At 35.4% G+C, this 288,358-nt stretch overlaps 1 protein-coding gene across 2 annotated transcripts; it reads right to left on the reverse strand.

The window, feature by feature from the left end:
* Positions 1-4,207: 4,207 nt before the first annotated feature.
* TAP46 (2A phosphatase associated protein of 46 kD) lies at positions 4,208-168,724 on the reverse strand. 2 transcript variants are annotated; one of them, XM_089828600.1, is made up of 9 exons: positions 168,323-168,724; positions 137,100-137,222; positions 94,332-94,418; positions 93,963-94,067; positions 93,616-93,777; positions 84,000-84,035; positions 78,164-78,235; positions 45,311-45,591; positions 4,208-4,756 (listed from the first exon to the last, which is right to left on the reverse strand). In XM_089828600.1, exons 1-9 carry the CDS (start codon positions 168,416-168,418, stop codon positions 4,522-4,524), a joined length of 1,197 nt encoding a protein of 398 aa, XP_089684726.1. In that variant the 5' UTR covers positions 168,419-168,724; the 3' UTR covers positions 4,208-4,521. The 2 variants fall into 2 exon arrangements, with proteins under 2 accessions (XP_089684726.1, XP_089684732.1); XM_089828606.1 differs by lacking the exon at positions 137,100-137,222.
* Positions 168,725-288,358: the final 119,634 nt, after the last annotated feature.

The following is a 288,358-nucleotide window of genomic DNA, read 5'->3' on the forward strand; positions in this document are numbered from 1 at the left end:
CTAACATAGAAATTTTATTTCTCCTCCAAAACTCACAAATAACCTATCACAATTAGTTGCCCAATCAAGGTAAACAACTTGCCAAGCTACCAAAAACAAACTAAATCTATGTCCAAGAGATTAAAACATAAATATGATTCCCTATATCTCTAAAAATGGTATGACCAAAACTTAAAAATTGCTAAAAACACTCTAAACTCGAAGAACACTCATAAAAAAGCTAGATACGCCAAGAACTAAAAATTCACATCAAAATACTTCATAACTCTCCATTTTTAACAAACACGAGGGTGAATGTTACACCACTAAAACTAGAGTAATTGTAGAAAGGTTTCTTCCACAACAATCTTCATAAGAACTCCATAAGTTCATTCTAGCAACATTTCATTATGTGTTCAAAACTAAACTAGATAAGTGAAAACTTAATTCTAATTTATAGAATTAGAGGGAAAGTTAGGGTATCACAAATTTGAAATATTAAGTTTCCTCGAATGCTCAAAATATGACTTTTTAAAATCTCCTAAGTCTTCCCACTTTGCCTAGGTATCCACTTTTTGAGACTACTTTATAAAAACATCCAACACTATAGTTATTAATTAAAAGTTAATTTTAGGTCATTGAATGAAAAATTTAGAATATTATTCCCATTATCTTAAGAAAACTTGCAAGACACACTAATATTAGAAATACTTCACTCTAAAGCAAACGAGGGAACTGAAACAAAGACCAAGTGTTCAAGATAGCACTTACAAAAGTAGCCAATGCCAAAAATAGAATGTCACCAAACACATTAAATTCATCTCTGATGGGTCTGTGTGCGATTCAAGTGTCTTGGTTCAGATGGTTAGACATGGCCACTCAGTCCCTTCCCTTCCTGCGGTGACAAGTGTTGGGAAGGGCTTCATGTCTAATGCTCTCATTGTTTCTAGGTGTGATTTTTTTTAGGCAAGAGGAATTTAGAAAGGGTCTTCGCTCTCTTATTCTACATCAGATGAAGTGATCTTGCAGGAGGTTGTGGCGTAGAAGGAGGTGGTTGTTGGGGTTTGGAAGGCACGAAGGGGTTCACCCATTTTGTGTGTAATTGTGGGGGTTTGGGGGTTGTCACTAAGCTCACAGTTTCTAAACCCTTTCCTACCCATACCCTTATTTCACTCAAATTGGATCAAGATATTCGAAAATTGAGCAACAAACTGTGGCCCTTGAGGTGGATGTGGTTATTTGTCAATTCAAGGGCTTTTGGCCCTCTCTCAAGGAGCTCTACACTTGGATATCTAAGCGTTGCGATCCATATCTTACTAATTTTGTCCAAATTTTTCCTCTGCTAAGTGGTTTTCTATTGTCAGATTTGATCATGTAGATGATAGGAGAATCATTTTATATGATCATTTCTTCACATGGGAAAATTGTTTCCCTTTAATGATGAAATCTTGGCATAAGGACTTTAATCCTATCACTAGATCTTTTTGCAAAATGCCTAACTGGTTACATCTTCCTAACCTTCCTCTCTAGCATGATTTCGTTCTTGATGAAGTTGGTGAGGCTTTAGGTGATTTATTAATCGTGGATTTAGATTCCTCTGATATATTGTGTTCTACCTATGCACAAATTCTTGTTGATATAGAGGCTTCCAAAGGCCTTTCGACAAAGATTAAACTATGTAATCCTATTGGTTCTTGGATCTTGTTTTTAGATTATGGTCTTTCATAGAGACACATAAAATGCTTTAATACTAGGCATGTTGCGACAAAGTGTGAGGCTGAAAAAATTAAATCTAAGAAACCCTCCTTATGTTGGAAAGATGCTTTGTTGCAACATTATGTGGTCGTCAAATAGCCTACATCTGATGGGGAAGTTCCCTAAGATGATGATATTGTTACTCAATGACAGGAAGATGTGATTGTCCCTTCTTCTGATCATGTCGATCCTAGTCAAATGACTGGTGTTGTTGTTGTCCCTCTTGTGGTTGACTCTATTCGTGGAGCCTCTGGAGGTTCTTTTGTTGTTGTTATGGCTGGAGAAAGATTAAAATTGTTGGCTCAATCCATCATGGTGTTGTTGAGTTTGTAATGGCCTCCGTGGGAAAGATTAATGATATTGACCCTATCCAAAATGACTCTATGGAGGGTAGAGCTAGTGTTGATGGTCTTGCTATTGTTGGCCTTGCCATTAATGGTGTTGGTTTTGAAAATTTTGTTGATTAGTTGGTCAGACACTGTGGCAACCAAGATTGAAGAGGGATAAATTATGGTTAAAGGAAAGCATTCAAAGAAATTTCCCTCTCATTCTTCTGCCAACTCCCACAAGTTGGGGGTTAAGGGGAAATCTTAAATTTGTTGGCCTTGCCATTAGTGGTGTTGGTTTTGAAAATTTTGCTGATTAGATGGTCGAACATTGTTGCAGCCAAGATTGAAGACAAATAGATTATGGTTAAAGGAAAGCATTCAAAGAAATTTCCCTCATTCTTCTCCCAACTCCCACAAGTTCGGGGTTTAGGGGAAATCTTAAATTTGTTGTCTTTTTCTTTTTGTAGACTGATCAAATTATTAAGAGTCTATCTTTTCCTTGATCACCAGTTTGTGTAGGTGGGGGCTGCAAGATGTTTGTCACCCCTTTCTCTATCTATGTTATGTTGTGTTTCTGCCCTATTTCTCTTTGAAGAATGTATTGTATATCTTTTAGTTCAATTTGCAGGTTGTTAAGCTTTGCACTTGCTTTGTATTTGTGTTTCAAGGCCCCTTCAAAACCTATTTTGCTTATAAAAACACAAGATACAAAAGATATTTCTCTATATCCTTCAACAGAAAGAAAGATACATAGAAGATGAGACAACCTTAACACACCTTTAATGTATTGTCTATGCCATAAATGATATGATATATGAGCAACGAAAAAGAGGTCTCTATATGTTGATAGAGGTAATGAAGAGATTTTAGGCTGTAATAAAGGATATTTATGCCTCAGGTGGGGATGCTTCAATTGAGGAGTCAATGTAATAATAAAACGAGTGGTGATAGAAACATGGAGGGTAATTACAACCATTTGCAATAAGATCAGTTTGAGAATTCTACATATGGTGAGAGAAATTGGAGTGGTTATGGTTTTATTTATTCATTAAACAATAACCGATTAAGCTCAAAGAAAGGAGAGAACCTAATCACTCACTTTGTCGTCTCTCTTATGTACACCTAGATCCAGACAGGTTCTTTTGAAGTTGCAGTCATGCTGAATTATGTGGATAAATCAAATGGACATAGTGGTGTACCCCTAGATCTACTATCAACATTTGGAACCCAAGTTTGAGAGTGATGAGTATTTGGAAAGCATGGATGATCATGACGTAGAGGTGTAAACAAGGGATTTTTGTTTTTTGGTTATCAGCCTATCAAACTATCAACGTTTTAAATTTCAATATGTAATCCAATATCAAATATGTAGTCTGAAATCTTTGACACAATGGTATTTGCTCATTTGTTATGTTGAACATTACTGCCGTTCCTGTTTTGAAAGTTTATTGTCATGACATTTTCTATAAATCATTAGATTATATTACAAATGGCATCACCAATTATCTTGTCTCTTATTTTTCAAATATATACTGGTCTCCTAGCAACCTTGAATTTTAATTAGGGTAATGCCCAATGGATAAGAAACTATTAAATTATTAAATTAAATAATGATTGAAACAAAGAGTAACTTTCCTTAGTCCTAATTTATAAAAAATCTTGAATACAGAGTAATATCATAGGATCAATATTCATATACACATAAAGCTTTATGGTAATTGGTAGATGCATGCCATTAATTACTTTTTCTGTACCAACAATATTTTTGTTTATTTAACTCCATGAAAAATATGTTGCTCGCAGTCCCTCATCACAAATAGTAAGAATCAAGAGTAATGATTCCTTTTTGTGGTTCAGGATGATAACATATCATGGATCTCTAACACTTAAAGCATGTAGTCAGCTAACTTCCTTTCAGACAAAGAAATAGTTTTAAAGAGCTGAAATTTGACTTCATATTTGAACCTTGTATCTGCAGAAAAAAGCCATGTATTGACAAATGAGGCAAGTATGCAACTCAGACAGTAACAACCCTTGGTTGAAAAACATCGAATCCTTGGCTTTCTGAATCAATAGGCAAAAAATAACAATAGAGAAGCCACTCGCATGGATTCTGATCTAGTCCTAATAAACATCAAATCAGATGGGTAGGAATGCTAATAAATTATTGAATTAAATCATGACAAAAGTGGTGTCTTTTCAAGAGCAAAAATATGGCTCTCAACTTACAAGTATTTCAAAATAATAGAAAAGATCAATCAACTACAAGTACACATAGTAAACCAATAACCTATTTTTCCTACCACTCCTGCAAGAGGAGAAATAAAGTAGCCTACAGGTTTGAAAAAGCAAATACTGAGATGATGTTAGAAAACTCCTGCACAATGTTTAAGTTCATATTCGCAAAAGCTCTTCTTGATCTTCTATATGTATAAACACAACTTAATACCCTGCAGACTTAGCCACATGGAGTAAGCTTCTTGTTTCCAGCTCCTCGAGGGTTATCATCTTTCCAGTCATCCCAAGCCCTGGCCTTTTCTTCCTCGGCTTCATCACCATCTGTCACTTCCTTTTGACCATCTTTAAACCAAGAGGAATTAGCCTCTTCCAGATATTTTGCATTTTTCTCTTGCCACTTATTCATCATCTCCATTTCTCGCATTCCAGCCTCCTCAATACTCATAGTAGGCAGCCTGGAGGCATTACAGAGGCAGCAAAGACCAATATTCAGAAGAACTTTTCAATTAAATTGTGAGGATACAAAATGCTATTTTCCACATCTAAATCATTCTTACACATATTTTTTAGAAGTGCATGGTTTATTTCAACTGCTATTTACAATTACCATCTATGCTATTTCCAACATAACCAATGCTTTATAAGGTGAGGAAAAGCATGACTAGAACTTTGAATAAATTATAGAATGTTGAATTGAGCTAATCAAATTCTGCAGCAGAGCTTGAAAAAAAATTAATACCATCTTTAGCTCTTGCAGTAACAATAGAACAAGGGAGAGAAAATGCAGGATATGATTTGTTAGCAAGAAGTTTCTACCCGAACTAAAATGCAAACAAGAATGGCTAAAATAATATCATTTCAATTATCAGTCCTGCTGGTAAACTCCTAGGTTTCATTCAATTACAAATCTTAAAATCCAAGTTGTGGGGAGATGGGGGAATGTCCCCCCATTGTCCCAACATTACCGCTCAAGACCCTGTAAGTTCATCTCATAATTTTTAAGTACTGATATGGGACACAAGCATGCCCGATGGACAAGCCACTGAATCCACAAAAAAGTTTGAAAGAAAAAACAGAGACAAAAGTTTTGAGAGAGCCTGTTGAGCCAAGGCTTTTCCTCCTGATCTACAGTCTCAATCCCCATTTACCTAGTCATAGATCAGTTTCTATTGCCCATTTTTAAATTTTATGGCTGTCTCAAGTCAAACCCTAAGATGTCACATGTTGCAGTTTTCCAAGAGCATGTAATTGGTGAACCTACAATAACTTTATCAAATCAATTTGTTTTTCTTTTCCACACACCCTACCTGCATCTCTTTCCATTTTGTTTTGTGGTGCTTTGCAGCCAACAAACATGGCTAGATTAGAGATAGAAAAATGGCAAAGCACTCTTCTCCAAGTAACCTTAATTCCGCATGCATCATGGATGATCTGATCACAATGACCTGAGAATCTACAATAACAACCAAATTCATGGGTCCTTTTTCATCATAACAATTCTGGCCACTTTATCAGGAACATTATTCATAACCTAAACCTCCAAGGCTTGAACCTCAAATAGCAAATGCTTCGCGCTAATCTCTATGATCCATGTGTGGAGCACTAGCCAAGAAGTACAAAAGATGTCCACATCAGGTCTTGTCTATGGGGCATCTAAAACCCCATTTGTAGTGGTGGTTTTGTTGCTTTTTAATATCTTACAGTCGAAGCTGTTTTGATATTGTTTGAACAATTATTTTATATGAGAATAACCAAACTATTGTTTATACTAGAGTAATGTGACTCGCCGCGAGTCGGGCGAGTCACGCGAGCCAGCGAGTCACCACCTGGCAGCTGAGTCATAATGACCCGTGACTTGTGAGCGGCAAGTCAAGTGAAGTGACTCGCCTGACTCGCGAGTCACAACATGACTCGTGGGTCATGAGTAGGCTGACCCGGCCGCGGCAGCAAGAAATCGCGTGGCCAAAAAAAAAAAACTCGTAATTTTTTAATGTTTTCTTTTTCTTCTTTCTTATTCTTATAACCCTAAAAGGGCTTTCATAACACTCTTGTGAGAAGAAGAAAGAGAGAGAGAGATAGAAGAGAAATAGAGTGTCCTTGTTTTGCAACCAGCTAAAAGGAAGAGGAGAAAAGCTTGCATTTGTGACATTGGAGCTTGCATTTAGATCATCAAGGAGTTTATAGGAGCTCTTCTCAACATTTCCCAAAGCATTTGAAAGAGGTAAGAGTTGATTTTGATGATTTTGATAATTTTTTTCTCTATGCTTATGGGATTTTTGGATGAATTTTTTTTGTTTGTTTATGGGTTTTATTTTATTTTAGATCTTCATACAATACAATGCTTAAATGGTAATATTTGGTCTAAAATGTCTTATTGCAGCAACCTTTACATTTTTCCTTACTCATAATGTCTCCTGGAGGTAAAAAACCCAAGCTCTCTAAAGGCAATAAAAAAGATGAGTGTTGGAAGTACACCATAGACTTTCCGAGTAGAACTAAAACTCAAACAAAATGCCTATTTTGTAAAACCATTAATAGCGGGGGGATAAATAGATTGAAATACCATATTGCTGGCATATGCGGTCATGATACTGAGCCTTGTAGAGCTACAACTGTTGAGGCTCAACGTTTTTATTCTGTTGCCTTAGAAAAATATAAACAAGAAAAGGAATTTAAAAAAAAACAATTAGCAGAGTTAGCTCAGATTGGTTCTAATTCCCTTCAACGCTCATCTAGAAATGTTTCTGAGTTAGTAAGTTGTGTTGGAGAAGGTTCTTCCCTTCCCCCCTATCATTCTAGTGCTTCTGCTAGTCGTACTTCTTCTACATCTATTCCTTGCATTGCTAGTGGTGCTGCGGCTGCTGCCCCTTCTAGTCGTACTGGCTTTACCTTTCGTCCTAGAGTCAAAAAATCTAAGTTGGACAATTTTTTCGTACCGTATTCCACTCCTGGTGCACAACTCTCACTTGAGAGCTTGGGCTGGAATAGGGAGATACATGAAGCTAGAATAAGAGCAATTTGCAAGTTTTGGTTTTTCTACAACATTCCATTTATAGCAGCCGGGTACTTCAACTTCATTTATATTTGATTGTTTTACATTTTAAACTTTTAAGTTTTAAAATTTAAATTCAATTTTATACTTTTAACTTGATGTTGAAAATTTGAAATATGGTAATTAAAATGTTTTTATAAATGTAACAGGACTCCTTATTGGTAGGGGACGATTGATGCAGTTTCCATCTGTGGTGCGGAGTTTAAAGCCCCCACTGAAGATGAGTTGAGTGGCCCCCTCTTACTAGATATGGTTGAGGAGATGAAACTTGAGTTGGAGGACCATAGAAAGACTTGGAGCCAAAAGGGGTGTACCATTATGACGGATGGATGGACAGATGGGAGGAATAGGACCCTCCTAAATTTTCTTGTTTCTAGCGGAGGTAATTCATCATCCTCTACTTCTTGAAGTCTAAAATTTAATGTATTATTGAATAACAAAAATTTTGTTTTATTGACTATTGATTCTTGAATGATAATTATTGTTTAATTTTCACTTTCAGAATCCACCATGTTTTTGAGGTCTATAGATGCTTCCTCACATGTGAAAAATGCAAAATTCTAATGTGAGGCTATTAAGAAGGTCATACGGGAGGTGGGGGAAAAGAATGTTGTCCAAGTGGTGACTGATAATGCACCTAATTATGTTACTGCAAGTAAAATTTTAACTTCTAACTTTCTAAGTTCTTAAAAAATTGTTTTAGTTTTTCATTAAATTTTGAAAATTAAAAGTTTATTAATACATCAAAAATTTTCATTGTTTACTAACTAATTTAAAATTGCTGCAGGAAAACTTTTGATGAAGAGACACCCAAAAATCTTTTGGACTCTGTGCGACCCATTGCATCGACCTCATGTTAGAGGATATTGGCAAACTTGTATGGGTGAAATCATGTGTTGCTAAGGCCAAAAATCTTTGTAAGTTCATCTATAATCATGCCTTGGTCCTCAGCACTATGAGGCAATACACGAAGGGAAAGGAGTTGGCTAGTCCTGGTATCACAAGATTTGCCTCTAATTATATCACACTAAAATCCTTGCTAAGTTCAAGGTTAGCTTTGAGGTGCATGTTTGTTGGTCTAGAATGAAGTTCCTCCTCCTTTGCCACCAGCTCTACAGGGATAGATGCAACAAAATGCATTTATAATGATAAAGGTTTTTGGGAGCCATGTTCAAAGATTTTGAAGGTAATTTAAATTTTAAAGCTTAAATCTTAAAATTTTATAAATTAATTTATCTCATACGTATTTTTGTTTTATTTTCATTGTGCAACTTTGCAAACTTTCATCATTCACTAAATTGTTTTGTAGATCATTGAGCCCCTTGTAGCCCTCCTATGAGTTGCTGATGGCGAGAAGCCCTCTATGGGCTACATATATGAGGGCATGGATAGGGTCAAGGAGGCTATTAAGGCCAAATATGTAGGAGTTGAGGAAAACTATGGCCCTATTTGGGATATAATTGATAGGAGATGGCAAAATCAGCTTCATAAGCCCATCCACGTAGCAGCCTATTACCTCAATCCGGCATACCGTTTCCGTGAAGATTTCAAAGCAGATGAGGAGGTTCTTAGTGGCCAATACACTGTGATATCGAAGATAGCCACTAATGCCACAGATATATTGCTCGAGATGGATGCCTATAATAATGCATCAGGGCCCATTTTTTCAAGCCAAATTTGCAAAGGTTGTACAAAATTGCAGCCAGGTAAAAATTGCAGCTTAAGCCTTATACAATCTAATTTCTAAACTTCTAGCTTTAAATTTTAAAGTTCAAATTTTGAAATGAGATTAATATTTTTATCTTTTCCTTTTTTTCAAAATTCAGATAGATGGTGGCAAATGTTTGGGCCTTCAACCAAAAACCTTCAGCAAATCGCCATCCGCATCATGAGCCAGCCAAGTAGCGCTTCTGGATGTGAGCACAACTGGAGCATGTTCAAGCACATCCACTCGAAGAGGCCTAACAAGTTGTCTGTGGAGAAAATGAATAGGCTCGTCTTTGTACATTACAACCTACACATTAGGACCAGGGAGATTTTGGATAATGACACCTCTCTGATTACTCTAGAGGAGGTTGATCCAGAGTCTGAGTGGATCACTAAGGCTACTAATCCTGTCTTTGATGATGAGGACCTACAGTGGGTTGACCAAGCAGATAGAGAGGGCCAGGCTGAGGTTGTGGCTATGGCAGTAGAGGACCAGAGAGCTCCAATTGTTCCTAGTGGCATCTCATAGGCATTGGCAGGGCCAGAGACTACAGTTGATCCTAGTGGCACCTCACAGGCATTGGCAGAGCCAGACACTATAGTTGATCCTAGAGGCACCTCACAAGCTGATGCTATAGCTAATCAGTCATCCAAGACCTACCTTAGACACCTTACTAAGAGGCATTTTATAGATTCTATTGAGCCTAAGGTTAAGGTTGAGGTTGAGGTTGGGGATGAGGATGAGGATGACAATGAGGATGAGGATGATGATGAGGACTCCGACTAGGAGCCATAGCTATAGTCTTGTTTTAACTTTTTGTTTAACTTAATATATTATCAGAATTTGGAACATTTGATGATGACTACTGAATCTTGATATGTTGGATTTCATAATACATATACATTTTGATGGGTTGCATGGATTTATCATTTTATATATGATTCTATGTTTTACTTTTATAATATTTCCTTCAACTACTGTTTAAACTTTAATTACTAGTAATATAGTATTTAGCAATTTACCTTTGTAGTATTGTACTTCTGTAATCGATGTATGTTTGAATTTTAAGTTTTAAGTATGTGCATTATGATCAAATCATCTTCTATTTAATGATGTTATTGTGTCTTTAAGCTTTATTCAATAATGGGTGCATGGAATGTTCTTTAAATCCTAAAATATCTCAAAATTTTGAGGTTTTTTCACTTTGCCAATTCACCACCGAGTCATGTCCAAGTCCAAGCCAAGTCACGAGTCAAGTTACCCTTGCCGAGTCCGAGCTGAGTCCGAGTCACATTACTTTGGTTTATACTATTACCTTTCCTACCACTGTCTATGGAGATCTAATATATACAAAAGGAAAAAAAACTATCAAGGGTGTTATCATGATACATACAAGGGTATTTTGTGGATCTCTTTGTGGCTATAATTGTTAAGTGGGTATGCCAGTGATCTCTCCTAAAGGAAAATCTTCTATTTTTCCTTTTGATTGGACTTTTATTCCACTAACAGTGTAGTAAGTATTAGGCTCTTTCACTAGAACTCATGATTGCAAAGTAAATGGCTCTGCATAATCTTAGCGTTTTTTGAGTGTTCACAGTTCGTTCATGTTGTAAATCAAGTTTCCAAGACAAGCAAAACAAGTGAGAGCATTTAAGATCTCTAAGGATGTTGTCTGTTAGTTTTTTGGGAACGTTATAAATGTACTAAGCACTGCCTATTTGGTATGTATTTTCCAATTGCAGCAACCTCTTATATTTATAAGAGAAAGAGAGAATATGGGACATGTATATTCATCAACATAATTAAAATCTCTTAGTTACATATTATATATTATAAATATATAATATCTCTTAATATAAATATTATATATGTATACATAAGTTTATATATATCAACACATCAACACTCCCTCTTAGCTAAGGAGGATAAACACATAACCATATATTAACTCAATGTAATATACGAATATCTTTGATTAGAAGATATTCAACAAATTAATATCACATTTGATATCAAGAGTATATATCAACACATGATATTCACCAAATACTCAATTAAGGTTTGATGTCACATCTGATATCCTGAGTCTTGGTCTCCTAGAATATTGACATTTGATATCCACCAAGTACACAAAATGTTTTGATATCACATCTGATATCATAAGTACTGGTCTCCCAGAATGCATGATATTCATGAATTACTCAAAAATGTTTGATATCACATATGATATCATGGGTATTGGCCTCCCAAAATATCAATGATATTCACCAAATACTCTAAGTAATGGCCTTCCAGAACACCAAGTCGCATGATATTCACCAAGTACTCTATTAGTAATGGCCTTTCAGAACATCAAGACGCATGATATTCACCAAGTACTCTGTGTAATGGCCTTCCAAAATATCAATATGCATAACATTCACCATGTACTCAAAAAAATGTTTATAAGGTATGTGCATATGCATTCTCATAATGTTGATCATATAAGCATCCACTATGCAAAGAATAATCTATCATGATCTGCATAGACATCGTAAGATATCCATCATAATAAAAAATTAAGTTATTGTAAGATCATCACCTTTCAATAACTTTTGCGAATACAAGTGACATCATTTCAAAATCTTCATTTCCTCATGATGTACACAGGGGGTCGGCCCATTCAAATCACAGTCATGAGGTATATTCATGAATCGTGGTCCTCTTTAACTGCTACAATTTATTGATCAATGGCGAATCCATCTCAACATGATTTACCCCCTCTAAATCAATATGACCAAGATCATCAAAGGTTGACTAAATCATACCCTCTATTTGCTCCCTCTCTTTCAAGGTTGCCTCTTGTGAAATGTTAAGCTCCCTATAATTCTCACCCTCCCTCTTCCTGCAATAACATTCTCGAAGGAAAAGATTAAGACACATAGCTCGTATAGAAATAAATAAGAATGTTAACATTAATTAGAATTTTAGTAATTTAACTCGTGCTTATTACTAACAATAGCATAAATGATTGTAACATAACTCATTATTTTATATTTTCAATAATGTTAGTATGATAACAAAATACTTAATCTTTTACTTGTCATACTCCCATAATGGATCTCACAAACATTATATCATATTATTAAATATCATTTTGAAATAAAATGTCATCATTTCCTTGCAATAACAAATTTTTACCATAATATGTTAATAATGCAAAAAAAAAAATTTAAAATTTCATAACATCAAAGGAAACAAAATTTCATTTATGCACTTCCATACTTACCTGACGGGTTCAAGCACCTAATGTTAATAACAAATCCCCTTGTGTTGTAGACTTCCTCAATTACATTTATTGGGATAAATGGGTGGGATTAATGAATGGGGTCACCATATCCATCTCGTGGTTTGGAAGCCCTATGCAGTTTTAATGAGTTTTCAGTCCATTTGATGCTTATATCATCCACATGGACATCAATACAAAGAACACTTAAATTATATTCCACCTTATAAACACGTATGTATTTATTACCATTAATTTTCCCTTATTAACTCATCGTAGTTTCATTTGTATGACAAGTTATACCAGAGCATTTCCACCTTTATGTCAAGTGATAATAGATAGGGAGCCATCCTTTTTCCCTTCACGTGTGGTTCATTGCCACCTTTATGCATGGTGGGCCATGGTGGAATGCTTTCTACCCAACCAAATAAATGAATCATGAGTGTTTTCTACTTGTTTTTCGCAAACTCCTACTCATTAGCACTATTATATATACTTGCTTTTAGAAAAGTTTTATACCCTTGTAGCATCCATGTCACCCTCATTGGCAATTTAGAGCGTAAGTACAATGGGTTCGCATAATTCTTGCATTCACATGGTAGTAGAGATGTAGATCTCCGTTAAATCCAAACTCAAAAACAATTTGGACACATTGTTGTACAAGTAATTATACTATATTCCTGTTCTTGGATCAGTTCTCAAAACCCTATATTTTAATGATCATGTACCTTAGCTCTATCACCTACAATATATACTTTATCTTCCTTAGAATATTGTTCCCCTTTCGAATGTTTTTCTAACTTTACGAATGCATGGAGCCCACTATACTCTTTACCTTTAATGGAATTTTTTTTAATATATATGCGGCACGAAGTCTCATCCCCTACTTGACATTGTGTGTATGCACTGGAAGTGCTAGTCTGCTTCTTTGTACTTCCCTTGAATTTACATGGTACCTTTACATAGGGTCCACGTTGTACTTCATTCAAGCAATGTATGCCAAGGTTTATGGTTTAGAGTGAGTCTCATCTCTTGGTTTGGTCTCCTATTCCACGTAACCTGTTATTGTTGGTCGTTGCCTTTATTTCTTTGTTTGTAACACTATGTCCTTTCCCATCGATCAAATCCCATGTAGTAGGCATTTGCATGACACACACCTTGTTTAATAACTATTGTCTTATCTCCATCCTTATTCCATGTCACGTCTTCTAACACATTTGCAAGAACAATTATGAAAGGAGTGATTCTAAATCCATTTTATCCGTTGATATGTTTTCTTGTCTTACATTTTATTAACTTGGGAAACAAGGTTATGTTTAATGTTCAATCTCTATGCAATAAAACGTGTAAATGGCTTGCCTAAAATGTCAACCTAGAATGTCAATCGTCCTGTAGCTTGCAAACTCTTTTCTAAGGTACTCGTAGACTATGGTCTAAAATGTCATGCAAAATTCACAAGCCTTTTATTCTCTTATGTTTGCAGCCTGCTCTAATAACATGTTATTTTTTGGGATCGCTGCAAATGTACTAAGCACTGCCTATTTGGTATGTATTTTCCAAGTGCAGCCACCTCTTATATTTATAAGAGAGTGAGAGAATGGACATGTCCCTTCATGGGACATAATTAAAATCTTGTAGTTGTTTATTATATATTATAAATATATAATATCTCGTAATATGATATTATATATGTATATATAAATATGATATTATATATGTATATATAAATATGATATTTTATATATATATATATATATATATATCTTGATGTAATTTATTCAAGTGAAGCTACAAAAAATCAACATTGTCTTCGACTTGATCCGTTGATTCAATTTAATTTTCTTCAAGCTACTCTTCTCCAGTCACATTGCAAAACCCTGATTGGTGTTGCAACACAAAAGGAACCACTAGTAGAGGGTGATGATCTTCCCAAAACTCTCTATTTCATTGAATATAAATTCAAGCCCCATACATGAGAGTGTTTAGGGATTCATAGTTAATTGCACATCAATTTTCTATGGCATATTAGAACAACTGAGAGCAGTCATAGCCCTCTACAGATGGCATCTTGAATTTGTTCTACTAGTTCAATTTTGTTTTCATCAGAGCTATCCCTCCCATTTACATTGAAAAATCTTAAGTTTGTAGTGGTAATACATAACAAACCTCCAATGATGGGTGTTCATCCTGTTGGTTCCCAAAACCGCAGATTGGAAATCCAAGAGCCTACCACTTCTTCGATAGGATTCGGCAATCAGCTCTAGCCAACGAACGGGAATACTGCTCAATTCCCCTACACTTCAGGCTCTGCTACACCTGGGCGGGTAAACCTTCTCCTCTAACATGATCACTTGGCTTAGAGCTTTTCTAAAGTGGATTTAAGCTTTGGAGTTCTCCGGCTAGCAAGGTCCTTGAACTCGATGAAACTGAAACTGAATGTTGAGTACTTGAAATAATTGAATGTTTTGTATAACTTTTGTTTATAATGAATTTGATGCTTGTAGGAAGGAAGATATAGATTTTCTGACTTCAATAATAGAAAAACCAGTGCCTTTGCTCATCCAAGCAATAGAGTCAACTTTAGTGAATTTTCACATACAACTTCATAAAGTTCTTATGCACTTATACTGCCAACAATTAAATAATCAAGATGTGACAGACTAAATATTATGCAATCTTAATCTAGTCCAGATTGAATTTTAACTACTTTGGTAGGGAGACAAACTATACATAGATATGGAAACAATTAAATATTTCACAATATCTGTGATGATCAAATTTAAAATTCTAAATGACCATGTCCACTTAACCGACATTTAAATTGTATACAGAATAGTTAGAAAGGACGATTCATCTGCAGTTTAAATCTCCACGCCTTCTAACAATAAACAAAAAAAAAATTATTTTATTATAAAAATAAAATAATAGAATTTATATTAAAAATTGAGCCCTTCTTCCTCCATACAAGTATATATAAAATGCTCTTTTTTTTTAATGTGAATCTCGAATGTGTCTTATTTTCTTGTCTATTTTCTAACCTTATTTATATCTTCTCCAATGACCATGCCCTTTCAATTCAAAGGTCATATCTTTTCTAAAACACAATTTGTTCCTTCCTTCTATATAATCGCACCTCTTTAGTAAATCACTTTCCCATAGTAAACTTGCAACCTTTCAAAATTAATTGGAAATTATAGGCACATTATAAGTTGTTAAACTTTAATGTGATCCCTTGTTTTAAAACGTAATTGCTCCTGTCGAAATAAAAAAGTATTACCGCCTTCATAGGTGGATAAATAATTATTTTATTTGCCTCTTTCGCTGATGACCATTTCTTATGCCGTACATACTTTCTTCGGGTATATTTTCGAAAGTCATCCCCTTAGGTCCTGTTCATGGATAAATACACATATGCTTGAACCAGGGCCAACGTCTTCCATACTATAATTTCATTAATCATGTGCAGGAATTAGGACAGGCATGAGACCCTATTCATTCACTCATTCGCTCTATTCGGTTTCAAAGTTTTCTCCATTGGATATTGTTATTCTTTTAAGGCTTTCAGCATCATCTTCTATGGTTTTATTCTTCCTCAAAGCTAACGTCCTTGTATGGACTGAGTTGACTGTATTAATTATCTGCACAAAGCCTCTTTTTGTGTAGAAACTTTGTTCTTCATGGCATAATTGACTTTATGTATTCAAGCTACCATTATTGGTGATTGTATCCTTCCACAATGATTAGCGTATACATGACATGATTTATTTTTTGCAAGAGTTTCCTGATGACGTATCTGTTATCCTTTTATCGCTCTGTAGAGAAATATACACATTTTTGATTGTGAATAATTCTTGTAGAGAAACAGAGTATGGTTTCGGGCAAAGGTAATAGCTCCTTCTTACTTCTCCAATTATGATACGGAAACAATAAGATGCCTGATAAGAATATAGGCCTTCATATCCTATGTGCGTTGACTGGGCATCGTTTCTATGCTTGAGAACCATGTACCATGCATTCTGAATCACATATGGACCTTCCAAATGCATCGCTGAATCACATCCTCTATATGTTTGTTGGTTGCTGGGTATCATTATCGTATATTACTTCAATGGTTAAATAGCATCCCAATAATCTTAACACCAAGAACTGCTTGAGTAATGATTCAACAGGTTCGACTGCCATATCAGCATGGGAAAATTTGATTGAATATAGAACCAGACTCCTCTTGATAAGCTCCTCTCTCTCTCATTGTCTTTAATTAATATGTCTTGGTCTGCTGTTTCTGATATTCCAACTATTGCTACTGTTCAATAAGAGACTATTACTACCTTTATTACTGTTGTAGATTACAATGCTTTTCTGTATTTCTGATCTGCATTTAATAATCTCTCTATGGATGGACTGTAGGATCAATATCTTTGTTTTAAGTTCAATAATAAAGTTGTGATATAGCTGAATAAGTGTATCACCACCTTGCATAACCTAGTCAATCTTTAGAAAAATAATTGGAAATAACACTTGAATGGAAGCTCCAATTTTGCCAAAATTTAGAGTTCCATCACATCCTCCAAAATTCCTCTACCACATTGGAGATTAATTTGGACCATCCACCCCACTCTGCCTTGGTTAGGTTTTGTGGTAACAATCGAAGTTAAGCTTGTACCAATATGGGGGACTTGACATGACCACAATAGGATTTTTCCTTCAGTATTGATTCTTCCCTAACAATGCATAGGTTCCATTTTGGGGTTAGCATTAGTATATTTTTAGTATCCCAGGTTCTTGCTATTTTTAGCTTGTTACTCTAGAACCTTAATTAATGGTCATTTAGGCTTTTATTTTTAGTTATCTTCATCAGGTATAGTTTTTTGACAACTTTGCTTTCTAGTTAACACTCTTTATAGCATTTCTAAACTTTATTTGTTATTTGTTAATACAATCATTTTGTCTTTTGATGTTTCATGGTATCAAAGTAGGAGGCAGTCTGGGTATGACTCCCTTATGGGAAGGTTTTTAATATTTTTTCTCTAAATTTATCTATTAAGTTTTAATATTTTTTCTTCAAAAATTATCTGTATTGTATTCTCTGATCCGGCTTGCTTTGATTTTGATAGATTTTTTTCCTCAAAAGTCATGTTTGGTTTGATCAAATTTTCACCCCAAAAATCATTTATGATTTCTGTGACTCACATAGATCATGTGGGATTTTATGTTAGGAGTCCAAATTTTAGGATTCTACCCTTTTTCCCAAAAAAGAATGCCTTCTAAACTTCAAATCTTGGTATCTTGCAGTCTATTTTGGGAAGTCCTACTCATTTGCAAAAGTTTGGAGGGTTTCCTAATTTTTCCTAAAATATTGTAGTCATTGTTCTTGGTGTGTGTCTCTGGCTTCAAGGAAGTGCATCTCAGTTATCAAGCATCTAGTTGGATGTTTTGTGAATGATTTCTACTGAGCTTTTGCAGATCCTGGGAGGCTCAGCTATCCAACGTCTAGTTGGAAGTTTTGTGAATGATTTACAGTTAGAGTTTTGCAGACTCTAGGGGGGTTTTAGAGGCAGACATTCATTTGATAAACCTTAAAGTCCTTATGAGTTGCGTAAGCCAAAAACAACCTAACTGCTTCAAGTCTACCCACATCAGAAAATGTTTCATCACAACCAACACCTTCCTGTTGTGAATAACCTTTACAAACTAATTTTGCCTTATTTCTTACAACTTCACCTTGCTCATTCATCTTATTCCTAAAAAGCCATTTAGTTTCTATACCATTCTTGTTCTAAGGCCTAGGAACCAATTCCCAAGTGTTATTCTTCTCAATCTGATACAATTATTCCTGCATTGCCTTGATCCAAGATTCATCTTTACAAGCTTCATCAATAGTTTTAGGTTCTACCTGTGAATCCAAACATGAATCATTTATCATCTTAACTCTTGTCAACACACCTTTGCTTGCGTTGCTAATAATCTATTCTTTAGAATGAGTCAATGATACATACCTTGGAATTTTAAGATTTTCCCTTCGCTCTTCAACACTTACCTGATTTCCATTATCAATCTCAAAGAATTGTTCTAGTTCTTGTTCCGATTCTGATTCTGACTTTCACTTGTACATCCCTCATTTACTTCATTATTTGAATCATAATCATATAATCTCTTGTATCTGAAATCTCTCGTCACTCTTCACATTAGCACTTTCAATAATCTTCCTTAATCTGAGATTATAACATCTATATGCCTTGCTCTTAGTAGACTATCCAAGAAGCATCCTTTCATCACCTCGAGGATAAAATTACCTATCTCATACTCTCCTGATAACCAAATATTCAGAAATAATTAACAGAACGTACATGACCAAACCATAATTCACATGAAGTCTTCCCAGTACCATGCTTGATCTGAACTCTATTCAAAGCATAGACCACAGTAATGATTGATTCTCTCCAATGTACCTGTGGAACTTTTTTTCTAGCATCAATGTCCTTACAGAATCAAAAATAGTTTTGTTTGTCCTCTCTACTACTGCATTCTGTTGCAGAGTCCTAGGTGCAGAAGCCTGCCTGTAAATTCTATGCTATTCACAAATGCATTAAATCTATCTAATGTAAATTCACCTCCTCTATCTGATCTCAAACATTTTATCTTCAAAGCTGATTCATTACCAACGTTTGCTTTGTAAAGCTTGAACTTATCAAATGTCTTAAAATTTCTCTTTAAGAAATGCAACCCACATCATCCTAGAATAATCATCAACAAAAGTATAAAGTATTTCTCGACATGGTATGACCTTGTCTTTGTAGGGCCACAAAGATTTGTATGAACCAGATCCAGCCTTTAGTTTTGCTCTTAAAATATTATGTCTACTTTCCCATAACACATTCCTTATACATCATGTTACTAGGCTTCAATATCTTAGGTAAATGTCTGACACCATTAGAATTACAAATCTTCACTATGCTATCAAAATTCACATGACAAAACATCTTATGCCAAAGCCAACTGTCACCTATCTCAACAACAAAACAACTCAATTCAGAAGGATTCAACGTAACTACATTGCCTCTCGTCTTTGTGCCTGATGCAAAAATGTTTCCTAATTGATCTATGGTTGTGCATTTGACATCCCTAAATTCCAAGTGATATCCTTTGTCAACAAGCTGCCCAACACTCAACAAGTTATGCTTTAGTCTAACAACAAACAAAACATCATCAACATTAGTTTTACCATCAAGTTCTATAGACCCTCTTCCTTTGATCAAACAAGGTGTATTATCTCCAAAGCTAACACTACTATCATACTTATTAAGATGTACAAACTTATCTTTGTCACCTATCATATGATGAGAACATCCACTGTCTATGATCCATTCAGATTTCATTTCTACATGAGAAACTAAAGCTCTTTCTTCATTAACAGGATTTTCATCTTTAATATCAACAAAATTGATTTCTTCTTCACTCTTCTCGTATTCATCATCAGAACCATCCTCACTAGCATAATAACAATCCCTAGGGTATTTTGACTTGTATGGCGTAACCTTATACTTAGGAACTGTAGTCGGACATCTAGAAGCAAAATGACCTATCTTATTACACAAAAAAACATATCAAAGATAACTTGCCTTCATATTTACTTCTACCTTTGTGCTCTCTCTTAGCGACCAATGCTTTAAGTTTATCCATTTTTTTCTCTTCTTCCTCTATCTTTGCCCAATCATCAAGATAATCCCCAAATTGTCTATGACTTCTATTTGTACTAGTGCCCACACTCTTTGTTAGTGCCCTTTTATCCTTATGTACAATAGCCTTAAATACATATTCAACTTTAGGTAGAGCATCTTATAATCAGGAAGTTTCAAAGGCAGATAACTTACCAATTAAACTCCCTCGTGGATTTCTTTGTGAGCGGTAGGATCTCTTCAATTGCCAAGACTTTTTTCTCATAAGCTGGTGTCAAGGATCTTATGATCTCTGCATTGATCTCATCTTTTATGATAACTCCTAAATTCATGATTCCAATACTAACCTCCGTTCTCCTCTAAACATATGGTTTGATTGTCTCATCCTCTTGCATCTTCATGTTTTCCAACTTTGCAACCTAGCTTGCGTAGTATATTTGTCTCCTTCCTAAAGAGATTCTATCTTCTCCTAGATCTCATGTGCAAAATCAAGCTCCTTTACCTTTGTAAATTCTACCTCAGACAAAAGCATTGATTAAAGCTTCTCTAGCCACCATATTGTGTTGATGTCTTCTTGGTTCTTTGTAATCAACCAATATTCAATCCCTAAACAGATCAAATTATTCCTCATCTTGTTCTTCCAATTATCATAGTTCACATCATCAAATTTAGGAATATCCTTCTTGCAACTTCCCATATTGGATCTCCTCAAGTAGTTACGATTTCTTATCAAAGAGGACCGCAAGCTTTGATACCAATTGTTAGAAATAACAATCCTTACAGCACAACCGGGGGGAGGAGGTAAATCAGTTGTGTGCTATATTCATAAGCTGTAAGCTTCTCAACCAAATGACCAATGAAAGATATAGCAATGCAAAACAGTAAGAACAAGATATAAGACAACACCATAAGACAGAAGATTTTTGTTCTCAAGGAAAACTCTGTTCAGGGAAAAAAACTGATGGGGATGATAACCTCAAGATCATGCACTAATATGAAAATGTCCCCGTTAAGAGACCTGCCCTTACTAGGAGTCTATGCAAAGCATTTAGTACATCAATCCCTGTCAAAGGACAAGTCCTTGTTGAAGGACAGAACCACTGTTAAAAGGTTCACAACCTTGTTAGGATTTGATGGAGAACAAAAGGCTCACCAACTGCTTGAAAGGTGAAGACTAAAGAAACCTTTAGAAGGACACACTATCCGAAGAATGAACAGTTAAATACACCTTTGATAAACTGACTTAATGACAACTCAATTGCCTTTATAGTTCCAATGAAGTACACACCTTTGATGAACTGACTTAATGACAACTCAATTGCCTTTATAGTTCCAATGAAATACACAAGGAATGATTACATATTCCACTCATACCTATATCAAAGCATCTCACCAAACTTCAGCTCTGCTCTGATATACAACATCAAGGCTCGCATATACATTCACTTTCCCATGCCCATACATTACAACAAGAAATTACTTTCCTTTATACAAGATACAAACAAGTGATTAGTTCGGCCTATTAGAACTTCCCCAACAACAAATAATTATACTAACCAATGCTAAGGTACACAGATTACCTATTATAAGTATATTACAACTACAAATAATGAAACACACACCAAGATCCTCAACACACATTACACCTTCCAGTCGGCTCCTAGAAGCAATTATCCAATTGCCACATTCAAGCAACCAACACAGCATGAACCAAATGAGCCACAAATCCCAAAGCATGCACTAGACCAAGTCTACTACCATGCCTTATGATCGCATACAATGATTCCTACTCACCAACAACTTAACCACAGTAACCAGTTCTAGCATTATTCCTTGTCACGAAATTGCAACCATTCTTCACCAAAACATTCACAACTCTCTTGGATCAACACATAAAGCTTTGCAACCATAGACATAATGTCTATACTCACTTTGCAACATAAATCCAGGCTCGCATACTTAGGAATGTCGTACAATGCCTATGTTGTCCTGCTCAACTACTTGTAGTACACAAAATCATAGTCTCTCTAACTCATTACTAAAACATCTGAACATATGTTGGCATCAATGACAAAACCTGTATGTCAAAACCCATATAACAACAATTCCAACTCAACAATCTCCCCGCTACTCAACAGATGATAAGGGTCAAAGGTTTTGCGATAAAGCTCCCTATAGTCAAACCTTGTATGAGTGAACTTACAAAACGTAGAGACGGATTCAAAATAAAAAACTTCAGCACCTCTAGCATGTCAAAGGAAGTGCATCCTTGTCATAACCACTAATTGTTGAAAAGGTATGCTCTAAAACAACTGAGCCATGACCCAAGTGTTGAAATATCCCCAATAGATATTTACCCTTTTCTTTCTCAAAAATAATATTTAGAACTCAAACATATGAAAATGTGTTACAAACATACAATATAAAACCAATAAATTCTCATAAAGTACCTTAAAATACGTTACTGTATTATACCTTAGCAATACAATAACTAGCATTCAAAATCCAATCTTAAACACAGTTTTACAGTTAGATTGGAATCCTAAGGAAAGAACCTATAAGCACACAAGAGATACTCGATGTGACGTCTCCACGGTCAATTGGTTTGCATCCACTGTCTACCGACACGAGGGGCTACGTCCTCATGCTGGATGAAAGCTAAAGCTTTCTGAATGACTCGCACAAAAGAGAAACTGAAATCTAAATCATAAACCAAGCATATCTGAATGAATGAGCTTCTCTTCTTTTTAATCCCCAAAGTTGTGACTCTTCAACTCCCTCCTATCTTTTTGTCTTATCCCTCGTCACCTTTAGCCCACCTTATAATATTAAATTGACCCTTTTTTAATTTTAATTCACATTAATATTATATGAATATGTCTTTATATCTTCTAATGTCCCAAAAAGGGGACATTACAAATCTTCCCTCCTCGAGATTGCTTGTCCTCAAGCAATTAGTACAAGGATCCCATATGAATTTGCAGGGAGCTCTGTAGCCCAATCTGAAAACAAATCCTGCCTTACTACAAAGCAAGGTGTCAAATTGTACCCCATCCATCAACCAGATCCCTCGGTCCCATGTTAATCTATGAAGTATCGTTGCCTCTGTAGGCTATACAATTTTGATCCTAATTGCATCCAGTCTCAAAGTGTATAGAACGACAACAAAATTGTCAAAATGCCATAGATAAATACAATCAACACCTGGATCCAAACCCATGTCATGACCAACTGATATGATGAGGTAGAAATGTATCAAGGAGTTATGTATACCCCAGTAGATGGTCACAACCCGACCTAGATAGTTGATGTAAGAAACGAGCTGCCCAAAAGATGAGACCAAGGGCACATCAAATATCATATTGTCGTCATCAATCTAGAGAACCCCCAAGAACATAGGTGCTATGAGTAAGAATGAAGCTGAAAAACCATTCCCTCTGTTGAAACATAACTCTCATCAATACTGCACCAAGATCTATTCAATGGCTGATGTATGAAATACATCCAACTCCAATATGGGTTGAAGTCGGGGACCAAATTTGGGTTGATTAAAGGACGAGCGATCATAGTCAAGTCACCACACCAATCCTATGACCAAGATTCACTGCTAGGAATTGTATCTGGATCCAATATTCTTAGGGCAAGATCATCCTCTTCATGACAATCAAAAAGGGTTCCCTCATTTATCTCAAAAAGGGGATTATCGGAAGTCCAATCAGCATCCACTTCAAACATGGGGTTGTCTACAAGCTAAATGTGATCTGAAATTTTGGTACTTGATCTTTTGGGGCAACTACCGAAGTCATAAGTCTATTGAATGCTATCGAGTTCATCAATTACTTCTTGGAAAAATGCCTGCCTCTCTTTACCCTCATGTTCCCAAAAATGATTCGTGATCCTAACCTCATTTTCTGCTTCCTGAAAAAAAATCTGAGTATCATCCAATGCCTCGTGAGCATACTTAAGCTCCCTGATGAGCTCCATAATCTCATTCCTTTCTTTATTCAACTGATCAACATATATTCCAACAACCATAAGAAGATAATCCCTACCGGAAAGCAAACATAAATAATCTAATTTCATAGATTCAAGGGTTGTTTTGACTACCTGCAAATCAACAACAAGCCAATCTCTTTCCAGTCCCTTTTGAGCCTTCCTATGGAGATCCTCCACCATCCTGTGAGTGTTGTCATAACGTACGAAAGATGCCACAACCATGTCTTCACTAACCTTCAACTGGTTCTTTAACGCATGCATCTCATTATTATCATGTTGATACAACTAATCGTCTTGTAGTGTCATCTTGGACTACTTATTTTAGTTAATATCATGCGTATACAAAGCATATGATTCATCATACAAAGACTCCAACATGTTACTTCGAGTACAATCAGCCTCATTAGCATGTTTGTCAAGGCTAACCTCCAAGTCACAAACATAGAAACTTGTATGTTCCTTATCAATAGCTGGAATCATCTTATCTACATTTTTCCCTGTGCTGGTCTGAATTTCTTTATCATTGCCGTTCCCAAAAACTGGATCGGGTGTGTCAGTGGTCTCACTAGTCAAGCAAATTTGTTCCTCCCTCATAGGGGTTTCTTTAATTTGTAAACCCTTCAAGTTCTTCACTATCAACTACAAAACTTTCTTCAAAACCACATCATTTGTAATATCCCTTTCTAGATATTAACTAAAAAACCCTTGTTATAAAACTTGCAGATTTAAAAACCGAACAGTAATCCATTGTTTAATATAAATTCCAGAACTTAATCGATTTATAACTAGCAGATATGCATACGAGAAAACCTAGAAAAGTGTGTTTATTTCCTCCAATATTCAGAAGTACATATTTGAAACCAACAATTAACACAAATAGTTTCCAAATAACGTTACTGTATTATACATCAACAATACAATGACACAACAATCTAAAAAATCCAATCTTATAAACAAAAATAATAGTCAGATTGGCAATATAGATAAAACCTATAAGAAGGCTAGGTTTGCGTCCAACCTCCAAAAGCTTCTTCAAGGATTTGTGTCCTCAAAGAGATAACCAATAATTGTTTCCAGCTCCCAAATTAATATTTGTTTTAAATATTATAATCTTCATAACTTCCCATGTGGAGCATTTTGTACCTTTATCACTTTTCTCAATGTGATGCACGCTCTTTAAAGCAATGTAGGACAAAACACCTTTTTTGTCCTTTAGTCACTTAAGTGAACATAATACCTTTTTAAAAATAAAGTGACAAGTTAAATGAACTTTAATAGTCACTTAGTGAACCATATAATCATCAGGCATTAAATAACTGATCAAACGAACTCAGATAAGCATGTGCAATAGCTCGTTGGAAAGCTCTCAACGAGACGTTTCCAAACCAACACTAGGATATCAAAAATACTCAGCTCTATTTACTTACTAAAAATAGTAAGTATCCGAACAACCTGCCAAAACTGCTTTGATGGGTCTGAAACTAGAAATGTCTAAGCCAAACCTCAAACTAAACCCCGTAAAGAACCTTTTCGCCCCCGAAACCTACGTGAAGTGAGCCGGCAAAACAGAATTATAATGTCCCAGAAAAAGGGGACATTACAAAGCCTCCCTTCTCATAGATTGCTTGCCCTCAAGCAATCCACTCATAACTGCAGAAACCAAATGCCAGGATCCCAAACTCGCCTTGAGAACGAGATTCTACTCCTCAGCCGATGTAACCCGGCATGCATCTTCCCAAATCCGGAATGGTAAAACAGTACAATAGGAATCGATATGCCAAATAATTGAATGCCAAGACTCCCAAGGCTCACCATTAAGGGACACCAACTGCCATGTGCTACTGCCCAGTGTACCAATAACCTTAATCAGAATGAATGTCTCACTCCATGAGTGACCCTGCGAGTCTCTACTGTCAAGTGATGATGGGAACTCGGGAATATACCAATATCCACCCCAAGATGATAACGACCAAACTCTCCTCCTAGCTCCCCGATAAAAAGCAATACATAGGGATGCTCCCCCTAGATCCCAAGTGAGAACTCGTGCGTTGTTTGAGATACCACTAACCAACTCCTGTAATATCTGTACCACTGTACCACTCCTACAATAACTGTACCGATGACAATAACAGATCCAACCAATCTGACTCCACCACTACATCACCTCGGTGAAAACAAAGAAATCTTAATCTCTGGAACCCTAATGTGTCAGAAGGCTGAAACACACAAGTCATAATCCTATGACTATGTAACAATACAGCATAATCCACCAAATGTAAAATACTATTAACACCTGGATTCTCGGTCACCCAATCAACATGATCATGGATAAAGGAAGGAGTGGTTGGTGAATCACCAACATCATGAATGCTCACACTGTCTTCAATATGCTGCTAGATAGAAAATGAAGACACCTCATGTTGAACCTAGGGTAGTGTATGTTCTCCCCACTCATCTGCAAATAACTCATTGACCCCTGAAGAACAAATAGAATCGGCGAATATACTATTAACATCCACAGGCAAGTCACTGATAGTTGCAATATACCAACAAGAAAAATCACCAATCAACAAGTAGGCCATGGCCATCTCATAAGAACTGGGTGATAAATCTCTAGGTAAGCTGAAGAATCCCTCAGAGCATGCTAAGGATAAATCTGAACTTCCTACTCCACCATAAATACCCTTGCTTATGTCAAAGTCTTTGTAAAAGGAAGGTTCACCATTAATTGAAATTTCTGAAATATCCTCACTTGTTGTATCACTAACCATGTGCTCATGTGAAGATGTTCAGTTGCTGTCATAAAAATCAGAATTTCCAGACTCCAACTTTCTAATCCATAGAATTTTTCTCATCATAGAAAGTCTCAGATGAGGAACACGTGATTGAATTACATTGTTTGCCTTCACATCTACCCGCATTATGAATTTCCTCAATGATTTGCGTGATTTCTTGTGCTCTTGAACCACTGTTATCTTCTTCATAAGTGGCTGCCCCACTCGGTTAATTTTCAGCTTTGTGGATGGAGTAATGTGTTAAACTCAATTGAAGGTATAGTTCATCTACCTCACTCTCCTTGTCCTTCCCAAATTTTATTGCTAGATCTCTATCCATTAATAGTTGCAAGTACTCATATTTTATCATTTTCAAAGTTTCAAAAATAGTATGTAAAAGAGGACTTGTGACACCACATACATTCCCATGCCTTTCTTCTATCACAATCTTCCGCATGAGATCCTCAATCAAATTAGAAGAATCATCCATCCTCGTCAACACTCAGACAATCTTGCCCTCTTTGACCAGAAGCATATCTAATAAGTCAAGGAGTGATAATGGTTTTTAACCATCGCCTTCAAACACAAGTGGGCTGTTCTCCATAGAATTTTCTGATTTTTCATCACCTAGGGGAACAACATTTTTAGTTATATCCTCTAGCTCAACGCGTACTATATCATCTATCCTGCCAACATAGCGGTCCATTTGCTCCTCAAAATTTGATATAATTTCCAGCATAGTATCATCATAAAATTTATCCAACTTAATTTCCATGTCACCAAATAAGATGTTGGTGTTTTCCATGTCTGGACAAGCTGGGGAGTTGCCAATGTTGGCGGTTTGGTCAACTCTTCTACCTGGGCCATCAATATGCTCATCAGAAGGACTAGTGTAAATAACTCCATAAGATACTTCTGTCTCCCAATTACATGTTAGTATACTTGTGCCATTATTAGTACTACTATTAAGTTGATTGATATCTTCCCTATGCAAATTTCTATAATTGTCCTCTGCAAGGAGATCTCGAGCCAATTCATATTATTTTTTTCTTATCATATCCATCTTGTTTTGCAGCTCTAGTTGAAAGTCCACATAATTAATGAAAGAAAATTCCTTTTGAAGCTTTGTCGAGAATTTGTTATAATCATCGTACAGTCTCCTTATTTCAATTTTACATTCATAAGAATCTTCAATTTTCTCTTTGCTCTTCACTTCTTTCATCATTACAAATATATATTTCCAGCATGCCAAGCAGTTTGACTCACTCAACAAGGAAATCTTTAAATGAACTAATCGATGATGGCTGTGCCCAGAAGCTCCTTATGTGTAGACAGATTCAAAGATATAAGAATATTATCAAACTGATCAGCCTCTTCTTAAAGCAATATCAAACTGAATCCAATATGAGTTATCAAATTGGATTTCATCTGATTATCTTCCTTTCTTGTAAGTATATCACAATCCCAAATCTTGTTCACAATGAATCCAATCCAAAATCAGTTTTCAAAACTAAGTTCAGGTAGGCAAACAAGTGAAAATTGTTAGGGAACAATTTTCAATCTAAATACGATACAATCCCTCTGTTCACTGTAACACCCTGTATTTCCTTTGAGAAGTGTCTAAGAACATAAGGTATATTGAAGAAAATAACAAATCTAGAAATCATATACTTCTTTCAATCTTTAAGGTGAATACATACAGCCTCTGTAGAAGGAAGTTATTAGTTCATCTCCATCTCATTTCTTCACAAAAAATTCTATATTTCATGTCTAATACAATTTTAACTCTACCTTCACATCATTTTGTTCGATATACTCACACTGTGCAAACCCTATTTGTTTTAATTGATAGTTGACTAGACCAAATCTGTAATAAAACTTCACCAGTTCTGCCTAATATTTTATGAACTAGACTAGGGCATTCCGTCAAACATTTGTCATGAAAACTCAAAGCTTCAATATATATATATATATATATGCAAACTATGAAAATACATCAATACTAAATGGAGTAATTGTTATGAAGCAAATAAAACAATCAGTGACCTTCCAGATTTCCTCCAAATATAATCAGTCAACCTGTAAGCTCAGCATTCATGGCAAAAACGTCTAATACTGTAAGGAGATATTATCTCAGAATACACCTGATAATTAAACAGCAGAGATTATTTTCAATAATGTGGGAAGAGGTAGGCACAGACCCATATTATGGTGAGCAACCCTACAAGTTCAAGAGTGTTTACCGTCAATTCACCTTAAATCGAACACCCACTCCTTGCAACGTCTTCCAATGACTGTGTCGGCTGGATGAATGGCAGTCTGGTTCCATGAAGAAGACCCGACCACTGCTACGTCTACTGTCCAAACCGTGGGGAAATTGTAATCTGTTCCTACCTTAACAACCAAATGTTACTGTGATAATTCTCAGTCCCGTAGCCCTTTATTCCGACCTCCCATTGTATGTCGTATTCCACACTGGACTAGGTGACTTCCACGTTATTGTCCAAAGCACCAACTCCTTGCATCCAGAATGCTAGACTACCTTAATCATGTGCCAAGGAAGCCGTTGATGTTGCAGAGAACCCATATGCTTCTAACTCTTGACGCCTTGCTAGATGGATGACTATCCTTCTTACAACTGTTACTCCTTAGACCCTGGAGGATGTTGACTACTCATGGAAGATGACTTCCAAGATGATTTCCGACTAATGGTAGAAACGTTACTCGGCAATCTCCAATCCCGTGAATGCTCTGTCAACCGCAGAACTATGTTGGCTCCCATGCTCTATACTGAAGGATACTGCCTTACACAGCATAGAATGAGACTTAGTATCTCCTCCTACCAAACTGTCAACTGTAACCTTCAGACCATACTTTCATTACATGAGTTCACCTGCGGTTTCTTGTGATGTTAAAACTTGCAGTTTTCTTGTAATGTAAAGACCGTCCCTCCTCTGAATCAGACTCTCCATACGCAACTGCCCAGATGATAATCAACAAAAAACAACCGCATGAGTTTCAACAAAATACAGAGGTTAAAGAAAATCTGTAAGCCATACCAACTTGAGTATACTTGAACTGAACTGGGCAAGCTTAAAGACCTTCCAATAAACTTGACCTTTCCCAAAAAGAACTTCCAATGAACCGAATATTGACTTCAATCTATAGGACTAGGGCTACGTCTAGCTCCTAACTCTCGAGGGTTTTCGTCCTCGAGATAACTTAGTCACATTTAAGCAACCAATATACTGGATATCAAGTTTATGAATTCTTGTGTTGAGAAATATTTCCAGCTAAATACGAGTTCCAGCTCTTAATCAAAATATGTCTGCAATACTTTGTCTCTAATAGATTCTCTACTAATAAATTCCTGATTAAAATCCCCAGGCTGGCAACTCTAATTAAAGTTTTGAATAAGCTTCACAGGCTAGCAGGAAAACTAGCGTTGATACCACTGTAATATCCCTTTCCAGATATTAATTAAAAAACCCTTGTTATAAAACTTGCAGATTTAAAAACCGAACAGTAAACCATTGTTTGATATAAATTCCAAAATTTAATTGATTTATAACCAGCAAATATGCATACGAGAAAACCCAAAAAAGTGTGTTTATTTCTCCAATATTTGGAAGTACATATTTGAAACCAACAATTAACGCAAATAGTTGTCAAATAACGTTACTGTATTATACATCAGCAATACAATAACATGCAACAATCCAGAAAATCCAATCTTATAAATAGAAATAACAGTCAAATTGGCAATATAGATAAAACATGTAAGGAGGCTAGGTTTGCATCTGACCTCCAAAAGCTTCTTCAAGAGTTTGTGTCCTCAAAGAGATAACCAGTAACTGTTTCCAGCTCCAAGATTAATATTTGTTTTAAATATTATAATCTTCATAACTTCCCATGTGGAGCTTGTTGTACCTTTATCACTTTTCCCAATGTGATGCACGCTCTTTTAAGCAATGTGGGATAAAGCACCTTTTTTGTCCTTTAGTCACTAAAGTGAACATAGTACTTTTTTAAAAATAAAGTGACAAGTTAAATGAACTTTAATAGTCACTTTGTCAGTAAACCATATAATCATCGCGCATTAAAATAACTGATCAAACGAACTTGGATAAGCATGTACAATAGCTCGTTGGAAAGCTCTCGACGAGAGACTTCCAAACCAACATTGGGATATCAAGAATACTAAGCTCTATTTACTTACTAAAAATAGTAAGTATATGAACAACCTACCAAAACTGCTCTGATGGGTTTGAAACTCGAAATGTCTAGGCCAAACCTCGAACTGAACCCTGTAAAGAACCTTTTCACCCCTGAAACCTAGGCGAAGTCAACCGGCAACACATAATTATAATGTCCCAGAAAAAGGGGACATTACATCATTGTACGTTGTTGTAGGAGATGTTATCGAATAATCTCATTGAGACAAGAAGGAACCACAAGTTTAACCCGTTTATCTAGATGCTCCATAAACTTGGGTTGAACCAAGGTCACCATTGAGGGTTGTAAGGTCTAATTTAAGAGTCTACAATTTGCCTGCTCTACATTGGCCAAATAGGCTTCTATCTCTTCCAATTTGGAGAGAACATCATTTCAAGATTCCATTTGTTCTAACTGCAACCCAAGTACGTATAGTGGACTTGTCTTTCTTTCTGCAAGTTTCTTAGTTGTTCACCATTAAATGAGTCATTAAAACCCTTCGAAAATACCGTGTGTTTCAGATTTTCCATTGTTTAAACTGAACTAGGCCAAATCAGGCCCTCTCACAAGTGTAAAATGTTAATGTAATATGTTATGCCTGTTTATTCATCTGCACACTTTTCAGCTAACTTTCCAACTCAAAATGCCTACAAATTCTAACAAACAATTCATGAGAGTGTGGGGGCATTAAATTTCCATCTTACAATGTACACTTGATTGCAATGATGATAGTCATAAGATTTTGAATTGTTTACCAACTTTCTTTCAAACCCAATTAGTGACCAATGCAATTTACAGTAAAGAAGCACTTCTGAAAAATAACAGGATACCATAGAATTACGAACAATGAATTATGGCCTATTCAATTATTGAAGTATTCTTGCAACTGCAGTTAGGCCCTCGAAACTAATTCATTGCATGATATGAATATCAACTGGTAATGTGGTGCAGGAGCACCTCAAATATTCAAGCCAAAGTTGAAGATTATGAAGACCTCAAAGACCCTCAAAGAAAATCAGAGGGATGGAATACATAAACGGAGTTTTCAAATCAATTGCGAAGTATTGAAGCCTATAATGGCTTTTGATTATACAAATTTTAGAAATGGTTAAAAGTCCTAAATAGATAAAATTTTGCTTTGTATGGAGGACCAATAGGGTTCTTGGGTTAAACTGGAGTGTTTAGAGTCCAGTAAAGGCGTAGGAAAGCTTAATAATAACAACAAATCAAAATTAGTGAGTTTAGTAGTCTTTGGTTTAAAAGAATTCAATAAATTGTAAGTTGGAATTTTGAATTTTCAAAATCCAACAGTTAGTTAACAATGGAGGGAATTTGAGTTTTAATGTCTAAAACCTTAAACTAATCCATTTAACCAATAAAATAGGTTATGGAAGTTATACGGGAGTTATAAAATGTATGAGGAAGTCATGGTATAAAAATCCCTAGAGATGTACAGTGGATAACAAGGAAAAAGAAAGAGCAATAAAAATTCTTTATTCTCTGCAACAATATATGTTTGTACTTTGTTGTTGAAGGCTTTATTTTATTTTATTGAAAGGACCATATAATGCATTGAAAGTCTTGTTCCAACAAGTTGCAGATCGTTTTTGAATGAGTTTGTCTTTATACCGAATGACTATCACGTTAATTTTGAGTTTGTTGTTGCACTTTTTGGTTCTAAATTACTATACAGTAGGGCTTCAATAAAATGATGTGCATTCCATGAATATAAAGGCCTAATATTCATGGAATGTTGATATCTAACATTGTATTATATATATTTAACAAGTGATGTGCAGAAACAATAAGAAAGATTGATCATTGTTTGGAGAAAGGGTAAAAGTTCAGAAATAAAAGTTGCAGAAAATGCTGTCTGATGTTGGGGCAATATCTTTGGATTGAACTATTGGATTTTAATGTGCTTTGAACAGAATGAAGATAACCTAATAACCTAATTACGCCCAAAATCAACAAAGGGATTGAAGAAATTTGGCCTGGTTTAAAAGTTAATGCGACTGTCCACAGGTCTATCTAGAAAACAGCAAGGTGGTGTATTTTGGCTTATTTATTTTCTGGGATTGAATTAATGAATCAAAAGGATATGAAAGGTTGTAGGTTGATATGATTGGGTGTTCAAAAGGTTTTTCTTGATAAGTTGATTGGGATGACAAGTGTTCGTGGTTGTTCTAAGTAAAGAATAAGAGTTTCAGGAAAATTGCTCAAGATTGGAGTGTTGGGTGCTGTTGTAAACCTAATATCCATTTGAATCATTTGTAGTCCAGTGTTAATAGATATATTTTACCATTGTTTTCCTTTGGGAAGGGTGTATTCATGAATTGAGTCTCTTGAAGCATAGTTGAAGTGTAGAAACTTTGAAGTTGAATCATTCATTTACTGAAATCTTGTCCATCACCCTTACCTGCTGCATCATAATGCCTACTTTGAAATTAAAGAATAGCCTCATGATAAAGGAAATGCATAAGTCTTCAAGGCTATTTATGACAATACTTTGCAGATGATTCTTTCTCTTGTATTCTCATTCCAACATTAAGATAAATCACCCCTCTTTCATCTTGCTCCACGATAGCAGTCACAATCTTGTCGATTGCAAAGGTCAACCATGAAATGAGCTTATTTTGAGTGCACCTAGCTTATCGTTCAGTATTCTTGAGTTTGTGAGGGGTGTTGTCCTCAAATTGGTTGTCTCTAAGACCGAGCAAAGTTCCTATTTCCTCAGTTCTCCTTCGTATACTTGCAAGACTTTACTACATTTGCCACTGTCATGATTCTAATCAAAATCTGCTATAACTTCCTCTCTTATTATCCATAGTTGTTCTACCACTTCATGTTAACAAAAGATTCCAGAATCTGGTGACTTCCTTGTACTGTGTATTAGGGTAGTTAGCACAGCAAAGGCTAAGCCTTTGAATATCAATGAAGGTACCTGAATAGTTACCAACTGTTCTATGGGAACACTAGAAGATCCTGACAAGCGTTACTTCATCATAATCACCCTATGTGATATAGCTTGTGAGTAGGTAAGAACCATTCCAAACATTTGAATCCTCCATTCAAAATAAATCTTTAATCCTTCACACACATAACATTAGCCGAGTTTGATTTCTTTTCCTTTTATCTGTTCTTGGAATATTTTAATTATTCTTTATGGTCGTTACTACACCTATAAAAGAATTTCCCAAATATAGAAACGACAGAAACTCCATTTGTCTACTAGCTTCCATGATTTCCTATATTTAATAATGTCAAGAATCTGCTTAGGGTAACGCCTGGACGTTTGGCTTTCAAAAGATACTCGATTACCAAACGGATGCTTTCCTGCTACACAACACCTTGCTCATTTTGCATATATTAAATTCTCGCGACAACTATATAATCCTTGTTCAATAACTTTGAGCCCAAGAACTTAAGGAAAAATTAAGAATTTCACCATGATGGTCAAGGAAAATCAAAATTCGTTTATGCTAAGTGCTTTTTATATCCCCAGTTATACGTGACAATCTAGCACTCAGAAAAGACCCCTGAAAAGTTCTTGTAATGGTATAATCTACTTCTACTGGTGCTAGCAATTACATAGCATAAAAGGTTGAATAATGTTTACTTTTCACAGGCACCTCCACACAACTACAATTCTATTACAACTCCCGCACAAGAACTGATATTACTCTGAAAACATGTGATAGCCTCCAGAATCGACATTTCATCTTTACACTAAAACATTTGTTACCCGCCAATACTACTTTCTTTATCAAGATGGGCTAGAATTATTAGCGTTCAATACCAATAAGCAATTTCCTTCACCCCCAAAGGCAATATTGATTAGTTCATTCATCGGCTTCTCTGTGAGTCGACCGTCTCTCTGCCACCAGTTGCAATCTAAGATTACATTTAACTATCCCAGTTGTTCTCTGTTAACGGAGAGGCTGGCACTTAATCTTCCTTCGATTTGCATGTTCCCACAATGCCCAACTATCAAAACAGGTGTTATTGTTTTGTTGTGTATGCAGGTCCTACATAGCGATAATCTTTGTTTGTTGTCTTTGTTTTGAGTTCAGTCGATGATACGATCTTTGTCTATCTCCTCCCTCTACACAAAACTTCGAACTGTACAACATATGTTTGAACTACTGGACTATAGTTATATTAGAAGCAACCCAATAATTTATATCCACCGCTCAATATACACCTCTTTAATATAAGCTCCAAGCCTTGGCAAAACAAAACAATTTCTCATTCAATCCATTGAAACAATTGACGACATAATTTGTCAAAAACAATTCACCGCAATGAACTGAATATATCATTCCACTTTTCTCAGCCTTCCACTATTTCTTCAATCAAAGCCAACGTTTTGAAATCATTTCTTCAACTTGATTCTGCTGCTCTAACAATGGAAAGATATTTTCTTTGTAGTTTTGCTCGGCTTATGAATTGAGTCCTTTGAACATGCATAGAACTATTAAAATGCTCCCTCTAGAATCTTGTTCGATGAGAGAAATTTCATGTGAAATCCAACCTAACCACCAATATTATTATAACCAGCTTACAAAATTATGAATGAAATATATAAACGGATGCAACAATAATATTCATCAATTCTACTCAAACATTCTCGTCAAATGCTTTGAAGTCTTAGACAACCTTTTTGTAGAAATGTCCCTGATCAAATCACTATTATGCCACATAGGATGGCTGGTCTGAAGCTCTGATACCACAAAAATACCCCCAGTAGATATTTACCTGTTTCTTTCTCACAAATAATATTCAGAACTCAAACATGGATCTCAGCGTTTTTGAACTGCTTGGAGCCGTAATGGGCGAGAAACTGGAAGGGGAGAATCTTGCAAGGGGAACGGACCCAAGTGGGACAAGTGACCACTGTGCGGTTCCTCTAGTAAAGCTTGTTGGAGAGGACGACTTAGGGATTTGTGGGGTCAGAAAGTCCTCTTTGGGTCTTTCGCCTGGCCCTCACATGGTCTGTCAAGATCCTAGTCAAGTTGATTCTCGAGATAGTAAAGCAAATAATAAGCAAATTGGACCGGAAGATCAAAGGCCGTGGGTCTCGTTATTTGGTAGGAAACTTGGTGGAAAATCTTCTTTCTCTCCTGTGACCTCGAAATCTTGTTGGGAAAAAAGTGAGTTTCAAATCTTCATTCCTGATCAGATTGTTGATTTTTTTGTTATTGCAATGGAACATACTCTGGTAGGTAAGTTTTTGGGGGCTAGACCTGATATTGATTCCTTGAGAAATATGTTGAAACGAAAGTGGGTTATCCATGGCGAAGTTGATATTGCCCCAATGGCGAATGGATTCCTGTCATTTGTCTTTAACTATAAGGAGGACATGAATATGGTTTTATGTGGGGGACCCTAGATGTTTGGCAAAAGTACTCTCACAATTAAGAAATGGGAGCCAAATATGAATTTATCTGATGCATTTTTCTTAACAACTCCTATATGGGTGAGATTGTCGAGCCTCCCTCTTGAATATTGGTATGAAGACATTTTCAAAAGAATAGCGGGCTCCTTTGGGGAACTTATTGTTGTAGATCAGGCAACGGCTTCAAAATCAAAAATGAATAGTGCAAGGCTATATGTGAAAGTGGCAAACCTGAATAACCTTCTAGATAAGGTGGAACTGTTTTCCAAACTAGGGAAAAGAACCCCAAAAGTAACTTATGAGGATCTTCCAAATATGTGTTTTGCCTGTAAGAAACAGGGTCATTGGGTTAAAAATTGTCCAACAAAAAGTAAAAACCAAGCTAAGACTATTAAGGAGGAAAGGAAGGAGATAAAGATTCAGAAGAAAATTTGGAGACCAAAAACTAATGGTCAGAATGAAAAAGGTAATACCAGAAACCCTGGAGCTGAAACTAAGAATGATGAAAAGAATTTATTGAATTCTAATAAGCATGATGAAGGCATCGATTTACCTAGGAATGAAGTTCTTGTGCTCGATTCGATGAAACAAATTGTTATATATCAAAAGAATGATAGGGAATGGGAAGATCTTGCTAATCAGGAGGATATAGAGGAAGAGGAAATTTTGGAAGCACTATTTGAGGAAGACCAAGAAATGCAAAAGGAGGAAGATGCTATTGAGTTTCGGCAAAAAGAGGATGTTCAAATTTCTGAGAATCAAATATTTGAATCTAAGTCTCTTGAAATTCCATTTAGGGATCTTGAAGAGATAAGCTTGGATAAGCAGGTTCCAAAACAGAAATAGAATCAGAGGAAAAAAACTAAGAAGAATATTGACTCAATTTTAGAGAGGATTGAGACCCGAAGCAATAAGGTGGAGCAACAATCTAATATAAAACCAAATGTGGGGACACTGGAAAAACCGGGAAGAAGAACTTCAAGGAAGACGAGAGAAATTGAAAGCCTACAGAATATTGCGGACGGAAGACAGACAACTATTCTGGATTTTAACCCTAAAAAATAATCATGAAGATCATTACTTGGAACATTAGGGGGATGAATAGTATTCATAAAAAGAACATCGTTCGTAATTTTGTTAGGGACCAAAAACCGGATTTTTTTTGATTCAAGAAACGAAGATGGATAAGGATAGAGCTGAAAAAATTAAATCCTTCAAGGGTTATAGTTTAAAGGCTAGTAGTTCAGAAGGGGCTTCAGGGGGAACTCTTATTCCTTGGAAAAAGTCCCTTTTCTCTAGATTAGTACTAAATGAAAGTAAATACTTCATGGTGGTCAAAATGACTAATCTTTTCCAGAATTTTGAATGGTACATTGTTAATATGTATGCTCCTAATACTAAGAATTTAAGAAAAAAAGTTTGGACTACCTTATCTGATATAAAAAGTAAAGAGCAGAATGGTAGGTGGATCTTTATGGGTGACTTTAATGTTCCCCTCTATGACCAAGAGAAAAAAGGTGGCAATGCTAGCTAGCTTGATGGGAGGTTGGATTTATTGGATTTTATCAATAATGAGGGGCTTATGGATATGATCTCCATGGTTTAGAGTTTACTTGGACAAATAAAAGGGTAGGCAATGAATGTATTCAAGCTCGATTGGATAGGGCCCTAATATCTCCAGACTGGACTAATGAATTTGTTTGTAAATTGGAGGCTTCTCGAAAAGTTGGATCAAACCATTTTCCTTTGGTTTTCACTGCTGTTAAGGCAAGTTCTAAGAAAAATTTCTCGTTCAGATTTGAAAAAATGTGGATGCAACATCCACATTTTAAAAGCAAACTAGAAGAATGGTGGAACATTGAAGTTGATGGAACTGCTCTTTATAAAGTCGCTTTTAAACTTAGAAATGTAAAAAAGGAGGTAAGAATCTGGAACAAAAGATGTTTTGGGAACATTTCTGAGATCAAACCTAAAATTAAGGAAGAATTGACAATCATACAAGATAGGATACAGAAGGAAGGGTATACTCCTGATCTGGTAAGAGAAGAAAATGGTAAACTAGTCGAGTATCATGACATTGTCACTAAAGAGGAAATCTACTGGAGGCAGAGGTCTAGACTAGTTTGGTTTAAGGAAGGGGATAAAAATACTAGGTTTTTCCACCTTTCTACTATGAAGCACAGAGCTAAAACTCGAATTTCTAAATTATTAATTGATGGTAGGAATATTAGCGAGGAGAAGGATATTATGAAGGAAATGGTCTCTTTCTTTGCCTCCTTGATGACTGCTGATCCAAACATTGATCCTCTTAACCAAGATGAAATTCTCAGTGTGATTTCTTCTTTGTTTTCTAGAGATCAAAACAAGATGTTGGAATCTATCCCAAATGATAAGGAAATTTATCAGGCTGTTTGTTCTTTGGGAGGGGACAAATCTCCTAGTCCGAATGGATTTCCTATGTTCTTTTTTCAAACTATGTGGAATCTGATCGGGAAGGATGTGTGTGATGATGTTAAGGAGTTCTTTGGGCCAAAGAGAATGCTGAAAGAGATTAATTATACTTTTCTCTACCTTATCCCTAAAAAGGTGGGTGCTGACTCTCCGGACCAATTAAGGCCAATAAGTTTATGCAATTCATTTTATAAGATCATTTCTAAGGTCTTCACTTCTAGACTGCTATTGGTGCTTTTGGATATTATTGCTGATAAACAGAATGGCTTCGTTCCAGGAAGACAAATTCTAAACTCTGTAATTGTTGTGCATGAGAATATCCATTCTTTATCTTGCTCTAATAACCAAGGATTCATTATGAAAATTGACATTGCAAAAGCCTATGATAGAGTGGAGTGCACCTTCCTTGAAAAGGTGTTATTGGCTTTTGGTTTCAATTCAAATATTGTGAGGATGGTTCTTCAACTCATATCTACTTCCTCAATTGCTATTTTGGTTAATGGATGCTCCTCTGCTTTTTTTAATCCCTCTAGAGGTTTGAGGCAGGGAGACCCATTATCCCCTATTCTTTTCACTATTATGGCTGATTGCTTAGGAAGGTATATTGGGAAACTAGTTCGAGCAGGTGACATTAAGGGATTACAACCCTCTTCCCAGCCCCTTATCTACTCTCATGGTCAGTTTGTAGATGACACTATTTTCATGGGCAAAGCGGATGTAAGGGAAGACAAGAATTTGAAAAAAGCTCTTAACCTCTATTCCTCGGCCTCAGGATAGTTGATTAATTGGAATAAAAGCTCTTTGTTCTTTGTGAATACCCCAGTGTCTCGACAGACTAAAATTGCCAGAATTCTTGGTTGCTCAATTGGCTCCTTTCCTAGTTCTTACTTGGGCCTTCTTTTGGGACTTTCTGCCCCTGATTCCTTCTGGGAAGACATTATTAAAAAATTCTCTAAGAAATTTGCTGGGTGGAAGGGAAATCTGTTGAGTCAAGCTAGTAAAGTTACTCTTCTCAAAGCTTGCCTTCAAAGTATTCCTACTTATGCCTTGAGTCCTTTCAAAATTCCTACAAAATATGTTGATTCTCTTGACAAAATTTAAAGGAACTTTCTTTGATTTGGCTCTAAGGAGAAGAAGAGAATGGCTCTGATTGCTTGGGACTAGATTTCTAAGCCGATCCGAGATGGTGGATTGGGAATAAGGATTATTAGACGCATGAATAAAGCCCTTCTTGCGAAGCAAGGTTGGAGAGGGTATCATGATGACAAGCAATGGAGCTCCATATGGAAACATAAATATCTATATAATGCTCCTTCTCTTTCTGATTTCCTAATATACCCTAATGTTATGTCCCCTTCTACTATATGGTGGGCAGTGCAAGGTGCAAAGAAAATATTAAGTGAAGGGTGCCCATGGAAAGCTGAAAATGGACAAAAGATCAGGTTCTGGGAAGATTCTTGGATTCTAGATCATCCCCTAATTGATGATTTTGAGGACAAGAATTATATTGAACAATGTAAGCAATTATTTGGTAGTTATGTGAGAAATTATTGGGTCAATAATACTTGGGTCAGCCATACCAACATTAGCCAGGAATTCAATAACATCCAATTATTGCTGAATGCTTACTGTTTGTACCCTTATAAGGAGGACAGAATGATTTGGAGGAATGATGCTTATGGGAATTTCAAAGTTTCTTCTATTTTCAGATCTAAAGATAAAGGACCTGGTCCATTATGGTCTAAAGCGTGGATTAAAGGTCTAACTCCTAAGATTAATATCTTTTTTCAGATACTATTGCATAATAAACTTTTGACCGAGGACAATTTGCAAAAAAGAGGGATAAATGTGGTTAACCAATGCTGTCTTTGCAAAAAAGACTTGGAGGATAGGGATCACTTGTTTTTGAATTGTAATTATAGTCAAAATGTGTGGAACTATATCCTCATTTTTTGGAATATTGCTTGGGTCCATCATAATAAAATTGAGCAATGTTTCTAGAGTTGGATTTGCCCGAATAAAGACAGTAATGTGGAATTTCTATGGAAAATAACTCTCCCTCATTTGTGGTGGGGACTCTGGAAAGAAAGAAATAACAGAATTTTTAGAGAGAAAGAAATGCCTAACTGGGTCCTTGGCCAAAACATTATTGGTGCAATTAACGAAAACTTCAAACCTCAGATAAATGTTCCTAATGGTTTCTTGATTGATTGTCCTATCCAAAATATTGGTCCTAAGAACAAGGGGGAGGATAAAAGATCAAGTGTTAAATGGAAGGATTCTCTGGAGGGTTGGATAAAGGGGAACTTTGATGGCCCTGCTAAGGGCAACCCCGAAAAAGCTGGATGTGGAGGAATTATAAGGGATCATATAGGTAATGCTATTGATGCTATAGCTATTCCTATTGGTATTTCTACTAGCCACAGAGCAGAAGCCATTGCAACCCTCCATACAATGAGACTGGTTGTGAAAACTAGAAACAAGTATCATTGGATGGAAGGTGATTCTCTGAACATAATTAGTATGCTCAATGAAAAAACCACAAGTACTTGGACTATAGAAGATAGTATAATGGAAATCAAAGCCCTACTGGCTAATTTTGAAAAGGTCATTTTTTCACATTCTTATCGTGAGGGCAATGCCGTTGCTGATTGGATTGCCAGCAATGTTGTGCAAGGGAACACTACGTTGAGCTGGCACAATGACCTCAGATCTAACATGGATTTAAAGTCACTCATTAATTATGACAAGATATGCGACGGAGAGAAAGATCTTCCAAGATTAGTAATTTAATGATTATTAAAAGTGGGCCTATGGAGGAGTGTTTTATAATCCCTAGATTGTACTTTAATGCCATTATTATCTGGACGTAGCACGAAGGAAGAGTAATGAAACTCTAGTTAACTTTAGCGAGGTTTTTGGCTTCCTTCATTTTGTTGCTTTCATTGGGTATTGTTTCTCTGTCCATTTTAAGACTGTGTTTGAAAATGGGGGGAGAGCTGAAGAAACTAGAGCCCAAAAACTGCAAGTACTGGAAGGGAAAAGCTTCAACATGGAAACTTCTTGAGAAAGGTAAGGTGACTCCTTATCTGGAGCATTTGCATGGTTTTAAGCCACAAGTCACTGAGGCCTTCTTTAAGAACTGGTTCGAGGAAAGGGTTATCTTGCATGGAGTCACAGTTCAAATCACAGAGGATTTTATTGCTGAAGTGACTGGTCTTCCGAAGGAGGGTATGAAATTTAGCAAGGAAACGATCATCTCCAATGCTGCTTTCAAAAAGTTCCCGAAAATGGAGGAAGAGCAAAAGCTGGAGAAGGAGGGGGACTTCTACGAGCTCAAACAAATTAAGGTAATTTGGAGAGAGGTGTTGTCTTGTATTCGAGAATATTTCATTTTAGATGGAAGATCAAAAAGAGTCTGTAAGTTCTACTTTGTATTTCTAAATCATTTCCATTACAAAGATAAGATTTCTTTTCCTTTCTATTTGAAGTTTTCGTTATTACAAAGCCTATATGCACATAAGAAGAAAGATACCCGTCCTATCCTTCATGAAGGTCTTATTCTCTTAATTGAGAATTACTGCAAGAATATGTCGATTGTTGCTTCCCCAATTTCGGAGAGGAAAAGGGGGTCGGTGAGTGATTCTCAGACTAAAAAGGGCAAAAGGGATGCAGGACAAAGTGGGAAAAAGGAATTAATGATTAAGGATACCCCCCCAAAAAAAAGAAGAGGAAACTACGAAATCCTCTGATAAAAATGAGGATAAAAATGTGGAGACTGAGGAAGATACAGAGATGGGGGATATTAGTTCCAATTTGGGAGGTTATCCTACTAGCAAAGATTATACTGGGAAGAATGATGAGAATGAAAGTCTGGATAAAAATGAAGGGTCGGGCAATGTTGGCAATGAGGTTACTACCCAGGGTGCTGATGGACGAAAATGTGGAGGAGGAGGGGGGTAAGGAGAAAGATTTGGGAGAAGAAGTGAAGGGTAAGGAAAACCCTAAGGACAAGAAGATGGATGACACGATTATGGGGGCTACACTCACTTTCCTTGATACTGCCAAGATGAAAGTCGATTCCTCTCTTCGTGGTGACTCATGGATTTACAATGAGATCATGAAGTTAAAGAAAAATCTGGGTAAAGTGCAGAAGGACCTTGAGAATGACTGGACTAGACTTGTGCAGCTGGAAGCCCAGGTGGGAAATATACCTAGAAAATTGAAAGAATATGAACAAGACCTCCGGCACTTGATTAAGGAAAGTGGAAACAAAATGAAGCAAGTGACTTCTAGTCTATGTGCCACTACGGCAAGTTTGGGGAAGAAGACCAATGAGGTCATGTCTCCGGGTGGACCTAGTAAAAGGACCAGATTAAGCTCGCAAAAGAAGGCTACTAAGGAAAGGGTTGTCGAGGATAAGGCTGCTGGGGATGTTGCTGGAACAGGCCTTACCCCTACTGATACTATTCTTAGTGCAGCTGATGTGGTTAAGGAGGTTGCAAAGATAATTAAGGAACTACAGTAATTCTAGTTTCCTTGTTTTTCTATGCTCATTTTGAAAATTCTGTAACTTACAGGTTCTAGGTCCTTGTAAAACCTAGTCATACTTTCTGGTTATATTATGTGGTTTCAGGTCCCTGTAAAACCTGATTTTGTATTTTCTTTTTTGGTCCTTAGGAGTGTGTTCTCCTAGTATTCTTAGTTGAATATCTTTTTATGCTATTAAGGGTTTCGGGTCCCTTCAAAACCTGCTTTTATCTTAATCTAAAAAAAATATTCAGAACTCAAACATATGAAAATGAGTTACAAACCAACAATATAAAACCAGTAAATTCCCATAACATACCTTAAAATACGTTACTATATTATACCTCAGCAATTAAATAACTAGCATTCAAAATCCAATCTTAAACATAGTTTTACAGCCAAATTGGAAAATCCTAAGAACTTGTAAGCAAACACGAGATACCTGATATAACATCTCCACGGACAATGGGTTTGTGTCCACTGTCTACTAGCACGAGGGGCTACGTCCTTGCGTTGGATGAAAGCTGAAGCTTTCCGAATAACTCTTGCAAGAGAGAAACTAAAATCTGAATCATAAACCAAGCATATCCGAATGAATAAGCTTCTCTCCTTTTTAATCCCCAAAGTTGTGACTCTTCGACTCCCTTCCTATCTTTCTATCTTGTCCCTCCTTGTCACCTTTAGCCCACCTTATAATATTGAATTGACCCTTTTTTCCATTTTAATTCATGCTCTCGTAGTTAATTTTAATATTATATGAATGTCTTTAAATCTTCTAATGTCCCAAAAAAGGGGACATTACAAGTGTACATAGAGGAAAATGCATACAAACATATTCAAAACTGTTAAGCATGAAAGTAAATAAAATAATCATAAGTGCATAAATACAATATTCAAATGTGCTTCGACAAAGAAATCCACAAGCCAGGAAACACCATGCTAGAACTGTAACTGCAAAGTTGAGTACAGAGATCAAGAAGGTCAAATGTGTACCACATGATATTACTCTATTTCATGACAACTTGTAAAATGGCTATGATAAATTATTAAACAGGCGTAGAAAAGGGCCAATGAGGCAATCACAGGAAACACAACCACTCACATTCTGATGGTTCATTTTCCTGTACCGTGTTATTGTCTAGAATCTAGATACTCTACAGAACAGCTCACAAAACAAGGCTACTACTGTCAGAATTGTGAGACATGTAAAAAGAAGAATTAGAGCTAAGCAATAGTACCATGTGTTTTTGTGAAGGCCTTAAAGCTTGTGGTGACCTAAACAATGAAGCTCGGCAGCATCATTGTACCAGGAGTTGATGCTTCACGATCAATTACTTCAAATGGGGAAGTCTTAGAACAGAAAAAAATAAAGAATGAAATGTCCCATTACAGGTAAGTACATGCTATACATTCTGCATGATAAACAGAATGAGAATAAGCTAAAATTACTTTTTTTTATTCTTATAAACAAGAAAACAATGTGCTACAGATACAAGGGAAGCACGCAAATATTCATCATTCACATTCTGTATTTTTAGAGCTGAGATTAAATATTAAACACAAAATTGTTCACAATCAAACCTATGTAGTTTATGTCATCATGCTGGCTTCTATAACATAGAACATCTCAACAGTAAACCAGGTGAAATTGGTTAGCATAAATTCTAAAAAGTTCATTAAACATGGTTTAAAATACTTAATATTTTATAATAGCTTAATAACATTCGAGATGCCTAGCTCATCCATCTCTTTAAAATATTTTGGGATAGAACGAAACCAAGAAAAAGAATGGAAGGAAGCAAAGTATGAAATCATCATAATGTATGTAAAAGCATCTGATTCTAGAACAAAATTTCTGTTTGCCCACTGATTAGAATAAAGTAATCCTTTCAGCTGATTTCCTACTTTAAAGCCACAACTCTCAAGCATGATAAGCATACCAACCTGTGCCTTGGCTGAAATACTTGTGCAGCAATTTGCTCCCTTTCAGTGGCTAAGTTGCCACTTATTTGACTAACAGGTCCAAACAACATAGGTGTATGTTTGTGCTCATTTACATGCAATGGATTTGCCCTTCCTTCAAGAACATCTGTAGCAAAAGTAGCACACGTGATAGGCTGCATTGGCTTCTCAAATTGTGATCTCCTTGCTGCATTCTTGTGCCATGCCTCTGCTTTTTTTGATCGCTCTTCAAGCATTGTTCTCAACAATTCATTTTGGCCATCCTGTCATATTAACTTCAGTAAGCTTTACTTTAAACACAATTGCATGCTACTTTTCAGAAAGTAGCACTACTTTTATCAAGCAAGTTGAATCCGATCTAGCTTCAAGAAGATTGATATTAAGTACCATGGCATGACAACAATATATTGCTACAACTGATAGTTAATCATTTATGATTATCTGTAGCTAACTTATGATAAACAAATATATATGGTTATAAAGAATTCAAAAAAAGTTAATTGGATAACTTAATATTTTAATTGAAATTTAAAACAAAGAACCAAGGTGCCAACTACTTTACCACAACGGCCTTCCATTTTCCCATTCACTTCACTATTTTCTACACATCAACCATTGAAAGAATGCTTAGTTACCCTGGTTTGGCTATATGCCCTCTGGACCTGGCCAAGCTTTGAAATAGTACCTGGTCCAGGTACAGTTCAAAGAAAATTCGACCTAGGTTTGAAATTTTGCTTAACAATTCAAACTGATCCCAAACCAAATTGAACCTGGGCGAACTGGAATGCCACAGGTCGAACCACCAGAAAACCGCATGGAATTGGCTAGGTGAATGGCAGAAAAGTTTTTTTTTTTTACATATTTTATAATTTTTGGAGCTCCTTAACCCTAAAAAGTGAATGACAAAGGCCTATGTTGGCTTCTAACACTCATTTGTGGTGTGCAAGTAGGTTATTTTGTCTTGAGCAAGAGCAAATAGGTGGTTGAGCAAGAGTTTGTTTGTGCAAGGAGGAGTTGGAAGATTGGTTTGTGAGCTATCTTGAAGTGTGTATGCCTCATTCCTACACCTTTGCAAGCCTACAATAGCAGCAAGGAGTTGGCAAGTCCTTGTTCAATTTTCTTTTTGTTTTGTTTAAGTTTTTTATTTCTTTCATTTATCTTTCATTGCCAATAAGATCTAGCCATTGTTTTCCCTAAAATTTCATTCTCCACAGGTATACAATTTCTTGCCATAGGAAAAGGAACTTAAATGGGATCTTCCTCATCCTCAATAGGCAATGCCAATACCCAACAAAGAATAGAACCACATTTTGATAATCCTTTGTGGAAGTATGTGGACATTGTACGTCTTCTTTCATGAGGTGGTGCTTTTTGTTGGAAATGTCGGGGTTGTGAAGTAGAAAGAAATAATTCATATTTTCGTGTCGTGTCATTTGTGTGGATACACTGGAAAAAGAGTCAACAAATGTCCTGAAAAAAGAAATGCACATGTGCCAAATTCATTGGTATTAAAATATATTCAAGAGCATGAGGAAGTAGAAGAGAGAACTTTGGCAAAATACCATTGATGCAAGTAGCAACTAAACTAAAAATAAAGCAAAGGAAATGAAATCCACCATAGATGTAATAGAAGATCACCCCTTCTATACTACCTCAACTACCCCTGATTCTCAAAATGAAGCACCCCATACACACAAAAGAAAGGGACCACTAGAAACTCCATTTCAAAATTGGAGTAGGGAAATTGCTAACATTGATGCGGCAAGATGCTTGTATGCAAATGGGTTGTCTTTTAATCTTGTTTGGTCTCCATATTTCAAGAGGGTGTTGAGAAGTGCTAATGAAGCTACTACAAGGTATTCAAATCCTAGTTTTGAGAGAGTACGAACCACTTTGTTGGATCAAGAGGTCAAGTTGATTAATGGACAATTGAAGCCCATAAAGGATTCGTGGATTGAGATAGGGGTAACAATCGTTTCAAACAAGTCGAAAGATGCTAGAAATCATCCATTGATCAATGTTTCGGCCATGTCCCCTAAAGGAGAAATGTTTTTTGAAAAGCAGTGGATTGTGAGGGGCAAGTTAAAGATGGGCAATTCATTGCTAATATTCTCATCTTTGCTATTGAAGAAGTGGGTGCTAGAAACGTTGTCCAAGTTGTAATGGACAATGCAAAGAATTGTAGAGTTGTTGGTTTGTTGGTTGAAGAGATATACCATCATATTTTTGAACACCTTGTGCAGTTCATTCACTCAATCTTATGCTACAAAAGATTGGGAAGAGTATTGAGTTTATCAAGGAGGTGTATGAAGAAGCTAAGGACATCTAGATGTTCATCATAAACTAACACATGACTCAAGGGATATTCACAATGTTCTCACATTTGGAGTTGTTGAAGATAAATGCACTTGAACTCAAGTTAGTAATTTAATTTTAAAAATATAGTATCTTACAATTTCTGATTTTTTAATTGTGTAATGTGTTCTTTTTTGATGTATCTAATAGTTGTAATTTTTTTAACTCTACTTTATGATACAGGTTGCTGAGACATTTTGCATCAAATGTAGTCGTCTTGAGATGACTTAAGAAACTAAAAGAGGACTCTCCAATATGTCAATCAACAACAATTAGGCTATATGGAGGCAAAGAAACAGTGAGAGGGCATCCAAAATAAAGCTTACGATATTGGATGAATTATGGTGAGAACGTGTGGAATATCTCATTAAGCTCACCGAACCCATTATGATCATGTTTAGGTACACTGTCATGGATAGGCCTTGCCTTGGAGAGATCTATGGTGGCATAGACTCAATGCTTGAGAAGATCGAGCAAATTATAAATGAAGAAGAGCATGACCCTCAAGAGACCTTCAAACAAAAGCAATTGTTGTAGAACGATGGAACAAAATGACCACTTCTCTACATTTCTATGCATTGACACCCAAATACTATCACACCCAATATACTAATCTACCATTAAGGCTACATTTCTATGCATTGACGCCCAAATACGATAGTGCCCAATATACTAATCTACCAAGAAGGCTACCACCATATAGAGATTTAGAAGTGTCTAATGGATATAAGGCAGCATTTGAAAGACTCTTTCCTTATGATGATATGCAAGATTTGATTACGGATGAGCCATACAGTTAGTGGATGCAAAAAATTTAAGAAATGATGCTCTTTTTCATTGGTTTAGGAAGGATGCTCATAGTTGGTCATACCTTCAAGCCCAAAGACTTCAAACGTTACAGCACCTTGCAATCAAAGTGATACCACAAGTAAGTTTAATTTTTTAAAAATTACTATTAGATTACTTTGTCTTCATAAATTGCTAGAATTTCTAAGATTCAAGATACATAATTTAATTTGATTTTAATTGTTTACTTGGTCATGTCTTCAAAGGTTGATAGTTCATCTGCTTCGGAAAGAAATTGGAGCACATATCCTTTCATCCACTCAATGAAGTGCAATAGGTTGCAATCAAAAAGAGTGGGGAACTAGGTATTTTTGCATTACAACTTGCACTCCTCTTGCACAAGACTAAAGAATACAAAGAAGGGGAGACAAAGAGGTGGGATGTAAATGCAGAGTTGGCTAACTAGGATGCTTTTGCTTCTTGGCTTTCAATTAATCATTTTGATGCCCATACTATTATTGTTGCTACTGATCCCATTGGCCTTAGCTCTATTGTTGAGTCAACTAATGCTGAAGAACTAGGAGAAGGAGAAGAAGAAGAAGAAGAAGATGAATACTTATTCTTATGAATCATGATTTAATTTTAATGTTTTGAATATATGATGTTGAACTTGAAATATATGATGGTATGATCACGATTCATGATGTTATGATTACAAGTTTAACAATATGCTTTGCATCTACATCTAAGTCATACGACATGCATTGTAACTATATGCTCTGCACTAAGATTTGATTAGGGAGCATCACAATTCATTATGTTTTTAAATCTGAAACATGATAAGACTAATCATATTATGGTATCTTACTTCGCCTTTTCTTGTTAGCTATATTATGGCATCTCTTTCAGTGTTCAGATTCTTATTGAATGCACTATGGCATTATAAATTGCACCACAACAATTCATTTGAGTACAGACAAATTATATCCTGCGTACCCTGAGGATGCGTCCCTGCCCAAAAAGAGAGTTTCATAAGCAAGGACATCCTTAGGACATGGGGACAGGTATGGGACGTCCCCCAGCTGTCCCCAAAAATTCAAAAAATGGGTGAGACGTCCCCAAGGCACCGCCAGAAAAAGGAGGGGTGGGCGCTCATCCCTGGGATGGAAGGGGACATCACAGAGGTCCTGCAACCGTCCTAGGGAAAGTTTTTTGTCCTCCATGAAAAGCAACGACAAAAACAAAACAAAAAAAAAAGAGTTTTTAAGTTAAATTTGTTTGCATGTGTTTGGGCGTCTAGTGGGGCCCGCCTCTCCACTTGCCCTAACTTGCCCTAAAAGGTCAAAAATGACCACATATAGCCATGTACAACATTTTTATTTGTTTTGAGTTTATAGCAGCAGGCTGAGGTTTTCATTTTGCAAGAAGAGGAGTTGTTTTTTTTATTCCAAGAGCTTGTGCAGGGGTTTGAGCTTCCCCTATTGTGCACCAAGTATGAAAGTCTTTATGCTTCCATTTTTCATTTTTTAAATAGATTTGCATCTTGATAGTCTGATTTTTTTCTTTTTTTCATTGTTTCAATTCATATTTTCATTGCATATTTAAATCTCAAACAAAGCACAATGAGCAGCAACTTAAGTAGTAGTGGTAGTGGTGATGAATATGTGGTTGAGGGTGATATTGCTAGTAGTGGAACTGGTAAAGAAGCTGAGCCTAAACTGATTTATTTAAATGCCCTTCCACCATCATGAGCAAATATGCAAAGGGTTCTTTCAATGGAAAAAAAATATTTTCTCCAATATGTCACTCCTAGGCAACAAAGTAAAAGGAATGCAGGAGGGGCTAGGGTGTGGGATTGCTATGTTTGTCTAGATGATTTTAAGGGCAGCTATATAAGGGTGAAGTCACACTTTTTAGGTGTTGCATGCCACGGAGTCAAAGATTGCCCTCTGTTGACTGATGAGGAGAAATTAGAATGCTAGAGATTGCACTTGGAGGCTGAAATGGGGGAGCAAAATTTGACAATGATATTATTTGTTGTAAATGATTGTTCAACTTATATCAAACTGTGATTTTATAAATTTCTAGAACACTGATTTGATTATCTTATATGCAGGTGATAGCAATCACAATGTATGTGCACTAATTTGAATGTTTAGATTTGAGTTATGAATCCTAAAGATTATATCCCTGATTTTGTTCTCGAGTTTGTATTGTAGAGATAGACTTGTTTATGTATTTCAATGGTTCATATCTCTTGATTTACATATAAATATGCTTACCAATAGTCAATCAGGAGTGGATTTGTCTATTCGATCAGAAGAGACATTATGGTAAGTTTAGTTTATATTCTAATGATCCCAATCCTAATTGGGTGTTATAGAATAAACTAATAAAATACTACAAACATGGATCTTAATCTGGGTTTGTTAATTAATCAAACAACCATAGATGTTGATCTGAATATTGCTATGTTCCCCCAAATTTCCGGTACGGGGAAGGCTAGAGGGCTGCCATTAAGTAATGAGTATCAATGTATCATAATCATGTTCACATTCAACATTAAAAACATAACATAGAAAAATGAAGCAGACTATTGCTCCTATTCTGCCTCTACCACATTTGGAGGGGTGGGGCCCACCTCGGTGACGTAGTAAGGAGCCTTAAAATTATTTTTTAATATTCTCTTTTTAATTTTTTTGCATTAAAAATAAATAAAAAATGGCTGGCCGTACCCGGTATGGTTGGGGGACGTCTAGGCGTCGCCTTTCCGTATGGGGGACAGCTTGCCCAACCATCCCCAAGTTTCAAAGACGTCCCCCAATAATTTACCTTTTTTGGGGAAAGCTGGGGGACGTCCCATACCCGTCCCCCCATCCTCGAGATGTCCCTGTTTCTGAAACTCCTAGTTTTAGGCTGAGTACGCATCCCCGAGGAACATAGGAATATTGCATGGAGCATAATCAAGATTTTAATGCGTGGTCAATTTATGGAAAGTTACGAAGTATGATTCAAGAGACAAGGTTCAAACTTCAACTTAGTATGATATGGACACAAGTTAATTACAAGGATGATAATGTTGATGGCAATAATATTGGTTATGTCTGTGTGTATATCAGTTCCCCATATTTATCCTTGAACCTTGATTGACACTACCATATCTTAACACTCCCTCTTAGCTAGGGAAGGTAACTAAGTGTAAACCAATTTAGATATCACCTAACACGTGATATCAAGAAATATACAGAATATCAAGTCACATGACATTTGCATATCCTTGTTATGGTATGTGCACTGACATCACGTCACATGATGTCTACCATAACATGTCATGGCATGTCCACAAATATTACGTCGCATAATATCCACCATGATTATCTCAAGAAGACCATATTGATACACAACCAATATCAGGTCAGCATGATACCAATCAATAAGTCTAAGAGATAGTAACTATCAAGACATTTCCGTGAATATAAAGTTAGCATGATATTTGTCATGATAGTGAAAATTGTAAAGTCGTCACCTTTCAATGATAGATACATGTGTATATTATCTGAAAGATCGTCATCTTTCAATAATGTACACAGGGGACCCATAGAGTCATAGAGTCACATATATGACAATAAAAGATTTTACTTGGAGTCACCACAAATTCTCTCATGTGGTGTTGTCATGGTGACACACACGACATCCACCATGAATCATATCAGAGGGTGGATCCATTATGGCTCAATCCATAAGGTGACAACAATGGCTTTCACCTCGAACTTTTCTCTCAAAGGAAAGAATATGCAAGGATACAAATAGATCATTGATGCTGAAGTTCCATTTCAGCTAAGGCCTCATTCTCCAATGTATCAAGCTTGTCTTAGAAGTACACAACTTCTCACTAGTAAGAGGCTTGGCAAGAATGTCAACCTTTTGTTCTTCAATGAAAATGTACCTCAACTAAAAGTTAGAGATACCATCTCGACATGGTCTACTCCCTCTGAATCAATATCATTGGATGTCAATAGATGTATATGCTTAGTTTGCTCCCTCTCTCACGAAGGCATATCCTATTCATATACTCCAATCATGGAAAATATTTTGTTCTGAGGGACTCATCATTTGTTACATGATTTATTATTTTACTAAGAGCAATTTCCCAAAACACACGTGTACTTATCTGATTCCATAGTAACTTGAGTGAATGTAATAAACTATGGATTTATCCTCAGATTTGGCTGCATCAAGCATTCATGCTAATTTGGCTTCCTTCTAAAGCTCCAAGTACATTTGTCAACTTCTTGACCTCCTCGTCCAAGGTTGCTTCTAATGTAATCCTATTTTCCTCTTCTATGAAGATGTTTCAACCATCAACTTGGTCCCATGACTATAAGCATTAAAGTATTTGTCTATCCTAAAAGATCAATTAAATTAGATCCTTTAGTTGCCCCCTCTTGTTATAGAATGACAATTTGTTTTAATAGACTCACATCTTCTAGTATGATCAACATATGACTAAGATCCAAAACAACCTTGGAGCTACAACCCTACGATTGAGTCCTCTACGATGCCTCGGTAGCATACTTAATGCAACATTCTTCTTTTCCTATAACAACATCCTTGAAGACAAATGAAAAGATCAAGGCAAATAACTCGTTATAGTACATATAGAAATACAAAAGAGAGACTACAATGAGTAAATAGATATAATATTCAAGGATAATTAATTATTTTCTGCTTATCAATATCTTCGATACAAGTTGCTCCAATGAAGGTCCATATGCATCAAATCAGAAAATTGCCTCCAAACAAGCATTTGTTAAACAATAGCGGAATGTAACATTGGATATTATTCCCCCCACAATGTAAAATTCTCATTCTTATATCTTTGAACAATTTTGCATCATATCTGTAAGGTTTTTGCTAAGTTATATCAGACTTATAGAATGAATTTTGTTTTTCAGAATCTTACTGATTCAATATTGATATGTTGCAGATTTTAATCTTCAATGTCGATCAGTGTAATTTATGGCAGAACTTTTACATATGCATGTACAAGACTTCAGAAATGATGGAGTGCTTCTAATCGCTGAACTGTATTGATATTCAGATCTTGCTTGATATTAATTGATTTCTATATCAACAAGAATGAGTTCCTTTGAATATGTATAAGGTACGTTGGGGGTGAATGGGCATGTCTCTGATTAGAGACATGACCACTCACCATTGTATCTAATCATATGTTAGCTAACATATAACAAATGCTAACAGTGGTTGATATATATAATCACCAATTCAATACTGTGCATTGCCCGCACATGGAACTTTATAATGCTAATTCAGTATTGGTACTTACAAACATGCTGATAATCTTTCAAGGATCAGCATTAGCAATCATGCTGATAATGCCATCAAATATGTGAACTGTATCAACTGAAATATATATAAATGCATCGAACATATTCAGATTTTGATTTCAGATTATCATCGAGCATATATGAATAGACTGATATGTAAATCTACATATCAATATGCAAATCATATTGGTATGTGTGTATACATATACATTTATTCGAAGTATTTGTTTGAACGATATTATATGATTTAACAATCCCTCTTAGCTTGGGAAGACAAAAATATATATTTCAATAAGTTCAAAGTGATATCACCTATCTCGTGATATCAAAAGATATAATATGCTTTATAACATCAAGTCACATGATATTCTTCTTATATGTATATTTAAGTTATGCTATGTGCACTGATATCAAGTCCCATGATGTCTACCATAACATATCATGGTGTATCCATAGATATTACGTCTCATAATATCTACCATGACAAGAGAACATAATGATCTTCAGCTGATAAGTCTCATGGCATCTATCAATATGTCCAATTAATTATCATGACATGTCCATGAATATCAAGCCTCATGATATTCATCATAATAGTAATCTAATCATTATAAAGTCGTCAACTTATAATGTTAGATTCAACAATTCATTATTAAAAGATCGTCACCTTTCAATAATGTGCATAAGGTAGGCCCATAAGTCATAGATTCACACATATGACAAAAGAGTTTACACTTTAAAAAAAATTATTTATATTAATACAAATTTACAATTTTGAGACTCAATCTCAAAATCTTACATTTCAACCATACCAGTTTCTTTCTGAAGTGGTCAACTTTCACTCTGGGAAGAGGCTTGGTGAGAATGTCAGTTATTTGACCACTAGTATTAATATAGTCCAACTGAATTACTTTCCTTTCTACCATGTCTCTTACATAATGGTAAGGGATCTCTATATGTTTTGATCTCCTGTAAAATATCAGATTCATGGATAACTTGATGCAAACTTTGGTTATCATAGTGAATGATGGTAGGCTTCAAAGGCTCACCAAATAAACTCACAAGCAATTTTCAAAGCCGCATTGCTTCTCTTTCTCCCATTATTGTTGCAATGTATTCTGCCTCAGTTGAACTTTGACCAAGTGAAGATTACTTCTTGCAAATCCATGAGATCATAGTTGATCCTAAACTAAAACATCTTGATGTGCTTTTCAGGTCTGTCACACTTACAGCCCAATCAGAATCAATATGTCCATGCAATTCCAAATTGATATTCCCGTATTTAATTCCATACCCAATGGTACCCAAGAGGTACCTCAATATATGCTTACCAACAAGACGTACTTCTCAAGGTTCACACATTAACTAGCTCAATGCATTCGTGGCATAGCAGATATCTAGCCGAGTGTTCACAAGGTACATTGGAGATCCAATTATCTATCAATATATGATAGGATCTACTAGTCTGGATTCGGCAGTTTCTTCTTTTAGTTTGTGTAAATTTGTTTCCATAGATGTTGACATAGGTCAATAGTTCCACATTCCAAATCTTTTCAAAATATCAAGTGTACTTCTCTTGATTTAAAAAGATATTCCTTGACTTCTGTTGGACTTCCAATCCAAGGAAATAATGAAAAATCCCAAGTCCTTCATGTCAAATTCAGAAGCCAATTCTTTCTTACACTGATTAATGAGGTGGTCTTCTCCTGTAATCAGGAAGGTTGTCAAAATAAAGGATTAAAATCAACATATCACCATTAATCACTTTAAAATAAAGATTTGGATCAACATCATTCTTTAATCCAAGACTTTGTAGGTATTTGTCAATCCTTTCATACTAGGCTCGAGGAACCTGTCTGAGTCCATATAGAGCTCTCTTCAATTTACAAACATAAGTAGCTGCATCATGAATCACAAAGCCTTCAAGTTGCTCCAAATATACTTCTTCCTCAATAGTTCCATTTAAACAGGCAACTTTTACATCCTTTTGATGGATTTTCCAACCTTTGGCAACTACAATGGCTATAGCTACTCTAATTGAGGTATATCTAGTAACCGGTGCAAAAGTTGCTACAAAGTCTATTCCTTCCTTTTCAAAGAATCCTCTAGCTACAATATGTGTCATATGTTTTTCAATGTTGTCATCTACAACATACTTAACTTTGAAGAGCCATTTGGATAACAACAAATTTCACTTTAGGTCTAGGAACTATATCCCAAACATCATTCTTTAGTATTGACTAGTATTCTTCTACATAGCATCTTTCCAAACTTGATGCTCCATAGCTTCAAAGTTAGGAATCTCACACATTAATGCATTGTATGTTAATTTGCGAGGTCTTTTTTAATTTGCGAGGTCTTTTGCTCTCTCTGAATGTCCCTTTAGGTGTTGCAAATTGCTCCCCTTCCTTTATTATCTTTCTTTCCCAAAAAGGGCTCTTAGGATTATTGTCAAAATTCTCTTCTTGAATCTTTGGAAGGATCTCATTTTCATTTGAAGTCTCTTTAGGATACTCCCTCTGAATCTCAGGAGTAGGAACCTCTTCTATGGATTTGGGTGTATCATACATCTCTATTTCATTTGAACCTTTCGCTCTTTTAAAAGCAATGTATTCTTCAATATGACATCTCTACTGAGTTCTATTTGATTTTGTCTAGGTATGTATACTCTGTAACCCTTTGCAGATTCGCTATAACCAATAAGAACTCCTTTCCTTCTAATAGGTTCTAATTTTGTCCTTTTCTCTTAGGTACATGGATATAAACAGGACATCCAAATATCCTCAAATGACTAATCCTCGGTCTTATACCAGAAAAGGCTTCTTCAGGAGTTTTGTTGTCCAAGTGTGAGTGAGCACATATGTTTCAAATGTAGACTGTTGTATTAGAGGCTTCAACCCAAAATGACATACTTAAATTTTGATCATATATCATAGCCCTAGCAGCTTCTACAATAGTTCTATTTTTCCTTCCGGCAACCCCATTCTATTGAGGGTTCTAAGGAATTGTGAACTACCTCTTAATCCCAACATTTGAACAGAATTCTTTGAATATTTCAAAAGTGTATTATTTCCCATTATCTATTCTTAGAATTTTGATTTTCTTTCTAAAGAAGTTTTCAATGATAGCTTTGAATTCTCTAAACTTTCTAAGAATCTCTTCTGATTCCTTACATTCAATGAAGTATATCCATGTCTTCCTTGAGAAGTCATCAATAAATATCAAATAGTACAAGAATCCTCCCATGGATGTTGTCGACATGGGTCCACAGGTCAAAGTGTATTAATTCTAAACATCTTTAGTTTCACTCAAACTAATAGGAAATGATTTTTTTTATGGTTTTTCCCCTAGGCACAACCTTTACAAGTTTCCCTATGAAATTGACTTCATTTAGGTAGTCCAATTACTAACTTCCTCATGGAGTTTAGGGCACAAAAGTTTATACGACCTAACCTCTAATGCCCGATTTCATTGAAGTCTAAGGTATCATGAATAAGAGCATGGTTTGATTTAGTGCAAAGTTCATATAATAGTCCTTGTCTCATACATATGGTTTGAGCCTTCTTTATAGTTGAATTTTTTGCCCATGCTAGTACTTTACCTTCCATGAATGTAACTCTGTATCCATCATCTTCAAGGGCTGATATAGATATAACGTTTCTATTAATACCTAGTACATATAATTCTCCAAAGAGTTGAATAGTGTTTCCAGATTTAAGTTTGATAGGCAGGTCCCAATCCCTTTCACAGAATGTGCAAAATCATCTCCAATTGTAACTTCATCTATTTCTATTTTCATGCTTTCTAAATTGTCTTGATATCCTTTGATGTGTTGGATTTGTTTGACACTTGACTAGACAAAGTTGAGTAGAAGGCATACTTTCCAGGATCTTGATCTTCATTTGACTTATCAGTTTTAGCAAATGATGCTTGAAGTTTTGATCAATCAGGGCAATTTAGTGCATAATGTCCATATCAATCGCATTTGAAACATTGAATTTTGGACAAGGCTTTCCTTTGTTTTGAAAATCCCTTACCATGAAATTTTCCTTTTCTTTTAAGGTTTTTCTTCGTAACCTTCTTGTGAGAGTTGGTATTGAGAACACGAAAGTCTTCATCTATAGGTTTTTGTTTTCCTTTAGTCATCTGTCTCGAATCTTCTTGAAGACAATCGGATCTTAATCGATCTAACTTTGAAAGTTTAGATCTTGCACTTATACCCTGTACAAATGGTTCCCATGAATTTGGTAGTCCTAATGATATTAGAGATAACTCTTGATTGTCAATTTCGTATCCAACTGATGCCAATTGATCTCTTAATTCAATGGTTCTCATGAAAAAAGCATTTACTGATTCTCCTTTATTCATGCTTATATGATTCATTTGTCTCTTAAGGGTAAGTCTTCTGCCAGTATTATTAACTACAAATGCATTTTCAAGGACTTTGAACATGCAATATGTTGCTTCATATTTGCCACAATAGGTACTATATGATCCCGAACTGCATCCACTATAATTTTCATGGCTTTCTCATTGTTCTCAATCCATTGAGTTTTCTTTGGATCATCTTTTGGTTCTTCTTTTTCTTCTTTCACAAAAGATTCTAACTTGTTCTCTTTTACCAACATTATTATTCGAAGTTTCTAGGATGCAAAGTTGTCAACATTTGCAAGATGGTCTTCAAATCTTATCATGTTTGACATCTTTAGAAGAATTAATATGCGACTGTAATTCAAAGTATAAATCTGAATTCTTAAACTTAATCTGATCGTTGCTTAACCTGGCTCTGGTACCATGTCAAGTTTTTGCTAAGTTTATATCAGACTTATAAAATGAATTTTGTTCTTCAGAATCTTACTCATTCAATATTGATATGTTGCAGATTTTAATCTTCAATGTTGATCAATGCAATATATGGCAGAACTTTTACATATGCATGTCCAAGACTTCAGAAGTGATGGAATGCTTCTCATCACTGAACTGTATTGCTTGATATTAATTGATTTCTATATCAACAAGAATGAGTTCGTTTTAATATATATAACATATGATTAGGTACGCTCAGGGTGAATGGGCATGTCTCTAATTAGAGACATGACCATTCACCATTGTATCTAATCATTTGTTAGTTAACGTATAACAAATGCTAATGGTGGTTGGTGTATATAATCACCAATTCAATACTGTGCATTGCCAGCACATGGAACTTGATAATGCTAATTCAGTATGGGTACTTACAAACAGGCCGATAATCTTTCAAGGATTGGCATCAGCAATCATGCCGATAATGCCATCAAATATGTGAACTTGTATCAACTGAAATATATATAAATGCATCAGAAATATTCAGATTTTGATTTCAGATTATCATAGAGCATACATGAATGCACTGACATGTATATATACATATCACTATGTAAATCATGCTGGTGTGTGTGTGTGTGTGTGTGTATACACGGTTATTCAAACTATTTGTCTGAATGAAGTTATATGAAATAACAATATCAATTAATGTTCTTTTTCTTCTTTGCAAAGAATCATCCTTATTTCAAGATCCCCATCAACATCCTTCTTGATGCAATTTGCTTCTTTCTTCCTTCCCAAAAGTTTGTAATTGAAAGAACTACAACATCAGTAAAATTCACCAGCTACAATTCGATTCACAACAAACCTTGATGCAAGACAAATCACGCTGTTCAAGAGACCACCACAGATCGAGAGTCACCTTCCAACTCTTATAATATTTGTATTGTCAAAGATGTTGAGAGATTATCAGATCCAAGACAATAATCTTGACATTACACAATTGCAGCCCCAAACACAAAGAGTAGATACAAACACAAACTGCCTTCTTAAATTCAATGTTGATGGTGGTTTATTCATGCTAGCATTCTCCCATGCCTCTGTTACTCAAATGAATCTTAAATCCATATTATATTATCTTGCTATAAACAAAATCTTTATACAGTAAAACGTTAGACGGATATTGTCGAAAGAAAAAATAGTTTTCAAGATGATCTCTTAACCATCAAGTAGTCACACCAATATAGAGAGTCCATGATAGAAATTATGTAAGCGGTGTACACTAATGTTTGGATGACCCAATGCCTCGATTATTTCACATGTATGCATTTGAGTAATGTATCATCTAGAATTATTTTAAGGATCCATCTCCTTCATTGATGAAGAGTGTGAGCTCCCCAATGATAATGAAAATGCTTATGCAAGTTCAACATTTAATTTTAAAGCCTCCTCTGTATTATGGTGAACGAAAATTAAAGTCCCGCATTCCCTTAGTGTGATGTTCCACATCCAACCACATGGTTCAGACCTACAGCTTTGCAGATGCCCTTTCTAAACTTATTTAATAATGTGATGTCACCAAATCCCTTGCATGGTGGTTATAACTTTATTCAGCATGTATCCATCTTCCTACTCCTGTTTTGTTGTACCCACGCGGAATCTGTGCATTCAAATCATTCTCAATAACTAGAAGTAACGGAGCAACCAATCAACTGAATAGTTTGTGACTTCTCATAACAAGTAGCTGTGCTAGTGAAGGACCCAACTCTTATATGCTCAAGGACGATTGTATATATTTCCCTCAACAAACCAATACTCAGCTTGAATATTCACATTTCCAACTTCTCTACTTCAACAAAAAGTTCCATATTTGGGAATAATAATCAATGGTCATTGCACCCACGACATCATGGATGACACTATAGAATGGTCTCCAATCAATGACAGCACAATTTTATATATTTTCCTTCGACGGTTTCTATTGCAAGAGTCGATCCTTCATATTGCAGGAGTCGATCCTTCATTGTTATCCTTGTATTCAGGTCTTTAGAATCTTCCTTGAGCGATAAAGCTTTCTTCAAAGGAACTAGGCTCTAATACCATGTAAATGATAGCAATCACAATTTATATGCACTAATTTGAATGTTCAGATTTGAGTTATGAATCCTGAAGATTATATCACTGATTTTGTTTTGGAGTTCGTATTGTGGAGATAGAACTATTTATGTATTTCAATGGTCCATATCTCTTGATTTGATCACATATAAGTATGCTTACCAATAGTCAATTAGGAGCGGATCTATCTATTCGATCAGAAGAGACACTATGGTAAGTTTTGTTTATACTCTAATGATCCCAATCCTAATATGAAATATCCCAAATAGATATTGACCTGATTTCTTCCTCACGATAATATTCAGAAGATAAACATATGAAGTTGCATTATAAAAAACCAGTAATATAAACCATAGGAAATATCGGAATAGATATTTACCCGGTTGTTTCCTCAAAACTAATATTCAAAACTTAAACATAGGCAGATGTATTATGGAACAATAATATGGAAACCAATAGATTCTCATAAAATACCTTAAAACAGGTTATTGCATTATACAATAGCATGAGGGGCTACGTCCTCACACTGGGTAAACTAGGATCTGAATCATAAACCAAGCATGTTAAATGGATGAGTCTCTTTTCCTTTTATCCTCACAGTTGTGACTCTTTGACTCCCTTCCTAGCTTTTCATCTTATCTCTCCTCGTCATTTTTAGCCCACTTTATAATATTAAATTGACCTTCTATAATTTGAGTCACGCTCTCAAAGTCAATTTTAGTATTATATGAATGTCTTTAACTTTTCTAATGTCCCAAAAAGGAGGCATTACAAATCTTCCCTCCTCAATCCGTACTCGGATCCCATATGAATCTGCAGGTAGCCTTGTAGCCCAATCTGAAAAAAAATCAGGCCACGTTGTGAAGCGAGGTGTCATTTTGCAACTCATCCATCAACAAGATCCCTGGATCCCATTTAAATCTATGAAATATCGTTGCACCTATAGACTGTACAACTCTGATTATCATCGCATCCAGTCTTAAACTGAGTAGAACTACAACAAAATCCTTAATAAGCCATATCTACATACACACAACACCTAGATCCCAAACCCTGTTGTCATGACCAGCTAATATGATGAGGTAGAAATGTATCCAGGAGCTATGTATAACCCAATAGATGGTGACGACCCAACTTAAATAGATGATGTAAGAGACGAGTTGTTTGAAAGCTGAAAACAAAAGCAAGGGCATAACAAATATTATATTGTCGTCATCAATCTGGAGAATCCCCAAGTACACAGGTGCTATGAATAAGAATGAAGCTGAAAAAACACTCCCTGTGATTGAAACATAACTCTCAACAACACTCCACCAAGATCTATTCAACGGCTGATGTATGAAATCCATCCAACTCCTGTATGGGTTGAAATCGGGAACCATATTTGGGCTGATAAAAAGGCGAGCGAACGTAGTCGATTCACCACACCAATCTCGTGACCAAGATTCACTGCTGGGAATTGTATTTGGATCCAATATTCTTGGGCCAAGATCATCCTCTGCAAGACAATCAAAAGAAGTTCCCTCGACCAACTCAAAAAGGGGATTATCGGAAGTCCAATCAACATACACTTCGAACAAAGGGTTGACTTCAAGCTAAATGTGATCTAAAGTTTTGGTACTTGGTCATTTGGGGCAACTATCCAAGTCATACGTCTGTTGAATGCTTTCAAGTTCATCAATTACTTCTTGGCAAAACTCCTGCTTCTTTTGACCGTCATGTTCCCGAAAATGATTTGCAATCCTAATCTGATTTTCTACCTCCTGAAGAGAAAACTGAGTATCATCCAATGCCTCATGAACATACTCAAGCTCCCTGTTGAGCCTCATAATCTCATTCCTTCCTTTATTTGATTGATCAACATCTATTTCAGCAACCTTAAATATAATCCCTGTCGAAAAGCAAACATAAATAATCTGATTTCATAGTTTCAAGAGTTGTTTTGACTACTTGCAAATCAGTGACAAGCCAATCTCCTTCCACTTCCCATTAAACCTTCCTCTAAAGATCCTCAACCATCTTGTGAGTGTTGTCATAATGTACCAAAGATGCCACAACCGTGTCTTCACTACACTTCAATTGGTTCTTTAAGGTATGCATTTTATTGTTGTCATGTTGAAGCGGGTCATCGTCTTGCAGTGTCATCTTGGATTGTTCCTCTAAATTTATGTCATGGCCGTAAGAAACATATGGTTCATCACCCCTCTCAAAATCATATGCCTCTTGTCCCCTGTTCTTTTGATTTGTATGCAAAGGCAAAAGTGTTTCCATGTTATCATTTGTATATAAAGGTTGATCATTCAAAGACCCCAACCTCCTATTACCTCGTTTGCAACCTACCTCATCAACCCGCTTGTCAAAACTAACCTCCAAATCACCAAAGTAGAAACTTGCACCCTGTGTAGCATCTTCTACGTGATCACAAGAAGGCTGCAAATCAATGGTAGTTGACTTATCTTCTTTTTCAAGACCCTATATTAGATGATTTTGCTCTACTTTAAATTCTTCATACACATTTTTACACTGATCTTTTGCAAGGAGATCCTAAACGAATTCCAAATACTTCTTTTTTTCTATATCAGTCTTATTTTGCTGCTTTGGATGAAAATCCATATAATCACTAAACAATAAGTCATTCTGAACTCGGAAGTTTTTTATACTCTCCATACATATCCAGTATCTCTGCTCTTAAATCAGGTTCAAAATTCTGGGCTAATTGTTGTCGCTTCATAATATTTTTCATGATTTTATCCTAGCCCTGTATTTTTCCCATAGGTAGACTACCTGCTTGTGCAAGTGAATGTTCAAAAGTGCTCACTTGTGACACCAAATGTAATCACTAAAATTATACACTGCTTAGAAGATGTTTATTCCCTACACGAAAGCCTCTCCAAGATCTCTGCTAATCTTTACCAAGATCTTGTTGTTTCCCCTGGATGCATTTTGTCAAACATTTGTCGTGAAAGGGTTAATGTGGTTACAATTTCATACATTTGACCCCAAACACTCAGCATTAAACACCATCATACGCTTCTCTCTGGTTTGCAAATCAGACTTTAACATTGTTGGCACTGGACTTACATTCAAATCAATGTCACTGCTGCTCAAGCCAATTCCTGATGACTCCAACCGTCTCCTACCATAAATAGCTTGCTAGCCGTTCAAGGTAAGACATTCTTAAGTTCAAAAAGTTCAGATTTGGCATAGGAGATGATCTTCGTTACTACCTAATTAAAACTGAAGATTTTGAAAGATTTGCTGCCTATATTTCTCTATACAAATTACTGCCTGTGTCCTTTGTAATGCTTGAAAGATACTCATCGAGGAAATCTGCTTTACTTAATGCACACCTCCAAGGTTCCTTCTTGCACTCACAACTGTCTGCCTGCTCCCAAAGAGATATGATTATTGATTTGAATGAATAATATCAGACTGGTGCAATCTGGAATCAACTTTAGAAATATATTTATTCCTACTCAATAACTCTTGCCCAGATTCGTCCCCAACAATGGGCTGGTGGATTTTCAAACCAATGCCAACAGTTGCTAATCAACTTTGGAGTCACTATTAGTTGCTTCCTCAATTAGCAAATAAATTGTTTAAATATGTACACAATTCTGAGGATGACCTCCAAAATTTAACACGATGCAATCTCCAACTTCAAAATATTGAAATATATGCATGTTGTTTTCTACACAATTTCAATAAGCCATTTGCAAGTATATAATTTGGATTCCTGAGCTGCTTCAGATATGTCTGGACACCAATGTGTAGATTGTTAACATCCCAGTTTGCAGAAAAGAGATGCCTAGTGTGGTGCAGTGATCACAGCCTTCAAACAATAGACACTTGCAGTCATCCTGAACATGAATCCTAAATCCTCTTTTCACTCCACGCAGCCTTTCCAAACTCAAACACATGCCCTCAAAACTAGATCACAAGCCTTCTAAGTCTGGTTGCAAGCCCTCAACTTAGTCGCAGTCCACTTTCCACCACATCCACTACTTGATCTTTGCAGGAGGCAGCCTCTCAGCATGAAACACAGGTGTCTAATCTTATCAGCTTAATTTGATTCTGACTCATAAACAGAGCTTAGGCTTATCAACGCCAAACTCCATGACAAATAGCACATGATAAATCTTGTTCAATAGCTTCCTCTTCTGGAATCTGGAATGCTGATAGACTTTAATTTCCTCCAATTCTCATTTTTATATTAATTCGAACAATTAAGAAATTTATGCAAGTCGCAGTAATGACTCTCCGACTGCTCTAACAATGTCAGCAATGGTTGTTTTACACACAGCCTAACAGTTCAACATGAAAACGATAGCGTACAGAACTGGCCTGTTGCTAACCTCCATCCATCAAATGTAACGGTTCTTCCCTCTGGGAAATCAGCTGGGAATATTATACTTAACGTCTCTGCTACACCAAGAACAACAAGTTGTCAGTTCTAGGAATTAGTGTTACTCAACCCGACTCTTATATGAGGATTCAGATTGACAGAGCTCAAAATGGCCTCAAAATGGTCATTTCATCTTCTCACTAACCCTTTCGACATGCCAAATTCGACCAATCGTTACAAGGAATGTTTTGCACAATGATATGAAATGCTTCCATAGATATTAGAGGCGATTTTCAACCTTGATCAATCTGTGTGCATGACATTTATCTTCACCACTAACTCTTGTTATTCCGTGTCCATCAACATTACCTTTTACTGGCAATATTATGACCGATTGAATGGTCTCAAACTTTAATTACAACCACTATTTTGTCTACATGCCCATTTGGACTGTGTAACTAGTAATAGGATCCAATAAATTCATCAACCAGAATGTTGCACTTCAAATGTTTGACGGTCTCGTATTAATGTATGCATCCCACATATCCGGTTTCACCACAATAGAATGTCGTTGTAGATGTTCCGATCCACGGGCTGCGGTTACATGAGGTCCTATCTGTCACCTTGGAGTGGACTGTTTTTGTCGAACAATGCAATGCTAGTTTTAAACGAAACCACTGGCCTGGTTACTCTCCCATAGCGGTCTCTGTGATATGATACGAAGGCATCACTGTATGATGAGCAAGCATCATGGGGGTATGGAGACTCTGTCGTAAGTCTTGGGTGTAGGAATGTCCTCCGCTTGCTAACTCCTTCTCATGCCCTGTCAGATGAAACCGTGTATCCTTACTACTAGTCAGGCGGGCATGTTGGTCAATCCACCTTTGTTGCCAACTCTTACTTCCAACGAACACTTCTACACTACCCAGCTTCACTCACAACTTCAACCACCACACTCAATGCCGACTAGATACTATTCCATAGAAACTCCCATGCGGAATCCACTGTGTGCTTCATACAAATGGCGGTCTGCTGCTCCCAAGTCCCATTTTAACTCTACTATTCAATCCTAGGCTAGGAGGAACCACGGCTATGACTAAACCACTACTGATGCAACACTATATTCAACGCAAGGAATTACCTCTACAATCTCGGGCTAGAAACGTCTCTCTTCCCTCTCTGTTGACATAGGTTATGCATGCCTGTTGATAACTTGTATGTCATTAGTACCATGGGTTATCCGTTTGTTCCTGCTACCAAATGTTTGAAGCTCTCTCTTTCATATAGATTCCAATGTGTTACTTCTAACTTCAGTTCTAGGTATGAAAAGGTGAGATACTGGGTTTGCGTCCAACCTCACTATTCTCCTTAAGGGATTTCGTCCTTAAGAAAAAACCAGTCACATTTAAGCAACCTTTTAGGATTTGAAAAATAACATATTGCATGGTTTCTCCAAATTTGATAAAATCAATAACCTCACAGGATGGCAAGATGCATAGCTCTAATACCACTGAAATATCCCAAATAAATATTGACCTAATTTCTTCCTCATGATAATATTCAGAACATAAACATATGAAGTAGCATTATAAAAACCAGTAATATAAACCCTAGGAAATATCCCCAATAGATATTTACCTAGTTGTTTCCTCAAAACTGATATTCAGAACTTAAACATAGGCGGATGTATTATGGAACAATAATATGGAAACCAGTAGATTCTCATAAAATACCTTAAAACAGGTTATTGCATTATGCAACAGCAATACAATAACTATTATTCAAAGTCCAAAGATATCTAATTTATAATTAAGCGACTTATAGATCTGTTTGCAAGAAAAGTCACCAAGAGGCTTACCATTTGTCCAATAAACCTATTCCAAAAACTGATGAGAGTTAATGCTTTTACCAGGGAAGAACTTACCAACAACCTTATTGATTAGGGTGTAAGTCTTCTTCTTAGAATTAGGACTATTAAATGTAATCGTTAGTTCTTCCCAAGAACCCATCAGATTATCCACCACAATATCCTACAAAAGAGAAATGTCTTTTTTGTGCCATAGTTTAGCAAAGCAATATTAAGTTAAGGCTAGGGGCTTCTTATTAAGATACACAACCCCTCCAAATAGATATGCCATTGACAAAGTAGTAATATGGATTCTTACCTACACTATTCCTTGGACATATCAAGCGCTTGACCTAATCCCAAGCATTCTGAATAGAATGAAACACCTTGGAGCCTGCGACCCTAACTTCAAACTCCCCAAAAACTATATCAATAAGAGGAACATTCCCCCACTACTTTCCCTTCTAGATTGTTCCTAATCAAAACTTTCCAACATTCATTGCCAATAAGGGCCTTAAGGATCCATTTGGATGCCAAAGCAACTCCTTGTTTTTTGAAATCTCTCATACCAAGCCTCCTAGCTCTTTAGGATAACAACACCATTCCCATTTCACTGTCTTTTGCTATTGACCATGCCATCAGACCACAAAAAATTCTTTAGAATCTTTTCAATGTTGTTATTAAAGTATTGATTAAATAACCAAGCAGAGGCAATTCTATACAGTGTGAGATGAGAGCACCTTTTGAATAACCTATGCTCTCCCTACAATAGAAAGCATATGTGTCTTCCATTTCAAGTGCGTGTTCTCAATTTTGTCATAGATAAGGGAATTCCCAAATACCTCACAATGATGTGAGGGCTAATCCACTGCCGCTCTTGATCTTTAGCCCAAGTAGGAGAGTCTTCCCACCCAATGCTGGAAGATTTCATAGGAGAGACTTTGGCACAAGAGGCTTTGCAAAAGAACTGCAGTTTATTAATAGCATTGTCAAAGTTGGCCTCAGAGAGTTCTACAAAAAGAGTAGTATCATTTGCAAATTGTTCAAGGATTACCATATCACAATTAGGTAAGGAGATACCCTTGACTAAAGGATCCAATTCCTTGGCCTTAAGGATATAGTTCAATGCATCTACAGTAACAAAATTCCAATCAATTCTATCATATGCCTTCTCGAAATCAAGAAGCACCATGCCTGCATTTTGACAACTGTCCTTAGCCCACTACATAGCCTCCCAGCTGGTAATGAGATTCTCCAGAATATATCTCCCCTCAATGAAGCATGTCTAGGTGACAGACATAATGTTGTTGAGCATACCAGCAACTCTTCTTGCCAAAAGTTTGGCAATGACAAGTTCAAAAGAGTGATTGGTCTCCAATTTTTGACTTGAGACCTATCCCCACCTTTTGGCAACAGTTTAATGATACCCTTGTTAATATCTTCACCAAGGGATCAAGCCTAAAATGATTCCTCATACACTAGTAGCAGCTCTTCTGCCACCCACTCCTTATTCTTCTTATTAAACTCAACTGAGACTCCATCCAACCACGGAGATTTATCATTGGCCAAAGAATTGATAGTATCTTTAATCTTGTAATGTCCCCATTTTGGGACATTTGGAATTCTAAAGACAAATTCATAAAATATTAATTTTGGCTTAAAGAGCTCAATGCAAAATTATTGAGTCAAATTAATATTATAATGTGGGTTAAAGGTGACAAGAAGGAAAAAGACAAGAGGACAACAGAAGGAAACTGCCTTGGTCGCCCATTTTCAGCTTAAAAGAACGATGAGGAGTTCATTTTGAGCAGGCTTGGATTGAGACTTATTTTTTGGTTTCTCTTTGGAGAACTTTGGGAAGCTGCTAGTTTTCTCTTGTTGAGGATCTTGAGGATGGAAACCTTTGGTGGACGTAGCCCCGATTCATCTTTGTGGTGGATTCATATTAGAATTCACACCTGGGATTACAGGTGCATTTATTTGTTATTTCAAATCTGACTGCATTTTTTGTAATTAAGATTGGACTTGATATCTAGTTATTGTATTGCTTATGTATAATGCAATAACATGTTTTGAGGCATTTTAATGAGAATTTACTTGTTATATTGTTGGTTTACATTGCATCATTTATTTGTTTATGTTCTGAAAAATATTTTGAGAAAATTTGGAGATAATATCCTACTGGGATACGATAGTGGTATCAAAGCCTTCAATCCTGCCATCTTGTGGAGTTTGTTGAGAACAATTTTTAGAAGGGTATATAGAATTTTCACTATTTATTTGGTGGGAATTAAAAATGTTGGCAATGTATCTGAAGTGGAGGTTTTTATAAAGATCATTTGTATGGTTTTAAAACTACATTCTGAATATTCACAACAAGACCAATATTTCAAAGAGCTTATGAAGGTACGTTAACATTGCTGAGACAAGGAAAAATATTATGTGGGCAATTATAAGTAATATTGGCAGGCATCTTTTAATATTTTCCTAGCCGCATACACAATGTCGTGAGACCTGGTGAAATAAGTAGTAGCGGAAGACATTTAGTTGGGTTTCGGATTTAGTAATTGTGAAATAATCATAGTTACACCACCCTGCGGAACGGGGGAACAGCGGAACAAGGGGACAAGTTTCTGGGACGGGGGGACAGAGGTGCCTTTATTTGGGGACAGTGGGGGGACGACGGGGGGATGGTGGCAGGGGATAGGAAGGGGTGTGTATATATATACATATGGTACATTAAATTGCTAGTTATCAAAAGATGTATTGAAATATAAGATGTAAAGAGGTAAAAGAGTAAATACTTGAACATTGAATGGAATTGGAACATTGAACATAAATAGTCGAATTAACAAACAGTCAACATCGAGATGTCCCTCATCCTCGGTAGACGTAGTGGAATTTGATGGCGCCGCTAAGGACGGGGCAACGAAGTCTCCAAGTCCCCAGTGCGTCCAAGTCTCTGGGACATGGGGCAAAAAGGCGAGGATGTGTCTCTGTGTTACTATGAAAATAACCTTCATTGTCGTGACTTCTTCTAGGAAACCATTTTATTAAGACTTGCTAACTTTATCAGGGTTCATAGTGTATGTCGACATATTATACATTAATATGGTGAGTTTTATAAGCTTGTTGGAGGGAAGAGATATATTTGCCTGTTTATTGAACCACAAAATTGCCGCTAATAAATTGCTTTCCAGTGAATGTGTTGAATTTGTCATGGACAATTATTTCTAAAGGATCTTCTTGGCAAAACTTTAACAACAGTAATACCACTTGGTACAGGCTCCCAGTCACAGCTACCAACTGCCATTGAGAAGATGGGCACTCGTAGTGGAGTGATTTCAAAGACGATGTTATTGGGACCTCACAAGTAGCATTAAGGGAGACAGAGAAGTTTGAGTATTGCCACATCATCTACAAACTATCAAAAGAATTCCCTACTATCGTTAGTTACAATGAAATTGTTGCAAGAAATTATTGGCAACAAATCACAGGACTTTATTCGTATACGATATTTGTGCTCGGGATTTAGGTGACAATTTACTAGTGGCATAATCGGTTTATAGATTGCTTGTTTGTATAGTAGCTTTTGAGTATGGGAACGGGTATAGCCATCACAAGGGAGATGAATGTTATTCGGACGTTAATTGCAAGGGTTTTTAGTGTTCAAGCGAGTGGTAATGTGATGGTTCGAGTGTCCGTTACCTAGGAGAAATCATTTTTAAGAAGAGACGATTACATTGGTGTAACGCTTATGGCAGGCCCAGTTGATTTCTTGGCATAGTATTTCAGAGTAATTGTTTCACAAAAACTTGCTATATTCTAAGTATTTGAAGAATCATGGCTTCCAGAATTTTCCGGCAGATTTTTTAGTGTGCTTACCAACCATTGCAGGCATTGTCGGAGCATTGTTGGGTGTTTTGAATATAAATACCTATTTCTCTAAGCCATGGCTAACTATTGCAGGGTGAGCTTGGAGAAGTGTAGTGAAGCTTAAAATAGCCTGTTTATTGTTTCTGCAAACATCTTATACATCTGCATCGTCATTTGGCATTTCTCAATGGAGTTCAGGCCTGAGGATAAACTATACATCTCCAGGTGCTTCGAGAATTGACTGAATGAAGTGGCGGATTATATTTGGCAATAAATAGATTCATGTGAGAGCTGTGGTTAGTGGTAAATGTTATCGTTTCTGGAAAACTAGGATATTATTCTTGTGTGCCGATTGTTGTGGGATCATTGGTTATGCTGAAAAAGTATTCTCGTGTTTCTGAGTCAACAGTTGATGTCCAACATTGTATGCTTTCTATGTTTTGTTGTAGGCGCCCATTTTTTGCCATGTGTTGCCTAACTGGTGAGAGTGGTACTTCTTGGCCACCAAAAGTCAACAAAATTTTTGTGCATGTTATAAATCAATGTATTCTTAATGCATGAGGATAATTGTTTGCAGCAGAGTTGCAGATACAAACTCTTACGGTGATAGATTATGTTCTGAGGTGCAGTTTGTTCATGTCATAAACCTCATTGTATTGTGGTGGTTCCAGACAGTGGCAGGAATAAACCAAAGTCGTTACAACTCATGCTATTGCTGCTTCAACATTTGAAGGTGTGGAAGACTTCAGTGACAAGCTTTGTATTTGTTGTTGCTGACAATAAGTGTTGCAAATTAATCTTGAGGAGCGCATGGAGTTTAGCATGACTTTTTATTTGCCGTGAGCAGTTTCAGTATAGTCATCAAACTTGGACGTTAGCGTGGGAAATACAATCTGTATCACAGAGGCTAAATTCATACAGCCAATGTTTGGAATATGAAACAGTAAACTGTTGTGATTGAGAAATTGGCGTTATTTTGACAGAGTTCATACACGGGTGACACTAGTTTGGGTGGAAACTACAGCAACCAGGCACCACCTCTACAAAAACTCCTTGCTCGTGGCTGTTACTTGCCACGCTCTCTGTTAGACTGGTTATTTTATTAGGAAAAATTGGAAGGTATTGTTTCAATAAATGATGACAAATAAACTCTCTGTTAAAAGAAATCTAGTCTGTTAATATATCTCATTGGCTACTTAATGCTCCTGTTAAGTCCCAGCATTGCATTTCAAAGTTTTATAAGGACTGCCATTTAAGCAGACAGGATATACAAGGTAGAAAATATTCCAGGGATATTACCGTGTTGGCAATTCTACGCATTTGAAAGTGGGAAAGGTTATGGCAGTCATTTTATGTGAATAAGCATCTTTGATCTTCATTCTGAGGATAGTCTACCATAAACTACAAGTATCCCAGACAGTTTGCAAACTATTTTTATCTCTAATTTACTCCAATTTTTTTGACAGAAATTAATGCAATGGAAAACCAGAAAAGTAAGCATTTCTCAAAGGATTCCAATGATGAGCAGCTAAGAGACTTGCAAAAGGAAAATGTAATAGGGAACAGATTGTACATCAGTGGATGGCAGTTAGAGACCAATAATTCAGCAAGGGAACTTTTATCAAATATGGAAAGGCTGGATTCATGTTTATCTAAGGTGGATCAATCTGATTGGAGGATCTATAACTGGGTCCTACAACCGTCAATGGTTGCCTTGGTGCAGCACAGATGTTGAAGCATACGAGCAAATATGTGAGACTAATAGTTGCATCCTGCCTTAGTGAAATCATCAGAATAACAGCTTCCGTTGTACCTCATAATGATAGCATCCTGAAGGTGGTCATGCAGCTGATTATGGACAGCTTAGAAGGACCAAATGATGTTAAACATCCTACTTTTGGTAAGAGGGCAAAAATCTTGGACCTTGTGGCACAAACAAGATTTTATATTATCATGTTAGATCTTGGCTTTGAAAATATGTTTCTACAAATGATACAATGTTTCTTAAGGGAATACAGGAAACATCAACCAGACAATGTAAGAGCTTGCATTTAAAAAATCATGTCATTAATCCTTGATGAGAACGATACCATATGTCAGTAATTAAAATCAGATTTGCTGGCTATGTGGAGAAGGGGGTGCATAATCTCACCTATGGCTTACGAGCTTGTGGAGGAGCTGATTGAAGATAAGTTGGACATGTTCAAAGAGTTTATGATTGAACCTGAGTTAATTTCAGCAGGCATACAAGTTGAGGGATCTCCAAAAATGAGCAAGAATCTAATGAGGAGATAACAGATCTGTTTCGCATGTCACCATTCTTGGATACCTAAATACATTTGTGGTAATGGGTCACCAAAGAAATACAGACCAACAATCAGGATGATAAGAATTTTACCCTTTTACCCTTACAAAGCAACAGAACTAGTGGAGATGATATGAATTCAAGTATTGTCAAAGGTATGGAACATTCAAGACTCTACATTGGTGATCTAGAGATTGAAATTGACAAACATTTTATTACAGAAAATCAAACTCAAAGTGAGGGTATGTTGCATGATTCTAAAGAGGTTCATCAAACTTCATGTCATGAGGAATTGTTTAATGGCATAGTAGCACCCTTGCCTTTGCACACAAATCAATGAAACAGGGAGTTTGAGGCATATGATGAGTCATGTGTTTCTTGCATCAGCAACTCACATATGCATGACTGTGATTCAGAGGACCAAACAAAGATGGCAATCAAGGATGATGATATTTTGAATGACCAACTAGAAAATACATGCCAATGTGACAATGATTCTTTGAAAAAACAGCTGAAAGTTGGTGAAGAGATTATTGTTGCAGCCTTGGTGTGTTATGATGATACTCACATGATCGTTGAAGATATCTACAAGAAGGCAAAAATAGAAGAGAGGCACAAGGGAATGGGAAGCAATTCTATTGTTGCTGATTTACAAAGGGTTAAAGAAGCCTTAGAGTCTTTGAAATCAGATTATTTATGCCTACTTTCAGACAGGAATTACAATTACATCTTAAAATTATGCTGGTCAATTAAGGCTAATAGGCTCAACAGGGAGCTTAATGTTGCTCAAAGGGCATTCAACAATACACGAGTTGCACTTCATGAAGCAAAAAATCAGATTGTTGTCACCAAACAATATAAGGAACAAGAGGATAAAATAAGGCATGAGTTTTTCCAGGAAGTGATTAAGGAACTTGATAGCATTCAACAGACTTACGACTTGGATAACTGCCCCAAGAGATCAAATAATGAAACTTTGGATCATTTTCAGCTAGTAGATAATTCCTTGTTTCAGGTGGATGCCGATTGGACATTTGACAATCCACTTTTTGAGCTGAGTATAGAAGATCTCGATCTTTCTTATTTCCGTGATGATGATGATCTTGACTGGAGGATGTGGGACCCAGTTGCAGTTCCTAGTGGTGAGTTTGGTTCACAGAATTATTGAGCGACCCGATTTTCAGATTTGACACTATTTCTCATTCTCCGATCAGCTTACACATGGTTTCAATTTTTGACTCACATGAGTTGAATGGGAGTTATAATTTGATCGTGGGTGATGAATTTTTAGTCCTTTCTTTATCCAGGACAGTGATGTACCTCGGTATATTTCAGACAGATGACGAAATGTATGGCCTCTCAGCACCCTTGGTATTGATTTCAGCTATTGAGCAGTTTGATGCATTCATCAATCATTATAGATGGACAGTTACGGTGGAGACTAGTATGCATTTCCATGATAGATCACTCATCGATGGAGAGTTGTCCAGTGTTAATAGCTCATCCAGACATTTATATCTTCTCATATCTGATGGTCTTGATAGTATAATAGTGTGGGATTCTGGTATTGGTATAATTGATGCCTTACTTCAGCAGCATATTGATGAGTGGCTTCACAATTTTGGACACATTATTTATATCGGATTAGCACAGCAGGATGTTCGAGCATTTTTTCCGAGGCTGGTTTGGGATCCGGGAGTTGATAGGAGTGCCTTACCTCTTGAGGATTATGATGAGTTGCCATACAATCCTGGGATCAGAGCAGCATTAATCAGAATAGTGCAGGAGATGGGTGTAGCAGTAATTTCTCTGCAACCACAAAAAAAGATGAGTCTGAAACCACAACACTATACAAGGGTTTCTCGAAGGCAACATTCTTAGTACCCCCTTGTTCTTTTAAATCCACTTATCTCTTTTCCTGCTTCTCCTTGCCATCATTACACTCATCAACAACCATCAATTAACTAGGACTGGGGCCAAAATCAGCCACGAACTAGACTGCAATGATCAATAAAGTTAAGACACACACATGCAAGCCCTAACTTGGGCTGCCAGAAAGAAGGGGAAAAAAAGACCCACCAAACACAATAAAAACTCAGACGCCACGCACGCAGAAAACAGGACACACGGCAATCATAAAAACAACCAGCCAGCCAGAATACACAAGCAGCAGCCTGCAGATAGGGCACTCTTACAGGCAAGTACAGGTGACGACAGCCCACCCTACTTGCAGACCACCTTCAAGTCATTCTCAAATTTCACTGTATATTTTAAAATTTTACTTGCAGCCATTTTTGACTTAGTTTGGTTTCTTCATCGCCTTCGTGGGTTTGCTGATATGGTTGGAGACCGTGATCGTTACTCCTATTTAGCTTATTGCTCTTCGGTTTCCATGGCGGCTGCTGAGTCTGGTGCTCATGCGCGGTGTTGGTATGCACAAGTCTCTTCTTTGCTGAGTTCGATTGGGATTGATATTGATCGTCTCCCCCCCTTTCAGTTTTCTTTGGATGCCCCTGCTCATCTTCTCCCTTCTCGACAGGAGTTGAATGAGCATGTTCGTCTTGATATTTATAGATGTTACATTACTGCTACCTGGGTTAACCCTCCTGGTGGATTACGCCCACAGATGTCGTTTTATGCGACACACTTTTTGGAGATCTCAGATGGGATTATTGCCCGACCTAGCTATCTTTCACGGCGTTGGTCTCATGCCCTGCGGATCTCTTTAGGTTCTTTCAGAGTTGGTTCCCACCGTCTTCGGGCTCAGTTGGATCATCATATTGACAGGGAGGAGCGGACTTGTTTGTTCTGTTCTTTAGGGGAGGTGGAGGATGAGGCTCACTTTCTTTTTCGATGCCCTATTTATTACGAGATCAGAGGGAGGTTCTTTTGTTTGTTCAGAGAGTGCTTCTCTCTCTATGATTTCTTCAGCTATTATCATCAAAGATGCCTTGCACTGTATCTACATGAGGCCACTATGCTCCGGGATAACATGATTCAGACTCTACTTCCACACTAGCACTCATCTACTTAGCTCATTACTGCCTTTTTTACACCTTTATTGCGTGGTGTGAAAAGGCCCTCTAGCTCTATTCAGCCTAGTGATCTTTCTAGATGCGTCAAATCCCGTTCTGCTTATAGGCACCAGCAACACTCTTCTGGGACAGGTCAGAGACAGTGTAGTACCTCTACGCATCGACACGTGTATCATTCTATGACTGATTTCTTCTCACCCAAGAAAGACTCCTAGTGCTTTCTGTTGCTTGTATTTGTTTGTTGTTGTTGCTTTTCTTCGGACACCTTTGTGTGCTCCTGCTGGCTTCAGCCCTGCTTTGTTGTAATCTTTCAGTCCCATAGACCTCTTTTTGGTCTTTTGTTGGACATTAATATCATTATCTTATCTTATCTTATCTTATATATATAGCTATCCCTATTTGCCGTTTCATGCCCCCGACCCCCTCCTCCCCTGCCCCCTAGCCCCCAAAATCGACAAAAAAATTTGCCATCCAGGAAACTCAAGGAAACATAGATCAATACCCTTTGCATGTCATCACGTGAATGCTTCTTAAATTATGGCATTTATATCCATAAATCTATTATTTAAGCCAGGGTTTTTTGGATCATGTAAATTATTGCGTGAGTTGTACTTATTAAGGAAATAAGGGTTTTAATTAAGGAAATGAAACCTGTGAAAAAATCTGTTATAACACATTCTTAAAAATTAAAATAGCATGCATACGGTTCTAGTTTAGTCTGCCTATTGAGTCCTCTAGATCGTTTTGTATTCTCCCTCTAGTTCAGATCTGATTGCTCTATGAACCTGCAACTTGAGTTTAGGTTGAACCTTTGAAACTCTTACCCATATTGATCTAAGACAAGCCCTGGAACGGGTACAATATTGTCTTCCTAGAGAGTTATCAGCTAAGACGTTTATGCCACATTGTATGCGCTTGTACTTTGAAACCTTGGCCAAGGTGGTATGTTAGTCACTAGAACTGGTATTGCAACACGTCTAGCTAGGAAGGTTACCTATTAGGCAAGGATGTCTTTAGGTCGACTGGCTATGACAATTGTGGGTTCTACCCCAAATCTCGGATGGCAATAAAGTAAATACCGTGCTTGTGCAGACCTAGAAAGGCCTGGGCTCCTTCCTACAAAAATTGTGCAGATGACAGCTAGTCACAACCAAAGATCTACAGTTGGGTGGTAAAACCCCTCAGAATACTCTTTTGCCCATGGAGAATGAAACCCAAAAAATAACAACCAAAAAGCAACAGCATAATCAGGTTTAGTCAATGTTATTAATTTGATTAATTTTTCAGTTCTATTTATCCTTGAATGAATGACAGAAAGTTCATTAAAATTTCAATTGTATACAATAGAAAGTCAACTCTGATTATTTTCATGTTCTTAGCAAATTGAAAATTAGTTGTAATTCAGTGTTCTTGTTCGGTAATTAAAATTGTATATTATTTTATTATGTTAGTAGGGTTCGGTTGTTACAAACTGAGTGGTAGATGACAAACTAAATAAGATCAAGCAGCCAAGAACAACATACTCTAGTGCCACTGATCTGAGATCTGAGGAAGCTCAATGCTAGCAAAGCAACATTGAAATGATTCAAAATCAGAGAGCCCCAAATCCTGACTCTGATTGATATAGATTCATGTAAGCATAACTGCTACAGAGATGATGAGAATATGTGCATCAAGAATTATCCCACACGACAAACTTTTTATCAGTCCAAAGTGACCTGAGATCCTTTACAAGATAATATAATATTAATAATCTATTAATGCCCATTTGTTTATTAGAAATGTATTACAAAAAGAATTGTCATTGCCTAGATCTCGTCTCTATTTATATACAACTGTAAAGTAACACCTAATTTTGTACAGTTCCCACAATTTAAAAATTTTGTTCACTAAAATTAAAGCATCTCTACATTTCATATAGCTTGGGTAGAAAAGAGAATAGATAACAAGCAGCACATCTTCCTTATTGAATTCTGTCTTATGATTCAATAAGTCAAAATTACAGGTCTATTATCAATTACCGGCATATTATTTTCCATCATGCCAGAAACCAGTTCCTCCTCTTTCTTCAGCCCATCTAGAAGATCCAGGACCTGGAAAGAAAAATGAGTGAGTTAAAATCATGGTGAATCACCAAAAGACTGCATTCAAATATCAGTATGTTTTACAGCATTTCAGAGAAGAGACAGCACACATTCTGGAGAGGTTCTGAGGAGTCATTGTAAAAGGATGTCTGTGGGACAATAGTATAAATATAAGCTAGGATGCTGGTTCGGGTTCAACTATGAAGGACCAGTTCACCAGTACGGCAAAATTTTGAAAAGAGGTTTGGTTCGTAGTACAAAACATGTAAGAAGTTCAAGTGTGTGCGCGTGTGTGCGCACATGTGTGTGCGTGTGCGTGTGAAGCCTAGAAATATGAGTTAGATCACAATGTTGCATAGTATTATAAATATTTAAAATATTTAAAAAACAAAAACACCATAAACTTGTAATTTTAACATCATGAATAGTGATCATACCATCATAGCATGATATACTTCAAGTTCAACATCAAAGATTCAACATATTAAAATTAAATTATAAACATCAAGTTCAAGTATTACTGTTTCAAGTTTAACTAATGGATTAGAAGTCTTCTTCTTCTTACACTCATTGTAAGCTTGTAAAGGTGTAGGAATGAGGCGAAAACATTTGAAGAAGGTTCGCAAATCAATCTTCCAACTCCCTGCACAACCAAACTCTTGCTCAACCACCTATTTTCTCTTGTTCAAGACAAAATAACCCTTTGGGACACCACAAATGAGAATGAGAAGTCAACATAAGCCTTTGTATCCACATTTTGGGGTTGTGGATGTCATAATTTTATAAAATTCGCAAATAAAAATGACTTAAAACAAGTCTGCAGGACCCAGTTCAGGTTCACCCGAGTTTGATTGGTTGCCCTGCCGGTTCGAGCAGGGTATTCAAATTTTAAACCCTGCCCAGATCAAAAGTCGAACTATATCGAGACGAGGTACCATTTCGAACTTCTGCTGGTCCAGGAGGCATTTCCAGCAAACTGGACATCCTAGAAAATAATATATGTGTATGTCTGAATTCTAATTCTAAATATAAATTTTATATATATATATATATATACACTAATCAGTAGCCTTAATTTAAATATCCACCTGATAATGGCATTGAATGATCTTAAATCAAATGTCATAAACATTATGCCACTAGGCAACAGGGGGTGGCAGAGGAGTGTGAGAAAGCACTAAAAATGATCATATTACATTAGTGTCATAATGTTCCAATGGCAAAAGAATTTATGAAACTAGCTCACTACAGTTCAATCATTATTAAGGATTATAAGAGGCCGCCTACAAGGCAGATGGTATCATATACATGGCCATTTGATATAGGTTTTATATCATATTTAACTTTCTTCAATGTGTTTCAAGCTCTAAGAATTTGTGAAGAAAGTGCAATAGCATCTTGATCAGACGCTGGTGGCAGTAAGGTTGAAGGTAGCAACAGGATGTAGGATCATGGCAGCGAAAAAATTTACTGGCAAATAACAAAAACCAAAAGCATAAGATTTTTTTCCAGAATCTAGGAAAATAGTACTATTCAGAAATGTAAAAAGGTGCTAAAAAATGAGAGAAACCTACTATTTTTCTTATTTAAGGCATTTCAATAGCACAGAGATATATGAAGAATAAAAATGAGACCAACTATCTAGGATGGCAGTCCCTATCATGGTTCAGAGGCAATGCACCTAATGAGGGTCAAGGGGACAACTGCATTATGGGATTAATGGGTAGTGCTTGTCACGGGGTTATAGGGGATGTGGCCTTCATGAGGTCAAGAGGCAATGTCCTAATGGGTTCCAAGGGGGTAGGCTCCTTGTCGTTATACAGGGGGATCGGAGGGATCCCCACCACCAAGTGCAAATTAAAAACCTTTGAAACCACATAAACCTTCACAAGATGTAGCGCCTCTTGTAATTGCATTCTATTCCAATGTTTATTTTGACCGGAGCTATACTTTGATGGATTGTCATGCGTATTTGGCAATTTGCATATTAAGATGCTTCGATGACTATACACTATTTTGATTACCAGTATCATAGCTGCTAAATGTTAGATGTGTTACTATTTAGTTTGATCATATTTGCATGATGATGCTAGTGATGTGACATGATGCCTTATGATGATGTTTGGTTTATTTTGTATTCGAACATGGATTATGATTCATAAGTTATCAGATGGGTATTATTGGATTCATTGATGGTGTGTTTTATTCTATGAATATTTATCTTTTACCTTCAATAAATATATGCTCAATGATGAAAATGAATTATTTAAATGAATTAAATTAAAATGCTTTACTATATGATTATATGTTGTTATGTTGTACTGCACTACTATTATGTGTGGATTGCTCGGTGCCAGTACGAAGCGGGAACCAACCCATACTCACTTGCGAGATCTATACGGCGCCTTGTTCTCCTTCACGTGATTGGGTGTCTTTGTGTGCTTTGGCCATTATATATTAGCATCTACACTTGATGTTTCCTTGTTTACTAAACAAGTACCAGGTACATTCCCCCTAAGTTCAACATCTGAGTGTGTATTTATATCCCCAACAGTGGCACTAGAAGATAGTGACGTTGACAATTCATGTTGAGGCAATATCGTCCCTATATGGACGACGTATATGTCTAGTTGTTGTTATTAACCCTCTGGTAATTGGTAAATACGAATTCATGATGCATTATGTGATTAAACCCATGAGCATGTCTGTGCATTTAGGATTTCACAATTGTCCTGGAAAATGTCATTTAAAATGTCAATTCAATTGATTTACAGTAAATTTTATAATTTATTTTATTTATTTTATTTACCAGCTAATTTGTCGTAGTTGTATTCCAATTCTTGGAATTACCTTATTTTTTTCAAAAAGGGGACCAATTAGTTTAATGAGTTGTTTAATGACCAAATTTATAAGTCACTTCGTGTAAGCTTTTATTGGAAAAAGGCAATTTGAATTCTCACTTTTACACTTGCAATTGCATGTTTTGGAGAAAAAAATCCTCAAACCTTCTTTGGGTGTTTTTCGTGAATTGTTCGTTGGGAGAGTTTGGCTCCCAAAATCATAGTGTGGTTGGTCTCGCTAGCTTCATAGCGGAGATCTCTTTCTTTGATGAGTGTTTCATCATATTCAGTGGGTTTTTTATTCTGTGGCTGAAATCCTCAGATTTGGGTATTTTATGTGAGGTAAGGCTTTCTCATTTCTTTCATTTTGATCCGTTTTCACTCTACTTTTTTATTGATATTTGATTGGAGGTTGAGAACCAGTGTTCCCCTCCATTTTCTGTGTTAATTTGACCGGGTTGGATGGGAACAAATATTTGTTTATGTTATGTGTTTTAATTTGAAGTTTACATCGAGTTATGTTGCCAAAAATTGCATGTGATCTTTTAGCTCAATTTTTATTTGATTTTTGGGTGTTTGACCTCATTTTGGAGGGTTTTATATTTTGTCAAATTCTGGACTATTTGATTTTTGAGCATTTTTCTCAATGCCTCATTTTGTGTGCCACCTAGTTTTTGTGGGAATTTCATGGCATATGTTTTGTTCATGGATTTGGAATGCTTGTTATGTTTCCAATCTTTCCATGGTTTTAGCTTGTGGTCATTTGGATTCATGTCGAATCCATACTCCTGGCAAGATGCTTGGTTGAATAAGATATTTACACTTGGTTGTTTTATTGCATTTCTCATATTCAACCCTTGCATGGGTATGTATTGATTACTTTCGTGGAGTTAGTTATGCCAACACACAAGCGCATGCGCATGCATATGACAAGATCTTGCGAAACCCGAATTCCCGGATTTAGGTCGGTTGAGTGATTGTTCATTTGGGGTTGGGTTGGGAATTTGCAGTGTCCACTGGAGCTCGTCATGTGGAGAGCATAGGTATGTAGGGTAGAAGTGTGGAGTGGCTTCTCCGAGCAAATTCTGCAACTAATAATCTGATATAATACCTTCTATGTGCTGGAGATTGTCTTTATCAATTTCAGATTGACTATTGGTTCTTCTTTCAGAGATAATATTTCTGCAACAATATGTATATCCTGCTGTAATTCGTACGAGGTAATGTATGCTAAAGAAGCAAACTTAGATTGTGTTGTGTGCTCTTTATCCACAAACAACCTCTATAAATATGGCGCCCAAGGGGCATGTCCCTAGAAGGAACGTGTCCCTCTCTAGGTCGGCCAGAATTGCCCTCTCAAAATCAGCTCCCATTAGGAAATATAATAATTAGTAATTAAACTAACTTTTTTGTTCATAGTTAAACTAAACAAGATTACCCTAAGGGAGATGCCAAGTATGCTTGAGAACTGAACAATTATATTTATAGGCCTCTCAAAGGCATCATATGCATTATCAGATCTTGTACGATCTGTTTCATCAGACCAGTGTGATTACAAAGTTACAGAATTAACACCAACCTTACAAAGCAAAAAAAGAGCTATACTAAAATTCCTACAAAATTAAAAGTTATACCTCCTTGACAAAATAAAGGCAGTGATATAGGTAGAGCAGCAATAAAAAAATTGTGTGTGATAAATATATCATGACAGCAGTGCAGACACATATATAATTAAGACAGTGACAGCAATAAATTAAAAATTAAAAATTAAGATAAATATCAATGACACTAGTAAATAGTAGTAAATAAATCATAATTCAGATTCATGTCTTTGTTGATGTCACTGACAATCATGTAGCTAGGTTGGTTCTGATATAGGATTCTCAGAGGTCATCTCAAAATTCATGGCATTCAGATCGGTCCATTTGGGCCTTGCTCGACATGCCTAAGTCTTGTGCACAGGAATAGTTCACTCATCCCGTGGGTGATAGCTATAACAACATACAAAAGAATAAGTTTCTCAATAGCCAAATAGCCACAATTTGGCTTTCAATTGTTGCTATTTTATAATTCTGTAAGTGTTGGTCACAGAGAGCAATTAATTGGAGAAAACATATTTCTGTGAGTAGAAAATGGATTTTCCTCCTCCCCTGCAACAGAACCAAGGTGTGGTGAAATTCTTTAATTTTGGTGTACCTCTAAGTAAAGCCATATATCCACAGAAAATGATGGTGTCACAGGGCCAACAACAAACAAATTTTTAGAAATTGAAGTCACCAATTCAGCAGTATATGATAAATGTTGAGATTACTTTTTAGCAAATTCCCCCTTTTCCATCTGAGACACCTGGACATGTATCAAATGTCAGTGGCCTTCCCTAGGACAGCCAAATGTCTCGTAGATATTTCCAAAGAGTCTGTGCCATATTATGGACAATTCTAAATTTTGGGAAAACTTGAGTCAGCGAGGGGATGTTCCCTGCTATCCCACTGTCTCAGAAACACAATGTATGGCAGATACAGCATTCTAAGGACTGGGGACATGTCCAAGGGGAACATGGCAATGTATTACCATTTCAACAATTGTAAATTCAAGCAAAGTTCTGCCAAATGTCCAACAGACATTTCCAAACATTCTGTGTCGTTTTGTGGACATTTCAAAATTCAGGGGAAATTTGGGAATGGCAAGAGGATGTCTCCTGCTGTCTCGCAGTATCAGAAATACGATGTAAGGCAGGATGGTATCTTAAGGGCTGGGGACGTATCCCAAGGGAACATAAAGTGCCATCATTTCAAATATTGTAAATTCAAGCAAAGTTCTAAAGAAGAAAGTCTTACTGAATACCAATAAGCTACCTAGTTAAAGCAAATTCAAATAAATGTTTCTGTTATGTAACCTGAAATCAATGCATTTGGTAATAAGTTCCCACTGACCTTACATAGTGCCAATGAAATTGTAGTAAGCCAGGCCTGCAACAGGAAAAATTAAATCAGTTACCCATGGTGAAATAATCTTCTTCCATTAATTCAAGTACAAATGATTACTGACATCTTGTTGAGCAGAGTAGTCAACAGTGTGAAACTGGAGCAAACAACTTTAACATATCAGCAGTTCACAGAAATTAGAACATCAATGCCATGACTTAAAAACTCAAATAAATATCTCTACTGAGTTTGCCTGGTGGCTGCGGATGGCTGCTCTTTCTCAGAATTCTCAGAAAGATTAGTTGAGGACCTGTGTACATTAATCTTTTGAAAGGGAGGAGGCACCAGATATTTGCACTATTGACCAGATATTAACAAAAAAATACACAATTTTGGAGAATTTAAAACCACCCATTTGATGGTACTCTCCCAATAAAGAAGAAAAGGAATGAGTGATATATTAATTGAACCACCTATAAATTGAGAATTAACAATCAATGAATGATTAAGAGCATACCACTGAATTTAGTCTTTAAAGCATTATAATATTTCTATTTATGGCATAGAGAGATAATTAACTATTGATTAGGTGAATTCTATTTCTTATGTCGTCCTATCCATCCAAATTTATGATCTAGAAGGTAACACACATGGGCTCCCTTATCATGACATAATTTTATTTCTAGTTGCTTCAAAGTGAAAAACAGTTAGAAAAATCTAATCCAAAATGGGACAACATCCCTTTATAGTGAACCATTGATTTATCTAACAGAAAAGAAAGAAAAAGGAATTTGTTCTACTTTATATTAAAATAATAAGCAAATTCAGATCAAGAATAGACATAACCACGTGTTTTATCATTAACTGCTTCAACACATATGATCAACCATGGCCTTGAAGGCAACGAGATGAACTGTAACATATAAAGAAAAAAATGCTAAGACGAGATTTACATTGAAGCTCCAGCATGCTAGAAAATTACAGAGATCAAAGATCCTTAGAAGAGAGCAAAATCTCCCATATACATACAACTAAAAAAAGCAACAAAATTCAAATTAATCCAGGTCACACAACTAGGACATCAAGCACACATGTGAGTATAGGTTCCCAATGGCCAAATGATCTGTGAAAATGCTTGATTGATTCTAAAACCACTCAGAGTTAAAGTGATCAATATGAGAACTCCACGGGTTCTTCGTAAGAAAGTTATGTGAGTGCATACCAGGCATTAAAGAAATTTGGGCGTGCCAAAAAGAGTTTACATTCCCTTGATTTGTTTGTTTGTTTTGTAGGTTTCTCAATATGTGTTAGGTTAGAGTTTGTAATTTCATTTAAATCTGCTTATTTGTCCTTTGTTTCTGCTGTGTTATCTAAAAGTCATTACAACATGGCTTTGTTGCTACATGAAGGGCAAATGGTCAGGGACTGAAATTATGTTTTACTAACTGGTGGGAACCCTCACAGTACCAGCCTCAGTGAGTTTGCCACCAAAAAGACTACTGTTATTTACTTCAACTTAGCATTTGATGCCCACTCATTCGAGGGCAGCACAAAGCAAGTTCACTCACCTGTTTCTTATTCGCCTTTGAATGCTCACTTCCCCACATGAAAATTTGGGTAATTGAATGATTGTTCTTCCAGTTGAAAAGGATATCTCAATATGGAAGATATGGACATGTGGCTCAGATCTATCTGTCATCAGATATCTTTATAGTTCACGCCATGTTGACATGCATTAAGAGGTTAAAGGTCAAGAAGATCCATTGCACCTTGGATGATGACAGGCACAATCGAAGGGTTTGTGGATCCTGAATCTGCAGAATGCTTACATGGCAAAAATCAGAACAGAAATTAGGTGGCCATCACTTGTTGTGATCACAACTTTCAATGGTGAAAGACATATCACAATGATTCCATCCATAATTCATTATCTGCATTGAACAGATAAGGAGGCATTTAAAGTAAAACAGCACAATTGGAAGGTCATCCTGACCCACTGGGATTTGTAACAAATTTTGTCACAACCTTCCGCATTTGAGTATATTTAATAGCATGTGTTGTTTAATTTTTTGCCCCACACATTGCAAAGCTCTGTACATGTCCAACTTTGAAATGCCATCCATTCTGTAACAAAGCAGATCTTCCCATCCAATCTGTGGTTGCTTCTGCGTATATATGTTGGTTAAGTTTTAACCAATGCTTGATTCAAAAAATCTTGATTAGGTTCTCTGAACTTGGCACAACATAAGAAGGTTGACAGCATGAAATAGTAATTCAAAGCAGTAGTATGAAGCTTGTGAAAGATCCCTGATGGATCTCTTTTGCTGATCTACTGTAATTTTATATTTTTAAATTTATTTTGCCTGTTTATTAAAATTTTCTTGCAGAACTAGATAGAAGTTGCAGAAAGGTTTGATTGTTTTATATTTTTGATGATTTTTCAATAAGTAATAACAGAAGTAAAATAACATGAACCAGTTCTGAAAATGTATTCCAAATACATTTAAAGCAAAGTCGTTTCAAACAGATTTTTTGAATATACGCCTAATATGTAACCGAATGAAGACTTACAATAATATCCAAATGATTACAACCCAGAATAAAGCCAACCTGAAGGCGTGAAGGTGAAATATGAGCCCAGAAGGAAGCTAGGGCCAAAATCCAGCTCTCAAATGCTGCACATGGGAAAGAATATGGTTGCCAGGCATGGCTGTACAGCTGCAAAGTGCCCACACGTGAGTAAAATGCCCAAACCCCAGCTAAAACTCTGACTCAGTACTGCGTTCCCCAGGAGAGGCAATGCACAATCTCCAAGAGATGCTTATGACTGCAAGAATCCAAACCATTGTTTTGGGGGCTACGTCACAAACAGGCAAAGCAAGTGGGGTTGGCATCCCAAATGCTGAAAGCTCAATCAAAGCCCAAAATACAAATCCAAGATGTAATATGTCAATAATGCCTTCAAACTTTGTCGTTACCTCCTTATAACCCATCAAACTTAGCTCGAACCCTAAAAGCATCTCCATGTGGCGCTGGGTTATAAAATAATATATTTCTCATTTTTAAAGTGGTCAAGTATCTAAAAAATGACCTTTTCCCCAATAGAAAGAAATCCATTCACCAAAATGCTATGAGTCAAAAAGAGAAATATTTTGAAAAGTTCAAGACCTTTCCAACAAGCTATTACACCAAAGGATAAGAAAACCAAAGGAGGCCAAAAACCCCTTATTACTCCAAAATAGCTATATAAATTGTTTTATTATAAATTATTAAAATGCTAACTTAAGAGAATATTTATATATATTAAAATATTTTCCAATAGCGAACTGATAGCCAAAACACCTCTACAAGGTGAAACTGATCTCGTCACTTCCTATGACTAATGCAGGATAATTTGAAATAACTGATAGTCTCATCCCTCAAAAATAGGGATACTCCTAAAAAATAGGAATGTCTCTGAATCTCCTGACATTGAAACAATAGAATGATCTTGTAGAGACTCACGAATGTAACCCATGTCCACCTCCTAAAATGTAGGAAACTCCTCCTACAATTAAGGAACTACTCTCAACTGCTCTCCTACTATCTGAAACTCCAGATTTGAACACTGTGTACCCTGACTAAGTCTCTAAACACCACTACCAGCCTACGAGACTCTAATGATAGGCCAACTCTACCGTCTCTGATGTCCACTCTAGAAAGGGGACATGACAATCCTCCCTTCCTGGAGATTACTTGTCCACAAGCAATGAACAAATTCCTGTTGTGCCACTCTAATATACACTCTTGGGTGTGTGAAATGAAGCAACACATCAAGGATCGCCCAATCAAATGCACTGCATAAGATAATACCAGGATCCCACACTAGATGAGAGTGTTCCCACAACCAAGGTGGTAACATATTGGAATCCCTGTGAGACAAGGCGTCAAACAAAACAACACCTAGATTCCAACACCATCTGAACCAAAACCCATCCATCAAGTATAAACAGGGATAACTAGAAACCTCTATCATTCCATATCTCTCCGCAACCACTGTGATACCACCACAAAAGTAATAATCGTCCAAATCATCATGTCTACTAATACCCACATCATCCTGTAACCATGATCCCGGATGAAGTCTCTATGATATAGATGTGATAACCCATGTCAGAAACTGCTTGACATAATGCTGGATCATTTGCTAGTCCCACCAACAAATCCTCCCAAACTACTGAATCAGGTGCTTACAATCAATAACTCTATCTTCTAAAGATGGAAGCGCACTATCGCAACATGGATAGTATAAGTCTTGCTTTAATATCCCCATAGCCTTATGAAGAGCATGGAAATTTGCCATGGAAAATCCTCCACTATCCTACTCATCAGTCATAAGAGCACTCCAATTGAGTGTGATAACATCTATTGAGTCACATCAAAGTGCTCAACCACTATGTCTACCCTCCTGTCATCAACCCTAAGTTGTCTAATCAATGAGGACTCTAAAAATGATAGTTCTCAAGCATGTGTACTACCTCTGAATATGTCTATGGTAGAATACTGTGTCAGAGTCATGTACATCGTTGTAAGGAGTATCCAGTATGCATTCACTAATACCTGTATCCCCATTTATAGTACTACACCTTTGTACCTCTGCAACCACCTCCTTTGTCAATGATGAAACTGCTATCACCACACTATGCTCACTCTCATCAGCTCCCCATGTGTCTCCACATACAACTGAATCACAATCTTGGGATTCAGTGTCACTATGAGTACACACTACTCTGATTTCTAAGATATGGTCTAAGAAATCAAACTTATCATGACATGAAGTCTCATCACCCAATGCCTCCGAAATACCTATGTCCAGATTACTCTCTTGTGCAAACTCACCAAAATAATTTTGACCCTCTGTATTACTTGTTGTTCCATCCAAATCAATGCTGGCCTCTTCTTCCGTTGGAAGAAATAAAATTCTAATGGATGATTCTCGTTGTTTCCTTGCATCATCTATCTAATTATGGCATTCTTTGACTCTTTGGAGACGTCGTCTTGCTTGGGCAGCAAGTATCTTTGCTTGCATAGCTCTATCTAACCAATATTTATTCAACCTTTGACAATGTTTTATATCATCTACCCCAAAATACACAAAATCAGGCATATGATGACTTGTACCATTCCCATCATCACGTCCCATGCTTGCACCATGTGTACCCTCAAATATAGAATACAAATCATTGTTCTCTTCTTGACCAAAGGATGTCACATCTTGAGGTAACGAAGTTGTGTCGCTGCTGTTATGAACTTCAGAATTATTATGATGTGTTCTAGTTATATTTTTTACCCCTTTAAGTGTATTATCATAGAAAGCATCATGGCCACCACTTGCATACGGGCCTTCATGACTATTCCCAAGTGAAAGAGTTACCATATTACAAGGAGGGTGTAAGCTATCGCTGCCCCAAATCAGAGTTGTGGGAGCCTCCTCCATGCTTCTATTCCAATCGTCAAAAAACAACCCATCTTGATTCTTCACATGCTTAGATAGAAGAGGCTCAAAGAAGTCTTCAACTTGGCTTCTATGAGATTCAAAATCAGACTGTCTGGATACTAAACTTGTCATCCCATTCTTAAGTTGAATACCATCATCAACATCATTACCTCCATTTGAAATAAATGTTACCTCATGATTTGAACTGCTGTTGCAAATTTCAGAATAGGCCTCACACCTTGGTGTCACGTTTCCAACATCTCTAATGGTTTGTCCATTGATTGTAATCTCTTCCAATTTGTGACCAATGGCTTATTTATTATCATTTAATATTTATTTCTCTTTTTGCTGCTGAAAAGAGCTTGTAGATACCCAATTATCATCTGCTTCAAGTACACCCATAAATTCTATAAAGGAAAGGAGGTTGTGTATCTCCTTAGGAAGAGAACAATACTAATGGTAGCTGCTCATAACTGCAACATTGAATGTCTTGGCAAGAGGCATCTTACTTGTGCTTGTTAACGAAAATGAAACCTTATAGCACCCATTTTTATTTCTAGCCATGGTATTGGCCTGTAACTAAACTGATTTCTTTTCCAACAGGCTGGCAGGTTCTAGGCTCTGATACCACTGAAAAATCCTTAATGGATCTCGTATGTTGATCTGCTGTAATTTTATATTTTTAAATTTGTTTTCCCTGTTTATTAAAATTTTCTTGCAGAACTAGACAGAAGTTGCAGAAGGGTTTGATCGTTTTATATTTTTTATGATTTTTCAATAAATAATAATAGAAGTACAATAACATGAATCAGTTCTGAAAATGTATTCCAAATACATTTAAAGCAAAGTCGTTTCAAGCAGATTTTTTGAATATATGCTTAATATGTAACCGGATGAAGATTTACAATAATATCCAGATGATTACAACCAAGAATAAAGCCAACTTGAAGGCATGAAGGTGAAATATGAGCCCAGAAAGAAGCTACGGCCAAAATCCAGCTCTCAAATGCTGCATGTGGGAAAGAATATGGCTCCCAAGCACAGTCGTACAGCTGCAAAGTGCCCACACGTGGGTAAAATGCCCAAACCCCAACTAAAACTCTAACTCAATACTGCGTTCCCCAAAAGAGACAATGCACAATCTCCAAGATGCTTCTAACTGCAAGAATCCAAACCACTATTTTGGGGGCTATGTCCCAAACAAGCAAAGCAAGTGGGGTTGGCCTCCCAAATGCTGAAAGCTCAATTAGAGCCCAAAACACAAATCCAAGATGTAATATGTCAATAATGTCTTCGAACTTTGTCTTTACCTCCTTATAACCCATCAAACTTAGCTCGAACCCTAAAAGTGTCTCCATGTGGCATTGGGTTATAGAATAATATATTTCTCATTTTTAAAGTGGTCAAGTATCCAGAAAATGACCTCTTCCCCAATAGAAAGAAATCCGTTCACCGAAATGCTCTGAGTCAAAAGAGAAATATTTAGAAAAGTTCAAGACCTTTCCAACGAGCTATTACACCAAAGGATAAGAAAACCAGATGAGGCCAAAAACCCCTTATTACTCCAAAATAGCTATATAAATAGCTTTATTATAAATTATTAAAATGTTAACTTAGGAGAATATTTATATATATTAAAATAATTCCTAAATAGCGAATTGATAGCTAAAACACCTCTACAAGGTGAAACTGATCTCGTCACCTCCTGTGACTGATACCAAATAACTTGAAATAAATGACAGTCTCATCCCTCAAAAATAGGGATACTCCTAAAAAAAGGAATGTCTCTGAATCTCCCGACACTGAAACCATAGAATGATCTCATAGACACACGAATGTAACCCATCTCCACCTCCTAAAATGTAGGAAACTCCTCCTACAATTAAGGAATTGCTCTCAACTGCTCTCCTACTGTCTAAAACTCCAAATCCGAACACTGTGTACCCTGACTGAGTCCCTAAGCACCACTGCCAACCTACGAGACTCTAATGATAGGCCAACTCTATCGTCTCTGATATCCACTCTAAAAAGGGGACATGACAGATTGCTTGCACAATTTTGTATGAGGTGATGGTTGAGGTTGTAGCCATATCTAAGCAAAAGTATGAAAATTTAGCATGCAGCCTTCAGTACCAGACAGTCCTCTAATCTTTCATGAGCCACATTTACCCTTACTTATTCAAGCTAATTAGCCTATATATTCACAACATTCGTAACCAAGAAACATCTTCATCTTGAACATAATTCTCTTCTCCTAGAGAAGCAGCATATTTACAAACTTTCACAATGCAACCAATCTTACTTCTGGCAAGATTGATCAAAGTGATTGGATGTCATATATGAATGCTTCCAATTGAACAAAACATGCAATCCCTAAAACCAAAGATTCAATCAGCAAACAACAGAATTGCGTATACTTTGAAGTTGTAAAAAATTGAGGGTTCATTATTTTATATGTTATATTTGATTCCTATTGAATGTCACGTTTACTTCCATTGGTTGTCAAGATATATCTCAAGCTAGCTAAGTTTTAACGTGGGAAGGTGATCCATATCTAAAAATTCGGCAGACACTTTGATCTTGAAACATACTGATACCCTCTGATAATCAACATTATATGTTAAATGATAAATCCTTTCAATTGTTTACTATTTTGTGTTTATCTCTGTATAGTTGTTTGCATGAGATGAAGTGTTGCATATTTATAAATATGAAATACATCTTCAAAATGTGTTACAATAGCCATATTGGATCTCTTATTAGTTTCAAATAGACATTGTCTATGTAAAATAAAAATACTCAAGGAACTAAAAAATTATTTAGCTTGTTTGGACTTAAAATGGCAATGAGTTAAGCAAATGCACATTCAAGGTTCATGCCTAAAAACACTATTCGTCCAGGAAAGTTTGTACATGAAAAAGGAGCAACATTTATCATTACATTAGCTAAACATTAAATATACTACTTCAATTCGAATACTGGCATAATTGATAGCGGAGAACAGATTTAAAAGTTGTGTACTTAGTGGAGGTCAAGACAGAGACTCACTTTATTTTCCGTTGCCCTATCTTTTACGAAATCAGAGGGAGATTTTATTGTTTGTTCTGGGACTGTTTTTCTCTTTCAGCTTTCTTCAGTTGCATTGACCAACAGTGTCTCATGCTTTATCTTCAGGAGGCCACCCTGCTCTGCGATAGAACTTGACAGTCACTACTTCCTTACCAGCATACCTCTGATCAGCTCATTACTGCCTTTTTCTCACCATTATCTCCATTACGTGGTGTGAAAAGGCCATCCAGTTCTACATCATTCCAGGTCTATTAGACCCCACAGCAATTTCTTCTGTCAGCGACACTCCTCTAGGAGCTCACAGAGACGAATCAAGGCTCATGTCCACCCACAGTCTTATCCTTCTATAACTGATTTCTTTTTGCCAACGAAGGACTCCTAGTCTTTGCCTTGGCATTTCTCTACGCTTCTCTTTTCCTCTTCTTGTTTATTCTTGTTTGCTTTTCTCGGACACCGTTTGGTGCTCCTTTTGTCAGTTGTCTTGTTGTAAACTCTCAATCCCATAGACCTTTTGTGGTCTTTTGTTGGACATTAATATTATTATCTTATCTTATCTTATCTATGCATAGATGTTTGATGTTCCCACTCCTAAGGAAGCTATTGTTGTGGACAAGCAATAAGTATGTAAATTAACAATATTAGGGTACTTCATCAACCAAGACAACCAAGCCCTTGATGCATGTCTGTCATCCATTGTGAGTATCACATTTTAAATTTTGGAAACAAGCAATTTCAACCGTATTAAGCCTTAAGAATGTGACATTACTACCACTTCTAACTCTTTACCAGAAAACTTCACAACTAAAGTGAATTTTATTTGATAGACCACTTCTAACTCTTTACCAGCAAACTCCATAACTAAAGTGAATTTAACTTGATATCTGTATAAAAAATAAAACAGTACTTTTAATCTATTAACTGCAACTTCTTTAAGCACTTTATTACTTTCACAAGAGGAATAAGGATCACCTTAGAATACCACTTGTTCATATAAAATGCGCTACAAGTTTCAAAATATGACATTCAGGATTGAATAACACTAAGGAAAATTTGCAGTCCATATATTGTAGACAATCTCACCTCTCTTTCTTCCTCGCCATCATCATCTAACATGGTCTCCTCTCCATGCTCAATTGTAGTAGCAATAGCAGCTGCCTGCATGGACCGACCGCGACGCTCTTTCCTTTCTATTATATCCTGAAGTTTTGACTCTGCAGCTTTTTGCCTTTTGAACCGCGCTACCTATAAAAAAAATGAAAAAATTAAACAAAATACAACTGATTATAGAGGAAAGCATAGTAACATGTCTTATCACTCCACAAATAACAATAATTTTAATTACATTTTATGGCCCAACTCAAAATACAATCATGTCTTTATTCAATCCCAATATTATATGTGCCATATTATTCCAATCAATGAATCACCTTTTTCTGTCTCCTTGATTCAGGTGTATCCAAACCATCTTGAACAATAAGCTCTAGTTCTTCTTTGGGAACAAGTTGTAGCTTCTCGCATATTGAAACAAACTCCTGATTACCACAATAGAAAAACAAGATATGACATTTATTTTCAAATAAGAAATCATTTAATGTCTTATTTTCTGTCCTTAAGACGGAAGAAATTTGAAGGGAACTCACACATTTATAACTCGTTTTATCCCTTCACATATATATCTTAGTAAATAATGCTTGTAATGTAGTCCTATGAAACAAATGCATTTATTTGCAATTTTCAATCCAAATAGCTCTTGAAAGGCATTTGTAAATGCATTCACAAAAAGGAATCAACATTACCCTCAAATGTGATTGGGAAGTCTTGATAATCTGGAGTCGGTCAGAATTCTGAATTTTTTCTGTTAATTCTCCAAGATAATAAGGTACCTACATGAATGAAAAATCAATAAAATATAGGCATGTGGCCTAGGATATTTTAAATACATATTCACAAAAAGCCAAAAGGAAGAAAAAGCATCCAAAGAAATGCATTACATTCCCAGACCTTTTTATGTCTTTCTTAAATACATTAGGGCCCAAAGTATTTCCCAAACAAAGCTACAGAGGCAATGGAATAACATGCACAGAAAACATGATTAGGTGCAAGCATAATCAGCTACAAAAATATGGCTCTGTTCTCAATGTGTGATAATATTTCACTGAAAGCCATTAGTAAACTCACAACATTCAAATTATCTGCTTACCAGAAATTAAGCATTAAGTGTAGAAAAATTGTTATTTTTGTTTTACCTTGCTTGATTCTATATTTTCCATTCAAAATCATTCTTCTGCTTGAAAAATAAAATCTGAATACCATATTGACATTGTAGCTTATAGATGCCATGAAACATGAAAGTTCAATCCAATTGAAAAACTAGGGCCAGAAATTTTATAGACATCAGCAGGTGACAAGGCTGGAAACATTCTTGGTAGGGTGGACTATAATTATCAAATTATGTTGATATCTTCTGCATTGAATATAAAGGGAATCATACAGTAATTATAATATGGTTCCTTGTATCAAGTTGTACTTTTTAAGCTGTAATTATAGCTCTCGTCTTATTCATCATCTCTACAATTATAATTGGCAAAACTGTTCATTGTATGCCCAAACAGAGGATTCGAGTTGTGATTACGTCAAGCAAAAATGAATAGAAGACCATGGATGAGATAGGAGTATTGTGTTCATGACTTGTCTATTGTGTTAGTCCACCTTAGCATGTGATTACCCGATCAGTATTGATCTTGCCAACAGACTGGTGGTAACAACTTGTGTTGTATTGTGCGTCCCTATGTTACTATGCTCTGATCCCACATGTCCTGACAGCTTTAGGCTTTAGCTTCCCCTGACACTTCTGTATGCTATACATATCTAATAATTCGAAGTGCTTCTTGTCCAAAAATCTTCCACACCAAACCTTGACGTACACTGTATTGGACTCTCACAAAGACTATGATCAATGCCCTTAATGAATAGTTTTGGAAAGTAGAGAACTGACATCAACCATATGTAGAAGAGGACAGGCCATCCTGACCTGGCAAAGGCATGATAAAGCACAAACTTGACGCCTTCTAACCAATCTAGGCCATCACTGTAATGCAGAAAATTCGAAGTTCTCAGATTCAATTCCTTGACCCCCAACAATACAACACAAGTTGTTACCACCAGTCTGTTGGCAACAATAATACTGACCTAACCCCCCCTCTCATTTTGCCCCACGTCCCAGAGACGAAGACGCACTAGGGACTTGGGAACTTCGTTTCCCCGTCCCCAGCGGCACCACCAAATTCCAGCACCTCTGCTGAGGATGGGGGTACATCCCGATGTTGATTATTTGCCGATTCGACTATTTATGTTCAACGTTCAATGTTCCAATTCAATGCAATGTTCAAGTATTTACTATCTTACATATTATATATTATATTGCAATACATCTTTTCATAACTAGCATTTTAACTACCATGTGTATAGTATATATAACCCCTCATGTCCCTCTGTCGTCCCCAAATTAAGACCCATATGTCCCCCATCCCGGAAACTTGTCCCTTCATTCCACCATCCTCCGGTCCCCTAAGGCGGTATAACTATGGATCAGAGTCAAAGTCTTCGTAACTTTGAAATTATATCTTTTATTCTACTCTCTTTTGACACTGCAATTTTTAGTCAATTAGTTTAGCAAATACTGGGCTTTCCTCATATGGTTTTTCATTGCATGCATATTCTGTGGGATGTACTAAGAAATGGCAGATGGTTGGTCTATGAGGTTGAACCATCAAATGACTCTAAATAATATATGAAATATGTGGAGGCATCAATCTGTCGCAAGCCAACAAAGTTCCTTTCTATCAAGGCAAAAATTTGATCAGCCTATTTAAGTTTGAATAGCTTATAAGTTTGTAATGCATTGAGATTTATTTTCCTCACTCAATGAGTATTTGTGTAAGATTGTCGCATTATCATTGCTCAATGTCATGAGAAGACTCAAATTAAGTTACAACGGGAAGGCTCTCCATTTATAAATAATAAGGGACTATAACAAAGTAATTGGTAAATATTTGCTTGATACAAAAGAATGAGAGGATGTTTCCTTAGGAAACAATCATAAAGAATAGAATCTTTCTATTCTAGCTAATAGAAAACTAACAAATATCTACATCCTAACTAAATATTAGAAACTTTCTAGTATTTACAATAGATTACAAATAGGTAACCATTAGCTAATAATAGAAGCTATCTATTATTGTAATACCCTCCCTTAATGGTTAATCAATCCAAAACACCAAGTTGTCCTTGGAATTTGACAAACTTATCAAGACCAAGAGGCGTAGTGAGAATGTTTGGAATCTGATCCATTGTAGGAACATACTACAAGTCTATTGTCTCGTCTTCAACCAACTATTGTATCTAGCGACAGTGAACATCCTCATGCTTTGTTTGTTCATGGAAGACTAGGTTCTCTACTAATTTGATAACACCTTCGCTATCAACAAACAAAGTGTTTGGTCCTGCTGATGGCATCTACATATCCCCAAGCATCCAACAAAGCCAAACAGCTTCACAACTTGCCTTGGGTGTCCCTCTATATTCAACCTCTGTAGAGGAGAGAGACACTATATGTTACTTCTTATTGGTCCATGTGACGGCACCTGATCCCAAACTGAACACATATCTAGAAGTTGACTTTTTATCGTCAACAAAGCCTACCCAATTTGAATCTGTGAACCCACTGAGTCAAGGATTAGAACTCTGAGAGTAAACAAATCCATAATCTGTAGGGAGCTTCACAATATGAAACACACGCTATGCTACCATCCAATGATTAGCCTTGGGAGTTGTCATAAAGCGGGAGATGTAGCTAACTGAGAAGTTGATATCAGGCCTAGTAGCAGAGAGGTAGATGAGACAACCTACTAGTTGCATGTATGAAGTATCATCAACAAGAGGAGAATCAAACTTGGTTGATGACTTGAGACCTTTCTACATGGGTGTAGATGCAGGCTTGCAATCCTACATACGGAATTTGTCTAACAGGGCCCTGGCATATTTGGACTAAGAGATGAATATGCCAAAAGATTGTTGTTGAACCTCAACACATAGCCAATAATGCATGAGCCCAAGGTCAATCATATCAAAAGATTGGCATAAATTTTGTTTGATTCTCTAACTCAAAGATGTCAAACTGCTAGTGATGAACAAATCATCCATATAAATAATCGGAAAGATGATGTCACTGTCAGTAGTCTTGATGTACAAATTTGAGTCTAAAGAACTCCTCTGGAAGCCTTGATTACTGAGGTACTTATCAATTTTCATGTACCATGCTCGAGGGTCCTGCTTCAAGCCATAGAGCTTTCACTAATCTGAGAACCTGATGTTGTTTACCAACAACCTTGAAACCAGGAGGTTGCGTCATGTAGACCTCTTCGTGGAGATCACCAATTAGGAAAGCAACTTGACATCCATTTAATGAACCTCCCAGCCAAATCGTGTTGCCATGGCTAGGACTAATCTAATTGTGCTCTTCTTTGCAATAGGAGCAAAGGTCTCCTCATAATCAATGCCCTGACGCTGAAAAAAGCCCTTTGCAACTAAACAAGCTTTGTACTTATCCAAAGTACCATCAGATTTGTATATAATTTTGTAAACCCATTTGCAACCAATAGATTTTTTCCCTGATTGAAGATCGTAAAGGACCCAGGTGTTATTCTTCAATAGGCTCTGGGGTTCAGATGTCATGGCATGTTCCCACTCTAGAATTCTTTTAGCCTCAAAATATGTTTGAGGTTCAAACACACTATAAATGTTGGCCATAAAAGAAAAATTAACTGACTTTGTAGGTTTACTCTTTTTCCAAGCAGTTCTTCCATCAATGAGCTCATCATCACAAAGATCAGAAAGTGTCTTAGCCCAACACTTAGGCCAAAGAGGAGAATGACGAACATTAGTATCGAGATGCTCTATGATTAGGTTCCTCACCAAAAGAATCTGGATCAAACTCAGGTGAAGCATCTACAAATCAGGGTGATCTTGCAGGAGAAGTTGGAGGTATCTGTACAGGGATCACTGGTATAAGTGGAGTTGCAAAGGCTACTGGAGCCCTCCCATCAGGTTGACCTGATGGAAGTCTGCCTCCCAAATCACAAGCCTTCATAGGTTGATCTATTGGATCGGGAACAAAAGAAATAGGTATGAAAGGCCCTTGTTGCTCATCAAAGACTATTTCACGACTATACAAGAGAAGAGATGTCTCGGTGTCGATCAAGTGGTAGGCATTGTGAAGACTATTGTATCCAACAAGCAATAGTTTCTGACTATTGGCATCCAACTTGTTTTGTGACACATCAGGGATCCAAACAAAAGCAAGAGAGCCAAAAACCTTTAGGAGACTGATTCTGGGCTTGTGACCTAACCAAGCCTCTTTCAGAGTCTTACTATTGACTACCATTGTGTGTCACCTATTCAAAAGATAAGCTACAATGGTAATTGCTTCTGCCCAAAAAAAATTCGGAACATGTCTGTGTTCGAGCAAGGATCGAGCAATCTTGATGATTGTTTTGTTCCGACATTCAACAACATTGTTCTTTTGTAGTATGTGGGGTGTGGTTAACTAGCGTGTGATGCCATGAGTATCCAAGAAGCTAGAGAATTCATTAGAATGAAATTAACCCTCATTGTCTAACCAAAGAGTAATAATAGATTTCCGAGATTCTTTTTTAACTAAAGGTATAAACTTCTGAATTACAGCAAATGCATCTAATTCCTTTTTAAGAAAATATACCCACATTTTTCTACTTAAATCATCAACAAACAACGGAAAATACCTAGACACAAGAACAGGAGTGGCCATAAGGCCAAAGATATCAACATGAACAAGTTGAAGTACTTGAGAAGCTCGTCATTAATTGTCACTAGTGAAAGCTATGCAATGTTGCTTCCCAACCTAGCATGCATCACAAACTCCAAGATGTTGAGTTTGAATCTCTAGAAAACCGAGGACAAGCTCTTCCTGAGCAAGCTGAGAGAGATAATCCACATTTACACATGCCACTAATGCCAAAATGTGCTAACAGAAGACCGTCGAGCAACTATAGCTAAGTCCCAAGAACCACCAAAGTCAATAAGTCGGAAAAGACCATAATCCTCAAGACCCACTGCAACAATGGACTGAGTTGCCCGATCAATGATGGTACAATGATGTGAACTGAAGGTGACCTCCAACTGTGAAAAGTGTTGCAGCAACTAACTGACTGAGAGTGGATTTAGTTCCATCACTGGAACATAGTACACATCGAGGAAAATGAGATTCCTCCAAGCATACTAAATTTGAATGTTGCCTTTGCCGACAACAGTGTACTCTTTCTCCACCACCAAAAATAACAGAATCTGAATAATACTAGTAGTTAGTTAACCAACCTCTGCAGTGGGTGAAATGACAAGAGCCACCTGAATAATATACTAGGCAAACGACTTCACATGATTTGCAGGTCTTTTAACCATGAAGGCATAAAAGGCAGATTTTGTCTGCTTAGTGTGCCCTACACTATTTACTTTGGGTTGCGAACTTGATTGCTTAAATTAGGCAGCTAAGCGTTTCCGACATTCAACCTTCATGTGACCAAACTGGTGGCAATAGTTGCATTGAATGTTCAACTTCCAAGAGCGTCCGAACGCTGGAGCAGAGGACTTCTACTAAGAAGACTGTTGAAACTTGCCTTATCCTTCTGAAAAGATTTAGTAGCAAAGGCTTGCTCTGTGGAGGTAGAGCTGGAACTGCTACCAAATTGTTGTTTCCATTGATCTTGTTGAAGCAGAAGTGTGCAGAGATTTATGAACTTCATATCAAAACCAGAAGAAGTGATGTTGAGAGTCTCGATAAAACTATCGTAGCACTTGAGTAAACTCCTGAGAGTGATGACCACAATGTCCTCTTCCTTCATCTTGCAACCAATGGCAAGCAACTGATTGTGGATTTCCTAAATCCTATTCAGGTGAGCCTGGAGCAATGTTTGCTCATCCATGATAATAGAAAGTAGTGTTCTTCAAAAAGAAAGCTATTCTTTTGTCAGAAGTCTCATGAAGATTCTTGACATGCACCCATATCTCGGCTATTGTCTTGCTAGATGGAATGTCAAAGAGTTGATCATCAGCTACGGATAATTTGAGAAGCATCACCACCTCCTAATTATTCAAATCTCATGTATTCTGATCAATACCAAGGTCAGTCGGTCGTTGTGCAACACTCGGAACAATCTAACCAATATTCTAAAGGCACGTACTTTGAGGCAAAAAATGGAAGACCCAAAAAAATTGAAGGGATACCCAAAAGAGAACTCGGAAAAACCAAAAAGAATATGTTGTCAATTTCTAGATCCGCTAGTTGAAAATCAAGGTGTGAAAATCGAGGCACCCAGAAAAATCTGACAACCCAATTGAGCTCTCACAAAAACCCACCAAGAATCTATAATCAGAAAAAAAAATTAAGCACAAAAATTAGGTTTCGACCAAAAACGGCCTTGACTGCAAAAAAACCCAAAAAAATGGAAGTTTTGAAAAAAACAAAATTGTTGTTTTTGGTCATGAATCTGGTTCTAAGGGTTAAAGAAACCCTAGACGTCACCCACTGGGCATAACAAGCCACAAAAAAATATGGAAATTCTATCAAAAACCACAAGAATAATCTGGACATGGTAGCAACAGAAAACACATAATTTTGGGGTAAATATATTACAAATCGGGGCCAAAAAAATGGCAGCAGTATAGACACGATATGCAGTCACAAGGCACAAAAGAAATGCCATCAACCAACGATCTTGAAACCCTGCATTGGCCGAGAATGGTGATTTCAAAAAACACGATTTTCAAAAGAAAAAGAGGTCACGATTTTTCTAGAAAATAGGACGCAATTTTTAAAGGGTTTTAATGACAAAATGTTTGTAGACAATGGCCAAAAAGCCATGAAACCCTAGGTGAAACAAATGGAAGCAAATGATAATAATTTTGAAAACAATAGGCAAATAATTTCGTGCAAGAAATTATAAATATTGTCGAAAAAAATTGTAGTGTTGACTCTAATACCATATTACGAAGTAATTGGTAAATATTTGTTTGATATTAACAGAGACCGAGAGGTCAAGGTCAATATATACAAAAGAATGAGACAATGTTTCCTTAGGAAACAATCATAAAGAATAAAAACTTTCTATACTACCTAATAAAAAACTAACAATTATCTACAGCCTAACTAAATATTAGAAACATTCTAATATTTACAATAGATTACAAACAGATAACCATTAACTAAAAATAGAAGCTATCTATTATTGTAATAGGGACATGCAAATAGTTGTGTCTATTGAGTGATAGGGGCATTTAAAGAAAGACCAAGCAAAGAAGAAGAATGTCAATAGATAGAATACATGTTATATCTATTCCTCCCTCCTTGTAGAATATGAGCCAATATTTAACACCATGAGGACAAAACCCTTCTAAGATTGAAATTGAAGGACAGAATCCTTGATTTATCTTATCAGTTTAGTGGACAAAAACCCCAAAATTGGACAGAAATTAAAAACATTTCAAAAACTCTATACAAAAGGAGACAGTGTACACAAATGCGTGAATTTTTTTTGGGAGTTTTGGATGTGTTTGGGTACGTTTAGACACAAACAAAATGCAAGAAATATACAAAATTTAATCATTTGATAGTATGAAACTTCATCATTGATCATGACATAAAAAATAAAAAACTGAACATAGCACATGTTTTACGTAATTTAATTTTCAGTTGTTTTCTACAGTTCTTTTAGTTCCTTGACATCCAGATGCATCTGGATGCGCCCAGAAGCTTGAAGATGCTCACAGGGTGCATTACAGCTCACAGGGAGCATTACAGCTCCCTGTGGATGTGCTTCGATGGGCTGGATGCGCATCCACAGGGAGCTGTAACACTCCTTGTGATCATCCCCACGCACAAAAATTAGCTTCCGCATTGCACGCATCCAAATCCAGATCCTGGGCCTCAGCAAGAGCATCTGGTAACTTAGTTGTTTAGAGATACGTTATAAGCTTTATAGCTGAATTATATAAACAAAATATTTTTAGACTAACTTTATAATTATTATTAACTATGCAATCATTATTGTCAGTAGAATTATTTATTTAAGGAAAAATAAGGAATTGCAAAATGGTGCTTTACAAAATATACATAGAACTTATCTTAAAATTCTATAAAAATTGTCCACTAAAGACCAACATGTCCACCATGGGAATACCATTGCAACACATATACACGTGTTTAGATGTCACTTTGGGGATTTGAACCTAGGCCCCCAAGCCCCTTTGACTAGTTTCCAACTAATGCTTGCATTTCATTTTCCCTTGACTCAAATTCTTTATATTTGTTAAAAAGCATGCTCATTTCATGGGGCTTTGGAGGTAGATAGATGTTCCAATCTAAGGGTTCTATCCTTCCTAAATATCAAGAACAACACCAAAGTAGTGTCATCTCTTGCTATGTGAAATTTGTATGCTGCACGTCCTTTTGGAATCTCAGTGTGGTTCAAGTGGTCTAGAGGCCAAAAGGGAGGCTGGTTTGTTGGAGATGCCTAGAGGAAATGAATGTTATATATTGCCATGTTGTTAGTAAATTTGATCTGGTGTAGATCGTGTTACATCAATTTCCTATCATGGAGATGCATGGCATAGGCAGTCGTGTATAAGGAATGTGTTTGAGATGGATTTTTTCTACAATTTTAATGCTTGGTTGATGGGTGGTCTGGTCTGGCATCTTGATTGTTGGGCAACAATCTTTAGGTGGGTAGTAGTGTTTTGAGAATAGAGTTTTGGTTAGGTGTTAGGCCATGCATACTTGTGGGACATAGCCACAACCCTTAGAAACGTGGCCCAGTTTCAGATCATTATCCCTGTTAAAAAATCGATTGCCCTAACAACAATATGCGCTCAACCTAGTGAAACAGATTGATGGGAAGGTCTCCACATTAGTCTAATGTGCCCAATTCTCAAGTGTTGATTATAGCCAACTTTCATGTGAAGCTTGCTCAATCAATTTCATAGGTGCATACTTGGGCAGAGACGTTGCTTCTCGTTGCAGATAACAAGTCAATGGAAAAGTAGCAAAGGAAGAGGGGATTGAGTGGCATGGTGGGATGCCAGTGTCTTTGGAAAGAACTGTGTCTACAGTAAGAGAGGATATTTGTAATCTATCTCAAGATTTAGAGTCTTATCAGCATATTGCCAAGATCTGTGCATGGTGGTCCATAATCTGCGACTGTCGCATCATCAAGGGACCCTAGAGGTTACAAATGGAGATTCTCTTCCTTGTTGGAACTGTTCAAAGAAAAGAAGCAGGCAAAAATCATGCATGGTGCGCAGTTTGTAGGTTTGGATGACCCTACGTCTTGGGGTAATGTGAACATAAAGTCCATGGTTGTTGCAACCAATAGATGGACGAAGAATTCATTCAACGAGGTTATGGAAGCAAATGTTTTTGTGACTGGAGTTGGTGATTGAGCGGTCGCAAAGCTACCACAGTCTGGTTGTTGGTTGGTGTTTTACCTTTGGATTGTTTATTGCATGGCTTTCGACATGTCTTTTGGCTTCATCTTGGCCTGCACAACCTTGAGCAAGTGGTTTCTCCAGGTTTCTTAGCATGTATTCCTATTATATTTAACTTAATTGCTTTCTGGGATGGGGTCCTATAATAGAACCCCACAACACTGATTAAAAAGGAAAAAACAAATAAATAAATTTAAGTTTAAAAATTACAAAAAAATAGAACAGAAGGAAAATAAAATAGCTAAAAATTGAAATGTAAAACCAGCATAAGAACAAAAAATTATAAAAGCTTATCTAAACCTGAATGAAGTACAAATACCATAAGTTGGGAACTTGGAAATTCTTCCCTCCACAGTGATGGAAATTCATCCGTTTCTTGGGATTTGACCTCCAACATTTAGAAATTTTCCCAGGGAAATTCATGCTGGGATCAGATTTTGATCAAAATAAGTAGGGATTTTCACATTAAGACTGGATTTGATCAAAATAAGTAGGGACTTTCATGTCAAGTCCACATTTTGTTCATTTTTATTGAGAAAAATCAATTTTCCTTGGGATTTTAGCAATTTTAAATGTGGAAAATCAATCTTTACAAGGATTTTAAGGCACTTATGCATGGAATATGCCTTTATATGGAATTTTAGACTAATTAACTAGCCAAAATTTAAAGCCACTTACAATTTTACAGTCAAGTCTCAACCCACTATAACATGACCTCAACAGACTTCAATTTTAATATTAGTGGTATAAAATCACAACTTTGCCACTTGATCTTTTTGTCACCTATCAGTCTTTTAAAGCCTTAAATTGCCAAATGCAATGCCAAAATTTACCAAACCCAACAACTAAGAGCAAAAAGAGGTCCCCATTTGCAATGGGGTGATGGTGTGAAAATTCATAACAAAACCCTACCTGCTTCACCAAATTGTTCATGGAAAGAATTTTGGACCAAATGACTGCTTGGTCATGAGGCTTTCTTGTTGATTGTTTTTCCAAACATTGATTGTTTTTTCAAACAACAGCTTAAAATATTACATATCCAGCCACCATATTTTTTAACAAAAAAAGGTATTTAATATTTTAGTATTGGTATTTTCCATATACATAGTAGATGACAGGGGTGTCATATACCGCATGACAAAAAAAATGAAGGCATTTAGGGCATGGTCAATAATGTACTCAGGACATCCCATACCCATATTCATGCATACAAAACCAATATGAAAAGAGAGGACTTTAACCAGGTGTGTCCTACAACACATAAAAAGAAATTTCAAGATCTTACAACAACATATAGTAGAAAGTTGTAAGATCCCCTAAAGTATCTCACCCAAATATATAGTTTACATCAATGTTACTCAGAGACGTGTTTCTGACATAAATTGACATGTCTCGAAAATGGGGATGTCCTGAAAACTCAGAAACCTGTCCCATAAATGTCCAATAAAATTAATTTATATGATGTTTAAATGTTGATAATTTGTTTGACTTCCACTCTCATGTAAACTCACAATTTAAATTTATTTAACACAAACATTATATGTTAAGGTTCTATTATCTTTATAAGCATGTTATCCATATTTTCATCTGAATATTTTTTTTTTAAAATTAAAATTCTATAAATTTAATAATTTCCCTATATTTTATAATTTCATCCTACCGCTGTCCCTTGTCACCCCCTGCTCTGAGAAAAAATCCATCCCAGACACTTGTTTCTTTGTCCCCTCATTCCAAAGCCCAGGGTAACATAGGTTTACATTCACTTTCCAAGAGTTTAATTTTAGACACATTGTCAAACAGTTGGCATACTTTTGTATCTGTGCAAGTTTTTTCTTGCCAGCGATTTTATTCAATTTTGTAAGGGTTTCATACCATGTCAATAAGCATAACATTGAATGAAATACTTCACAATGTTGTATTTAGCTGATAACAGACTATCAAACATACAAGCTATTATTCTATCTCAAATTATAGTGACATTTAATTAGAATTTCTGTTTGTTGGTAAACATATTTATCACTGTGAATGCTTTCTTCAAAATGACAATGTTTGCTCAGTAAGCAGTGACAACCCTACCAACAATTGGATAGATTGCAAGTTGATTAGGACTAGAATGCAAAGACACTTTTATACATGATGTAAATCCAATAATCTCTTCGAAAAAATTTCCATAGCACCCCTTTACCCAAAAAGTCCCCCCTCTAAATTACATGTTTTATATTTATAGGCTCGCAAAGTAACTACCTTTTAACCACTTAGCATAACCACCTAATCATTTTTTGTGAGTACCTAGAATAACTACCTAAGTAACTACTTGTAACTACCTGAGTGATTACTTCTAATAACTACCCTTATAAGAAAAAGTTAGGATTTACCTAACTTTTACAACTATAGAACCCAAAAGCTAACATTAATTACAATAAGCGACATAAGTTACTTCTCCAAAACGAAAAATTAAAGCATGTAACTTTTGACGAAAAATTAAGCCATGAATTATGCTGAGGTACTTTCTATCCCCGTCTGTTTCATTTGCACATGTGATAATTTCACCATCAACTCTCTGTTTACACTACAAAGTGTAGCTATACACTAAAACATTTGTGCCTTTGGACATAATGCATTAATGAACTTATTCAGTTAGCTTATTACTAAACTTATGTATCTGGTCATGCCTCGATGTGGGTTCACCAAATCAATCTCCTAAATAGCCCTTGTGTATCACAGATTCCACTTACATAGTTGGTTTCTGAAAATTTTCAGCTTGTCTGCCTAGTCTATTCAATTATAAGTTGAAATAATGATACATTGGAATTTATATCATGGCATGATCCATTTGTGCGGATAATCTTTGACCACCATAAGTTTGTTAAGGAAAAGAATCTAGGTAGAGTTTAACTTCTGATTCAATGATCTGATTTACTGTGAATAATATTCTGATCTATTACTCTTGTGTTCAGACTAAGCAATGTATAATTCTGATATTGTTCTTTGTCCACTGCAGGTATATCATATGCAGATCACTAGTAATAATATGTGTATATTGATATGTTTCTAGCGATCCACAACACTCAATATATATACATGTCGAATGGGCAGTCTCATGTAGAGACATGACTCTACATTTCCCTTGGACACGTACAGCCATGTCTTTACATGAGGCATCCCTTTCCAAATCATATTTAACAAAGATGTTATCATAATCATGATCGCTGAAGGCATACAGAATGAGCCTGATTTCCATTGCCCACAATAGCAATATATTCACAAGGATATTTATTATTCACAGATCGTACACGATCTTTAGTCATGATTATGTGCAGATCGAATGTGACAGTTATACAATTTGATCACCTTCCATCTTGGGTCGAACACTATAAAGATCAGATTGAACCCTCTGAATCATCATCTGATATTGATATGCAAACATACATATGTATATGTGTGTGTGTGTGTGTATGTATATGTATATGTATATATGTATGTATATGTATATATATACATGTAAATGTATATTTGTGTGTGTATATATACATGTACATATGTACATATACATATATACATATGTACAAATATATATACACATATACATACACATATATATGTAAATGTATGTGTATATATACATATACATATATATACATACATATATACACATATACATGTACATATATACACACATATATACACATAGATATACACATATGTATGTATGTATGTATGTGTATATATGTATATGTATATGTATATATATGTGTATATCTGTGTATATATGTGTGTATATATGTACATGTATATGTGTATATATGTATGTATATATATGTATATGTATATATATTATATACACATACATTTACATATATATGTGTATGTATATATACACATACATTTATATATTTATATATATATATATATATCAACATTTTGAGCACTAACCAGTCAGAATATCCGACTGATGTTATACATTCAACAAAGTTTGCCCACGCTTGCACCTTTGGATAGTGAGCTCTAATTTATTTGGCTTGTCAAGTCTTCTTTGCTAATTATTTTCCTCTTGTGTGATGCTTCAACTGACTTTAATAATTGTCCTTCATTGACACCTTGCATATGTAGAAAAAAAATTTCCATTGTAGAAACAGCTTACAAGTTGCCTGTATTTACTTGGAATACCCGTAAAAGCTTTGAAACTTCTTTATGCATAAATGGCCACCATAATCCCTCTCCATTTTTTATCCATGATAGTAAGTTGGATATCTAAGAAGGGAGGAGTTGTCAAATCAAACTTATAAATTGCCTTTGTTTAAAAAATTTCAAATCATTCTCAGTAAATCTATTCTATTTGTGTACTTTGATGGAACTCTAAATTTTAGCAAATTTAGAGTTCCAAAAACCAGGCCAAAGGGAGAATCCTTAGATCTTATTCACTACTTATATTCAAACAATATGCTTCAAAACAACAAAAATCATGATGAAAAGAATATGGAAAAGGAGATTGGTTCATATATGCATGCATTTCAGAATTATACAGAAGAATGTTCCAAATCATTAGTCTAGGATGCAAATGAATATTTCAAAACAGAAGGATTTACATTTATTCATCAAGTTGTTTGAACAGTTCAAGTCTTATGAAGCTTTTTATTTCTTCTTGGATGAAGATGGAGTCAAGCTTCTAAGAAACTATAGAGTGATCCATATGTTGAAATATTGTTACCAATATCAAAGTTGAGTTCGAAGGAGAGATTGATCCACTGAAGAATGTGTAAGAAACTCTGCTTATTCTGATCAAAGAAATCAAGTTTGGACTAGAGGTATTTTGTCAAACAGTTGGCATATAACCTGGGTCTTAAGCTTTGATACTGCTGTAAGAGATCCAACTCTAGGAAATACAATAAAGTGACCAAAGGAATTTGCAAACAACATGAAAACTCAAAACATAACAGTACGGAATTTATATTACTTCACTACAGCAAACCCCTTACAATATCTTTCTATCTGGAAACATGCAAGAGTAATTACATGAATGTATTCCACGTACTTATTTATGCTTGAATTACCAACACGAGTTTACAAACAAGATATAAATAGAACCTAGTATAATCGCAAATGACTGGGGAGCTATACTGCTGTCTATGGCAAACCTTCAATGATCTCAATTCTGAACAATGATCTCAATTTTGAACTACCAATTGCCCATAACTCCAACGTGTTCACCAGTTGCTAGAAACATGTCTTAACGTGGTGTCCTTGGCCCGTGACTTCTCTGCAGATGACGGTGTCCTTGCGGGGTGTATCTCATGTCAAGGCTAGGAGTGTCGGCCAACTGCCTCTCACTCTCCCATAAACCCTGCTACTATCGCCTCAGTGTTAGAGTGAGCACTGTTAGTAAATGCCAAGCATGTATCATGAAACTAGACTAACATCAAGATCTCCAAACACGAACACAGCTATGGGGACTGTCCACTCTATCATCCAAGCACCAAGTTGCCTAAAAATGACCTATGTGTGTTGATAATCTATACGGACTTCAATCACTTCTCTTTCTATCTGTCATGGAGCTACAACCTCCTATAAACCAACATATCAATTCAACATCTTAGTTCTCGAAGTGCAATGGACTCACTATTTTCCATAAGGGGTTTCGTCCTTCGGAAATATCCACTCACATTTAAGCAACCTTTAAGATCTGTAAAATAACATATATTCGTGGTATCAATCCCAATGCAATTGCTTTCTTTTATAACCTCGAAGTGAGGGGAGATGCATACAACCTAGCAATTTGGGATAAAAGCCTATTTTGTCTTTTAGTCACTTTAGTCATTTTGTCATAAAGTGACTTTAAATAATAAAGTACTTTATAAATCAATTTAATAAAGTAATATGACTTTAACCTTAGAATTGCCCACTTAAATATCTCCTCTACTGAAACCAAAAAACTTATGTCACTAGCTGGCATCTTAAAACAAATGTTGTTAGCCTATCCGAATGGAAAGATAGACCAACTAGGTGCCAATAGGTCTAGCGCAGATAAGGGAACATTGCAGTCCTCACTTCCCGGGATTGCTTGCCCTCAAGCAATCTCGATGTCGAAAGCTGCAGGATTGACTCGCTTTCCCAAGTGGCATCTTCATATAGCAAATCCTTCCAACGAATCAGATATTCCTTGGTGGACCTATTATGCAGCTTTCTTTCTCTGACCTCTATCACCTTTGTTGGAACTAATACTAGCTTCCCTTCCTCATCAAGTGGTGGAAATCCAATGGAGGGCACTGCATGCTGATCAATCGCTTTCTTGAGGCAAGATATGTGCAAAACACTATGAATCCTGTTGTCATCTGGTAAGTCTAACTCATTAGCGACCTCCCCAACTCTCCAGTAATGCGATAGGGACCAAAAAATTTAGGTTGGAGTTTTTGAGACCCACTCTTCTTCAAGTAACTCTGTCTGTACGGTTGGAGTCGAAGATAAACCATGTCACACAACTCAAAACTTTGCTCTGTCCACGGGCAAGAGCCTACAACACAATGGTAAGTTGTGAGCCTCTTATCTAGGTCTTGGGTTTGAATCTACTCGAGGTTAATAAATAATAATAATTAATCACAACATATAATAATTCTAATGAATCTTGGCTTCAATCTCTTACCGATCAAAAAAAAAAAAAAAAAACTTTGCTCTGTTCGATGGCAATCAGTGTACATCTTCTGTTGATTTTGAGCTTGTAGAATGTTTTCCTGAAGAGATCTGAAAAATGTCCTACTAACCCTATATCCAATCCCTAGCTAGTGGTGCCCTGTTGTCCTACAAAGCCAAATCTACAAACGATAGAGGTTCATTGCCATAGAGAGCTCAAAATGGAGACATTTGGATGGACATGTGGTAAGAGGAGTTGTGACAATACTCCCCTAGGTATAACCACTTAACCCAAGCCCTCTGTTGTCCTGCTACATAGCTCCGGAGATAATCCTCAACACATTTTACTACTCTATCTGCCCGTCTATCTGGGGGTGGTAGCTCGTACTGGGTGTCAACTCCGCACCTGTAAATCTAAATAGCTCCTACCAAAAAGTATTAACTTGCTATCCCTATCGCTCACAATGGTGCGAGGAAGACCATGTAGACAAAAATCCTCTCAAAAGAATAACTCAGCTACCTGAGAGGCTGACCAATCAGCTGCTATGGCAAAGAAATGAGTGAATTTTGTCAATCTGTCCACCACCACAAGAATGGAATCTCTACCCTGCACCCTCGGCAATCCTATAATAAAGTCCATGGAGATGCTCTCCCATTTCTGCGTTGGAATAGGAAGAGGTTGTAATAAGTCGACTAGAAACTCATGCTCTAACTTGTTCTGTTAACAAGTCCGATATTCTCTTATATGCTGGAGGACATCGTCCTTGAGACCCTTCCATGAAAACCTTTCCCTGACCAGTTTGTAGGTTTTGAAAAAACCTGGGTGTCTTGTTGATGTTGCATCATGAAGAGTTTCCATAATCTTACCCATGAGTTTAGATCCTGGTACGAGGTAGATCCTATCCTTATAAAAAATCACATCATCAATTACCTTGTACCTACTATCCTAAAGCTGTCCATCCATAATCTGACATGCTTGAGTATTCTTAGAATACTCAACCAACAACTGGGACTTCCAATCTGGACTAGCCTAGTCATCAACTATGATGAAATGCATGCTAGCAAACATCGATCGATTGCTAGATGAATATAGATGGAAACCCTATTCTGATAAGGGTCATCACTCCTTTGTGATATGTTGATTGAGAAACATATTTTGGAAGAATTTTGTTCCCAGATGCCAGACCGTTGAATGGAATGCATTGAATGAAGAGAAGAAGGTATTCGAGATTTGTCTTGTACATCTGGCAATAGCTTCAAAACAAAAAGAAAAGAGAGAACGGAAGATAATAATACACAAAGGAGCCACGAAGTTTATGTAGTGAAGATAAGTAGCGATAAAATGTGTGCAAAAGTGAGACGAATGAAGGTTATCGATTGCCATGAGATCGGAGTTCCCGTCAATGCTCTTCATCAGTTGAAGTTGAAGGATTTATATATAGTGACCTGGCCCAGTCTTTTAACATTGCTTGCAATCTGTGAAATATAAATTTGATGGCATCGCCCAGACATGAGGTTTTGAGTCTTTCCAAAATTGTTGAAAGAGCAGGTCTCATGGCAATTCATGAGGCAACGAAAGTTGGAATAATCAACCATAACGATAAAAATATATAAACAAGAAAAAATCACCCTAAGGTTAAGCTATAAAGATAAATCTAGATGTTAATCTGTTAAAAGGTTGAAGTGACGTGTCTACAGGATATGATTTTTTAAAGTTGAAAAGTCACACACTTTACATGATATAAATAATAAATATTTTAAGAGGAAAGAGGCATATTCGAACATTCATATTTTGAAGAAGAAGTATTTTATATTTACTTGTAAGGAGGAATAAGGAGCAATAATATGACTTTGCAATATGAATTCAATTATTTTATTTTAATAATAAAATAAAAGGTCCTTTGTTTATTTTTAAATGGCCTGGAGATTTAAACTGTAGATGATTCGTCCTTTGTAATTATTTTTTGAATTCCATGTACAATTTAAATGTCAAATAAGTGGACACGGTCATTTAGCATCTTAAACTCGATCATCACAGATAGTTTGAAATATCAAATTGTTTTCGTATCTGTGTCCAGTTTGTCTCCCAGCCAGAGGAGTTAAATTTCAATCTGGACTAATTTAAGGTTGCATATATATTTGATCTGTTGCATCTTGATTATTTAATTGTTGACAGTATAAGTGCATAGAACATTATAAAGTTGTCTGTGAAAATCTTCACTGAAGTTTACTCTATTGCCCGAATGAGCAGAGGCACTACTTTTTTTTTTTTATTGAAGTCAAAAAATCTATATCTTCCTTCCTACAAGCATCAAATCCATTATTACAAACATTATACAAAACATCCAATCATTTCAAACATTCAACATTCAATCCCATTTTGATCAAGTTCAAGGACCTTGCCAACCGAAGAAGTCCAAAGCTTGAATTCGCTATAGAAGACCCCCAAACCAGGCAGTCAACGTTTGAGGTAAAGGTCTACCCGTCTTGGTGTAGCGGAGCCTAAAATGCAAGGGAATCAAGAAGTATTCCTGTTTGTTGGCTAAAACTGATTGAGAAATCCTATCGGAGAAGTGGCAAGCTCTTGGATTTCGAATCTGCGATTTTGGGAACCAACATACTTCCCATCAACATTACTTTAAGTGAAATGATTTTTCCTACTAGCCATTTTGTGTATTTCCACATTTGCATCCATAGTGACCTTGTAATTTTCACAAGACCACATTTATTTGAGGTAGTTTTGAAACAGCGACGTGCATATGAATCCACATCTTCACTAAATTATTCCCACCAATGATCTGATAAAAAAATTAGTTTATCCTCTGGTGACATCCATACACTACTTCAAAGATGGCAGCATAAGTTGCAAATCTCAAGTTTACACCAGTGACCTGCAAGCACCAAGAAAAAAGCTTCTAGAAAGCAGTCTGCATAGTCAAACTGAAAATTGGATTCACTTTGACATTTCCAACTATATATTCTAGCAAAGATAAGACCTTCACCACCTTCAATGAATGCATATTGCACTAAGGAATGTGTCATTACTCGGGCAAATGCATTTCCTTGGAAGTTCCAGATTTCTCACTAATGCTTACAAAAGCAATCGATGCTACCAAATTATGAATGCATGTCTAGCAAGGAAGTTATCAAAAAGTTTCTAAAGCTTTTGCAACAACTTGGCTTTGTCTATAACTCATAAATCATTGCATTTCATGTAGTCTTTGCTTTCTGTTAGAAGGTCTATCCTCTACATGCCGCAAAATTCTAGCAAACAATTGGGGTGGTTTGGCTATGATTTCACATTTTGTATGACTGATTCTCAAAGCATTTCCAATATTGATCCCTTTCCTAGTTATTTGAACTTTTCCATGCCTACATTTTCTTTTCAATTCTATTGGCAGCATTTGCAACTATCATATCTAACAAAAATCTCTCCAACCATATGCTTTGAAGGATGTCCATAACATGTTCCAAAGCCCTTGTGCGGACTTGCGAGGATGTTGGCAAAGGTTGTTGAATCATGCTTCAATGTTGACAAATAACTTTGCTCAAAATTTTCTCCGTGATGTAGAATTTGTCCTTCAGCAGTGATAATTACACATATGAGACCAATTTGATTTGAGATTTTCTATATAACAACTGACATCCTTTATTTTCACACGACATGTCTTTCTCCACATGTTTATACACTGCTGCAAAGCTCCCATTAGTGCCATGGATAATAGTGAGCTGTGTTGATAACTCCATCAATAGCATGTGTTTCACGGTTCACCTTTTCTTTGTTTTCACATTTCCTTCAATAAAATCTAGCAAAAACTCTTTGTGATGAGCGAGTGTAGCTTTGGAAAGGTGGTGAAAGATGTAGAAGATAATAACTCTGACCAAAATGTTTTATAACATTAGCATATCCATCTTCTTCTTATCGACCTCTAATTGAACAATGTGTCTAGTGAAAATGTTTCATGATGTTTAGATGCAGATTAATGATGTTTTGATGCCCCCTTGTTTTCAGAAAATGTGCCAAAAACCTATCTACAAGCATCAATGTTTTTGACAACTTCCAAAACTTTTTCTTGCCACTGATACATATTCATTCTGGGTTATTTGTATTCTTTGGACATTGCATCAGAGTTTTACATACCTTTGCAACTTTCAATTACCACCAAAAACATTGTTTTCCCCTGCTTCATCGGTCTTGTTATACAACTTGACCAATTCTCTTGAACAGTCGATGATAAAACTAGACCAATTTATCCACGAGCATGTCAGTTTTTGGGTAAACTTAGACAACTTGATTAAATTGCCAATTAATCAATAGTATTGCATATGTACTTCACATTTTCAAGTTCAAATTAATTTTGTGTTTTGTACCAATGCACATGACATGTTTTGATCACAATAAGAATGATACCTAGGGTGATCTCCAATGTGGCACTTGAAATGAACTTTGTATCATCAAGCTACCTCATCTAAATAGAATTGAGCGTTTAGAGAGAATTTGATCATTTTGGTGCACACTGATTGTAACACCTTTTGGAGGTGATGGAGGTGATAACTGTCTATCACGATTTTCACATTCCTTATTAATGTCACCTATGTGTTGACTCCAAGAGAAAGAAAATTACACGTCACTTTTGAAAAAAATTGAGCCATATCTGAATAATAGGATAACACTGTTGTATAAAATGCAGGAATTGATGAATATATTTCTGACCTCTTTTGTTGATATAAATGAGACAGCAGACATTTATATTGTATAGACCATTAGGATAACATCTTTAATATTCTTTATTTAATGGTAAATATTGTAGATTTTGTAAATATTAAGCGGTTTCCAATTCTACAATTGTTTCATAATAGAAGCATTGTCTATTTGTAATATAAATGATCAGTTGAACATTCATTCAATATTTACAATTACTTTTGTAAGATGGTATCACGAGAGATATTTTTTCCCAAAAAATTATAATTTCTCTTTTAAATTAATAGCTTCTAAATCTTTCAATAATTTTCCCTTGGCGTCTAGCGTTTTCCTCTCATTTTTGTGCTTTTTCTTTTGTTCAAGGTCAGCGGCCAAAGGTTTCTTTTGGCTTGTTTTTCTCTGTAATAAAATTGTATGTTCTTTTTTGTGCATTGAGAATTTTCTAGTTGAAGTCAGCAGGTTTCTGATGGTCATTTTTACCTCATCTCTCTGCAAAACCCCCAATGTTCTTCCATTTTCTTGAGTTCAAGACTCCTAAAATACAATATCTCTTCACATTTTTTCTGTGAAGACCTTTTTTCTTTTGGTCACAACGGGACACTCTCTGTTCGGCGATTTATTTCTTTCTTTTCTGGTGTCAATGACCATTTTTATGGTCATCTTGCTCCAGATAAGTGCCGCATTACAAAATCAGCAGAATACCTTACATCAGGTTACTCCAACCATCATTATGATAATGTCTGCTAAAAAACTCGGGTTTCTTGCAAATGTGACCTGCATTTTTTTGTCTTCCAAAGATCCTCCATTTTTTCCTCGAAGGTTGCATATTTTTTCTAGCCATCTAGAGTTTTTCAAAACCCTCTCAATTTTTGGTCAGGTTAAAAATTTTACCTACAAATTCTTAGTGGATTTTCAAGAAGATTTCTAGTCTCAATCAAAATTTTATGAATTCGCAACTTGAGATTTGTGTTATTTGTGCTTCATTTTTAAGTTTGTACATGCACTAGGATTCGTGCCTTGGATTCCAAAAAATATTAGTCTCCTCTTCAAACTTTCTTTTCTTGTGCCTCAAAAAATGTACAGATGGCATCCTTGACCAACATAATGTTGAAAGACAATCAGCTATTCAACAGTGACAAATACATAACTTGGAAGCAAAGGATGATGATTGTCTTCAAGTATCATCATTTTCATGAGCTTGTTTTGGGCAAACAATCTCATCCTACAAGTGTTGGACAGGATCAAGATAAGTTTGATGAGCACAACTGAGAAGCAGTCATGCTTATCAAGCTTTTAGTTACTAATGATCAGCTGCCCCAAGTGCCATCCGGCAAGACAACTGCAAAGATTTGGACTATTCTAAAGGACCTTCAGGAGACATCAGATAAGAGTTGCACATTCTTCTTGAAAAAACAACTATTTTCTATCATGATGGATGAATGTAAGTACAGAAGCATCTGACAAAGATTAAGGACAGCAATCAGCTTGAGGCCATTGGTAAATAATTTGAGAAAGAGGATAAGGTAGTCATAACTCTAAAAAGTCTACCTAAATCTTGTAAGCACTTCGTAGGAATGCTCACCGTTATTAGAACTAATATTGATTTAAAGCTCTTGACTTATGCACCAAACTTCTGCAACAAGACCACTGGCACTTGGAAATAACAATTTGGTAGTATCATCACTTCATCCTCCTTAGAACAAACATTTGCATCTAAATTATTTCACAAGGTTTAAGGCAAAGCTCAATCCTCTCAATATAAAGGTTCCAATCAGCCTCAAGGTTCATCTTACATCAATCTCTCATCCTGATGATGGATCACAAAGTATGATCCGAAACGTTGATGTCAAAAAAACATACACAATCAAATCCAGAAACAAAAAATCATTCGGCGAAGAAAGCTCAAACTAATACCACAAATTTGGTCACTTGATATAAGACTGTCAAAGTTGGATTGCTTCTAAACAGTAGAAGTGGGGAGGGTTTCAGCCTAAGGCCAATGTCACAGGGCACTCAAGTTATAAAGAATCTACATTTTATGCTTTCATGGAAAAGCAACCTATAGATCGTGTGAAATCTTCTACTTCGCTTATAGACTTCAATACTTCTCGACACTTCACTCATCAATGTGATTCGTTACCAATCTTTGCACCATTCATCGATTCAATCATTTTAGGTTGAGGTAAGAAGTATACAATTATTGGAAAGGGTAACATTCAGATATAGCCTAGTGGGAGGAATCTCATATTCCTCAAAGTATCCTATGTTCCTGGTATGGAACTGAATCTTTCTCTGTGAGCCAGATCATATGGCATTCTCCTCAACTTGATTTTTTATTTTAATATCCCCATAAGATACTATCCCCAAATATTTACACAAATTCAAACAAATATTTGGCATGCAATTGATTTCAATTTATTGAGCAAATTACATAATACCCAGCTGAACTAGAGTTTTAGAAATGAATATTGCAATTAAATATTCCATAAGAAATAGCAAAGATCCAATCGTAGTTATAAAACTTGCGACAAGATTGGATACCAGAAATAGGAATCTGCAACACTAAGTGAGACATGTGCGTGATATCTCCAACTGACAATGGATTTTTGTTCACTGCCTCCAAGTTCGAGGGTTTCCGTCCTCTAACCTGTTAAAAACTAAGTCTTCCAAATTCTCCAAGAGAACAATAATCAAAGCATAAACCAAACATTCTAAAATGAAGTTAACATTCTTCTTTTAAAGCCCAATGCAGAATCTTCAGTTTCCCTATTTCTGACCCTTTGTCCTCTTCCTTTTGTATTTCCTTTTAAAAATATAGCATTTTTTAATAATAAAATGACATACTTATATGTACTTTAATTTAGTAATCACTTTATGGATAAATTATTTAATCTTCAGGCATTAAAATTGTTAATCAAGCAAACACGGATAATCATGTATGATAACTTGGTGGAAAGGTCTCAACAAAGCGCGTTGAGCCCAACCCTGAAATACCAACATCACTAGGCCCACTACTAACTTACTAAAAATAGAAGTATCTGGAACTCATGCTAAATAAACTCAAATTGGCCTGATGCTGGAATTGCATATCACAGGAGTGTTCCTAAGAAATTATGGGCAAAAGAAGTTTTTACTAGAATCTATCTTCTCAATTGATCTCCCACATAGGTTGTTAAGGAGAAGACTCTCAAGGAAGCTTGGACTAGTTGCAAACCTAGAATCATTCGTTTGAATTTTTTTGGCTCGTAAGCATATGTATGGATTTCAAATGCCTAACACTCCAAATTGGATTCCAAGTGTCAAAATATTATGTTCACAAGGTACAGTAACAACCACAAGGCTTACCGGTTGAATGATGTAGGCATTAATCGTCTTATCTTCAGTTGTGATGTTTTCTTCAATGAAGAACAAGGACCTTTTCAGCTCTCTTCACCATGTAGAACTATGAGGATCAACCTTTGAAGGATATTGATTTCAGTGTCCATTTTCCATTGAATTCACCTAATGGGAGGGATAATGCAACCTCTGACTTTGATAACACACTACATGTATTTCCTCTGGATGATGCTCCTCTTGATGAACCTATTCCAATAATTCCTCCTAAATCTAATGTTGGTTCTTCTATCTTCGGCTCGAATGGTAGGCTAAGACTATCAATGATCCTCGACATGATGAGTTCATCGAGAGTTGATCTTCCAAAAACAAAAGTAAACAAGCAATATGATACACTCAACTTTTCTCTCATAGCGAGCATTTGTAGTATTTTTGAGACTCGAACTCATACTAAGGCTAAAATGACTCTTGAGTGGGAAACAACTATGGAAACTAAACATCTATCTTCTGAAGAATAACACTTGTCCTTTCTGCTCTTCCTCTAGGAAAGAAGCCCATTAGCTATAAATGGATTTGTAAAGTTATGTACCAAGTTGATGAAACCCTTGATAAGTACAAAGCCTATCTTGTTATTAGGGAGTTCTCACAGAAAGCAAGCATTGATTATGAAAAGAATTTTGCTCCTACAGACAAAATGAGTAGCAATAAGACGCATTCTTGCCTTAACAACTTAGTTTGGATGCAAATCCATCAAATGGAAGTTAAGAGTACCTTCCTCAACAGTGAGTTGCTGGAAGAAGTCTACATGACATAACCTCCTAGGTTAAAGTTGTCTGTAAATATTAGAAGCACAAACTAGTGAAAGCACCCTATGGCCTAAAATTCCATCAAATGGAAGTTAAGAGTACCTTCCTCAATAGTGAGTTGCTGGAAGAGGTCTACATGACATAACCTCCTAGGTTAAAGTTGTCTGTAAATATTAGAAGCACAAACTAGTGAAAGCACCCTATGGCCTAAAACAGGCTCCTCGAGCTTGGTACATCAAAATTCACAACTACCTTTCAAGTAATGATTTTCGAAGGATCCTGTCTAATTCGAATGGGTATGTCAAAAACATCAATGGTGATATACTTCTAATCAATCAAATGAAACAAAGTTTGTGTTAGCATTTTGACATGATAGACCTAGCCCTTCTGCACTATCATTTAGGTCTTGAAGTTTGCAGACTGGAAAGTAGTATCTTCTTATCTCACTCTAAGTATGCTCGCAATCTGTTGGAAAAGCTTCAGATGCAAGCTTGCAAACCTATATCCATAACTATGGAGAAAGGGAAGCCTCATCTACTGTACTACTACTAGGCTTGATTTTAGTTTTGCAATGAGCTACATATCACGCTTCATTACGTTAGGTTGATCACTCAGTAGTAGTAAAGCATGTACTACGTTATGCAAAGGAACTTCTGATTTTGATCTTCTATGCAATAAAAGCCATGGTCATAAACTTTTTGATCTAGACTAGGATTGGGGAGGAGCCATTGATGACAAAAAATCAACATGGGGGTATGTCTTCAGTTTGGGATCTGGTGCAGCCACATGGACTAGCACTACTTCAATCAATGAAATGAAACAAAGTTTGTGTTAGATTTTTGACATGACAAGCCAAGGCCTTCTGCACTATTATCCTTTAGGTCTTGAAGTTTGGTAGACAGGAAAGTAGTATCTTCTTATCTCAGTTTAAGCATGCTCACAATCTGTTGGAAAAGCTTAAAATGCAAGCTTGCAAACCTATATGCACACCAATGGAGAAAGGGTAGCCTCATCTACTATATTACTACTAGGCTTAATTTTAGTTTTGCAATGAGCTACATTTCACGCTTCATTACGTCAGGTTGATCACTCAGTAGCAGTAAAGCATGTACTACGTTATACAAAGGGCACTTCTGATTTTGGTCTTCTATACAACAAAAGCCATGGTCCTAAACTTTTTGATCTAGACTCAAATTGGGGAGGAGCCATTGATGACAAAATATTCAAAATGGGGGTATGTCTTCAGTTTGGGATTGGGTGCAGTCACATGGACTAGCAAGAAGCAACAAGCAATGTTTCTTTCCTCGTTAGAAGCTAGTATCTAGGAACAATTAAAAGCAGCTTGTGCAGCAATTTGGCTTTGAAGGATGCTTTCAGGCATGCAGATGCCTCAAGCAAGTCCTATAAATTGTCCAAGAATCCACTCTTCCACAAGAGAACCCAACTTGTTGACCGTCATTGTCATATCATCCAAAAGTTGGTTGAAGACAAATCAATTCAGTTGTTGTATGTTCTAATTGTGGATCAACTAGTAGATATTCTTACCGAGTCTATGAGCTCGGAAAAGTTTGTAAAATTTAGAGGGCAACTTGGTGTAGTTGATATATTTACCATTAAGGGGTAGCATTAGAATAAAATCCTTATATCTTTATTATTCCTAATTTAATGGTCAATATTGTAGATTTTGTAAATACCAGATAGTTTCTAGTTCTGTGATTGTTTCATAATAGAAACATTGTCTCTTTGTCATCTATAAATTGATCGCTTAGTCATCCATTCAATATATTCAATATTTTATCTATTACTTTCATAATAGGCACAACACAATTCAATTCTGACCTAGTATGCAGCAACCTAGAATAGTCTGAAGAAATCCAAGAGCTTCTCTATGGCACAAACACTTTGGAAGGCACCCACGATCTTAACTGAGAGTGCTTTGAGCATATCCAACTACCACACAGCTTCACAAATAAAACAACACTTGGACTTGACAAATTGAACTCAATGTTCCCTTTAAGAAGGAAAATAGCCAAAGCCCAGCCAAGAAATAAAGGGGACGATGTCATATGCTCTCAAATGTATATGGCTTCCATGTCTACCAGTTCATTACCAATGGGCATTTGCTGAAGGCTTACTCTAGGTGTAATAACTACACACGACAATGAGAGAGGTTTGGGATTGTGCAGAATGATACCAAATTAATGGTCCAACCAATAAATGTTATGGCTACGACATCTTCATAATCCACGGCAATGATTAAGTGTCCCCACACCATCTTCTAGCCATCCAAAATTATATATCCATAATCGTTGAAACTCATTCGAACAAAAATATAATTAAATTCTCCAATCAATATTGATTGACAACTTTAGACCAAGCCTTTGGAAATCCCTGTCTTCACATGTTTTACAGGATCTATAGAATGGCGTTCAATTATTTGCAAGTGACGCCAACTCTACGTGAATATCTCTCCACCACCATAATTACAGGAGCCTTGTATATAATGTATACTCCAAAATAATAAGCTTTCGACAACCATAATATTAGCAATGATTTCTAATGTTCTCCAAGGTTTGCTTCAATAGACATGAATTATTTATGAATTCACGCCCAATAAAATATTAAACTACAGTTCTTGTCCTTTATAATGTAAGATTAAATATTCAAAAAAAATCCTTAATTATTTTTTGGTGCTTGTTATAACAAGAATCGAGCCCCATTCAACAGAAATATTATAAACAAAAGATTATTTGGGCTTAAACTCAAGCAGTTAGTTAAGGAATCTCGGATGCATAGATTCAAACCACCGACCTTATAAAATTCAGAATGCAATAATTCTGTAATAACTCCAACCGCTTATAACTTCGTCAAACAACAGATTCTTTACAATAATATAGTAGCAAAATAGAAGATATTGCAATTATTAATTTCAACTCAAAATTTTGGATCTTACATAGAAAATATACAGCTGAAAAATTCCAAATTTCAATATCAACTTAGATACTGAGTATTTTCACAAAATATCAACAACCCAATTGATAAAATATTCCCTATTATCTATATTAACAATACCCAAAAAAATTAGAAGTTGCAATCCATGAACTTACCGGTAAGACATGCCTTGAAACCCTCTGAAATGAAGACTAGCAGCAGGAAATTAATTTTTCAACCAACAAATGCAACTATAGATATGGAAAACGTTGCTCCCAAAGTGCGGGAAGAAAATAATGCCTAGCAACAAATATAAATATGGGCTCAACCAACTCCAAATTAACCAGCACACAACTTAATATAATAATTCCTGTGAATCCCTTCACAAATCAGTCAAACCCCAATCTCTCCTTGGCCATAGCAAAAACAATAGGAGGAATGGCAAATTGTTTACATCGGCACAATTTGCAAGATTGATCCTCAGAGAATAACTCACAATACTTCCGCTGTGAATTACCAAGCAATCCAAACCCTTATACTTCAGCAAGGGCACAAACTCTCTCTAGACTCAAAAATGTCACGAAGACAACAAGAGCAAATAAGATAATCAAATAATCAGATGTTTTTCTCATCAAATGTCCTTATATTTATAATCTCCAAATGGTACCAATTTCCCAAAAGAACTCCACATAAGAAGCTTCCTCTACACAACATTAAAACATAATAAAGTGGCATTAGTATTATTTATTAATTGCTTTTGGCTCCAAAAATGACTTAAAACTTTTCGTCCCAGTTCCAACAAGCTATAATACTGAGGTGACCAACACCAGCAACAAAAATAGCAACCTCAGTGTATTTAGATGAATAATAATAATAATTCACCCGTCTTGCGAAAACAACTAAAGAAGCATCAAAATCAAAATCTAACAACACCAAAGTGATCCTAATGATGAAAGACAATGAATGAACATGACGGGGTAACTTACTATAAATAGACGCTTGATAAAGGATGCTCCTCTTAATACCATAAACCATAATAGAAAACAAAGAAACAATAGCAAATGCAAGAACAAAATATGGACTTCTTATTTGCGCCACAAATGCGGAATTACAGAATTCACAAGTACAATATCCTAACCCATATGGGCGCCTTCATTACAATGATTTGCAAGAGAAGCTACGAACTATCACTCAACATTGTTCTAGACAATGTTCGGGCCTTTTTTAAATAGGCAATTTTATGCCACTCGAAAAGGTTCTAGACAATGAAACTTAATGCCTAGGGCCGACAAACCCTAACAATACATATACAGTCAGCCAAATACATCTTTGACAATTATTTTAGATATTTCAGGTAGCCCAACTTCGGAAGGCCATAACTCTTGAACTGTTACTTCAATTCGCTATTATAACCACTTTTCGAAAACACCAACTTCTAAGCTACAAGCTTAGAATTGCGCAAGCGCCCTTCCATTGAATTTTCGGACCTCATCCAGGCACTCTAAGGCCTCCAACGGTGAGCCTAAAAAAATTTCTGAAAATTTGCAATAACTTCTCCAATACTTAAGCTGAAGCAATGAGATTTTTATGGTAAGCTTATAACTCTAAAATGAACCTTCCAATAGAAAATGACAACATTTCGAGCTCATTTGAAAAACTTACTAAAAATAGCAAGCTCCCATAAATAGTAACCACCCTGTCTACTAGTCCTTATTAAAATAGAAAAGACTTAAGGGAAAAAAAAAAGAAAAAAAAAATTATTTTATGGGTGATGCAAGATTGATCTTACACCTAGGATGCTCCTGCATCAACACTCCCTCCAAGATTCTTGGAGCCCAAACTGGAAGCCCGAAATAAAAACTAAGAGCATCACCCAACTCCTCTAACTCAACTGAGCTCATCAAAACCAATAATTTGACTTACTATAAATAGTAAGTCGCTCAAATGGAGCCAAAACACACCATAGGATGCTAAAAAGCCTATAACCCCACAACTGAGACCCTTAAATCCGATTGTCAGCTCACGAGGGTCGCGATGGTGGACTAATGAAGCCAAATGTAGGAACATGCTGAAAATGGGGACATTACAAATTTTATTCTCAAACAAAAAGTATCTCTTTATTTCTAAAACAAATTATGGATCCTTGCAAATTTGTTTTATCGTGAAGACTTCACAATTTCCACACAAATGTGAACTTTGACACAAATCTACTCCCAGGAAGAACCAGGTTTTTGATCCAGCTCTTCGATCAATTGCTGGAGGTTTTCATCTGCGAAAATCCAGCTAATGCAAAAGCATCAAACAAACTCTTTGAATCCTCCCCTTGAATGCCTTCCATCAACTTGTCTCCTGGCATTCCATTTCATTGTCTTTTTTATTTGAAAAAAAGTGACTTCTACTTTTAATTCTGGATGACACAAAAACTCACTTTAATTGCTCTATTAAATTATTTAATTAAGTTGTCATTATATTTTGACAACTTAAATTTTTATTTATTTAATTAATTTCAAATGTCTCATAAAGGAGACGTTACAAAATCTAGAAGTCAATTGTGTTGAAAAGGTCAGGTAATATGATTCATCCTTTTCCCTTCATGGTGATAGAGCTTATCTCAAAAGAACCCCTAAGTGGAAGAGCTCGATCTTGATTGAAATTTGTGAAACTCATGATCAAAAGGAGGAAAGAATTTTGTGGATAGAAAATTGTCTTTAATGCACCTCAGTAGAACCTGTTTATAATTTAAACCAAAGAAAATGATACCAGAAGAAAGAGATTAATGCATGCGTGATGTAGGCCTCTGGTCTTTTTTGCTTAGTTTCTAGCAATCAGGATATGCTTGAAATCTACCTCAGACTTGCTAAATCATATTTAGAATCCCTGTACAAATAACCTAACCTCTAGCAGAGATCTAATGATATATATGCCACTGCCATTTTTTGATAAAACCAATTGAAAAACCGACCTTAACATTACCTAAATGAATCATATAACTGGAATTGCAACCGGAAAATGCGGTATTATAGAACAGCATGAAATTGAACAGTGTTAAACAAAGCTACTCAATCATCAGTCTAGAAGTCTAGAACTTCTTGCATGATATGCAAAATATGAAGAGGCTACCTGAAAATGTGAATGCGAAGTACTGACAATTAAATCTTGACAATACTTTCCTAAGTTGGTAATGGAAGAGAACGTTTACTCTTGAAATAAAGGACACAAGTTTAAATACTGCAGGGGTAGGGTATGTGCATCTCATTTGTATGTCATTACCCCAATTTGATTAAAAGCCAGTCAGCCTCAGCGAGATAAAGGTCATTGGTTGACAAGAAATATTAATCTGATACCCCACAGTGCTTGAGAAGTTCCTCACTCTGCAATGTATCTTTACACCTGTAAAGCCAAAGTAGGCATCAAAGGTTAGAGACTCATATCTACTGTGGATTTCAATAGAAGATTGGGCCTGCAAAGCCAGAGATAGCAGATTGGCATGGTTAACAGAGAGATCATCTTATAGACAGGCATGCAAACTATTTTGGAGCTGGTCGTATCACAAAGGGTGAACATCAAAAAGATTGCTCGGGTACCTCAACTTCTCTAGCATGCACCCAGCCCAAGATCATTTATTCTTAAGTTCCCCTGAAGCATTTGTCTTCAGAAAATCACTATGATATTCCAAATCTTACTCAATAGGAAGTTGAGTTCATCCTAGATTGCAGAAACAGAAACCTCTGCAAAAATATTTACAATTTTCATTTATATGTTTGGATATGAGTTTCTGGCCAAATCTGAAATCGGATTCCTGTTTAAATAAGTTCTTGCAAATTTCTGTCTGATATTGACTGAGACAGTTTTCAGACTTATTTAGTGTTTCCGAGAATTGTTTAGTATAGGGAAGTCTCAAATACCATAAACCATGGTTCCCAAAATTGGACCTGGCAAGTCCGACTCGACCCATGACTTAGCTTTGACTCGGCAACGAATCAACTATGACTAGGCAAAATGAAAAAACCCTTGAAATTTAGAGAATTTTAACAATTTAAAACTTGTTTCATGCACACTTTATTGATAAAGACACTATAGCATCATCAAGTAGAAGCTTATTTGTCATCACATACATAAACAAGGAGCATAAATGATAAATCCACCACATACAAAAAGTGTAAAGTGTAGCTAAGTCTGTCAGGAATATGGAATTGAAACCGAAGGGATTTTGGATGAAATGAGTTAAAAACTTAAAACCTTTAGATGATCCTTGTTCTAGCTTCAGTTTGACCTTAGAAAGCCAAAATAGGTTATGGGGGATTAGAGTGTTGAAAGCGTGTTGAATCTTGGAATTTGGCTAAGTCTTGAATTTTTTGGAAAACCCCAAAATTTAGATTTCGCATCTTAACTCGTATGAAACTAAAACCTATCTCAAACATCCAGACAGTATTTATACAAATATAATTTAAAGTATAACTTATACTTGAATGTTATATTTGTATAAGTCCTCCCACCGCCTGAGCTAAGTGTTGATTGCAGGGTAAACTTACGAGCGTATGCTCAGATCTGGTTGAGTTACGCATGCACAGACTCGGCGAGTTGGGCGAGTCATGCCTCAAAACTCAGTGACTTGCGCAGCCGGGTTGTCAAAACTCAGCAGAGTTGACTCTACTCGCCAACTCGCCCAACTCACAGCAAGTTTGGGAACTCTCCTATAAACCATCTGTAGACCCAAAAACAGAGCGCCCAATATTATGGACTAGATCTGTTTCCATTTATTTTCATTCAAATTTCGGCCCAAAAAGAAGAAGAAAAAAGCATATCACTGTCTGATCAAAATATATCAAGGGGACTCTAATATCAACTAACACTAATAGCAGTAAAGTGATAAGTGTGAAGCGATCTTTGCCACTCAAAAAACAATAAAAAATGAAATGAACCACTTGGACAGACACAAGGAGAAAAAGAATGTCGCTCTCCAATTTTTATGTAAAACGAGAATTTCCGGTGCTATCAGCCACTATGTAACCACCATAACTGGAACCATTCAAATAAGACTGTCCCCTACCATCCAAGTATGAAAATACTCTTGGAGGATCTATCAAAGCTGTTGGTGGCAAGCTAATATTAATATTTCAAATAGTTGCAAGGACTAAATCCTACATGAACCATCAGATTCAAATGCAGATCAGTCTTAGACTCTTGGTACTGTCACAATGTTGGCCTAATTAGTCTACTTATTTAAACAAATATCAGCAGCTATCAAAGGGACCTTGATACTGAGTCACAAAAATGGACCAGAAGAATGATGTAATCCAGCTGATATGACAAGAAGTGAAGGTCACATTGCTTCTCCAAAACAAAAACAAAAAGTTATCCCACAGAATTAATAAATAATGAAATCAAAAAATGGCACTTTTCTTCAAAAAGCACAAGCTGAAAGTCACAAACCAAAAGTATGACGTTCTTAAATATTGCATACTCTATCTTACTAGTGCAATCAAATCTTTAAAATGCATCATGGGCAAGCACAAGACAGAATATCAAGAGATAATTGTACAACTAAAGCAAATGATCAGTAACCAGTTACACACTTTGTTCTACAAGTTTCGGTTTTAGACCTTTCTAAAGACTTAAAATACAAAATCCCATTGCACTCGTCATAAATCCTTCGCCAAGGCATACATGGGTAAGTAACACCAATTTATTTTTGATGTCCCCTTCTTAAATGGGACTTAATAATAAATAATGATAATAAATAAAAATATATTATAATTAAAATACAATTAAGTTTAATGAATGGTAAGGTGTGAAATGAAGAGTCCTGACAACCTCAAACATGATATATAAAAGGGAGATGATTTAATTTGAGGACATTCAAGGATCATTCATCCATCAATAATCAAGGAAGGAAGCAATTGATCAATTAGGAAATAAGTAATTATTCTCAAAAGACAGCAATAACGGGTAAATAATTGTCTCTTTCAAAGGGCAGAAACCATGAAAGTTGTGGCTCCCTCAAAAATAAGATATTAAAGTGAGATAATTTTTCTCACTTGGGAGTGGATCGTAAAGCAAAGAACTAATAAATCATAAGTCGCGAATAAAGGAATCAAATTGGAAACAAAATTATTATTCTCAAAGACAACAATAAAAGGTGGTGACTCAATTCTTACAAAGGGTGGTCACTTAATTCTTGTGAAAGGTATTGACACTTTAAATACATCATCACTCAGCAATTTATCAAGAAATCAATCACTCTTATGAATTCAGAAATCATTAAATCATCACTCCTAAATCTACCAATGCAAATCATTCGATCATCCATCAATCATCAACTGAGAATACAAAAATCAAACAAACAAACCAGCAAGCAAACAATCAATTGATCATACAAATATCCATCATTCAAACATCAACCATTCCGGCATGAACCATTCTAACATCAAATCATTCAAATATCAATCATTTAAGCATCAACTCTTTCAAGTATTATTTAACCATCCACCCATCAATCCTTCAAGAAATTACAATAACTAGAAATCAAGCAATCAGCAATAATCTCGCAAGCATATCAATATATCGGTTTCAAATTCTAGCCAGTACTTGCAAACCAGACAAGGTCTAGGCCCATGGGGTAGGCAAAGGTTTAGAGGGATTAACAAACAAGGGATGGGGTCCTTGGTTTCGTCGCTGTTAAGGACAGGATACAGAGTATTATTAGAAAATTCATGAATTGATCAATTGAGTATTGTGCTATGATTTACTCAACTGATCTGAGTATTATTGATCTTAGACAAGCCAGTTTGAAGTACTATTGTAGAGAATCAAGATAAGAACTCTTCTGAATTATTCATAGAATTATAAGTTGAACCTTATAATAAATTTTCTCGCGTGCAACTCTCATCTTAAGTTGGAACTGTTGTTTTAGGAGAAAAGATCAAGAATATCACAAAAAGGGGACATTACAATCTACTGGGCTCTGTGCCTCTGCATCAGTAGTAGCTCCTTAGCTTTTCAATATTACCAACCCAAAAAGCTGTAGTATCCCCTTCCGGATATTTTCCCAAAAACCCGTGATATTGAAGCGCACGTTTAAACCCGAACAAAAAACCAGTATTCAATATAAATTTCAGAACTTAATCCAACTTGTAACCCCCAGATTTGCATATAAGGAAACTCAGAAAACTTTGTTTTTATTTCACCAATATTCAGCAAGTACATATATAAACTAGGAATTAACACAAATAACCAAAATGCGTTATTGTATTATACAACAGCAATACAATAACATGCAACAATTCAAGTAATCCAATCTTATAATATAGAAATGACAATCAGATTGGCAATGTAGATGAAACCTGTAAGAAGGCTAGGTTTGTGTCCAACCTTCAAATGCTTCTTCAAGGGTTTGCGTCCTAGAAGAAATAACCAGCAACTGTTTCCAACTCCCAGATTAATATTTGCTTCGAATATTATAATCTTCATAACCCTCACATGTGACGCTTGTTGTACCTTTATTACTTTTCCCAATGTGATGCACGCTCATTCAAGCAATGTGGGATAAAGCACCCTTTTTGTCCTTTAGTCACTTAAGTGAACATAGTACCTTTTTTAATAAAGTGACAAGTTAAATGAACTTTAATAGTCACTAAGTAAATAAACCATGTAATCATCAGGCATTAAAATAACTAACCAAATGAACTTTGATAAGCATGTGCAATAGCTCATTGGAAAGCTCTCGGCGAGACGCTTCCAACCCAGCACTAAGGTACCAAAAATACTAAGCTCTGATTACTTACTAAAAAATAGTAAGCATCTGGACAACCTGCCAAAACTGCTCTGATGGGTTTGGAACTGGAAATGTCTAGGCCAAATCTTGAACTGAACCACGTAAAGAACCTTTTCACCCCCAAAACCTAAGCGAAGTGAGCTGGCCACACATAATTATAATGTCCCAAAAAAAGGGGACATTACAAAGCCTCCCCTCTCAAAGATTGCTTGCCCTCAAGCAATCTACTCATACCTGCAAAAATCAAATGCCAATATCCCATACTCGCCTCGAGAATGAGGTTCTACTCCTCAATCGATACACCCCAACATACATCTTCCCAAACTCAAAATGGTGAAATAGTACAATAGAAATCAACGTGCCAAATAACTGAATGCCAGGATCCCAAGCCTCCCCATAAAGGGACACCAATTGCCATGTGCTACTGCCCTATGTGCCCATACTCTCAGTCAGGATGAAAGCCTCCCTCCATGAGTGACCCTGTGAGTCTCTACTGTCAAGTGAAGATGGGAGCTCAACAATGTACTAATATCCACCCCAAGATGATAGCAACCAAAGTCTCCAACAAGCTCCCTGATAAAAAGCAATACATGGGGATGCTGCACCCGGATCCCAAGTGAGAACTCGTGCACTGTTTGAAATAGCATTGACCAGTTCCTATAACATCTGTATCATTGTACCACTGTACCACTCCTGTAATATTTGTATCGATGACTATGATAGATCCGGCCAATCTATCTCAATCACTATATCACCCAGGTGAAAACGAAGTAGTCCTGATCTCTGGATCTTTGATATGTCAAAAGGCTGAAACACACAGATCATAGTCACAGCATACTCCACTAGATATAAGATACTATTAATGCTTGGATCCCCAATCAACCAATACATCGTGTCAAACCTGTCGCCACCTAGATCCCAAAACAATCGAACCCCACCTCAATTCGCCATATAGGGGTAAAAATACCTCTACATCTCCCGCTAAACTCCCATGGATGTGATAACTAACCAAACCATCATGCCAACTAACACCATAGTCGTCCTGTAACCCTGTACCCATAAGAGAACTTTGTGACATAGAAGTAGCAAACCATGTTGGATACATATCAGCATGATGTATAACCGAAAGCTTTCCTTGCAAGTAATTACCCACAAAGAGCTGAGTTGGATGCTTGCATCTGCTAATCCCACCTTCCGAAGATGGTGAATACCCATCCCACAAAGGATGATATAATTCTGGAACCAACCCACATCAATGCATCATCAAGTCCTTCGTGCGTGGATCAAAAGAAAAATGATGAACACTCCTCACTGTGTATTCACAGTAAAATGCTCCAACCTCTCTCAATGGCTCATCACTAAAAACACTTGAATCAAACAACTAATCCCTCTCACTCTGAAAATCAACAAGTCAGCATCCAAAATCAGCTACATGGAATGAAGTGACAGATTTGCTTCCAGGAGATGGAAACAAATCAACATGAGAGCTATACTCCCAACCAGATGACACTCTATGAATGCCCCGTGTGGATGATGGAGTAGCGTCGTGTACTACCACACAACTCTTAAGAGAATCCACCATTGTGACACAAGAGCTGCCAGTAAATTGTCCTATATCAACTGTCACGGCACTAACCTCAAGAGAACTCGATACAACTAGTGGTTCTCTACTGTTCTCCACCAAGGTACCCGTCCCAGCTGAATTACATATGATAGATGTAACCACATCCCTACTACAACCCATGGATATAAAATTCTTATCAACTGCCTCTGTATGTAACTGTACTATATTTGCAGTGGGTGGAGACTGTGCCAAACTCAACTCCTCTGTAAGCTTCTCAATCTGTAATTGTGACTCTTAAAGGGCTAACCGGGCACTCTGCAAAGAGTCCATAGTCACCTCAAGCTCATGAGTGAGCTTATCAACCTTCTCCTCATTTCCTTGCAATGCAACATAACAAATGCGATCCCACTCGAGAAGAAAATCTCTATCTGCAAGTAGTTGTAGGTAATTTTGTTTCATCATTCCAATCGCTTCTAGGAGTGCATATATCTCTGCAAGGGAAAAAAACACTATCACCATGCTCATCTGTCAAAGGAGTACTCCAACCATAGGTGGCCAACATTTGACGAACAACATCAAAATGCTTAACGGTTGTGGCAACCATCCTATCATTAACCTTCAATTGGCTTGCTAAATGATGATCCCCTTGTGACGAAACAATTCCACAAAAATCTTCCAATTTGTCATCCGCACTGTGATATGAGGTTGAATTAATGTCACTCGCCATATGATAAGCAGCATCGGGTATGCTATCATCTAGGCACTCCTCAATATCTAGGGTTTTGTTGCTATGCACCTCATAGGATGGCTCAACTGACAAGGTAGAAGCTGCTGATATAGCAATATCTTCACACTCTTCCACTTCCAACATGGCTACGTGTCCATCCACATCATGATCTTGGGATTCATCGTCATCAAATGAATTTTCTGATTCATTTTCTAAGGTCTGATTTTTGCCACCCATAAGGTCAGCTGTATGATGGTCACTAACTACTGGGAATTCATCATAGAGGCTTCTAGATACTATAGGAACCTCTTGTTCCTCTTTCCTTTTAGTACTATTATCAAGTTGATCAATGGCTTCCTTATGTAAATTTCAGTACCTGTCCTCTGTAGGGAGATCTCGAGCCAAATCATAGCATTTATTTCTTATCGTATCCGTCTTGTTTTGCAGCCCTAGTTGAAAGTCCACGTAATCAATGAAAGGAAATTCTTTTTGAAGCTTTCACGGGAATTTGTTATAATTATCATACAATCTCCTTGATTCAATTTTAATATCGAGTTGAAAATCCTTTTGATTCAATGCCCCCATTGTTTTGGTTTTTGCCGCTATAGGAACACCCTTTTGATACAACTACTACTTTGAGAGGTAATGCATTGCTGTAGATTAACACACACCACTGTAATGATCCCAGCTTGAATTCTGGGTTGCTATAATATTCTTTGTTGGTCTGGAGTAAAATTTTTGAACTAGGTCTCAGGGTAATTTCATCAAACACTTCGTAAACAATATGAATATACCTTCGTGAATGATGAGGAAATTTGTTCAGAGCTGATGACGCCTAGTGATATCACTTCCAGCTCGCACCCTTCCCCCGACTAGCCACTGTTGGTGATAATGCCAAGTCTACTCCAAAGCCGACCATGTATGCACTTCTCTGATAACCTGTTACAAACTCTTGTACTACTATGGACGTGAAGAGAGAAGGAAAAGCCTCCAATCCGCCCAAGTTGCTACTACATATGGATGGTAGTAGACTCTCAGTCTCAACAAAACGTGAAAACCCCGTGCTTAGACTTCCGACTGGGGTAGTAATGCCTGCGTCTATTCATATACCCGACATCCAAACTCCAACAAGGTGTACAGTTGTCGTGAGTTGGAGGAGATATTGCTCGGATTTGACTCACTTTACTGTCCCTGTTAATAAATTTACCGCTTACAGCAATTATTCTGTTCAATTTTTTATGCAAGCAGCTCAATGTTCTGACCCTAAAATTTCTTCAGAGATGCTCAATGTTTAGTATTTGACATTAAATCGAACAGTTCATGAGCAGCCTGAGTATTCCTTGTTACCACTGTACTATTCTGAAGCAACTATATCAATAGGGAAACTAAACAATAAAATTGTGATTTGTCAAACAATTCACAGCCCCACTAGAGTAATGTTAACCATTGTATAGATATTTTCAGGTTTTGAACATAACCAAGGGATTCCCAAACTGATTTGATGCTTTGAAAATTATTTATGAGAGTTTTACATTTAACATATAAATTAACAATAACAGTCAAGCTCACTGTTCACATAAGGTAAAATCCGAAAATGTGATAACAATAACCAAGCATGTTTATTTTGTGATTTCGAATTGGACACCATTCAATGTCTTCTCATTACCAGTCATAAAATAAACCAAATCATACAAAACTGGAAACAACAAATTTCGATTGATTTTAATCATCCATGTAAATAAAATTCGAAATGTGAAATGGGATGGAAACAGACCCGTTTTCCTTACTGTTGGAGGAGTTGGAATTTCAAAACTGATAAAAATGATTAAAACCTGCACATGAAGCGATTAACTTCTGATTCTGAACCCATGCATATATGAAACAGACCCTAGCGGCTCACGTTGAACAACAAAAACACACCCGATAGTTTCCACCACTTCAAAATACAATACCCGACTGTTTCCACTGCTGGAGCATGCTGAAGGCGGCTCACATCAACTTAACCCTACTATTCGTAGTCCCTTCAATCAACCCATCCTCTGGACGCCAACTTGACAAACTCAACCTAGTGTGCTTCCTTCTCCAAGAGCAATTTCCGCTGACAGGAATAGTTACAGGTTCCACGAACTGAGGTTAACATTTTTTCTTTGTCCTGTCGTGAATACCTTGTTACATTACAAGTGCCAATGTCTGCGACTTGCAATGTCTTTGAATGTATTTTCTCCCACCAGCGGCTGCTGGGTGTAACATCAACTAAACTCCACGTCAATGTACTCTGTGTGTCTGCACAATCCCACTATTCCTTCGACTGATTTAACACCCAATTGTGTATGCTAACCCGCGTATGATTTGCTAGGTTATTCAAGAGACCCCGACGCCCTCATTGAGCTGTCGTGGTTTCCAACCCGACCATTTCGTCCTTCCAAACAACGTTAATCTTAATTTATTTACTGTCGCCTAGGAAAAAGCCTGGTAATGTTGAAAAACTAGGGAGCCTTATCCACGTTAGGTACTGATATGAAATTTCATGGTTTGAATAATCCTGTATTTAAACTTCCCTCCAAACTCGACCACCTGGTAAAATCTGAACTTCAAAATGAACAATCTAAAACTAGTAAAATGAGCAGCTATCAGTTCATACTTACTTCCAAAAACAAGACATGCTTTCCTTAATACAAAATCTCCATTAAATCTCTCCAACAAATGTATGATCAAAAGAGAAGTTGGGGCTACGTCCAAATCTCTTATTTGCTTCAAGGGTTTTCATCCTCGAAGCGACCAGTCACATTCAAAGCAACCAGAAATGCTAAGATGTTGTTTTCATAAATTTATGTGTGTTTCGTGATTCCACAGGATGGCAAGATTCTTGGCTCTGATACCACTATGGTATCCCCTTCCCACTATTTTCCCAAAAACCCGTGATATTAAAGTGTAGGTTTAAACCCAAACCCAAAACCAATATTCAATATAAATTTCAGAACTTAATCCAACTTGTAACCCCTAGATTTGCATAGAAGGAAATTCAAAAAACTATGTTTTTATTTCACCAATATTCAACAAGTACATATAAACCAGGAATTAACACAAATAACCAAAATGCGTTATTGTATTATACAACAGCAATACAATAACATGCAACAATTCAAAAAATCCAATCTTATTATACAAAAATGACAGTTAGATTGGCAATGTAGATGAAACCTGTAAGAAGGCTAGGTTTGTGTCCAACCTTCAAATGCTTCTTCAAGGGTCGTCCAACCTTCAAATGCTTCTTCAAGGGTTTGTGTCTTAGAAAAAATAACTAGTAACTGTTTCCAACTCCCAGATTAATATTTGCTTTGAATATTATAATCTTTATATATCCTCACATGTGAAGCTTGTTGCACCTTTATTACTTTTCCCAATGTGATGCACACTCATTCAAGCAATGTGGGATAAAGCACCTTTTTTGTCCTTTAGTCACTTAAGTGAACATAGTGCCTTTTTAAATAAAGTGACAAGTTAAATGAACTTTAATAGTCACTTAGTAAATAAACCATGTAGTCATCAGGCATTAAAAATAACTAACCAAATGAACTCTGATAAGCATGTGCAATAGCTCGTTGGAAAGCTCTCAGCGAGACGCTTCCAACCCAGCATTGAGGTACCGAAAATACTGAGCTCTGATTACTTACTAAAAATAGTAAGCATCTGGACAACCTACCAAAATTGCTCTGATGGTTCTGGAATTGGAAATGTCTAGGCCAAATCTCAAACTGAACCACGTAAAGAACCTTTTCGCCCCCAAAACCTAGGCGAAGTGAGTTGGCCACACATAATTATAATGTCCCAGAAAAAGGGGACATTACAAAAGCCCTATTTCTAAATTTCAAACCACCAAACACTCATTCTTAGAAAGCTCAAACTCCCAATCCTTGTAAATCTAACTTGCTAGCTAATGTGGCAAAAGCAGAGATACAGAATTTTTTTTTAAATTACTCATTGAACTCCTATTTGAATATTTTGAGTTTACTCGAAATTTATGTTTATCATGTTAATTCCTAAAATGCAATGTCAATCATTTTTTGAGGAAACTTTTGGTTGAGGTGACAATGGTACTCACTTCTGTCTTCACAGAACCAGATTTCTTATTAGTATATAAAAATATTTTTTTAATCAAAATATGGCAACGTGACATCTAAATATAGAAAGCACAAACAAATAAATGCATATTTAATTTTAAATACAATAAGTTTTTATCAAAAAATGGTAACATCAAAGCTAAATTTAGAAAGCAAAACAAGTAAAGCAATCAAGCTGAAGTACAAACAATGTCTCCTCCAGCAGATTATAAGACAATAATGATTCAACCATTTTGAATACCAACGTAAAAGATTGCATTGGCATTTTCACCAGTGTAAACAATTTCATGGTATTTGAAAAATTATTAAAAAAATACAACCATACTTCAGAAAAGAAAAGGACATTTCTATAGCACTAAAGCAAATGTTGCACGATCAATAAGTGTACAGTTCGTGAAATTCAAAATCTACCAGCAAGTATTTAAGATCTGCTGTACTGATGTCCTCTTTTTCCTCATTTGAGGAGAATAATCCTAACCGGTCAATCATAGCCTCACATTGATGCAATAGATCACAGGCCCGTTTTAATTTACCCTGAAAATCACCCATGCAAAGATAAAATTAACATGTTAATGATTCAAAAATCATCATTGTACCTCATCCCATCATTCAAAAAAATACTTTAAACCAAACTGTAGCAAAATATGTCTTGAAAACTGCAGTAAAAGTATTGCATAGGCCAACAACTAGACCAATTTTGATAAGGTGTAAGTTTTCTGTTTGGTTCTACATTGTACTGGAAAATTAAATCATGTGATCTGTTTGTCCCACATTCAACCTCAGGTTTGAACCCATTTACATGCTGTTTTCAGCAACCGTTGTTTACTTTTATTTTAGCATATTGAATTGTTCTCTGCTAGTGGCAGTGCTCATTCGGAAAAATCATCAATTTGCTTGCCCATGTCCTTAGAAGTAACAAAACTTCAATATTCTTTGGTATAGCTTGAACAACCTGATGTGCAAAATCCTAAAACTATTAACTGCTGCCATATTGCAAACGTATATGGTAATGGGATCCAAACTGGTATGCAATTGACCCATAAAACTAACTTTACTAAAACAGATGAAGACAAAAGTGAGATTGATGGCCCAAACATACACTAACTTATCAAGAGCATTTGTAACTACAAATGCCACAACAGCTGCAATCCAAAAATAACATAAGAGACAGCTACAGAGAGCCACATGAAGTAGCAAAAAAGGATACATGTGCTGGGGCCCAGAAAGCCATAGACTCTATTTTTATAGATAATTCAAGAAGCTCAAAGGCATTTTTTCTGATTAAGGCATTCAAAGAATGTCAGCATGTTGATACCATTCAACATCAGGACAGAATCAAGACTTTGCAGTACATATGATATTTTCCAAACATGCTGACAAACCTTGCAACCATGAACAATTATATCTCATCTCATAGCTCACAAATCTTAAGTATAACAAGGCTTTGCCAAATTAAGTTGTCAGTTTGGGTTCTAGTTCAGATTTGGGTTTAGGGTTCAGTTGCAGCAATTTGCCAATTGTGTTTTGAACACAGGATTGGTAAGACCTCGGTAGAGCCACACAAAAATCTACAAAATACTTAAATAGAATAATATTCACACAAAACAGACAACATTGTCCACAGAACACAACAGATAATTGAGAGTCCAATACCAAATGTTAAATGACAAATCAGAACAGTTCATATTTATCAAATATTTTCAAAGCAGAGCAATAGTCAGTGGTCCAACTGCATCAACATGATATAATTCAACATGGAAACAGCTATTAATTTTTCTTTTCTTCAAAAAAATTCAATGAATTCTTTCGGTCATGGAGCCTTGGGTTTGCCCCTGGCATGAGAGATCCTGCCTAGGTATTTCTCAAGTTTGTCTCACACAAGCCTAAACCATATCCACACAGGATCTTGCAGAGGTTATAGACCAGGCTGGGATTGGGACCCAGTACTTGTACATGCATAAACCTTCCCAATTACACTCTAGAGCCCATCCTTCTTTATTTTTAAATTATGTTTTAATATACGATTTTCATTGCATTACTTGAGAATCAAGGTACATAGTAAGCATATCCAGAACAGCATAGGTACTAAATGGGATGTAGCATCACCATACAAGCAGTGGAAAAGGGAGGATTATCTGTTCCCCGTCATTATCCCTAGCAGAGCAGAATATTAACAACTAGCAAAGAAGAAGAATCTCTTCTTTGATAAGATCTAATAAGATTTGATGCTACCACTGATTTATTTATTATTCATTTTCTCTTGTTGGTCTTTTATTGGACATTAATAAAATTATCTTATCTCCATCTTCAAAATAATGCATATCCAAGACTAAAATAGCAACTGAAATAGTTCTTGTGTTCTACAAGGTGTTATCTTGCCTAATTGTAATTTGCTTGCTGGATATCACCACGATATCTAAACATTTCTATTGCCTTCACAATCACTAATATTCTCCTCTGAGATCATTTTTTTTATCAATAACAAGTCACTTTTGACTGGAGATATGAAGCACTGAGGCCACAAATCCACGGGACCTCATCCCCTTGAAACTAACACCTCAGACCTGCAAGCACAGAAACTCAGGAGGGACACCAAGCCCGAGGGGTGCAAGAGACTCACACCCAACATGGGTTTGGCACAAGGTCTGAGGGCTGACAGCTGGATCGTCGTGAACACCATTATCTTCAACTTCATCAACAACTATTTGATGTATTGCACTTCCTAGTCAGTGATTCCTTCTGACCCCTGTGACCGTTATGCTGAACGATTGAACACCATTACCTTCAACTTCATCAACAACTATTTGGTGTAGAGCACTTCCTAGTCAGTGATTCCTTCTGACCCCTGTGACCGTTATGCTGAACGATGACTCCTTCCAACTCCTGTCCCCAGTGTTCATCAGTTACCTCCAAGCGCAATTTTGTATTTATGCTGAACGACAATTGGTTCCGACTCTCGTGCCCAACATACACCACCTAGCTTAAGTACAATTCTTGTGGTTCAAACTTTGAACCTCCCTATTACAAGGGCTCGCAGCAACCGCTGCATTATGAGCTCATGCTCTTCTCCTCCGAGATCATCACTCTTAGGACTATAGTTGAAATTTCAATCTCTTAATTATTCTTTTATCTTATGCTACACTCATTCCAGAGAACAATCATAAATGCAAACAAATAGACCAGCACATCAAGAATTTGTGAATGCAACCCATTTGACATCTGCCCTGCCACCATAGTCACTGAGAATGATATACAGAACATGCAACTTTAACGTCTTTCTTTTCTCTTCCAATAGATTCTAGCTGCATTCTATATAGAATCTAAATTAAAATCCACGGGTCTCTAACCATACCATTTCACGTGCTTGAATTTATTGTATATCCTAATTGCTAAAACACATGTAAGGGATCGAAGTGCTTTCATTTTGCATTGCAGTGCACATCAAGGTCTTCTAATGAATATTTGTCATCAACTTAAACCAAAAACTATCAATTACATGTTTTTCCTGTTCATCCCGTTTTATCATGTTCTAATGTCTAATATAGGAAACACTAATATTGAAGAATCACAGGTTTGCTTACTCGTCCTGACATAAAAATAACTAATCATAAGCGATTTGGCAATCCAAATGCATCGTTCTATAAATGTGAGGATCTGATGATAATTATTCATGGCACCATTCACAGTCTGATGTTCTGATCATATAAAATCATGACTGGATAGATAAAATGTCTAATGGTTGGCAAAAATGTCACCATCATTGTTTTTCTGGCAACACCACTGGTTAACACCGTCACTGACAACTATCCGTCCTACTCTCAATTTATCAACTTACATTTGATGTAATAACATGAAAATGTTTTATCATAGTATGTCAACCACAATGATGCCTATGTGCATAATTTCTTTCTGGATTCATGGATCCACAACCATTATCATAATTCACATCTGAACAAATTGAAGATTTCTGAATGAATTTATGGGTCAAAAAATTGAGTTCAAGTTTAAAATTAGTGGGGTCAAGGGTGGCTACAAGTAGTCTATAAATATCACAGAAATGGTCAGCTTTACAATGCATTACTTGTTTTGGAGGGGTTAAAAATCTACTTTTCTATCTTATGGCTAAATTCTTCTCACGCCTTATATTTATTTGTTGTTTGGAAGTTGTACATTCATTGTCCTTTTAATTCATTAGACATTCAGTCGGGACAAAGTGACTATGTAGTAACTCTCCCATTTAGCTGACATTCTGATGGATGTGGCTTTGGCATTATGTTGTGTTAGTGCCTCTGTGCAGTTGATGAGATCTCATGTGACGCCTTGTTTTGGCTTTGGATGCTTATTGTTGCCTTACATAATTGATTGAGTTCCCCTTATGCTTTGACAGATATCTGCTTGTGTTGTATGATCATGTTGGACCCGTCAAAGGTCAGTACCATCGCAGTAATCTGATTTATGTTGTTGCATTGGCAAGTTGCTTTTGTGCTTATGCCTAATTGTGAGTTATGTGGGCCCTGTATTCTTGGTCATTGGGATCTGAGAATTATTTGTTTATGATGTTTCCAACCTATTCTCATGTTTTGATTTTATATGGGCATTAGGAGATTAAATTTGTTTATGGTAAATTCTATATTTATTTCTAATATCACCTCTGATGTTATCTCACATTTGTGGATATTTGATTATGCATGTGTTATTGTGATTTGTTGAGATTCACTAATGGTTGATCCAGTGGTTGTTGAGATGTTTGGTTGATTCACGAAGGTATGTGGCAGTGGTTACCAGATTATGATGGTTTACCATATTTAAGAGGGCATCATGATGCCAGTACTGATTCTCCATGATATATGGTGCCTTATCATATTGATAGATAATCTTATTTGGAATTTTCACTACTATATGGTTAAATGTCATAAATGATTATTCAATGTTACATCCCAATTTTTGGCTCAATTTTAAATGCTCCTTTATAGCTGTTGAGGCTTCATACGAAGTTGACTGATTGGTTAAATTTATTATTCGTTATGGTTTCATATGAAAATGAAGTGATGGTTATTTGTTATGATATCATACGAAATTGGGATAGTGGTTGATCATTATGATGATATATGTGTTAACCTTATGGCAAGACATATTGTCAATTAGTGCCAAAACACTTAGTCATAATGGAAAATCAATAGTGACCGAGCTACCAGACAGAAGTGTCAACCAAGTTGACAATTCCCACCAAGTTGTAGTGCAACCGAGCTGAAAGTATCTACCGAGCTCTAGTGTAGACTGAGTCAGCAAAGCGTTCTTGTTTCAAAATGATAACCAAGCAGGCAAAGCAGTGTGAACCCAGCCAGCAATGTTTGCCGAGTGATCAATATGAACCGAGCATCCAATATCAAACAATTCCCAGAGTTAGTCAAGGTGACAGTGTTGCCCAAGTGTCTATAGTATCACCCAAGTAAGCCATTGGACCCGAGTTACAGCATTGAGCCAACTTGGTAATTGTTTTTGGAACTATTCAAGTTGTAGCCGACCTGTAATATAATTATTTGATGGATAGAAGGTATTTTGATTGTCCAAAAGAAGAACAACAAAGAAGTGCAACAAGTTGAAGAACATTACATACAAGCGAATATAGAAGTGCAGAATATTTAGAAGGTTACAAGCAGCATAAGGAAAGGCAAAGACTCATCTATCACAGTCAAGTGATCAATTTACTTCAAAGGATCTTCATCAACAAAGAAAGTTGCATATCAAAGATCAATCCACTGATTCATACTAACAGGTGCATCAGTCCTAAATCCTTTAACAAGGTGGACCTAACAGTCCTTTGCAGAAACTCCTAACAAAGTACATACTTAATTGTATTGTATCGATCATTTCACAAGGTGGACCTAGCAGTCCTCCTTACTCTTGAACCAAGTAGATCACTAGAAGTGATCAATTGTAAGCCTTAACAAGCCAACTTTACTACTGCAGAGTGAAAGCATTGTGGGTGTCACCCCCACCGCAGTTTTACCTTCTACTTAGAGGGCTTCTGGGTTACCAAATATTGTGTTATGGTGTTGTTACTTTATTGCTTTAAGTTCCATGCATGAAAGTAGATTAGATAACAATAACAAAGTGGATTAAGTGAATGAAGTTTTAAGTGGTTCCTAATTCACCCCCCCACTCTCAATCACCTAGCTTGCGTTACATTTCCAACAATATGAACTGGAAATGGATGGCTAATATGATCATATGCTATGATAATTTTGAATTTTTTTTAAATGATGTGAAATATGTTATTACCACGATAAATTCCCTTGAAGGAATGTGGCGAAGGGGGGGGAAGCATTGCCAGAGAAGGAATTGGGCATGAGGGCACCACCTACCATTGAGCTAAAGGGTATGAGTCTTAACCACCATGGCTAAGGGAAAGTGGCTAGGCAAGCAAGGGTGTACTAAGGAACAACCATTTGCTAACAAGTTAAATTATATATCATTTAATAATAAAAGAAATCACTAAGCATTAAATTGAACTATGAACAAGTCAGTACCTTTATAATTGTGTTATTTGATTGAAGCCTCCCGGTGTTTAAAGCATGTCCTAACATATCACCACCATGATACCTAAATATCTATACATGTATGTGTATATACGTAAACCAATTTTATATATAAGAACGTATACGCATACTTGATATTTGACATATATGTAGGAAATATATGGTTGGGGTTTACACATGTACATGTATATATACATACATATATAGGTATTTATAGATACCATGATGTTATATATTAAGACAATCTTATTATTTCTTTCATCCTTGGCCAAAATCATATTTATTTGCCTTGAGCAGCCACCTTGCTAATTACTTCATCGGCCCTTATGTCATTTCAGTGACCTTTTTAATATTAAATGTGTGCCACATGTATCGATGGCTTTTGTTTTTTTATAACTCCTCCACTGCCAGCTTCTTGTGCTTATTGAAACCAAGTATGAGGAGTTTATATACGATTGAGACTATTGCCTTTGTTTTGGGGAGGGGATGCCATTATCCATAACTCTGTATTTGAAATTTCCCTAGCCGTACCATGGCAGCAATTCTCATTATCTCAATCACGATCCCCCGGAAGTAATTCTCATCCTCACGGCCATAATACTTCTACCATAGCATTTGTAACTCTGTGACAGTAAACATCATCCGTGCCACGGAAGTTCTGCTATAGTTCCCTTTCACAAATTCCAATAACTCCATTTTGGCATCCATCTGTATTTGATTGCACCACAGTCATTGTGACAGGTCGCTGCTATAGAAGCTAGATATTAACTGCATGTGCTATTGATGATTAAAGGCTGCAATTACCAGTTATTGCCCAGCAAGCGGTGGACCCAGCCAGGTTATGCCTTCGGTCTTTTATTATGTTCATGTGTAATTATGACAAGAGATTTTGGATTCTGAAAACAGTATCTTAGTTCATCGCAATGGATGTGCATAAGAGTAAAACTTGAAATTGGATTGTAATCCGATTAAGTGAAGAGTGTATTAAACCTTATTTGTATGTTCAGATACTGATAGTATATCAGACTGCTGGGTTTATAGCAGATACTGATGTCACATCAGAATAATGAAACCATATCTGATATCATATTCACAGCAGAATGAAATTTGTATTCAGTTTTAATTCATAAGATTACTCTAATATCATAACTGAACTGTCTCAAAGAATATCTTCCCATTGCAAGCTTATACAAGGATATTATTCCATATGTCTCTAAGATAAGGGGGCAATACCCTTAAGAGGAAACCAGTAATCAAAATACAAGTAACATGAATCTTTGTTAAGCAATAAGCCTAAGTTGGGCAGTATGTAAATGGCTGAGATATATTATGCTTATTCAGTCACCCCTGAAATTCATCCAGGAAAACCAGCATGGTTGAGATGAAGGGTGTGAATTGATAGCCACTAAAACTGTGGAATATCCCTGCATGACAAAAGATAGAACAATCAGTAACAATAAGCCAAAAATGTCATAAAAACTGTGTCAGCTCATGGCGGTCTAAGGGTATGAATCTTGATGTCAAGACGGTTGTGGTATGATATGCTATTACCAGGATACTCAGTGGCAAAACAGTGGTGTCCCATACCTAATCTCAAGGAAGGGAAGGACTTTCTTAGTTGTGATTGTGTGGGGATACTTAATGGTCCGCAGTTGGGAGGATAAGCTTGTGACAATGCTTCCTCTCTCCACCAGATGCCAAGACTTACACAAGACAGAAATATGATTTGCATTCAAACATCTTCTAGTAACGGGTATTTTACTTATATGAATTTGCAATTTTCAAGTTGAAGATATGTTAAATGATTAATCAGTTATCTTATTTTCAGTTATTCAGTTATAGCCGTTGGTTCCCTTCTGCTTGAATATGTTAAGTAGTTGAAGAACTGTCTTCATGTAATTATGAAAAGTACATTTCTTTATTAGCAGAAAAGGCCTCTCTTACCATCAAGTAACAGTTGGTTACAGTGGCAGTTATATTCATCATATTTGTTGATTGAATACTCCTTCAATTGTTAGTTAAGATATTTCAGTTAAACTGATTTTAACCGTTAATCTCTTTCATATGAACATGTAAAATAGCTGTTATAAGTGCCTTCCCATGATCATGAATATGGAAAATAACTATGTCAACATTATGATCATTGTTTGCTAAGGCCCAGGAAAAGGGATTGTTACATTCAATGTCTTCAATTTAAGTAAAATGCTTATTTATGATGTACATCGAGGATTACATGTGGAATGACCAGTGTCGTGACAATCGAATACATATGAATGATCATGTTATAGAGTGTCATTACTCCATTTGGGGTACTTTGGTAACTATATGCATGTGCTTCGGTTATATATATATTGTGTACATTTGCACTTGATGTGTGCATGTTTTAGTGAACAGGTACTAGGCATCTTTATGCCTAAGCTGCAGGTTTGAGTGTGTCTTTATCCCCAGCAATGGGCATAGGAGTAGTTAAATTGGCCATTCATGATTTCTAGCGAATATCATTCCTGGACAAAACAGTGGATCCTTATAAATATATTGTACCTTTGGTACTGTGTGGGTAAAACCCAGACTTCATTTGCATTATTGTGATTGTACCAGCGACTGTCTGTGCATTGTAGTGTTCTGAAGTTATCACGGCAAGCTAGGAATTAGATGCTGGTTTCAAAACTTTTTGGATTTTTGTTGTTTCCTGGCAATTTTCACCTTAGTGGCATTCCAACTTACAAAATTGGCCTAATTTGCCTAATTTGTTTCAAATTTAGTTGGACTATTTTAATTGGTTTTAAGCGGCCTTTTATTTACCTTTTTCTTGCTTAAGCGAAAAGTACCATTTAACAAAGAAATGGACTTCATTTTTTACACTCAATGATTTTTTGCATAAACTTCTATGGAGCTTTTTAGACATTTGTTCGTTGAGTGAGATCTGCCTGACAAAATTTTGTGGGTACAGGCTCATTGGATTCAGATTGTGGTTGCTTCACTTAGTCCAGAAAGATTTTCGATTTCGTCAAGAGTGCAATTTATCCTTTGTTTTGGTGTTTCTATCATTTGGTGAAGAAAGGCTTCCTTCATCTTTTGTTTTACTTCATTTCATGCTTCAAAATTAATCACTTTTAGTTTGTATGTTGAGAATTGGCAATCTCTCACATTCTCGTTTTATTTCATTGCCCAGTTAAGCTTGTACAAAATTAGTCTGGAATTGAATGGAATATGTAAGGTTAGGCTGCTCAAATTTTAATGAATGTCTGGATGTTGAATATTATTGCTTCCTTGCATCATTGGGTGTGTTTAGAGCAAAAAGGTATTCACAGAATTTTTGTTTTCAAATTTTGGAAATTGAAGCTTTTTCCATGGAGCAAAGTGACTCCTAATGTGGATCTCAGCCCGTAAGTGGCTAGCACAAGACACATCAAGGAGTCCTTAAAAAGTGATAAAAAAAAAAAGTTGGAATAAAATATAATAAAAGATAAACTAACATTTGTATTGTGTTTGTCTAGGTGACATGGAGCCACGTTAGTCATGTTTGTCTAAGTGACGTTGAGCCAACATAGTCGTGGTCATCTAAGTGACATTGAGCCGACACAGTCGTGGTTGTCTGTAGACATCCAGTCGACATAGTAGAGCCTCCCTGATGTTAGAAGGATTGATTGAATCCATATATGCCTCCATGTGTCATGTAATGACACTCCATTTCTACGCTCTTGCACTAAACCATTGTTAGTACCAGATAGTAACCTTGGTGTACCTAAGTATTCTCTGTGTATTTGTTATCAACATCTAAGTGATTGCACCAAGATTACTATACCATCTCTTGATTCTTGCACATGTATGGCATGAGTAATAGCCTACTTCTTGTGTGCATTATGTGTGTTTGGGTCGTGTGACTATCTCCATGAGCATGATGGGGTGGGCCTAAGGGTACCACATGGTTGGGTGGTGTTGCACATCACTATTAGGGATTGATGTATAGGTGGTGGACTACATCAAGTAGTGGAGTGTCAAGCACGATGTGCTCTTTTATATCCCTTTGTACTTACTTTCAGTGATTATGCATACATATTGATATGCTCAGCAAATTACCTTTCGTTATGTTGCTATTGATTGTATCAAGTGATTATAACCTCGATCTTGTGTATCTAGTACTCTCCATTGTGGAGCTAGATGTTTACGAGTTGTACATTGGTGTCGGCTTAGGTGTTGTACTTTATTTCTCCAAGTTTGTGCTAATCAACATTTCTACCTACAAATCGGCACATGCAACTCACTGGACCGAGATCTTTTGTCTTAGAGTTTACCAGTCATGGATCGGCGTCTGTGCATGCAAGTTGGTGCTTGCATAGATTGGTGCCTCTACTTGCTCTGGCATCTATGCTTCTTTTGGCTTTTTATTTAGGCTTCAACCTCAAGCTGTTTGTTTGTTCTTTTGAGATGGATTCATGTGGTTCTTTATTGGTTTCTTGATGGTTAGAAAATAATAAACCTGCATGTTTAATCATCGTAGGAAAAAAAAATCATTTGGTATTAAAATGAATCTGTGTTTAGATGGACTCGAAGAATTGTTTAGTCTCCTCTATGCGTAGTCATGAGTTAGTGCTAGCTTAGCCTCTTGTGGCTCGCTGAACGTTGTCCAAAGCATGTTAGACGATCTCGTGAATGTGTGTATTCCATTTTGAAGATGTGTAGGTTGTCATGGGACCTTTGAAGTGTTGACACTTCTACCTATGCACAATTGTTGCATATTTCCTTATTGAGAAAAAAAGTATTAGTGCATGCTTTACCCTATTGTTCTGAGGGTTCCTTGGCAAGGCATTACAGGTTGTGTTAAAGTAGTTGATTATTTTAGGCTGCATATATGTTTATATAATATATTTATTTTATATTATGATGTCTTCTCAAGATTTACCCATGTAAGTTATGAGTTAAACTCATTAATGTTATGGCAAATCGATGTTGTATTAAACAGAGAAGACGAAACCTCCTTATATAGATTAAAAAATACAATGTTTCTATTATGAATATGTTACATCCCAATTTTTGCTACATTTTCAAATAATCTTCTAGCCATTGTGATATTCATGTGAAGTTAGTTGTTTGGTAAATTTGTTGAAAATAATTTTTCATGTGAAATTGATCAATCGATAAAGTTTTGAGATATTTTGATTCTTGTGAAATGGAAATTTGATTATTAGTTACTGCTTGGTGTGACATGTTAGTTAGCCGTTATGATGGGAATCGAAAAATGAATGTCTTAGAAATTGAAAAGGATTATGTGATATTTTATTATTATTTCAAATTAAGAAAATATGTTATTACCTAGAATCATTTCCATTTTGCAGGAGCACAATGAAGGGGGGAAGTGTTGCCAAAATGGGAGTTAGGAAGGGGACACCCAAATCCACTGTCAAGCTATCATGTATGAATCTAAGCACTTGGACCAAGGACAAAACAACTAGACAAAAAAGAAAGTACAAGGATGACCATGAGCTAACCGGTTAAATTAAAAACATTATAAAAACTCAAATAAGCAATATTACCTTCATTATATGGATGAGTCTCAGTGTACTTTGTGCAATCACGTCTTAGTACAATGATATTGTGTCTATAATCATACTTGTGTAGGTATAAAATGTGTACGTATGTATACACATATATATATGTATATGAATCTCAATAGTTGGCATATGCATATTTACATATATGTGTGTGTGTATACATATATATATAAATATACATATCTATATATACATATATATACACACACATATATATGTATATATATTTATACGTATGTATCTACATTCATATTAAAGCTACCCAAACAAGCATGAATATAAAAGGGGCGACATTAATATACTAAGGCATGAACGATAATGTTGTTGGCACTCTTATTCTTTTATTTTGATCCTTCTCTACGGTTATTTATTATTTATTTAAATGTTGGAACGGCCACATTTTTCCCATGACTCCTTCTAAGGCGTCGAGCTTTATGTTGTTCTTTTATTTAATAATGAATTTGTAGACCCGTGCGAACATTTTTGCCACCTCAATCATTTCTTGCATAACTAAGCATGCATGCGGATGTCTTTTGATTACCTTGCTCGCCTCTTTATGAATGTTATTAGTTATATTGCTCTCATTCCCTCCCGGGTGGTTCTTGCATTCAAATTTGCTCCCACAGAATTCTCTTCTTGTTCATGCTATATTCCTCACCATTCTTAACTAGTACAATGGTGTTTGTAATTGGCGACAACTCTAAGCTTGTAAGGAAATCTAGTATATTATTCTCTAACAAATTTGATAGTCTTGTTAGCAAAAGCAAGTGATATTTTCTTGACACCGATACCAATCCTATCTTTCAAATCACGTCTACAAAATCAAGTCATGCATTACATTCATATACTATTGATCATATTTATATCGTGCATTTTGAACTTGCCGCCTTACCTTTTAGAGCAGGCCCTTGCTTGTTTTCATTGAAAGCCAAAATCGAGATGTGTTGCTTTAATGTATTCCTTTTTCCATTATAACTTGTTACAAAAAAGTAATTATCTTATCACCGAAAGGCTATACATGTGATAGTACTTGAATTTGAAGGCACATATGTTTTTTGTCGTGAGTACTAAACCATACAGAGATATGAATCATATATCCCTAAGATGGGAAGTTGCTCTATATGTAAAAGTAATATTCAGAATAAAGGCTTAACTCTCTTATGATGCCATAGGCCAGCATCATAAGACCAAAACTGGCATGAAGATGGCCAATGTATAAGTACTCTTTTAAACAGATATCATATAATGAACCTCCCTAGTAATCATCCATGAGGACTAGCATGGTCGAGATGGAGGGAAAGAGTAGGAATAATCCTCAAATGGATGGAAAATATAATCAAAAATAACATTCAAATTTAGTAACTAAGATAGTTCATGGAAATCCTTGCATAAATTCTTGTTGTCAAGTCGAGCGATGGGTAATCGGGCATCTAAGTTGCCCATCTGAAATCCTTGGCCAAGGTAGTTAATGGCATGTTTTCCAATATGATCACCAGAGGTCAGAGTGCTAGCAGTTGTAAGATAGGCTGATTGGAAAGTGTCCACATCCTCAACAACTGACTAGTCAACACTTTGAGGATGCTCAGTGGTTGGACAAGGGTGTCCCAAGCCAATTCCCAGGGTAGCGAGGGTCTTTCTCAATGGAGATTGTGTGGGGATACTACAAGTCCACGTTGGGAGGCTAAGCCCATGGCAATGCTTCTCCTCTCTTCCAGATGCCAAGGCTTGCAAAACTCAGTGTCATCAATCGCTCATTCTCTGGTAATCTTTACATGTTATTAACTGAATATGATGTGAACCTAGTAGTTAAATGGTTGTTAGTTTCTAATCATTTCGAAATGTAAATTATAGTTATCTCGTATTTCCCCTTCATGTAAAAGAGTAGAATAACTGATTTAACTGTATCTCTTTTCATTTGGTTAAGATAGTTGCCTTTTCCTTTAGGTTAATCGGTTATGTAGACTTCTGATTTTTAGCATGTTACAAAACAATCATGAACTAAAGACAAAAATAGAAACTACCTAAGAAACTGAAGACTGACTAAGATGATCATTAAAGAAACATTACAATATTCTCCTTAATGGTCATCGTCTAATTGTTGTCTTTTGGTCACAAATTCTTTAGGACATTCTACTTCACGGATCTCCAAAATATTAATGACCAAGAAGGCGTGATGTGGGTGACAAAGGTATTACTTCTTGTAGCCAAAGACACTGAGATGAAACTGAAACCAAAATTTTGAGGAAAATCGCCAAACCCTTTTTGCATATGAGTAAAACGCCCCAAAACAAAGTGCAAAGAGCCACAATTTTTTAAGAGAAAAATTGGTAAAAACCAAACACACTTTCTGAGGTAAAAATTTGATCAAAACTCAACAATAAAATGCAAGATGCGGATCAGCATTCAAAGCATCGCTTTTTAGGGAAAAACAATAAAACCAAACAAACAATTTTAGGAAAAAATTAGAAACCCAACAAATATTTTTTAAGGGAAAAAATTATTAAAAAAGCATCAAAGAAACCTTTATGTAGAAGGACATGAGACATCCCGTGGCAAAACAACATGAAAAGCAAGTACATGCAACAAACATGCAAATACACCTTTGAAAAGCAGAGAATTTTGCTCAATCCAAGAAATCATGCAATCAAAAACTCTTGACTAGGCTTGTGAATTTCAACAAAAATCATTGAAGTAAACCAAAACATTTTCATAAAATACCACCGACAATTTTTATTTCAAAAAATTGGAAAAAAAAAAAAAAAATCTAAATATAGAAAAAAATCTAGATCAGAAGAAGGCTCGAATTTTTCTTTAAAAATTCACCAAATTTTATGAAACCCTATCAACTCACTACGATACCATTTTATGGTCAATCAATGGTGTATTGAACAAAGGAGATGAAAGCTCGTTCTATAGATTTACAAAGACGATATTTCTATTATAAAACAATCGTGAACTAAAGACAAAAATAGAAACTACCTAATAAACCGAAGACTACCTACCTAAGATGACCAATATAGAAACATTACAATAATCTAGTAACTGAACCAAATGATTTTTTATATTTATACAATTTTTGTACAAACCAACCCAAACCCGAACAAAGAACATTGCCTTAACAACATACCCAAACTCAATCTAGTAACCTTAGACTCATCTTTAAGGAAACTCTATTGTAATGAAACAATCTATCACTTCTCTATATTTGAGGATTACAGCATAGGCAAGAACCTAGAAAGATATAAAGTCTACATAATGGCTAAAGATCAGACACAGAGCTAGACTTATGCAAATTCTACACGGTAGATAGAACATCTCATCAATTTTGTTAGCTGCAAACAATTCAGTACATTTAGGATCCTTTTGCAGCAATATGACCCTAAATTAATAAGGAAGCTTCAAGATGGTATCCATGAAATGTAGGTTGATGATTAAATTCTAAAAGCATTCTGTTAGAATATCAGGATGGCAGTCTGAAATCTGGTATTATCACTTCTCAAAGGAACATTTAAACTGTCTATTACATATAAAATGCCATTGCTAGAGGGTGGAATGGTTACAAGGGCACTGTGAAGAACAGAAGTTATCCAACATATTAAGCTACATGGTGTTGAGAATTAAGGTGTCTCAACCTTTGCAACTTTCAGATTTACTTATTTTACTATCAGATACTTTTGCATACTTACAAATAATAGTTTTAATGTAGCCTAATTTAATTTGATATTTGTGCTCCAGCTGAAATGGGGCTTTTAAAATGTGTAAAGCGTCTAGTGTCAAGCGTGAATAATTTTGTTCATAAGTCATTGTAAGGTGGATAAATATGGCAAATTTGGAGCCCCCCTCTTGTGTAGAATTCCTAGACAAGATATGTCAGCATCTTATGATGTACCAGAGTTAAAAAGGGGTGGAATTACTTTGGAATCATGATCAGCTATGGCAAGCTTCATCATTTGCCATATCTGCTTATTGAGACAGGATATTAAAAGTTGGGCACCCATTTTGAATAGGTCGAACTGGAGGTTACAGGTGAATTAATTATCTACTATTTCAGTAATTGAGAAGGAACCTTCATGCTGGTGTTAGCAATTATGCACAAGTTGAGCACCACCTCGGGGGTGTTTTGAGACATGGCTTGGAAACCATTAAAAAATTCCCAGCTTGTTAGTTGGTCTATGAATACGTTACTTGAGAAGTGCCAATACACAAGTGTTGTTCAAATGTTGCCAAAAATCTTCCAAGTTTATTGATGGTGAATTCTCTCATAAAGAGTCACATTGCAAGTGCATTGTAATACTTTTCAGATTCAATAATTATTACGATAATAGATAAGCTTCTATTATTAGTTAATGGTTATCTGATTGTAATCTATTCTAAATATTAGAATGTTTCTAATATTTAGTTAGTTGTAGGCAAAAGCCTACAACGCAATGGTAACTTGCAAGCCTCTCATGTGGAAGGTCTTTGGTTCGAATCTACCTTCACTTAACATATAATAATAATTAATTTCAACAAATAATAATAATTAATCTAGGTTTCGGCCATTTACCGATCAAAAAAATATAATTATATTTAGTTAGTTGTAAATAACTGCTAGTTTTCTTTTAGCTAGAATAGAAAGTTTTTATTCTTACGATCGTTTCCTAAGGAAAAATCATTCAATTCTTTCATATATATCGACCTCTCAGTCTCTGTTAATAACAAGCAAGTATTTTACCAATTACTTCGTAATATGGTATCAGAGCCAATACTTTTTAAAAAAATCGAAAAATTTATAATCTCTTTTGAAATTATTTGCTAAAAGAATTTCGAAACCATTTTTCTGCAATTTTCTCTACAACCAGTTTAGGAAATACATTTTGAGAAATCCATCCTATGAAGAAAATTGTATTTTTTGCAAAATATAGACGTTGCCTTCAAAAACGCAACCTGCAACCAACGTTTTTTTTCAGCAATCACCACGATCTTCTACCACTCACGTTTGGTCTTTCACAGCATTTGGTCTTCACACACGTTTGGTTTTTAGCAGCCGCAAACTGGTGCAAACATTTTTGTTTTTCAAGAATAGCTTCGGTTTTTGCAGAAACACTTTCTGCCCTTTTGTCATTTACTCGCCTAATAGATCTCCTTTTTCAGTGACAAACCTCCAAGCAACAACAACATCTGAGAAGGAACGACCTTCTCTGTGGAAAAATCAATCACTTGCAACCTGAAATCGCCATTTTTTCTGCAACTTTTTTCATCAATGGCCGCCGACTAGGGTTTTGTTCAAAAGCCCTAATCTTTGGACACAAAAAAAAATCGACTACAATTTTTTGGTGGGTTTTTCGAGAGCTCAACTAGGTTGTCGTCAAATTAATCTGGGTGCCTCAATTTTTGTTCCTTGAGTTTTTAGCTAGTGGATCCAAAAACCGACAACATGTTCTTTTTAGGCTTTTCGAGCTTTCTTTGAGTACCCCTTCAAATTTTCTAGGTCTTCCGTTTTTTTGCCTCGAAGAACATACCTTCATAGATTTTCACGCTTTTTAATTGAAAAACGTGATATGGCATTATCGACTAATATTTTGCTCGAGAGCAATTCAAAATTCAATGGTTGGAATTATCGCACTTTGCAGCAGCAAATAATAGAAATTTTTGAATATTGAAATACCAATCAGATTGTTCTGGGTGTTTACACAACATCCGCCTATCCCTGGTATTGATCAAGATACATGAGATCTGAATAATCAGGAGGTGGGGATGCTTCTCAAATTATCCGTAGCTAATGATCAACTATCTCAAATTCCATCCAGCAAGGCATCTGCCAAGATATGGAGCACATCTCAAAAATCTTCATGAGACTTCCGACAAAAACAGAGCTTTCTTATTGAAGAACACTTTGTTTTCTATTATCAAGGATGAGCGAACATCACTCCAGTCTCACCTAAATAGGATTCAGGAAATTCGTGATTAGTTGCTTGCCATTGGTCGCAACATGGAGGAAGAGGACATCGTGGTTATCACTCTCTAGAGTTTACACAAATCCTACGAGCATTTTATCAAGAATCTCAACATCACTTCTTCCGATGTTGATCTAAAGTTCACTAATCTCTGCACACTTCTACTTCGGCAAGATCGGTGGAAACAACAATTTGGTAATAGTTCCAGCTCCATCTCCACAGAGCAAGCCTTTGTTGCTAAATCCTTTCAGAAGGATAAAGGCAAGTCTCAGCAGAAGTCCTCTGCTCTAGCATCCTAAGGCCCCTGAAAGAAAATTCAATGCAACTATTGCCACAAGTTTGGTCACATGAAGGTTGAATGTAGGAAACAATTAGCTGCCCAATCTAAGCAACCAGGTTTGCAACCCAAACCAAACAATGCAGAGCACGCCGAACAAACAGAATCTACCTTTTACGCCTACATGGCTAAAAAACCTACAGATCATGTAAAGTCGTCTGCCTCGTATATTATTCAGGTGCCTCTTGTCATTTCACCCACTGTAGAGGTTGGTTAACTAACTACTGGTCTTATTCAGATTCTATTATTTTTGGTGGCGGAGAAGAGTACACCATTGTTGGCAAAGGAAACATTCACAATCTGCTGGGAGGAATCTCATTTTCCTCGATGTTTACTACGTTCCAATGATGGAACTAAATCTACTCTTGGTCAATTAGTTGTTGCGACACTCTCCACAGTTGGATGTCACCTTCAGTTCACATTAGTGTACCATCACTGATTAGGCGACTCCATCTATTGTTGCAGTGGATCTTAAGGATCATGGTCTTTTCTGACTTATAGATTCTGGTGATTCTCAAAACTTAGCTATGGCTGCTCGGTAGTCCTCTATTTGCACACTTTGGCATCAGCAGTATGGGCACTTGAATTTGCATTATCTCTCTCGGCTTCCTTAGGAAGAGCTTGTCCTCAGTTTGCTAGAGATTTGGACTCAACATCTTAGAGTTTGTTATGCATGCCAAGCTAGGAAGCACCATCGCACACCTTTCACCAATGGCGATTCATGGCGAGCTTCTCAAGTACTTCAGCTTGTTCATGCCAATATCTGCGGCCCTATGACCACTCCTTATATTCTTGGGTCCAGGTATTTTTTTTTGTTTGTTGATGATTTCAATAGAAAAATGTGGGTGTATTTTCTTAAAAAGAAATCAGATGCATTTCCTATATTTCGGAAGTTTAAACCTTTAGTTGAAAAAGAGTCTAGGAAATATTATTACTCTTAGGTCAGATAATGGGGGGGAATTTTGTTCTAATGAATTCTCTAGCTTCTTGGGTACTCATGGCATCAAACCCCAGTTAACCATACCACAACAGAACAATGTAGTTGAACGTCGAAACAGAAACATCAACAAGATGGCTCGATCCATGCTTGAACACAAACATGTTCCAAAGCAGTTCTAGGTAGAAGCAATTAACACTGCAATTTATCTTTTGAACTGGTCACCCACAATGGCGGTCAAAGGTAAAACTTCGGAAGAGGCCTGATCAAGTCGCAAACCCAGAATCAATCACCTGAAGGTTTTTGACTCCCTTGCTTTTGTTTGGATCCTTGATGCGTCACTCACCAAGTTAGATGTCGAGTCAGACACTCGTGCTTGTTAGATACAGTAGTCTTCACAAAGCCCACCGCTTGATTGACACTAAGATATCTCATCTCCTGTACAGTGGTGATGTAGTCTTTGATAAGTAGTGAGGACCATTCATGCTTGTTTCTCCTATTCCTGATCCAACACACCAACCTATGAAGGCTCATGATTTGGGAGTTAGGATGATGGAAGGGCTCCAGTAGCTCATGCAGCTCCAGTTATACCAGTGATTCCTGTATAGACACCTTCAGCTTCTCCTGCAGGATCACCTCGATTTGTAGATGCTTCGCCTAAGTTTGATCTAGATTCTTCTGATGAGGAACCTGATCACCAAGCATCTCCTGATACTAATGTTGGTGGTGGACTAAGACACTTCTTGATGTTCACGATGATGAGCTACAAAGTTTGTTAACTTTGCTCTCATGGCCAACATTCACAGTGTGTTTAAACCTCAAACATATTCTGAGGCTAAAGGAATTCCAGAGTGGGAACAGGCCATGACATTTGGACACCAGAGCCTGCAGAAGAATAACACCCAAGTCCTTTCTAATCTTCAACCAAGGAAGAAACCCATTGTTTGCAAATTGGTTTATACAATCAAATACAAATATTATGGTACTTTGGATAAGTACAAAGCTCATTTAGTTGTAAAGGGCTTTTCTTAGCGTCAGGGCATTGATTATGAGGAGACCTTTTGCTCCTACTACAAAGATGAACACCATCAAATTAGTCCTAGCCATGGCAGCACAGTTTGGCTGGAAGCTCTATCAAATGGAAGTCAAAAGTGCTTTCCTAAATGGTGATCTCCACGAAGAGGTCTAAATGAAGCAAACTCTTGGTTTCAAGGTTGCCAGTAAAGAATAATAGGTTCTCAAATTATTGAAAGCTCTCTATGGCTTGAAGTAGGCCCCTTGGGCATGATACATGAAAATTGATAAGTAGCTCAATGATCAAGTCTTCCAGAGGAGTTCTTCAAACTCAAATTTGTATATCAAGACTACTGACAATGACATCATCCTTCCAGTTATTTATGTAGATGATTTGATCATCACTGGCAATTCGACATTTTTTATTCAAGGAATCAAACAGATTTAATGTCAATCTTTTGATACGACTGACCTTGGGCTCATGCATTATTGCCTAAGTATTGAGGTTTGGCAACAATCTTCTAGTATATTCATCTTTCAGTCCAAATATGTCAGGGCTCTATTAGACATATTTTGTATGCAGGATTGCAATCCTACATCTACACCCATGGAGAAAGGTCTGAAGTTATTAGCAAAGTCTAATTTTCCTCCCGTTGATGATACTACATACAGGCAACTATTAGGCAACCTCATCTATCTCTTTGCTACTAGGCATGATATCAGCTTCGTAGTCAGCTACATTTCACGCTTTATGACAGCTCCCAAGGCTGATCATTGGATGGCAAAAAAGCGTGTGCTTCGTTAAGTGAAGGGCATTTCATATTATGGACTTCTTTATTCTCAAAGTTCTAATCCTAGACTCAATGGGTTCACAAATTCAACTTGGGTAGGGTCTGTTGATGATAAAAAGTCAACTTTTGGATATGTGTCCAATTTGGGATCCGGTGCCGTCACCTGGACCAATAAGAAGCAACAAGGAGCTTCTCTCTCCTCCACCAAGACTAAATACAGGGGAACAGTTAAGGCAGGTTGTGAAATTGTTTGGCTTCGTTGGATGCTTGGGGATATGCAGATGTCACCAGCACAACAAACCACTTTGTTTATTGATAACGAAGGCATTATCAAGTTAGCACGAAATTCAATCCTCCATGAACGAACCAAGCATGTGGATGTTCACTATCACTACATACGGCAACTAGTTGAAGACAAGACAATAGACTTATAGTATGTTCCTGCCACGGATCAGACTATAGACATTCTCACCAAGCCTCTTGATCCTGATAAGTTTGTCAAATTTAAAGGACAGCTTGGTGTTGTGGATAGATTAACCAATAAGGGAGAGTATTACGATAATAGATAAGCTTCTATTATTAGTTAATGGTTGTCTATTTGTAATCTATTGTAAATATTAGAATGTTTCTAATATATAGTTAATTGTACATAACTGTTAGTTTTCTTTTAGCTAGAATAGAAAGTTTCTATTCTTTACGATCGTTTCCTAAGAAAACATCATTCCATTCTTTTTTATGTATAGATCTCTCGATCTCTGTTAATAACAAGTAAGTATTTTACCAATTACTTCGTAATAATAACCAAGTTGAGCACCACCTTAGGGGTGTCTTGTCACATGGTATTGCAAACCATTAACGGAGTTCCCAGATTGTTTATTGGTACATGAATTGGTACTTGAAAAGGTTTTCATAAGTGAATTCACCAGTATATAAGTGTTGTTTGAATGTTACCAAAACTCTTCAAGTTTATTGATAGTGAATACTCTTCTAAGGATTCACATTGCAAGAGTATTGTAATCCTCTTCAGATTTGATAATAGTTTGGACTTTTGAAGAGTAGGGTTTTTCTTCCAAAAGGGTTTTCTCCACACAAATCATTATATTGCAGTATAACTTATTGTTCTGTTTAATAACATGTTTCCCTACTTTATGTAATAAGTTTGAATCAGTTCTTAACGTTTTTTTGTACATCAGTCCCTTCAAGATTCCCATAGGAATTGTTTTCACATAACTTGCTTTGTTACACATGGTTCAGTTGTAGCCAATGGTCCTTTTGCTCCTTTGATGGAAATTAGTCTGGTCAAAAGGTTTCTAAGTGATGGGCCATAGTGCCCCCAAAGCACCAGTCTGTAAAGTGTCCATATGTTTTGGTGGAATTCATGTTCAGTATGCTTGAACCTTGGCTATGAGTAGTAACAACTGTTGTACATTTTCATGTTTTTTTGTAGTTATTCATTGGTGCCAGTTTAATTCATTATTCTCCTCATGGCTTTTTTTTGTTGATGAAGAAAGTTATTGCTACCATTCTATGGATTTCTATAGTTACATATGTGGTTGGGTGTATAGGTTCTTAGTCACTTAAATGTTTTAATTTGTTTGGTCCAGTTAGCAAGGTAATAGTCTGATATAACCTATGGAAGTCTTTGTTGCTGGTATAAATGATTCTATAGTGTTTATAATTTATAATTATCCTATTGTTGTTAGGCCAGAGCCTCTAATATAGATCACGAATAATATAGTTTAAAAAATATGTCAGTAATTAAGGCAAATGATAGCAGGCAAAAATTTGCATCCAAGATTAAGCAAAGAAAAAATGTATTCCTTCATGGATTGAGGTGTGATGGTAGGAGAGAGGACACAGTAACTGAGCAGAATTGAATTGTATGAGAGTATTGGGCAGGAAAACCATTGGTTGTTTCTGTAAAGTTAATGACTGATAGCTGTTATTTTTTTACCAAGCAGATAAAAAAGTACCCATTTTCACAAGTCACATAATGAACAATACAAATCATGTGGTCACACAAAAGGAGCGCAAAAATACATGATGTGATATACAAGTTTCAGACTGTCCCATTTATTTATTACTTCAAGATGACCAAGCAAAACATCGCTGGTGTGGGACCATATTTCACAATGTGGAACTCGAACTTTATGCAAGTGTTTAACTTGCTAAGTGAAGTGCTGTAAAATCTGGGAGTAAAAAGTTAGCTCTTGTGGTTTTAAGGTCCTTTCCCTCACATGACAATATATCTGAGCGAGATTCCAATATCAAGCCAAAACAGGCCAGGAATTGTTTCCCAAAGTCAAGGAATTGTACTGGTGTTATGGCAAATGGGAATTTTGTAAGAACATAACTTAGGTTCATAACCGATAGGAATTCAAAATGGAAAGAGGCGGCAGTAGGAGCCACAGGAGGAGTGTTAGTGTTTCTGGTTGCAGAGGTGAGGCAGAAGAGGACTTTATCTCTGAGGAAGGTGATGATGATGATGGACGAGGGGGGCGTTTTGCCCTTCAGCCTCTTTTGCAAATGGCTCTGCCTTAGAACCAGTTGGATTGGTGGGTCATATATCCCCAATGGTAACGGGTCCCCTTTTCCTCTTCATTCGACACGGTTATTGTGTGTGTTGGTGGAGTGGTGGTCTTTTGTGCCTTGCAGACTGGGTTTTGCAAGCTTTGGCCCCTATTGGCTCCTATGCTTGCACTTTGACGTGGGTGTTTTTCCTATATGATATCAAGCAGCTACTCATGTTGTCTGTGCTGCTTCATGGCTTTTCTCATGCTCATGCCCTCTCCAATGGGCATCTTGTCTTTTTTGGTGGGCTGGTTTTTTATGCTATGGGTGCCAAAGATGCTGGCACCTTTTCTTTTTGCTGTCTGAACCTTTCTTGGCCCATACTGGGGTTTCTTCCTAAGTGTTAATGGACACCTCTAGGACTTTTGTAATCGACTATGTTCTCTGCGTACAGGCTTTGAAGGTATCTCTTTGCTCGTCGCCTGTTTGTTCTACTCTAGCTGTTTCAGATGGTGCTTGGGTTGCATCTTCCCTTTCTTGGAACCCCTTCTCTGGAGCTGCTACGTGCCCTGCCCAGTGGATTGTCTGAAGTGATGTATGGGTTGTGCAGATTCTTGTTGACTGCCTCGCTTATTAAGCATCTTGGTGTCCCCTTAGTGTTCAGTGGGCTGCCTTTTGGACCTGATGGTTGCTTGGTGAGGTTTCAAGGGAGTTGGCCAGATGAGGATTTTGCTTCTTCCTCTTCCTTCAAAGTGAGTTCGTTGGTGGTCTCTGTAGGCTCCTTCGTGGCATGGCTTTTCTCAGAGACTATTGTTTGGGTTGTTGACTGTCTATATCCTGTAGATATTACTCTTGGTGGCTGGAGGTATATTTGGCTACTGTTTCTTTTGGTCTCCCTTCTTGGGTTTGGAGGCTTCTGCTTCTTGTTGAAGCTTCTTTGGATCTACTCCTATGATTATCTTGTCCTATCTTCAAAGCAGAGTTTCGTTTTCTTGGCGTTTTGTCATGGTCTCCTCTCCTCTGCTTAGTTTTGTTGTGTCTCTTTTTGGAGCCGCTTTGTTCGAAAGCCAGGCGATTGCCACTAATTTTCAAGGGCCTGACTTGGCCTTGGTTGGTTTTTGGTTGAGGAAGCGCTTTGGGGCTTGGCTTGCTCTGTTTGGAGCCTGAAGCTGCCATGTTTTTCTCTTCTGGGGGGCTTTTCTCTCTTCTCTCTGGAGGTATCCCTGTGATATTTCTATTGAGGTGGACTTTCCTATTTTTGTTGTGATTGGGATGTGGTTCTTTAAGCTTTTTCTTTCCTCTCCTATGACTCCTTTTAAAGTGGAGATTTCTACTATGGAGGTGAAGAAATGTTTCTTGGGAAAGGTTGTAGACTGCTCTATGTGCTTCTTCCTGGTAGGCAGTAGTAAGGAAGGGGTTTCTTCACGAGGACGGATTCTGATCATTCTTGTTTCTTAATGGCAATTCCTAATGAGGTGGCCTCTCTCCCTATTGAGGTGGGAAGGAGTATGGCTTCTGATAAGAGGCTTCTTGGTGGGAATGTTATTCCTGGTTTTGATTGGATGGTTGTGGGTGCCATGCTAAAACCCCCTTTACTGGATTTGTCTTCAAAGGATTGTTCTTTCAAGTCTATCTTGATGTCCTTGGGTCTGGGAGGAAGCTGGATTTTGATGATCAATCCTTTGCAGCTTTGGAAACCATTTTAAAAATCTATAACGGTTGTGGGAGTCAAGTTATGTCCAATGTAGTTTGGGAAGCCTTTCAAAACCTTTTAGTTTCAGCTGACTTTTTTTATGTTCTTTTATTGAGGCTGATTGTTACTATGGTTTTGGGAGCCATGATAAAACCCAAAGATATGGTTTGGGGTGTCATTCAAAACCCCAAGGATCTCCTTGATTGGGAGACTGCTGTTAGGTTTAAGGCATAGGCTTCGTGTTGGGGTTGGAGCAGCTTGAGAGTTCTAAGGCTGCGGTCTGTTTGCTGGTTGTGGGCTGTTGTCCTATCTGTTGCAGTAATTGTTCTTGATGGGTTTTCAGATCCCCTCCAAAATCTGATAGTAATGGGTTTTGGGCCCATCAAAACTTGGTTTTTCCTTTAAAAAAAAAACCTCACTCCATTAAGAAAGACCAATACCTGAACAGATGGGAAGGGTGTAGCAATTATGAGGTATGAGGCATATTCAAGCATAACTGAATTCACAATGTTTGAAAAAACACTTCAAACATATCAAAGAGGTTGCTCTAACTACTGAGAATTATTACCTTAGTCTATTGTTTGCCAAAGCTGCAGAGCGATGCATTCCTAAGTTTTAAAACTTACAGCACCGGAAAAACACCAGAAAGTGAAAACTCCAAATATTAAAAAAATTAGCTTCATCTAAGGCATGGGTCCCACGGGAGGGGCTTGGGCTCTATTTTTGTGGAGGGGGTGACCCCATGATAACATTTTAAGGGGGGCTAAAGGTTTATTTAGAATCTTTTCCTATAAAATAGGAGCCCCTACTTTTTCGCCCTCTCAATTTGATGCATGCAGAGTCATCGTCTCGCCCAGATCCACATGGAGATACAGATCTAGTTGACTCAATATTAGTTCGATGTGTGCTCCTTGCGTCCTAAGTCTCTCTTCTTGCTTTATTTCTATGGTATGCCTAGCTAAAAGGCAACAAGGGCCCACTATTTTAAGGCTTCCTTCCCCACTATGATGATATAAAAATATGCTTATACCACCATATGGATCGGGTTTATCTAGAACAACTAATTGACCCAGGTGACCTAGTGAAAGCGGCCTCTTGGATTGAGATCAAGTGCACTAGCGCTGCCCTGGATTATAGACATCATCGCTCAAGGACAAGGGCATGGTGCAAAGAAAGAAAGAAATCCAGCCACTCTACACAATCTATGGGGCGAATAGTAAGGCCCATAGAATTGTAGGACGATTCCCCGCGATGAACAATCTCGGTCTCACCCCAGTTACTATTGTAGGGCGATTCCCCGCGATGAACAATCTCGATCTCACCCCGGTTACTATGGGCTATGATTGGTCGTAACATTCATCATCCATTATTGTAACACAATGGTGATCCCCATCATCTATTGAGAAACGAGGGCAGCCATCAAACGCAGCTCATACTTCTGTTCGAAAGGGAAAGGCAGTTCTCTCCCCAATGTGATACTTGCAAAACTCTTAAGGAATGATTTGTGAGATGAAAGGATGAGGTTTTTGATTCTCAATTTAGGAATAAGGGGGCATCCCATTTCAATGACCAGGATCATAAGCCAGATTTGTGAATTGAAACAAGACCCATCTAATCTTTGATGACAGCCTTACAATAATCACATCCTATGAAATGCCAAAGTCCCTTCAATTCCTCAAAACCCCCGGCTTATTTGAAAGTATGGGCATGCACACCTCAATTTATTAGTTAAAGATTTCCAAGCCTGACTTAAAGGCGAGGAAGGGAGGAATCTATCGAGATTCCTACCTACCTAAAGGGCTGGGGCTACAACGAACATAACAATGGGGAGGAGGCAGGGGATAATGAAAAACCTGTGCTCCACGGGGATGTGTCCCCTGCCTTTGTACCCATAGTACCCGTACCAAGTACGAAACGGGGATGCGAGTACGGATTTTGGCCATACCCTGCGACTTCCCTTTTTGAGGGAAAAGGGGATGGTCACTGAAATGCCAAAAAAAAAAATCACAGGAAACTTGGGTATAGATTTCCGTATAGGGGACGGCATTCCCGTCCCTCACCTGTACCCTTTTGCCCATGCCATCCCCTATTTTCCAGCCGGCTGCGGATGAGTTAAAAAAAAAATTTTAAAAGTTTTTTTTTTTTAGTCTTTTCTATTCCGCCCAAGGCCCACATGGATGTTAACCCTAATGTGTCTTCTTAAATAGTTAAAGTTGGAGTTCATTGCTCATTTGGAGTTGTTTGCAAGTTGGGAAGAGGAAGAGAAAAACATTCAACAACAAAAGAGGAGTGTGTTTTGGAGGTGGAAGAGGAGGTTTTGCCTTCATTTCTACTTCATTTCAGGTATGCTTTTTATTTTCTTTTTGTTTGATTCAAACTTCATTGTTGTTTGTTGTCATTTTTCATTTTTTTCAATGACATAGAGAGGGTATGTTAATGGAACATTAAAAAAAAAAAAATTCTATAACTTGCAGCAGTATACTATAAATCATTGTAAAATCCAAAGGCAAAAACATGAGCAGCAGTGAGAGTGAGGGAAGTAGTGATAGCATGGAAGTTGCCATGCAAGAAACTCAAGTGTCACAATTACAAAGACCAAGAAAAAGACCTAGGGCAGCCATTGATGAGCCTAATGTAGATGTCCCTATGGAAGATGCAATGCCTAATCCATTTGACTGCCCTTCCAAAGCCCTAAAATAATATGCCAAAGGCCCATTCAACCCTAAGAAACCTCTCCTACAATTTGCCACAAAAGTAGACAATAATAAGAAGAAAAATTCCGAGGGTAGTAGGGAATGGGAGTGTCATATATGTAAGAAGCATTATTTTGGGAGCTACACAAGAGTGTATTGCCATCTTTTATGGATAGGTGGGCAAAGGGTGAAAGGTTGCAAAAAAATTACGGAGGAAGAAAACTTGAGGCCAATAGGTTGTATGTGGAGGGGAAGTTATTGAAATCCGAGGGTCCTACGAGTAGCACACCCACCCCCTCATTGACTCCCACTAGCACTGTTAATAAAAGAAAGGGAAAGGCCAAGACCAAGAGAGATACCAATGTGGCTGATTTATTTAACATACAAGCAAAAGAGAGAGCTGAAGAGTCCATTGGCAGATTTCTTGTTGCTCATGGCATACCATACCATGTTTCTCGTTCCTCATTCTATAAACAAATGTGCAAAGATATTTGTGCTGCTGGTCCCTCATTTGTACCACCAGGAGAGACTAAATTACGCACCACTATCCTTGACAAAGAGTACTCAAAAGTAAACATTTTGATGGAGGATATGAGGCAAACATGGATGAGTGATGGATGTTCTATTATCATGGATGGTTGAACCGATATCAAACATCGGCCACTCATCAATCTTATTGTCACTAGTACAGCAGGGGCCTATTTTCTTAGAGCCGTTGATTGTTCGGAAAAAAAGAAGGATGCATCCTTCCAATTTCAGATTTTGAAGGATGCTGTAGAAGAGGTAGGGGCTTCAAATGTTGTGCAAGTAGTCACTAATTCAGCCCGGGTGTGTAAATCAGCTAGATTGATAGTAGAGAGCACCTGCAGACACATTTTTTGGACCCCATGTTGTGTACATGCATTGAATAACACCTTGAAGGACTTTGGAAAAATTGATTGGATAAAGACTATGGTGTTTGAGGCTAGAGACGTGCAAATGTTTATTTGCAATCATCACACATCTCTTGCATTATTTAGGACATTTTCCAAAACAGAATTCTTCAAGCCTATGGAGACTCGATATGCTAGCTACTTCATTTTGTTGGAGATGATGCTTAAGGCCTCCATGGTGGTCAATGCAGAGTGGAATAGATGGCATGAATCAAGCACCCCAGATGGAAGACTTGTCAAACGAAGAATCCGGGATGAAAATTGGTGGACCACAATGAGGTAAGAAACTTAAGAATTGGTGGACATAATAATTGTTATTATTGCTGATTTAATAAATTAAAAAATCTGATTTAAGCACTTGCTGATTTTTTTGACATATGATGTTTCTCACTTGCAATTTTCTTTCATTTGCAGATACATTTGCTCCTTCATTGACCCTATTGTGCAAGTCATTAGATATGCTAATACTGACTCTCCTAGCCTTGGAGAGATTTATGCGACCTTTGATAGCATGCTTGGGCAGATCAAGCAAGTTGTTAAAGATAAGGAACTTACTTTGGAGTTCTATGAGGAGCATCTTAAGCCTATTGTAATGAAAAGGTGGAACACTATGAACACCCCACTTCATATAGCAGCCTATGCAGTCAATCCAAAATGGTATGCACCAAGGCCTGGGAGAGTGCCTCCATCTAATGATGAGGAGGTGAATTTAATTTATTAAAGAATTCTGATTTTATAATACGTTTTTAAAATTTTTATTTTATTTGTAAAGTTTATAAACTCTAAGTTCTCACTTCTTAATTTTTGTTTGTTCAATACAGGTGAAGGAGGGCTTCTTCAAGGCCCTTTCAAAAATGTATAGTGCAGAGGATGCTGCAAAAATTCGAGGGCAATGGCTTGACTTTGCCAATCTTCGTGGTCCAACATTTGGTAGACCAGAAGCGAGGACTGATAGAGCTACATTAGCTCAAAAGGACCCGATTGGATGGTGGACATGGCATGATAGAGACGCACCTGAGTTGAAAGCCCTTGCCACCCGTCTTCTCTCACAGGTTGCGAGTTCCTCTACTACATAGAGGAATTGGTCTACATATAGCTTCATTCAATCGGTCAAGAGGAACAACCTTACCTCTAGACGATCGGAAAAGCTTGTGGCTGTTCATAGTGTATTGCAACTACAGCAACGACAGAGTCTTGAGTATCGACAAACTCCAGCACTACGTTGGGATGTTAATCCTAAGGATGCATTGTAGATTGATGAAGATAACACACCCCCAAGGCTGCTTGGTGTTCCATTGGATGAGGACCCTCTGCCTACCCCTGCCAGTGATTCAGAGGATAAGATTGATGATGATCTTGATTTAAATAAAGATTTAGATTTCTAGAGGACAGCCATATATTTGGCTTTCCACTTTTCAGATACTCAGATACATTATTGCTTTTGATTATTATGGAGTTGGACATCTCATTTACACTTCTAATATTTACTTTCATTATGTAATTTTGATTTTCATTTCATGCATGATGATGATAGATTGATACTTGGAGCCTTTAGGCATTTTTGCTAATTGTATGCAATATTTGGATATATCATCATATCATATTCTCATTTTGATTTTAATCTTAATAGTTTTCAATTTCCATGTATTCTATGGTGAATGGTTTATCAATGTTATAATTTATCATTGCTATGGTATGCATATCAAAAATATATCTCTAAAGAAGTCTAATCTCCATATATAAAAAATTTAAAATCCCCTATATTTTATAGCCGTCCCCTGAGGTCCCGTCCCCTAAATTTTGGCTTCGACCCGTACCCATACCGGAAACATGTTCCCGTCCCCTAAAACGTTCCCGTCCCGGAAACTCCGTGGAGCATAGTGAAAAACCCATCTGGAACTGGATGGTTATCCAGTGACTGTACGCACATCAATTCATCCACTCATCATCCGTGCCCAATTAGCAGGGCAATGTCGAGGAAGGGCAATAGTAAGGGCTGCCTTCTATTTGTTCATTGCCTATGTTTACTATTAATAGCAGCAGAGATGTGCACATGCCCTCTGTTTCATAGATGCCCTTGCATCTCTTACATCTATGAAACAGAACCGGGGAGTATTGCCCAAGATCACTTGCTTAAACGACTGAATCACCCACTGGATCAGCCGACTGCTTAATCTGCTGTGTAAGGATTAAGGGGGTGAAAATGGGGTGGGGCTGGATTAGGGAAGGATTTAGCCATTTGTCAAAAAGCTCTTCAACTTCCCACCAAAATGAATTAATCTCTTTATTTTTAAAATTTATGAGACAACTAGAGTCCTTTATTTTAGAAGCTGATGTTCTAAAGATCCTTTATTTTAGAAGCTGATGTTTTAAAGAGGATTCAATTAAAAAATTCATGAGACTGCTTCCCTCTAAATATTCCTAAAAATTCTGAACAGCACCTGCTCTATTTTTAAAGAAGCGGGTGCCCATGGGACCCCAGCATAAGCAAGGCTCTCCTACCACCCCTAAAAAGTTACAAAGGTGGGACGGAGATGATAATCCTTATAACTAGAAAATGCTCCTGAATCTTTTAAGTTTGATCAATGGAAAACCCACAACAAAAATGCAAGCTAGCACTAAAGATCAAATGCTATAAAAATTGCACTGCATAAATTTGCTATAAAGTGTACAAAACTAATTAATTAAAAAGGAGTTACCTGATCCACGGTAGAATCAGATGCCGCGGAATGAATTTTCCTGGCCTGCTCGAATAGTGTTGGAAGTGGCAATTCATCTCTCCTTATTTCCGCCATTAATTTCAGCTCTGAAGTATCTTTAAGACGTTGCACGCACTGATCTGATGTAAAAATAATGTGTATAATCAAAACCCTGCCTAGAATGCTAGCAAAGACTTGAAAATCCCGCTAAATGTTGGACGCCGGGAAAATTGTCAGTTTAATTGTTTGGTGCTTTGTGAAAAAACGTAAATGGTTTGGACTCTGGATTTACAGGTTTAAAATGCTTGTCGGTTGGAAAGGGAAGTCAAAAGAATTTTCCCGAGCTTGGAGCAATTCGATGTAAATAAGCAAAATAAAATCGTAGTACGCGATAATTACAGTGGTTTTTTACGTATATGAAGGCTTTAATATATATACATATATATATATATATATATATATATATATATATATATATATATATATATATATTTTTTTTTTTTTTTTTTTTTTTTTTTTTTTTTTTTTTTTTTTTTTTTTTTTTTTTTTTTTTTTTTTTTTTTATTTAAGAGGGTGACATTGTTTTCTAATTTATTTATTGTATGATATTGTTGCTTTCTATCTCATAAAACAAATTACAAAGTTCTTGAAGCTAATTTAACAACTAGCTTTTATATATATATATAAAGCCGAGCTTCTTGTGGAATTATTTTTAATATATATAAAATAAGTCGAGCTTCTTGTGGAATTATTTTTAATTTAAGCTAATTTAATAACTAGTTTATATATTTTTTATATCTATAAAATAAGCCGAGAGATATCCTTCTCAAGGCATCTATTTTCATAATCCCATAGGCGTCTATTTTCATAATTCTATAGTTTTCATCATCACATATTTATGTGAGTCTAAGAGGCATGAGAAAATGATTCGAGACTTTTGATCTACCTCATTTTTACTTCCATTTCCTCTCACGATTTTAATTTTAATTATATTTAGTCTATTTTTATTTTGTTTTTCTAATATGTAAATGAACGTCAATTTTTTTTCAAAATAGAAAATGTTTACATTGAAGATTTATCAAAATTATTTTAAAATTTAAGATTATAAATATCTATTTGAAATATAAAATATTTTCTATATTTTTTAACATCGTTATCAAAATATTTGTAATTGCTATAACTATTTTAGTTCAAAGTGTAAAAATATATTATTTAAATAAATTAAATATATTTTAATTATATATATATATATATATATATATATATATATATATATATATATATATATATATATATATATATATATCTTAAAATATTGATAATATGATTGTTGATTAGAATAGATGATAGTGGATCTACTATACTAATTTTAAACAAAATTTACATATCTTATAAAAATACCTAAAATATTGATAATATGATTGTTGATTAGAATAGATGATAGTGGATCTACTATACTAATTTTAAACAAAATTTACATATCTTATAAAAATACCTAAACAATTCTTTGCTGGTTGAACCACCAAACTAATTTTGAAATTAAACATGTCTTAAAAATTGTCAAATCTTTATATAAGAGCTAAATTAAATAATTCTTTGGAATGTCGAAATTCAAAGAGTATTTATAGAGTATAATAAGTTGAATAGTTTTTTAAGATAATGTGCACTTAATATATGCACTTTATTTATTCATTTTAATTTCTTAAGTTAATTTTAACCTCAAACAAATATTAATATATCGTACTTTGCATATATTTACATGACAAGGTGTTTAAGGTATAAATAGAATGTTGTTTTTGTATGTATAAAATATAATATAATATTTTGAGTAATTTCATATTTTGTACCTATTTTAAACATTGAAAGACATGGTTGAAGGCTTGTTGCTTTAAGTTATATGCCTTGAACTAATTCAAATTTTAATGTATACTATCACAAGAGAAAATAAATAACAATAATGTTTTACCTATCATCTATAATTCGAATAGAACAAATATGTCCTATAGAAATACACTTAATGATTATGAAGATTTAATGAGTCATGTCCAAAAGCACACATAATATATTGAAGCGACATGCATATGCAATTGAGGTCAAGATTTCAAGTGCTGTTACATGGCTCCTTAGACCAAATATGGTAGCTCTTCCTTGTCATCTGGTGAATCTAGAAAGAAAATATGCATCCCTACATGAAATAAGGATAGGTTAAACATAGACAACCCATAAATTATTTCAATATGGAGAGCTAATATGGGTTGTCAACTAGTCGTATCAAAAGAACTTATTCTAAAGTATATAACCAAACATGCATCCATGGAAGAAATAAAATTAGAGATAATCATTTATGATATCATGGTGCACAAGAGACATGCCATATGCTAGAAAAATAACCACATATTGTTTGCAATCATTTGTTTCTGATAATAAATATTGGGCAAAAAGTATTATTGAATCAAATGAAAACTAGTTGAAAACATATTGTAATTGAGTTGTCTACACTCCTACATGCAATGACCTATTGAGATGAAATTAGTAAAATTGGTTGAATTTTCTTGATCCTTTTGGTTTTCATCCACTTGTAAACTTGAGAAGTGTTAGGAAACAAAAGGCAATTGTTATTGTTTTCCTTGTGTTATTCTAGACGAGGATTCTAAACAAGTTTAAAGTATTGTTAGAGTGGGCTACTTCTATACAATCATTTTTGGATCATTTATAAGCATACTGGTCTCATTGAAGTTAACATTGTTGCAAGTTGGAAGAAAATGAACGTACATAAATACCTTGCATGGCATATTCATCTTCTAATTAATATAGAGGCTAACAGTGAAGAGGATGACAACATCGATAATTCAAGTGAATAAACAGGATTTGTTGTCATAGATGGAGCTTTTTACTAGTGGGAATCTAAATGTCCTTGAAATGTCTATTATATGTGACTTTGATGATATGAACACATGGGATGAATGTACTATAACTCAACATTTGCACAACATTGCAAAACATTTCATAGGCACAAGCAAGATGCCCCCACAAGATGACCGATCTGCGTTTGAGTTTACTAATCCACCATCTCCAAAATAAGAACTAGAAATATTTAGCATTCTTAGAGAATATTATATTGATCATTCATTAAAGAAACCCTTGCATGTGACCATACAAGGAATAGCTAGTGCAAAAAAATCCTACCTGGTACATTGCATCAAACATGCACTATGGATATTAGCATAAAAAAATATAGTTCACTCCTTGTCGCTCCTACAAGAATCACCAAATTCAACATACATGTCTATACTGGATACACATTTCCTTTAAGATTCCAATATAAGAAATGCAACCACTATGCTGATGTAAATAAGTATCTACTATTTACACCTTACTCAAGTTTACTTAGGATAGTGCATTTTCATTTTAGTTGTCATGTAGACACCTAGGAATTTGCATATTCATATGAGTTGTCATGTAGAGAACATAGTAGTTTGCACTCTAATTGAGCACATGTTGTCTACTACATCTCTTTATGAGATACACCTTTACATTCTTATCCTCTCATTGTTGCACATACATTCATGCACAATGGAGGATAATCCACTCTTGGTGGACATGTGCTTAGTTGGTATGATTATCTCTTTGCATGACTCCTAGTCATCTTGATTGCCTTTATATACAAGGCTCTTCTATGATGTATTAATCCAATCATGTGATATCCATTCTCATTTGATCATATCTTGTCTCTCTTGTGCTATCTCTTGAGCTTCTAGATCTTGCCATTTCATTCTTGTCTCGAGAAAATTCTTACACGGTATTAGAGCTATTAGAGCTATACCAAATTCTTACATGATATCAGACCCATAGGAGTTTCATTGCATAACCATTGGAGAGATTTTTTTTGCAGGTCAAGAGTAGAGCTTGCTAGTGCAAACCAGATGTTGGCATCAGATTCAGAAGGTCAAAAACCCCCTAAATTGACTTTTGTTTCATCAAAATTAGAAATCTGGAGTCATTTGATATTTGGAGGTGCGACAACAGCAATTCAAGAAAAATAATTTCAGAGGTGATTTTCAAACAGCGATATCTCCCTCATACAGACTCCTTTTTTTGAGCAATTTTTTTTGTTTTGGTGTAGGATTTCATGATTTACACATTGCTATAGGTTGTTTGCAATCCTTGTTCCTAACTTTTTCTAAAAATTGCAAATCCTAATTTTTGCAACTTCAAAGGCTTCGTTCGGGCTCATATGGACACATATTCGGTGTTTTTTTTGTTGAAAGTGCATAATTTTTTGTCTACTTTCTAGATCTGGTATCAATTTGGAGTAATTTTGAGTAGACATAATACTTTTAGCATTTGGTCATTTTTGGCATATTTTGGCACTTGCAATTAGATCCTTTAGAGATCTTATGTGTTATATTGTTGAGTCTGATATAGATTCATATTTGTTGTTGTAACCATTATAATCAGAAGTGCACTTTGGTTTATTTTAACAAGTGGATATTGTGCATGCACTAAGTATAAAGTGCCAAAATCATCCATTTTGGGGGGTGGGGGGTGTGGTGGTTCTTTGATTGAGTTATTTGGGGGGTGTATCTTGAGTTTTTTCACTTCTCTTTCTCTCATGTTCTTTTATTTTGCATCATGGTTTCTCTTAGGTTTCCACTTTTAACTCCACATAATTATGCTACATGGAAAGTTAGAGCATGGAGTAAAATGATGGGAAAAGGTTTAATTGATTATGTTGATGGAACCATGATTACACCATTTGATCCCAAAAAACTAAATGAATGAAATCATAACAATAAGATTGCTAGTGGTACTTTGAAGAAGTATGTACACGAAGATCTTATCTTCCATATTGATAATTGTAAAACAACAAAGAAAGCATGGGATAAGTTTGCTAGCTTGTATGCAAAATTAGACAAAGCTAGGGGTTTTGAACTTGATGAAAATCTCATGTCATTAGATCCAAAGGAGTTTGACACAATTTAAGACTATATCACCAAGGTACATGAGCTAAGGTCAATGGTTAAGGATTATGGAATTACCATAGAGGATGAAAAATTGATCTACAATTTGATGAGAAAACTTCCTCCAGAGTATGCATCATTTGTTTCGAGCTTCAACACTCATAAGTTGACCTTAGGTTATTCCTACACCATGCCTTCATTTGATTCCTTCATATAGATGTTGATGGTAGAACAATCAAATTTGATGAGTGTGGGGATTCTCAAGTCTTCACAATCCAAAGCATCAGTGGCTAGTAAAGGGAATCAAGGAAAAGGGTCTAACAAGAAGCATAAATCATGGCAACAAAATTCACAACAAGAGAAACACTCACCATCCTCACCACAAGACAACTCCAACAATAAGGGAAAGTCAACCAAGAAGGAGTTTCTTACTTGTGCATATCGCAAGAACAATGGACATGAAGAACATCATTGTTATAAGAAGAAGATAGATGAACTCAAAAATCTTCTTAAGAAGGATCAAATTGGTCTACCATCAAGAATGACTACTTCATCATCTTCTTCACATTCATATTTTGATAAAGGAAAGGATCACATGGGCAAAGGTCAAGCCTTAGTAGCCACTTCAAGTCAAGATTTAGGGAGATTGCTTCTAGATACAGGGGCTTCTCATCATATGGCATCTTCACAGTATATGTTTTTATCATTTGATCCTTGTCATACTCCACTTATTTTGATGGGCAATCATACTTACATGAATGTGATTAGGAAAGGAACTATAGATAAGGGGGAGGGATACTTGAAAGATGTGTTGTGTGTACCTTGCCTAAGTCATAATCTTCTTTCCATCTATCATCTCACTTGTAGAGATAGAAGAAGGACTGTGGAATTCACACCTGATTCAATTTTTATCAAAGACTTGGAGACTAGACAAATCATTGCTACAGGGGTGGTTGATCATACATCTAGGCTATACTACTCAGATTTTTCTCATGATGATAACATTGATTTTTCTCATATTTCTTAGTAGATTCTTCAACAGATTTTGATCACACTTCTACTGTTGATTCAGACTTTGAGGAGAACTTTGGCTACTTGAACTTAGGTGTTCTCACATATGATTAAGTTCTTGAGCCTTCCATTTATTCTCCTCCTACTAATATTCCATCTACTATTGTTCCTGATGATAGTTGTATTCACATAGTCATGGATTCAAGTGATTCAGTGCAGTAGGATATTCGTTGTCTTCTAGACTCAGTTCCATGTGATAACTACTTGATAGACATTTCCAATTTGTTTTTGGAGTTGTACATTACAGATTTGGGAGACACTATTGATGACATTCATCTTCTCTTTGGTGAAGATGATCCTTCTTCAGTTGTTGCAAAGGAACACTCTGACCCTCATCTTCATTCTCTACTTGATTGTTCTTTTGAGGTTGACATGATGGTAGATCCTTTGATACAATAGTTAGAGGATATTACTTTCTCTTTAGAGGAGACACTTGAGTCTTTGATACATGTTCTACATTCATCCTCAATTGAGCTTGATTTTTCTTTTTCAATAGAGTGGCATAGTACACATGATTTGGAGGAGGCACCTTCCAGTATTGACATGGGGACACTTGAGCAGGTTTTAGAGATTTCATACATTTTGAGGTTTCTTCCTACATATGGGAGAGGCTTCACTGATACACCTTTGGTTCTGTTTCTTCCTAAGGGTAGGAATGTTGTTCTACACTCATGGAGGATTTTCTACATTGAGCCTTGCGCATCTACCACAGGTGTACATTCTACATTGAGGGGGGGTCACTTGGTCTATCTTCCTCTTCTTCTCTCTTATGGGGGGAACCTTTTTCTCACATGAGGTCTTCTTCTCTCTCATTTTCTTTTATTGTACTTATCTCTCTTCTTGGAAGGGGGTTTCCACATGTGGTTTTCCCTTTTTCTCCACTTTACGAGAGATTACATTGCATATCTTTTGCACTTGCATATTGTACATGGGTACCTAATGTGGCCTAGTAGCCAGGACCCATCTTGCATTATTATATAGCTTTTGTGAGCTTAAGTACATTTCCCTAAGTTTCACTTAAAGGGGGGTGTTGGTGTAAATAAATATCTACTATTTACACCTTACTTAAGTTTACTAAGGATAATGCATTTTCATATTAGTTGTCATGTCGACACCTAGGAGTTTGCATATTCATATGAGTTGTCATGTAGACAATACAGTAGTTTACACTCCAATTGAGCACATGTTGTCTACTACATCTCTTTATGAGATACACCTTTACATTCTTATCCTCTCATTGTTGCACATACATTCATGCACAATGGAGGATAATCCACTCTTGGTGGACCCGTGCCTAGTTGGTATGCTTATCTCTTTGCATGACTCCTAGTCATCTTGATTGTGTTTATATACAAGGCTCTTTTATGATGTATTCATCTAGTCATCTAATATCCATTCTCATTTGATCATATATTATCTCTCTTGTGCTAACTCTCGAGCTTCTAGATCTTGGCATTTCATTCTTGTCTTGAGCAAATTCTTACATGGTATCAGAGCTATACCAAATTCTTACACACTAAAGGGATAATCACTATTAGATTTTCAAGAAGACACGAGACATATAAAATACATTTATGATGATGAGATGAACTTCATAAGACAAAAGTTTCTATTGAAAGTGGATAATAGATTGTGTGAAGCTTTTTCCCATAAAATATTAGTGTTATCTTGTTAACGTTATTAATTACTGATACAACTTAAATCTACTTATGATTTCAAACAATTGCAACAACTAAGGAGTTGAAAATGCATTGTTATTGAGCTATCTACACTCCTACGTGCAATGACCTCTTGAGATGAAATTTGTAAAATTAAATGAATTTCTTGAGCCTTTTGGTTTTCATCTGCACCTCCAACTAGTGGTAAGGCCACACAACTTGTTCCCACTTTTCATCACGAACAAATCAGATGAAAAGTGGGAAAAATAAATTTGCATCTTCCATCAAAGCCTATTCCGCATGGCTTTAAATCTCCACCTCCAACTAGTGGTAAGGCCACACAACTTTTTCCCACTTTTCATCATGAATGGATCAGATGAAAAGTGGGAAAAATAAAATTGTGGCTTCCATTCGAAGCCATGTGGAACAGGCTTCGATGGAAGTCATGTGGAACAGGCTTTGATGGAAGCCCCAGGCTTTGCTTGAAGCCTTTACCACCCATGGGCCCGCTTGGGCTTAGAGTGAAGTCGTGGGCTTCCTACAAAGTTGCAAGGGCTTCACACAAAGCCACAAAGGCTTTGTTCAAAGCCCTTTAAAACCCTAAAATAACTTAACATGACGGGTTTTAAGCTGTTTTACCATTTTCAAACGTCATTTTCATGATGACGATTTTGCAGCAATGGTTGAAGTGAAATTTGTGACATTTGCAGTTACATCATCATTTTGAATTAGCATTTTCAACCTCCTTCAAGCATTAAGTGTACTAGGTATGTTCATTTTTGTATTTTTAATGAATATTTAGTTTTTTTTTAATGATTGTTTAGTTATTTTGATGAATTATTAGTAGTTTTTTTTAATATATAATTTTAGTTTTATGAATTTATTTAGCTTTTTTATGGGTATTTTATTATTTCTAGTATACAATAATTAATTTTATGTTTATATGTTGTATTTTAGGTTAAATGTTAGAAAATATTATTAAAATTGTAGTTAATGGAAGAAATATTATATGTTTTGTTTATTTAAAATGCTAGGTAGAAAAACAATAAAAACCAAAAATATGATTAGATTTAGAAAACCAAAAATATGATTCTAGATGTAGAAAACCAAAAATAGGATTCACATGTAGGAAACCAAAAATAGGATTCGATGTAGAAACCTAAAAATATGATCTAAGATGTAGAAAACCAACAATAGGATTAGATGTAGAAAACAAAAAACAATTTAAAACTCTAGAGAATAAAAATTTAATGAAAAATTACCTTCAATATCTAGAAAACTCTCTCTTATCACTTTCTCTTTCTCACTTTCTCTCTCTTCTCACTTTCTTTCTTCTCACTTTTTCTCTCCTCACACTTTCTCTCTCTTCTCACTTTCTCTCTCCTCACACTTTCTCTTCTCACTTTCTCTCTCCTCACACATTCTCTCTCTTCTCATTTTCTCTCTCCTCACACTTTCTTTTCTCACTTTCTCTCTTCTCGCACTTTTCTCACTTTCTCTCTCTTCACTCTCTCCTCGGACTTTAGATCTCTCTCTTCTCACTTTCTCTCTCCTCACACTTTATCTTCTCACTTTCTCTCTCCTTGAACTCTTTCTCTCCTCTCACTTCTCTCTCATCACTTTCTCTTTGACATAAGTTCTATCTCCTCACATTCTCTCCCTCTTCTTACATTCTCTCTCTTCTTGAACTTTCTCTTTCCTCTTACTTCTCTCCTTACATTCTCTCTCCTTGAACTCTATCTCACTTTCCCTCTCCTCACACTTTATCTCTCCTTTCAAATCTCTCTCTAGATCTCTCTCATCACTTTCTCTCTCTCCTCACACTTTCTCTCTCATTGAACTCTCTCTCTCTCCTTGCACTTTCTCTATTCTTGAACTCTCTCTCATCACTTTCTCTCTCTCCTCCCACTTTCTCCCTCTTTGAACTCTCTATCTTCACTCTCTTTCATTACTTTCTCTCTCCTCACACTTTCTCTCTCCTCACACTTTCTCTCTCTTCACTTTCTCTCTCACACTTTCTCTCTCCTTGAACTCTCTCTACTCTCCTTGAACTCACTCTCTCTCCTTTCTTTCTCTCTCATCACTTCTCTCTCCTTTCTTTCACTCTCTCCTCACACTTTCTCTCTCCTTGAACTCACTTTCTCTCTCTCCTCACACTTTCTTTCTCGTTGAACTCTCTCTCTCCTTGAATTCTCTCTCTCACACACACTTTCTCTCCTTGAACTCTCTCTCTATTCACTTTCTCTTTCCTTTCTTTCTCTCTCATCACTCTCTCTCTTCACTTTCTCTCTCACACTTTCTCTCTCCTTGAACTCTCTCTAGGATCTCTCTCTTCACTTTCTCTCTCCTTTCTCTCTCATCACTTCTCTCCTTTCTTTCTCTCTCATTCCTTTCTCTCTCTCCTTGAACTCTCTTTCTTCACTTTCTCATCACTTTCTCTCTCTCCTCACACTTTCTCTCTCTCTCTCTCTCATCACTTTCTCTCTCTCCTCGCACTTTCTCTCCCTCTCTCATCACTCCCTCTCCTCACACACACTCGAGCTCTCTCTCCTCACACTCTCTCCCTCTTCTTACTTTCTCTCTCATCACTTTCGTAACATTAAGTTCCCCTTATGTTCTTGTAATATTAAGTTAACATTTAGTTTACACGTCATACTCGTAGATGGCATCCCACGATCAGCCTTAGGATTAGGGACATGGAGAGAGTGAGGCACATGATTAGGGACATGGACAAGATCAGGCATAAGGACAAGGATAGGCTCAAGCTCAAGCTGAGGCTTAGGGATAGGGATAGGGACCACCTATTAATGTATCATCTGTCCACCCTCGCATTCCTGATATGTCGACTATATTCTAGTTTTTTACTACAGAGACTGCTAGATTGAGATCAACTATTGAGAGATCTCAGGATTTTCTATATAGAGGTATATGTTAGCAAATTGTGACTAGTCTTAGGGAGTTGACTGACAGACTTAGATCATAATCTACATTTACACCACAGTCTATAGATAGGATTTTTTTTTAGCTTAGAGTAGAGATTTCGGTTGGTATATCCTTATATCAGGTTTAGAGCCTAGTTTCTAAGAAGATTATCAAATGAGAAGTCTTCCTAGTCAAGGCATATCAGGTTACTAGATGTGTTGTGCCACAGATTGCTTGTATGATATACCCTCGATTCCTAGCAGCACATGGTTGTTATCCTAATAACGACCAAATTCCATTATATTTTTTTCCAAGAGTTGTACGTGAAGTTCCATTTGGGGCACTGTGTCAACTATTTAGATATTCTAGGATATTATGGTCAGGGACATGGTAAAGCTTGTGATCATGATGTATACCATGAGGCGACTTGTGGTGTTCCTCATCATCATGCATTGGTGGGATCTAGGACCCCATTAGTGACTCCAATGATGGCTGCTACTGCAAATAGAGTTGTCATTGCTTCTCAAAGGGAAGCAGTTGATTGGATAGGAGACATTGCATTTGCTGCTAGGAGCATTACATCTGACACTTTAGGTAGATATCTTTGAGTAGACCTAGTTAGCGCAAATCATCTTATCGAGGCATCATCAAGTACTGCACTGCCCACTAATGAGATCTATAGAGTTGCACATATTCCTACCCTAGGAGATATATGTGGCCTCACTAGGGAGCACATACATATGGAGATGGCCTTGTATCTTCTAGATGATCTTTTACATGCGTACTCATGCATCGCAGATACATAGGGGATGCCTTTACATAGTGTCGCAGAGACGATTTCACAAAGGCCTATATTTCAAGCGTCGCATGACATGCCATCATGTCATGTGCACCAAAGTGCACAACAATCTGCACAAGACTTTGGCATTGAGCACTCTACACAACACTCTAGCGCTCAACACTCAGCTCACCACTCAGCACAATAGTTTGTTGTAGCTCTACCTAGGGGGACCTTAGGAGTTAGTCGAGGTATTTCTATTTCTATTTCTACTAATGGAGTTTACGTGCTTGATTGACAGTTACGAGATTTGAGTCAGATTCATGTTCCCAGTGACATAGGATCATATATGGACATGTTGCTATTTCAGTCTATTGACTCTATACCACTTTCATCCCAACTTGTTAGTCCTTTGCACTCCTCACTATTTCAGAGGATTGAGACTATTGATAATGGAGTTTCCATTAATGACACCTTAGTATGTGTCACTGATGACCCTCTTGCTCCTCAAACCCAAGTACACCTCTTTTAAGTTTCATTTTTACAATAGCAAATTTCCATGTACAAACTTATAATTATGTACTCATATTTCCAAATGAATTATATTTTTGTAGGCACAGGTAGCAGAGCATGCTTGTTCTAGTGTGGGCTCTGATCGTAGTGGGAGGAGAGATGTTGTCAATGTGACACCTACTACTCATGGGGGTACAAATATGATGGATGTGACACCCACTAGTGCTCAAGTGATTTTTAAATAGAAATTTAAATTAATTTGAAATTTACTAGATACATGTGCTAACACATTGCTATATTTTAATTTACAAGGCTCAGTTGATACTCTACAGACACATGATCCTCATGATTCTCGATTAGAGGGTCGCTCTATTCATATGCATTTGGATGACTCTCTAGTTTAGGACACATGCACATGTTTACTTTATCATTGATCTAATTGAGACATATACATTTATGATTTCACACACACACACACACACACACACACACACATACATGTACATGTACATTGATCTTTGCACACATACATGTGTTTATGATTCATTTTTTATTAAATTCATGATTGGTTTGAAATTTATTCAATCGTCATATATGTTTCTAGTTTATGGTTTGGATGTGATCTATATGTATTCCATTTATGGTTAGACATGCGTACATGATTGCTTCAATTTATGATTAAAAATATGATATATGTACATGTTTCTAGTTTATGGTCCATGCGATGTACATGTATTTAGTTTATGGATAGACATGTGTGTACATGATTGGTTCAATTTATGATTATAAATATGATATATGTACATGTTTCTAGTTTATGGTCCATGTGATATGTAACGCCCCACCCTGTGACCAAAAGAAGTTAACCTAAAGTTTTACTAAGTTTGTCAAAAAAAAATTTAAGACAAAGATACATCAACAATAATAGAATAGTGAAAGCAATTAACATACACTCGTACATCAACAACACATAAATAGGTTATGACTCTTAAGGGTCCCATGATGTTGATTCACATTTAAATTTAATTAATACTTAGTCAAATAAATAACACATCCATATGAAAGAATAATTACAAGTCTAAGTCCATTCAAATAATATACATTTGTTCTGAATGCTACCTGACAATAAATTTGGAATACACAATCATCCACTATACATGTCATAGGGTATGAAAGGCTAAAATAATATTTTCTTATAAAATAGATTACATCATCTCATAATATTTATGAAATCAAATATAATACACTAAGTATAACCATCTATAATAGAAATATAGGAATAGATAGAAAGGAACATCTGCACAAACATATCCAACAACGACATCCAATGGTCAAATCTCAATGGTATAAGAAAAAGCACTACTACCCGACCTCGTGGACCCCAAAAAGGCCCACTCCCACCACATTGAGGAGATAGTCTCAAGTCTCAAACAAGATATCAATCCCAAAATCAAAAGTAATATAGGAAACCCTAAAAGTAATCTAACTCAAAGGTTCCAAGATAAATTGATATCTAGACCCAGAGGCAAACACAGACACATAGTGAATCTACTATGCAAGTAGGCAAGTTTCATTGCACAAATCAATGCTAGAGTTACCCTAGCAATCTAACTTGACCCGGGCCCCCTAGTGACTCTATGCGGCACTAGTATCCTTTCGTATTGACAAGGCATACTAACGATGCATGGTCTCAACCAAACATTCTCTCTCCTCCCATCCTATTCTGTACTAGCACTCGAGGCATAGGCAAGAACATACAAAGACTCTTATTAGGTTCATTTTATTCCCATTTAGTGTAGTGTTTTCACCTATTAAACAACTTACAATGGGTTACCCTGGCAGCCACTTTGGGCCCTGACCCCCATTGCAAGCCACTTCCTAACATTACATATAGATAACCTATCCCAAGCTTAGTAAAATCAAAAGATCACAAAAGACCACATACCATATCACAAAAGACCAAGCAATTGACAAGTACTGAAAATCACTGATCATAATCACAGATTCCACCAAAATGATCATCTTAACAGGACGAATCTTAAAATCAAGTATACCTAAACCAATCCACGTCATAACATGACATCACCAAGAACAAATCATACAAACACCTCAGTCCTATACAAGCGATTGGAAAGCAATCCAAAAATAACTGATCGAAGATTCAAAGGTTATATGAGATGGGTCACACCATTCACCTCAGTTTCGCATAAGAACACTAGAAAGTAATAACACTCAATAGATCAAAACACCTCATAGAGCATACAAAACACATTACTGTAGTTGAGTATTAAAGATCGTATACAAACATCATCATGACATCATGAAACAAACCCTCAAGCCTCTGGTAAACATCCTGACTAGCCAAAGCTAAGACAAACCCATAAATCCCAACACCAATAAATCACACATCACATAAAGCACATATAAAAGTGAATTTCATAATTCATTAGGTTTTGAAAACCCTAGAGTTCAATATTTACTAAAAGTTTTTAGATTAAATCACAAACAATTCTATAGTGGAAATCAATTTTCTCAAACAAGAGTTTCAACCCAGAGAACTTCTGAAAATAGAAACACAACAGACATGAAGAAGATAGGAATTTGAAGAACGAGCAACTTCTGCACAAACCCACAAAATCCTACTTGGATCTAATGCTAAAACAATGAATGCACAAACACGCAAGAATCTTCCTTTTCCTTTGAAAACCCTCTTTTCGAAAATTGGCTCCTCCAAACTTGTGTATCTAGAAATGAACTCTAATTTCCTTAATAAAGAGTTTTTCTCCCAAATCAAGGCTTTGATCATGCTATCATGTGAAAACCCTTTGTCTTTAATTAATATATTTTAATTTTCATGCACACATTTTATGCAATTTAATTAAAATAAACTTTATTAAATTAAAGCTTTCTCTCCCTTATTAAATCATGAGACATTTTAAATATAGTATTTATTAATTTAACTAATAATATTATTTAGAGTTTATTAAAAATAAAACATCTAAATAAATTATTATTAAATTAAATAAATATAAATACGCCTAAATTAGAACTTTAATCAAATCTTTTAAATTTAATTCTTTCATGCACATTTAAAGAACTTTTTTATTAAAATATTCTTTTATATTTTCTTTTCCTCCACTTTATTAATTAGTGCAAGCACTATTTAAAGCATAGTTTATTATTTAAATTAATAAGAATAATTAAAGCTTGTTATTTAAATGCAACTCTAATTTAATGTTTTCTAAAAGTTTTTTTTGATGAATAATTGATTTTCGGCCTGTGGCTGTATGAACTCGCGGGGTGATCATGTTTCCCCTGGCCCCTTTTTTTGTGAATATGTAACTTTATTGTATTATTTTAAATATAAGAAAGGGACTATTCATCAAAAAAATAAAAAAATAGACCTCTAATTTTAGATTTTTTATTTAAAGCATAAATTTAATTAGTTTTTAATTAATCAATTTTTCAAATATTTTAATATTTTATTTTTAATCAAATAATATTTATTACTCAACTAATAATATTATTTAGAGTTTATTATTAAAATACAACTCTTAAATAATAATTATTAAATTAAATAAATATAAATATGCTAAAATTAGAACTTTAATTTAATATTTTAAATTTAATTATTTAATTTTCAATTAATTAAATATAATTAAATATTGAATTTTCTATATACAATATTCATGCAACAACTTTATACAATTTAAACTAAAATATCTTTATTAATTAATTTTCTTTCTCACCTTAATTACTCATGAAATGTTTTTAATATCATATTTATTAATTTAACTAATAATATTATTTAGAGTTTATTAATAAAACTCCTAAATAAATAGGCAAAAGCCTACAACACAATGGTAAATTGTGAGCCTCTTATCCAAGAGGTCTTGGGTTTGACTCTACACAAGCTTAATAAATAATAATAATGAATCACATAACATAATAATAATGAATGTTGGCTTCGACCTCTTACCTATCAAAAAAAAAAAAAAACTCCTAAATAAATTATTATTAAATTAAATAATTATAAATATGTCAAAATTAGAACTATAACTTTATCTTTAAATTATATTATTTTATTTAATTGATTCATGAGACATTTTTAATAATATATTTATTAACTTAATTAATAACATTATTTAGAGTTTATTATTAAAATAAAACTCCTAAATAATTATCATTAAAATAAATAAATATAAATACATCAAAATTGAACTTTAATTAAATCTTTAAATTTAATTCTTTTATTTAATTAATTTCTCAACTAATTAAATATAATTAAATATCAAATTTCTTTATAAAATTTCCATTAAATTAAATCATTAAATTATCTTTTATTGATTTAATTATAACAGAAAATCACCACATACCCACAAAACCAAAAATGACAACTCAACTAAAGGCAAAGAACATAATTAAACTCCAAGGTCAAAATCACGAATTTACATCACTTGACGAATTTGGATGGGTAAACTAACTCAAATACTTGCCCTATTTTTTAGGACAATTGGCTTAGGGTTTAGGATTTGGACTCAAGAGTTATCTACCCACTTATACCATTGAAATATTGCGATAGGGTATGCTCATCTTGGCAATTCAGGGAAGTCAATACCCAGTACCTGCAATCTGCATAAAATTCATGCATGTACAAACATAATATTCTAAACTAAATAGGTAATGACGAAAAGCGGTGCATCATGTAGATCTTGACAAGCAAGTGACTACGACTCCCTTTCTTAACCACATCAGAAACGTCAAACATAAAGAAAACATACACGCACACCATACACATGCAAGTATGGGGTAAGTATCCATAGAAAACACATAAATAATTCATCTATCTAACCATCATGAGATAACTAAAATCACTAACTGAACATACCTATCATCATCGAAACAATCATGAGATAACTGAAATAACTAGTACTAAAGTAACTCAACACATATATTAACTAAATATGAAATACAATTAATCAATTATGGTAATCTACCACTACTAATCATAAAACATGATCAGAAAACTGACCTAAAAGAATCTAGTACTACAAAGTAAAAGTCAAATAGGGGTAGGCATTACATGATATACATATATTTAGTTTAAATGGTTAAACATGTGTACATGATTGGTTCAATTTATGATTATCTAAGTACATGATATTCATGTTTCCATTTTATGGCCCATGTGAACATGAACATTTAAGTACTCAAATAACATATTTAAAATGAACATGTAAGTACACAAATAAACTCCTAAACTTCATATTTAAAATGAACACGTAAGTATACAAATAAACTCCTAAACTTTATATAAAATGAACATGTAAGTATTCAATATAAGTCCTAGCAAGTTACACATGAAATGAACACATACATGTATACACTCGATATAAGTCCTACCACGTATATATTTGTATGAAATGAACACATGTACAAATGTTTAGACACATATAATGAGCATATATGTATGTATGTATGTATGTATGAAATGGATTAAATTAAATATATGAAATATAAAATATTCTAAGCAAGTGATCTAGAAATATGAAGTATTAAACGTAGCAAGTCTTGGAAATATGAAATATCTAAGCAAGTTCTACAAATATGAAATACATAGTCAAGTGGTTCCACACACTCTAGACACATATAATGAACATACACATGTATGTATGAAATGGATTAAATATAAAATATTAAATATCTAAGCAAGTGATCTAGAAATATGAAGTATTAGACGTAGCAAGTCCTGGAAATATGAAATATCTAAGCAAGTTCTACAACTATGAAATACATAGTCAAGTGGTTCCAAGTGGTTCCACGTGCTCTAGACACATATAATGAACATGTACACATGTATGTATGAAATGGATTAAATTAAATATGAAATATGAAATATCTAAGCAAGTGATCTAGAAATATGGAGTATTAAATGTAGCAAGTCTCGAAAATATGAAATATCTAAGCAAGTTCTACAAATATGAAATACATGTCAAGTGGTTCCACACGCTCATGGAGACCATTTAATATTTTCTCTTGGTCCTCAGTATCTAATATCCACTTGTGACATCCACCTTTATATTTAACTGGATGTAGATAAATGGACATAGCAATAACATGGTGACTATATTGAAGCACTTTATTGTTAGGTTGGTAATCAACAAAGTAAATTCCATGTCGCTAATTTTTGTTGCCTGAGATATGTTCCCTCCAAAAATACTAAACCTGCGGACCATGCATTTGAAATTTAATTTAATGTACACATATGTATGTAATAAATAAATTCATCATTTAAATATAAACACCCATAATTTAAGTTAATTTAATGCGCATACCTATAGGGAATAACATTCCATCACTTTCTTCAAGTTCAATTAACTTCATCCTTTCAGCAGTGCAACGCAATAAATAATAACTCACTCCTACATTTCTAGGCTCAACAATAACTGCAAAGACTTTGCCTATACACACAATTTAAATATCATACATATATAAATTATTGTAAGCTCTAAAATTTTATATATATATATATATATAAAGTAGAAATCAAAGGAATGTCATCAAAATTTTCATCTTCATCTCGATTATTTTTATCAGTAACAACAAGTGGCACTGAAGTCCATAAAACTACATATCCACAATCCTGATTGATACACTCATTCTAATTCTCAACAATGCAATAACAACAAAAACATGAATAGTCTCTCATGTACAATGTCCAATTGCGATGATTAGTACTCGTAACATAATGTAAGGATCGTGTTTTTTTCTATCCTCTTGCAACCATGCATAATTTTATATATATATATATATATATTAGAGACATATATATATTCACATGTCATGTGTGTATAGCTTAAATTATATTTAAGCAAAAATATGTATACATGTATGCATACATTTACCTGATATCTCCTAAAAGATTCGACATGGTACTATTTGACTCACTCTTGATGATGCACCAACCTCATTTGATGCAAAATGTGTCTTGCACCATTCAACAACGTCATGTGCATTATTTATAAAAACTTCCTTATAATTCATTTGATACTTTTGTAGCACACATTTGATACAAGCTCCAACGCCATCATGTTCACCTTTGCTATGTCCACTTTCAAAGAAACTCCATACATGTGGTATGCTTTCATCACAATGATATTGACAAAGTGCATAAAATGGTCGAGATTATTTGAATTGTGCAGCACACCCATCTGACCAAACATAATATTTATCAATACTTATGCCTCTTCCTTTAATATATGCAAAAAATTTCTTGAAACAATAATATCATGTTCTTTATCATCACTTTTGTAGAGTGATATTCTTTTTTTATAACTCGTGCTTTAACTGTGTTTTGAATATCGTCCAAATCTAATTGTGCATGATGATAGCACACTCGTACCATAATAATAACCTAATTTGAAAAATAGTAGTATGATTGAATAAACTTTTGATGAACAAATGAATAGTTTTATGCAAAGTCAACAACTAATAAAATGGTTCCAAGCAGGAAGTTATCTCTAAGTGTTTGAAATTGTTGTGCTTGCCACTTCACAAAATATGCATGACAATTATATGGTTGTATCAAACTTTTAAATTTGTCCATAAATGCTCCAACATTCATCTCCTCTTTAACATATTTTAATCTTTTTGATCCTTTCCTAGATTTAGTTTGATTTGTTACATACTTGTAACCTTTGTAAGTTATCATTTTTGTAACATCAATATCTTCATTATTCAAAAGGGAAAAGAGCCAAATTAGAACACGTGTCACATATTACTCTAATGCGATTGATTTGGCCAACACAATCATCTTTATTTTTTACATAAAATAAATGAGATGAACTCACTTCATCTACTAGGAGAGGCATTTTTATAACCAAAAGTTTTTTATATAAATTTTTAATAAGCTTGGTAGAAAAGATCAAATTCAATATGATAACGACAACAACATGTTTCAAATAGTTTGTTTCTCTAACATAATATGGCTTCAATCTTTCAAATAATGTCTACCCAATCTTTATATTAGGATTTGAGCTACAAAATGAGACATACATTTCATGTTGTGTTATTTCCAACCAATGTTTTGTATGATGTTCATAAAGGTTAGGTATAACCCTATGTCTAAGAACATCTCTAGTATTTGATGAAGGATGACTATTATCATTCCAAAATGATATTACCAAATTTTTGATTCTATAATCAATCATATCACTATGAGGAGCTTTGCACGTAATTGCCCGATTTCCTTCCAAAGTGATATCATCTAAAATCATTCTCCTCTTAATATATTTTGATATGGTTTTTCTACTAAAAGCAATATGTGATGAAATTTAAGATATTTGTCTATTTTAGGGTATACTACTACCAAGAATAGATTGCAACATAACTCTTCTTGTAGTTCTCGTGTCTTTACTTCAAGTTTTCTTCCCTATAGAGCTCAAACCTTTCTTAACATTTTCAATAATATCACTTTGCATGTTAGAAAATTTTCTCTTTTTTGATGTTGTGTCTACACCTAGAAATTTTAATGACTCTTCCAAGCTTTTCTATAAAAGAACACAAGCAAGTACTTGAGTTTTTTCAAGTGTTTCCAAAACATCAAACTTACTTGCTATATCTTTTACTATCTTATTCATACCTCTTTTTTTGGAAAGACTTAATGATTTAATATCAACAAGTGATTTCAATTTATCCACATCCATTGCAAGTAAATGATCTAAATTTCTATGACTGATATTTTCTTTACACTTGTGGCTAGTCTTATGCGTTCATCCATACCAATTTGAGAAACTGATCCCGACCCTTCTCCAAGTTCTATTGGTTCATGTTTTGAATTATCATGTCTCAGATTATTATGTCCTAGATTGTCATGTCCCAGATTGTTATGTCCTGGATTGTCATGACTCAAATCTTCTTCAACATGTATTTTCTCGTCTTGTGATTGTTTGTTAAAACCTACATGCATATAAATGAATAAATTTAGAAAATTAATTATAAAAGTGCAAATATACATGTCCATATGAATTTACACATGTACATACCTTCTCTTCTTTTGTGATAAATTTCTAAAGTTTTATCACAATTTCTCTGTTCTACATCAATTGATCTATTTCTTGTAGATTTACTTTGTCTTCCTTGCTGTCATCCCATCTTTGATTTTCAAAATATTTTGAGTTGTCAAGTTGATCTTCAAAAAACTAAAAAAATATTTCAAATTGTCTTGAGTCTTCTTCCTTTTTCTTCAAAGCAATGAATTCCTTGTAAGACTTTTGTGTATTGATTAAAAAAAAAATCAACAATTGTTTTTTATACCAAACAAATTAGTTTTACAAATTTTTTTGGGCCAAATTTGTTCGAAGCCCTCGGACACCCCAAATGCTTGCTAAGGGGCTTTACTTGAAGCCCCATGGTAACCAAACGAGTGCTAAGGGGCTTCGGTCAAAGCCCCTTGGCACCCAAAGTGACTAAGGGGCTTCGACTGAAGCTCCTTTGTCTTAAAAGGGTTGACCAAGGGGCTTCGACCAAAGCCCTTGGCTGCATAGGGGCTTTGAATGAAGCCCCCTGACCTTTCCATGCAGCCAGTCTTGGCGCCCGAGAAATAGCCCAGGGGGCTTCGAACAAAGCCCCCCCCCCCCGCAAATGTGGTAAATCACCCAAGTGGCTTCATGCAAAGCATCTTCACGTGAAGACCCAAAAATGAGCTTAGAATGAGGTTGTCTTCGCGTGAAGCTTCTAAAAATGGAAATTTCTCAGATTATGCTCAATCTCTATCAAATTTTCTTCTTTTGATGGCTCAAACAAAGGCCAAATACGTTTAAACTTTGAAACTAAGTTCATAAATGTGTTGTCCTTTCAATAATCTTTCCAATGAATATATTTTTAGCATATATTGTGTTTATTGTGATGTTTTATTTTATATTTTATTAAACATAGGTTTTTTTTAATCATTTTAGAAACCTCCATTTGAAGCCTTGGGAAAAATATAAAAGTAAAGAGATTTTTTTATTTTAAAAAAATATGATCATCAAAGCTATGTGTGTTAGCTTTCTAACAAGTCAAGAAAATTTGCATTTTGATATATACAAATCAAGTCATATTGATCAAAAGCAACCTATGTCTAAATTTCGTTAGTGTCACTTTGTCACTAAATAAAACCTAAATTTTTTGATGAAATTGAACAAAACCAAAAAAACTTGCTAGTTATTGATGTTACTATTCTAGCCCAAAAAGAATTTTGTAATTATCTCATTTTAAAAGAAGTTATGTTGATCAAAACACCTGTCACTTTTTGAAAATATCAATTTTCGTATAAAGCACTTCCTAGAGGAGATTTAAAAAGGACTTAAAATGAAATTATTAAAAAAATAAAAAAATATTGTTCGAAACTAGATAGAAAATCCTAAAAATCATTAGTTTACTAGATAGAAAATCCTAAAAATCATTAGTTTACATCATCATCAAATTCTTTATGGTTTTATTGTAATATGCATTTTAAAATCAAGTTTTTGTTTAAAATATCTACTTTAGTGTCAAACTTGGCCAAAAAGTGGGAACCATTACCATGGCAAAGAGTACAAGACGGAAGATAGGAAACAAAATGCAATTGTCAACATTCTTCTTATTTCAGTTTTATTTCAGATGAGGATGATAAACAAGTTGAAATATTTGGTTAGAGTGAGATACTTCTATACAATCATTTTTTATCATTCTACATACATTGGTCTCACCAAAGATAGTATGGTTATGAGTTGGAAGAAAATGAATGTACACTAATAACTTGTGCAGAGTATTCATCACCTAATTGATATAGAGGCTAAACATGAAGAGGATGACATCATCAATACTGAGATTGATATAGGAAATACAATTCAAATAAATGAATGGGATTTATTGTTTTAGATGGAGCTTGCTACTAGTGAGAATCTAAACGTCCTTGAAACTCTTGTTATATGTGAAATTGACCATATGAACACATGGTATGAATGATCTATACCTCCACATTTTCACAATATTGCAAAATATTTAATACGCACAAGCAAGATAGCTCCATAAGATGGCCAATTCACATTTGAGTTGAATGACCCACCATCTCCAAAAAAAGAACTAACACAATTTACATTTGTTAAAGAACATTATACTAGTCATTCATTAAATAAACCCTTGCATATGATTATACAAGGATGATCTAGTGCACATAAACTCTGCCTCATACATTGCATCAAACATGCACTTTGGATATTAGCATAAAAATATAGTTCACTCATTGTTGCTCCTACACAAATTATCGCATTAAAAATACATGTCTCAACTATACATGTTCCCCTTAAGATTCCAATATGAGAAATGCAACCACTAAAGGGACAATCAATATTCATTTTTCTAGAATAAATGAGACATATAAAATACCTCCTTCTTGATGAGATGAGCTTGATAGGACAAAGTTGTTATTGAAAATATTGGTGTTAACTTGTTAAAGGTATTAATTATTCATACAAGTTAAATCTTCTTATTATTTAAAATAATTGCAATAACCCTACAAATTGATAAATCAACTTCTTCATAAGTTTTCAATCAAATATAAGTTCGCATGAGATTAATTAAATGCACTTAATTTGTTTATTGAGTATCTTTGCCTCAATTAAGCAAGCATTCTAGTGTAATACTTTATAATTAAATTACATTTCTTTTATCCAAGTTGTTGCAAGCCAACTCATCATCAAGTAATGTTAAATTATGTATTAATCATAATATAACAACCTACTACAATAGTCCTTGAGTTGTTAAATAAATTTAAGAACAAGGGAAAATAAATTTTAGTTAACATAGACCTTAAATTCCCTATTAAATTAACATAGAAATGTTTCTCTATCAAAATATCTCTTGCACTTCCTTTAGGTATGAGTTCTAGTAATACTTATTAGTATATTAGATTTAGAAATTTCCCTAAAAAATTATATTGTTGATTATTGAATTCATACATAAACTGATGCTACAAAATATATTTGTGTTGCACGATATGTGAGAACTTATGTATCAAGTTTAATACTAGTGCTTACAGTGTAATGGTGTAGTCAATAGTGATAAATGCAACCATTTTTAGTAAATCATTAAAAATATTGATTCTATGAGAAACAGGTAATTGAAAGAATAAAATAGTTTAAACATAACAAGTTTCACTTCAACTGTATAGTCTAAGAAGTTGAAAAAAAAAATGTACACAATTATTATTTCCCACATTTATACCATGTTGGTACTTTCAAATTTTACAAGAATTTTGAATTATCTTGTTGAAAAAGTAACCCTCTCTATGAGCTTTTTATGCCTTATTTCCCAATTGATGTTTTGAGGTTTACCATGTGTTTCCAATGATCCACACATTTCATTTGGAATGTACAAGTAATCATCTTAGGCCTTTAGTTTTAAGTTTTGAGTCACTTGATAAGGTGTCAACATTTGAATATCTTCAACCCTGTTAAGTTTCATGACTCACCACTTTGGGGATGTTTCATATTCATATAAAAGAGCCTTTATTTTCAATTTTCAAGTCTTCATGACAAATTTTGATAGGTTTTCTAATCCCTAAAATTTAGATGTTCATTGTTATCTTGTTGTTACACTTTGGTCAAAAATCCAAGTACCCTACTTTGATTGCGAATAGCTTTTTCCCAATTAAGCCTATTGATGAAATTCTTTCATTAGATCATTCTAGAGGTCACAGACTTGCTATGTTCCAAATTGGAGCCCTTAATGAATCCATGATAAGTTTCCCAATCTTACTCTGAGTACAATTTGTTAAGTTTAGGTACTAATTAGATTTTCAGAATTATTAGAAGCCCTATTTATGATGGACTAATTTTGAAATCTTTAATAAATGAACCTAAACTAATTGTAAATCTAGATTCTATACATAAAATACTTCAACTATGCAAGTTTTCAGTTCTTGGTAAATCCTTTTACACACTTTACTAAGTCCATTTCATTTGAAAAATCTTTGTTTTACCCTAGTGTCATATTCTACAAATTTAAGTAATCAATGTTAGGGGCTTACAAAACATTCCCAGTTTTCTTTCAAGAGCCCAAAATACATACATTTACTCTTCATATTAGAGATGACTAGTACCCTAATTTTTAGTAGATCTCTGTGTAATAGTTTGACTTATTCTTGAGACCTTTTTCATTTGCAATTTATTTAATTTCTTGCATGTTTCAATGAATACTTGTGAAGATAGGTACATTAAAGAGGACACTATTTGCAACAAATAGATTTCAAGGGGTACCAAAGGTTGATCTGTGACATTGGCATCTTTATATACTAGTATGAAAGATGGTTACCTCTTAAGTTCTTGTTTGATATTTTTATCAAACTTATTTGATGTGCAGATTATTACTTTGGATATATTCAACTACAAATTTTAAATGAAGAGGATAGGTTCAGAGGTTAAAATTACTTGACCAACTAACTAAAATAACTTAAATTTCTGTAGAGGGAATGTTTATAGACTAAAGAATACAAGTGTCAAGTGTTAGGATCTTGTTATCTGATTGTGTCATTTTTAAGGCCACTAAAGAGGGTTACTTGTTACATCGTATCATTTTACAAAATTGCTAAATTTCAATTTCAAAGTGGTCAATATTCAATTGATCTTGATTCAAATTGCAAAATAAGAGTACCTAGTGGATTTTCGAGGGCTTAGTTTATTAAGAAATAGTTTTTTTTGGTGAGGTCCACATGGGACTTGACTTATCTAGTTCTCATTTTCAACGATAATAGTGATGCCTCATTGGTTTAGATCATTTTGATGGCAACATAGGCTACGAACATGGATGCACAATCCAAAAAGGGTCAGGGCCCAATTTAACCTTGCATTTGAGTACATGTTTTATGTAAGGTGAGTTGACGAACTCAATGAGATAGTGACATAGTTATAATCTGATATGGGCACCATCACAAATGGTAGTTAGGGCTTATATTTTCCAGTCTTCATTCACTATGGGCATGTGTGTGGTATAAATAAGGGGTATGTGGTTAAAGGTGTTGGGGACCTTGTTTGTTTGAACAAAGAAAATATAGTCATTGTTCAAATCCAAATAGAGCATTTATCATGTATTTCATGCATGAACCTAGTATGTAAAGATATCGCGGTCGTTATTTTCTACAAGTTGGTTTCTATTTTCATTACTCGAGTGCTTTTCCCTTTTTAGTGCAAAGATTAATAGAGACCATTCTCTTGAAGTGGATGCCTTTAGATGATAAAAATAAACTTTGACTTAGACATAGTGTGTAAGGGGGCACCTCCATAGGTAGGAGTCGATCATGTGTGCAAGGGGGCACCTCCGTAGGTAGGAGTCGGTCATGTGTGGGTAAGTATCGTAGAAGAATGAAAACAACATTATCCCACATCTCTTGTGGAAGGGCCTTTAGTTTTTATTTTTATACCAGAGTGATCTTCAACTAAAATGTTGTAAGTGTGTCTTTATGACAAAGAGGAAGCTCATGCTTATGGGACTCAGTCGTAACTTGGTGCAGACATGAGGTAATTTTGAACCACTATAACACTTACGTAGTGTGCATTTGAGATGATGATGTGTAACTTGATGATAAATAGGGGAAATGACCGAGTAGCCTATGAATTCCTTATGTGTTGTCATAACTTCATGCACCCATAGGTTTACCCATAGTTCATAAACCATATGTAGGAATTTGCCATTTTTTTAAGGTATCTTGCATTTACAAAACTCTTTTTAGAGTTTGTAGAGTGCGAGGTGGTCTAAAAGTGGCCAAAAAAAGTGTTTGGTTGGAACCCACCATCAAAACCTCCCCATTGACCACTACATTTTAGGATAATAAAAGTCATATAATGATCTAATTAACAATTTCATTTGTACTCAAGTGGATTGGGGCAGCTTATCAACTGGAACAAGAGTTATGTATTCTTCATTAATACTCTAGCTATGCGTCAGAGGAAGATAGTTGCTATTATGGGCTATGACATTGGTTTTCTTCCTTCAAGTTATCTGAGCCTCCCCTTGGGTTTGAGGCCCCTGGATTCTTTCTAGAATAATAGTTTAGATAGGTTTAACAAAAAACTAGTTGGTTGGAAGGGGGTCACTCTTAGCCAAGCTGATAAGATTCAGTTGGTCAAAGATAATCTCCATAACCTTCCAACCTATGCTTTGAGTCTTTTTCGATTTGTGAATCAGATGGAGAAGATCTAGAGGGACTTTATTTGGTCTAGGTCAGAAGGCAATAAGCATTTACACTTGGTGGCTTAGGATAATGTGTGTCTCCCTAAATAGAATGGTGGTTTGGGGATAAGGAAATTGCGTCCTTTCAACAAAAGCCCTCCAAGCTAAATAGGTATGGAGAATATTTTCTAGTAAAGGGGAGTGGAGGGACATCATGGAAGACAAATATCTTCACATACCTTCTATTAGAAACTTTCTTTTTAGTGAATCAATTCCAATATGATCTAATATTTGGAATGGATTTCTAAGTGTAAGAGATGTAGCAATCAGTAGGACAAAATGGTGTGTTGGGAATGGAGAGGAAACTTATTTTTGGCAGGATGATTAGTTGATTCAAAGGCCTCTTAGTGCCATCCCTAAATTTGAGAGATGGGCCTACATTTGCATCCAGAGGTTGGGGAGATTTGTATTAGATTATAGACAAGACTAGGGCTAGAGGGATCTAACTACCATTTCTATGGACCTTAAACCCCTTATGACTATTCTTCTCTTTGTGGTTGTGAATGAGGTTTAGGATAAGCTTATTTGGGAGAATACTCTGGATGGAACCTATTTGGTGGCCTCAGGGTACGAAGCTATTATGAAGCAGGATTTGAGACCGAAATGGGCTAAAGCCTGGTACCCTGGTCTTGCCCCAAAAATTAATATTTTTTTTGGCTTTTACTTTAGAATAGGATTCTAACTATTGACAACTTGTGCAAGAGGGGACATCCTATTCCTAATAGGTGTGTCCTTTGCAAAAACTAGGCTAAGATGGTGGATTATCTATTTATACATTGCTCTTTTACTAGAGAGGTCTGGTCTTTATTCAGTCAAGCTTTTGGGATGAGTTGGTGTGTTCCCAACTCATCTATAGATTTCTGAAGGCAGTGGAATAATTCTTGGAAGGGATCTGGGCTTTGAACTATAAGAAAATGGGCCTTGCTTTAACACACACGCACTTTAACACTTAAACGACTGAGCTATGCTGACATTTATCTATTTTGTGTGCTGTCTATGATGATTTCTTTGCCATGTATTCCCTCCCTAATAGTCTTTCAAGGATGTCATTGACTAGAAGACTGGGGGCATGGGACATATTTTCTTGATTTCTGCTTGTGGGTATACTTTGTTTGTCTATAGTGTTGTAAGCATTTATGCTGGTCCTATTCAACACGTTGACTTACAAATGTATCATCCTTGACTGTTTTGCAAGACCACACTTGGGGTTTATCCTAGCGCTTATGCCTTGATACATGTGTAATCTTGCTAAATTAAACTTAGGGAATCTAATCGTGTAGTTATCTTGACTTACATGTCTTCGATGCTTAGATTAGATTTCCACATACCTATCTAATGTTGATCATATTCATATCCTCATAGTTATACTAGTGATGGTTGTATGATCTCATGATGTCCCTAATAAATGCTCAATGATGAAATTAAGAGTCTAAATGTTATGCACTTCTTGCTGGTAAACCACTTTGCATATTAGCTTGCATTTTAGGTTCATTTTCTAGCTTAGTCTTGCATTCTTGCATATGGGGAGAGCTCTCTCTTCATCTTTTTGTGGACATATCAGCTAACTCCTTTCATATATTTCTTTACTTTCTTCTTGTTCATGTCTTTTCACCTTCTTAATCTTTCACTTCATCTCTTTTCTATCTTATCATCACATTATATAAATTTTTGACCTCTTAAATAATTTTGACATCCTAGATTCATTTTCGGGATCGAAATCCAAATTCGAGTTCATCTTGATGGTCAAATTGTCTTTTAAAATTCTACTTTCTTCTAAGCAGTTAGCTGACCTTTTGAGGTCTAATCTCCGAATCATCATTGGGGCATCTTCATTTCTTCATGTCTTCATCATTTCCATACTTCATATCTACTTAAATTCACTATTTCATGTCTAAAATGTCTAAAATCACCTTTCTACTCATTTCGACCTTATTTTTATGCTATATCCTTCAAGGTCAACTCTAGTCAAACTGGGGCATTTTATCAATTTTTTTATATAGTCATTCTTGGGTTCTAATCATCTATCTGTCATCTTGGACATTGCTATATTCTAATTTTCTCATTTCTAGCCAGTTTTTGCATCCCCTTACCTCATTTCAATTTCGATCCCGAGGGGGCATAAATACTCTATCACTGCTTAGGAGCATTTGTTTGATCTTCTCACTTGCTCTCACTCTATCTGCTTTTCTAAGTGTTAGTATTCTTCTTGAATTCTAACATCATCTCTTCCTAGTGTTCAGTACTACTGCTATCAGGCTGTGCATTTAGGACTTGCTATCTATTTCTGCATTTCATTCTTTGGAATCAAACGTCTATATCTATCACCGCCTACTTGGCTTTCTATTTTCTTTGACATAATGTGTTCCCAGATCGATCACACATTAGTCAAAGAGGGGCAAATGTAATCACCTAAAAATGGTCATCTAGACTATTAGCCCCCTTCTCAGCATTTTGGCTAAATTAATTTAATCATTTATCTAGACCAAATTGCTAATAATCAATTTATTTGATTATAACCTATAGTTTGACTATGCTATCCTAAGTTCATTATTTGATTAAAAGAACATGTCCCCTTTTAATTAAATAAAAGACCCCATTCTTATAACCCACTTAAAGTGCACACATAAAGTCCTTTTTCTATTTTGCAATTAAAAGAAAAGGCTTTGTGACTTTTGTCTTATATGACAAGTCAACTTATATTCTATTGGTTGATTTGTGTGTGCACATGGATCACTCCTCTTTTCAAATTCCACCGTTGATCATCCACCATCTTCATCTTGATCTCTACCGTCCATACATCTTTAAAAGGGAGAGAGCTTTCCCCCTCAAAGCATCAATCCATCTTTTGAATATTGTTATGCTGCAGGTTTTCTAACAGGTTTCTTTGGAGCTTTGTAGAGAACTTCTATTTCTTGTCTACATTCTCTCATACCATAGCATTTTAGTTTAGATTCATGTTGCATATTAGTTTAGCTTCTATTTTGCAATAATCTATCTCACATAGCTTAATATTTGGATTGTAACACTCTCATCCATGCTTAGAATAGCTGTATTTTTCATATTCATTCTAGCTTAATCTTCATTTGCATTGCATTCTTGAGGAACTCCTTGGGACATTTGCATTCTTGCATCTTGTCTTTGGAACCTCCCATTGCATGGTTTACTAGCAAGAAGAGTATCTCTAAGGCTCATCTGAGAGCCCTTGAACTTGAAATACACTCTCTTGCACTCCGTGGATAGGGAGCTCTAAGCCGGCATCCAAGCATTCCAACTCATGGAATCGTTTGGATAGAAGGGTTTAGAGTGGGACACTTTCGAGTGTACAGTATGGTTGTAATTAAAATTTACAATTTCCTATTGTAGGACCATAAAATGGATTAAACATCTAGCATACTATGAGACATCACCAAACTCAATCAACATACACTAAAAACCATCTAGTCTACCATGAATTCCAACCAAAGTAAAGAAAACAAAACAATTTATAACTCCCTCTTTAGTTGTAGCTCCCATGTCCTTCTTTCTTGTCCATATGATGCAGCTCCAATTGCCTATAATGCACACAATTGAAATTTAAAAGCCTATGATATGCTGATGCTATATGAGTACTAGAAGAGTGATTTTAAGCATGAGAGAGAAAAGACCAAGGGACCAAGGACCAAAAATGAGATAAAAGTGGCTCACTTTATAGCCAACAAGCAAGAGGAGAGCATTGAACTTGTCACCTTGAATGTGCAACTTGGCAAGAGATTCCTTTAGGAAATCCATAATACGTATGACACAAGATGCCAAATGTAAGATTGTATGATGCATGGAAGTCAACATGGCTAAAAATGGTGGAGGACCTATGACATGTCATGTGACACCTCAAAGCCTCTTAAAGCCAAGAATCTATGATGATGAAGGTTAAACATAGATAATGCACAAGGAATAAGAATATATGGATTATGAGATATCTTAGCCAAGTGTAAATGGAGAATCTATGATGTGTCATGCCCATGTATCACAATGATGTCAAGGTTATGTCAAGATTATGTGGAATATTTAAATAAAAAATTCATTATTCCACACAAATGGAAATTAGAGATGGAAAATATGAGTTAGGAAATTAAGAATTTCTATGGTTTGAGAACGATGAATCAATCAATTAATAATATTACTCAATTAAGGATGTTAGTTAGGAAGAATGATTAATGTGAGATGAAAAATGATTGAAATGACATAGGATTAAATCAGGGGTTATTTAATCCTATAGAGAAAATTAGTAGATTATTGGCCAATTTGAATTGATAAGTGCAACAATATCATTTGATGAAATGTGATGATTATGTAGATCAACAAGGATGATGACAGGTAGAACAAAGCCATGGTCAAATCGAATGATTGATTAAAATTGATAACATGGATTAAGGACATGTAACATTTAATTGACATTGTAAATGCTACAAGATCAAGATTGATTGATAGGGTTGATCATAATAGCATCAACATACACTAACAATGTTATTAAATTGATATAATAATGCCATGATCTGACACTGAGAGACTCGACAATGTCAAAGATCAGATGATGTGAATTATAGTTTGACCTAGCATTGAGAGCTATGATAGTACTAAGGTCAAATTAATAGGTTTGATAGATTGATAGATTTCCAAGGCATTGATAGATGCAAAATGCCTAGGATTGGACAAATGATGATAGATTTGGGATGTTTGACATGTTCTTGGTTGATTAGGACTGATTCCAGGTTGATTTGGGGTGATTCTGAGTTTATTTGATATGATTCCAGGTTGATTTGATATGATTTTGATGATGTTGTTATGGTTTTGGGTTGAGTGGATGAGATTTGAGATGATTTGAAAATAATGTGAAAGGGGATACAAATGATGATAGACATTGTTGAGATATAATCAAGCTGGCCAAAAATCAAAAATAGTGAAATGAGAAATTGGGATAAGTTAGTATGAAAATGTGATTAAACCGTAGATGCGAAGCATTGTTGAATGTCTACATTTTGCCCCTGTTTGATACATTGTGATGTGTTGTGTCAATGAACACTGACAAAAAAACAATAAAAGCATACCCTAGTAGGGGTGTTGCATATGGGTGCCCCCTCAAGAAATTGACCAACATGGGCATATGATAGGTCAATTTGTCAACAACAAAAAAACAAAGCCATAGCAACTGAAAAATAAAAAATTAGAACTAAAATATGAAAGTTATGGGGTCTGAAGTACAAAAGGCATTGCAACCAACACAAAAAGTTCCTCTTGCATGTCCATCTAGGTAGAAATAGACTATAAAAGGGATTAGAGGGGGTTTGAAAGTCATTTTCATCCTTACATTTGGTAAAAAAGAGCTTTGGAGAAAGTAGAATGGATCGGTTACCTAGGGAGCAACATTGTGGTGAATAGGTGCATACGTACAAACGATGGGTAGATACAAGACCTCTAGTGAGTACATAGAGGCCATCTTTGTGCTTTTTATTCTTTGTTATGATTTTCATGCATTTAGGGGTTAGTTAGAATGGGGCCCATTCAGGGTCCCAAGGTTAGTTTAGGGCATGAAAATGTCCTAATTGTGCCCAAAATGCATCCAACTACATAGTGGGAAAACTTGGTATGACCAAGTGCACATTGAGCACACTTGGCATGACCAAGTGCACCATGGGTGTAGTTGGGCCAACTGCGCCCTAGGATGCTCTAGGCTTTGAAAAGGGTCCAGATGAGCCTAGATTGACCTGAAACTTGGGACACATAAGAAAAACCATAGGATGATGTCAGGAAAGAGGTATGACTTGGTCAAATATGGCCAAAGTGGTCAAACTTAGGGCAGATGTAGGTCAACTCTAGGCGAATGTTGATAGAGTGATGGATAGGGTCGAAAAGGGTGCAAACAGACTCAAAATGACCCAAAACTTGGACCACATACTCAAAACCAAAGGAAGTTAAAAACATAGGTTAACTTAGGAAAAACTTGTTAGAAAAAGTCAAACCTAATCAAACATAGCTCAAATGTAAGGAAAAAAATGACAGATGGATAGGAATAGGGTCAAAATGATGTAAATCAACTTGAAATGACCTAAAACTTGATAGACATATCTATAACCCTAGAGAGAGTTGAAAAAATAGGTTAACTTAATCAAACATGATTAGAAAAAGTCAAACTAAGGTCAAACTAGTTCAAACTTAGGTCAAATGTAGGTTAAATTGGGTATAAATCCACAAAAGGTTGACATAAGCTACATGGTTATGTAGGAGGATTTTCCCTTGTTCCGGATGAGGGGACACAAGACTTAGAGCTTGATGTTGTGACATTAGATGACTTCTAGTGAATGTGAGATCTTGGCAGGACTTAGCTTGTATCATATTAATTTTATGCCAGAGATGAGAGGGAACAAAGCGCTACTAACAACATTGGCAGAGAGATGGCATTTGGAGACTAGTTCTTTCCCTTTGTCAATGAGGTAGATGACTGTGACCTTAGAGGATGTATGGCACATCCTTTAGATTCTAATTCATGGAGACTTAGCTATGTATGACTTGATGACTGGGTGAGTGGCACTACACTAGTTGTTTGGATGTGGAGATGCAAAGTTGGGTATTTGAGATTATGAGATTGGATGGGAGCTACATGTGGCACGACATGAGAATTTGATTGCAGTGATTTGCTAAGTGGTGGGTGGACTATTGATACTTGATAGGCATGGACATAGATTTCCTATCAGATGGGGGAAGGTGCTTGAGAGGATGGTTATGGATGAGACTATGTTTACCTAGTGACCGTGTATTCTGGGTATGTGGTACTACTATTTGCACCGGGTGACATACACAAGTGGATTGACATTTAGTATTGGAGGGACATTACTATAGATATGAGAATATGAGCATATTGTTTTCTTTAGGCCACTTGTAGGGAGAGAGCTAGTTGAGGATATGCCTTATTCATATAGTTATAGAGGCATACTAGCACGAGGACTGCTAAGATATACTCGGTTCTTCAAGCATTAGCTGAATACTATGACACAGTTCATCTGGAGATCATACATGGATTGTCTAGGGTGGCATGATGATGAGATCAACCTACCATATTATAGATAGGAGTGTTATCTAATAGGGCACCCAGTGATCGGTCACTTGGTGATAGAGACCATAGTGGGTACAGAGATAGTTTGGGGAGAGACAAGATGTGCCAATAGGTCTGGCATTGTTTGTGGCATTGTTTGAATACTATGACATAGTTCATCTGGAGACCATACATGGATTGTCTAGGGTGGGATGATGATGAGATCAACCTGCCATATTATAGATAGGAGTGTTATCTAATAGGGCACACAGTGATCGGTCACTTGGTGATAGAGACCAGAGTGGGTACACAGATAGTTTGGGGAGAGACAAGATGTGCTAATAGGTCTAGAGTAGAGATCTGAGAGTGGGGAGTACTTATCAAGACATAGGTGGCTTATGCACAGTTAGAGGAGCTGCAATCGAGGGTGTGGGGAGAAACGATGAATATGGTGGATGTAGTCATGACAATGATATATGATAGGTGGTTTGCACAACATCATCCGAGGCCATTGATAGATCTAGCAGTGCCAGTACCATGAGTGAGATCATAGGTAGAGTAGGGTGAGGAGGATGATGAGGAGGGGGATGGGGAGGAGGATGAGGGAGATTATGAGGAGGAAGGAGATGAGGGTGAGGATGGGAAGGATGGAGAGGAGGATGTTGAGATGGGGGATGATGATGAGGATGGTGATGTGGAGGATGATGATGATGACGATGATGATGAGGAGGAGGAGGGTGGGGATGATGGTGCTAATGATGAGGAGTGTGGGGATAGTCGGGGTGTGGGTGGTGATGGGGATGGTAATGGGGAGAGGATGGGGATGATTATGAGGAAGGTGGGGATGATGATAGTGAGAGAGGTGATGAGGATGACATAAGTGTGGATACAACAATGATGGACATAGAGGAGGATCTAGTGGATTTCACTAGGGGGATGCTACTACTGGTACAGGTAGGGCCTACCCAATTAGAGCTTATAGAGGTGATTAGACGACTCTAGAGTCAGTTAATTCAAGTTGTATCGAAGAGGGATGCGGTGATTGTAGGGAGAGATGCAATGATAGTAAAGAGGGATCATACTATTATCAAAAGGGATACAACAGTGTGCAGGGTAGAGAGGGCAACATGAGAATCATACTATTATCAAAAGGGATACAACAGTGTGCAGGGTAGAGAGGGCAACATGAGAATCATGAGAGTTTATTAGTAGCATTAGAGATCTAAACTTCTAAGAGATGGCCATAATGATGGCTACAGCACATGCAGAGACACAATAATAGAGGAATCACTATGAGACAACAGTGCCACTAGGGTAGAGAGTAGAGAGATATCGGTCAATGAGGACTCACTCACAGTGGACACATAGGACATAGAGTAGTGGGGGGGGGGGGGGGGGGGTGGGTGATGGGCTGGATGAGGCCACCATAGATAGGTGAGAGGTCATCCTTGAGGTTGGATAGAGGCCACAAGGCTTGGGACAACACAAGTTGACATAGACACACTCTTGTATAGAGGGGCTTCTCTATTTTTGCTTTTGTTATGCTGTTTCATGGTTCACGCCTAAGGGAAGTTAGTAATGATGTAAACCATGGCCATGTACTCTGATACTTTTCTAAAACATTTATGAGATGCAACTATGTTATGATGACTATATGAGATGGATTATTCATGCGTTTTATATGGATGCATTTATGCTTTTCTATGTGGACTTTAGATAATGACATCATATATTGGTTTATCACATGTTATGCTTAGGAAATGACATCTTTATTTTTGCAACATGTTTTTCTCATGAATGAATGTCTAATGAAATGTAACATGATATGGAATGAATTCAAATGAAATGTAAAATGATACATAATGAATGCAAATGAAATATAAAATGATATAAATGCCATGTTTATGAATATATGTATTGCTTTGGGTTTTTCTAGACTTTTGACATATGTAGGAATGTAGGATAACAATGCTTTTGGTGTATCAGAGTATGAGACCATGGTGGTGGATGAAGTGGATGTTAGAAGATAGAGGAGATGAGATGAGGAATAGTTAATTTTAGGTGAGGATTTTTGCTTTCACAAATTGTTAGAAATGCTTTAGAATAACTAAGAGGGGGGGTGAATCCTTTATTCAAGGTCCAACATGTCCAATTCAAACTTTTTCACTAAGTGTTGTGAGCCCATTCAGCCATTCATTCATCCAAGCATTAAGTTTCCTAATCAACAAGTTATTGTAAATCAACATGCAAGCATAACACATACAAGATCAACACATAACACAGTGATTTACATAGAAACCCAATTTGGGAAAAACCATTAGTAATATGCTACTCAATTTTCACACTTCTGAAGTGATGCCCTATGAAAGGCCTACCTTGTTAAAGGCTTACAACACATTATTAATGTGACCTTGTTAGAGGATTTAACCACCCCGTTAGAAGTGGGCCTTGTTAGAGGACTTTAGAACATTCACTAGGAATGCCACCTTGTTAAAGGATTTACAAATGGCTATTAAACCAACAAAAGTCCATAGGATTTCCATATCTAATACAATTTCTAAAGAGTATTAGAAAGTCTTTGACCTGATCACAAAATACAACTCAACTTGTAGATCTCAGATTGCCATTCAACTCTTTTCATTGCCTGGCTTATAGTCTCTGTAACTCTTAACAGCTTGCCTTCCTTTCAAGCTTTGTCTCCTTGAGTCTCCATGCTCATTGTACCAGTGCAATCATCTCTTCTTGACCACTTGTAGAAGTAGATGCTCTGTGCTCTTTTCTTCCTTCTCCTAGATGCCTTCTCCTTGCCACCCTTCTAACCACTTTACAATTTGGCACTTCAACAGCAACAACATCAGTAGCATTTGCTTCCTGGTCTATGACTCCTTAAATAGCAGTCTTGGAACTCCTTTTCCTGTTCGATTCTTCCTTTGATTTCAATTCATATGGATTAGGTAGGATTCATTGTATCTAACCCATATTTTATTTCCTCTAGAAACATCTTGAATAATCCTTTGAATTCACCCAAAAATAGTTTACATAGAATTTTGTGCCACTAGCTCATCATCCTTATCCTCCAACTGGTTTAGAAAATTCAAGGTAACAACTATGTCGGCTCAGATTTGCAAAATCTTCATCATTTAAAATAATGTAGCAGCTCGACACTATTGAAATCCTAATGCTTGACACATACTGTGTTACTTAGCATTAACTGTGTTTTTTTAGATGCTCGACACTTGAAGTTCACTTGACACCAACTAAGATTTTCTAAAGCTCGGCACTTGATACTTTTCTTGACACTTGAACTTCACTCGGCACCTGAAGATCACTCAACATGCACTAGGTTTTCCTTTTGCTCAGCTCCAACTAAGAATTTGCTCAGCTTTAACTAGGTTGCTCAACACCCACTGATGAACTTAGTTTAAGCTTTGTAGTCAACCTTGTTACAACTTATTTCTCCAATGTTTCTAAGTGTGACCAACCTCTGTATCTTTGAGTATGTTATCAATACATCATTTAACCATTGTCTTAACTGATCCTTGCACTTCATTACAACATCATAACTCAACCTTTCCCTTAGGTGTTTTTGTTACATCTTGTTGATCAAATCCTCTTCATCAATCAACTAAGTGATAGTACTTGGATCTTATAAGAAATTGTCATTCTTACAAATAACAAGTTTGACATCAATGACAAAACAATGATTGAAAACATTATGTTAACAACAATCTCCCTCTTTGATCTTCAACAATGAGCTTTTCAATCATATTTCCAACACAAAGTGCACTATATGTCAATGGAGCTTTATTTGATGTGGTAGAGGGAATGCAATGCATCATGGAATAAAGGGGTATAGCTCAAATGAAAACCTTTTGTGTAAACAAGCATGATGTAGATAGAAAATGACCTCGTCCTTTCTGAGGCATATATACATGCCCCAGACTCTCAAAGGTACATTGTTAACTGACAAAAAAAGAAAAAGAAATGACCATGAACCATCCCGACCACTCTCATAGATCAATTTATATCATTGGGTGGCATATGAACATGATCAAAGAAAAAAAAGAAAAAAAAAATCACTCACTAAAAAACGTGAGCCAACAACTATTCTTGTCCATTTTTACTTGCTTTTTAGTGTGTTAGGTTTGTAGATAGTGTTTGAAAAGTTGATCATGTGATAGGTTTGTTTGTTGATTTAGTTGATAGATTCATAGTGATACATTGCATTGATTGTTGGTTCACATTGCTCAGATAGTGTGGTTGTCATTCAAGTGTCATGCTTTGAGTTTCAGTTTGTGAAAGTGCAAGTGTTTAAGCAAAAGGGGTGATTATTCACAACAAGTATTTACAAGGTTTATTGCAAATTTTTAGTGGGTTTTGTGATTTTAAGGGTTTTTGAGGATATTTTATGTTTTTTTGTCACTCATTTCTTTAGGACAGTTTACAATTTTTAGTGTTTATATCAAGACGTTTTATGATGTTTAGTGATTTTTTAAGGACATTTTGTGATGTTTAATGGTTTTTTCAGGACATTTTATGATTTTTTTAATGATTTTGTTTAGGACATTTTATGGTGTTTAGGATTTTTTAGGATCGTATCTGAATTTTTAGGATTTTTAAAGGATCATATCTGAATTTGTAGCATTTTGTTCAAGATCACATTTGATTTTTTAGGATTTTTTCAGGATTGTAAGGGGTCGCAAGGGTTAGATCCGATCCAATATGTGATAGGACCAATGGATAATATGTGCTTAGGGAGATGCCCCCGATTCAATTTCAAACCTGCGCACTATGTAGGTGATATGCCCCAAGACAAGACACCAACTATGTACAAATGCCAAAGATAAAGTATGTATAGACTAGTGATGTGTGGGTAAGATAACAATGGACATTAACCAGTTCATGGGCCATGATCAAGGACTAGGGATGTCTTGCAATATAAAGGATATGATCAGGGAATGACAGAAAGGGTAAAAACTGGATGGAATTTTGATAGATGGAGGAACAATAACTGATTATACATGGTGCCTATTTGATAGGTTTTCACCATGGTACTTTCCCAAAGTGCCTATTTTCTAGGTTTTTACTTTTGGATGAAATTTTTCTCTTGACTCAAATTTTCATGCTAAGACACCAGTTTGCCAGGTTTTCATCAAGACATCCATTTTTTCATGACTTTTTTCACCTTTTTGTTGTTTCTTTTTTTCATGACTTTTTGCCATTTTTTGATTTTTTTTAAGGACTTTTAGATAGAATAAAGTATAGTACTTGTAGAGACGATGCTATTGATTGATAATCTTTGGACCCACAATTGACCATAACTATGCATGATTTTTCTAATTTTGTAACTAAAATTAAATCATTGGAAAGGCCTTAAGATATAACATCATGTAGCTTATGTAAGACAGTGTTTGCTTCTCAGAAATCAAGGCATTTGAGGATAATTGGTTAAAAGTATTCACTGTATGAGATATCAGTGATGATTATGTATTCAAAGGTTCGTTGGATAGAGGTTTGATTTTGGGTGTTGGACAAGTTAGGTAGCTGGATTTGGGGATAAACAATTGGATATAAGGAAGGATTGGGAGGATTGAGACCAATGGCTTCCCACATGAAGATTGATTAAGAGAGATAAAAAATACTTCATGGCATGTTGAGCATTGGAACACTTATATTCATGGCATCATCTTTTTCATCTTGTATCCTTGGAAGATGCTTATCTTTTTTCTTTCTCATGGTTTATATGCACCTTTCAGTTTTCACCAAGAGACCTATGCTTGTTATTTTTCCTTTGCTTTCAGCTTTGTAATTGGAAGATGGATTTTTCCTCCCCAAAATATGTCAATGTGTTCAATTTAGGAGGAATTTCTTCTTTATGACCATCAATTGTAATGCCTTCATAGACTTCTAATACATTTATAACATCATCTTTGTCAAATTGATCTAATAACAGTGTCTATGCTGGTCCCAATCCAATAGTTTAGGATAACATGAGGGGATGTCATCATTAGTGTTGAATGGGCTCTAGTTGAAGGTATATATATATATGGATATTGGATGCAGTTGTATCATTGGGGTCATGCTTAGAAGCTGAAGAACTATTGATTTCAGGTTGGGTATCCTCAGATGCTTTTTCATCATTTGAAACATTCACAGTTTCACATGTCGGTACCTTAGTCCTAGGAGGACCTATTTACAATGGTTTCAATCCAAGCCCCAAACTACGAGGTCATCCTTTTGTAGTGATATGTTCAATAATTCCTTGTTTCTACATGATTGTAATCCTAGGTCTATATTTGTTAGGAGATATCAAAGTGGGTTCTTGTTCTACTTTTTCTTTCTCAATACAAACATATGTATTCTCATATACATGTTCTTCATGTAGGCCACCTCCACTAATGGAAGTGATGGAAGTAGCATTTCTTGTATTGATCTTAGAATTTTGTGCTTGCAATAGTCGTGATTTACCATAAGATTGGGGAGAAGGTGGTGATTCCCTGATGTGGAATACTTGAGACATAAAGTATTCTCCACAACCTTTGTCTTTAATCTTTAGATTTTCTTTGGCCTTACTAAGGAGTATATCAACATCCACATATTTAGGGGAATCTATAGATTGTGCTTCATTGTTTGTTGGGACTTGGAATGTAGTAGCATCTCTTAGATTAGCACAAAACTGGAAAGGATCTAGATCACTAGGGATGGTAACCTCCACATTGTTGTGGGAAAAATTCAAACATTGATGATATATAGATGGCATTGCTTTCATAGCATGAATCCAAGGATGTCCTACTATCATGTTGCAGTTCATTTTGATATCTAGGACCTGGAACAATGTGTCTTCAGTAGTTGGACCAACTCTTATGGGTAATATGATAATGCCCTTAGAGAAGCATTTTCCATCATCATAGGCCTTAATTGTGATTCTACAAGAGGGATCCACATCTTCTTTAGAGTAATCCAAACCCTTGACAACTTTAAGGGTACAAATATTTAGTCCTGCTCCTCTATCTATCAAGACACATTTGACCTTGGAATTATGGGTACAGACTTTGAGGTGAAGGGGGTCATTGTGGTTGGGTCTATCCTTAGGAATATCTCGAGGGGAAAAACTGATATGCTGTGCTACGAATAGGTTCCCAACCATGGCCTGGATATGGGAATACTGACTCTTTAAGGGCTTGATCCAAGATCTTTTGATGTTGGGGGGATGCACATAGTAAGTCCAAGATGGATATTGATGCATGGGTCTTTCCAAGTTGGTCAACAAGGCTATAATTATATGAAGTAGGAGCATTAGGTCTACTAGGGGGTGCAGGTCTAGTAGAGACAATAGGTCTAGAAGGAGCTCCAAGTAGGGTGATCTTGGTACAATGCATAATGACAACGCAACAAGGATCCTAAGCTTTTAAGGTGAATGTGGATATGTGGGAGTGAGACTCATTATAATAGTTGATGGTGTGGTCATATTCAATGCACATGTAGTTTACATGAGCTTGTGAGTTTGAGTTTTAACTAGAGGCCTTTTCTTTGTCATGATTAGCCAAAGGATCTTTAAAGATGGTATGATCAACATTGGATGGTAGTAAGGAAGGATCAATAGTAATTATACCATCATCAATAAGGTATTTTATTTCATGTTTTAGCTAAAAGCATGACAAGGTCTCGTGACCTTTGGTGTGATGGTAATCACATAATTTTTTGTCATCCCACCAAAAAACTTTAGTTAATGGTTCATCTTTGATCAGGGGTAACTACAACAAGTTATCACTAAGTAATTGTTGGAATGTAGTCTCAAGAGGTATCCCCAAGGGTGTAAATTTCCTATCTTTGGTTTGAGGATGTCTTTAAGGTCTATCCTACGTAGAAGTCTTAGTTTTTTGTTGTTGAGGTGGTGTTTGATTGGGAGTTTGTGAATTTGTAGGGTTTACACCTTTCAAAGTCAGTTGAGGTTGTGCTGCACTAATTATTTGTGCATCCACAATGCCATCATTGGTTACATTCTTGTTTTTGGAGAAAAAGTTTTCCTTGTCATTAGATGAGTTGGTGTTGGTGTTTTCCTTGTTGGTTTTAAGGATACCCTTATAGATTAAGGTGTCTTCAATACTAGCCCCCTTTTTCATCAACTTGGAAATGGTGGTTGGACTTTTGATCTTGAGTTCATACATTAAGTCAGGAACTAGATTTTCAATGCACAGATTAACTTGTTGTTCTTCAAGAATGTTTAGTGAGAATTGACTAACTAAGTTTATCTAGCATAATAACAATGTGATAAATGGTTCTCCCATCTTCTATTTAGTTGAGCATAAATGAGAAAGTGTCACCTCATTTTTAATGTTGAAGGCAAAGTGGGAGATGAATTTTTTTGCTAATTCTGACCAAGATTTGATATTGCTAGGAAGTTTGGAGTACCATTCAAGTGCGAACCCATCTAGAGAATGAGGGAACAATTAATCTCATGAGGTAGGTGGGTTTATGACTGAGTTCGGTACAAGAGGCACAAAATTCCCTGATGTGATCAATGGGGTTTCCTTTTCCTTGATATTTTTTTAATCTTGGTGCCTTGAAATGTTTTGAGAATGGAGGCACATACATATTTTTATCAAAGGGATTAGGATGTAAGTCCTTTTCTATATATAGAGCATGTTTCTTCTGGACTCCCAATGCCTTGACTTGCTTAGAAAGTTGTTTGAATTGTTGTAGTAACTTTTCATTAGGGTTTTGAATGATAGTCTTTTCTTCAAGTCTTTTGTGTCTATGAGTAGATCATTTGCTATGGTGAGAACTATGTCTGCTTGGTTTTGATATTTCTGTGTTTGAAGAGTCACATAATGTGTCACTAGGTAGTGGAGGTATGTTAGTACCTTGAAGACAAAAGAGTCCTTGTTGTGGTACATGTTGGGGTACTTTTTATGGTATTGATTGTTATGGTTGTACCATAGGTTGTTGTTGTATCACTTGTTGTGGTTGTTGTTGTGCCATTTGTTGTAGTTGTTGTTGGAATACCTTTGTGTGTTACACGTGAGACCATGTATGTGACTATTTTTGTAGAGGTATATATTGAGGTTGTCATAGCATATGTTGTTGTTGTAACAAGTGTTATTGATAGGAAATTTGTTGCTCTAGGAATCTTTGGTATTCCAACTATTGTTTTAGTTGCTCTTGTTGTTTAGAAAACATGACTTGCTATTGTTGGAATTTTTGCTAGTACTTATGTGTAAGTCAAGTGGATTTACATTAGGTTTCATGTTAGGGATGTTGGATCCTTGCACGACTTGAGGTTGTTGTTGTGGTTGATATGTTGTATGCATGTTAAGTGGATTTTGACTTGGTTGTGCATTAGAAATGTTAAGTCCTTGTACCAATGTAGGTTGTTGTTTTCTTTGAAGTTGGTTATGCTATTGAGGATTGAACACCATGTTTGGGTTGTTGGTTTGATACTATTGTGTGTTAGATGTTTCTCCTTGGGACATCATATTGATTTGGCAATGAGACATGTTCCTTTTAGGAATGGGTGAAATGTTGATAAAGCTCTTCCTTTGTATGTCAATAGGGGTTGTTGCAATTGATGTTTCACATGGTATACTCATGGGAGGCTCCATAAAATTTGATGTCATAACATTTGGTAAAGTTAGGAGCAAGGGTGCACTTTTTTGATTTTCCCCCAAAGGAGGTATGTTTGGCATCCCTAGAGTGTAAGTCCTTTAGGTACATCTTATTGTTGCATCATTTGGTTGATATCAATCCTTAGTGTTCTCTTGGGATACATAGGAAGAGTCTAGTTGCTATTGATAGATGAAGGTTTGTCAAACAAGGGATTTATGTTGATGTGTTCGAAGGTACTTTGGAGGATCTCAAAGGTTGATTCTTGGTGAGATCTTATAGGTGTCATATGTGTGTTTGAAAATTCCAAAGGTTGTTTTCCTTTATCCAAGTAAAAATTAATCATGGGTTGTATATTTTTGAGTGTTGGGTTGTTTTGATGTTTGGACATAGGTCCCTCCAAGTTTGGATTGAATTTGATGATTTCTTGAGCTACCAAAAGTTTAAAGTTTTTGCGATAAGTCTTGTCTTGGCAAGCCTTAGCCATTTCTTCATCAATGATGTCATAATATGTTTTAGAGTCATCACTTAGGTGTACAATACCTTGTATGTTTGAGGTGTGGAAGCTACTTGTGTTAGGTTGACTGAATTCAAATGGGTGAGTTTCTTCATCTTCGGGAGTTATGGGTACACTTCCACATTTAGGTGGTATAGGTACAAATATGGGTTCAAAATTAGGAATCCATTAAACCATTCCATGTGTAGGGGAAGTTCTTGAAGGAAATCTCATAGTAGGTGTGTTGTTTGGGGTTGGTGTTGTCATTCCTTGGTGATTATGATCTTGCAGATACATGCTTAAGCGGTCTACAAGTAATAGTTGCAATGCTTCGATTTTGTCTTTGTTAAACATTTGTTGGGGTTTCCTACTCTTATTTTGTCTTGGATGAGTTTTAGGTTTCACTTTGGGTTGTTTTTGTACCTTAGAAAATAAGGGTTGATATAGTGCTTTAGTTCTTTGAGTTGATTGTGTCCTTGTAAGTGCTAGCATTGTACCTAAGGATGCAAATACAACGAAGAAAACCCTAAATGGATACCTTGCCTCCCAAGTGCACACCTAAACTACCAATTGTGCTTAGATGATACCAAGTTTTCCCTTGGTGCACTTGGGGACATAAAGGTATGCAGTTGGTAAAAAGAGGCATTAGGGTGACCAATATGCAATATGTGAATGATTTGAGTGTTTTTAGGTGTTTTCTAGGGTATAGGGATGCAATGAAAGGTATGAGAATGTAGATTAGGGTTACATAACCTAAAATGGAATCCATTATTACCAAGTGCACTATGAAACTACCAATTACACACTAAAATTACTAACTATGCACCTAAAGTGTGCAGTTGGTAAAACATGGGTGTAGTTGGTAAAATAGAGAAAAACTTGATAATCTAGAAGTGTGTATGCAAGATATGATATTTTTGTTTTTTTTGGATTTTTAAGTGTTTAGGTGTGTTATTCAATGTGAGGAAGTGCCAAATGAACTAGGTTTTTGATATGCAAGGTGCAAATGTCCTAGGGCAATTATGAAATTGCAAATGTAAATGGCATTTTGGATTTTGACTAAAGGGGATGAAAATGACTCTATGATATGAAAAATGAAGATTAGAGTTGGGTGCATGATGTTAGAGGTTGATAAATGCAAGTTGAATTATGCAAAGGATGGTATGCTAAGGTTTAGATTACGATAAAAATAGGTTTTGAAGGGGCCCCAAAACCTTAATACATCTACAAAAAGGATAGAGTGATAAAGTCCACCAGGTTTTAGTAGGACCTGAAACCTACTAAAGAAATAGTTATCAAAATCAAGTTTTATAGGGACCTAAAATCACTAAATAAGTCCAAATACCCAGGTTTTACAAGGACTTGGAACCTAGTAATGTTAGATTATGGTGACTGATCAGGAAAGTACTGTACATACTTCATAGATTCACCATTCATAGATTCAGGCCGACATTTTTTAACCCTTAAGTGGTTTAATATTTGTATAAAAGGGCTTAGGGTTAGGGATTGTATTATAGTGTGATGCAAAATTACTTCTTGTGATGGTATTGAGCTATAAGGGATTACATATTGTAATCAGGTTGTAATTACTGGATTGTAATAAGATCGAACTTGCTGTTTGGTGGATGTAGCCCAGGGATTGGGTGAACCACATTAAATATTGGTGCCTTGTGTTTATTTCTGTGTGATCTATTATTTTTTTGTTATTGGTTATATTTGCATGTAGTTTTTTATTTCTATCCGTGGTTTTATCCTAACAAGTGGTATTAGAGCCTAGTTGTTTTTCCAGTTATCCTCTGCAAGAAAGTCTCATAGTTAAGTGGGAGTCTCACGGTTCAGTGGGAGCGATGGAAAATGAGGGTAAGTTGAGGGTTGACACATTTAATGGGCAGAACTTCTAGTTATGGAAGATGGAAATGGAAGACTATCTTTATTAGAAGGATTTATGGAAGCCGTTGGAAGGCAAAGCCAAGAATCGGGGATCTATGTCAGATGCTGAATGGGATCTTTTGGATAGAAAGGCACTCAGAAGCATTCAATTATGCTTAGCACCATCAGTAGCATTTAATATTACAAAAGTAAAGATGACAGAAGAGTTGATGAAAACCCTAACGACACTGTATGAAAAGCCCTCCGCTTCAAACAAGGTATTTCTCACTAAGCGTTTATTTAATATGAAAATGGTAGAAGGTGGATCTATTGCAGATCATTTAAATGAGTTTAATACTATTACTAGTCAGTTATCTTTTGTGGGTATAAATTTTGATGAAGAAATTAGGGCTCTCTTGATTTTTTGTTCTTTGCCTGAAAGTTGGAATGGCTTGGTAATGGCTGTGAGTAATTCTATTCTCAGATCTAGTACCCTAAAATGTGAAGATGTGATCTGTGTTTTTTTGAGTGAGGAAACTCATAGGAAATCCTCAGGTGGATCTATATCAGGAAGTGCTTTGAATGCACAAAGAAGGGGCAGAACAACTGAGAGAGGAAATAACTTTGGATATAATGGGAAATCAAGAGGAAAGTCAAAGGGGAAGAGGTCTCAATCAAGAGGACCAAACGATTGTTGGTATTGTGGGAAACCAGGTCATAAAAAGAAAGATTGCTAGAATCGCAAGAAAAATGAAGGAGATAAATTAGATGGAGACAAGGAGGCAAATGTGGTGAGTAACAAATCTGAAGAGGATGCTTTGCTTCTGTCTTTAGAAAGTGTTGATGATTCATGGGTTTTAGATTTTGGTGCTTCATTTCATGCTACACCTCATAGAGGTTATTTCACTGATTATGTCCAAGGGGATTTTGGGCTTGTTTATTTGGGGGATAATGAACCCTGTCAAATTGTTGGAAAGGGCAAAATTAAGATTAAGTTGCAGAATGGGAATCATTGGCTACTACATGAGGTAAGATATGTTCCAAGGCTAAGTAGGAATTTAATTTCAGCGGGGCAACTCAGTGATGAGGGTTGTGTAGTTACTTTCAATGATAAAAATTGGAAGGTTTCAAAAGGTTCCCTTGTAGTAGCAAAAGGTGTGAAAGTAGGCACCTTATATCTTTGTACAGGTCATATTGTTCCTTCTACTTTGATTGTTTTAAAGAAAAATGAATGTTCAGGAACAATTGCTGCAGTTGAGCAGGGAGAAAAATAGCTGCTATAGATTCTGATACAACACTGTGGCACAATAGACTTGGGAACATGAGTGAGAAAGGTATGAAAGTACTTCATTCAAAGAAAGTTTTACCAGGTCTGAAATGTGTTAATATGGATTTTTGTGAAAGTTGTGTGTATGGAAAACAAAAGAGAGTGAGTTTTGTAAAGACTGGGAAGGAAAACAAAATGGAGAAATTAGAGCTTGTGCATACAGATGTATGGGGACCAGCTCAGGTATCTTCCCTTGGTGGCTCTCATTATTATGTTACATTTATTAATGATGCAACTAGAAAAGTATGGGTTTATTTCCTTAGACAGAAATCTGATGTATTTCAAACTTTTAAGAAATGGAAATGCTTGGTTGAAAATGAGATTGGTAAGAAATTAAAATGTCTCAGATTTGATAATGGTGGTGAGTATTGTAGTCATGAATTTGAAGATTATTGCTCCACTAATGGTATTCATAGATAGAAAACTATTCCAAGGACTCCACAGGAAAATGGAGTGGCTGAACGCATGAACGGGACTATAATGGAGCATGCAAGGGGCATGAGGTTGCATGCTGGGTTGCCCTTAAACATGTGGGAAAAGGCTATCAATATTGCAGTATATTTAATTAATAATGGTCCCTCTACTCCTTTGGGCTGTGCTTTTTCAGAGGAGGCAGGGATTGGTAAGAAGGTAAGTTATTATTTTCTCAAGACCTTCTATTATGAAGCTTTTGCTTATATAGACTCTGAAAATAGAACCAAGCTAGAAGCTAAATCAAAGAAATGTGTCTTTTTTGGATATGGCATTAATGAATTTGGTTATAGGCTTTGGGATTTTGAAAATCATAAAATTGTTAGAAGTTAGGATGCCATATTCAATGAGAATGTGTTGTACAAATATTTGTTGCAGCAACATGAGAAGAAAGAAGATGATTATGAAGTGTTGGATGATACTCCAAAAGTTGATGTTCCAGCCATTCCTCATGATGTGCAACAATTGCATCAAAAAATACCACACACACCAGTGAATGTTAGATGGTCAATGAGGCAAATTAGACCTCCACAAAGATTTTCTCCCTCTTTGTATTCTATTTTACTTACTGATGCTAGTGAACTTGAAAGTTATGATGAAGTTGTGCAGGTAGATACTAAGATTCAGTGGGAGTCTGCAATGAAAGATGAAATGGACTCTTTGCTGAAGAATAAGACATGGGATTTGTGCAAGTTGCCTGTAGGTAAAAAGGCTTTACAGAATAAGTGGGTTTATAGGTTGAAAGAAGAGGAAGGAAGTAAGAAAATATTTAAAGCCGGGTTAGTTGTAAAAGAATTTGCACAGAAAAAGGGAATTGATTTTGATGAGATATTTTCTCCTGTTGTTAAAATGACTTCTATCCGTACTGTTTAAAATCTTGTGGCTATTGAAGATTTGCATTTAGAGTACCTGGATGTTAAAATAGCCTTCCTTCATGGTGATTTGGATGAAGAAATATATATGGCTCAACCATAGGGATTTGAGGTTAAAGGTAAGGAGAACTTAGTGTGCAAATTGAAGAAAAGTTTATATGGCTTGAAGCAAGCACCTTGACAATTGTATCTAAAATTTGACAGGTTTATGCATGAGCATGGCTATAACAGATGTCATTCAGATTATTGTGTTTATTTTAAGAGGCTGGATGATGATAGCTACATTATTTTATGTTTATATGTTGATGATATGCTTGTAGCTGGGTCTAACATGGATCATATTAAGGGGCTGAAATGCCAATTAGCACATGCATTTGCTATGAAGGATTTGGGGGCAGAAAAACAAATCCTTGGTATGAAGATTTGCAAAGATAGGAAGAACAAAACATCAACACTATCTCAGGTTGATTATGTTGAGAAGGTGTTGCAACATTTCTCTATGGAGAATGCTAAAGCTGTCAACACACCTGTACCTGGTCATTTGAAGTTGACTAAGGAGATGTGTCCTAAGACACAGGAAGAGGAGGATAAGATGTCCAAGGTACCCTATGCTTTAGCTATAGGAAGCTTGATGTATGCTATGGTATGCACTAGACCAGATATTGCCCTTGCAGTGGGAGTAATTAGCAGGTATATGAGTCATCTAGGATTTGAGCTTTGGAATGCTATCAAGTGGATTCTCAGATATTTGAGAGGAACATCCAATAAGTGTTTACACTTTGGGGGCTCTACTACTAATTTACAGGGCTATGTTGATTTAGATTTGGCAGGGGATATTGATACCAGGCAGAGTACTACAGGTTATGTCTTTATTGTTGGTGGGGCAGCCGTGAGCTGGGTTTCTAGGTTATAGAAGATTAATGATCTATCCACTATAGAGGTAGAATATGTTGCTGCTAAAGAGGCAGCCAAGGAGATGATATGACTTTAGTTCTTCTTGGAAGAATTGGGACATCCTCAAAAGGATAATTATTTGTTCACAGATAGTCAGAGTGCCATTCATCTTGCAAAGAATTCAGCTCTGCATTCTAAGACCAAACACATACAGTTGTGGTACCATTTCATTCAGTTAGTTTTGGAGGATGGATAGTTAAAGCTAGAGAAGATACATACAAATGACACTCTAGCAGATATGTTGACAAAGGTTGTAACAAGGGAGAAGCTGAAACCCTCTTCAGCTTCAGTTGGTCTTTTAGACTAAACATGAATAAAAGAACAACAGAGTCCAGGTTGGTTTGATCCAGTGGGAGCCCCATGTGGTAGTGGTATTGCTATAGGATTAGTCTCAAGGTGGGAGATATATTGTTGTTTAGTGTGGAGCCTAATCAGTCCCCAAGTGGGAGATTGTTAGATTATGGTGACTGATCAGGAAAGTACTGTACATACTTCATAATTAGTGGGAAAAAAATTTTGGGCCCTATTTTATCGGGATTCATAGATTCGCCATTTATAGATTCAAGTCGACATGTTATAACCCTAAAGCGGTTTAATATTTGTATAAAAGGGCTTAGGGTTAGGGATTGTATTATAGTGTGATGCGAAATTGCTTCTTGCGATGGTATTGAGCTGTAAGGGATTACAGATTGTAATCAGGTTGTAATTACTGGATTGTAATAAGATCGGACTTGCTGTTTGGTGGACGTAGCCCAGGGATTGGGTGAACCACGTTAAATATTGGTGCCTTGTGTTCATTTATGTGCGATCTATTATTTTTCTATTATTGGTTATATTTGCATGTAGTTTTTTATTTTTGTCCGTGGTTTTATCCTAACAAGTAAAAGATAAAAACCAAAAAATAGTACCAAAAACAAAAACCAGTTTCCACAACCAATAATTGAGACCTAAACTGAGACAAAACTAGAAAACAAAACCTGTTAAAGACTATTATTGCAACTCTTTAATCATTTTGGTGACCTCCTTTCCAATCTCTACAGTGTCTTGTATGGAATTAGTAGCCGAAGCAACAATAGTCTCCAGAGCCTTCTTCCTTGTACTCTGCCTAGTCCTCTTGCTTGGTCCTCTCAGAGATATAATTTCCTCATTTGCCCACTTGCCAAGACTAGCAGCTGCTGTACAGATACTTGAAGTCACTTGTTCCATTTTAGTCCCACTTTCCTTAATGAGAATCCGTAAGTTTTGTTCATACTCTTTCAATTTGTTTGGGATATCACCCACTTGCACCTCCATTTGGCTAATAGTGACACGATCAAATTCCTGGTTATGTTGCATAATATCCTTTTTCTTTTTAAGACCCATAATTTCATTATATATCCATGAATCAACCTAAAGCATGGAATCAGATTTGAGCTTGGCTGAATGCAAAAAGGATAGCTTAGTTTCTCTCTGTGATGAATCACTAATATCCTATTCTACAACCTCATGAGGAGGTGAAACCACCCTGTCTGTCTAATCCTCAACCCAAGTGGTGGTCAGGTCCTCATTCTTGTCCTGTTCCCCAATCTCTTTGGTTGGTGAAGAGGTCTTATCAATCTATTCCTTTGCAATGGGGTCTTCAATAGCCTTATCCATATCTTCTTTATCAACACTAGATTCAATCTTATTACCCTCATCACCAGTTTTTCCCTGATCAGAATTATCTTCACTATTTTCTTTCAAGTCCTCTATCCCACTTTTTTCTTTACTTTCTAGATAACCATCTAAATTGGAACTAAAATCCTCAACTATGCCTTCCTCTTCCTTAGGGGTTTCATTCTCTTTACTATCAGTATTTATAGACTTAGAGTCCTCTTCCATCGTTTGTTTTTGAGAATGCAAAGTATTGTGTCTTATCCTCCTCTGTTTGTCTTTAAACTTCTCATCCTTCTTGCTTTTTTTGGAATGGAAGCCAGAGACATAACCCTTCTATTTTTCCAAATGAGTAGAAACAATGGACTTGTTTTTACGATAACCCTCAATGAAGAGAATCAGGCCTTCATGCAATATAGGATGAGACTCCTTTTTTCTATGGGCATGCAGACTTTGAAGCAAAGAGAAGTGCAAATAGAAGGGAAAAGAAAGTCTATCCTTATGCCTGAAATGATTCAAGAAGACAAAATGAAACTTATGAACTCTTTTATTTCTACCATCAAGGATGAAATACTCATGGGTATAGGAGAGCACATCCCATCAAATTTCTTTTATCTGGTCCAAGTCATAGAAGTCTCCATTCTTTTCTAGATTTTTCTCCTTAGCATTCGTCTTTGGAAATTTTTTGAATGCCAAATTTGAGATGCTTGTCTGCTTAGTGAATTTGATACCTTCCATAGGTAAATCCATGATTTTAGCAATGAAATCCTCCATTAATTTCATAGTGACACCATGTAAGGATACCCTATCATCAGTCCAATTTTTTAAAAAGGCCATGGTGACATGCTTTTTAAACCCATGCAGTCATTCTAAGTAGTTGGTCACCTTTCCTTTTTGTAAGATCTTCCATACATCCTTTTGACCCTTCCAGATATCGCATTTACTGGGTTCTTGTTTCCTCAGTTCACCTCCCATTTGTAGAGTATTACTGAGAAACCCAAAAACCAGAGGAAGCCAAAAGCAGAGAGCAACCAGGTAAAGTTGAAACCAGATTTTCACATCAAATAAAACCCTCTTAAAAAATGATATGTGCAAAGCCCACATTGTAATCACATAAGTGTACTTCCTGGGGGAAGGAACACTGATAGCCATAGCTCCACTATCAAAAATCATTAAATTTCTAATCTTGGTATATCTTTCCTACCTTCGAATGAATGACATCATAATTAATAAGTGCTTTTAGATCAATGTGCTTATTAAGTTCACCAACCCACATCATCTTATATCCCATTTGGATTAAATGGTTAACCACCCAATCAACAACCCCATTGGCCTCTCAATACGTATGGGAAATAATAACTTTTTCAAATTTATTAATAAGAGATTTAATCTCCATGCCCGTTGCCTCAATCGATCATGTAATTGAATTTCTGTTATTAAGAGTATTTATAATATTCAATGAATCACCTTCCAACCATAGCTTTGGGTACCCCATATCAGTTGCTAACTTCATGGTATATAGAGTAGCAGTAGCTTCAACAATATGGCTATTTGATTGACCTATAGGAACAACAATGGCATCTGTTAAATTTCCTGCATGATCTCTCAAAATTCCTCCACATCCAGCTCTTCCCAGATTGCCCTGAGCAACCCCATCAAAGTTTCCTTTTATCCATCCATTAGGAGGCATATTCCATCTTATGGTCAATCTTGGGTTATCAAAATTCAAATTGGGACCTTTTGATCAAAATGGATTATCAATTTGAAAAGTTTGATTAGTTTTCCTATGAGATTTAAAGTTCTCTTTGATTGCTCTAACAATATTTTGTCCTGGCACACATCCTAGAAAATCCTTATTTCTAAAGATTCTATTATTTATTTCTTTCCAGATACCCCACCAGAGATGAGGAAGAGTTATTTTCTAAAGAAATTGAACCTCAGGATCCTTAAAAGGACATTTCCAACTTTTGAAACAAAGTTCAGTATTATTTAGATGAACACAAGTCATACTCCAATAATTTAGAATCTCATTCCAAACTTGATGACTATAAGAGAAATTTAAGGCTAAGGTTGATAATGATGTTTAGGACATGTAAAATGGGGATATGATATCAAGGAGACAAGTTGATTGATGGACAAGTTGATAGGGTTTGATATTAGAATTGATGTTGTGGTTTTGAAAAATGAAAGATAAAGGGGATATGCCACTAGGGTAAGTCAAAATGGCATTTAGGGAGACTAGAAATATGATAATGCTATGATGAGGGTGCATGCAAGGTTTTGAACTTAGGATCAAATATTTGGAAAGTATTTTGTCTATGAGTTTTACCTTGTGAAGATGGACTTTGGATATTGACCAAAAAGAGATAAAAGACAAAAAGATCAAGTTGATAAAAATGACAAGGACAAATCCATCAAGACATAGATATAGTTTTACCAATGAAAAATGATAAAAATGATAAAAGGACTAGTCAAGATCCATCATCCATCAACATTAGGAGATACTCTAGGACTCATACTTTATTCTGATTTTTGAACAAGTTCAAAGGTTTTGGGTCCAAAATGAGGTTTAGGGTGATCAGAATGATGGTTATTATGATTGGATATGCAATATGCAGAGGTCCTAATATGTAACATGAAGTTTGGGGTGCAAGATGATTTTTTGGGTCATGTGTAGAATGAGGACCTACAAAGTTTTCTGAATGCATTTTTAGGGTCCCAAAATGTAGTTTGGAGGCCCAAAATGGTCTTGCTAGTCACCAAGTGCACTCTAATAGTATGATGTGATCCAACAACATCAACTATGCCTATGGTTCACTTGGGGCTAGTTTGAGCACAGTTGGTAGTTTTATGGTGCAATTGGGAGACTGGGTTGAATATATGTTGATTTTGTACTTGGTGATTATCAAATTCATATGATAGAGAGATAGGTTGCTAGAGATGATGTTTGGACAAGATTGAAGATGTAGAATGAGGGTTATGTCCAAAGGAATGAAGCCTAAAGTGAAGATAAGGAAGGTTATGACATGCAGAATGAAGTTTAGGGCATGCTGAGAAAGGGGGACCTATCTAGGCACCTAATGACACTTCTAAAGTCCCAAAATGCTATCTAGAAATCTAAATTGGGTTCTCAGACTACCAAGTGTTCTCAAAAAAAGCCAACTATGCTCATGGTGCACTTGGAGCTAGTTAGAGCGTAATTGGTACTTTCAAAGTGTAGTTGGTAAGCTGGGCTGAAACTAGGTGTTTTTGGGTTCTGTGGTTTCCTAATTGATGTTGTAGAGAGCTAAATGGTAGAGGCTAGTGCTAAGAATAGGATGAAGGTGAAAAATGATGGTTAGGACACACATAATGAGGGTTAAAGTGTGCATAATGAAGGTTGGGATTGCAAGGATGCAAGATGGAAGATGCAAGATGCAGATTAAGGGGTAAAATGTAAGGACTAAGGGACACAAAGTGAAGCCTAAGGAATGCACTATGAATGATAAGTGATGCAAAGTGAGGACTAAAAAGATGTAATATGAGTCCTAGAGAATAAAATTATTATTGAAGTTGATGAAAGATCAACCCCACAGCTCCCAAGAATCACCTGCATGAAAACTTCTGTCATAGAAAGAGAGAATCAAAAAGCTATGGAGGTTGGAATCCCCAAATCCATAGATGAGACATTCTTGATGAGAAAAAAGAGAGATCGTTATTATCAAAAGTGAATGAATTAGATTCTCAATTCTCAAGGAATGTTTTACAATGAGAGATCATCTTATAAAGGAGATCAAAACCCCTAAAAAGGTCTAACCTAGGTTGCATCATAATAACTAATAAAAGAATTATTTATTAGATGCCTAAAGTTTAGCTTAATTATACTAGAGTTAATTAGGAAATATCTAATTACTCTAACACCGCCCCTTAAGATAAACTTAGGGAGTAGCTAAAAACCTAGAAACTACTACTACAAGTAGATTTGGATCCTGACAAACAAAGCCCAATGAGGTATCTAAGCACAACCAAATATCTAAAAAGAGAAGAAATAGAGAAAACCACATAGGAAAAACACTACTCCAAAAAGAGATGGGAAATATGCTAAAAGAAACTAGTGAAGGACTAAAGAAGCCTCCAAACTAGGGAATGTGCTGGAAGATAGGAACAAAAGATGATCATGAAGAACATCATTGAAGCATGTAGAAGCTACAAAGCTAATTTAAAAGTAATTGTTGATCTAAAGAACCTCCATTGAAATAGAACTAGGTAGAGAATACTATAATCTACATCAAATTAGGAGGCACACAAAGGAAAACAACTGAACTCAAAGATATAGATGGCATAAAACACCAAAGCCTAAAGAGATGATTGATCAAACATGGAAGGCTATAGTCAAAGTAGGAACAAAGAGAAGAGTGTCTATATGGTAAATGATCCATCTACCGAAATGCATAGGTACCCAGTCATTGCATTCGCCTAGTACGTAGGAACAAAAATTAAATACATGGATCACTCCATCAAATCAAGGAAGCATGAGAAGCAACAAAAAAACCCCCCTTAATGCAGACAAGGGTGAGGTGACATGCGACTAGAAAAGTGGGCCAAAAGAACTAAAAATCAAGGAACCAAGATCAAGATGCACAAAAGAGTGCATATGTGTGTATTGAGGTGATCAATCTTAGACATGTCATAAAGCTAATGTCATAAAAGAGAAGCTCACTGGATAAAGGAAGATGGCAAACAAAGGCAAAACATAAACCCCCCATGGCACTTTAATTAGGATAATACATGTGTAATAAGGTACAAGATATGGTGAATCCCAAGAATACAATAATCTGGATAAGTGTCCTAAGATGACACTTCTTGAATCAAAAGGAAAAATAAGGCAAACTACTAAAATGAAAATACATATGTAATATGGAACTTTATCTTAGTATTTTTGTAAGAATACATACAAATGATGTCTAAATAGACCATAGGAGACATAATAATAATACAATAGATAGTACAAGTTACAAAAAATCATCTAAAGCAACGAAATCAATCCTAGGACCTGAAACAAACAAGATATCCACCAAAATGCAAAAATGAAAAAGACTAAATAGAATGTGCATGGAGAAGAATCTAGAAAAACAAGTAGCATCACTAAAAAGAGGTCGGAGAGACCTTTCCAATGATATAAAGAATTCCCAAATCAGAGATCAGATGCTCAAGATATGTCTCCTGAAGTACAAAAAGGAATTCTGGACTTTGACAGTAGAAAATGTCATTAAAAAAGCATCAAAACTGAAAACTAACTATACCACTATGATGGTCTCAGAACCACTAGATCTTTTTGGTGATATCTTGTTTTAGAAAATGAAGTTCGTTTGCCCAAGATATGAGTAAAAATGTTAACATAGGTCCAAACAGAGGGCATGGATGTGATAGTATATGCTGATGTAGTGCTGATGTCAGCAAGTGACAAGCCCAAATTTGATGGTCAAATGGCCATCAAGGCAAAATAATGCCATAAAAATGATCAGTTCATCAGAAATACTCGCTGGAAAAAAAAATTCCTAGTTTGTCGGAGAACAATAGCAAAGAGATAAGTCGGTGCTAGGAAAAAAAACTTTGGAACACACACCAAAAGAGGGCGCCAAAAAATTGGCATCATAACTTGGGAACCACCATTAAAAATGGAAACCACAGATGGTTGAAAACTTTAAAATAGCCAAACATCCATTTGTGAAGTATGCAGAACCTTATGCTAAGCTTGTTGTTGTTTCCTAGAATCATAAAGCATTTTCTTCAACCAACAATGTTGAACAATCCATGAATGTGACATAGGATGCTAGACACACAAGGAACCTTTAGTCTCTTGATACAAATTATGTTGCTAGATAGTTAGAAGAAAATTTTGTGCATAGACCTTCAAGTGAGAAATTTTATTTGCAAAAGAATATATTAGAAATGCCACTGACCACATGATAGAGAGTGTGCAAGGCAAGATCAACAATCACCTCCTCCCACTCCTCATAAATGTGGCTAGGAAGAGTGATCATGTGGATATGTAGGAAGTATAATGGTGGGCCTAAAAAAATTTTAGGAATCCCAAAATGAGGCATAATAAGCCCGTAACAAGGTAGGAAATAACTACCATTTACAAACCAAGAAATCCACCAAATACATTGAAAACATCAAGGCCACATGACACAATGGAGGAAAACCCAAGTCATGACTACAGATAATCCATGATGAAGCCAAAATGTCCACCTTAATACTCACTAAAAAAGCTAAGTAAAGATGCCAATTTATGCAACCAATCACCAAATATAGGAAAATCCATCTGGGCAAACAACCTCCAACATGCACTTGCAAACAAGGCGATGATAAGCATGCCTCAAAAAATGCATCCTCCAAAACTAACACTCTAAACCACTCAATTGAAAAATTGAGAGAGAGCCATGTGGGGGAAGATAGAGGCCTGCATTTACTCCCAAAAATGTAGGCTAAACTCACGCAGAGATCCAAGGCGTGATTGATGCACTGACCAATCAATTTGAAAAAAACTCTCAGATTTGTTTGAGATAAAAATGAATAATGTCTCATAATAATTATTCATCGCTCCCTCCGTGCCTGCTACTTTCCAATGTCTTTCTGCTATTCTAACATTATCTTTCCCAAAAGATACTGACCCACTCCACATTTTGATTTAAATGGGAAGGTACCGCCCAATCTTCTTGATTCCCTCATTCTATGCTCAAAGCAACCACAGTCCAAGGCATCAAGTCCACCAATCAAGGTAATGCAAATGTTGAGTTGTGCTAGAGCAATGTTCCTGAGGAGACTAGTCGATCCAAGCACAAATCATAAGAAGATTTCCTTAGCAAAAATCATAAGAAGGGAATGCAAATTAAAAAAGCACGTCTCAGGACACCAAGTACATTGGATAGGCATTGACAAGCCCAATCAACTGTAAAAACCTCAAAAATTGCAAGTCTCCAAAAAAGCATAGTAACCAAGGACATGTTGATGTGAGGCAAATATTGATAAGAGAGAGGGCCCGCGTAGTAAGATAATGCGCTCCTCATGCAAATTGATCGACATAGAGGATGATAGGAACTCCAAAAAGAGAAGCTTTAGAAGGATAGAATGCTTTAAAAAAAAATTCCAAAACAAAAATCATACCTAATATCCAAGGAATGCTAACTTTGGACAAATCAAATAGGCATGAGGGGCCCAAAAATGCTAACAGAGATTGTGCAGAAGGGTATAGTGAGGGACTGCACAAAAAAACTTGTTTTCTTCCCATAGAAAATAAATTTCAATGACCCACTTTTGCCCCCTTTTTTAATTAAAAAAAGAATGCAATTTTTGCTAAGAACAAACACAAATTCACACTTCCAAATTTAATTTAATTTAAAAAAAATAATTTTTTTTTTGCTTTGATTTTTGTGTTAAGGCTAAAACGACTTGTATGCAATTTTTTTTTGTCTTAGATTTTAATAGCATTGAAATGAGACATATTTTATATGGAAATGAGGGTTTTCGAGTGCTTTGAGCTCATCAATGATGTCCATTTTTTCTCAAAGTGCCTAAAAAATTAGTGACGCCCCAGATCCTAATAAAAAACCTTGAAAGCTCAAAAGTGAAAAATGATGTCAAACTTTGACAAATAGAATAGGGGCATGATGATCTAGAGCTCTAATACCATGTTGAAGTTGATGAAAGATCAACCCCATAACTCCCAATAATCACCTGCATGCAAACACCTATCACAAAAAGAGAGAAGTAAAAGGCTATGTAGGTTGGAATTCCCAGATCCATAGATGAAACATTCTTGATGAGAAAAAATAAAGATTGCTATTATAAAAAATGAATGAATTAGATTCTTAGTTCTCAATGAATGTTTCACAATGAGAGATCATCCTTATAAAGGAGATTGAAACCCTAAAAAGGTCTAACCTAGGTTGCATCATAATAATTAGAGGCCTATAGTTTAGCTTAAGTAGATTAGAGTTAATTAGGAAATATCTAATTACTCTAACAAGTATGTGGCTTAAAGAATGATAAATGAAAGTGGATGCTATGCAAAGGTGGAATCTAAGTCATGCCAAGCAATTCCAGGGTAACAATTCTCCATGTTTTCAAAGTCTTGAATGTTTTTGGGACAAAGTTTGCAATGTTTTGACAAAAGGTGTAATGTTTGATAGTATCCAAGGTGTAAATTTTCAAGTTTGGTTTGATCTTGATTAATTTTTTACACACACACAAGACACAATAAGAAAAGAATAGTTGTTGTTAAAGTTAAAAGACATACCACAACCTAGGCTTTAAGACTGTATCCACTAAATTTCCACTCGAACTAAAGTTCAACCACGCCTATCTAGAGTGAACAACTTAGAATCTTGGCACCATAGGCTCCCCCTTACAGTGCACTCACTTCTTGGGGCTACTGAGATCCACTTCCCAAGGGGCATTGCTTCCTAAGGGACTGTTGTCTCTGCTAAGGACCACGAGAATGTAGGATGTCTTCACAGGCATGGGTGACCCCTTGAGCTAGTGGATAGAAAGGTTTTTTGCCTCTAAAACAAGGTATTTAGTGCAAGAATTCCATTTAATAAGTGAATGATAAAATTCCTTAGAAGGTTTCCAAGCCTTGAGAACCAGGGTTTGATGCACCACAAGGGTATTGGAGGAGAGCTATCACACAACAATACCACCAATATGGCATTAATTGTATTGAGTTTTTTTATAGTGGTTGGAATGTTGACCTGGATTTGGCCCATTACCACTTCAAGGTCATCCCCCTAGGGCTCACCAAGTGGTGAGTCTTGGGTCCAAGGTAGGCCTCTCTATAGAAGTCACATAGATTTCTCTTGCACCCAAGATCCATGAATGGCAAGGGGAGATGATACGCCCATGTAAATCCTAAGGTCTAAACAATGCATGGACACTAGAAAAAAATAAAAGTTCTTTTTAGTGCACCAAACAAAGTCTAATCTAGAAAAATCACACATAGAGTTTAGACAAGCACACAAGTCTTCAACAACGTCCTGCAAACAAGTATTAGTATTTTTTTAATGAATTTCTTCTCCCAATGATTGCCATATACTAAAAATAGATCATTAGTAACCCAAAATCATTTAATATAGGTCCTAGAATTAAATTGAAACCCTAGATATAGATTTTGATCAAAATATGTGCTTTTTGTGGCCCAACTGTGCTCTAACAACTAGAAGGCCATAATAACTCAAGAAGCCCCCAAGTGTGCTTAGATAGTGCTAACTATACCCATGGTGCACTTGGGTCCCAGAAAGTTGCAATTGGTAGTTTCTAGGTGTAGTTGGGAGATTGGAAGCAGGTTGTGGGGAAATGGTGCCTAAATAAGACCCAAAACTGGAAATTTTGAAACCTAGCTAACCAAGTGCACCTAGATAGTGCAGAGTGAACCCATGGTGCACTTGGGTCCTAGAAAGGCATAGTTGGTTGTTTCTAAGCATAGTTAGTAAGTTTTGAACAACATATGGGGGGTTGTGGTGACTCCTAGACCCCTAAAATGACTTCCTAGAGGTCCCAAGTGTGTCTTGACAGAGCAGAGTGCACCCTAGGACATTAAGCTAACATAATTCACAAATGAGAGCTTAAAATAATATTAATGGGCCCCATAATTAGAATAGGTGTGATAAGGGAGAGAAAATGAGCATTATACCCCTCCAAAAGAGCTCCTTCCTTGCACCTACAAGCAAAAAACAAGAAACCCAAGTTAGTTAAGCATGATCTTCGCATTAGGTTCACCAATTGTAGGACCACAAAATGGGATAAAATCTAGCATACTATGAGAAATCACTAAACTCAATAAACATACACTAAAAACCATCTAGTCTACCATGAAAGCCAACCAAAATAAAGAAAGCAACATAAAGTAAAACTCCCTCTTTAGTTGTAGCTCCCATGTCCTTCTTTCTTCTCCATATGATGTAGCTCCAATTGCCTATAATGCACACAATTGAAAAAACAAAAGACTATGATATGATAATGCTATGAGAGTACTAGAAGATTGATTTTAAGTGTGAGGGACAAAAGACCAAGGGACCAAGGACTGGAAATGAGAGAAAAGTGGCTCATTTTATAGCCAACATGCAAGAGGAGAGCATTGAACTTCTCACCTTAAATGTGCAACTTGGCAAGAGATTCCTTTAGGAAATCCATGACACATATGACACAAGATGCCAAATGTAATATTGTATGATGCATGGAAGTCAACATGGCTAAAAATGGTGGAGGATCTATGATGCATCATGTAACACCTTAAAGCACTTAAAGCCAAGAATCTATGATGATGAAGGCTAAATATAGATAATGCATAAGGAATAAGAATATATGGATTATGAAATATCTTAGCCAAGTGTAAATGGAGAATCTATGATGTGTCATGCCCATGTGTCCTGATGATGTCAAGGTTATGTCAAGATTGTGTGGAATATTTGAATCAAAAATTCATTATTCCACACAAATGGAAATTAGAGGTGGAAAATATGAGTTAGGAAATTGAGAATTTCCATGGTTTGAGAATGATGAATCAATTAATTAATAAAATTAATCAATTGAGGATGCTTGTTAGGAATAATGATTAGCAATGTGAGATGAAAAATGATTGAAATGACATGGGATTAAATCATGGGTTATTTAATCCTATAAAGAAAATTAGTAGATGATTGACCAATTTGATTTGATAAGTGTGACAATATCCTTTGATGAAATGTGAAGATTATTTAGATTGACTACGATGATGATGGGTAGACCAAAGCCATGGTCAAATTGAATGATTGATTAAAATTGATAACATGGATTAAGAACATGTAACATTTAACTGACATTGTAAATGCTACAAGATCGAGATTGATTGATAGGATTGATCATAATAGCATCAATAGACACTACCAATGTTATTAAATTGACATGATAATGTCACATTCTGATACTAAGAGATTTGACAATGTTGAAGATCAGATGATATGAATGACAGTTTGACCTAGCACTAAGAGTCATGACAGTACTAAGGTCGGGTTGATAGGTTTGATAGATTGATAGATTTCCAAGGTACTGAGAGATGTAAAAATGCCTGGGATTGGACAAATGATGGTAAATTTTGGATGTTTTACATGTTCTGGGTTTATTAGGACTGACTCTGGGTTGATTTGGGGTGATTCTGAGTTGGTTTGATATGATTCTGGGTTGATTTGATATGATTTTGATGATTTTGAAATGGTTTTGGGTTGACTGGATGAGATTCTGAGATGATTTGAAAATGATACAAAAGGGGATACAAATGATGATGACCATTTTTGAGATATAATCAAGTTGGTCAAAAGATCAGAAATAGTGAAATGAGAAAATGGGACGAGTTAGTATGAAAATGTGATTAAATCGTAAACAAGAATCATTTTTGAGCATCTACATCTATGTGCATGTATATGTGTACGTGTTCACATGCATGCATAATGTTGAGTTCACTAAGTCATACGTCAATGTGATGTTTACATACATGTACCATGTTTAATAATAATTTATTAGTGAGCCTTAGAATATTACCCTATCATGCTTGTATCTCTATTATACTTGTTGTGTTTGGATTTAACAATTTTTAGATATGCAAGGTTGTGAGAACTTCACCAAGGGTTGTTGATTGTTAAAGGTCCATGCAATTGTGTTTCTCAACACTGTCATTTCAATATTACTAAATTATATTTTTCAGCACTCTGTATATTTTGGGAAATCATAATATTTCTGGTTAATTTTATTGTCCAAACATTTCTTTAAATTTAATTTCAATCACCACCAATATATGTTGTTTCAACAATTGCATTACTGGCAGGTAGACTTCTATGATATGCTAGCAATTAGAAACTGACCAAAAGTCCTTAACTATTTTGATTTTCACTGCATTATCTTCTACATGCAATAGAAAGGTAAAGTCTTCTTGACTTTACTAAGGTTATGAAACTTACTAAAATTTTTGAACTATTTTGATTTCTATTGGTTTTGCATTGCTTCATTTCAAAGAAACATTAGTAAGTTGCATTGCATGTGTAATTGCATTTGTAGTAACATTGCATAACTACTTTCATTGTTGATGTCATTACATAGGTAGTTACATTGCACATCTCATTGCTTCAATACTTGCATCAGACATGCCATTACCTATATAAGTACATTGAAAAATTATATCATAGAATAAAATGTGAAAATAATAGTCTGTACTAGTTGCATACTCATTGCATAACTACAATAGTTGCATTTAGTTGCATATTTTATACAATTGTGCTATTTGGGTATACTTATAATTGTGAAGGATAAAATGTGGATCTAAATATTGCATGTTCTCAATGAATACCCATCAATTTCCTTTTCATTTGTATGTTGTTGTCATATTTTATTCAATTCATGCAGTCGTATGTAACCATACGATTTCTAAATAAGGTGTTAATCAATGTATGTATGTATGTACGTATGTATGTATGTACATATGCACATATGTATGCACACATACATGTGAATGCATAAATAAGTATGTGTTCATAAGTATGTGTATGTGCATGCATATCTATGTATGTATGTATGAGGTAATATAATTATCATTGCAGTGGCATTGTAGAGAAAATTTAATTGTATAAATAGTCACATTGCACAAATAGTTACAATGCAATATTAGTATACATTTACTGTATTGAAATAACAAAAGAACATGACCACCAATAAAACCATTAATACAACGACAGTAATTATAAAATAGTTAATTGTTGGTTGTATTCCTTCATTCAAAGTAGACATTGATTGTATTCTAATAACAACACACCATGACTAGCAATCAAACTATTAGCATAATGGTAGTAAATTTTAATAGTAATCTTGATATGGTTTACTTCATGATAGAAAAGAATACTATCTTAGATATTTTGAATACATCACAAAACTTAGTGGATTTATTTTTAAATATTGGAACTTCTCCCAACTACTTCAATTGTCATTTGTTGTCCATAAAATTAGGAAAGGGAATAGGTGTCACTCTCCCAATCTGATCTTCCTCATCTCTACTACTAGGAGATGTTTGCAATATAGGAGTCAACCATAACAACTTAGCAATGGTCTATACTAACTCATTATTCTCTTGACCATTTGTTTCCAACTATGGTGATAGTTGTTGTGGTTGCACATTTTGTGTAGCAAGATCCACAACTTTGGGGATTAGAGCATTGAACATATCAGTAAGTGCTCTATGCTATGGTGGAAGTAGTGTTTTATGCATGCTAGTTGGCTCTAGGGCTACTACATTTACATCTCCTTCCACTAGTGTTGTCATCCATGGTTTTCTCTTTGCCTCTTTCAAACTTTTGGATTCTCCTCCCTTTCTTTCCTCTTCTACTTTTTCAGTGTAGCCTTCTTTGCAACTCATTTTGCCTTCTTGGAAACATCTAAGATTTCTTGTTGCTATCTCTTAGCCTTTAATATCTCATCTATTGCCTCTTTTGCATCTCTTTCTACTTTTCTCTACTTGATTTTCTCCTTCTTGTGAAGTGCATTGGTCTCTAGCTGCTTCTTAGTCTCTTCTTGCTTGTTTACTTTCTCAACATACTCATCAAAAGTAAGAATCTAAGAGTTCATTCTTAGACAAAGTGCCCCAACTCTTACACTTCTTGTAGAAGCCTACACCCTTTGCATCGATAGCTATAGAAATCTGCTATTTGAAATACTATGTTGTTTGTTGTCTAATGGTGTGCAAGGTACAAAATTTGCATCACTATCACAATTGTTTTCAACATGTGTTTCAACAAATTGTTGGCTATCCATTTCATCCCAATTCCCACCATTTGCAAAGTAGTGGATGACCTCCTCAAGGGAAACATGTGGCAAGGATGACATTAGAATAGACATATCCTCCACCCTAATAGTGATCAGATGCCCAATGTTTATGGAAGCCTCCTCCAACCAATCTAGTTGAGAAGCTTGCATTGGCAAACTTAGTCAAACTTCAATGTTTGTTGTCTTGTCAAGGTTTGGTGACTTGTAACAATCTGCTAGCTTCTCTTGGTTTGCTGATTGGTCAATGTGAGGTGAATTGGTAGAAGCACCATCACTATTTTGTGTATAATTCCTTAATTAAGTATTGATTGAGTCATTTGAGAAGTCATTGAATTGCATGAATACTTCAACACCTGTTGCCTCACCTTCACCTTTGAACACATCAATATTAACATCAACATTATTTGCATAAAAAATATTGGCATCACCAACATTAGCATCAACATTATTTGCATTAGTAGCAATAATTGTTGCATCTATTCCACTACTTCTAGGATTTGTGTCTGGTCTATCCTCACCATCCTCAACAAAAATGAAGCATTGGCTTGGGCCCATATCATGGACTAAGGCATTCTTGTTGAAAGGATAAACCCTTATCCTACAGAAACCAATCATTATATTGCTTGATGTAAATGCCATTTTGGAAACTTCTTAGATAGCATTGCCAACTCCTCATGACCAATATTGACCTGAGGGTTACTAGCCAACCACATGTTTCAAAATTATTTTAAGTAACATTTGAATCAATTCCCAATAACTGACACTTGTAGCTAGTATGAGATGCAAGTGTCACAAAATCAATTCCCAGTTGTCTTGCTTTGTCAATAATCTACTATTTGATATGGCTACCATGATCATCAAAGACAAGAAGATACTTTTTTGAGGGAGATACCCCACCAAGAATTGTTCATAAAAACTAGTTGAGAAAATTCAAGAAACAATTCCTTTGTCATCCATGCATGTTTTTGTATTGCCATACTCAGGCTCACAATTGATAATGTAGTTTTTGATGTGTCTCTTGGCCTTAAAAAAATAAAAACTTGGAATGCACTGACCAACAACATTATTACATGATAGAATAATGATCGATTCCCTTCTTTTTACTATGATATGTGACATTTTTTTTCCTAACTCTACAATTACTCTCATTCCATAGTTACAATTGACTTGTACTCCCATCTCATCTCAATTCCAAATTTGGCTAGATCCATAGTTGTACTAGTTGTACATCCTTTCTAGGTTGTCATAGAAGCATTTTACCATAGCTAGATGAAGCATAATGGCTCTATCTATGTCCACCCCATTGCTATTTTGATGGTTAAGTCCTTGTGGCAGCATTTAAACTTGAGTCACCATGATCTGCTGGGCATTCCATTTGTAAGATGATTAACCCTCCCTATTGTTATTTGGGAAAAAAATTGCTGCAAGTTGAGATCCTACACACCCATGCCTACTTGAGACATTTTTTTTGGACTAGTTAACAATATCCAATTCCTCTTCATCAGTTAACACTATTTTGGGCCCCCTTGACTTCGTTACAGTTACACCATACAACTAAGCCCTCAAACTGGAAGGAGATATTCCCCACTTCTTGGTAGTAGCCCAAGTTGATCTCTTTCTTTTCTCAATGTTGGTAATAGTAACTTCCATATCCTACTCTGTCCATCTTTTCTTGACATGTACAAGCAGTTCCAATTACTGATTGATTTATGACACTACCATCCTCTACTCCATTTCTTGTATTAGGCAATACTTTTGCTCCATTGATAGGTCATGTGATAACATTAAGTAATACTTATGCACCTAGAACATTACACTAAATGGGTTTTGTGTCTATCAAACTCACCCCAGGAGACACTATGATAGTTCTAAAAGATCCCCTTGATGTCCTAGACCATTGAGGTCTAATAGTCTAATATTGGCACTTGATATACTTTTATCCTTTCTGGAACCTACCTACTTTTTGCTTGCCATAACTATCACTATCCTGATGACAATAATGCTTGAGAATGTATAGAGATTCAATGATGCACCACAATAATGCAAATAGTATAAGGAAATATTGTTAGCTCAACATTGGAAAGTAGCATATTGAAAACTAGAGAAATGCATAGAATGCTTGTGAGTTGAATAATGTATATAGTATTCTACACATGCATGTGAGCTGAAGCATGGATAAATACTTACACATATGAAAAGAACATATTTCATTGGAAAAAAATACACCCATATGGAGATGGTACCTCGATGAATGCATGCAGTCAATGTGAACTCTGTAGACCATATTGGTCAAATCAACTTTATAGGGCATACAATCAATACAAATTAAGAAATCAAATAGTCAATGTGAACTCAACAATGCACATGGTCAATGTTAATTGAAAAATGCATAGATTGATGACAACCTAAAAAATGCATATAATTATTCCAAAGGAGGGTGGAGGGAAGCATGAGTTGGTATCGAAGTTTATAGATCTAACAACATGAGGAAGATAATGATGAACACAAGAAACTATTGAGATACATAAATAGTACAACAACAAATAATGATATAATTGACAATGTACACTACTGTTATTTGCTAGAAAAAAATTGACAATTTTTAAAACAATGAGAGCATTGATTTGGCAAACACATTGATACTCAGAGCAAACCCCAATATTATGTAGAAACTAACAATATACTTGAAACATTCAAAAGGAGCAGAACAAGTAATGATTTTTTTTGACATTGTATTCTAGTGATTTCTTAACTATAAACCCTTTAGTACAATAATATAATTTGAAACCCTAATGTAAAAATCACATCACAGTTTGAAGATTCCCTTTTACATTTCATCTATATAATTCAAAACCATTTGAAACTCTTGTCTATAATTCCCCTTTTCCTCTGAAATTTTCCTACATTGTCGTCAAAGGTGGAAGAAAACCCTTTAAAAATTGACATTCTAACAACATAAAATCTTTGAAGAAGCCTTGAAAGCCTTGAAAAAATCACAAATTACACAACAAAAATCAATGATTGAAAACCCACGAACCAATCTAGGTGTATTAAAAACACTATTTATGTATAATATGCACACGTGTGTGTATATATATGTATGTGTGTGTGTATGTATATACATAGATGTACATAACTATATATGCATGTGTGTATATATATACATATAATACACACATACACACACATATATATACATACATATACATATATATGTATATATATGTATACATATATATACATACATATACATATATATGTATATATATGTATACATATATATACATGTATATATGTATACATATATATGTGTGTGTGTGTCTGTATGCACACACACACACATAAACATATATATATATATATATATACATATATATATATATATATACATATATATATATATATATATATATATACATATATATATATATATACATATATATATATACATATATATATATATATATATATATATATATACATATATATATATATATATACATATATGTGTACATATATATACATATACATGTTTACATATATATACATATATGTGTACATATATCTAAATATACATATATGTATATGTATGTATGTATACACACACACACACACACATATACATACAAACATACATATACATATACATATGTATATGTATGTATATGTATATGTATGTATATATATGTATATATACATACATACGTGTATGTATAAATTTATACATATATGTAAGTATGCATCCACACGAACACATACAAACACATTTGGACACATTCATTTCATTATATCCCTTATGAAGCTTGAATTTACTGTATCCATGACAAAGTTGACATTAATAGTATGCATTGAGAAATCGGCATTCAAAAAATATGAATAAATCATTATAAATCTGTAACATTACATAATTGTACAAGTTTTCAATCCATAACAATGAACTTAAGTTTAGTTATTGTACATACAATTGAAATAGAAAACATTAATTAATGCAATGGTAAATACCACTAAATTAACCCTTATCTCAGAGAATTGAAACCCTTTTTTCATTAGAAACCTTTGAATCATTATAAACACATACAAGACCCCATATTTGACCTAAAATATGCAATATACTTCTAATTATTACTGGACGTTGTACATTATTTCTTTACCATGTTCATAAATTACTACTTCCTTTCACATTACATACAATCATATGAAATTGAAACCTTAAAGACATAAATAGAAAGTGCAGAATAATCATGGTAACACTAAGTAAATTATAAGTAAGAGCAAGAGTAAACACATAGAAAACCCCATATTGCAATCATTCACATAAAACCCCAAATACTTTAATCATTCACAATAAAAAAACCAAAAAGATATGATTCTATTGACATTCTATACTACATGATTACAATATTCTCAAATAATTAACTTCACAGAATACATGAAATTATTTCATGGTGAAACCCTAAAGAAATACAATAGAAACTATAGGATAATCATGGAAACACTAAGTGATTGATAAACAATAGGGAGATATTATTGCTTCACAAGTCCTCAATTGAAATGCAAAAGAAGAACATGGTTGAGTAAAATGACAGAGTCAGAAGCGAGGGGAAGCATTGGCGAGAGCTCTATGAGTGACTTTTAGATGATGAAAATGAACTGGTTTAGGGTTATTTTTCCTTAATAAATGGGTTAACCATTGGTGGTAACATGGCCCTTGGTGAATGGTTACATGTGTCACTGTGCATGGTAATAGGGTCAGTCGTGGTTATATTAGGGTCACGGTGGGGTGTAATAATGTGTGGTTTTGATTTTGTCTAGGGACAATGTGTTTTAATTGAAATCACTCCATGCCCACCTTTTCTACCAAGTGGGCAGGTTCACATTATAAAGTGAACATTAATTAGTACAAAAGAAATTTCTAACTAGATCTTATGTGACTTTATCCACCATTTTGTTTTTAATGAATACATTGGATACCTATGATTGTAGTTGCCTGAATTGGTTTTGTAATGTATATGTGCACAACATTACAAATTTAATTGAGGAAATTGGTATGTTAGATGTATAATGTATTCATTTACATCATTGTACAATTGAATAGGGGATTGCTGTGTATTCATTGAGAACATGAAAACATGAAGACAATGGGGGAAAAACTATGATACATGTGTAATGTATTCATTGACAACATGTTACGAATGAAGATGGGATTGGTGGATATTCATTGAGAACATGATAGAAGCAAGATAACAAGTAGTAAACCATAACAAAACACCAATACTTAAGATTAGAATCTTAGAAATTTAGTAAACCCTAAGTAGCTCATAGAGATTGTAGACACAATGCATTGAAAATAGAAGTGAAATACTTGTAAAAATATTAGGAGAACAATAAGATCAATATTAACAAATAGATCATTACAAAATTCCTATTTGCAACAAATTATAGGGATCGAGGAGGATGAAACATTGATAAATAGGTTCAAATATATTTTTAAAAATAAGTCAAAGTAGTAAAATAGGGGAAAATTCATTATCTAAAGCAGTAAGAGCAGTGAACCTTAAAATGTAGAAATAAAACTTGATTTACAAGCAACCATATTGGTTAAAACTAGGCGTAAAAATGCATTATTTACAAGCAGTAAGATAAGTACAATTATATAGAATATTTTGTTTCCACTTAGAGGTGAACCACTTGATTTGGATATAAAACTTGATTTAAGAGCAATAATTACTCGTTAAAAGTGGGCATAAGAACCACTAAAACTAGGAATGTAACATGCATTTGAGCCAATAAAATAGGAAGACAAAACGTACAATTGAACTAGTTAAATAGATAACACAACTAGGAAAAAAACATGATTTTTAACCACAAAAATTAGAAATAAAAAATTGGGAAAAAATGTGCATTTTAACCACAAAAATTGAAAATAAACATGCTTTTTAACAACTACAATTGGAAAAAAAATGTGACTTTGTAAGGCACTAAGACCTGTAAAAGAATGTGCATTGGAACCACTATAATAGGCAATAAAAAATGGAAAAATACATGCATTCAAAAAACTCAGATAGGAAATATAACTAGTAATTAGTGTGCATTTGAACCACTAAAAAATGAAATAAACATGAAATTAGCAGTATGTTACCAACCTAAACAAGCATAGAGAATTTACAGATTGTAGAGAATAAACCGAGAGCATTCAGACAAGGAATTTTCAAAGATATAAATGTGGCATTGTATCGTTCTTATAGGAATTATGTCATAGAAGGAATGGTTTGCTGATTTGAATTTTGAATCATGGTGGAAAGTGATTGGTCATTTCATACAATGAATTGCATGTAATGTTTGTTTTGTGTGATGGCTTCCTACATTCAAATATATCTTATTGTGTCATTTGTTGTTTGCATCCATCTGTTAAATTAATTTCAGTTGTGCTTGCATCAAGTTTAATTCAATTCAATTAGCGAGCCTTACACCATTAGTTGTCTATACAAGTACCAATTGAAGTTGGGTTAAATGCAATAAGTTGTTACATTTATTTCTGGTCCATGTGCTAAAGGGAATGTCAAAGAACTAGTTATGGACCAATAGTTATGCATTTTTGTATGTAAAATAATTTGTAATGCACCTATAATTGTGCATGTGTGCACTTTAATGTAATCCAAAGTGAACATAAATACAATCACGTTGTATTTTGAAATGAATCATGTAAATATGGATATATGTGCAACATTATGCTTTTTTATTAATAGATATGACACCCTTTTTGTGCAATGATGTGCCAATTGTAAACATGTTTATATCAATAATTGCCCTTGTTTAATATGTATTAATGTAAAAGGTAATGGGTATTGGTGTTCATGTTGATTTCTTTTGGCATGTTTGTGGGCAGGTACCAAGGGTTTTTGAGGGAAGTCAATGGGGGGTAAAGGTAACAAGAATCATGGAGGTTATGCATACATGTGTGACAATTGGGTCATTTCCCCTAGGAGGCTTCTACATGGCATACAAATTGAGGTGTTGAGATGGTAAGATGGACATGTGGTGAGTAGTCATATTATCACTAACAAAAGTGGGCCCTAGCAAAAATACATGATGCAACTTCTTGACGTGTTGCAATAGGACCCAAGTAGGAAGGTGACATGGAGATGAGGTGTCCCTTATGAGTGACAATGAGTTGACAAGGTTGGCAAACAAGAGGGCACCACATGGCATATGAACTGAGATGATGAGGTGGAACAACTAAATACATGGAAAAATGATGTGTTGTTGCCAACAAATCTGTCATGTGGTGACTAGGATGCAAAGAAATGACTTGTCAAAATAAGGCATAGGTGGGCTTGGAGGTTGTTGAGGCGGTGACATGGTAGTAGGATCGACCAAAAAAATGATCCCATGTGGTACGATGATTGTGATGGTCAAGGTGGACATGTTAGGTGTCTCACAAAAGATGGTGGGCCATGGATGACATCATCATGATAAAGCAACATGATGACATATTACACAATGGGTTTAGTTGGATAGTGAGGTGGCAGGTGATGCAAACTTCTTCAGCCAATAAAATGATGAGGCATCCCTTGTGTAATTGATTGGTTGAGGACATATTAGGTGGTGACATGGTGGTAGGATTGACCAACTAGATGATGCCATGTGGTATGATGATTGTGATGGTCAAGGTGGACTTGGGGGAGAAAATTAGAACCTATCATGTCCTCACCAAAGATGGTGGTCCATGGATGTGATCATCATGAAAAAGCAACATGATAACATTTTACACAATGGGTTCAGTTGGATAGTGAGGTGGTAGGTGATGCATAGTCCTTCAACCAATAAAATGATGAGGCATCCCTTTTGCAATTGACTAGTTAAGGAAATATTAGTTGGTGACATGGTGGTAGGATCAACCAACCAAATGATGCTACATGTTATGATGATTGTGATGGTCAAGGTGGGCTTGGGGGAACATATTATAGCCTATCATGTTCTCACCAAAGATGATGGGTTATGGATGACATAATTATAACAAAGTGACATGATGACATGTTGCACAATGAATTTAGCTAGATAGTGAGGTGGTAGGTGATGCAAAATCCTTCAGCTACTAAAATAATGAGGCATCCCCTATACAATTAACTAGTTGACTAAATAAAATTGGTGGAAAAATTACTCCAATAATATTCAAAAATGACCTCTCACATGTGATGTGCAGGCATAAAATAGGAAGAAAGTATTAAGTGTAAGGATAAAGACAAGAGCTATGGGAACCACTTATTAAGGAAATTAAAAATAATTATCTTATATGAGCATCAAAAAGGAGGACAAAGGGAGAAGGTTAAATATCGAAAATATAACTGGGGCTCATATATAAAGTGGAAAGATCCAATAAAATAAAATAACTCAAATTGGTAAATTTTATTGGTAAGGAGAGGACCAATCATAAGAGGCATGGAGAACTACTTTATTAGAGGGCTCGTGTGTGAATTTTTTAGAAGAGGGGCCTTGTATTATAAACATAGAGGCACAACATAAATATTTAAAATGATTAAAATAAGGGAATATGTTGTTCTCATTTTGGTTTTGACAAGGCAGTGACAAAACACTTAGTCATTCTCTAGTAGAATTACAGTGCATAGTGCATGCCAAGTGATTAGAGCGAGTTGAGAAATTAGTGCAAGCTGAGTGTGTAGACGCTTAAAATCATCCCTAAAGACAATATTAATTTATTAATATTGCCCGTGACATTGTAATTAATTATATTGGTCACATTCTTCTACTTATTTAATTTAATTAATTAATTAAATAAGTTCATTCTCCTAAGTATTTAAATTTAATTTAAATACTCCTAGCCCTAATGTGTTAAATTAATTTAATACACGATCCTCCATGTTTCCCCTTTTTAAAATAAATTTTATTTATTTAAATCCCCATATCCCATTAATTCTTCTAGACCTATGATTAAATTAAATCCTATTTAATTTAATCTTAAGCCTAGCTTTAAACCTAACCTACACCCATCATTTTCATCCTCTTAAGCCTACTTCCTCTTTTAATCTCACTTAATCATCCTAATCACTTTCCTAATCCACCTCATTAGCTTAAGTGTGTGCTTTCACATTTGTGAGATGGCATGCCTACACACTCCCCTTTATACTCTTGTCTCCCACTCTTCTTCTCAAGTTTGCTCACACATGTGTGAGCAAACTTTGAATTTTTGACCACTTGCATGGCTTGCATGTCACCTTATGTGGCACCTACATGGATGCCACCTCACCAAGCCCTCCCTCAAGCCTATAAGTAGAGGCCTTGTCTCAAGAATTTGCATCTCTCATTATTACATTGTTATCATGTAAGTTTGAGATTTGAGTTTTTAGTTGAGCTTTCATGCTAGTTTGAGCTTGCATAGTAGCTTTCATGGTAGTTTTCATGGTGATTTCTAGATGCATACTAACCATTTAATTTGCATCATTAGCCTAGTTTAGTTATGCATTCATATTCTCTTCACATTTACATGTTAGTATAGCTTGCATACTTAATTTTTTTAGTTGTATTTCATTTTCATCCTTGAATGCCTTCAAGTATGGCTTTCACCATATCCATTTCTTGAGGTGTTCTTCATCTCATGTAGCTTAGGTGCATATTTCATCATTATTCACATCTTTGCACATCCACTTAAGAGATTCACTACATTGTTGTGTTTGGGAGAGCACACCAAACATACCCCCCATCTTAACACACCAACAAGGCCTCTCATGGGTGCCCTTGTTGAGCTGTAGAGGTGGCTTGAGGGCTTGATTTGTTGGCTGCTTTGAGTTGCAAAACTCAAGCAAATGTTAGTTAAGGTTTCTTGCATTTTGATGAGCACTTATTACATGTTTTGATTTGAGCTAATGTTTGTTTGTTTATTCATGCTCCCAATAGGTCATTTCTTCTAGCACACAGAGTGATCAAAGCATGCCAAGCATAAGTTTCTAGATAGTACAATTAAGTAATATGACTAGTTAGTGTCAAGCACTAGTATGTGTTGAATAGATAGTATATGCCGAGTCACTCAAGTGTTGAGCAGTTTATACATGCCAAATGATTCAGGTGTCAAGTAAAAGTTAGTGCTAAGTTATACAAAAGTCAAGTTATAGAATTTACAACGTAGTAAGGGTCACACATCATAATCTTTGGATGTTGAGTGAATAGTTTTTGGTATAGTTGTTTGTTATGAAACAAACTCCTATGTAAACCATTTTGGTTGACATAATCATGAATTTACAATTATGAGAGATAAATATGGAGTCATATTTTGAATCCCTATGTAATACATACAACCAATTAGATTGAGGGAAATATTAGGCGTTTATAAGGATCAACCACAACCATTGATTCTAACTTAATCCATCTCCACCTATGTTTATTTAAGAAAGGAAAACCCTAAGAAGTTTATCAAATGTGTGAGGAGATGAATGCTAAAAGTTGAGAAAGCATTCATGGTGGCTATGGCGACTATGACAAAGTTATGCAAAGCAGAATCAATCTAAAGGAATTGAGACAAGTAGTGAGAGGATTATAAAGGATAGATTTGATCAGAAGGATCAAGATACAATCAGTAAAGAGGAGATCTAATATCAAGTAGAAAGGTGTTAACCAAAGATCAAGTGTTGAATCATTCTAACAAGTGATGTAGAGTAAATCTCTTAACTAAGTAGTCCTAGCAGGCTATTGTTATTGAGATATGATTGAAAAAGATCATTATTGAGAAAGATTATTGAAAGAGATAGATTGTTGAAGAAGACTATGTGTTTCAATCATTGTTTTTTCACTGATGTCAAACTTGCTATTTTCTGGTAAGACAACTGCTTATAAGATTCAAGTACTATCACTTAGTTGAGTGGTGAAGAGGATTTGATCAATAAGATGTAACAAAAGCACCTATAGGAAAGGTTGAGTAATGACTATGTAATGAAGTACAAGGATTAGTTAAGACAATGATGACATGATGTATTGATAATCTACTTAAGCTTACAAATGTTGGCCACACTTAGAAAGTTTAGAAGAACAACTTTGTCTACCAAGCTTGACCTAGTGGATAGTAGGTGCCAAGAAAAGACAGTGCGAGCCAAGTAGAAAGTTAGTTGGAGTCGAGCAAAAGAAAATTCTAGTGGATGCCAAGCAAGAAAGTTGATGTTGAGCAAAGTTTAGTTCATGCCAAGCATCGATAAACTTTAGTTGATGTCAAGTGAGTTCATAATAGATATTGAGAAACGTAGTATGTGCCGAGCATGAGAAGGTTGATAATGTCAAGTTGCTGCATTATGTTAAAGATTGAAGATTTGTCGAATCTAAGCCGACAAGTTTGTTTTCTTGAAACTTGTGAACCAGGAGGAAGATAAGGTTGATGAGCTAGTGGTACAAAATTTGATGTAAACCATTTTTGAGGTGAATTCAAATGGATTCTAGGAGAAGTTTCTAGAAGAGATACAAGATATGGGGTAGATACATTGTCTCCTACCTAATCCATCCAAACCCTAATTTGGATGATGAAAATGAGTGGGAAAGTATCCTAATTTCCTATTTATAGGGATATCTGGTCATGAAGAAAAATTTATCATATGTGAGAACCTAAGGATGAGGAGTTAAGGGTTTTGCTTCATCAAGTGACCTAAGAGGAGAATCTGCAATGACATGTTAAGCAAGAAGGCTTAAGGACATGAATGCTTGAAGGGTGAACAAGTTGTTAGAGCTACAAAGTATGAAGGCCAAGAAAAATTGAGGATTGAATAAGAGATCTATAATCTGTAAGAGAAGTTGTTAGTTGTATGAGATCAAAGCTCTATTGTTACTCTCTAACAATTGTACCAGTTTAGGGTAAATCCTTTGGATTAAGGTTGACCTAACAGTCATTTGTAAATCCTTAAACTAGGTGGCATTCCATGTGAATGGTCTAAAGTCCTCTAACAAGGCTCACTTCTAACAAGGTGATTGAAATCCCTTAATCAGGTCACATTTAACAATGTGTTTTGTAACCTTTAATAGGATTGGTCTTTCATAGGGCATCACTTTAGAAGAGTGAAAAAGAGTAGCATGTTACTGGTGGTTTTTCCCAAATTGGGTTTCCACGTAAATCATTGTGTCAAGTGTGTTGATGAATTTGTTATGTTTCATGCTTTACATTTTTGCAAGTTGATTTGATAGTAACATACAAGTTTTAGTGATTGCATAATCTATTGGGATGCAAGCATGGGTATGAATGTTTTATGGGTTCAGTAACTTGTGAAAATTTTTATTTATACATCTAGACCTTGAATAACTAATTCACACCCCCCCACCTCCCCTTAGTTACTCTAAAGTATTCCAACAGTTGTAAATCTCTTAACCGAGTGCTTACTTAATTGTGAGTTGAAACCCTTTAGAAAGGTGAGACCTAATAGTCTTTGTAAGCCTTTAACAAGGCAACACCCTCACTGACTAGATCATAGCTTATGATCAAACACTTTGTAGCCATAATTGGCCACATTTTACAACTATAGTAGTGAAGATTTGTGGGTGTCATCCCCACCCCAGTTTTACCTTCTCATTGGAGGGTTTTTGGGTAACCAATTTATTGTGTTATGTGTTATTTACTTTATGCAATGGATGTGATGCATGTTAGGTTATTTTAGTTTATATGTTAAGTTATGAGATGGATGTTGGTGATAAGTTTTAGAGGCAAAAGTTTTAAGTGCTGATTCACCCCCCCTCTAAAAACTTACTTTCCCATTGTTATTTCCAAACGTATGTTGCTCATATTTTATCAACAAGGAATTTTATAACAATAAAGGGTTATGTTGTTACTCTAATACTGAAAACATTTTGCAACAACATAGAAGTTTTACCAGTGAATTTAGAGGCACTTTGAAGGACTTTTGGAGATGTTTCTTGGAGATTTAGTAAGTGGGTGTTTTCTAAACCTGGTAGAGGTTTTCCTAGTGTTGTTGTTATTTTTCCATTATAACCGTTTTCCATGATTTTTATCAGAGGTTTTAGAAAGTTATTAGGACATCTTTTGGAAGTTTTTTGTTTATCATTTGGAGAGATTTTTCATGGGTTTGTTTATGGAATTATGAAAGATGAAAGGAAACTCTTTACTTTAATAGATAGATGAAAATAAAGATGACACATGGAACTTGGAGATCAATTTTTAGAATTATTCTCTTATATTTCTTCTTCTTCCTCCTCTTTCTTTGGGCTTGTTCCATATTTTGGACAAATTTTCCATCTCTATGATTCCACCATTTCTAGCAAGTTCTCTTTTGTATGAGAAGTATATTGTACATTTCTTAGAGTAAATTAATGGATCCTTGTTGATTCTTTTATAAGGTTTGAGTTATTGAGTTGTGTCTTCAGTGTTAATTAGAAATAGTATGAAATATTAATGGAAATACAATTTTAATTGGATCTTTGCACTTGTAAATTAGTAAAATCTTGATTGAAAGAAACAAAGTTTTTTGTTCTTTCATTGTCTTGTTATGAGATATGTGTTTCTTCTTCCATGCTTCAATCTAAAGGATTAATTAAAATTCTTGTGAGAGAATACAAATTTGTTGATATTATACATGGATTTGATAAGTAAGTTGAATTGAAATCATAGTTGTGAGATTTGTAAGGTAGCACTTAATAGATCAAAGTTTATTTCATACGTTTATGTTACTTTGTTACATTTCTTGTGACTCAAATACCCCATGGATTAGGTAGTCATCTCAACTATGATGGATTTACATTTTCTTGTTGTCTTGAGTATGTTTTCTTACTGAAATATTTAAAATCAAATATCCATTTTCCCTTTCTTGTCATAGTGGTTAGTATGTTATACATCTCATTATCTTTAAAGATGTGAGTTCAGTGGGTGATTAACCCTCATCTAGTAACTCTCTTCATAGTTGATTCCCTTGATATGAGATGATCTATTTAATGGATTCATGAATATATTTCAACATTGATTGTAGTTAGTGAATCGAAGGTCCACCTTCTTAGGTCTTGTCGAGCCTAAAGTGTAGAAAGAAGGATTTATCCTTGTTAGTTGGTCCAACCCTTCCTATAATTAGAGCATTGGAGATGGCTTTCTTTGTAGAATTTAGTATGAAGTGTACTAGTAATAAATCTATCATTTTGGGAACCAACAAACAATAGAGCAAAGATCAATTATAACTTTCTAATTTTATGCTAATATTTAGATTTTATTTGAAGATTAAAAAACCTAAGATTCTATAAATAAAAGCTAAATCATTCAACGTACAAATAGCATAATAAATAAAAAAGTAGCTCCAACCATAATATATAGGATACAAAATAAATATACCAAATACAATATAAAAGACAAAATGACATTTATAGTGTAGAAAAATATTTGAATTTGTATAGAATAAATTTCATACCATGATCATAAATATTTTAGTTTATCTTATTCTTTGTCAAATGATTTTTTTATTAAAAATCCACTCTTTCATTTCTCAACTTAAATATACTCCTTGATTTAGAACTTGATATTAAATAAAACACCATTATCAATATTTATTATTAAAAAATATTTTACTATTATATGATATGAGCAAAATAGTAACAAATTATATTAACAATATTCATAGCGAAAAAATAAAAATACAAAAATCATGTATGGTGAAACAACTCTACAAAAAGTAAACACAAACTTTAATATGAATTCTAAATCATCATCATACTTTGTCAAAACAAAGTATATGAACTAGGCTTTGTTGCCTATTGCAAATAATTTTGATATGCTACAGTCGATCTTTGGGCCTTAAAATAAAAAATAATTAAAGTACATGAATCATGGGAAAAAGGTACAATTTCTAGCCCAAAATCCTAACCACATAGATTCTGGAAACAAACATAAAAAAGTGAATGGATAATTGTAATAATTAGAAAAGACTAGAGAAGGAAAACTTCCTATAACCCTCCACCCTAAAATACACATGGGTTTCAATGAAACAAGATTTTAGATGTAAATCAAACTCCATTAGGTGATGATGCTAGATTAAATTTAGTTAGCAGAGACTGAGGTGATTCAACTCTAGGGCAACACAATAATATGTCTAAAACCTTCCTTAGGATATCCCATTGGTAGCCAAATTCACCTTTCATATTTTCCTGTAAAAAAGTAATATAGATACGCTTCAAACAATTTTGGGTAGAATCTATTATTCAGATCTAAACAAAAACAAAAACATAGGGGTGTAGTGCATGAAAACATTGGAGAGCATGAAAAGATTTCTAGAATTGACAGCCTAGTACACATAAGATCAAACATGCTTAGAGATCCTATTGCAAACCATAAATTTAATGAGAATGTCCTTATCATAAGTAATATACACAACAAAGAATGTTGGTTTGAGTGCAAGGACTAGGGTATTTTTGCATTCTGGAATGAGCCTAAAGTGAAGGATCCTAAACTAACAAAATGGTTGGAAAGTTTTTGCAAGCAACAGGTAAGTATATTCTCCATGTCTAATCATTTGACTTATTTTCATTGTAGTAGTAAGGATATCAAAGAAAAATTTCTTTTAGGTCCTCTTTTCTTTTATAAAGGGTTTAGAGTTAATTTTATAAAATGGTCCCCTAACTTTGGTGAGGATTTTGTCAAAAACCATAACCTACCAACCTAGGTGGTAATTAAATCCATACCAATAGAACTACTAAAATTCTAAATTCTTAAACGTATATGATTTGCAATAGAATAATTCTATGGCATTGATGCTAACTATAAAAAAGAAAATGATGTGAAGATTTTAGTTTATATTAAACTAGATCATCATGACTTGAAACACATAAAAATAATAACTAACAGATCCACATATAACATTCAAATAGTGAAATTTGAAGGTCATATACAAGACATAGTCCTAATAGAAAGGAATGACAATAATGCAAGATTCAAATATATAAAAAAAAAAAAAAAGTTTAAATGAGATCTCCCAACTCCTCCCAATAGAAATCAGGATAAGATAACACATATGTATGCAATTTCATCCTTTTGATAATCCTACAATACTAAATCTAAACAACATAGGCAAGATAGGACCTAGGTTGGCAAGTGAAAAATGTCTCTTGAAGAAGTTCTTGAAGAAGGAGAAACTATGGAAGAAAAAAAGGTAGAAAACTATAATAACTTACTCAACCCTAATAATCTAAAGACAGAATCCCAAGAGGGAGATCAGGCATATCTCAAAAATGTCACAACAACAACAAAGGAAAACCCTAGTGATAATGGATTTGAGAAAGATGGAATCATTGGCTTGGTAGAAAATTATAATAAACTTCAACAATGTGACCAATACAGAAGTCAAAAATTATTTATTGAATACATTAAAGGAAATCTAAACCTTTATAAAAGCTTTACTAAGGATTTAATTCTCATTCAAAATGATTTGATAGTTCAAATTATTTTATGGGAGGAATGTCACAAAGAGAATCTATTAGTTCACACTCATAAAACATCCATGGAAAATAGGCCCATTCAAAGAAGATTGTCTAAAATTAAAAAAAATCAATCTAGAGACAAAGTTATAGGTTAAACTAAAGAAATAATTGATAATATGGTTTCTCCCAAGCTTTAGGATAATAGGGAAAAATATTCTAAAACAACATATTATATCATAGATATAGTGGAAAATTATATTAGGATACTCCAAGAAAAATACAACTCCAACATGGTTTCAAAATCTCTTTTGGATGAAGTTGACTTAGATAAAGAAGATTTCTTTGAGGACCTCGATTGTAAATTAAAAGATGAAAAAAGTCAAGAAGTGATAAAGGAGAAAATGGAAATGGATAAGGAGAAATTTGAAGATGAGGATTTAGAGGATAAAAAGAAAAAAATTCAACTCAACAGAGACCAAGGAATTAAGTGGATCAATGTCAGACAAAAAAATAGTCTTGGACATTCAAGTAGGAGCAGGGAAGTTAAACATCTAGATATAATAACTGGTAAAAGAGTATAACAAAGTATTTGTTCCACCCTTCCAAGAAAAAGTAGAAGAAAGAGAAGGAGCTTTCATATATATTCCTATTGAGGTAGAGCCAAATTTTAAAGAGAATCTAAATTGATAAATCAAGAAGAGTTTCTAGATAATTGGAATTTGGATAATCTATAAAGAAATAAAGTAGAAAAACTCCAAAATTGGGAGGAGTTGGAGATTGTTGGTGTAATTAAATATTCACTAATTACACTTACTTAAGCTTACTTAGGATAATGCAATTCATAGTAGTTTGTGATTGAGACACTTAGGAGTTTGCACCTCAATTAAACACATGGTGTAGGAGAATTCTAGTCTAGGTGGTCATAGTTGTTATCTCATTCCACCTTTAGTGCACTTATCACATTATCATCCTCATCATCACACACACTTCATTACATAATGGAGGACGTTCCACCTTTTGTGGACATGTGATTCCACCTTGTGTGGGTTATAGATTATATTCTCCTTATCATTGTCTCTTATCACCTCTCCTATATAAGGAGGCCTATTATGTAAATTAAAAATCAATGCATTGGATGTCAATCAAGTCTATTATCAATAATAGCATTCTTGCATCTTCATGCAATTGTCTTGCCAATCTCTTGTGGAAGTTTTCTTAGTCTTTCATTTGATCCTGGGGGTGTTGCAGAGTCACCTAAAACTCTAACATGGTATTAGAGCTCTCATGATGTGAAGAATTCCTCATAAGAAGTACAATCTTAGCTTGACTCATTGTTGGTTCAGCATATGGCAATTTGGACATACAATTTGGAGGAGATTTCGAGAGTCATATTTTGTGACCTTCTATTACAGGTAAAAATTAGAGCTTGCTAGTGCAAATTAGAGGTTGGCATCATATAGAGGAGGTCCAAAATCCCCTAAATCAAATTTTGTTTCATCTAAATCAGACATTTGAGGCCAAATATAGAGCCATTTGATTTTTGAAGGTGTGATGGTGACGATTCAGAAAATAATAATTTTAGAGGTAATTTTCAAACAGCGATATCTCCCTCATACAGACTCCTTTTTTCGAGATTTTTTTGTTGTTTTGGAGTAGAATTTACAATCTACATAGTGGTGCAAGTGATTTTGAATCTCTGTCTTTGTGAAAATTGAAAATCTTATTTTTCTACAACTTTCAAAGCTTTATTTGGGCACATTCGGTAACATTTTTAGATGTAACTTTTTTTGAAAGTGCACAAATTTTCCTCTACTTTCTAGATCTGTAATCAGGTTTTAGTGATCTAGAGTATCACTTTCATAAATAAGTCTTTTTTGGCTATATTTTCACTTGGTGAATACTTGGATTGCAATTTTCTTAATTAAATCAATAATTTGAAGGAGTTATCAGTTGGTCTGGTTCATTATGGATTTTTTCAAAAATTTCATTGCTCACTCCATATAACTATCATAAATGGAAACAAGTAGTTTCTAGTTAGTTGATGAGTATTGGATTGCTTAGAATGATTCTTAGATAGGATCTAGAACCAACTACAAGTGTTGCAGAAAGAAGGAAATGGTTTGATAGAAGGGATAAAGCACTTGGCTCTCTTAGATCTACCATCTCCAATGATTTACTATATCATATTGAATCCTGCACACATCCTCATGATGCATGGACTACATTGGAATGAATATTTGGTAAATTTGATGGAATAAGAAAATTCAAATTGGATAATGAGCTTATAGGTCTAAGTGCATGCAATTTTGACAATATTCAAGACTTTTTCTCTAATTTCAATTCCATTAGATTGGAGTTTTCTAATTGTGGAATTACTAAAAATGATGAGCAATCATTATTATCTATTCTTTCCAAGCTAGATCCTGAATATTCAATCTTTGTTTCCACATTCTATGCTACTATGGATGCTCTTGGTAGTGCATACAAAATGCATTCTCTTGACGAATTTGTAGCTCAGCTCACAAGGGAACTAGAAAAGTTAGCACACATGGGTCAATTGAAGCCTTCAAAGCCTCACGCATTGGTTGTAAATGACTCCACTCCAAAGTCTCCCAACGAAAAGGGAATTAAACAACACAAGGATCCTAAGCAACATGAAAAAGGTGATGACTCTCCATAACATAATATTGAATCCAAGTCCTCTTCAAGAGAGAAATCATCTAGAAGAAAGAGAGATAAATGTGCTTATTGCAAAAAGTTAGGACATAATGAGCATAAATGTTTCCATAAGAAAATTGAAGAGCTTACTCACATTCTTCAAAAGAACAATATCCAATTGTTCTCATCAATGTCTTCTCCTTCTTCTCAATATCAAGCAACTGCTACATCTACATCATCATCTAGAGGCAAAGGATAAGCACTCATTGCTTCCACACATCCTAAGCAAGGTAAATGGCTTCTTGATTCAAGTGTATCACATCATATGACATCTTCTATGGATATGTTTTCTTCTATTAAGCATTGTAATCTCCACCTATATTGATGGGTAATAATACATACATGAAGGTTTTTGGGAAAGGTTGTATTCCTATGGGTGAGGGTACATTTAATGATGTTCTTTGTATACCATCCTTGATCACTAATCTCCTTTCTATTTACCAAATTACTCATAGGGCACAAGGTAAAATTGTTGAGTTCACTCCTAATTATGTCTATATTAGGGACATGGAGACTAGAGATGTCATAGCTATGGGAGTTGTTGATCATACATCACACTTTTATTCTTCTGCACATTTTGTTGGTAATGATGATGATATTCATGATGTACCTAACCCTTTATCAAGGGAAAATAATTCATGTGAGGAGAATATTGGACATGCGAATCATTTTGTTCTTGAGACAAGTTTGAACTTCCTACTCCTCCACCTCCTACTTCTTCAGACATGAGTTCTACTATTCAATAGGATGATCTTTATGATTTAGATCTTGTAGTGTGGGATAAATTCTTGGATGCTCTTTCAAATGAGTCTCATAATGTATATTTGGTTAATAAATCTAAGGAGGTTTCTCTTCAAGATACTTCTTCACCTTCTTTGGAGATTGGATTTCCTAACTCTTCATGTTCTTTTTTTTTTCACATCTCATAGGTCATCTTGATGGTGTGATAGAATCTTTGAGCTTGGAGACACCTATCTAGTTTTCAGAGATGCATACATGGAGAGCTTCTTCCTCCTTCATCACTTTTACATGGAGTGGCTTCTACATCATTTGATGTATTTATCTCTTCCTAAGGGGAAGCATGTTTTTTGTAGGCATTGGATTATATTTTGCTTTTAGGTACTCTTCAACTACATTGGAGCTCCTTCATTAGGGGGGGGGATATCATGTCGTTATTTCCTTCCTATGTGGGGGACCATTCTTTGTATATACATGATGTATGCAATTTTTGAGGGGTCTTGAGTAATCCATCCATCCATGCATCTTGTTTTCATCTCTCTTTTTGGAGGAGGGTTTTTTCCATGAGGTTTTCTCTCTTTCTTCACTTTATGAGAGATTACATTTCATGTATTGCACTGGATATTGTACATAGGTACCTAAAATGGCGTAGTAGCCAGGATCCATCTTGCATTGTGAGTTTAAGTGCATTCCCCTAAGTTGCACTTAAGGGGGGGGGGGGGTATTGGTGTAATTAAATATTCACTAATTACATTTACTTACGCTTACTTAGGATAATGCATTTCATAGTACTTTGTGATTGAGACACTTAGGAGTTTGCACCTCAATTAAACACATGGTGTAGGAGAATTCTGCTCTAGGTGGTCATAGTTGTTATCTCATTCCACCTTTAGTGCACATATCACATTATCATCCTCATCATCACACATACTTCATTGCATAATGGAGGATGATCCACTTTTCATGGACATGTGATTCCACCTTGTGTGGGTGATAGCTTATCTTCTCCTATCATTATCTCTTATCGCCTCTCCTATATAAGGAGGCCTATTATGTACATTAAAAATCAATCCATTGGATATCAATAAAGTCTATCAATAATACGATTCTTGCATCTTCATACAATTATCTTGCCAATCTCTTGTGGAAGTTTTTTTGGTCTTTCATTTGATCCTGGGGGTGTTGTAGAGTCACCTAGAACTCTAATAGGGATCCAAGAAATAGAGGTATTTTAGCAAGATATGGGAAAAATAAATGATTAAATAATAAAATTAAAAAACTAGTAGGTAGAAATATGGATGAGGATGAAAGAGGAATTAGCAATAAAATTATGAAAGAATTAGAAAAAGAATATTCAGGTAAAGAGGTAGATGAATCTATTGCTACAAGTGTACAAAATGCTAATAAAAATATAGATAGTGTTGGAATCATAGCAAATTTACAAGTCTTAAAACATCCAAAATATGGAAAACAAAGCAGAAAAAGAGGAAGGATATCCTTAGCTGAACTTAGAGCAACTACAGGTTTGGCTAGTAACTAGAAAAAGATTAATGATATTCTGAATGGCGGGAAGGGGAAGTTCCTTCCCATGGAGCTAACAACATGGAATTTTAGGGGCCTAAATGCCCCTAATATAGTATTAATACAAGAATAAAAAATTAACAAAGAAGGAGAAACAATTAGAAGAAAACTAGATTATTAGAAAACAAAACTAGTTGATTCAATAGGGGGGAGAGTAAAAAGCTTCAAAAGAAAAATTCATTTCCTACTTATTAATGTGTATGGGCCAACACCAACAACAAATAAGAAAGAAATATGGAATGAGATTAGTAATTACCTAGAGTTAAATATACAAGAAAATGTTTTCAATGGGGGATATTTTAATGCAATTCTAGATTCAAAAGAAAAGTAGGTAGATCCACAAACATTAACCAGGTAATGTTAGCTTTCAAACCATGGTTTGAAAAAGTTAACCTTATAGACATTCCTATATCTTACGAGGTCTTCACATGGAATAATAGATGAAATGGCTTCTGCAACGTAGGAGAAAGATTGGATATATTATTTAAAGGAAATTTAATATAATTTAATCATCCTTTCAATACATTTATTATCCCTAATGCAAGATTTATTCACTATCCAGTTAGCTTAGAAATAGGTGAATAAAAAAAACCATCAAGAAATCCATTCAAGTGTGAAAAAATGCGATTTCCAGATAAATAATTTCTTAATAATATATATCAATGGTGACATGAAAATAAAATTGAAAGATCAAGGATTCTTTTTTAATAGCCAAAGAGAAGTCATTAAAGGAAAAAATAAAGAATGGAATAAATATTATTTTAATAACATATATAAAGAAAAACTAGAGAATGAAGAACAATTGAAAAAATTAAACGAAGAAATCACTATGGTAGTAATGGATAATGAAAAAATATATTAAAGAAAAAGAACTTCTAGCTAAATACGAAAATATCCTAGCAAAAGAAGAAATATCCATGGAACAAAAATCAAGAAAATAATAGAATAAATATTAATAGAATAATAAAAGTAAAGGATAATATTGGATGGATAATTGTGATTTATCATACAAATATTCTTAATAACTTCAAATCATTAAATTTAATAGCTAAGAATAAGATGTTAAGATCTATTCTGAAATTAATAATTGTAGAAGATAATAAAAACTTAAATAATCAATTTACTAAAAAGAAATTAAAGATGCCCTCTTTCAAATGAATCCCGATAAATTTCTAGGCCTTGATGGCTTTCAAGCCTTTTTCTTTCAAAATTTTGGGAAATCCCAGGAGACGATCTTTGGAAGGCTATTGAAGCAACTATAAATTTTGGATCCGTTCTAACTAAAATAAAAAATATATTCCTAGCTTTAATCCCAAAGAAAATTGAATATATGGATCTAGGAGATCTTGGATCCATAGCCTTATGCAATGCAATCTACAAAATACTTTTAAAAAAGCGCTAGCCAACATACTTTAAAAAGTACTACCAAAGCTCATTTTAGAGGTATAGATAGGTCTTATTCCTAATATATCAATTCTCAATAGTATTATCATAATCTAAGAATTAAATCATGCTATACAAATTAATAAGGAATCTTGTATGCTAATGAAGCTATATATCCAAAATACCTATGATAAAGTGGATTGGAGATTCTAATGTAAAAGCTTTGAAGCTTTTGGATTCTCATAACAATGGGTCAACTTAATATATAACTACATTTCAAAACCAAAAGTCTCCCTTCTCATAAATGGCACCCCTAAAGGCTTTTTTTATCATATCTAGAGGTATCAAACAATGGGATCTTATACCACCTTTTCTTTTCATTATTATGGCAGAAGCTTTTGGAAGAGCTATAATAAAGGCTCAAATTGAAAGGAAAATTAGAGGAATCATAGTTACCGAGAAGGTCCCTAAAATAACACATCAATAATTTTCAGATGATACAATCCTACCAGGAGAAAGCACTTTGGAAGAAGCTCAAAATTTTAAGAAAATAATAAATAATTATATGGAAGCATCAGGTCAAAAAGTAAATGCTAACAAATCAGAGATTTTATTTATTAATACCAAAGAGGAAGTAGAGAGAGAAATTTGTAGAATAATGAAATTTAGAAAAGGAACCTTTCCATGCAAATACCTTGGTATTCAACTTGAAAAGGAAATAGATAAGTAAAGCTTGGGATATACTTGTAGGAAAAAAAAAATGGATAAAAAAATGTGAAGTTGGAAAGGGAAATGGTTAACTAAAACTGGTAGAATGACTATGATCAAAGCAACAATATTGACCTCTTGGCTCTCAATTTGAAAAAAATTAAATACCTTTTGAGAATGTAGTGAATACCTAAGAATCAGATAAAGACCATGATAGATAACTCAATGCAAGCCAATAGGAAAAAATGACAAGACTTTTAAGTCTTCTTCCCTTTGAATTCTGCAGGATTCATACAGGTATACCTTGGAATTTATTATTACTGCCCTTTATGAAAACATTCACCATAAATTCCTATATAGTAGAATTCTTGCCTTTAATTCTTCTAATTTAGATGTCAGATGAAGGATGTAAAAATAACTGATTCTCCATACCCTACACTTCTCTAAATCAAGAACATGCTAACTTTATAGATCTACAAATTGAACATAAGATACTAATGATTTGATTTGTAAATTTGGATATTATGTAGCTTTACAAAATTTCCAACATTGATTTATGATCAATCCTTTATCCATTTGGGCCAATTTCTCACAAAATATGACACACTACAACGTATCTATCTTCTCACTATAAAAATGAAATCAATACTTAATTCAAAATCTCATACTTATCAAAATATTCTTATGATACTTTCAACTATTTTAAATCATATCAAGCATTTACATAATCATTCTGATTAACAACAAAGTATGAAACAAGATATAATTCAAAATGAATTACAAATAAAATTCAAAGTGCTTATCATTGAATTTCATAAAATTGAAAGATAACACAAAAAGAGATAAGATTTGAATTGGATAACTAGGTTTCTCTTCATTTGTATTAATTTTCTTGGAACAATATCTAAGTGTCAAGTTTGGTGAGAATAATTTGACTCCAAATAATAAGAACAACCTACAACTTTTAAAATTTCATTAAAAAATAACTAGACCAAATGTACTCTGCTACATAATACCTGGATTTATGAATCAAATCTTTAGTATCTTATGTTCAATTTTTAGATCTATAAGGGTCCATTTGGTTAGTAGAATTTAAAAAACTAGGATTTCTACAAACATTGTTTAGCCAAATCAAGGTTTTGCAAATCTTCATTCCAATTTTTGGGATTTTACTTGAACTATTTGTTTCACTCAGAAGATGTGTGTGAAGACACATTTTTATACATAAGCTTGGAGTTGAAGGAAAATTTCAAAAAGCTGTCCAATCTATTGTTTTTACACTTCTTAAAAAACATAACCAAGTTTTGATTTTCAATTTCTACTTACTAGTAGGAAGTTGGAAAACTTGGTTTTGAGGCAAAATTGGAAGTCTGGTATGCTAATTCCATTTTACCAAATTTGAAACAAAGCAAAAAATTTCAAATCCAGATTTTGAAAAAGCCAATTCCTGTCATCTTCTCAGAACCAAATGAACCCTAAAGTTAGCCTATGCTTGATTTAGAGAGGTGTCAGGTATGGAGAATTAGCTATTTTTCTATCCTTCATCTGACCTCTAAATTGGAAGAATCAAAGGCAAAAAATATGCTATATAGGAATTAATGGTAAATGTTGTCATAAAGGAAAGTAATAATAAACTCTAGGGTATACCTACTCGAATCTTGCAGAATTCAAAGGGAAGAAGACTTAAAAGTCTTGTTAGTTGGTGATATTGGCTCGCATTGAGTTATATATCATGGTCTTTAGCTAATTCCTAGGTATTCAGTACATTGTCAAGAGATATTTAAAGTTATGTCAAATTAGGAGCCAACAAAATGGTGACTCTACTGGGGACCTATGACGTATGTTATATGTGAAAAGTGGTGCATATGTCAGAACCATGTCATTTCCTATCTATAGAGTTGGATTTATCCACACTTGAAGAATTCGTATTAAGTTGATATCTTAAGTACTTCTCCCAAAATAATATGCCTTTATGTAGTAAGTGGGCTAGTCACATTCATGTATTTTTATGCAATCAAGTTGTCCACCTTTCTCTAATTGGTTCAAATTTATAGATTCTCAAGGTTTGTCATTAAGAAAGTCTCATTCCCCTAGGTGGGCGGCGACTTAGCCAAGGTTTCATAATCAGTATTCTAAATTTTCATCTCATTAGAATCTTAACGGTCGACAAGAGAAAAAACATGAGATCCTACATAAAGGTACACCCTCATGTTCCCATACAAATTGATTTACCTAGGGTAATAAAAAGATATGGTCTAAAAGAAAGGGAGAGTCTAGTCATGCTTGGAAACCTAGAAATAATATAGAAGAAATTTTATAGCCTCAAATTGTAGAAGAGAAGGGCTTCTCCTTTAAATTTTTTGACCTTGACAATATTGGTATCCTAGGCATTTTTTTCAACACTCCTTTTCAAGGAGAAGAAATATGTGAAGATAAAGTAGTCTCATTTGTTGGGTATGTTAGATCTAGGATAGTTGGTTCAAGAAATATGGATAGGCATGAAATCTGAGTAAATTCCCAACTAGGTGAATCTCACCCAAAATACATTCCTTTTATTGAGAGAAATCTTATACATCTTAGTGAGACAACAAAGTTAGAGGCTACTACTATTAATACAACTGATCTGTATGTAGAGTTAGAGGTCCTTAGATGACAAACTATAGGATGCTAGGCACAAATGCTTGGAGAAAGATAAAGAAATAGAAGTCATGAATGACCTCATTAAAAGGGATAACCTACTTAGAAGAATATCTCTATTGAAAGAACAAAAAAAGAGATTAGAGAAAAAACCTAAATCTCTACATACTGATGTATTTGGAGATTTAGGAAATCTATGGTCTAATTATATGGCACAGGAACAAGCTCTACATATCAATTTTGAATCTGTGAAAGAGGGGCCAACTATCAGTTAAATCTATCAATATGAACCCATTGAGAAGGCTAAAGATACAGTGAATACAATTAAACCCACAACTAAGATTTCAGATAAGGGTAAACAAATGGTGACTAGTATTCATATAAATGAACCCAATAAAATTCCAAAATATATCCATGTCATATCATAAATTGATGTAGATTAGGAAAAGGCTAGGAAGGAATGTGAAAACCTTGCCAATGAGTTAGAGAAGCCCAAGCTATTGAAATGAAGAAGAAAATTCAATTCCTAAGATTTGCTTCAAGATTAACCACAAGACAAGCACAATCTTCACAAGGGATGCTCTTTGGTGTTGCTTGTGGTCACTATTGAGTTTTTATTTTGCATGATGCTTAATGACATGAATCCTTTCAAACTCCTCCCTTGAAAAATTAATTTGAGATCAAATCCAAGGTTTCGAGTGATCTTGCAACCTACTAGAATTGACTCAGTTGAAGATAAATGTACTTGTTCACAGTGAGGCCTTTTCTATTTCTAACCAATTTCAGATGAAATTTTGAATCTATTTGCTATTTCAAAAGAATAAATACACAAAAAAAAATATATTTTGTATTTTTCTATTTTTTTAAATGAATGCAATCTAACAATCCAACTATATGAATTCCTAAATTAACCAAATGTTTATAAAAGCAAATAATGAAGATAGGGTAATGAGAAGTTTAAACAAATAACTTGAAAAGTAAATTCCTAATGGACATAAACCATGGAAATAATGTGTTTGCAAGTTAAATGTTTGAAAAGATCAATAAGTAACCAATAAAAATAGGAGCAACACTTCCTCAATTTCACTGATGCAATCATTGATGGAAATTCAGTAACCGTAAGATGTTTCACTTTTCATCAACTCACAAGGCCATGGAAAGTGTGCTCATGTGAGACAAAAAGCTATGCAAGAACAAAAGGGGTGATCTTTTCTCAAACTAAATACATTAGTAAAATTTGTAAAATCATAGCAAACACTAGAATTAAAAGATCGCTCAAGCAATAAAACTATTGGTTCCATTACATTCCATGAACATACATCCACAAAATATAACACACTCAGGCAAGAATCACTACACTCCAAATGCAAGCACCAAAAACATATATTATTGCATGAAAATAATGGCTTGGAATACATATTACATTCCTAAATTTATAAAAAATCTTCTCCTCAATTTTTGTTGAGAGTGAGAAATCTCTTTACGCAAACATATGTTTCTAAACTAATAAAACAAATCTATTTACGTACAAACTGACTCTCTAACTAGTGTTTAGTAGGACTCCATCCTTATTTATATCATGAAATGGATGCATGAGCCTTTACATGTCTTAAAAGAAATAAAGCATGAGAAAATAAGAAGAAGAGAGCCATTAGATGATGTGGGGGCCTTTGGAGGTGCAAAAAATAGAAGCTCAATCTTCACTAGGTCTTTGTAGGAGTTAAACTACCGTCAAAATGCATTTTCCATGTATGAAAAGCTCTAAATTTGGAATTCCCAGTTAACTGTTGGTACACCTCTAACTTCTTCAAAAAATTTTGGCACACCTTGGAAGCAACACACTTAGCACACCTTGGAAGTAGGTCCAAAAAATACAAAATTTTACCAAGTATCAAAACTGAAATTCTAGCTTTTGGGTTTGTTCCCCTTGATACCAAAGCTATGTTTGGATATTTTCTCTTGAATTTCTCAATAATCTTCATGACTTGGGTTGCATTTGACAAATATAAAGCTTCATATTTGTCCTTCATTTTTTTCCTATAGTTTCCCACCTCGATGCAAGTTTCTGCAAAATCTCCTAATTTTACATCAAAATCTAATAATATGCCTGTCTAATATCATCATCATTAGAAGTTTCTTCAAAAGTCTTCCGAAACTATTCAACTACTTCTATAGTCATCAATTTATCCCTCGAATCATCTTTAGAAATGTCTAAGCACACATCATTGTAATGTTTCTCTTCCTCCAAAATTTGCTCTTGGGTTTCATCCTTGAGATTATGAATGTTTCCATTACTTTATTGCCATCTACAATATTCTCTATCCAATAATATATTTTATCTAACTCTTCTACTAATATATATCCATTAGCATCTAATACCTTTGACCCTTTATGGACTATAATGCTTGTAAATCCGTACCCTAGGTATGCACTTCATCCATTAACCCAAAATCCAAGCTCAAAATAGCCACCAACTTATCTACATTATTTTGCATATGATTTAGTAGTTTAAGATTTCCTTGAATAATCTACACACCTTTCTCTTTGAAACTTTCTTACCATTGCTAACAAGCTTTCAAAAATGGATCTAATTTCACATTCTCCTTATCCCTTTTGTCAATTGCCACATTTAGAGTCTCCTCAAGATTTTTAGGATCTAATGGGCCAACTACTTAATTTAGATATCCCTTTAGGATCTCATTCTACTTCTAAAGTGTTATCAATTTTGTCTCATTTTTCTCTAAGTGCCTAGACACTTCTTTGATTCTCATTGTCACCATTAATTTGGTAGTATCCATGGTGGGTTTCCCAAGCATGACCTCCTTGATTTGATAATCTTTTGGAGTCAAGTCCTCAATGTCTACATGTGGAGGAGGGATAGCAACATGGGAAAAAAAGTTCTAATTCTGATCACTCATTACGAAGGCCAGTGTTTGTGCATCTTCTATAGGGGACTCAGGCTTCTTGAGAGCTTTAATTAATTCTCTCATCCCCTCTTCCTTAGTAGAATACTATTGCCTTTTGTTTCTAATCATCACCTCTTTCCTCAACCATCTTGGAGTATGTTTTATTGAAGATTTACCTTTTGAAGAAGAAGGAGTTTGTTCTACTATGCTCTTTCCTTTATCACTCCTCTTTGGAGTCTTCACCTTTTGTGAGAGATCCACATCGAGAGTCTCTATATCTGTTGAGTCCATAGTTCTAACCTCTGTGTCTTGGGAAGTTTGCTGAGGCTACTCACATATTTTTCCTTCCTCCAACACTTCATTGATGGGTATTTTTTGTGGTTCTTCTTCTTGTTTAGGTTGTACCTATTCTTTGTTATTCAGAGGGAGAGGAGTAGCTGAACCTTTATCCACACAAAACAAATCTAGATTTGGTGATGGAAAATCTATTTTAGGTCCTTGTGGCTAAGGTGGAAATTGACTCCAATCCTCTTGTTGAGGTTGATTAGTCAGAGTATCCCTTATCTTATCTCCTACCAACTCAGTGCCTATTGACATGAAATCAAAATCTAACATCTTAAAGATATCAACCCCTTCATCCTCTTGCTCAACAATCCATTGTTGCAACTCATCCTTCAAAGTCATAGATTGAATAGGCTATGTAGGAATGGAGGGTGGTGTAATAGTGGAGCTTCTTCTTTACTCTAACTCTGTGGCCCTAGAAAATTGAGTCCTTTGACTCAAAGGGAGGTTATATTCTTTGTCTTCACCATCCTCTTCTTTCTCTTTTGGAATAAACTCCAACACTAATGGAAAAGGGATAAAATTTCTAATCACCTTTTTTCTCTTCTTGATTGGAGTTTTGATTTTTCTTCTCTTAGGAGTGTATGGGGATGCTTCTACCTCTTAAGTAGGCACAAAAACTTCTTGTATTTATGCTTTAGCTCCTCCTTTCCCTTGTTCTATTAGTGACACTTGAGGATTACCTTGGATCTATGTAACTTCTACATTCTCTACTCGTACATTCTCTGCCCCTTGTTGTGGTGGTGCTTGAGTTGTTGCTTCTTCTTGCTTAGCTTGTTGGGGAGAAGTTCTTTTCCTCTTTCCCTTACCCTTCTAAGCCCTATGATATCCAAATTCTCTATCAAGTTGGTGCACTATTTTTGGCCTCACTAGGGACTGAGCTATGAATGTGGGCACTATTACCTTTTCTCCTCTACCTTTGATTGAGTGGTTACCTTGGAAAACTACAGTTTGAGGAACTGGATCTAGGTTGAATGGTCTTTTGATCTAGTCCTTTGTCAATTGGATAATATGCCTAGCCCTTTGATTAATATCTAAATTTTCCTCCTTATCAATATTTTTATTCATAATAGGTCAATCAAAAATCTTATATCTATTGTACAAAGGATCCAAAACCTCTTTAGTATCTTGTTGCACTATTTTTAAAGGGACCTTTATCTTCAAGGCACTACCTGCCAGATAGAGAGTCATCCTACAATAATCCCTTATATGGATTTCATAGTCATTTGCTACATTCATGCAATGATCCTCTATTGTATCTTCATGTTGAAATTGTTTCTCTGCTAAGTACTGCACTCTTCTAATGTTATCAAAAAAAGGATGAGTATAGTTATATTCATCTAAGGGATACTAATCCCACTTAGACTCAAAAGTTGAAATATCCTATTTCTAGACCATGCTAAATGGTCCTATAGTAATGGGCCACACCTAGGTTTTCTTATGTTGCTTTCTTACTCTCTCATATGCAAACAATAGTTGTCATACAATCTCTGTCAATATAATCCTATCACATGGATGCCTTGGGAGCTTCTTGGGATTGATAGTTGTACCTACTACCCTCAAATAAGTGAATGTTTTAAATTAGATGTAGTAGGTGTTGATTTCTAAAATCTTTTCCACTGCCTCATCTGACATCCTTTTTGCATAATCCCCTTTAATGAACCGGATAATTTCAAAAATAAAAGCATCATTCACTATTCTGTATTCCTTGCTATGTTCTAAAAGCTTTTTCTTCACCAATTGGGGGTATACTATATAAGGCCATGTGTTTGCATCTTGCATGCTGCCCTTTTAAAACAATCCCAGATAGTTTGTTTCTCTTGTAGCTAATGTGTACAACAAATAAGATGTTATATAGAACTTATGGTTATTCTTTACTGCCACTAGTTTCTCATCCAAATTCTTACTGAGAATTGAAGCCCAATGAATTGGCATCTTTTCTATCCTAATGGTCTCAATGAAGTGTAACATCCATATATTTAGGTGTCCTAATGTTGGTAACCCCATGAATCTACTCAAAAGTATTATAAAATATCCAATATCATCTTTCATATAGCCCCTTGTCATGTCCACTTTTCCTGCTTTGCGTCCAAGAGGAGCCTTCTCGATGAGGTATGGGGAATGGATGATTTTTGATGCTTCCTCTCCATGTTCTTTGTACCATCTTCCCACCTAATGATATATCGATCTAATATATAGAATTTCTCTCAAAATATGGAATAACTTTTTTATGTTCTTAGGTATCAAATATAGAATGATCTCTCTAGTTATACTATTCACAACCCTTTCTTTTGAGACATAATTCTCCACTAGTGCAATGATCAACTCTGAAGACTGTATCGATACTAGGTGTGATGCTACAATGACTAGCCCTGATTTGATAAGAATATATATCATTGGGGACCTCTTGATAGATTTTTTTCATAGAACTAAGAAAGCATTCCAGTCAATATGGCCGAGCTTAGTGTCCCAGATATCTAAATATTCATCCTAAAAGTGTGACTTTGCTGGAACACCTTGAAACTTGAAAAATACTAGTTTTAGGACCATCTTTACAGCAAGGGAGGGTGATGAAGAAGCCATTTAATCTACAAAAAATCAAGATCCATTAGTCTAGAGGCAGAAAAAATTCACTAATGTAAACCCTAATGATGACAAAAACACAACCCAAAAACCCTAATTCCTCAAAAAAGACTAAAAACATCAAAACCCCTATTTTCTAACCCTAAAAGACAAAAAAGAGCACACCTTGCACACCTTAGAGGTGCACTAGGTGTGCTTTTTCCCTTTATCAAACACTTAAAAAATGAGAGTGTACACCTAGCTCACCTCAAAGGGTGCGCTAGGTGTGTACCCTTACAACACATATGTAAGTGCAAAAAATAAAGGGTGCACACTTAGCACACATTACGGGGTGTGCTAAATGTGCACCCTTTAATCCACTTAGGGATGCTTAGTCAATGTAAAGATGTACAGGTGCACACCTTGGATAGGTGCGCACTTGCACACCTTGGATAGGTGCGCACTTGCACACCTTTATCTTTAGTGAAAGCTTTTCTTTTTAAGTTTTTAAGATTTAAAGTGTTTTTTTAATCAATGAAAAGGTGCAAAACTTGCACACTTGAGGAGATGTAAAAGGTGCACACCTTTAGTTGCTGTCTATTTAATATTTTGTGTGCAGGTGAGGGAAAATGAGGAGTGGCACACCTCAGAAGGTGCATAGGTGTGGGTACCAGAAGCTAGAGGAGAAAATAAGGTAAGGAGAGGGGTGGAGTTATCAGGCTTTATAGACCCAAGATCTAGCACACCTCTTAGAGGTGCACATCTATACAACTACACACTTCCAAGAGTTGAGTTTTTTCCTTTGTGACTCAGTGCACTAGTGCACCTTGTGAGGTGTTGATGCAGGAGCACTTAGTCATAATGATATTGTAGATGATTTTAAGAAATATTTTAATTATTTAATGTATTTACATATGTTTTTATGTGATATTACATGTAATGGAATGAACTATAATGCCTAAAGGCAACAAATGTAAAGTTGTCAAGAAAGTGCAAAATTATAAGTTGTAATATTGCAAAAAGTGCACAACTATTGCAAAAAGTGTTAAGAGCATGTAAGGAGTTGGTTCAAAAGTTGGTTGGGAAGTTGTAAACCACCAATGAACTTATAAAAACTTATGTATGATCAAACCAAATGATAATGGAAGTAAATATTTACATTTGAAACAAATTTGGAGTGATTCTAAGTTGTTGTTTTGATTGTTTTTCAGTTTTTTATTGGTTCTAGGTCTTGTATAGACATGTACAACCTAGAAACCATGTAAAATATATACATTTGGAAATTAGGATGAATAACCTTCCTTTTAGATTTGGTTTGGAGTGTTGATGTGAGGAAATGAATAAGTTATGAGCATTTTGGTAAAAGTGCTTGTTTGCAAATTTGGGATTCCCTGAGAGAAGTCATGTTGCAACACTTGGTACTAACAAATATGGAAGAGTTACAAACTATAAATAGATTCATTGGAAATATATGTGAATATAGTTTTATTTTCATTTGGTTTGAGTCATTTTCATTGAGATTTGTGGAAGTTGTATATTTATTAGTGAAAATTGGTTGTTTAAAATCTTCAATGGAGTTGCAAACATAGATTTGCATGCATGTAGTTATTTATGCATTGGAAGATTCAATGGCTTACATTTTTGGAAACTAGATCTAGTAATCCTAATTATGAAATTGTTTTGGGATCAATTGGTTTTGAATTGTGAAAGATATTGGATGCCCTAGGTAGGGTTACAAGTTTTGTTACTAGTTTATGACAGTAAAAAAGGGTCTTGGTATAGAGACCATAACTTGTAATATGTCTATTGGATTAGTCTCAATTTTGGATATTTTTTAGGAGAGATAATTTGGAACAACTCTTCTAAATGGTTTTTCAAGAAATGTCTAGAAACAAAAGTTATTAATAATATACTCTCGAATAGATGGTAGACCATGTGAAATTTGAAGTATTGATTGTCTTGTGTTGGAAAGTGTTATTTTTTGCCTCATGAGATGTCTAAAAATGGAATTTATTTCATGTATTTTGATGGGATCAAAGAAAAGCCTACAAAGAAACCAATAAATGAGATACATTCTAATAAGAGAAAAGCCTACAAAGAAACAAATAAATTGGATACATTTTAATCCCATCAAAATACATGAAATAAATCCCATTATTAGACATCTCATGAGGAAAAACATAACACTTTTCAACACAAGTTAATCGATACTTCACCATTCACACGGTCTGCCATCTATTTGAGAGTATATTATTCATAACTTTTGTTTCTAAATTTTTCTTGAAAAACCATTTGGAGGAGTTGTTTCAAATTATCCCTCCTAAAACATATCTAGATTTTAGTCTAATCCAATAGACATAATACAAGTTATGATCTTTGTACCAAGATCCATTTTTATTGTCATAAACTAGTAACAAAACTTGTAACGCTACCTAGGGCATCCAATATCTTTCACAATACAAAACCAATTAATCCCAAAACAATTTCATAATAAGGATTACTGAATCTAGTTTCCAAAAATGTAAGCCATTGAATCTTCCAATGCATAAATAATTACATGCATGCAAATCTATGCCTACAATTCCATTGAAGATTTTAAACAACCAATTTTCACTAAGAAATGTATAACTTCCACAAATCTCAATGAAAATGACTCAAACCAAATGAAAATAAAACTAGATTTACATATATTGCTAGTGAACTTATTTATAGCTTTTAAATCTTCCATATTTTTCAGTACCAAGTGCTGCAACATGACTTCTATCACGAAATCCCAAATATGCAAACAAGCACTTTTACCAAAATGCTCATAACTTATTAATTTCTTCACATAAACAATCAAAATTAAATCCAAAAGGAAGTTCATTCATCCTAATATCTAAATATACAAGGTTTACATAGTTTCTAGGCCGTACATGTCTTTAGAAGACCTAGAACCAACAAAAAAACTGAAAAACAATCAAAACAACAACTTAGAATCACTCCAAATTTGTTTCACAAGTAAATATTTCCTTCCATTCTCATTTTGTTTGAACATACATAATTTTTTATAGGTTCATTGGTGGTTTACAACTTCCCAAACAACTTTTTAACCAACTCCTTACATTCTCTTAACCCTTATTGCACTTTTTGTAATAGTTTTGCACTTTTTTTAAGATTACAACTTAAAATTTTGCACTTTCTTGACAACTTTACATTTATTGCATTTAGGCATTATAGTTGATTCCATTACATTGAATATCACATAAAAAATAATTTAAATACATTAAAAAATTAAAATATTTCTTGGGATCATCTACAATATCATTATGACTAAGTGCTCCTGCACCACACCCCTGAGCTTGAAAAACAATTCCATGTCCCATGGAAATGCTCTGGTAAGAATTTGTAAACAAATTTTTTGCCTCTTTATCTTCATCAATGGATTGATGCATCCTCTACTTTCTATATCTCATTCAACCATGACTCCTATTTATGGAGTTTATGTTGGTTGCCTTTAATGGTGCTTCAACCATTGCATAATCTACTCATCCATGCCACATTTTTCCCACACCTAGAAGTTCAATCATGCCACTCTCCCCAAGACTCTTGGTAACACACAAGACCAATCACTAGACCTAGATCATTTCTCATGACCCTCTTGGTAGAAATTCTTGTCCAACCACTACAATTGAGTGAACCAACACCAATCTGCAACTAAAACTTCATAAAAAGAATCTGAAATAAACCCAACATAGGGTTAGGTCCTGGTGTAAATCTCACACTCTCAAGAGCTTCTAGCTTTGATAACACTTGATGAAGAGTGACCTAAAAATAAGCCAATAAATGTGATACATTTAGATCCCATCAAAATACATGAAATAAATTCCATTCTTAGGCATCTCATGAGGTAAAACATAACACTTCCCAACAAAAGTTAATCAATAATTCACCATTCACATGGTCTACCATCTATTTGAGAGTATATTATTCATAACTTTTTTTTCTGTACATTTCTATCCAGATCTAAGACTAACCCAATAGACATATTACAAGTTATGGTCTCTGTACCAAGACCCATTTTTACTATCATAAACCAGTAAAAAAACTTGTAACCGTACCTAGGGCATCCAATATCTTTCACAATACAAAACAAATTGATCCCAAACCAATTTCATAATAATGATTACTGAATACACTTTCCAAAAATGTAAGCCATTGAATATTCTAATGCATAAATAATTATATGCATGCAAATCTATGCCTGCAATTCCATTGAAGATTTTAAACAACTAGTTTTCACTAAGAAATGTACAAATTCCAAAAATATCAATGAAAATGACTCAAACCAAATGGAAATAAAACTAGATTCACACATATTTCCAATGAATCATTTTATAGTTTGCAACACTTCCATAAATGTCAGTACCAAGTGCTGCAACATGACTTCTATCAGGGAATCCCAAGTCTATAAACAAGAATTTCTATCAAAATGCTCATAACTTATTCATTTATTCACATAAACACTCCAAAAAAAATCCAAAAGGAATTTTATTCATCCTAATATCCAAATATATAGAGTTTAAATGGTTTCCAGGTTGTGCATGTCTATACAAGACCTAGAACCAAGAAAAAAATTGGAAAAAATCAAAACAACTTAGAATCACTCCAAATTTGTTTCAAATGTAAACATTTCCTTCCATTATCATATGGTTCAACCGTACATAAGTTTTTATAGATTCATTAGTGGTTTAAAACTTCCCAACCAACTTTTGAACCAACTCCTTACATTCTCTTAACCCTTTTTGCACTTTTTGCAATATTACAACTTATAATTTTGCACTTTCTTGACAACTTTACATTTATTTCCTTTAAGCATTATAGTTGATTCTATCACATGGAATATCACATAACAAAATATGTTAATACATTAAATAATTAAAATATTTCTTGGGATCATCTACAATATCATTATGACTAAGTGCTCCTACAACATGTACGCTAGGTGCACTAGTGCACATCTCACATTGAAAAAATGACTTTTTCCTTCCTAAATATGGTTTCTATCTTTTGGGTTTCTAGATAGAGACCTAGATTAGCTAAAGACACTAGGAAAAAAAACCCTAAAAAAGACTTAGACCTTGAACTAGGGAACTAGAAAGATTAAAACAAAGTAGGAGATCCCCATTTCTAGGGAAAATAGGGCGTGCATTGTGAAACCACAATAGTCCCTTAGTAAGTAATGTGGGAATGTCTCAATCAGGTCCAACTTCTTCTTCTACTACAATAGGTCAGAAAACTATAGGGTAGCAAGGAAATATTAATGCATCTTCTGAAAATGTTGGACCTAGTTCCACTAGTGCCTTAGGGTTTGAAAAAAGGCCCTATGTATATAGAAAGATATAAGAAAATATCATTCATAGGAATCCTTGGTCATCCCAACCCCATTCCAAATGAGGTGAGGGATAAAGTCACTAAGTTCATTGGAAACAATGTAGTTAGTGGGGAACAACATCTCAAAATTTTTATAGATATGTTGAATGACTATGAAGTTGAATTTGAAGATGTGCTCATGAAATTGTTTATGCATTCTTTTATTGAGGATTATAGGGATTGGTTAAAAAGACTTCTTAATGATAATATTAGTTCATAGTATGATCTAGAGAAAGGTTTCAAGGAATAGTATAGAGATAATACAAATGTGGGTTTCATACTAAATGAGTTTAAGAATATCAAGATAAACCAAAATGAGTATACTTTTGATTTTAATGTGAGATATCAGAAGGGGATGTCTAAGATATTTTAAGTAATGAGGTTGGATGAAAATATATGCCTCACAACTTATTTTAATGCTTTTGACAACAAGATGGTCTACATCTTGAGAGACAAAGACCCTAAGACTTTGAGAGATGCTTTCATAATTGTAGTAAACATAGAAAACAATACTAGAGAGCATTTCGAAAACTCGAGAGAAGAGATGGCCCATTTTTTTGGGTCTAGAAGTAATAAAAGAGAGAATGAGAGGCCTGGTGCAAACTAGAAGCTTGAAGAAGATAAAATGGATCAGATGTTGAACCTCTTGAAGAAATGAAGCTACCAATAGGAAATGAAAATGCATCAAATATGGGTGACATGCCACAATTCAACAACAATTTCAATAGGTGAACTAGGTTACAAAATTACCCCTACAATACTCAATGGAAAGATAGGAAGCCTATTAAAAATATGGCTAAGGATAACAATGAGAAAACTACTCCAGAACCATTACAAAGAAGTATTGTGAATATGGTAGGGGATACTCCTTGGTGTATGACTTTTCAATCCCCACACTTGTCAAAACATTGTCCAATTTCTCAGTCAATAGAAACTTTACAAGAGCCTAAGCCAGAAGAAGTCTATGAGGAATAAAATCCAAACAATGTAGTATGTAACCTGGTGTGTTCTTGCTATAAGGATGATGATAACCCTGATCATGAAATATATGAAATGGATATAATTTCATAGAGACAAAATTATGAAAGGTTTCATTAGTAGATTTTTTTTGGATGAAGATGAAGAAGTTGATGACAAAGCTTGTAATATGATGTCTGATGTAGGACATATTAGTTTGAGAAAACCATCAAAATAATATATTAACAAAATTACAAAAGATATGGTAGCTAATATCCAAAGTAATTACAGTTTGAAAAATAGATGTGTCAATAATCATCCTCATAATGCAATTGGAATATTCATCAAAGATATAACTCACAAGCTGCCAGATGGTAACAAGGCCAAGGAACGACTAGTAATAAAAGTGAAAGATGTCAAAAGAAAGAAATGAGAAGCAAAGAAGATGACAACACCCCAAAATGCAGAAGTGACAAAGCAAACTAAAGAGGAAAATGCACCACAAGTGAAAGTCAACAAACAAATTATGAGTACTATTGTTGAACCAAAGGAGGAATAAGGTATGCACATCAAGCCTTTTTCTTATACCTATGTAGATATGTTTTCCATGCTTTCCTAAATTACATTTAAGGTTCCCTTGTCTGAGTTGTTTAGGATAGAGGAGCACAAGAGTAAGGCCTTAGATTGGTTAGGAATTATAGGAGTGAAAAATAATGTTGGAGATAGTAAATTTTCAACAAGAAAGAAGGATGTACCATGTAAGGCTAAAGAACCTAAAGGGGTAAAATCTTAGATTCCTCCTATGTATTTAGATAATTTTGTTGTTTCTTGTATTGAAAATATTGACCCATTTTTTAGAGTCTTATTATAAATGGAAGGGTAGTTAAGAATTGTACGATAGATTCAGGAGCTTGAAACACTATCATTCCATTCAAAATAATAGAATCTTTAGGGTTGAAAGTATATACAAAGCATGAGAGGTGTTGTGCATTGGATTCCATAGACATGTTGGAATAATTTAGAACAACTAAGAGGGGGGTGGGAGTGAATTAGTTATCCAAGGTTCAAATGTACATATAAAACTTTTCAATACTCAGAAAATACATGTGCATGCATTGATTAGATTATCATATATCTCAAAACTTAATATATTACTATCCTAGGTCAAATGAACTTTGCAGAAATGTAAACATGAAATATCGCAAAACCAATCACACAATTTGACACAAGGATTTAACATGGAAACCCAATTTAGGAAAAAATACTAGTAACATGCTACCAAATTTCAGTCTTCTAAAGTGAGCATTGTAAGGAGAAAACCCTATTAAAGGTTATAATGCACACTATTAAATGTGACATTGATTAAAGGATTTCAATCACCCCATCAAAAGTGAGCCTTGTTAGAGGACTTTAGAACATTCCATTAGAATGTCACCCAGATAAAGCATTTACTCATGACTTTTAGGTCAACCTTAATCCAAAGGATTTATCTAGACTAGTACAATTGCTAGAAAGTAATAGTAGGACTTGATCTAACAATAAAAAAACTCACTTGCATATTATAAATCTCTCATTTAACTCTCCATTCTTCTTGGCATTTATTCCCCTTTGTCTCTAATTTCTTGTTAACCCTTCAAGTCTTCACCTCCTTAAGCCTTTTTTCTTAGTATGCCAACTACAAGTTCATTCCTTCGACCACCATATGAAGCAACACCTCCTAACTCCTTCGCTTTCTCCCTCACACACTTCACATAATTTCTTCTAGCCTTGTATCTACTTATATGGAGAATTTTGATCTTTCATCGCTTCATCACAATATCCATCTTAAGGTTAGGTTTGATTTATCAAATCCTCCCCTCTTTCCAATATGTTTCCTTCAAAAAATTCTCTTACAATCCTCTTCAAATTCATCTTCAAATGGTTTATCTTGAATTCTGTGCCACCAACTCATCAAGCTTATCTTCAACATGCTTCAAATAATTCAAGAAATCAACTTTGTTAGCTCAAATTCATCAAATCTTCATTAAACTCTTTATACTATCACTTAACAATAACATGTTGTTTACTCGGCAATAATTGACTTTTGATGCTCGATCAATACTAGGTTGCTCGACATGAACTAAGTCTTTGCTTGATCGATATTGCCATCTTTTAACTCTTGACACAAAATGAGTTTGCTGACACTTGATACATACCATCTTTCTTCTTGGCCTAAACTAAGTTCTCAGGTTACATTGTTTGCTTAGTCAGGCTTGGCATACACATTCTTTTTTCTTAGTCTTCTTCTTCTCTTTGCTTCAGTATTCTTTCATTGTAGCCTTAAGTAGATAAATGATACACTATATCAGAAAAGTCTAACTTGGTCTTAGTGCTCCTTTTATACACCATATAAATCAACCTTTCTCTAGGTACTCTTGTTATCCTCTCTTTTTAAATCCTCTTCATCAATCAATCAAATGATAACATTCTAACCAAACTTAACAATTTTCTTACTAGCAAGTAGCAGGTTTGACATCAGTGACAACATAATGATTGTTCCCATGATAGATTTCAAGAATCTCCTTCATTTCTCTACTTCAACAATCTTCTTTTTCAACAAGAAGTTTTTGACATTGGTATTATAAATGTATTACCCTATAAATTACTAGCATGTCCAAATAATGAAATTTTTATGAGTGTAATGGCAATAGACATTCCTCAACAATATGAAATGTTATTGTCTAGAAATTGGAGTGCTACAACAAGAGGTAGTTTGCAATGTGATATTTAATTTTCTACTTTTCATATAGGTGACCAAGCTATGAAAATAAATAGAGAACCTAGGGTTACCTACATGATTGAGGAAAGTATTGATTGTAATAAAACATGTTTCTTGGATACTGATATCAATGCTTTTAGAGTAGAGGCAATTGTTTTAGAAAAATAAAAGTCACTTGCACTAATGACACAAGAAGTGAGAAATTTCTATGACAAGAAAGATGTTTAGGACTATGTATTTTGATGGTGCCAGTTCTAAAGAGGGACTTGGAGCTAGAGTGGTGCTGGTTTCACTAGAATACAAGACTTTTAGATATTCTTTTACTTTGGATTTTATATGCACTAAAAATATTGGATAATGTGAAGCAATCTTGTTAGGTTTGAGAGTAGTTTTTAGCCATGGTATGAGATTCTTATATGTAATTTGTGATTCTAAGTTGGTGGTGTCACAAGTTAAACAATCCTATGCGTCGAAAAATAAGAGACTCAAGCAAATATAGAAATGTTATATGGGATGAAGCTAAATCCTTTGATGCTTTTTGGTATAGCTTAGATAGATAGAACCAATAATAAAATGGCAGATTTATTGGCAAATGTTGCTATCAAACTACATGATATATCCTTTGCAGGATTACCTAAAGTAGAAGTGTAGACAAGACCTTAAATCCTTGATATTGTAGAAAGCTGGTAGGTTTTTGAAGATGATTATGATATCCCAAAGTTCCTTAAATGTGAAGACAAATACCATGAATAGGAACTAGATTGTAGTTCTTTTATTGAAACAATAGATGGAAATGATGTAATGTTTAGAAAGGACATCCTATAGCTTAAGACAAATAAAGTGCCAAAAGGACTAGTTGTCTTAGAAAGTGTTTTAGACAATCAAGATAGATTTAAATTAGATTTCAAGGACAAGAAACTAGAGGAGATGGAGGAGGTAAATATTGAAACTACCAAATCCCCTAGAAAGGTGTATGAAGGTAAGAAGTTATCCCTCGATATAATAACTAGATCCTTGATTGAGTTGTTGAGAAAATTTAGACATATTTTTGCCTGGTCATATGATGACTTGAAACATATAGAGAGGATCTTTTCAAACATGTGATTATTTTAAAGGAAAAGGTTAAGCCTTTTAGACAAAAGAAAAGACCTATGAATCCTATATTAGCCCCCAAAATACAAGAGGAGTTGATGAAACTCAGAGATGGGGGGATTATAAAGCCTATCAGACACTCCACATGGGTCTCAAACTTGGTTCTTGTTAGAAATAAAAATAGAGACATCAAACTGTGTGTAGATTAAATGAATTTAAATATTTCATCTTTGAAGGACAACTATGGACTACCAAACATGGAAGCTATGTTGTAGCAAGTGACTAGTTCAGAACTAATGTCTATGATGGATAGTTTCTCAGGTTATAACTAAGTGTTAGTGGATGAAGTTGAGCAATATAAGACTGCCTTTACAACATGTTTAGGTACATATGTGTATATGAGGATGCCTTTCATGCTTATTAATGCCAAGGAAACTTTTGAGAGAGTTATGGATGTGGCCTTTTCTAATTTCATAGATAAATTCATGGTAGTATACCGAGATGACTTGACTTCTTACTCCAAGAATGTAGAGGTCATTGCAAGCATCTAGAGAAGATTTTTGTGAAAGATCTAGAGTATGGTGTTTCCATTAACCCAAGGAAGTGTGGATTTGGGGTAGCTAAGGGAAAACTTCTAGGTCACATAGTGTCTAAGGAAGGGGTTAGAATAGACCCATAAAGAGTTTTTTCCATAGACAAGGTTCTTGATCCCAAGAATGTAAAGGGAATTCAATCCTTTTTTGGTCAAGTAAATTTTGAGGAGATTCATCACTAATTTTTTTGAGATTAGTAGAAAAATTTCAAAATGATTAGGAAAGGAGCATAAATCAAGTGGGACAAGGAACCTTTAGTTGCATTTCAAAACATCAAAGAAGCAATTAAGAATGCATTAGTATCAAGAACCCCTGAATATGGTAAGCCCACACATATTTTTTCTTTTTCTTCATTCCATACTATTGCAGCAATATTACTCCAGAAGAATGAAGAAGGTTTTGAGAAACCAATTGTCTTTTTTAGTAAGTCCCTTCTGCTGGATACAATTGTTAATTGTGTATTGTCTTTGATGTTACACAAATCTCATATCAGTCATTAGATAGAGTCTACCAAGCTCACTCGGGCATCAAAGGATTTTGTAATAGAAAGTTAGTGTTAACTGAGCTCCCAAGGTTAAAAAAGAAAAGTCAATGTCTACCGAGCTCACTCGATCATCAAAGATAATGTGGCAAAAAGCTTAGCTTTTATCGAGCTCACAAGGTCAACAAAGGAAGGTCAGTGTTAACCAAATTCACTCGGTCTCCAAAGGATTTTTGTAGGGTTTGCAGTGTTTACCAAGCTTCACTTGGTTAACACTAGAAAACCATTCTAAGCAGTGGTTATCGAGCTGGGTCAGCCAGCGAAGGATTTTATTATTTTGATAATAAGTTCAATTGTTTCGTGCAATAAGTGTAGCCAACTGATGTAATGATCTTTTCAATTGTTGTAACTTATATTTGAGCCGACTTGATAATCTGAAAGGTGTATATATATAGATGTTCAAGTTGTGAATTAAAGGGTGTGAAGATATATGAATGAAGAATGGAATAAACGAATATAGAGTGAATTTTGATGATGAATTAGATGTCCTCGAGGAGCTGCAAAGTTGTATTCGATTAGTAAGGATCTAGTAAAGTAGAACAGAGATCTATAATCAACAAAAGATAAGTTGCATATCATTCAGGTCACTTCATTGTTGCTTTTAATCATTGTAATAGTGAATCCAGAATCTCTTTACAAGAGTTGGTTTAACAGCCATTTTGTAAATCCTCTAACAAGGTGATAGTTCAGTTGAATTGTTCTAAAGACTTCTAACTAGGCCACTCCTAACAGGGTGATTAAATCCTCTAACAAGGTCACACCTAACAATGTGTATTGTAACCTTTAACAGGGTTGGCTCCTAACAGGGCTTACTTAAAAAGAATGAAAATTGGTGACTAGTTACTTGGTGGTTTTTCTCATATTGGGTTTCCATGTTAAATTTGGTGTCTCTTGTGTTCATTTATTTAACCTTTTGCATGCATATTAACTACTATGAATGCTAGATGATTAATAACTAGTTAACCTATCAAGTTACAATATTCTTGCACTATTTACCGAGTATCAATAGTAAGTATGCATTATAGACATCTAAGGGATTTTTGGAATTATTTTTGTGGTAACTGATTCACCCCTCCCCTCTCAGTTACTTCATCTATATTTCCAACAATTGGTATAAGAGCTTTTGGTGCTTACAGGATAAGATTTCAAGGATCTAAGCCAAAGATCAGGATGTCTTATAAGAGAGAAATTCCAAGACTTAACAGGGACAACTACTTAGCATGGCAAGGGTTGATGAGACTTCATCTAGCTTCTATTAGAGATACATGACTAAAATACCTTGATGAAAAATATGCAGAACCAGATGGTACACTATCTGTTAATGATATTGCTGAAAAAAAGACCCACAACATTATGATGATAGATATAGCATCTGCTCTAAGTTATGAATAATTTGATGACATCAAGGACTGCAAATCTGCCTTAGAGATGTGGGAAAATCTTAAAGAAATCTATGGAGGAGATGATAATGTAAGAAGAGAGAAAGTAGAAAGTCTAAGAGGACAATTTGATTAGATGAGGATGAGAGAGGATGAAAACATTGCAAAATATGTTGAAAGAGTCAAAGCATGTGTCAGTGCAATCAAAGCATCTGGAGGAGATATCAAGGAGGAGATAGTTATAAGTAAAGTTCTTAGAACTCTACTTCCCATTTATGCAATGAGAGTTTCTGCAATTCAAGAAAGAAGATGTGAAGCAAATCATAAGATAAATCTAGAGGCCATAGTTGGAAGATTAATTGCATTTGAACTAGACAACTTTGACAACTATGTTCTAGCTTCCAAGAACATTGAATTAACATTTGAAGCCAAGCTTTCACTCAAGGAGAAAAGAAAAAAGAAAAAGGAATCTCAGTCAGGAAGTGAAGATGAATCAGACCAAAGTTCAGACAGTGATCTTGAGGTGATTGAAGCTCTACTAGCAAGAAAATATTCTAGAGGCAGAGGAAAATATAAAGGTAAATTTCCTCTAATCTATTTTTCATGTGAAGAAGTTGGTCATATTGCTGCTAGGTGCCCAAACAAGTAGATCAAAGATGAAAAGAAAGGTTACAAGAACAATGGCAAGAAAGACTTCAAATCATTCAAGGATAAAGGTAAGAAAACATGTTTTATGGCTAAAGATTCTAATAATTCTAATGATGAAGAAGAAGATGAAATTGTCTACATTGCTGTGAAAGATGAGTCTAATAATGATGAGGAAATGGAACTCATTTCTCATATGAGAAAAAACTATACATGGATCATAGATAGTGGTTGTTCTCATCACATGACTCATGATAAAACTAAGTTTGAATACTTTGAAGATCATGATGGTGGCAGTGTAAGATTTGGTAACAATGAACCTTGTTGTATAAAAGGAAGAGGAAGAATCTCTTTAACCAAAGAACTTATATGTGATAATGCCTATTGGGTAGAAGGACTAAAGCATGATTTGTTGAGTGTGGCACAACTACTCAATAATAGATTCAAAGTAGAATTCATGCATGGAAAAGAAAGATTGCTGGATGGCAAACAAAAGCTGATTGGATCAGGCACTCAAACTAAAGGTAACTTGTTCTATCTTGAACTAGGTGAATGTTCATGTTTTATTGCTCAAATTGAAGAAAGTTGGTTATGACATAAAAGGTTGTGTCATGTCAATTTTGATAATTTGGTGAAGATAAGCAAATTCAAGAAAGTAAGAGGCATTCCTAACATAAAGAAACTTGAGGTCGGTCTATGCAAGAATTATTAGATTGGTAAAATGGGAAAGACTAGTTTTAAAAGTAAAAACTATTAGTCTGAAGATATATTAGAAATTGTGCATACTGATTTATGTGGACCCATTGGAATTGAAAGCTATAATGGAGAAAAGTTCTTCATTCTTTTTGTTGATGATTACTCAAGAATGATGACTGTCATGTATCTAAGGAACAAATTAGAAGCATTTGAGAAATTCAAATGGTATTTGGCCAGAGTAGAAAAGGAAACAGGGAAAAGATTGAAATGCTTGAGGTTAGACAGAGGTGGAGAATTCATTTCACATGAGTTCAATAACTTTTGCATTGAAAGAGGAATCAAAAGACAGGTATCAGCCCCTGGAACTCCTAAGCAAAATGGAATAGTCGAAAGGAGGAACAGATCTATCATGGATTGTGCAAGAACCTTAATGATTGAAAAGAGAATTGCTATCAAATACTGGAAGGAAGCTATCAACATTGCAGTTCATACCTTGAACCGAGTATAGCTAAAAAAGGACTCATTCAAAACTCCCTATGAGCTATGGTATGGCTATAAACCTAATGTAAGTTATCTAAAAGTATTTGGAAGTAAATGTTACATTTTGAAAGAATCTAGAAAAGGAAAATTTGATGTGAAAAGTGATGAAGGAATATTTTTGGGATACTCTTGCAAAAGTAAAGCATATAGATGTTTGAACTTGTCTACTTACAAAGTCATAGAAAGTGCACATGTGAAAGTTGATGAGTTTGCAGAAAGGACTGGAGAAGAAAGCAAAAGGGAACCAAAAGATTATAGAAGGTTTGTTTTTATTGAACCTGATATAGTACTAATCAATCAAGAATCTTCTACTCCTGAGTCATCAGTAACTGAGTTACAGAAAGTTCAAACTGAGCTCTAGCAACACAAGTTACATTCATATGCTACCGAGCAAGTGTTTATCGAGTCTGAAGGACTCGAGCCAATATCTACCAAGCCAGAATAACCAGAACCTGAAGTTGAAGTGCAAGAGGATAACAATGAAATTCATTCAAAAGGCAAGGAACCTGTATTAGCAAAATATGTCAGGAGACATCATTCATTAGATCGGATCATTGGAGACAAATTTGAAGGAACCATGACAAGAAGTAAGTTGAAAGGTACCTGTTTACTTGCTGATTTTGAACCTAGAAATATCAAAGATGCATTGGGAAATGATAGTTGGATTGAGGCCATGAATGAAGAGATAGAGAAGATAGCGAAAAACAAGACATGGAATCTTGTCCCCAGGCCTAAAGATAATAATGTGATTGGAACTAAGTGGATATTCAGAAACAAGTTGATTGAAGATGGTAAGGTATCAAGAAACAAAGCTAGACTAGTATGCAAAAGATATTCTCAAGAAGAAGGAATAGACTATGGAGAAACTTTTTCTCTTATTGCAAGATTGGAAGGAGTCAGAACCTTACTTGCATATGCTACTCACAAAGGATTCAAAGTTTATCAGATGGATGTCAAATCAACATTCCTCAATGGTATCCTAGATAAAGAAGTTTACATTGAACAACCTAAAGGTTTTGTTGATCCAGATAAGAAGAACATGGTCTGCAAATTACACAAGGCATTAAACAAGCCCCTAGAGCATGGTATGAAAGATTGCATAACTATCTTATTTAGATTGGTTTTCAAAGAACTAATGACAACAGTAGCTTGTATATAAAGGAAGGACTAGATAATAAGATTGTCTTGGCAGAAATATTTATAGATGATACTGTTTTCACAGGGAATGATGATCTTTGCAAAGAATTTTCAGAGCAAATGAACAAAGAATTTGAAATGTCTATGTTTGGTGAAATCAAATTCTTTGTTGGTCTTTAAATTCAACAGAATAAAAATGGTATCTACATCACTCAATCAAAATACATCAAGGAGATATTGAAAAAGTTTGGTATGGAAGATTGTAAACCAATTGGGACTCCTATGTGTACTGGATTAAAACTTACCAAGGAAGATGAATCAAAAGAAGTAGATCAAACATTGTATAGATCTATGATTGGAAAGTTGTAGTATGTAGTTCATACTAGGCCAAATATTGCCCTTGCAGTTGGTATTGTAGCAAGATTTTTAGAAAAACCTAGAGAAAATCACATGATGGCAATCAAAAGAATAATGAGATATTTGAAAGGAACTGAAGATTATAGTTTATGGTACAAATTTGTAGGTAATCTGGATTTGAAAGTGTTTACTGATGCTGATTGGGTAGCAAACCTTGATGACAGAAAAAGTACAAGTGGAGGAGCATTCTTTCTTGGAAAGAGGTTGGTTTCTTGGACAAGCAAAAAACATAATTGTACATCCCAATCTACAGCAGAGGCAGAGTATGCTGCTGCAGTAGTAAACTGTTCTAATATTGTTTGGTTTAAATAGTTGTTGGAAGGCATGAAGGTAGAAATCAAAGAACCAGTTGTTATGTTCTGTGATAATACAAGTGAAATCAACATATCTAAGAATCTAGTGATGCATTCCAAAAACAAGTTCATTGCAATAAAATATCATTTTGTCAGAGAATTGGTGCAAGATAAGGAGATTAGATTGGAATATGTCCATACAAAGGAACAAATTGTTGACATATTCACAAAACCATTACCTTAGGATGCATTCTTGTATCTAAGAGGTAAGTTAGGGATCACTCCCCTATTTGAAGTTCACTAAAATGAAGTTTTAGTGATGCATTAACGCATACCAAGTTGAAGATCTATCAGTTGATGTAGCATAATCAAGAAATATTGCATATGAATTAGTACTAAAGGTACATTAAAATTAATTTGAGTTGTGTTGTCTTTGGCATGTGTTGTCAAAGAGGGAGATTTTTACTCTCATATCTTTTTGAAATTTGTTTGAGAGGAAGAGTTTGCTATGTAATTCCTTCACAGAGGGAGATTACAGAAAGAGGGAGAGTTTGCTATCTAATAGAGAAAGTTGTTCTGATGAAAAAGACTTGTTAGACTTGTTTTCAAATTTCATTATGCTATGACATGTTGTGTTGCCATCAATGCCAAAGAGGGAGATTGTTAGATACAATTGTTAATTGTGTATTGTCTTTGATGTTACACAAATTTCATATCAGTCATCAGACAGAGTCTACTGAGCTCACTCGGGCATCAAAGGATTTTGTAACAGAAAGTTAGTGTTAACCAAGCTCCCAAGGTTAACAAAGAAAAGTCAATGTCTACTGAGCTCACTTGATCATGAAAGATAATGTGGTAGAAATCTTAGCTTTTACTAAGCTCACAAGGTCAACAAAGGAATGTTAGTGTTAACCGAGTTCACTCGATCTCCAAAGGATTTTTGCAGGGTTTGCAGTGTTTACCAAGCTTCACTTGGTTAACACTAGAAAACCATTCTGAGCAGTGGTTACCAAGTTGGGTCAGCCAGTGAAGGATTTTATTGTTTTGATAATAAGTTCAATTGTTTCGTGCAATAAGTGTAGCCGACTGATGTAATGATCTTTTTAGTTGTTGTAACTTATATTTGAGCCGACTTGATAATCTGAAAGGTGTATATATATATATATATATAGATGTTTAAGTTGTGAATTAAAGGGTGTGGAGATATATGAACGAAGAATGGAATAAACAAACATAGAGCAAATTTTGATGATGGATTAGATGTCCTGGAGGAGCTACAAAGTTGTATTCAATCAGTAAGGATCCAATAAGGCAGAACAGAGATCTGTAATCAACAAAAGATAAGTTGCATATCATTCAAGTCACTTCATTGTTGCTTTCTAATCATTGTAACAGTGAATCCAGAATCTCTTTACAAGAGTTGGTTTAACAACCATTTTGTAAATCCTCTAACAAGGTGACAGTTCAGTTGAATTGTTCTAAAGACCTCTAACTAGGCCACTCCTAACAGGGTGATTAAATCATCTAACAAGGTCACACCTAACAGTGTATACTGTAACCTTTAACAGGGTTCGCTCCTAACAAGGCTCACTTCAGAAGAGTGAAAATTAGTGACTAGTTACTTGGTGGTTTTTTCCATATTGGGTTTCCACGTTAAATCTGGTGTCTCTTGTGTTCATTTATTTAACCTTTTGCATGCATATTAACTACTATGAATGCTAGATGATTAATAACTAGTTAACCTATTGAGTTACAGTATTCCTGCACTATTTACTGAGTATCAGTAGTAAGTAAGCATTATAGACATCTAAGGGATTTTTGGAATTATTTTTGTGGTAACTGATTCACCCCTCCCCTCTCAGTTACTTCATCTATATTTCCAAAACCTTCAAGATGTAGAACTCAAATATGGTAGAAATGAAAATTAGGCCTATGCCTTGGTCAAAGTAGTTTAGGCTTTTAGATGCTATTTGATAGGAGCCACAATCATAGCCTTTATTCAAGTGCTACAATTAAAGACATATTTTCTCAACAAGAAGTGCTAGGCAAAAGGTGTAGATGGATAAATATAATTCAAGAATTTGATATAGATATCCAAATTACTAAGTTGGTGAGAGGTTAGGGTTTGGAAAAACTAATGGCATAGTCAAACTTAGATGCAAATCAAATAAATATTTTAGATGTTGACCATCACCCATATATGTGTGACATGGATCATTATGATTAGTATATGGATACCATCCACTATTTGCAACACATGAATGCTCCATCTACAATGAGAGATAATGAGATGAGATCACTTAAACTCTAGGCTATCAAGTACATTATTGTTGATGGAAAATTGCTGTGGGGAAAATTTCAAGGGGTATTGTTGAAGTGTGTTAAAAAGGAGAAATCAATCAAGATTCTAAATGAGATACATAATGGAGTATGTGGAGGTCACTACATGGCCAAGACAACATTCCATAAAGTGACAAGATCTAGTTTTTGGTGGTCAACTCTATTCAGAGATGCTCATATATTAGTAAGAAAATGTAACCCTTGTCAAGGGTTTTCTGATAAGGTAAAGTTTTTTGGAAACATGCTACTAAGAGTAGTGGAGGTGTAAGCTTTTTTCCAGTAGTGGGGCATTGATTTTATAGGAGAAATTGATAATAAGTCAAGTGGTGGCCATTCATGGATCCTAGTTGCTACTAATTATTTCACAAAATGGGTAGAGGCCATCCCAACTCAGAGGTCGCCTAGAAAAGTTGTGAATGATTTTATTTTAAATAATGTCATTACTAGATTTAAATTTCATGAGAAAATTGTAATAGACAGTGCCATGTGTTTTTGATTTGGTGAGTATATTCAATTCTATGAGAAATATGGCATAAATAGAGCTACTTCTTCCCCATATCATCCCTAGGGAAATGAATAGGCAGAATCCAAAAATAAAATTATATTGAAAATCATTAAGAGGATCCTAGATGAAAAAAAAGAAGGCTTGAGATTCTAAGTTACCATTAGTAATGTGGGAAGATAGGGTGACAGTAATAAAGGTAATTGGATTGACACCTTTTGATTTGGTATATGGGATGCATGCCAGACTACCACATAACAACTCTATATGGATGTATAAATTCATCCAAAAATATGATGATGACATTGGTGATGATATGCAAGATAGACTATATGATCTTGTTGCATTGGGTGAGAGTAGAAGAGAAGTAATCATTAGAAATTCAAGATTGCAGTTGCAAATAAAGCACTTATATGATGAAATATCCATTAGCAAAAAAATTGAACCAAATGATATGGTACTAATATGAAATCCAAGACTGGATGATAAGGGAAAACATGGGAAATTTGACCCTATATAGTTTGGTCCTTATTTTATTTAATCAAAATGGGGTGAAGATTCATACATTATGAAGGAACTCTCTGGTAATATTCTTGAACTGCCAATTCATGGACAATTCTTGAAGAAATACTTCTCCTAAGAAGTATTGTTTTTCCATGAACTGTAGGACAGGGTTATGTTTATTTAAATTTGGTAAATAGGTTTGTCTCCTTCTTGTTAGTGTTTTTCTTGTATATAGTTTGGTTTGCTTGCCCTGTTGCATAGGTTTTTTGAATGCTTTCCATGTTATCAAGTTTTGTTATGTAGTTTTCTCTAACAAGAAAATTTGAATCCTTGTGTGAAAATCCTAATGTCCACCATTCCTAGACAGTCATTATTGGATTTCATCCAAGGATAAGAGAAATTTTTGTTTCAAATGTTGAAATACCACTTAAGACTAGTTTACAACTAGCTATTCTATAGTTTTACCTAAAAGGTTTCATAATTATCTAGAAAACCATAAGAAAGGTATATAACCCTTGCCCCTTTCAGCTTTAATTTTATCATTATGGGAAGAGGATTATATTTTTGAAGGAGGGGATTTTATGCCCTAAGCCAATGACTTTACAAATCCTAGTACCCCATGAGAATATCAATCCTTTGAGCTTTTCATATGTTTATTTACAGGCATGAATGTGGTATTGTTCCCAGGTAAATTTTTTTCAATAATGGGCAAAAGGATTGGGTCATATGATATTTTAAAATTTAAAATTGAGTGATTTATTAACTAATGTTGATGTTTTTCTTTATAATGTGCCACCCTTTTCCATGTGGCATTACACTATTGGCTCAAATTGTGCCCCAGAGAAATGGGTTGACCCATGATGCTCATTCTATATACTGTTAGATCTCAATAGATCAAAGGGTCATCATGACATTGCTATGAAAAGATGCAAGAGCTTTATGCTTGTGACAATGCGATGTGAGGATGCTTATCCATGGTTCAGGTTTGTCCCTCTTGTTTGATAGTTGTCCAATTTTGCAAGACCTTAGGGCTATTGAACTATCACCAAGAAAAGATGATCGAGCTTTATTGAATGTGATAAAGTGACTTACTAGCATGTGTATGTGATGGGGCTGAAAAATAGTACATCACTATGTTTACAAATAGCTTGGTGTCATGTGTCAACACTAGAGAAGGATTTCAAGATATGAAATTTTGTTGTAGGGTTTTCTGGAACTGTCTGATGAAAATAGATCTAAGGGTCTTCGTGATGTCACTATGAAAAGATGAGAGAGGTTTATTTTTGCGACAATGCAATGCAAGGATGCATTTCCTAGAGTAGGTCCCTATGCATAAAGATTTTTAGTGTTGTTTCTTTTTTGATTGTCAGATCAAAATAGATTTAAGGGTCATCATGTTGTTGCCATAGAAAGATGCGAGTAGTTTATCTTTGTGAAAATATGACATGCAGACACATATCTTTGGTGGGCCAAGCTACGAGATGAATTTTCCCCATTTTTCTAGCCATCTGATCAAGTGAGATTAAGGGCTATCACATTGTCACTAGTAGAAGTTGCTCATTATTTTCCTATATACAACAAAGTGACATCATGACATATGTCCTAGATGATTCAAAGGTTAAAAAGGTCTTGCAAGGTAGAGAACATCTACATATGTCATCACATTGTTGGTTTGACTACCTTGTCACCATATGAAATATCACTTAGCATGGATTTTTAAATCAAGATCATTGGATCATGCCTTGATGAACAATTCAATTTTGAAATGGTCTACTTGTTTTGTGCTTATTACCTACAAAAAATTGATGGTGCATTAATTTGAACTTTTGTCACTACAAGAAAGGATAAATTTTGAGCTTTCCTCACATATTTTGCTAAAAGTGATAATGAAAAAATATTAGTGTTCATTTCCCAAGAAGAGTGTAGAAAAACTAGGGTTTTTTACCATGAGAAATATTACAGAGATTATAATTTGAAACTTAGTAAGTGTATTTCTCTTAGGATGAATTTATGTTTGCAAAGAAATGATTAAAGATAGTTATTTGTGTGTGAAGTAATACAAAACCCAAAATGCCTCCCCAAAGACAATTCAACAAAAAAATGAATTACTAGGAGAGGAATGTGCATGACAATTTTTTAGAACAATTAGATATGTCAACTAATGATCCTGCTAAAGGTAAAATATTAATCCCTAGGTCTCCAAGGATAAAAATTGATGAGGGTTTGTATGACAAAGGGAATTTTCTCAGAGATGCACAAAAAAACATGAGTGGTTTTGAACTTTTCAAAAGGTCTTTCTTGTAGAGAAATTAAGAAGACCCTCATAGTAATATGTGCAATTTTGATTTAGGGAATTTGGTTTTCCTAGGGGTTTTTATGGATTTAGATCTCTTGACCTTGCTTGGAAAAATATATGATCTAGTGTTGCACCTAGTTATATATCATGCTAGAATTGGCTTCTTCAAAGTCACAACAAAAGAAATTGGCGAGGTTTTCATGATAGAACCCCATTCTACCCACCATGAGACTATTGATTTTGATAAATTATAGGAATTTTATGAGGCTCAAAGGGTTTATCCTAGAAGTGAGCCTTTTAAGGAACACTTTGCAAAGATTAGAAACCTAACCCTAGTTTCATCATCTATGCCTGAGCCATTACTAAAGAAATATTTTAGCGCTCGAGCCCAAGCTACATACATGTTATTATGTAAAGTTTTTGGTATGGACAAGAAATAATATATGCCTATTCCACTAATGTATATGATGGTTCATAATTTACAATACGGGATAAATGTAACTTTTAATTTTGCTTCTTATATTGTTGAGGAAATTCATAATGGTTTAATTGGAATTTGTCGGTGTAAATAAGTGTTCACTATTTACACTTAAGTTTACTTAGGTTAATGCATTATTTTATTATTTTTATTTATGAGACACTTAGGAGTTTGTGCACCTTTTTGAGTTGTCATGTTGACAACATAGGAGTATGCAACT

This window comes from Cupressus sempervirens, chromosome 1 (assembly GCF_028749045.1).
Source record: "Cupressus sempervirens isolate cs-2001-9-10 chromosome 1, ASM2874904v1, whole genome shotgun sequence".
Lineage (NCBI taxonomy): Eukaryota > Viridiplantae > Streptophyta > Pinopsida > Cupressales > Cupressaceae > Cupressus > Cupressus sempervirens.

What these genes read in the sequence shown, in the direction of transcription:
- TAP46 (XM_089828600.1), bottom strand. Translation starts at nt 168,418, where the DNA reads ATGGCGGAAATAAGGAGAGATGAATTGCCACTTCCAACACTATTCGAG. An exon ending in CTGATTCTACCGTGGATCAG is followed by an intron (nt 137,223 to 168,322) that starts GTAACTCCTTTT and finishes GGTGATTTTCAG; the next exon opens with GGTAAATTAAAACGGGCCTG. An exon ending in TGATGGAAAATAATATGCCG is followed by an intron (nt 45,592 to 78,163) that starts GTAATTGATAAT and finishes TTAATATGACAG; the next exon opens with GATGGCCAAAATGAATTGTT.